The sequence below is a fragment of the Acanthaster planci genome, linkage group LG02 (genome assembly GCF_054643075.1).
Source record: "Acanthaster planci isolate LZ-2023a linkage group LG02, COTS_SCS, whole genome shotgun sequence".
Classification (NCBI taxonomy): Eukaryota; Metazoa; Echinodermata; class Asteroidea; order Valvatida; family Acanthasteridae; genus Acanthaster; species Acanthaster planci.
In genome coordinates this window covers 25,169,494-25,414,614 of record NC_141778.1, presented here as the reverse complement: position 1 = coordinate 25,414,614, position 245,121 = coordinate 25,169,494, and the positions used below count along the sequence as shown (strand labels likewise).

Here is a 245,121-nt window from a genome sequence, read left to right as displayed (position 1 = left end):
ATGTCCTTGTTGAACCTGCAGGGTCAGCAGGGACGTAAATGAGCATAAACAGGAAAGTGCGACAGCGTTGTAAATTGCAGGGGAAGGGCCTGCTTTTTACCATCTTGCCGCCGGTATTAAGATTCAATTGAATTGTTATGTAATTTCTTGACAAAAGTTGCATTTTTTTCTAGAAAACTTCAAATTTACTCGATCCTGCGACTTCTCACAGCAGGCGATATTGATATCTACATTCTTGTTGAATGTTTCAAAAACGTTAAGGAAAAAGTTAGTTTTCAAACATTTGGATGTTTTGCTATTTTCTTAGTTGAAGTCGGTTGCTGTCATGACTACCGATGTTCTCTCTAGTAGTAGTTGTCGGTATATATGGGTGTCTATGTCTGGTTTCAACCCCACAGAGACGTTCTTCAACATTGCACTGGAAATGATGTTTGATCGTGATTGGACGGTCCCTGTGCTTTAGGGTTTTAAAATCCAGTTTTATTCAAAGACAAATTTGTGACGCTAAAAGATATTTGGAGAAACGGGAATTTTAAATCGTTTACTTTGACAAAGTGGAGGGCTCACTTTTCAATATTGGGGTGATTCCTTTGTACAAGAAACTTTCACCAAAACAAGATCAGATTTCTACCTTTCCTCCAACAAGAGAAGAGATGGGCCAAGTGGGAAGTCGGCGAAGGGAGTAGATCAAGTACAAAATGGTAAGCGAACGGTGACGTGAACCGTTGGCTCTTGTGTTATACTTTAAACGGTGTGGCGTGTACAATGCCGTATGCATAACTTTTGACCCTGCAGAGAAAGCAAATTGCATGATGAATATAAAGTCACACAGAGCGCCTCATAAAGTTCTAAGTTTGTACTGATTTGTGGCCGGATGTCTGAGAGAAGTTAATGTGCTTTTCTTGAATTGGTAGGGGTGGAGCTGAATTGCTTAATGGTGGTGTCGAGTGTTACTACGGCACGATCAGACCGAGAGACACTCCCAAATGTTACTTGACTGGCACCGAGTAACGTAATCCAAACACACATCTGAGCTCCGTGGTCAATACTCGACGTTGGCGTACTCTTATTCTAACTTAATATCAAATCAGTCTGAAATATGTGATGCACTGATTTGATATTATATTCTTGTCGATATTCTGATCACGGTGCGACACAGCCCTTCCATATTTCTCTCATTCTAGCTTGATGCACCTTCTATGACGTCATCATGCCGAAACTAATGATGTCGCATTTCTTTCAACAGTATTCGGTGGGCAGCCGTCCCATGTATAACTCTTATGTACTTATTATTTCAGATAACCAAGGCAGTGGATAGCCCTTTTATCAAGCGGACTCCTGTGCTGCCACTGCCTCACCCGCTGATTCATCTTTGACACTGTGGCATTTGACCACAAATATTCAGTGGCGTAGCACCCGTCGAAACGACGTTGCTATACGCACGTATTACCTGTAAAAAGACACTAGGTGACTGCTAGGATTTCCGTTTTGAGGCCTCGTGTAATCCTGTTGAAGCGGGATATGCAATAGTTATTATACCTCATGTCATAAAAACCTGCATGGTTAAGCAGAATTTCCGCAGATTAAGCGCTCTGACAGCATTTTTAAAACAAGTGCCAAATTTCCACCAAGTGCATTTCGGCCTATTTCACAAAACAAATAGGCCAAATAGCCTGCCTAACGTATTTGAACCAACAAGCTCGTGTAACGGATAGCAATCTAGGCCCATGCAGTTCTGTTGCGATGATATTAAAGGTTTTTTGCAAGAATGTAATTTCCTTCTCATCAAAGCTGTTCACTGAGCTAGGTAACTGGAAATCTCCATTTTTTTCTTTGTTGATTTCGTGCATGTTTTTCATTATACCCAAGTATTCACGCCGGGTTGTCACAGATAAACATGGCAGTCTTTGTGGTGTGCCCCTTTTCGAAGATAAAAACTTCCTTTTTTATTTCCCTAAACTTCACAAAAACGAAGATTTAAGGGTGGCCCGAACTGTAATGAGTTGATCGCTCAGTCAAAAGGCCAGGGGAGGTGTGCAAGCTACTTTCTCCGTTTCGGTTTTTCAATAACTGTAAGTAAAATCGGGCTCATGCAGATGAGGCGAGGCGATTACCATGATTCGTCAGAAGTCTCAGTCTTGACAAAAATCAGTACACAAAGTATAAAGCATACTTTAATATTTGACTTCAGCGATTATGTTGAAGTTTACTGTCGATCAATGCCCTTCCCCAACTACAAGTTCCATTTTTCTGACCAGTATATATAGGCCGGACTTCCACTTACTGTAAACGAAAACCATGTCGATAATGCGGAAGTGCCGAAGAGTTTACATCATTGTTCCCGCCATAGTAGACTTAATTATTTTCCTAAATGCAGAGCGATAAGCCAGAATTGTTGACAGTTTTTATTAATTTATTTTTTAATCGACGATGACTGGTTTTTTGTTCGGATGCTTCATGTGTGGTTTACACATTTGTAATTATTTATATACTGAACGAAACTTTACTCAGTATTGTTTCCAACAATCTTCCTTTGTTTTGCTGTTTCAAACACCTCCGTCGTAATTGTCGAATAGCCTGGTCAAGTAATTCTTCTAACAGATATCAAGCAAAATATACTGTCGAGCATGAACATAAAATAATAGTCTGTGGAAGTTGTGAGCCCACGTTGTCCGACCCAGGCAGCCTTCATTCTAGAATCTCTACACAAACTCCATTACATTTTTAAGACATCTCTTCATTTTCCCGATCGCAACCCAGATTAGTGATAAAAACTTGCTTTACATTATAAACCGGTATTAATGACTTAATCATACTTTATATGTACATGTATGCAGTACTGGTTATATATTGTACAGTAGCGTTATTGCGTTTGGAAACTCTTTCTATGTAACTAAAATCTCATAGTTGCTATTCATAGCTCAAATAAAGCATAAAAATGCACTTAGTGGGCCTAAACAAGAAAGCCCATTTATGTAGTACACACAATTAGGCCTACATCTACCTGCGAAACAGAAACGGTCATCTAGAGGCCCGTTTACACGTGCTAGCGGAATTCCGTGCGGTCCAAAGTATAGAACACATGGTTTTCTATCAATTTTTTTTATGCAGAGCGGGAAAGTAGCGCGGTCGCTAGATAAACCGATGTGGTTAACCAGAGCGACTTTTTTCCAAGGGTGAGACTGCACTAAGACTGTGCGTTCTTGTTAATCAGCGCTCTCTTTTGGTATGACGTCACTGTCTGCCTGCTGCGTTGTAATCGTTTTGGAGTAGGCCTACTATTAACAAAAATACCGTAAATTAACATAAATGAACGTAAAAATCAAGCGGCATTACCGCTTTTTTCTGTTATCGCTGTACGTTATATCGCCCGTCTGTAATTGGGCGCAAGCCACAATGATATAGTTACGATTTATATTTGCAGTTGGTACGATGTGCTACAGGATCGAAATGAACGGAAACCTCAGACTTAATGCAGTTCGAATAAAGCATTGGTTTTGATGATTGTTCTTCCAACACAAAGGAAAAAACGGTAAAGGTTTTACGCTTGTGGCTTTCCTTTTTTCTGTTCGTATATTAGTCAGACTGTTGGTGCATGCCCTACCCTTTAAAGGGCAACCCTAACGGTAGCCGTACCCGTGTCCACAGCAATGTCCACGGTGTCGTCTCCTTCTGGTGGTTCACCGTCTCCTTCTACTGAGCTCGACGGTTCCTCGACCTCAACGGTGTCAATCATCATGCTTTTCCGCAGCTCTCTCCCCTCCAGCTCGGCCGATGCGACGTCATATTGTTGAATGCCGTCTACGTCGGGGCGCGACAAGTAGAACTTCTTGATGATGGTGTAATGCGTCTTCCCAGTTTTGGCCCTAAAGTACCAGCGATAAGGCCATGTGACTCCAAGGAGAGCCGTCAGCCAATAGTATCGCATTCTCATCCACCACGGCTTGGTTCTCTCGTTCACGAAGGCCGCGATGCGCTTTTCGAAGCCTGCGACATTCTGCTCTATCCAGGCATCCATGTAGACGTCCTTGTGCCTGTTTCGCTCTTGGAATGCTTCAAAGCCGTCCAAGTATGCCGAAGACGTCTCCAGGTCTCCAGGGGATATTTTCTTCTCTAGTCGGACCCTAGTCACGCGATATTTCTCCACGCCCTTTATTTCTGGTGCGGAATCATCCACCCAGTAATTGAACTGAAAAAATTCCAAATCTGTGTGCGTGACCACCATCTCTTGGTACGTCTCTGTTCGGGTCTGGAGATTGCCTTGAGCGTCTGTATACGTGACTAACCTGGTGCGCGTTTCGTAGTGGTAGCATCTGACGTGCCAAGTGATGAGTGGTTGAGTATTGCGCATGTTTGCTACCACTGTGGCCAAGTTTTTTGCTCCTCCCAACTTGCTGATGTAAGCTTTCTCTCTGGAGCGTATTGATTCGAGAAGCATAAAAATGTACGCCATCGGAGAAACGATGATTCCGTAGAGGGCCAAAGTCACCCAACTGTTACTGATGAAGCCGCATTTTAAGGGAAAACAGGTGGCATAAAAAGGAATCGAAAACCAGAAACAGATGAACGATGTAATGGAAAACACCCTAACGAAGCTGACATTCCTGATGCGACTCTTCCTAGGTTCCATCTTCTCTTCGTTATTCTGGTCAGGCTCCCCAAACTGATTGTCTGCTGCTGCATCAGGAGCAGCAGCCCCAACTCCTGTAGCGTCAGGCTTGTCTTTTTGTTCAAAGTCTTCATCTTGTTCGTAGCATTTCAACACTACGTAGATGATGCACGGACCGCAGATTGTGCCAAAGATTATAAGGACGAGGATGACAATCCACAGCCAGGACGGCTCAACTCCTTGGCTTCCTGAGTCACCGTCGTTTTTGTTCCAACTGCTCCAGCTGCTCCAACTGCTCCAGCTAGGCCTACTCCAACTGCTCCAGGTAGGCCTACTCCAACTGCTCCAGCTAGGCCTACTCCAACTGCTCCAACTTGACCAACTACGCGAAGTTCTCGGGCGCACCGGTCTCGTCGGCATAGGCACAGGCGTTGTCTTTACCTGGCAGGACCCGGAGGAAATCCATTCACCCTCACCTGGCAAGGTGGTTCGCAATTGACAGATGCTGAAATAATACTTCGGAGTGTAGCCATCGCTGCAAAACGTAGTAGAGATACCACCGTCCTGCAGACCTGCAAAAACCAGGGCCTCAGTCGAGGCAGTGATGACTGGTCTGGGACAGATGTCCACCTGCGGCATCTCACAGTACTGACCAGTGAAGTTCAAAGCACACACACAAAGTAACTCTCCAACGTCTTTCTGCAAGCAGTTCCCAGCATTCTGACATGGATTGTGATCCGTACAACTCTGATTGGTCTGCACTCCCCTGCAGTCCAGTGAAATATCATTGTTTGCTTGGAAGCGGCCGTTAGTGTAGACATACCAGGCAGAACTATCTGAGATGAACTCCGGGCTCATGGCATTTGTGGTCACGTACAAATAGCCACTGTCCATGTTGTAGTCCGCACCCACCACCCAACTATTAGAGCTGCTGCTGTAGAACAGGTAGGCTCCTTCACTTGAACCTTTTCTATCATATACTGGACGTACATTTTTGTACACACCGGTCAGCTTCTGAAAGTAGTAAGTCAGTTCATTGATGAAGACAAATTTACCCCCATCTTGTTCCTGGATGATTACGTCATTGAAGGCAAAGATACCAGAGTGACATGGTGTGAACTTTATATTGTCTGATATGCAGAGAGGACCCAACTGTGAGACTGCGCTATAGTCGACAAAAAACCTGCCTCCTCTAACATAGTCATAGTAGAACCATCTGTCAATTACTCGACTGAAAGGTCGTGCGGCGCCATAGTAAGGAAGCCAGTTGTTTGAAAAAGACTTTGTCGTTGCTCCCATTCCAAACAATTCCCCTTGTCTGGGTCCGATCATCATGAGCCGTGTAATGCGGTTGTAGTGGAAGTAAAGATTTTGCTGTTCGTGTTTGAACACGGGGAAATCGGACCAGGTGAAGTTTTGAAGGCGGTAGACCCCACCGACTTGAACATAGCCGAGGTAGTCGGGGTCTACGTCAATGTGAATCCTCTCACAGAGTCCAGCGGGGATTCCTCCGCCAGCAACTGGGCTTGCCTTGCAGAAAATCATCAAGAGGAATGACAACTTCAAGATCTGAAGCCTTCTAGATTCTTTTGTCGGGGTTGCCATATTGTGACAAATATTCTAGCCTTGTATCGTTTTCACCCCAAACGGTTCAGTGGCTGGAGGGTATAGCTCAAAGTGATTATGGTAAGTGTTCGAGGAGAGAATGATGAGCTGTTTAGGCTGAGCGCAAATACAGAAAATTGCTTGGCCAGTTTAGTGGCGTTCCCTTTATATACCCTTTCCCAAACAAGCTGAAAGTAATATTTCCTGCCTGATTTGTCAGTGCCCCGGACAGTCAAACGCAGTTTCAAGTTTAAGTTCCTGCTTTCGTTTTACACGTTCAAGGAAATCCCTTGTTCCTCTTGTCATTTTGCAATACGGAAACTATTTTGAATGGTCCAAAAGGAAACACTGTGAACATAAAGACACAAACACTCCCTGAACCGCGTTTTTCTCAATAAAAACAGAATCTGCCGCTTTTTGTGTGGAGAAGGGCAAGCCTCTTCTCTAATCTCGAAAGCGTTAAGTGCTTTCGGTTCTGTTTTGAAGACTAATTCATGTTTTGGCAAGTCGAAAGCAAGCGCGAACGCGAAATTTTGACACCAGACCAAAAATGTTCATGCTTCGAATTGGCAAAAGTTGAACACAAGTCATTTTCAACTTAGGCAATGATTCTGCTGCAAGCAATTTGTGGCATTCGTTTTGCTTCTCTTTGACCTGAACTATGAACCGGCCACAAGGCAAGGCAAACGTTGCATTGAAAGGCCGGTTCCTACTTTGCGCGAAAGCGAACACAAATGGGAATTTTTTTAGGTCAAATCAAACATTCGTGCGGCGAATTTACTAAAGTTTAACACCTCTCAACTCGAGCGTAATTTGGATGCAAGTCATATTAGAAGCAGTTGAATTACAGAAGAGATCAGATATATCCTCATCGGTCAGTAGGATCGATGCTTTGTGCCTATCTTCAGCCGTCTGCCTTTTTGTGCGGGTGAGTGGCTGTCCTTTGCCGCTTTAACTTCAAAGTCGATTTGGCAAAAAACGAAGCCAAGCCGGAGACGTGCACGACGATGGGTGGTTGGAAAACCCTATGCCAAGATTTCTTCTGAGGTGCACATACACGAAAGCAAAACCTTATGAAAGTGTCCGAACATAAGAGAAAAGCCCACTATTTTGCTGAAGCTTATTTTAAAAAATTCGCAAAGCGCGTATGCGAGTTCTGGTAGGTTGAGCGCCCTCACTCTACAAGCTATTTCAGCAACACCAGCTGGTAACCGGCTTTAATCAAGTCATGACATTGGTGCCCTGCCCCCACGACAAATTTTGGGCATGCAGTACGCATGACATGAAGCCCAAAAGCACATGGCGGTAACTTCAATTTATCTCATCTTTCTGTGGAATTATTTTACATGTTGCTACTAGGCTGTTAAGGAGTTGAATGTTAGCTAATGTCAACAGCAAGTAACCGGTAAGAAGTTTTATATTTTCAGGGTTCCATTAGCTGAAAAAGATTTGAAGATTCTGCATCTCAACAGTCATGACAGTCAGACATTAGGGCCTTTTTATACTACTTACTAGACTAGACCTGTATGGGCAGCCATCTTACTTTTCTACTGTTCAAAGTAATGTAACCAACATGACCAAACAATCAAACTAACGCTGGAAGGAATAATAGTTTGTTCCCTTTTATCTATATGAAAAGTTGTATTACTATTTTAAATGGTCTACAGGGGGACTAGACAAACATGGAAGCACCATGTTTAAGGTCGGGCCTAGCATAAATTTATATAGAGTACCGAAGTGAATATGTCACGCGCGCGCGCACAATGTGTGAAAGGCATAAGCGCGAGAACCAGCGCGTGAACCAACACGCGCGCGTACTCCATTCGTTTGCACTGCACTTTCTGGTTCACAGTGACATCACACTTTGGTACTCATTATGCTAGGCCTGACCAAGCTTCCATGTCTGTCTTGTCCCTTGTAGACCATTGATATACAGATATACGGGACATGAATTCACATGTACATACACACCTATATGTATCCCCTTCGTAAGTGACAGTTTTTGCTCTTTTGATATTTAGTTAGTGAAAAATAAATTTAAAAAAATGGAAGACATTTGTTGTACATGTATTTGTTTGGGTTTTGTTCCTAGAATCAGTGAATTTTGGCATTAAAAATAAAAGTGAAATATCGTCATCATGGAAATATGTGACAGCTTCACGTAGGCTAGTGCAAGAATGTCATAGAGCTCCCAATGTGGTACACTCTGACTTTCACTGGACGTTCCTCATACAGTGTTCCCAAGCCTCTTGTTAAAAAACTTCAAATTCATTTGGTTCAATATTGGTAAATTTGTAATAGGCCTATGGCTTTCGTACTTACGTACATGTACACGTACATGCTGCTGAACCTTTGTGAACACTGTTTCAGTGCTATGAAATTTCATCCAAAATTCAACAATGGCAGTGTTTGGAAATTAGGCAAGAATTCAGCTAAGTTACCCCCACCTTAATACACATTACAAAGTCTCAGAAAAAGTCTCAAAAAATCCAAGATAAACATTTAATGAAGTTATCTCAAGTTGATAAATTGTAATACATTATTATAAATCCACTGGCATACATGTATCTAGCCACAAGTTTGTTACAAAATTTTGTGTTATTTGCACTTCAGAAAGATCTAACCAAAATACAGTGTACATGTAGAATTTGATCTGAACTTAAGAGTGGGTGAGAAAAATCAAGATTTTTGAATAAAAAAATTGGGACCTTGATGAAATAAATTGTCAGTTGATTTCTGTGAATACTATAAATATTCAAATCAATAAGATTCAGAAAACATTCACTGACATCATTCATCCCTTTCCATTAAAATGAAGTTAATGAATCTTCCCGTGAAAATCCATTCTCGAGGTCGGCATGATGTCACTATGAACATTCAACACGCGGCTAAGTTTGAAATTTAGCCATCGTTCAATTCAGTAATTTATCTGCATGTCTGACTGTAAGAAAACAGGTAGCAATAGACTACATGTACCTACTGTACATGTACATATTTTAAAGTCCCATGCAACCCACTTTTGTGAAAAAAAAATCAGAGCTTTTTCAATTCCATCCTTGCCTCTCATCACGAGATGAGCCGCACACTTCTGCATTCAGTGGCTGCTACGTGTACATTTGCGCGATACGTCACACATACTGTACTAAACATCACTAATACAGGCACAGCATAATGAACGTTCGATATTAGTTTGGATACCAGGCCCAATGATTCCGACTATTCTCATCAAGATTCTTTCGAGAGACATCAGGGAAATCTGTGGTCATTGAACCACACTAATCTCATATTGGCTCGACCATTTTGGAAGCAGGGGGGAGTATGGCAGGGCGCGTACAAAAATTGGAAACATACATGTAATGTGCTGTATGATGAACATCACCCCACACCGTGGCATCTTGTGTCAGCCCCCTCCCTTTTGAACTTTTCCCCCTCTCACCGTCCCACAATTACCAGTAACTCAAATTCCTGGCACAAATTTATGCTACTGACCCTTCCTTATAACAATTTCACTGCAAACAGAACAGCATAGCATTTGCCTGTCTAGTTCTACTTAAAAACCCATATAGCGTTATTACTTCATGTAAACTGTATTGGCTCAAAGTCACACATGGTGGAGGTTACATGTACATGAGCTGTAGGTTTGCAGTACACCATGGAAACTAAATGTATCCTTTCAGAAGAGGTGTGCTTCTGAGAAGAACCGGTGTGTATCAATTCGACGTTTCGGCCAGGATTCTCTGGCCGTCCTCAGGAGAAACAACCATAAAGCACTCACTGGGCATGCTCAGTGCCGTACTGGTTTCAAAAGCAGCTGGAGGAACAGCACTTTAAGACTTGACCAGGTAGAAGCTGCAGTGGTCGCAGTGCATATTAAGATGTTTCTCATTCCATTCAAATCCTGACTTCTCTTTTTTATATTTTTGTCTTCAAGATAACAGCACATCCACATGTGGTCCTTCCAATCCTGCCTGGTGTGTGCTGGAGGAATCAGAAGTAATCAGGGTCACCAAGTCAAAGTCAGCTGCCATGATGCATACTTGTATACATGTACATGCGCATGGTGATCAGGTACGTTGTGTGTTTACTGTATGCATCTATTTATTTATTTCTAAATACTCTATTATTGAGGCCCACAATGATGGGTTGTAATTAGAGCTGTGCCAGGTACCTAGGTGCTGGTACCCACAACCTGACCATTGATTACAGGTTCCATTTTGTCGATTTCATTACCTGAAACTGCCCCCAGCCACTGTCAACAGAACATTTCAGAAAGGCAAGCACCCTTTTTTTTTTTGACTTGCCGATAAATTGTCTTTAAAAAATAAAAAAGCATTAGATAATTGCAACAAATATTGGCTATCAAGCTAGCCTGATTACAGCCACGGACCCAATTGTAGTCTGCATGTAGGCAGTGCTGTTGCTGACCCAAGTGAAAACAAGCCATGACTGTGCGCAGTGCCTTGCGCTGCAAACGTGATAAACCAAATGGCTGGAAACTTTTTGCCTCATGAAGGTACATGTACATATAAAGTATTTATTGCAGGTTTATTCAAAGAAAAGAAACTTTCAGGTAACAACACAAAATGTCATAAAAACGATGATTTGTCAGCAAAAGTATGCTCCATTAGAATTTATAAAAAAGGAAGGAAACCAATCATAAAAATTTCAACACTTCAGAGGGAGTTGAATTGGATTACATGGATACCTAGGCTATTATGACTTCATGATTCAGGAACTTTTTAAACTCAAACTTCAGATGACACAATTTTTAGCTTTTCCTCCAAGGTCTGAGTTGTTCAGATTTTACTGCATTTTATTTCTTACTAGAAGTAAATAGTTCAAGTTGCAAAGCACTCCCATGTAATTGTAGTGCAAAGTGCTGGGGGAGTGAGTAAGGTACCTGTACGTGTAGGTTCATGTACATGTACAAGTACCTGTAACGAACTTCCAAATGGTTTCTTAATAAACTAGTTCAAAAAGGTGAACAAGTGAAAGTCCTGACATGCCTGACCTACATGTACAGTACATATATCTATATTTCCCCTCTTTTTGCCCCTCCAAATTTTGTGGAATGGCTCTGTTCTCTGTACACTACCTTCATGTAGAACTACATGTACATGTATATAGTGTACATGTATAGTAGCTACATGTAGCATGTTTTGAGAATGCACGCTTACCGTACTTACAGTTTGTGAACTTTGCAACCAAAATCAAGGATGTAAGTTTCTGTGACTCCTGTAATTCTGTTTTTTTGGGCCTTATAAGACAACCAACAACATGAACAATGTGAAACTGCTGAGAAAATGGGCAGGGGATTATGCCAATTAATTATTCATGAAAGAAGCATGTCAAAATGTGTCATTACTTTCATATTTGCTCATGTACATGTAATGACAATGTTAATGGATTGCATGATAAAGTTGAACCGTCCTAATTTGAACCATAGTAAGGTCCAGGCAAATGGCTGTGGTCGTTGCGAAGAAAAGCTGCCATGTTAGTCATGATATGGCTAACAGTGACCAATTCCTTGTTAACCCTCCTTTTATTGTAACTGTCAAAAGCAGTCAAAAATTCCTTCTCCCATTACACAGACTCATACATGTATGGGAAATTTGACTGGTTTTGACCGATAGGACAACTGGTTCAAGAATATGACTTTGCAAAGGAGGATTAAATAACCATTTTACATGTACATGTACGTCAAAGCAATTTGATTGAAATTTGAATGATTGTTATTGTTATTTATTTGGCATTCATCAGAAATACACAATACAAAGACAGGACATCTACATGTACATACATGTACATATACATTAAGTAAGAACAAGGGCTATACAAAGTAAACCATCAGCAAATGCCAGGAAAAGAAAAAATTTAACTAAATAACTGTGACCTACATGTTCATGTACAGCCTTCCTTACAGACATATACCTGTACATGTATATGTAGATCAGGACTGTGTGTGTTTTCACATCGTCCAGCATCCAGTGATTAACATACATGTACATGTAAAGTTTCCTTTTGCCTACTTAAGGGCTTCGGACCTGTGCCGTGTAGGCTTACATGTACATGTACATGTAGTTGGTGCATCAGACTCGCATTTCAGGGTTTTTTGTTTTTGCATGCTCCAATCCCAATCTTGCAAAATGAAAGGCAATTTCCTGAGTAAAGGTTGCAGTTACGTCTACTTTTACCTGTACATGTACAAAATGTATGTGTTTGAGAAATAAGAACTGGGTTTGCAGCCCGTACACCATGGAATCAATCTCTTTTGGACGAGGTGTGGTTCTTAAAAGAACCAAAGCAAAGCTTCAAATCTTACTTACATGTATGTACATGTATGTGTTTGTCAGCAAAGCATTTGTCACTCGGGAATCAAGGAAGGTTCTTGCAGAAGATAGGCCTTCCGTTACTGATACGTCATTACATTGAATCATTGTACAAGGCCAATGTGTGGAAACAAATTGTTGACAATACATGAACAACAGAAACAGTGCACAAACAATACATGTACCGGGGGTAAGTCCACAAGAACATCCTGTTTCAGTTCGAACACAGAGGATTCAATCAATAATTGAGATTCCCATTATGAATGAAACCTGTTCCTTAAAACAATACATGTAAGTCTGCAAGAACATTCTGTTTCAGTTGGAACACAGAGGATTCAATCAATAATTGAGATTCCCGTTAGGAATGAAACCTGTTCCTTAAAACATTGTCACATTGGGCCTCAGTCAGACCCTTTCATAGCAATGTTAGCATGAGCCTGGAAAAAAGCATTTATGGACAGTTCTACACCAATTGTGACATGACTGCCAAAGTTTCGAATTGTTTTTACAGTTTCTTGTCTCTACTGCTCTACTGCTTGTCAAGGGTACTTGCACTCAATGTAATGAATCCGTTGGGATATTATGGCAATATTACAATGAATATGAAAAATTATAATTAATACAAGAAGTTTGTAACAGATGACTTTCAACCAAAACTTCTTGTACCATTGGTATCTATATAAAGTGACTGTCCTGGTGCGTGTTTCGTCGTGGTAGCATATGGCGTGCCAGTGATGAGTGGTTGAGTATTGCGCATGTTTGCAACCACTGTGGCCAAGTCGTTTGCTCCTCCCAACTTGCTGATGTATTCTTTTTCTCTGGAGTGCATGTACATTGACTCAACCAGCATGGAAATGTACTTGTATGCTACCGCACTTACATGTACAGTCACGCCCAAAACGGCCATGTTTGCATTACTCTCAGAATGTTTATCAGTAAGGCTGGGCTGGCCAAATTTTCAAACATGTAAATGTAGTTGCACTTGGGGCAGGGGTGTTTGAAAACTGATTGCCTGAATTTAATTTTCAGTTGACCAACAAGGAACTCATGATTTTGCCCCAAACTGTACAGTACTGTACGTGTACATGTACATGTACATGTATGTAGGTTAATTTTCATGTATCATTGTGATATCGCTGAAAACCATGCATGAAACATTTCTAGGTGGTACACATATACATACATGTACATGTATGAGTACATGCCAGCTGCTGGACACCCACAATGCGCACAGGTGTTCATACAGAGTGTGGTTACCTGAAGTCAAACCACGTGTGACTGCATCTCTTGATTTTATTCCTTTGATGTTGATAAGCCAAAATTACTGCAAGTTTACTTAAAAACTACCAAAAAGTACAAGTAGTTTCAAAAGTTTCAACCAATACCTAGTGCACCATGTTGCACTAGTCGTCACACATTTTTTGAAAGTGAGTTTTTGGCACATGACAGTTGTTTCCATCTTTTTAAGATCAGGCATTTTTTTCAGCTTCTTTGAATAAATATGTTAAAAATATTGTACAACTTTAGTCTCTCTTTGAATTGATTCTTTTGAGAAGCAAAGGAAAGATCATTCCAGTTGTCAAGTCACCCTTTCGCCTGCGCCTTATGGTCAAATCGGACTGCAAACATCATGCTCCACGAGGATCTCGCTCGTTGTTGCTCGCACTTCCCTGCTTTCACGTTTCTCACTCATTCCTGGCAGACTTGGGGAGATTACATGTACATGAGGCATGTGAGCTCCTCGACTTGCCTGGTTTGACGCATGCTTGTCCCTCGCACACTCATGTGTTTCAATGTGGGGTTCTTGCACGTTGAAACGCATGCTTGTCCCTCGCACACTCATGTGTTTCAATGTGGGGTTCTTGCACGTTCCTCAAGGTTGAATGGAGGAACTGCATGTACAGTACATGGACATACATTGTACATGTGGGCGGTACTGTACCGGTATGCCTTGCATACTTACAGTAATTTGTACATGCAAAGGGATGTTCTTTGTACACCCCAAGATGTAAGGCAATGTGATGTATTGATATAGTGAGTGTGACTCCTAACATCATCTGTCGGCGTTAGTCTACTGTTTATGAATCACAGGGCAGTCTGTTTAATACATGTTAGCAGTACGTGAGGCTAAAGGTGGTTCCGGTTCCTTTTCCTACTGACGATCATTTCTTTTCCTTGATAGTACATGTATTACATGTACATGTGTAAATGTTACATTTGTGTACATGTACAGTACACGTTATGCTTCAACTGCATTAAGTTAATAAGGTCTTATGAGAAGATTGTTGCAAAAGAGCTTCTGTCAAGCTTTGAAGATTATACGCAAGGATGGATCCGGAACCAAATTTTGACATTGTTTCGTAACGTTTTATGGCCTTTCTGAGGGGTGTGACTACCTTTACTGTTATTTTATGTGCTCTTTTAAGAAAAAGACAATGGAACAGACAGAAAGCTTGCCTTTCTTCCATTAGTTTAACAAAAATTTACCTTGACACCTTGCCCCCCCCAGCCTTCCTTGACTGTGTGAAGTTAATCATCAGGAAACACAGTTACATGTACCGGACCATGTAGATATAGATCATCTTTGAGGGATGAAGTAAACTCATCAAGTTTGTGGTAAAACTAGGACAGAACCAAGTACAGTATCCACTCTGAGCAGGGAAGCAAGAAAGCAATGTTTTTACATACTGGTAGCATTGGGAGCAACATGTTCCTTTTTTATGCATTAAATGATTTAAACTTTTTTAATATTTACATTTTCTTTTTTTTTTTTGCAGGACCTCTTGATGAGACCATGATATTTGTCAGTCTGGCTCTGCATCACTCCAGCACCTTGTGATTCTCCTGAGTAAACCAGATGTTTGCCATCAGCGTTAGCTCACCATTTACCATGGATGGCAGTAGCCATGAGTTACAGTGTACATGGTAGGTTATACAGTGAGTATTGTGCAAATCAAATGTTCCAAGTACATGTACATGGTATGCTCATGTGTGACTGGACTTAATGTAGTTGGCATTAAAGTTACCATACAAGGAGGTAGACGTGTAATATAAAAGGTCTATGTAATCAGTGTTGGCCTTGGTGTCATATCGGACGTGAATAGTCTAAAGAAATCGTTTGTAAGGGAACATACACATGTATGTTCCCTTACAAACGATTTCTTTAGACTATTAGGCCATCCAAGACAAGACTATCCAGGTCACTCTTTCAGATTGTGGCTGGAGGGTTTTAGTTCATGTTGGGGTGTCTTGTTGACATGAGCAAGTAATTTGATGAATAAGTACCAGCCATTTTTATTGATGCCTTTCAGTATGAAGGGTAAGTTGACTCTTCCAGCTGTACAGAAGTCTGGTGGAAGGCAAATGTGCCTCTGAATTCTTATGAGGACACATGGAACAGATGAAGCAATTCACGGAAGCGTTTCAGCATTTCACACAAAGTTGGGAACGCACCCTGTACATTTTTTATGAAAGGGGGACTGGTAAAATATATCTGACACACTAAATGTAATTGTTTGTCCCTTTTTATTCCATCTTTAGATTCCATGATACCCCACGCCGGTACACATCTGCATGCCACACCTCTGCATGATTTCAAGCAGGAAAGTGGACCCTGAGTTCAGCTCCAGAAACCTCCTCACAACAGCTGTCAAGATCTGATACCATTCTGAAGTAATCTTCAAGCAGGGCAGCTCTGGACATTTAGAGACGTGTCTTGGAACAACTGAAGCACCCTGGTAATCTCCTGCTCTCTGGCAATCAGCAGCAGAGTTCATGCATTGCTTGACTTGGTTCCTGCCCATGATGTGCATTTGTATGTGTGACATCTCAACGCAATGGTAACTGCTAGGATTTGTGTTGATATGCAGCTTTGAATATGTGAGCCGTTCTGCACGTACATGTAGTTACACAGCAACCATTGGCCAACGTGACGTTCTTCACTGTTTAGCAGTGGAGCTCTTCCAGTCTTTGCAGCATGGTATACATGGTGCCCAATTTTACTTTGATGCATGTCTGCATCAACGCATGGTCAACATGGCCGTGGCAACAAAAGCACTGCTTGGAATTGTTGGAAATAAGAAATCTATAGCTCACAGATGACCTTTTTTGGATGAGTTCTGTGGATGACTAAGTCTTCCCCGACTGAAGCTCCTCACTTACCACTGGATAATCTGGAGTGTAACTCTAATATGTGTGTGAGAGAAACATGACATGATACCTTCACAGGCTCCCAGCACAGGGGAAGTCATTGAAATATTCACTGGATACACTGTAACCAGCTCACTTGAGGCTTTAACATGGTCATCAAGTCCTCACTAGAAGCACAGCATGATTCCCAACAGGATACCAGGCTCGTCATACATCACAGGCAGCCACCAACCATATCTCATCCCTGCTGAAAACTTACAATGCCATGACAAGATACAGTACCTGTAACATCGGGGAGCCAAATTCAGCCATTGAAGTGGAGATGTTCAGCCAGAGGAATACACAATCAGGGGATAATTAGTTGAAGCTGCCAGACGAGTTGGATCACCTCGACCAATGCTGTCAAAATTTGAGCTGCATAGAAATCCACATATAAATTATTTGATCTGACATCAGTATGCTTTCTTGATGTATGGAAATTGAAGGATCCATCTCGCAGAACTGGAAATCGAACACTTGTGTGTTACCAGTGACTCCGTGATGAAGGACTGTGAACTTTTGCAATGAACATTTGAAAAAAAACAATAGTGCCATTTACATGTATGGCAAAATACATGTACTTGTAAAACCAAGCCTCACAGCCTCAACACTGTTGCTTTGAAGGACTTCGCTTTAAGTAATGGAATTGGCAGAAGAACAAGAAATTACTGTTCAGTCACTCAAAGCAGCCTGATTCTTATTCCTACATGTATATTTCTTCAAAGCAAATGCCACACCACAAGCTCCAAATCTTTCAGTCAAATATTCATTATACATGTACATGTAATCTACAGTATGGTGTGCATTCTTGAAGTCCTTCAGCCTTCCAAGGGCATTCTGAGCAATTCTTAAAACAACTTGAAGGCGTTGCTCAGTTTTCACGTTCACAGAGAGTGTTATCATCTAAAACCTGTGCATGTAGCTCTGCACTGCACTCCAAAACTTCTTTGTGAGGCTTGGTTTTTTTTTCAGTGACCATTTCCTATTGTTGCCTGTTGTGGCTGGGTACTGGATTGGTAAATGAATCTTTGTTCTTCGTGGCTTGCAGAAAGTGTCAAGTGCACAAGTTTTTAGGAAAATAAACAAAGTACATCTTAATTTCTTTGTGAAACACAAAACTTACAGGGTTGTTTGCACCTTGAACTGTATAGGGTACAATGTATGCACGTACATGTGCACGTACGGTAGATATATTCATGTGTCTATTTGAATTCTTGTAAATTTTTTCAATATCTTCCAAAATCTGAGCATGATAACCATGTGTAGACTCCAAACAGGAGGACCTGCATTTACCAATCTGGTACCTGGCAGTAATGTGTATAATCAGCACTGGCACAAACCAAAAAAGGAAACCAATGCATATAAGTTACATGTAGGTTTATTGAATTTTCAGGCACATTTATGTACTACAGAGCAATGTGAAAAGCAATTCCTGAAAAAAAGATCTCAACCAGTATTTATTTTTGACCACTTTAAATTGGACTATTTTGGTAATGTAGGGCAACTTATGATGGAAAGAATGCATGAATTAATAGTCTATTTCCATATGTAGGAGTTATGATAAAGAACATCAATAAGGCATAAATCACAACCATTTTTTTTTCAGTCTTTTACCATGTTTACCTGTAAAATACAAACTCTAAATTCAATCTCAAAATTTAGTGGTAAGCTACCAGTACAAAGACATTTCAAGAAACCTCATTTTATTTAAAAATTAATACTTGTGAAACTTGATTTACTCAGTTTCTTCAGAAACGATTACCTTAGGATGGTATCTACATTCCCTGTGATTTATCATTTCAAACTCATCCACGTTGTCAATTGTTAAATTGCAACCCATAATTCCAAACCCAAGTTGCTTCTCATCTTTTAGAAAAATTTTAGATTCTATCCATTTGTCAGATCAAACTTTTTAAATTGAAACTGTTTAAAGCAATTAGAATTTATTGCAGTTGGTGCCAAGTGCTGATTATACACCACAGAGCTGCTGTTTTAACACTGCAATCTGCTCTTCACCAACAGGCACTCTCAAAATCTCTCGAAGCACCCTAGCGCATACAAGTCCCCCCTGGTGTGGGCTGCGTGTTCCCCGTCCACAGGCGCCGACAGGTTCCGGTGAGTTGCCCTGCTGCATAACTTGCGATTGGTTTGTTCGGGATGTGTCCAACTCTTATTCATGGATGCTTCAGTCAATGCAGCGGGGTAAGGATCCTCTGGACTCTTACAACTGGTTTATTTTTCCACCAAAAAAAATGTATCCATCCACCACTCCAAACTGTTGCAAATTGATGAGACATTTTGCATCTGCTCTGAAATTGCTCGCTGGATGTTTCAAGAATTCCATGGTATTGTGGTCTTTGATCAATTGAACTGAAAACTTGCGATTGGTTACTTTTTTTGGCTTTTCTCTGTTTTTTAAAACGTTGTTGGATACAAGGTCAGCATTCTTTGCTCCTTTAATGGGTTACTTCCATGGTATAGCTCTTTGTCAACACCTTCCATCGGAAAGTTGTGATTGACATGTTCCATTTTTCGCTGTTTTGCGCACAGAATGTCAGTAAGGAACACAATGTACCCTAAGTATACACGTACCTATCAAGACAAGTGATTAACTGCAGCTAAATGTTCATTTTTGGAAAGATAAACGGCAAAACATTGCCAGGTATATACCCCATCTAAGGCAGCACAGTTGAAAAGCAATCCCTTATTAAAAGGGGACATTCAATCAAAATGTTGAAGTTTGCTATTTGACTTTATATTGGCTCAAGAATACACTTCTTGTTACTGAAAATGAAGTCTCAACAGAAAGCAAAGGTACACGTACAAAAAATGTGTACGTATCATTTTTCCAGTTTTTGATCTTAGTGCTCTCTGCTTTGCTATCCTGAATTTGAAGTGTCAGTGAAACAGGAAAAACTACGTCCTTAAAAATGTGCCCAAAACGTCTTCTCTCAGTTTGAAATTAAAAGTGAGTGCCCTTCTCTCATAGTCTCTGCAGTGTTTTGTATTGCTTCACACTTTCAGAAAATAGTGTCTGTAAGAGCCATTTTTCTGCATTAAAAATTAAAAACGGCAAAAGCACTTGAAGAGGTGAAAGAGACATGACATCGAAACTGCCGTGGAGAAGTCTGGTGTGCTGAAAGGGAAAAATGTGCTGTTTTTTTCTTGGTGGGTGATGCGCCCAGGCTGTTCGCTCGGATAGTAGAGGGGTCACATGCTCAATCGGAGGAAAATCTGGTGAAAAAACCTCCAAAGGAACTGTGGTCATTTCACAAATGCTGTTTGTTGATTTTTAATTCAAGTCAATTTGATGCAGCATTCCTCATACATGGAAGTTTAAGCGATCAAAAAAAAAACACCCACATTGGTAAATTTTCTTCAGCTTTCATCTGCCTTTCAGAAGGACAGATGACAAATTGTAGATAATATTAAGGTGGCCATTCACCTTGAGAAAGTTGGTGAAATGTTAGTTCCGCACAGGATGAGACTTCAGGGAACTTACCCATACTTCAAGATGGGGTATAGAAAGTGAAAGTGAAAAATAGAAGGAAAAAAGTGTGTGTGCCCCTCAATCGGTAGAGTGAATGGCCTGGGAGATTGGGTAGCCAATCTGCCTTTCAGTATCCTATACAGAAACTGTGGCATCGACACGGGGAGCCAGTCCCGGTTAAAGGGTCCATGGTAAGTTTAATTGAAGTTTGTGGTATTAATTCATGCACCAGTGGAAATTCATCTTCATGTGTGTTAAAACCCAGAGTACAAATGGCAAGGAGTAGGAGTCTAAATAAACGGCGACAGAATTGCATAGATGGTCTTCAGTCTTTGGCAGTACCTTCTTTGGATTACTAAGGAGAGAAAACTTGATCAAGGCATTGACAATAATTGATTCCATTGAACAATATAGTGTCTTCAAATTTCGGTCTTATGGCTGACAAAAACTGAGGGATGTTCTCAGTGACACAGAATCGTGTCTGCGTTAATAGTATGTCGTTATACTGCCTGCTTTTTTCCAATCCTACATGTACTCGTACATGCACTTCATTTCAAGCTGCCTTCAGAAGCAGAGACTTGGAGAGCTAATGCAATATCAAACGGGGATGATAGTCCCTGAGAGATCAGTGTTGGCCAGCTCGACACATCTGTGTCATGGTAAAGATGTAGCCTTATGCTCAGGTGGAGCTACAGCAGGCACTCTGTATAGACACCCTATTAAAGCTGGGTGAAGTGAGTCCAATCTAGCACAGTGACGTGCTTCAGAAAGCTGTGAGAGAGGACAAGAAGAGCAGCTGAATAACATTGCCCCTCAGACGGCTAACAATGCCGCTGTGTCCTGTGACAGTGACAACTTGACGTTTGTCTATTCTCCACAGAGTTCCATTTGGCCATTCAGAGCCATTTTGATGAGGTGGCCGATCATTGCAATGTGTCAGTTTTTTTCAGTTTCCTCTGTTAAAGTGGCTTGTTTTTTGACGTGACAAGCCCAACACAGAGCGATTTAATTCAGTCCCTCCCTCGAGCTACCAGTATTGTCAATGCCTTGATCAAGTAACACGCTTGAAATGAGCATTAGCGCTTATTTGTGGCCCTTCAGCAAATAATACTATTGCTGAAAAAATGAGCATAGATGGAGAGATAGCAGCCCTGAAAGCTGTCTTTGGTCATGGTGAATTCAGTATCCACAACGAAAGATTGAAATGTGTATCATGGTAGCCTGCTTGTAATAAGGCAAATAAAGCTGTTAAACTCCCTGTACAGTATCCTGTGGTCTCTGGTTTAAAAACCAAGAGAGGCTGTTCAAAATCTGCTAAGTGAAAATTTGGTTGGAAAAAAGTCCATAACGACCATCAATTTCAACAGAAGAATGCATACGTGCACCGTGTGTACAGGTCTGGTTGAGTACCCGATTTCGTGGTCAAAGATTGACCAATTTCTGTATTATTGCCAAGAGGTAGATTTAACAGAATAAGAATTTATGCAGTGATGCTGAATACTCGGATCAAAATATTCCACTTTGTCAGATTGTCTAAGTTGAATCAAATAGTGAATCAAACTCTCACTGATCAGTTCTTTTTCCCCCTTTTGGCAGCCCACCCTAATCCAAAGACATCAATACAAAATCTGTTGATGTTTTGGTGTTGCAAACTTGAGTTGCAAATTCTGTGAGAGAAAAAAAAAGACTTTTCAGGGCTTTCGGACATGAAACGTCAATTTTCAAATGAAAAAAAGATGTTGCCAGAGACTGAAGACCATCATGCACCATGCATGAAGGGCATCTTATCCTTTTGGTCCAAATGTGCATGTATTTCCGGTAAATATGGCAACTGTTTGTTATGTTTTAGGGGCCAAGTTTTCTTTAAGTGAAAGGGTTTAGTAGTCAGCAACTTTATTCTCAAGCTCAAACTTAAAAAAAAAAATTCTGAGTTCGAGATTTATAAAGCAGATGACTACCTTCAAATCACCTTTGCGATCATGCTGTTTTGTACTGAGATTTAGATCTAAAAGCTCAAATGCTAATACCAGCACTTGTGCACTGGTTTCAATATAAATCCAAAAACTAGTCACCCTGTTATCTACACATAGGTGTTTGAGACAAAAAAAGTGATGTCCCGATGTTCTGTACTAAAAAAATAAGACGACTAGGGTTTATACATGTCCGTCAGACCATGGTCAAAGAAAGAGTTGACTATTTACTCAGCAAAACATTTTCCTCTTTTCCCCACTTACTTGAAAAGTTGAACAGTGTGGTGTATTGCTGCTGGTAGTCATCTGTTTAATCGGAAATACTTTTTTTTTTTTGCCAGTTAAAAGAAAGGCTGGTAGATTTACGTAGTTCAGAAACTTTGGCCCACCCTCGCACATTTAGCGCAAAGAACATGTGTACACATACAAGCTGGAAAAGTTAGTGTTTAAGTTTTTCATGTTTAGATAAAAGTTGCTGTCGAATATTGCCAATAAAATGTCAATGGATGAGGTCATTTACATGTATGCCCTTCACTAGGGGTGTGTTCCCTCCACCTGAGCTAACATTGTGATGATTTACATCATGAAATGATGGTTTGAAGTAATATGTTGACATCATAAAATGCCCACAACCTTTCAGTGGTCTGTCATTCACTATTAGCTGCTTTTTTATGGAAAGCAGTTATGAAGGTAAATTCCACTGCAAAGCAAGTACATGTACGTGTACCTTGAAGTTTTGTGATCACTTATGTGACTTGCACGATCCTGCATTATTCTGGGCCAGATTGAATTGTCATGAGTTGTTGGTCATTGCATGTATCGGTACATGTACGTATTCAGGATACAAACATTCCTGATGCAGGCCTGCCTAGGCTATTGGGACTGTAAGTGCTGCATGCATAGATATATATTTTGGTCTTCACCCTTGTTCACGTGAAAGGAACACACCTCTAGTAACTGAAGCAGACCCCAGTAAAATCCACACATACGTGTACTTAAACAGTTTCCGACATCATTGTTTTTAGCTGAAAAGCTGGCTTTCGAAAGAGGGAAGTGCCACAAAAAGTCATCTGTATAGCACAAGTATATGTTTGAATGTCACCCAAACCTGATACATGTAATTTGCAAACACTCTTGAGGCTCTACCATGGGGCGATACAATAGGGCTGCATAGAGCAGATGTGGTGTGTATGCATGTCTGCCACTGAAGTCTCAGTAAACAGTTAATGGTTAACCCTGTCATCCTGATTGTGTTTGCACAGCCTCCTACAAAAAAAAACTGGTTAAATGCCAACTTCTGTAATTTAGCATGTCGTACCATATTCCTCACATTGAGCAATGTTGAGATGGATCGCAAGTTTGTGATTTTATTCTTTGAGCACCTGACGTTCCATGCCCAAAACAGAAAAGTTGAGTTAGGTTTGCAGAAATGATTCAACCCAATTCAACCTGCAGTCAGTGTCTCAAGCATGTCTTTTTTTTTTACATGTGCGTCGAAGACATAGATGTGATTACTGCTCATAAATTTATCCATCAATTTGAGAAATTACTGAAGTTTGAGACTACGCTTTGTTAATTTGTTGATCAATCTCCAACACTACTTTGCATGTAATTTTTTCCTCTTTGGAAAACACGGTATGTACATAAATAAAAGATGGACTGTTACGTTGTGCTGAAGAGCTTTTGCATAGTCAGGTCAATTAGGATTTGGTGTTATTTTGTGGATTTTCCTGGGATTTGCTTCAGTTTGCATGGTAGCATGTGCAATATCTGTGTTTATGTTAGTCGTACTCCAAACGTGCCATGAGATACATGTACTCTGGGTTTCAAACACGACCACGAGGATGTGGAAAGTGCATGAATTAATGAAAACTTCAATTAAATTTAGCATGGGATACGGGACAGGCCAACCCCGCGTCACTGGATGCCGCAGTTTCTAAGGACACTGAAGGGCAGGTTGCTACAGCATCATCCACTGAGTCACTGAACAGTTCGTCCTTTTATAAGGCATGCCAGGACTGCAACAGCTGTATTTGTACTAAAATGATACCAATAGGAAATTACCATTCCTACTTTTTGAAGGACTGTGAAATGGTGACAAATCAAGGTGAAAAAGAACCCTTTGATTGAAAGTTTTCATAACAGTAGACTTAGTGCAGCGAAAGGCTCAATCAGACTGCTTTTCAATAAAAAAAAGAGTAAATTCACTTAAGCTTCTTCAGCAATGATAAATTGGTGATACTGCAGTTGCTGTATATTACTTAAAAAAGTTTTGAGAAATCAAATGCAATTGTGTGATTGTAAATTCAATTGAATAGTTGCTTAAAATGTTCACTTTCCCAAGAGAGACTTAGAGATGAGAAAACCCACCAGTTGTTTGAGTGCAAAAACATGACTTCAACTTAAAGTCTGTAAAGCATTCCTTTGCATTTAAGACTACCTTTTTTGTGTGCAAATGTGCTGTGTGCTTCGAATTCAGGATGGCCCTTAGGTTTTTCCAAACGCATCTCAATCGGAAACTGTATTTTGAAAAAAAAGAAAAACTTCAGCCAATAAATGTACTGATATTAGATTTCTGCTCAATTTGCTGCAGTTAATCGTTTTTTTTTTTTTAGTTAAATACCTTTTCTCATGTTACTTTGTAGTTTTGTTTTATTCCATTGGACACCAGTTTTGAAATCACATTACGGCAGTAAAAATAAAACACTTCTACTTAAAAGGCATCATTTCTAAGTTAAACATGCACAACCATGGAGGTTTTCCTTGATTGGGACATTGAAGAACTGACCAGGTATCTAATGACGTTTTAAACAGAGAAAAGCTAGAAATGTAACTTATTTGCAAATTTTTTCAAGTCAGTTGGATCAGTTCCATGATACATTTTGTAATTCGTTGGAAATCACAGCGAGAAATTCAAGTAGATGTGAGAACGGTCTCATTTATTTTGCAACTATTGGAGTTATGAGATGGTTTACGTTTTTCTTGGTGGAAAAATAGACAAGTTGTTGGAGTTCATTGGATCATTACTTTCGTTGCACTCACCTGAAGTAGACTTGATTGAGAGATAGTACATATCAAGGACAACTGACTGCGAGTTAATGCAGTGGGCAACTCACTGGACCTGTTAGCGCCTGTGCACGGGGAACACGTGGCCCACACCAGGGGGACTTGTATGCGCTAGGGTGCTTTTTTTTTGGCTATTTTTTTCAAGTTCAAGTTCACGGTCAAGTTCAAATCCAAGTTCAAATCCAAAGTCAAGTTCAAGGTCAATTTTTTTTTTAATATAAATAAACTTACCCATACAAAGGAAACAAATTGCAAGTGAAAATTGCTCTTTTTATTCCATTTCACATTTCCCAAATTCACATAAATAATTCATATAAACATGTATCAACTTAGAAATGTCTTTAGGTTCCCATTCCGAAAGCCCCAAGATTTTTAACCTCCAACTTAAATGTTGCGTACACTCCATTTTGACCCCCTGCCAACACATCACCTGCTGTCTATTTCAATACAAGCAGCCTCGCTAGTTTTTGGATTGAAATATCACCTGCTTATTTACTCCAATTTCCTTTTTTTTTTGTTGAAAGTCAAAGTCAAAAACTTGTCCAAAAATTCAGTGGCATGTGCAGCTCAATAGCGAAATAGACAGCAGGTGTATTTAACACAAAACACGCACCCCCCCCACCCATTTTCTTTATTCAGTAAAATCCAGACAATAAATGTACACCAGCACATCATACAAGTTTCTGAAATGCATCTAAGTCATTCATATTCAATCTATTACATGCACTTCAAAGTTTTTCACTTGGTTAACTGTTTCAGTGTTAAACAGGCATGCAACTTTCCTCGGATCAGTTAATTTCCTCATTTTTCACTTTTTATTCATGCCACTGAAAAATGAAAAACACTTTACAAAGTCTTGTAAAGATTGAAATGTCCTCATTTCTTGTCAAAGGCCAAGTTGCATGCCTGATCTGATTCGCATTGATTCGCATACAAAAAACATGCTGGTCGTTTCCATTCTTTAAAAAAATGTACTGACAGTGTCATAGGTAAATCACCCACTTTGGACGTATGTCATAAAAATTCCAAGCACACTTGCAATCGGCCATTCACAGAACTCAAGTACAGTACAATGTGCTGGTGTACATATTCAAAAGTTTATACATGCATTAAGAATGCTATTTTTAAAATCTATGAAAACTTACGAGCTTAACGAAACTGAACCAGGCACATGTTGAAATTGTTTGGTTACACTGACCCTTTTTTTCCTTCTGGTTAACCAGATCAGGCTAAAATTCAAGTTGCTAAATTGTAAGGATAAAATCACCTTTAAACGGTTTTAAAAAAACGATAGGAGCAAGGAAGCTAGAGTTCGAACTTCCAATGCAAAAGTAACTGATGTTAATTTAAATCTGTTATATTCAGATGATATGGGTTCAGTTAGATGGAGAGACACTGAATATCGGAATTTAACAACTTAACATTGTTATTTCATGAATTTTACAGCAAGCAGTGCAAGATTGTTTCTGACCAATGCCAAAAGCAACTTTTTAGAGTCATTTCTACAAAGAAAAAATATTTACGCCTGTTCACACTTTATCTTTTGTGATGTGATATTTACTGCGACTCCAGGCAGCATACAGAGGCATAGACCCCGTAGATGTAGCAGAGATTTTATGTGTAACACCACTGGCCACCTGTGATACATAGCACATGCATACGCATCCACTGCCGCTGAGACTTGGTGAAACAGTTTTGCAGATTGACACTCCTTTTAGCCTGAACTGGTTGAAGGCAAATTCTTAAGTCTCTGATTTTCAACATATGCCTGGTCTGAGGTGAATTCAGTTTTGGTATTTGTCTGTGCAAATCCACGGCAAGGACAGAACACTTGGTTCGAGTGGAAAAAGGGGACCATGCACAAAATATTCAACAAATTACAAAAACAATGGGCCAATCTGTTGTTAATGTCAAAGAAATGGAGTTTTGTTTGAAATGCCAATAAAATTTCTTTGCTTAAGTTTTCTTGGCCATTTTGTCTGAACTTGTTGAAAGCGTTAGTTCATGTGTAACCAAGTCATTGCCATGGATTTGCCTTTTGTTTCGTTTAGCCAAGTCTTGATAAGAGCTCTGCAGACATGACCATCACGGACACAGCCATCGGTAGTTCTTGTAAGTTTGCCAAGGGTTGCAGAAGTAGCTTCTCACTGGATTCCTCGGTTGTACGGTACATGTGGATAGAAAGATACAAGGCATGTTAGTTTCTCAAATTACATTTAATTTGTGAAAGACAGGGCACAGGATCAGTTTAACTTTCTGTCTTCTCACTCATTAGGGTAGCCACCAAATACATTGAGAAATGCTTCGACTTGTGAGAACTGAGACAAGTTTGCGCAAATTTGAGAGACATTTAATTTGTGCACTCTTACAGTTGTTATCTACACAATATTTGCATACAAGTTTTACTTAATGCTAGTGGCCACCCTGTGCATATCAAATTTGACTCATGTCAATCAGCTTGAGCCATGTCAATCAGCTTGAGCAACTGATTAGAGAAGAACTTTGTGATTACGCATCACGTGCCTTCAATAGGATTGCTACTTTTTTTGCAATGAAACCAATTGGGTTTAGGATTACACAGATCTTTTGAAGATGCAATATGCTGATCCTGTACCCTGCCTTGCCGGACGTGTAGTCTATCCCATTTGAGCGTCCATTGGCTACCATCAATTAATAACTTTGTGTAATTGTGTAATTCTGCTGATCCAGTTGAGGAAATTTTATTGCAATTATGATGCCTTTTTAAAATTTACACAGCACATTAATGACAAAAGAAAAACGAGTGTGTGCTCTCATTACTTGTTTACACCCTGAGCAGATTCCTATTAGCAGGGACACAAACATGTTGGCCACTGCATCACCAAAACCATTTGGAGATTTTTCTTGGGAGTCACTGGAGTCATTTTTGCAAATACATCTTTCAAGTTTTTGTCATGAAAATAAACACTACCCAGTGGCACAGCTAGGGTGGGTGCAACAAGGTGGAACGCAATGGGCTGACAAATTTAAGAGCGAAATCGCGACTGGACAGTATTGCGAAATTGAGACAGTGAAATTCACAAATAAATTTTTGCATTTTTGGTGTGAGCATATGTATACTGTACAACATACCAGGATGGGTAGAGTGGGGTAGAGTGCAATGGGCTTGAGAATTTAAGCACAATATCTAGTGCTGGAAGTAGGCACAAAGGTTTGGTTCGGGTTCAGTTCGGACACGGTTTGGAAATTTGTTGCCAAACTTCGGTTCGGGTTTGGAAACGTACACATAATGCACATTCAGACATCGTAGAGCATGCTACGAACGAACGTGCCTTATACAGTATTTCCTTGTGTCAAATATGTTAATACAAGCAATGAATGAATGTTTCCATCCCCATCCACTAGCAACTTCGTTGTGAACATATTTTTTTTCTAAATTGTTTCCCCAAATGTTTGTTTAGGAGTTCAAATTCCATAGAGAGTTACCGATGGAGGTGTGACAGTTTCCGACCGTGTTTTTGCCAACCAAAAGCAGTCGTGTCTGTACCACACCTGACTAAAAACGATCATAGGATTTGTGAAAACAGAAAAAAACAGCATATTCAAATGGGAGTTTCTTCCTTTACGGGATAAAAGATCAAATTAGATTTCGAGCAAATTCGTATGATTTTTGGTTCGGTTCGGCAGTTCGGCCACAGCAAATGGAAATGTAAAGCCAGGATGGTGAAAATTTACCAACAGCAATGTTGAATAACTTTTTAGAAGGATGTTCCAAAACTGACTATTATCTTTTGTGTAACTGCACAGCTTAATTTTGCGAGTTAAAATAAATTGTGGAATGGTCAAGCAAAACCAGGGCTACATGTACGTGTTTGCCACTGAAACCTTTTTTAATGCCAGTCACTGAAGTAAGAACACTGTTGCCAAATCAAACTTCACAGTCATGCACTACTGACCATAAGTTCTGCTTTATACTGCCAAAAGGGAACGTGTTAGTAGAGACACTACTGTTCACGTAGTTTGGGAAATAAATCAGTTGTGAAAGATTAAAGAACCGTCTTGATCTTCTTCGTATTATTCAGTCCAACTGTCTTCATTACTGTAAAAGGAGCCATCATTAGACATGAATTGTGATCACTTGTGGTTGGTTTTAAAAGCAAAAAATGAACATGATCAATTTAACAATGGTGTTTTATGATGCCAAATATAGGCAACTCCATGTGCTGCTGAAATCTCCTCTCAAGGAAGCAATCATTTGACATTGCATTTTGAAAGAAGGTTCCTCTTTGCAAGTTAAATTGATGACAAAGTATAATTATGAAAAGAGCACATATCAAGGAAAATGAGATCACCATTCAGTTCCAATTAATGCTCCAACAAATCATAAAAAAGTCCCACATTAAAAAATTCACACTGAACTGGGTAGGAATTCAAGAGTTACTGTTTTTTAGCCTTTAAAAAGAACTGTTAAAAATCATGCCAAATTCTTTTTTAGCAGTCTCTCAGAAATGGTACATGTCCAGTTCAATATGATTTTTACAGCATAAATAGCTCATCCAATACACAGGATCATCCATTATCTGCAGTAGTACTTCTATACTGAAAGAAAATAAATGTAAAGTATTAAGACTGCACTTAGACATTTTTAAATGATCCCCTCTAATACCAACATTCAGAGTCCACATCTGGTAAATGAAGATGCACTGTCACCGCCAGCCAGGTATATTGCACCCAACTGACACCCTGATGTTGGGCCATTCCAAGGATCAAGTGCATTTCACAGAATTAAATCCTCAATCTACCCTACCCCCCCCTCCCACACTGCTGTGGATTATTTTTCCCCATGGGTAGAAACATTTCACCCTCACACTTCATCTTGTTAAAGCTTCCATTTACTACAAAGGTAGAGACATGCTGTCAACACCAGCCACCTGTATAACAGCCAAGTGACACCCTGATGTTGGGTCATTCCAAGGACCCAGCACATTTTGCCTCAACAAATCTAAATGTACCACACCCCATCCCAGACCAAACGAAAAATAAAGTATAACCCTACCCCAATTCCCCCATGTAAAGATACAATGTCAATCTCTAAGAAACCACATAATCTATTTTAGCCTCGCTGTGCTATGGCACCCAACCCAATTGACCCCGTACAACGGGTAAAAAAAACCAGTTTCTTCACCCTTGGACTTTCAAAGTAATTCCAATTAACTACATTTTTACTGGAGTTTAAAGTGCCCTTAAGAGAAACCATATTTTCAGGAGTCATATTCTAAGGCAGAGAATTATTCTTATGGACTGCAACCAAAACAGCAACATATCCAGGAGAGGATGATTTTTATTGTGATGGATTTTTACTTATCTTGAGTTTTATGTATCAAGTATTTGGAGGGATGGTCATTTGTATGGTGAGCTGCCTCTTTGATCTCCACTTAATTATGAACTTATCCAATGTCTCCAATCATGCAGTTCAGGAAACAAAACTTCATAGGTCTTCATTTCCTAATGGTTGGAGAGTCATCATCAAAATTGCATGGTAACTGCCTTTGCTGCCAGGTGGAGAGATGTTACTGTGGTGGTCAAGTACAGGTCTTGGTGGACAGACATCATTGTGATTATCCGTTGGCATTCCATTAATTGCCTCTGGGTGGAGAGATTTCACTTTGAAAATGCATGTGTCCACTTGCTACTGGATGGAGGATTGTCACTGTGATGAACTGTCCACAGGTGTCCATTTGCTGCAGGAGGACCAATGTCAATATTATACCCTCTCAGACATTGCTGTTTGCTGTAGGTGGAGAGATATCACTGTGACAGAATGCACTTCCTCGTTTGCTGGCAGGTGGACTGGTGTCATTATGAGTTCTCCATTTGCTACTGATTTCACAGACACCAATGTGATAAATTGTCTAGGTCTCCATTTACTACTAGGTGGAGACATTTCTGTAATGAATTATCACAGGTTTTCATTGGGAGGTTTCACAGTGATGACCTTTTACGTTCCAGTTTTCTACTGGAAAGGAGATGCCATTATGTCTTGATGAACTTCAAGAATCTCCGTTTTCCACTTTGTTGAGTGATGTCAATTTGATGAACTATCACCAGTCTGCATTTGCCGAAGCTGATGGGATTTCCAAGTGAATTGGTAGATGTTTCCAATCAGAGAGTAGGCATACATGTACCACCGTGATAACTGTCATAAGGCTCCAGTTTGGAGACTGGAGATTATTTGGAGATAATTGATGAACGGTGTAATACATCACCATACGTACATTTAGCATTTTTCATCAACAGGGAAGACTAAAGATGTTAAAGTTCTGAGGACTCCTTTTCCAATGATGGTTGTTAGAACTCAGTTTCCTCAGATGCTGTCCAAATACATCTTGACTGCCTCTTGTAAACAGGCAATAGGATGAGCAAAGGACCTGCAAGCTCTGACCATCCTGCCTTCACGCCTCCATCGATCAATGTAAACACCGCCAAGTTCAATGACATCCTTAGTTTGGTTTTATTCACTTAATTGACATTTCTGGCATGTTACCACTAACAAGAGTCAACAGTTTACAGCTGGACAGGCAACTTTTTCTGACAAATCAAGAGGACTTCATCCAATAGTTTGCAGTTGATGTCAATGCAACTGGTTTCAAAGTCTTAGGTCTGAATTCCATAATAACTGACATACTCTGCGGGGAATTAGACTCCTGAAAATATGAATTCTTAACCCTAACCCCTAGGGACCATTGAAATCATGCACATTTGTTGGATTCAGAATGGTTAAAGTTTAGGATGTCATGACAAACCATAAGGATTCTTAAAGAATGAGGAAATCTACATGTATGCAGTGAATTTAATCTACGTAAGGCATAAACATGCTATGCATAGCATAACATTTATATTAACTTAAAGTGATTGATGAATTGCAATGTAATGCATGATTATTGAAAGTTAATTTCCACCTTGGAAATATGGGAAAGCCATTCTTATAATAGATTCTATTTTAATAGTATTGACATTCTTAAAAATTTTGAGAATCTTAACAATATAAACTCCTCAGAACACGAGGCAGCTTTCATCTAGCTATTGGCATCATGTTTTCAATATCTTTGATTACTTTTTTATATATGCAGTTTGCATAAAGAAATTCAGTAAAAACCATGTAGAGTAAATAAAAGTAAAATTTTGAAATGCATTTTTACACCCCATCCCTTCCCCCCAAATATTTTGTTACTTAATACCATGAATTGAACTTTATTTCCTGCTCGGTGCACTTTTGACTTGAATTCCTCAAAAGTTGTTATTCTTCAACAGTTGACTGTTGCTGAAAATACACATACAAAATTCCCCTGAATAAGACATTTGGTGCATACACTGAACACTTACAGTTCTAAATCCTCCAATGTTTCTCTTTCTCACACATTAGAAGGTTTACACTAATTTGTACTGATTGGTAAAGAATGTAGCATACATTTAAATGTATAGAGGTTGCTATCAAAAAGATAAACAGTCCTTGAAAAGTGCCGAATTTTGGGGGGAATTTACAAGTTGTGTCCTAGTTTGTCATGCTCCAACATGTGTGAGAACTGTATTTCTTGTCTGTTCAAAATTTCACACATTGCATATTCAGTTACAGATCTTAACAAAAGATTTTGGGTACAATTATCCACTGAGTATTCCTGTGAAAATCATCAATTCTTGATGCACTTGTGCAGTTGAAAAGCCAGACTGTTACAGAAAATATTAAAATTAAACCATCAGCAAAACTTTAATTTTTGCACAGTTGTGTCCAATTTTAAATCACTGTAAAAGTAATGACATTTCAACTGACATTTTAACATGGAAAAAATTTTAACCTTTGGATTTTTTGTGCCAATTATTTCCTGAAATAAGTTAATTTAACCCTTGGCATTGCCAAATCCGACAAGATTTATGTGCAATTTACACTCCATGTTATTTAAGCAGGATTAGGTTAATCCTTTTTTAGCACAATCACAATATATGACTAATTACATGGAAATTGGAGGATTCAGAACTGTTAGGTGAAGCAAAGAAATAGTATCATAATCATTAGCTAACTATAGAAATCCAAGATAATATTTGTCAATGTTTTTATACTACCGCAATCCATATCACTCATCAATACAACAGCAGAGTTCTTCAGTGTGGATTTCAAATTGTTCTATACAGATATTGAGAATGTCAAAACATACTCAGTAAACCTAAGTATTTTTTTGAAAACTGAGTATCTATTTAAAAATTTAGGTGGGAAGTGTTTTTTCGTGATAATTTTACTGTAAGTAAACACATGTGTCATTACTTTTGTTAATATAAATCCGCAAGGATTTTTCTACTACATATAGGTTTCTACAGTGGATTCCAAAATTATGTGGACCTATGTTTAAGCTTGTCCTCAAAGGGGACTGTACTTACCTGGTCAATTCTCTGTTGTTGCATTTTGGGACTTACAAAATGTTACCCTGAGTAACTCAGAAACAAGTATTTGCTGAAAAAGGGATTAAAAGCCCAAAATAATGATGGAATCCACTGTTTGGAAAAGCTATCAACCAAGGGTTGATTAATTTTAATTCAACAGTTGGACTGAATAGACAGTATGCACCATCAAAAGCACAACCCTGAGCGCTGACATTATTGCCTTCACAACTTGGCTAAAATTCTCAATTTGGAATACATGGCAACAAGGTAGAATTCATGATCAAAGAAGAGGAAGCAATTTCATGTACTTCTTGTGGAAAAGAACTGAAGTTTTACATCCGGTGTGAAACCTTTGCACTTAACCAATTAACGTCGGATTTGCTTAAATGGTGCTGGGACAAGTTATTTTACCCGCAAATTTTTCAACCTTGCAACTGCACTTCAACGCGTTAATATGTCAACCACGGAAATGAAAAAAGAATTCTTAAATGACTGCACACATCCTCCGTGGAAAAAATATGGGAAATTATGTGTTTACACGTCATTTGGCGTCAAGTGGTTAAAATTGTGGATTTGAATTTTTTATTTCAAAAGCGGATATCCATTCACTAAAGTAATGGTAACTAGTGCCTTGAAAGGTGGAATGATTGGACCCCAAGTACCCCCCATAGTTGTAGTAATACACAAGAACTTTCTTGAACTGAACCCTTTTTGACTTCTTTTCTTTGCTACAGGTTTCGGGCAAATAAGATTAGCATGAGACAACTGCATTGCTCGAGCGATTAATGTTGCGGTTGCATACCACATGCTGACTGCAGCCCACACTACCACTGTTTCATTGCATGCACTTTAATTAACAAAGGCCTACATACAGGTCATGTGGCCCAAACTCTGTAAAAATCAGGTTACTTGAAAAAAACTTTGACCAAAGAAAGATCAAAGTTTTGTGTGTATCAAAAATGGACTTTCTCTCCAGTTAGTCCTTACCTCCAGTGCACTCCGAAGAAAAGGGACATTTCTTTTCTGTTTCTAAAGACAATTGTGATGTATCCCACATTTTATGAAAAAAGAAAATTACAAATATTTTGTCTTACCAAGCTAGAATGGACATCATAGTCTAGTACCCCCAGACACGTGGGATGTTCTATTTTAAAAATGTGGGGCACTTATTGAAAAAAACGGATGCTCTTTCAGGTAGTTTCTTAAATTATTTGAAGCTTTTGGGGAAATTTCTGATCATGGAGATGAACATTGTTTTTAATCCATACTTAAACTTCTAAAAAGAGCAAGGAGAGCAGCCAACTTTCAATGCCTTAGCCATATGCAGAGAAATACTGGTTAGAGTAATTTGAATAGTATTTGTGTGATTTTCCCGCAGTCTTTCATCTTTGTGACATGTATCCCAGGGTGCATCTACAAACAGTGCATGTATATGCGAGAAGACCGAAGCCATGCAAAGCAGCTAAATTCAAAACACAGTGCCTTTCCATGGACTTTGCGTACATGTATGAAACAAATCAGGGACAAGTGTGTTCAAACATCATCAAGAGGCGAGTCAAAGTAAGCTTGGCAGTTGGCAGACAAGATCGTATTTACATGTTCTACATGTACAACATGCAGTGGTTAAAACAGCCCAATTCTGATGCTCAATACTTCAGCTTTGGGCAGAAACATTAGACTAGAATCATGAACTGCATAAAGACTGAGGCTTACAGAATCCACAGCAACAAATAGTTTACCTCAACTGGATCACAGTCAGATTTGAGCATTTGTATAAAACCAGACAGAGGATTGACAAAATGTACAAACTGCCACAAAACATGAATTTTGACTCAGTGTAGTACTGTACAGTTTTGTTCTCCATCCATTGAGATGGCGACAGAGCTTTTATCTGAAGTTCCACACCTACAGTGATCTGGTGCAGCACTTTCAATATAATAGCCATGTTTAAGTATACTATCCGGTGTAGTTATCACACAGAAAAAAAATGGAAAGAAACAAACATATGTAACCATGTCAACGGTCAGTTGTTCCCCAAATTTTTTGTATGAAAAACAAGGAGTAATTCTCTCGTGAAAACATTTTAGAACTTTTAGCATTCACTAAATTTTGCATTCTTTCTAGAAATAATTCTTACACATATGCATATTCTCAAAACATAATTTATGCATTTTAAACTGTCTCAAAACTTTTACAGTTTTAGGGGTTGTTTAAGCTCTAATACAACTATCGTAATGAAACCTTGGATGAAAGACTAAAAAAGCTCTAATTTTCTACTTCAAAAATAGAGCACAAAAGTTCAGGATTGTTAGTACAAGAGCCACTTTTGGTTTGGTAAACAGAGACCATGATTTTTTTATTCACAGGAATTAGCTCCATCAAAACCATGCTTGCCAGACTAGAAATATTCCTTTGACTTGACGATTGCACATTCTCACAACAAATTCAGTATGCTGGTACTAGTTGTGACAAACAAACCAGACTGCATTTCTTAAACAGCAGTGTGCAAGACTGAACACATCTGTCTTCAGATCAGATAATGCCGATTGATCCCCATATTTTGGGTGTTTCATCAGCATGTGAATTCGTACATGCACATCCTTTGTACTGTGCATTATTCATGTACTGTAACTTAGAGATATGGTGCATAACTTTTCAAAGTCATGTAGATGTAAATTCAGTATCTGCAATAATGTGTTCAAAGCATAAAACATCTATAAAATGGGCACTCTTCCTTACAACAATGGTAATTTTCACAAAATTCAAGAATTTCTGGCACGAGCTTTGTCTGGTTTTGATGGAGCAAATAACAAAGAAAGTTCAACTCACCCTTTCAACTGAAGGCCATTCAACTGGAAATCAAACTGTGTATCACTGAGGTGATGGCTGCATACATGACAGTTTCTTCAAGAAGAATGTACATCTGAGAAGAAAAGTGAGAAATAAAGTTAAACCTATTGATTTAAAAATACATACAGTACAGGAAATATGGTGTATACCCTGTCAAGAAAGTCAAAATTCTGCTGATATATCAATATTACTGATTTCTTGATATTACTTTACAATTGGTATTGTCAATACTCAATTTTTAATCATATCAAAATATTGAAGAACTTGCTCCTGTAAATGATACTGAAAAAATTGAACTACCAGTTTCAGTTTATGTATTTGTTACATTTGCTTTGAATTTATTAAAGTAGCGGTAAATTGTGCCTATGACTGGTAATAGCTTGCAAAACTGCAAGCACGGACATCTTGTCCTTGTGCTTTTCAGTTAAAAATATAATTTCCATAATTTTTTAACAGGTCTTCCCTATAGGTGTTTCATTGTCAATGTATAAAATGACAATAAACAAGCCAAATTGTGTAGCAAATCTTTGTTTCCTGTCATTTTGCACCACGTGCATGAGCACTGGTGTGCTGCCCAACACAAACCACAACCTGGGTGAGTGGTCACGTGATCATGCAATCTTACAGTTACGGACTGGATATTGCAACCAGCGGCGTAGCGAGCGGGGGGGGGTGTGGGGGGTGTTGTACCCCCAATAATTCTTTTCAGTCAGCAAATAAAGGGTCAATCGGCAAGTGAAACTGAAATTGACGTCATGAATTATTGACGTACATCGACCAGTCGGCCACCAGCATTTCCCTGAAGTTGTACAAACTGATACTAATCCTGAGTAGGCTAGCAGTTATTTTGTAAGCATTACACGGTGTAATGCTTACAAAATAACTGCTAGCCTACTCAGGATTAGTATCAGTTTGTTTTTCTGAATCTGCCCATCCTACGGTTCTCAGTCAGGTTGCCGAGTCCTGTGTGCATTTTTACAGGTGCCCGTCCGAGTCGTGGCGAATCGCGATTGCTGCACATCCCGCTCAGTTTCCTTACATACATGAGGCTGTGTACCTGTATACACGTGAATGCTGCGTTCGAGCGAGCTACTGTACTCGTGTTAAATGAGTAGCCTCCCGAGCACACGAATGGCAGGCGGGCGGGGTGAGGGTCAGCAAGAGTATACTCCCTCTCAACACACAGAATAGGAGTATCCGCCTGACCCGAGAGTAATGCGCGTGCACCCACACTCGGATACCGTAGCAAGAGTAATCGTGCGAATGCAGCCTACTGTGTAGTATGCATTTCTCCAAGGTACATGTACTTGCACTTGTGCTGTCGTTGTAAAGAGGAATGGGTAAAATGCACAAGTTGGCAATCACCATTGGACTGGTGCCTGCGGGTGTGCGCGGGGTACGGCCTGTCTGGATCTGCATGAGTGGAAAATTGTTTTGTACGTTCAGTTTTTAGAGAAACTGTAGTGTTTTATTGCAAGCAAAAAATAGATAAAGAAGTATAGCGGAGCCGCCTGGAGTATTTTTAATTAAGGATTATTCTGCTAATTGTAGTTGTAATCGGTTCTTTTTTGCGTAATAAATTAGTACACTGCCCTGCAGGCGTGCCAAAGCTACAATATTCCCTGGATAATTCTTGTTAAATGCTCAAGGTGGAAAAAGTGCGATGCGCAAAGTTACAGCTGCCAAGGTTGTGTCTGAAAGAAAATTAAAGTGCATAATTATGCTATGTGCTCTGATGCAGTAACCTCCTGTACGATGCGGCGATTACATGGGACTGTGCACGTAATAACCGCTTGCAACGCGCATACGATTTAGTTGTTGATTCAGAAATCCAGAATCAACAACTAAATTTGGGACAATTAACATTGTACACAGAAGCAGCACATAACATTTTGCAACTGTTTTTAGGTTTTAAATCAATGCTGTTGACTGACTAATTATCAATGGGAAATGATTAATGTATAACACAATTTGTCTTTCTTAAAACTTTTGCAAATTCAAGAACAATGGATATCCGATTAGTAATTAGCGGCAACTTTGCAACTGAGTGCATGCGGAAAGTAAGTACATGTACATAATAAAGTCAAACGATCTGTAATTTTTTGGGGGGGCTGAAGTGCTGTTATTTTTAAAAAACTGAATTTTAGCGGAATTTTGCCCATTTTTCAAAAATCGTTCATCCGGACGATCTTAGGAAAATGTAATTCGTTCAAATCTCACAACTGTTTGAGCAGCTCCACACGTACATGTACATGCAAAATACCTCTCCACAGTCAGTTGACTCAGTTTAAAAAATGTGAATCGTGCTTGTTCGTTGGAAGAGCCTACCGATATGTTTTTATTCCTCCGTGCAATATATGAGCAAGTAACATTAAAAACATCCGTGAACACGCTTTTGGCCACAACTCAAACACGTTGTAAACTGTCAAAATTCATATAAAGTTGTAATTGGTGAGCTCAAGAAGAATTTCATTTCATTTTAAAATATTATTTCGGACTGGAAAAGTGCTTGCACTGGCAAAAAAGTATACTGTCTTGTAATCACCCCTTCAGAGATAATGTTAATACCCAAGCCAGTAAACACGGCCGCTTGTTTTCGAGGTACACTGCGACGGCCATGTTTAACTTGCAATTTCCAGATATTTATTCTCCTGTTTATACAAATGATCTCTATGTCCATAATACTCGAGTATTTGCCTCATTTTTTTGTTGGATTGGGTTTTTTAAGTGCAATGACAATGTTTGGACAGTGACCATGCAACTAGGCAGAGTGCCTTTTTATGTGCAGTAAAGAAACTGCATGATGATTGTACAACGTGCAAGCTTGTTGAGGTGCTGTGACTCGCAATTCGGTTGTGCAGCTGCATGATCAAGCGTTGTTCATATTTCGAATCCACGCTACATCATTATATTTTCAAAAGAAGAGAGTTTAACTTCAATATAAATTTGTCGAGTTCGATCCTCGAACTGAATAAATGGGGTTCAAATTTTTGTCGGAGAACTGCGAATCCTGATCTCCACTGCCTTGCAGGTGATTCTGTGACAACGGCCTGTGGTCCGATGGTCCATGGTTTTTGCTCGAAAATTTACAGGAGCTGCTCCTTGAACTTAAAAAATGATCATCATTTTTCTGGATTTTAAAAAAAAATTTAAATCAAAATGTGAAATAAATCAATGAATTGGTACTAAAAGTAAATAACAATCACCAAAAATCCCAAATTTGCTAATTTCTAAAAATTACTGCAAATGCAAATCTTATAAACCCCCTTAAAAACATCCCCTCTGCATTTTATTAATTTCAAGCATTACGTGGACTAAATTACCAAACAAGTTACAAGTGGGCAAATTGACCCTGGCACACCCCCCAAAGAAAATGCCTTCAATACGTCGCTGATTGCAACTTGTCCTATCACATGACAGTGTGCTGTATGCATGCTGTAACCATGAAACGGTTTTGCAGTCTCTTTACATTTGCTTCGGCAGTACTATTTTAATTTTTTCATACATGTACATGTATCAGTTGAGTTGAACAGAGGTACAGGGTAAACGTGCAGGCATTTTGAGTTACAGAGGTATTTATGCAAGTAATATGGTTTTTAAGAGGGCGCTGTTGAGCGGCTGCCATTTCGAATTTTTAGCTCTGTTCCTCATCGATTTTAACTAGTTTCTATCATCTATCAACGCTGATTTTTAACCATCGTTCATTGTTTTGCTTTGATGTTGAACGTATGATGATTCTTGTGGCTGATGGGAGTGAATTTTGTTGTTTATATACTTTGTGTTGTGACTTTTGTGTGAACTCGTGGACATCACCTTGACTTCTTACACATTTACACACAGTGGGCGAAGCTCTATTCGGTAGCTGTCTCATCAAACCAAGGACAAGGTACTATATTTTTCTTGCTTTATTCTTCTCAGACGATTTGAGTGACCAGATTTTGGAACCTCATAAGCAGTGTTTTGGCTGCAAATTGCCAAAACGTGGAGGGAGTTGTTTTTTCTGGATGGCTCAGAATTTTTCCAGAGGTATCCACCTACTTCAAGTAGGCCTACTTGTCATACAATTACTGGCGTTGCTGACCGTTGCAAATTTTACCAAGGCTAGGATATTGCAATATCTGTTCACCATCATACCAACTTTTGCCGGAAACGTACAAGCTCAGTCTGCACAGGCCTTTCACTATTTTGTGTTCCACAAGTCTTCATTCACCATGATCACAAAAGGTGCTATATACATGTAGGCGGACTAAACATGCTTATTCATGTTTACTCCATTATTGTTTACCACAAAGACAGTTCATCACTCAACAACACTTGCTAACATGGGTTGGAGAATTTCTAACTTATGTTATCCAAATCTTGAGGCTCGCAGCTTGGTTCCTGCATTCAAATGGGCCTTTATATAGTCAACCCTCGGTCCATCAGAAATAAGTGTGAAACCTTTTGCGATTATATCATTGATGATGAGAAGATTGATTTTGTATTCTTACCAAAACTTGGCTCAAAGAAAATGATTTTGCAGTTTGATCACTGTCTTTCTGCCTGGTTATTCCATTAACAATCAGCCCAGACAAAATAGATCAGGTGGGGGCATTGGTGGTGTTTTTTGCAGTGACCTGTTTAAGGTGAATAAAACCAACTTTGGGGAGATGGCATCTTTTGAGTTTGTTGAATGGACAGTTGGTTTTAGAGGCAATCAAGTGAAGTTGATAACTGTACAGATGTCCTTATTCAACCATACATCCCATTCCTATTAACACATTTTTTGAGGAATTTGAAAATTACTTAGATGTTAATTTACATTGTAATTTGCCAGTACTCATTTGTGGTGATTTTAATATCCATGTCAATGACGTAGAAAATTCAATGGCTTCGAAATTTACATGTAATGATAGTTGTTTTTCGAGAAATCTGATCCAACACGTGACCCTTGAATCTGGTCATACTCCTGATTTGTTTATTACACGTGACGACGATAAACTCTTCCTCTCTCCACCTGCAGAGGGCCATTTTATATCAGATCACTGTTTTGTTACTACATTGTTACATAACAATGTCAGGCATATCGAAGTGAAAACACAATCATATAGATCTTATCGGAAAACTGACAAGGCTGCATTTATAAATGACATGTGCTTTTCTCAGCTATGTGATAATGATTTGTTGGTGAGTGACGATCTTGACAAAATGGTGAGCGTATACTAGGTGTATAAAAGAGTATACTGTCACGAACTTAACTGCAAAATAAAAATTTGAACTTTAAAAAAATCTCGTCTCCTACATGGGTTGATTAAAGTATCATGCTGTTATTAAACTTGCGATCAAGAACAGATTTTAATGCCTGAGTGGCCAGGAGCTATTTTCCTAAATCGCTCAAAAATTGGCTGGCACAAACACTTCCACAGATGCTCTGTCGGAACATATCAGTGTGGAATTTGGGGTTCCACAAGGTTCATGGGTGGACCCCATGCTTTTCATGGCTTATTCAAGTTCTCTATTCAAAGTCATAGACAATTACACGATAAGTGGTTATAGTTTTGCGGATACCCAGTTGTTGCAATTTTTTCTCCGAATCTGTGTTGTCAAACTCATTCATTGCAAACTGTTGAAAAAATGTTGTTTCGGTTCAAGCATGGATGTTTAAACATAAGTTGAAACTGAATGCTGGAAACACAGAAGTCATTTTGTTTGGTTGTCAACAACTGGATAAAATCCACATTGACCATATAAAAATTGTTGACAATGTCTGTAGTCTGGGAGTCTGGATGTATTCAAGATTGTCTTTGCACTATCAAATTTGTAAGAAGGTGAATTATAGCTTATATAATTTATGTATTCAAAAATATCTGAATCAAGGAGTCACTGAGTGTTTGGTAACATTCATTAATTAATTACATCTCACCTGCATTATGTCAACTCTGTAATGTATAGTATGTCTCAATTTTCATTCGATAAGTTACAGTGTTTACAGAATAATGCATATGTTTACATAATAATTGGTTGGTTATGGGATTGCATAAGTACAACAGGATTATACAGTCATTAAAGAATTGCAGTGGCTTCCAGTTTGTGCACGTGTGGAAGTTAAGATCTTGCTTATAGTTTTCAAGGTGTTGCAGAACAAAGCACCAAGTTACCTGACTGACTTGATTGTCTGAGAGCCTGTTGTGCTTATGACTTGCATAGTCAGGATACCTTGAGTCTTCAAGTTTCTTGATCGTATAATAAACTTAACAACAGGGCATTTGCTATTGCTGGACCGAGGTTGTGGAATTCTTTGCCATCCCAGTTGAAAGATATTACGAATGAAAACAAGTTCAAGCGTGCCATCAAGACGTACCTTTGTAATAAATGTTATAATGACAAGGTCTTATGAATTTAGGTTTATGTTTTATTAATCATGTGGTTTAACTCCTAACTTACATGTAGTTTTTGTAACTTTCAATTACAATTTAATTGTAGTTTTTATGTAACTGTTAATGTTATGAATGTGTAATCATTATTTTTGCTATTTTGATATGTACAGCACTATTGAATATTGCTAATATTGTTAATTGTTTTAAGAAATGAAATAAATGTTAAATCCCACTTTCTGACGGGATTGAAGTGTGATTTCAATTTAAACAGAGTTCCAGTTATCTGTTTTGGGTGAACTTGAGTTTACTGTACATGGGCAATATTGGATGTATCAAATATGCTTAATATTTGATTTCTGATACATCAAGTATTTAAAAAAATGGACAGACGGGCCCTGGTAAAATCTGATTTGAGAAGCATAACACCCATCATGAAAGAACATGAATCGAAAAATCGGAGGAAAACATCAACCTATCTTTAACAACTTTTACTAAAGTTACATGAAATGGACAAAATTTGCATCATGCAAAACAGTCAATGTTTGCCTTCATTGGCACACTAGAGTTCGGTGATCAAACCCTGCACTGTCTGTTGTTCTGACAGCTAATTCATTCCCCAGCATACTAAAGAAGAACATAAACTGTTTCTTTTGATTATGCTTGATCTTTTAATTAATGCTTGAATGTTTTCCTGATGAAAAGTTATAGACATGCTAAAAGAGGAATAAAAACAGCATTTTCCTTCCAGCCAGGAGCCAAAAATGAGGTAAAGTCTGGAATAAGAATCACAGAACTAAGGGATTCCCAAAGACAAAGCACAGAAAATGACAACTGAAGGAAGGCAATTAAAACTAACAGAAATCAAAATAATAATAGACATAACTGTAATCATTAAAAGAGTCCAAAGAAACGTGGAAAACAAAATGGAGATCAGAAAAGGAGAGATCAAAGTGACAAAAATAAAGAGTTCCTGAAAGATCAAGTTAGAAGCTGTGTTGCACATGTATGGAACAAGAGTAATCAGTCATGGTTACAGTTTTGAAGCAACCAAAGAATGGCTCAGTTCTTGAATTCAATTACATCCTAAAAGTACATATGTGAATACATCACACGCACAACTGTGTATGTAAAAGGCAATAGCACGAGACCAGCATGTGAACCACCAAGTGAGGGAATCGAGAGTGTATGTGAAAGAAATGTACATGTACGTAAATTGGTCCTGGATGTAGGGATGTGACTGTCCTGCATGTACTCATGTAAAAATTGAAAAAGGAACAGTACAGAGAAGACTAGTGGCTAAAGTTGTAGTTTTTAAAGTGTTCATTTGAGTGGAAAGAGGCAAAAAGTGATCTCTGGGATAAGAAAACCTCTTTTTTTAAACAATCTGAAGAATGTAACTTGGTTTTGAATAATTATACAAGATGATTGTTTTGAAAAGTAAAGAAAGAAGATGGGAGAAAATAGGGTAAGTTTGATTCTGCATTAATCACCAAAATGTGTGGGCATGAACAGAAAATGGAAAATTCTTGTATAATACTGTGAATAAGGTAACAGATAAAAATATTAAATGTCATTGACATATCATTCAGAAATAAATGAGCATTGAACCCGGATAAAGTTGAAGGCGGAGAAGGCGTACAAAGACAAGATTTTAAAACACGGTCTGATCTATTCCAAGTCACTGGTCTAGGAATATCGCTGTGTGAAGGTTGAAATTAGTTTTTGATGAGGGATATCTGTAAGAAACAGGCATGGCAAAGAGATGGTAATTTTACAACTCATTTATTCTCCAACTCTATGTGCACAAACCACACATTGACACCACGTTTTGGTTTTTGGCAAAGATTTCGAGCGGCAAGTTTATTTGTTTTTGCTGATTTCAACACCACTTTCTATTGCCACACTTGGCAGAAATTCTGTAAGATTTCTTGGCACACTTGCCATACTTGCCACACTTGGCAGAAACTCAGGCACACTTGCCAAAGAGATACTTGCCACACTTGGCAGAAAAACAGGAACAAACTCGCCAAAGGCTTGCCACACTTGGCAGAAAAAAGCAAGGTTGTTAGCAGAAAGACTTGCCACACTTGGCATAACAGGTTGGAATTCCTTGGCACACTTGCCATGCAGACAAACCCCACCGGAACAAGTAGGTGCTTGTCCTATAATGAATAGTCATGTGATTCTATTTATCCTTTACAACTTAAGAAAAACTTACATAAGGCACGCCGTTTTTTCCACCGCTTGAACAGGCGGTTAGAATAAGCCCCACCAGAACAAGAGGGTGCTTGGCGTAGTGTTTAAGGAAAACGAAATGAAACATTACTAACAACTAACTTTACGTTATAATCACTGCGAGATAATTCGCCTAAATTGTTTATTTGTTTACTTCGGAAACTGCGTGTCGCTCCCAGGTAGTTCCCGCCATTAAACCAGTAAAAGCTAAATTCATAGTCCAAAATTATGGTGGAGATGGGGAGGTGGTGGGTTTAATTTGTGTGTTGCCGCCTTGAAAATCTAAGCCGAAGTGGCCCATTTTTAGTGCCAAACTTGCTGTGGTTCAACCGTTATTTCCTTGTGGCCTTCTGGCTTCACCAATTATTCCCCTCGAGACAGTTTAGGTGTCTGAGCCCGGAAGAAGTACCACATTCTCTGAACCCTCTGAGGCCTCTGTTGATTGATGTAAGGCCATGCAGCCACTTTGCTGATCCCATTAAGCCAGCTAGTGCAAGACAGTGATGGGTGAGACAGTAGTGCCTTGTTCACCATGGTATAAGCCAGATGACCAGGACTGTTTCAATGACTAAACGACGTGCGTTGTGGTGAATAATGCATTTTATCCCATAGCGATAAAATAAAATAGTTGAAACAGGAATTGTATCTTCCTTTCCAAATGAGTTTATACCACATTCATCAACTGCATGGAATTTGCTTTTAAGAACTGCTACTTGAATTTTGCATTTCAAGTATTTGAAACTACATGTAACAAAAAGGGCCTATTTTCATTTTCAAACTTCAGCCCTGTTCTCGCAACAGAAATGAAAAAACTCATTTATACGCGGAAAAAGAAAGGAAAAATTCCTACAGGTAATTGAGGGCACATATATACATCAGGATTGTTGACAGTATTTGTGTTCAAGTGAAAGTAGCAAGTTCAAACAGGTTTTTTAGAGGAAAAAGATTTGTGTAACTAGCATGTGTCAAAATGTAGCAATTATTCAAAGATGATACCAGAGTTGTGAGAAATGTGGTCAGAACAGGATAGTTTGTGATAGACAAAGCCTAGAAATTCAGTAGAAATTACCCTATCAGTATAGCTTTGTCATTACAAGTGACAAAAGATTGATGTTTTCTGGATAATAGACTCAGCTGAGGACAAAAATAGTTTGTCTTGATGAAGAGGTTGAAGGAAAGGCATTGATGACAACAGATTCATTTGTGTCAGTCAGAGAGTAATGTCTGGGAACTGAGAGAAAACTATTGTGTCATCACAAAATTGAAAGACATTAGAGAAAAACTGTGATGGTGAGAAGTATGAAAGAGAGAACAGTAAAGGCCCAAATTGGATGTTCAGGAAAGACGAGGTGTTAATCAAAGCAGTTGAAATATGAGTTGAGGTATTGACTCGGCAAGATGATTACAATTTCACCAGCCCTTCAATGACAGAGAAAAGAGGGAGAACAGGAGTTGGTAGGTCTGTAATCATTTAACAACATTTACAACTAACAATCCATTTTCCCCACTTTTTTCCCCTATTTGAATTTCCCAAGGTTCAATAAGTAGTTTAAAATCTAGAGATACATTTTAGATGTTCTCAAGTAACTGCAGGGGAAAAAGTAGAAATGTGTTTCAAGATGGAATTTATTTTAAAATCTTCCAAACAACAATCCCATATAAATATAGATTCAATGACGGTATCAGATTGGAGAGGGCAACTGCAAATGGTTGAAAATTGGTTTTGTTTTTGTTTCTTGTCCATGCATATAAAATGCCACATTTAAAACCTCAGCATCATTCTCAAGAAAAAATTGAAAAGCCAACAATTACAGAGTGGTCAACTATATTTGCAATATTAAAAAGAATTACAGAGTCGTTAATCCTATGATATTGCACAATTTCTGAATTTTGTGAAGTGACTAGGAAAGTTCTGATGTGGAAAAAGGGTAAAAGTTCCAAGTAGATTGTGGACACATTTATACATTAAGATTGAAGCATGGAGTTTAGCGGCAAGAATACAAGCCTTAGGATGTCCACTTGATCAAACAGTGGCAAAGAGTGATATTGAAATTGAAAAAGGTTGCAATTCAAACAACTTTTTTATGGGAAAACAAAGATTGGTGTTACAGCATGCATACAATGCACTAATTTATAATTCAGGTAAGATGTGTGTGTTGCAGAGGAGCAACTACATGTAAGAATGACAAGAAAATGGCAAAGTTTAAAGATGACCAATTCGGAAGGAAAGATTTTCATACTGAAATGGAAGAAATGTGGCATGACCGGGAGGTTGTGATAGATTGGGATGCCTGTAAACCTAGCAGAAATAAACCCTTTAATGGCTTTTTGTGATCCGTTACAACGGAAAAAGGTCCATGCTTTCGAAATTGGGTTTCTGAAGATGAGCTTGTGTGTTATCATCAATGAAGAGACCAAGATGATAAATTCACAGGTCTATTGAAAAGAAATAATGACTGGACAGGAAGAGAAATTCATGTGACTTGCTGATGGATTATGAATTAATGAAACAATGATGAAAGGCCAAAGATTGAGCCCTAAGGCCTAAGGGTACAATGGCATATAAAGGTGGCTCGAGCCTAAGCCTTTAATTAATGGATGTATACTGGCATGAGAAAGGCAGAAAGCCACTGTAAGAATTCATGTAATAGATTGCTCAGTGGTGTTGGAGACTTTTAATAGACAAATCACTTTTCCAAGGATACTGGATATTATTACAAAAAAATTGGAGAGTGTCAAGTTAGTAGAATGCTGGGATCTGACCCAAGAGCTCAAAACTGAAGACCAAAGAAGATGTGAAAAAAAGGAATTGGCAAAAAATATTACAGGCCAGTCTTTCAAGACTTTAGAGAAATGAAGGATGAAGATAAGCATCAGTTCTGTAGTTAATGAGATGCTATTGGTATGGAAGAATGACACCGTTTCTCTAGAACTGATGTGCATGCATTTCAGAAAGTTCTTAGTAAGCTATGTCAGAGAAGTGTGTTAAATGTACTATGTTCTTTGATACTGAGTTAATTATTTTGCAAGAAATATGATCATTTTTAAAAGGGGCATGAGCAACAAATGCATTTTCTAATTATTCTCAAACATTTTGTGGAAACAGTGCTAATGTTTTCAAGTTTGCAATATCATTGTCAAAACATTTACCTTCAAGCCAATGAAATTTGATTTGTTTCTCGTCAGGGGTTTCTCTTGGATGCGGGTTTTTCTTTTATTATTCATTATTCATTTTTTCTCCCATGGAAAAATAATATACCCTTTTCACAGGTGTAAAGAGCTATTTTGTGCCCTGATAGGCTAACACTAACAAGGAACCCTTTAGCATTCAGGCTCCACCTGTTTTGTGTTCTGGTGACGGGATTGCCTGAATGTAACTTTTGATGTTGGAGTTGGATTTTCTGTCAAGTTTTGCCATTTTTTTCCTTCAAATATGATGAATCATGAAATTTTTTGATGTCGGGCCAAAATTGCATGCGGGCCCCGACGAGAAACAAGAAATATAATTTCATTAGCCTTGAAGCCTTGCGAAGTGTGACTTTATTTCAAAAACTGAAGATTTGAAACACTATTAAAGCCCACTGTCCAAAAACATTATATTCTTACCCATTTGGGCAGTGAAAGACGTCCATGTGTTACACAGTAGTATGGTCTCATTAGAGTAAGATTTTTTTTTCTGAGAAAAATTTCCTGAAATGATAAATGCGGCAAACTGCTGCCAGTAATTTGAAACCAATAGAAGTCCTCAAAATGACTTTTATATATGACTATGATAAATATGAACCAAAATATGAAAGGCTGATTAGGGAACTGAAAAGGCGAGGGTGACTTACACATCACTACTTTTCACATGGTTGGAAATGTCTACTTCTTCAAACAAATTTGTCACTCTCAGCTACGAATAATTTTGTTCACAGAAATGCCATTTTGCCCAGCGAAAATACGTAAGTTTCACAACCGAAAGGACACGTTTTCACTACAAAAAGTCTGCACTCTTCTAATAACCACAACAAGGGAGCTAAAAATTACGGGGGAAAAGTAACGCTGATAAAACTGCACTTGCAAACTCTGCGAGCAATACAGGTTTAGATACTCACCAGCGAAGAGATGGCGAAGACAAGCTCCAATGGCACACTTTTCCTCATAAAGTACGCTTAGGATGGTCACCCATGTGTTTTATTTCTCCATGGTTCACCGAAGTTCGTGAGCTTAAATTTACGAGAAATAAAGCATTTTTGGCAATAAATGCAGAGCTAATAGTTGAATCGGAGGCCACAGCAATGGCGTCCCTTTGCGTGTTCACGTGCGATCCACCTATCGGCAGCACATTCCGGCAAACAATACACTTTTTGTGCGGCTTCTTAACATGCAACATTTCAGGATAAAAAGGACAAAACCTGTTGCTATAGCGGCAGAGCCAATCAGAGAACTAGGACCCCCCTTGAAGCTTTTTTGGACCAATCATTTTTTTCCAGCTCTAATCCTCCATCTGGATCCAAATAAACCACGCGCCCGATTAAATATGCATCAAAAAGCACAGAATATAATTGATCTAAGGTTTAAAATGTGTTATTTTTGTCTCTGACAGACAGCACATTACCGTCCCTAGCGTTTCCTTTTTTGGCGCAATTTAAGCCAAAAGGCAGGCTCTGCTTCTATATGAACCAGCCTCAGACTAGCTGCCTTTCGGTAAACCTTTGTTGCATGTTTGCCAAGTAACTCATTGGAACAAAAATTATGTATTTTTGTCGTATTCCTGTTACGAAAAAGATTAAAACAACGCCCGAGCTGAGAAATTGTGCTGCCTCAGGGAAGTCCGATTTTGATTGGAGGAAAGTTTCACCAATCACTGAGGCCGCTATATTATAACAAGTAAAGCAAGCAGACAGTAGTACTTGAGATGAGTGGGCGGGGCAAGAATTTCCAGAGTAATTCTTATAAGAATGTTCTCGGGTAGTCATTTTTTCTTGTTTTGGCCAACAATCAATGTCCTTTTAATCACCAAAATTACCACAGTTGCTTTGCAAATGTTTGATGTCGACTGACACATCAGAAACATGAAATAAGAATCCAAGATGTCACAGAATCAACATTGCAACAAATAATGCTTAAAATATGAATAACGAACAAGTGTATGAAGGAAAATTGCATAGTCTACACTATTAACAGGTGTGGATTTGACAGAAGATTGCTTGGAGAAATCTCAAAGAATCACTTCCCACTTCAAAATACCAGATATATGTTAATTCTGTAACAAATCCTTCATGCAGCTTGTTGAATCACTCAAAAAAAGAAACATGTCCGTAATCATTTCGATTTTATAAAGACGATCACAAAAGGGATATCTCTATTTCAAAAGAATCTGACCCATCCAAAAGCTTCACCATTAAGGCCAATATAATCACGGTTGAACAATTATTTAACATCAAGTTGTAAAAAAAAGCTAAATGCACTACATGGACTAATACTCTACTCTAAACATTTATCATATTCCGGGCTTGTTATACATGTACATCCACACAAAAGCTACGGTTCCTCATATACTGATTTCCTACATTTGTTTTAATCATAATCACAATCCTCCAGGGGAACTTCACAAAGCCCCAATTATAAAATATTCCAATTTCACAAAAACTGAGCATCAAGTCATATTACAGGCCACGAACAAGTGAAGTATTAAACATTGTGTATATGTAACGAGACGATTTAATTCATTTATCACAACTGCAGACTGACGGGCTAGACGTCGTGCGAGACAACATTTGACGCAACAAACCACCATAGTTTTACTTCATTTTAAATGTTAACTCTAACTTTGAAATTTTAGTAGTTTGAAGCCTACGTTACGGTCATTTTCAGCAAGTCAAAATGCTTATTCTCTTTACACCTTTCTGCAGTTGTTCAAATCAGGTAAGTAACTCATTTTTGTAATTTTTGGTGGTTCCACATCAATTTTAACATTTATGCATGATGCCAGGGTTGGATTGCTGTGTGATTTGTCGGCCCTCAAAACACTGAAATGTTCTGAAGAGAGCCCAACATTCAATTTTTTAACTTCGGCAAGGTGCATCACCAAAAACATACAACCTCCTAACACTGCACTAACAAACACCACAGGTGATGGTTTTAATGAAATTCATTAAAAAAAAAGTAATAAAAAAGTGAAATGGGTACCAAACACACGTTAGAAATGATCAAATTCAACACCAAAGTCTTGTATTGCTCCTCATGAAAAAATTAATGTTGTGAAATCTGTGAAATCGATGAACGAGTTTTCCACATCTCGGCTTGCTTTTGTCTCTGTCTTTGGCTCAATCACGAACCATTTACCCAGGGATGTGCAACCGTGAGCGGCCCCAGTGCAAACACATGTGCGACCTTGGTTCCATGCGTGTTACGGATTGTTATTACCCCCGCAGGTGCTCGCGACCACATGACACGCGTTGCAGCATGCAGCACGTACAGTGCAGCCGTGGTTATGCCGAGACGACGCGCCGACGCGGTGCTTTAATTCTATTCGTTTTGACAAATAAATCTTCATTTATCGATTTCAAGGAGAAACAAAGTTTTAATGCGGCAAAATTCCCCAATTTTGTGGTACACTTTCCAAGAATGTTTAGGATGAAATGTCATGAGCAGCATATTTTTAGAAAGGGTGTACCCTGACTTAAAATATTACAAGAAAACAAAGTGGTAGACAGGAATATATGTTTTATTATTAAAGTGTTGCATAATCCAATTTAATTTCTGATTTGATATTGTGCCAGCCGTAACACGCACTGAACCAGCTCTGAGCTTAAGTTGCACATCCCTGGGTAAATGGTCCGTGGCTCAATTCAGCTCAATGTAGCTCCTTTTTCAGGTACTTGCGCATCTAATATCAGACCAAGATTTGGAAGAATGTTAATTCTTTTGATGCAGTGATGCTCTGACATTAATTATGAAGCTTAAAATGAAGCCAAAAATGGAGAAAAAGGTGCGACTCGGCAAAGCTCTGGGGACATTTTTGCGTCCATGCTGTGATTCCCACAATCTAGGGTACATGAATAGTTTTCCACAGAATGTGCAAAGAGAAATTCATGCTCATATTTGCCAAGCAGACAGAGATTATAACTTAAGACCACTGGACAGCAATTGCTTTACTTCACCAATGAGCTTAATATTGCAGTAACTTCAATGCAGGGCAAAGTTTGATCAACAGCAATGTGACCATTGGTCAACTGTGCCCGGTACCCAGGATATATTTTATGCAGTTACCAGTCAAAACTGAACATGTTGACAAATGGTTACTGATCAAACTTGGCCTTGCACTGTGGGCAATACGTCAGGCTGATCTTCCCTCTTGGAGTGGCAAGCAGCTTTATCCAATGGTTCTAATTGTGCCTCTCACATTTCACCAAAGCTTTCTCGTCACAAATTCACATGGGTCATAACACATTCAATCTTGATGCAAAATGCCCCTGCCAATATCTCAAAGTAAATCAATTTTACTGATCACTGCGAAGCATCTGATGAGGTGCTCAAAATGATACCGATTTTGAAGGGTTCAGTAATACATTTAGCATCTACAAGCTACATGAATTCAGGAGTGGGATTGGCATACCAATTACAACCATGTGACAATATGGCTTGAAAGGCAAAATTCTGTCTCACAAATCTACTAGAAGCAATTTCAGCGGTTTCTGAAACCCATGTTAGAAGGGAACAACAAATTATGTGAATTAATAAGAACCAGTTGATATACCATGGTGCAAATCCTTCAGAACTTAGCGATGCAATGCAATACAGTGGGGAGTGAATCTGCTAGACCAAATTGTCTTTATTCCACATTCTCAGTGTGAAACGAATATCAAGCACTGTCTAGTTGCTTACCTACAAACAAAAGATTTCATTTCTGTAGTGAATTTTACACTACTATTAATACTATGCTTTAACAACTTTCGACCGATCAGGTGTGGTCCAGTAATTTTTGTACCCTTAAACCCCTAAATGGCTTTCGGTGTACAAAACATCATGAACCACACCCAACCAGTCAGAACCCACTTCATGTACAATGCCGTCACTCATTCCTCCTACAGGTAAAAGTATAATCCTCAACCCAAGAAGCCCTCCTTGCAGGCAGCAAAACTGGAAGAATGGAGTAGGTGGTTACTCTTTACGCGTCTTTCCTTTGCCTTTCCGGGGCGACTTCCTGGATGCGACAAGAATGGTTGGGAAAACAAATTGATTTTACAAGCTTCAGACTGGTGTTATGTGAGATACACGAGAAAAAAGCTTCAAGTTAGGTCCACAGGAGGCTGCTGCTATAAAACATCCGTTTCAATTCAAGCCAAATCACAGGCTTAATCGCAGTTCTTATAAAAAAACTGCAAACTTCTTCCTGAATCTGGTCCCTTTAAAGGTTTCTAAATCCTGGGCGCAGTTCAAAAAACTTTACTTGTCCAGGAGTGAAAGGCAAACCAAACTACCTACCAACACAGATGCATGTTTCACTTCAAATCAAACCATAAAAATCAACCCCGCATTAGACTTTGGCCAAAGGAGAAAGACTAAATGCTGGTCATCAATTGTCAACTATTGCAGAATATCCACTCCAAGAGAGAAGACAAGAGGATATATTTTTATAGCAAGGACAGTCTGGGTAGGGGAACTTGCCACATTTGCGCATAGGTTAATGTACGTTTGGTGTGGGATGTGCGGAGTAGATGCTACCAATTTCTGTTTGAATGTATGCTCTTCGCCTGTGCAATGGATGTGTGCACAAAGCCTGTAGGAAAAACCACCAACCAAACTGTCTCTTTTTTGCCAATGAGAGTGTGGTTCAACTCGGGATAGACAACAGACATGGGTATCATTTTATCAAGAGGGAAAAGATGCCGTGAGAGAGTCTGAGTAACTTTACCAACGGCTACAGGCAATGTACACTTCTGTGCAGTGTTTTACAGGCTTTTCAGTTAACGATGCACAAGCCAAATGGCAGTTTTGTTCAATCTGAAACAGTGCAGAATGCTGCAGGAAACTCTCAAGGGACACATGATGATCAGCGACCAAACCCCCTTTATTCCAACTGTGTCTATGCTTGAAGCACACCACACTGATGGGTCTTACCTGACAGTGTCGCCAGCCGCTTCGGTGGACTCAGCTGGAGCATCCTCCTAACAGTGAACACAGAAATGCACACACTGTCAGCTTTGGCCATTTCAGCTTTTGGAATTCATTCAAGAGAGGTGTTGCAAGACTTAGCTGAGAAAATACCCAGATCATTGAACAAGGTCTACCCAAAACACTGCCGCCGGCAAAATAACAAAATAAACAGACATGGGCCGGTTGAATCCCAACCCCCTCTGAACAAGCCTGGAATCTTGTCACAATACAGAGCTAGAGGGACTGGAACAATTGCTTCTATTTTTTAAAAACGGTTCAAGATATATTCAGAGGATAAGTGAATCAAATTAACACTTATATTAACAAATTTAGAAAATACGGACATCAACACAGCTACTTCAAAATTACAGCTTGGTAAAAAAACCCGGCTAGAGAAGCTAGCATGTCTTGGATATGAAACACACTCAATCATCACTAGGGGTGAAAAGTGGGTTACTGGTTAATGAAAAGCTCTCCTCTGTTTTCAAGGAGACAGTTTTTCAATTTGCAAAGGCTTCAAAAGACCAAAACAAAACAAATGCTGTACCTGCCATTTCCGGTCAGTTCTTGGCCATCCTGACATTTGTGACCTGGTACATCGTAATCAGGAATAAGTCGCTGAGGCCTTTTTAATGGCCGAGTAAAGTGGGGATGTGGGTAAATGTTGAGAAAATCAATGTGGCAGTTTCTGTATATTTTGGAAGGGTATGTAAGAAAGGTTACCATCACACACTTGAAATATGTACCATTTGAAAGTTTTCGAAATTCTCTTTCTGACCATGAACATATCTCAAAAAGTCAATTTGCGACTTACTTACTGATTTCGATATACCGGGTCACATTTGTCATAGCCCTAGTGGAAAGTGATCGAGTCACATCCAGGCTCCTTACCTGATCGGCTGATTGCTCCAAGTCGGCCTTGGTGGCCTTCTTGCGTTGTCTTACCCCACCCTCCCCTTCTTCCCCTTCTTCCTCCCCTGCTGCCCCTGCCTCCTCCTCTTCTCCTGCCTCTTCCTCCTCCCCCTCCTCTCCCTCCTCCTTGGTCTCATCGTCAGGGCTGGCTGCGTCTGATTTCTTGGCCTCCCCGGCGTCAGATGGGGACTATTGGGCAATAGCATTCAAACTGTTTTGAGCGACCCTGCACTTACATTTACAGTCAACATGAGCTGAACACAGCAGTCCACACATTAACCATAACCCTGCTACAGTTGTTGCATACTGTTCAATCCTAGCCTTAAAGGGTATTTTGGCGAGAAAGCCTGCCAAACACATCAGTCTGCATCATTTGTCCCACTGTTTGATCAGTGACAAGTTGTCAACCAATGGTCAATTTTTACTGCTAACCTGTGCACGAAACATATACCCGGGCACCAGGCAAAGTTGACCAGTTGCTAACAAACTGTCGCTGATTGAACTTGCCGAACGCGTGCCTGCCCAGTGCCAAACGATCCAACAGGTCCACTCCAACTGGTCCACAACCCTAAAGGCCAAACGGCCGGGAGTCTGTGGTTGCCAGCCACCTTGAGATGCAACAGCTCCCAATGACTAAACAGGGTAGTTTGGGGGGGGGGTTCTTTCTTTGTTTTTGGCTGCTGTTGAATTGCCTAGTGTAACAAAGTGCATCAGACTTCTACACCTGCTGTAACATGCTGCGTCTGGCGGGGTTCGGGATACGTTAGCAGTGAGCACAAGTGGCAGGATACAACGTGCAGCTTGACAGAGCCAAGGCTGATCTTTGTCCAGTGCCCTGCACGGCGCCACAAAATCCATCGGCATTGTGATGCATTGTGCTGCATTGGGCAGCATTCTCATTTCAGCTGTGTTGCATTCTGTGGCATTTAACGGGGTGCCTGCGAGGAACCCCATGGGACTTACGGTGACAAGTCATTCAAATCTCATGTTCAATCACAAACCATTCCAAAAACTTAATCAAAGTTTTCCTTTGTCACTCTTCATATCCTGCCTACTTGTTGACCAGACTTTAAAGTTTGAGCAACACTTGAGAATACTACAACCAATGACATCCTGTCTGAAATTTTGGCACTGGACGTGTGTACTTTTGAGCCGTCTACTGGCATTCTAAAATGCAATTTCTAGCTGGCAATGGACTTGAATACAAAAGGCTCCGCGTACGAAGAGGAGAAGAGGCTTTTTCTTTAAGCAACAATTTCCCTTGAGGCAACATACTGCATGTATGTGCTTGATTGAAGGGGTCTGGTATGGAATCTACGTGAGTAGTCAAACAGTTTTGTGGGAGCCTGACATGCATTGCAGTTGGGCATCAATTGTCCCTGTAATCATTCTATCATTGCTGAGAGGGTACCTGAGACAGGAGAGACAGAACCATGCACTGAGAGTTGTGATGGCTTTGGAATAGAAGCCGTTTGGGTCCCAAAATCTGCAAGTGGGCCAATGCACAAAAAACGATAAATCATCCTACTTTGGTGATATCGTTGGCCGTGTCACTTGGGAGTACTGTTGTTTCCACTGTTCCACTGTGTGCAGGCACACAGACAAAAAACCTCATCATTTGGAAACAAAATGGCATCAGTATCAAATCACGTTTCAACCATCGCTATGGACAGTTCTGCAGAAAGGAGGTTCAAAGTGGAATTTTGCCCTTACCCTGCGGAAGCACACCCTGAAGCAGACAAAGAGAGGTATGATGAGGACGAGGGCATAGATGGCCCAAAGCCAGGGACGGTCCTGGGCAGCGTTCATCAGGCCGGACACAACGCTATCCTGAAGGAGATAGAAACATCAAACTCCACGTGATTACTGGCGTACATTTATGGTCCGCAAGGGATCCTGATCACACATATAAAAGTACAACACAGCGACCTGAGTGCGCAAAAAAGAAAACTTGACCCAAAAACTCAAAAAGAAGAAAATAGGACAAAAGGCATTCAAAACTGTTAATTCCATCTTCACAAAAACGCTCAATAATCTACAGAAAGCAGACTGCATTACCGCCCACAGACCATAGATTGTCTGCGATGAATGACAGTGAGTGAATCACTCGACCAGCGTCAAATTCAGTAGCAGTTCATGTTTTTTTCCGAACATGATAAATGAGGTTTTTTTTGCATTGTGCCAGTGTGGTGAAAAAATATGCAGCACTCGGCATCACCTGTTGCTTATTGTAAGTGCACATATGAACACAAAATCTGACTTGGGATTCCAGGTACCCTGATTTCCATTTTACATTTTTCCTTTCAAAATCTTTTTCATTGTTCAAGAATGTAAACAATTGAGATTTTGATGACGGGCATTGTAGAAATAAGGCTACAAGTGAGAGAAAGCGAGAATTCCAAGAGTTCACATTGGCATTTAGTATTAGCAGTGCAATCATTTTTGATCCACTCGGCCCGTGGAAATATAACTAGCTGAATGAAACTGTAACAAGATAATTCGTACTTCATGCAAATGACAACATGAAGAGGGCATGACACTCGCAATTGCAAGTGCAGTATCACACTGTAAAGGCCAGTTCATAGTTGGCGCGAAAGCGAACACAAATGCGAACTGGTGAGGTTGGATCAAATACACGCGCTGTGAATTCCAAAAGCTTCAACTCGAGCAAAAAGTTGGCCGCAAATCTTCCTTGACATCAAACTTGCTTCGCTGTCACATTCGCCTGTCGTATGAACTGGCCTTAACATTGCATGCAGGTACCCATCTTGGGGTCTGATGAGTGACCAATGCTGGACGTGAACTCCAGTAGCCACTTTGTTCACAGCCTACTTCGCGGGTGTACTCACCGCTGAGCCCGACGCTCCCTCTTGCTTCTGCTTGAGCGCCCAGGTGTCTGCCGCCCATTCATCAGCCACGTCGCGACTGGACGTCACGATGAAGTTGTCAAACAGAATGCTGTCGGTCATCGACCAGAGCTCCAAGCCAACGGCAGCCTGAAAGAATGACATGGTTGGGATAAATGGTGGTCAAAACACCAGTTGTGGAGATGTATGGTTAAGCAGAGACTTTTTCGCACTGCCTCTCACGAACAAATCACTCCCCCTGTTCATCTGGAATAAGTAACAAGCAGCACCCAGATGTGGGTGCAACTTTTTTACAAACACATGTATTTCACAATTTGCTGATCTGAATGATTATAATTCAACTAGTGTAAAATACAATCTGAACTCTACAATATACTGTAATGATGTAGAGAACCCATGCAAGATATACTGGGGATAAATTAATGTAAACCCCTGGGTAGCTTTCAGCCGGCTTACCCCGGCTGTGACACTGAGAAATAACAGACTGTCAGATTACATATCGTAAGTGAATCGTGCTTCATGCAAAATTCTCAAATGGAATACAAACCTTAGGTGTACGTTTAGTTGTTACAGTACAATGCACTTAGACATGAACAATTCAGTCAGTTTCTTTGATAATGTAAATTCCACATAAAACTGGCTTTCACTGAAGATACTTTCATACGGCATCACATCACATGGGTTGATATCTTCCTGGATCTTTCCAAGACCAATGGCCAATACTCACAATTGTGGTCATACGGAAGGGCTCCATGTCCTCAAAGTACTCCGGGTTGGATATCCGCCTGGGCTTCCACTCCCCTTTGTAGGTGGGGTTGTCGATCATGGGAGGCTTCCATTTGCCCTTGTAGGCCGGGTTGGGGATGGTGGGCTTTTCCCACTTGCCGCAGCCGACATCCTCGCATAGAGGGTTCTCTGTCAACGTCAAATCAGAATTACAAATAACATGAAACACGACAGCCATTACCAATGGCTGCTGAAAGGCCACTTCCTGAAAAAAGACTTTCCAAAATCTCAACTTCCTTCATGAAGCTCACAGTGTTTAACAAAAGGAAACAAAAAACTGACTGCAACGCATGTTTTTCAGTTTACAGTTCCTGAAAAGGTTCCTCAAGGATTGCAAAGAGCCAGATCAGTATTTCAAAAATGTAAGCTCATTGGAGAAAACAGCACAAACACGGCTGATAGGGCTGACCTTCCGTGCATGTTTCGGTATTCTGGAATGATCAATAACACTCTATATTTAGGGCACTGGCCAATGGAATACTGAAGTAGCTCGGTGCTGTCTTCATTACCCCTACTACAAACCATTCAATGTGCATTCAGAATGCTTGAGTTAATGACGCAACTGAGTCGGAATAAAGGCTGTTTTTGAAAGTGACTTCACTTGCATCGTCACTGAGAAATAAGACCGGTCTTGGGCTTCAGAAGCAGCTTGACAATTCACGCTGGCGTTTTTTGCTGACTGGCATGGCAGCACCGGGAGATACAGTGACAAAACCGTGGAATTATAATAAACCTTTAAGTGCACACCGAGTACCACACTTACTTATTTTTGGCGGCTCCCATTCTCCATCCATATCCTCATCCCTGAAACAGACAGACAGATGTGCCATTTTAAACAACACAAACTACTGAAAAACTCTGGTCACTACTCTACTCAGTCACATCACGGACCATTTACCCAGGGATGTGCAACTTAAGCTCAGAGCTGGTTCAGTGCGTGTTACAGCCGGCACAATATCAAAGCAGAACTTAAGTTGGATTATGTAACACTTTCTCTAATAATAAAACATATATTCCTGTCTACCACTTTGTTTCCTTGTAATATTTAGAGTCCGGGTACACCCTTTCGAAAAATATGCTGCTCAAGATATTTCATCCTATACATTCTGAGAAAAGTGCACCACAAAATTGGGTATTTTGCCTCATTAAAACTTTGTTTCTCCTTGAAATCGATAAATGAAGAAGATTTATTCGTCAAAACGAACAGATTTAAGCACCGTGTCGGCGCGTCGTCTCAGCTTAACCACGGCTGTACTGTACGTGCTACATGCTGCAATGTGAGTCATGTGGTCGCGAGTTTTTTTTAGAAAGGCGAGAGCGCCTGCGGGGGTAATAACAATCCGTAACACGCATGGAACCAAGGTCGCACATGTGTTTGCACTGGGGCCGCTCACGGTTGCACATCCCTGGGTAAATAGTCCGTGGTTACATGCACCACAGGCCAGAGGACGATTACATATTTTTCAAGAATTTAGAGATATTTCCAGATTCCCAGGTTTGTACCAATACTGGGTGGTTGACAAAATGTCGATCATCTCAGGGCTTTCACTCTTTCTTTTACCCAAAACCATTTGTCGACACAAAGAGGAAAATGGGTCAAAATACAGTATTGCAAGTTTGTGGTAACACCATGGAATTTTTTTTCAATTTGATGCATCAAACAGTGTGCTACGTTCATCATCAGAAGACAGGTTAAATTAAGTTCATGGATGATGGATCCAAGTTAAAAACCAAAAAAACCTATTTCAAAAAGAAGAGTTCAAAATGAAATGTTCTAAAGGGTCCAAATTCTAGTCAGGCTGATCAAAAGATACCATAACACCCCTTCACACAATAAATAAAAAAAAAATGATTTACGGCCAAGCCAACACACCACGGCAGGTTTTTCCCCTGTTGTGCCACTGAGTTTCAATGAGTCACCTGTCCACTGCGCTGAAGCCAGTGACTAGACTAGGCCTGGTCTGATTAGACAGCCAGCATGCAAGCTATCCCTGGGCAAGCTATGGCACTTGATCAGTCTACCGTGAGCATGAGGCATCCTAACAGGTTACTGATGCGGTCATATGACTCTAACTGGGCTAGTGTGCCCACCTGTAAGCTACAATTTGGCCAGTGGTAGCAAGCAGGTTAACTTGATTTGCTGTGGTTACAGAGCGATTATTGTGAATAAGGTGATCACAGTGGCAGCATGCCTGCCACCCCTACTTGAAAAAAAAATCAAAAACAGATGAGTTCAGCAGTAATGTCTCACAAAACAAATTTCATGTTGGTTTGACATTTCTTTGCCGCTCTCTCAGTAGAGGTTCCTTTGGGACTGGTCAAAAAAAAAAAAGTTCCAGCTAAGCAGAGGTTCTAGTGCAGACACAGTTAGAAAAGGAAGTCTTCGAGTACATAACAATCTATTCTATTCTCTAGACAAGAATGAGATGTTCCTTTATCTAAAGAGGACTTTGTGTCATGTAGATTTTACTATAAATGTGGAAAAGGGGTGGGGAACGAGGTTGTGGGGGAGTGTGCTGACCAGTCATCTGGCTTCTCTGCGTCTGGATCATCGATGAGCTCCGACTCATCCTCCAACCAGCCGTCTGGCATGACTGCATCCTCATCAACGATGGTAGCTGGTGCATCTTCATCCCAGTCATCGGGCTTTGAGGCATCTGGGTCCGGTATCCTGAAGGACCAAAACAAATCGAACTAATAACTTGTGTGTTGCGTTTACAACTGCAAGTTATCCGACTTAAACACCATCTTGATCGGATACACGTAACTTTGTTCACTTATCTACTCAACATTATGTTCTCTACAATTGCAGAATTTGAATTCCAAATACCTCCATGGGCCACCTTTCAACCTCAAAAGTCTTGCGCTGCAATTTTTGGTTTCCCAATGTTTTGGCTTTCTTTACTCAAAGAGTTAAAATAACCCGATTATAAGCAAAGAGGTAACAAAGCAAGCAACGGAAAACAAAGAATTTAATGCATGAACAGCACTGGCATTATGTCATTAAGTACACGTCCTCCTCTTGGTAACTATGGCAAAAGTAAGATTATCAAAGTTCCACCAGACAAAGCTGAAATAACAGCCAACATTTCAGTTAATTACACAGTTTTTCAGAAAATGCATTTTTATGCAGGGCTGTATGATTTTTTCCCTCACCAATCATACAAATTATACCAATTTGTAAATGTTCTCCACTCTGTAAAATGGCGACTGGAAGCAGCAAATCTGAAGGTATATTTCATTGATAATTACTTTTTCCTGTCATCCCAGTCTTCTGGTTTCTCGTCGTTGGGATCGTCGATTTCCTCAGGCGGATTGACCGGTGGCCTAAAATGATCAGATAGACAACAAGAGGGAACTTGAGCACTTTGTAAGTTTTTGAAATCACACATTTTCTACGTGTTACAGGAGATTCTCCAGAAAAATTGTTCAGGGCAAGTTAAGCTAGTAATACATTTCCCACTGCAACTATGCAACGTAGGACAAAAACTGTACACTCGAAACTGTGTCATTTAGGATTTCCCAGAGAATTCGAGCGAAGGCATTTCATAGACAATTGTGACTTGATCTGGGAATTCCTGTCAACAACTAGCAAACCTGAAAGAAAAAGATAACAGATAGCCTTCACTAAACCTCTAAACATCTGAGTCACAGCTGGATACATGTAGATGCTCCAGACTGGTTCACATAAAATGTAGGGACAGGTAGCTGGTAATGAGGTCTGAAAGAAATTTCTCAAGGTTCCTATTAGTGAGGAAATTGACATAAAGATGCTACCCTCATGTAAAAAACTAAACAGAATGAATGAAATATAAAATAATTTGAAATATTATTAATGGTTACGAGTTCAGTAAACAGGGTGTCCACAGAAGAAGTACACCGAGAAAAAATTACTGTAATAGCAAAACTACATGTACTTTATATCTGGGAAAGAGAAATATAAATGTATCTCTAGAGAGGGCAGAATGTCCTCAAATGAGTGAACAAACTAGATTGATTTTAAGGTTACTGAAATCGGTACTGTGACAAATTTGCGTATTTGATTGACAAGGCTCAACCATGCAAGTGTACAGAATACCAAACGCCTTTGCTTTAAGAATGCATATGGTTTGTGGATAAATGTAACAGCGAGGAACAGTTTGTTCAATTCTTTATCACTGGAGATGGGGCAGGTTTTGGCATGAATGGAACAGATAACTTCCATAACGAGCATGTGTATGGTGGACTTTGTTATCCACTTGCAGCTGCGTCCTATATGTATGAGTGAAACATGAGCAGGGAAAGGGTAAATGTCTGGGTTGGATGGTGCGGTAAGTGATCATTATTAGGACCGTTTTTCTTCCAAGCAAATTTAAATGGACAGGACTATTTGAATCTGATTCAATGAATCTGTGGTGCAAGCAGTTGAACAGATCTTCCTGAGACAATGACATGGAGCTTTCAGTAGCGTGTGGTGGGCTCAAGCTAGTGCCCCACCTCACAGGCTTGTTGAGGCAATGCCACAGTTTCAGAACTGTTTGGGGAACAGAGTAATTTCTGTTTAACAATGAAGTTTAATGGCTGCCACGGTCACCGGATTTGACACCATCCAATTTCTTTTTATGGGGTTAACTGCAGAACAATATTTTCACTACGTTGTTAAGATGATGTATTGATTAAATAATACCCTTAAAATTGTATTTAGTATTTTTCAATGAGGAACATGGACTTTGTATATGAGGGAATTTCTATCTGAAACTGATTAGGGGCGAGCAGTCTTATGCAAATTGTAACAATCAACATAACTTCGGAACAACTAAGCAGCAGGAATCTTCGGCGTGAAGAAGGCTTTGTCAGGAATGGCTCTTCGAGTATGAGGTGGGTGGATAAATGTTAGGGTGTGCCTTTCATCCTTCACCATCGGAACGGAAAGGATACACCTAATGAGTCCTCAGGACTCACTCCATTTGAGTTAGTTTACGGCCGTGAAGTTAGAGGCCCTCTTAAACTCACTGAAGAGAAATTCTTAGATGAGAATGAGGAAAGTCATCAGTTGGATTACGTGTGCACGTTCAAGGAAAGACTTGTGAAGGCCTGTGAAAAAGCGAGCACAAATCTTAAGACAGCTGAGAAAGCAATGAAGACACAATTCGATAAGAGAAGTAGGTTTAGCAGGTTCAAGCCTGGAGATAAGGTTTTGGTGCTGTTACCCTTGCCAGGTGATCCTCTTTGAACAAGATTTAGTGGTCCTTCTCGGATAGAGGAAAGACTGAATGATGTCAATTATATTGTGCACACTCCAAACAGAAGGAAAAGTAATCGACTGTGTCATGTTAACAGGCTAAAGCCTTATTATGAGGGAGAAAATGTTGAACCAGTAGCTGTTAACTCAGTCCTGAGTGACACAGAAAGTCAGTTAAAGGACGGCCAGATTGAACCAGATCCAGAGTTTCCGAAATCCAAGGTGGATCCTTTATCCGCCTGGGTATCTAATTCAGACATCTGAAAAAAACTTGAATAAAGTGTTTGATTAATTACCTGAAAGTCAGAGAGATGACATCGTGCGTCTAATTGAAGAATACAAACAACTTTTTATGGATGAACTAAGCAAAACCTCTGTAGCTGACTTAATCTTGAGAAACTAAAAGTTGTAAGAGAAGAAGTTAAATATATGTTGGCGCAAGACTTCATTGAGCCAAGTCATCGTAGCTGGAGTTCCCCTGTCGTTTTGATATCAAAGCCAGATGGATCACAGAGGTTCTGTTTTGATTATCGTAAAGTGAATACCGTAACCAAGACTGATTCGTACCCAATTCCTCGAATAGAAGATTGTATCAAGAAAGTAGGAAAGGCCAAGTATGTCAGTAAAATCGATCTACTAAAGGTATCAGCAGGTTCCTTTAACAGAAAGAGCACGTGACACATCCGCTTTTGTCACCCCCGGTGGCTTATATCAATGTAAGGTTATGCCTTTTGGCATGAAGAATGCCCCGGCAACTGTCCAAAGACTCATGAATAATGTCATTGAGGGGCTCGATAACTGTGTTGTGTACATAGACGATATAGTTGTATACAGCAATAACTGGCAGGAGCATGTCAAGCACATTAAAACTTTGTTTGATGCACTGAGCAGGGCAGAATTGGTGATAAACTTGAAAAAGAGTGAGTTTGCAAAAGCCTGAGTCACATATTTGGGACACATTGTAGGCCAGGGTCTAGTTTACCTTCGAGAGGCAAATGTTAAGGCCATTGCAGATTTACCGAATCCTGACAACAAACGGGAGTTACGTAGAGTTATTGGAATGATTGATTTTTATCGAAAGTTTGTTAGAAATTTAGTGACGTTGTAGCTCCACTGATCAATTTGCTGCAAAAAAACACGAAATTTGTTTGGTTGGAGAGATGTCAAAGATCACTCGATCGACTGAAAGCAGTCTTCAGTAACAAAACCATGTTAGCTGCCCCAAATTTTGAACGACCTTTCAAGATTTTTGCTGCAAGAAAATGAAGACAAAGTAGAACGCCCAGTCAGTTATTTTTCTTGGAAATTAACCAGACATCAAAAACGGCATTCCACAATGGAAAAGGAAACACTGAGTTTGATATTGACTTTGTAGCAGTTTGGTGTTTATGTAACTTCGAGTGCAGGTGACGTAACAGTATACACAGATTATAACCCTCTTGTCTTCTTGGATAAGTACAGAACTAAAAACCAGAGACTTTTCCGCTGGAGTCTCTTGCTACAACCATTTCCTTTGAAGTTTGTTCATGTAGCTGGCAAAGAAAATGTGATTGCCGACGCACTTTCTCGGTTGTAGGAGAACCAAATGAAGGTTATGAAAGTATTTGTCTCTCCAAGAAAAAGTATAAAAAATGAGACTGAAAAAGAAGGATTTTTCAGGGTAAATTTTTTTTTAAGGTGCGGAGGTGTTAAGATGATGTATTGATTAAGTAATACCCTTATAATTGTATTTTTCAGTGTGGAACATGGACTTTGTATATGAGGGAATTTCTATCTGAAACTGATAAGGGGCTAGCAGTCTTATTCAAACTGTAACAATAGACATAACTTCGGAGCGACTGAGCAGCAGGGATTTTCGGCGTGAAGAAGGGCGTGTCTGGAATGTTTCTTCGAGTATAAAGTGGGTGGATGAATGTTAGGGTGTGCCTTTCATCCCTCACCATCGGAACGGAAAGGACCGTGAGCTTCACAATTGTGCCCAACGCCAGCTGTTCAGGGGAGTTAACCTCTGGGGCACACGCCTGGGAGACCGCCGCCAGATGGAGTGACGATGGTCCTTAACGTCACGACGTGAACGGCCATGTTGAGTTTGCATTGTAATAGTGCTGCCTGGTCTGTTTTGGCGACTTCGTCTGACTTTTGGGCTTGGATCCGAGTCTCCAGAACCAGAGGCCATCTCTGGATTATTCGACGTGCGTGAGCTTATTGTAAACGGCCGTGTTGACCCACTAACGGGAGGGCCCGTTAGTAACCCTTCACCCCGTACTTCACCTAGAATCGTCTAACAACAAGAATCAAGAACCCGAAGAACAGAACTTTGAAATTTCCATTTAAGTTTGTTGTCGCAGTTTACCCCTCCCAAATCACCTTGCATCCAAACTGACGGACAATTTAAACTATGACCTTGTCTGTGATTTAATATGTTCCGTCGATTGTATTATTTTTTGAGTGGTTTAATATATCAGTAATTGTTGAATACAGAACGAGAGTGAGAACTGGTTCGCTTTCATTCTTTTGTCTGCACACTTTGTTTTGGTTCCCCTCTGAGAAGTGAAACTTAAATAAATGAGGGCTGGGTTTACTCTTCAGGGTGGGGATCATAACAACATCCCCAGCCAATGTTCAGGAGTTACTTGCAAGAATAGTGGAGGGAGTCAATAATCTCCATCAAGACCCTGAAATGATCAGACGAGCAGTAAGGGACATGCTACAAATATGCCAGATGTGCATTGACGGGAATGGTGGCCATAGGGAAGGCACAGCACATTAAACTTATGAGGTAATTGGCAAAAACAAGGCAGATTAGATTGATTCAAATACATTCTGTGTTTTCAAGAATGAATGTTTTCTTAAAGCAAAGGCATGTGGTACTCTGCACACTAGCATGGTTGAGCTTTGTTAATCACATATGCAACCTTGTCACAGTGCCGATTTCAGTACATTTAACATCAGTCTAATTTGTTCACTCATCTGTGTCAATAACATCACAAGCTGTATACCATTGAAAAGAGGACATTCTGCCCTTTCTAGACATGTACTTCTCTTTCCCATATATGAAGCAGTTTTACCATTACAGTAATTTTTATCTCGGTATACTTCATACCAAAAGTCTTTTACATTGTGAAATGATCCGATTGCATATTTAGCAGAGTCGGCGCTCACGCTCAGTTTAATTGTGCTGAGAACAAAAGGCGAAATTCATCCGCATGCCAGCAATGCAGTAGCAACCTAGTACGATCTTGAAAGAACAATGTTTCGCCAAAATTTTCGTCCTGTCCTAGCCACGTTTTTAATGAAATCTTACCAACTGGGGTCTTCCTAGCTGTGGTCAGAGTGTGATGGGGGCATTAGGAGCTAACCACAGTGTCAGTATTTTGAATTATTCACTGGTATCTGTGCGTCACATGGCTCAAAAAAGCATTCAGTGCAATCAGCTTTACAGTACAGTGCTGATGTTCAAAATTCAAACAAACAGATTAATCACAGCGGTTTAATGCAAATTGCTAGCACTTCCTACAATTCATTAATGATTGGGATGGGTACCAGTCAATAGGTACTCCAAGTATCTCCAATCCAATGTTTTCTGGACCTTAGTCTTTTCACAGATCCAGGTCTCTTTGCCTGGTCTTGCTTCACATCTTTTGGACTTTTCGCCTTGGCGTTTACTTCATCTTACACAAGCACCCCCGGGGACAGTTTGCTAGCACACCATCCCTGCCCTCCCTCCCAATTTCTACCGCCCCGTTTTTCAACTTACGTCATGTCTTCAAGGAGATTTCCTGAGCTGACGCTGGCCTGGTCAACAAAGATCTCAAAGTTGTTGTCTGTGTTCACCACTGGGAAACCAAACCCAAAGAATGACAACAGGAATGGATTAAAAAAAGGTAAACTCTTGAATTTGAGCAAATATACTTTGTGCAAGAATGGAAGATGCAAAAGTAAAGTGCCCTTTGTTTAGTGCACCACAAGTCCGTGGCGGCAAAGAGAAAAACAGCAAACTGAGCTCTCTGTTTCGATGGAATCATTCAGTGTGGCACCTTGATGGAAATGGTCACTTATGGGGCTGAAAAAAAGGCTGTGGGTCCCTACTGATTTACATTTTTCAAGACTGTTTTTACAGGCCACAAATTTAAAAGTAGCTCTCAATTTCCTACACATTTCTTATGGTCAGGTCACAATTTCACAGTACCATTTACTGTGTAACTGGCAATATTTTATAAAAAAGGAGGGACGCTATCACTTTTGGTTAAAATCTTCATTTTTAAGAAAACTAAAAATTCTGCTCCTAACTCATAACCCAATTGCAGCACGGCAGTAAGTCTATTTTAACCAATCTTCCTTCCTAACTTACCAAGAGTGAAAAGATGCGTTTTCTTGTCAGTGAAGATGCGAGCAAAGTTGCCTGACGGCTTCTTGGCATGCTTCTCCTGCAAGTACAACACGTAAAGTTACACAAGTCAACACTGCACTGCCACGCAAAACCATTCTAGAATCCAGAACACTATGCTGGCTATGTAGGAAAGCACCGTTGCACTGAAAATTCACAATTGTCCCCAATGTGTTACTGTAGTTTGGAATTGTGCACTTGCAAAACAAATTTTACGCATGATTTTCTCAATTAGGTCTCATGAGACTAGAACAATGCCAACTTCCTGGTTAAACAAAAGCCTTGAAAAAAAGTAGGGTGTTTTTCATTTTAATCATAAGTTAATGGAATACAGCCAATAACAAACTGTAACAGTACATTACCCTTAATAATAAACATACATCAGAAACCAAGGCTAGTTATTTGAGTTTTCCAACCGTGATTGGTACAGACTAGAGTTGTAGACTTGAATCACTTGACTTGGGCGAGTCGGGCTCGAGTCGCTATTTTTGTGACTTGTGGCTTGACTTGTAACTATCAGTTTTTGACATGTCACTTGACTTGGACCTGCAAAATTGCCTCGTGACTTGACTTGGAAAACTAACGAGGTCTGCTATTTGTAGTAGTGTAGTAGTAACCATGGAAATTGTTATCACACAATAAATTGTAAGTGCACATCTGTACGTGTAAATTAATCAAGCGAGTTAAGTTCATTTGTCTAAAACTTGTAAGTCTTATGTTGATGCCCGGCCCCGTTTACTTATCACAGTTAGATAAAACAATGAGTGATTTGACTTGCACTTGAACAAAAAAACTTGAGACTTGCTCGTGTTTGGACCAAATTGACCTGCTTTGACTTGACCTGGGATCAGATGACTTGTGACTGGAACCAACTGGCGGTGACTTGGCTTAGACTTATAAAAAATTGACTGGCTACCACCTCTGGTACAGACTGACTGTGGGACTGTACGTTAGTAAAATAAAGCCAATGGAGGAATGCTGCTTGTGACTGATCTTACCTCATACGCTCCAGTGACTGGATTCTTGTGTCTGAAGATGAAATGCAACTGCAAAATGGAAGGACAAATTTACCAACGGTAAATCCATGTCAATTTTACTGGTCCGTGCCAGCATGCAAAGTCAATAGATGCAAATATGCAAATACAGCAAATGCACTTGGAAGCGTTACAGAACCATGACCAACAGGTGTCTGGCTTACCTTTTGATCATTTCCACACTTGTCAGGTCCAAACATGATGGTGTAAGGGGTTTTGTCCTGCATGTTTTTCTGGAAGGGAATGAATAATTTGTCACTCGCAAAGAAGTTGAAAAAGAGAACAATTTCCTGGCCGGAGCTTTTTGTTTTTTCCTTTACTTGCCACGGAGCATGACAGTGAAAATCTTCCCATAAATACAACTGCAATTATCACACGGTGTCTTAGATACTGCAATTCACAGGTCAGAAAAAAACACAAGTCAAGTTTCCAAGAACCATCACTGGCTCGAAGACAAAGCTTGAATCTGCTTGCATATTGACTAAAACAGTAGCAATTAAATCACACATCATATACAATCTTGCATGGCAATAGCTTTGAAGAACTTTCGAGCAAGAACTGTAAAGTTCTCATTTCACTGCTACCCGTTCGTTTTGGAAATATTGCTGCAAGCACAGTATGCTTGGGAGCAGCTAGGTAGCCCATGATAATACTTTAATCAACCTTACCAAAAGTGCAATACAGCCCTCAGGTGTGAAAAAAGCCCATGTCCCAAAGTGACATCATTCAATCATTATAAGCTGATACAGATGCAGAGATGTCAACTTTTCAACATGAAAAAGTGTAATCCTATCGCACTTCTAGTTCCGGTTTCCCGACCGACCCTAGTTTTTCGGCACGACCCTAGAAATTTTCATTGGCAAATTAGAAACAAATTTTTTAAAAGTTTTTAAAAATTCTATTGTCTTTCTTTCAAAACAAACACCTGTCAACAACTTCTTTTCATATCAAAACACCTGCATTTACTTGACTAGCATTGTACAAGTGTGAATTGTAATTAATTCTGGTTTTATTCAAATCACTTTTGTGGCAATTCTTGGCAATTTTCATCCCATTCAGTCAGCACAGAAAATTGTCAAAAATCCTTACCTACCAACCCTATTTAATCGGAAGCAGAGCTATTTTTTCTTGGCCTAACTAATGTGCTTCTTGATATCGCAAGATCCAGCGTGGGCAATATTTATCATGTCACAGTTACATACGTTGCAATACCAGTAAGCTTCTCCACGACAAGACTTTGCAATAAAGGCCTATTTTTGTGGTGTACATCATTCGTCCCTGAACTTCAGCTCACTTGTTGTCACCGTGGAAAACAAGTCCAGTTGCTCACCAAATATCCAAGAATCAAATCCTTGACAGTCCTCCCACTCCGGTCAACTTTAGCACAATCATGATGTCTGACACACGTGTACGATATGGCTGTATGTACAATGCACAATCACGTGCCTATTCACTCCCTGTTCATCATAGCGTTAATTGGTGCGAACGGATGATTCAACCACGCTGGTTTCTACCGCTACTCACGCAGCTTGTATTCACCAACTGCGGGATGCAAGCGATACATTTCTGACGCGTGCATTACGAGGCCGGCTCCGCGCTAGCTTACGTAGAGTTTATGCACAACTGTATGGTTTTGTACCTTGGAGTTGGAAATCATAAAAATCTTAGTCTGGATTGTACAATCATAAACCGACTAAATATATCGTAAAAATTACGCCTAAGTTGTACAAGTTGGCATCTCTGAAGATGGCACACTTTCCCCACAGAGCAGTGGCAACAGCCATGCCCAGTGGCTGGATCAGACAGTTCAGTGCCCAACTTACCAAGTCCAAGTCTGGAGTTTGGGACAGCAGCTTGATGTAAGCACCGCCGCATTCCATGCCGTTCTGGAACTTCACTTCATATCTGTTGGGAAAGAAGACAACCCCTAATCAATTATATGTAAGCTGCACCTGCTTTGAGCAGCAGTGGTGTTCCTGAGGAGGATAGGTTGCCACAATTACAAATACTTCCATCTTCTGGTTTGCTTCAGGTCGGTGCAAACTGTTTAAGGTTCCAGGACCATTTACTGACAGGATATTTAGGGGTGACAATTTTCTTGGTGCAAAAAATGCTGGCACTGCTTGGTTGATGAAATCTTTGTTTCTATTTTGAAAATGAAAGAAAATTACACATCAAAAACGAAGAACTGAAGCTGTCTGTTTAGGTTACCAGTTTATGTATGAAGAACATCTTTAAAAGATGAATGCAAAGATTGATGCATACTTACTGCACAATAAATGGCTCATCATCAAATACGAATGGCTTGTCCAGCATCGCTCCGATTGCATGATGCCTGGCTTTGGACTGTTAAACGAAAACAAGTTTTCAAAGCTTGAAATGGCGTTTTTGAGGGGACTGGTTTGCTATTAAGAACATCATGAAAATTTCACACCTCATAAGTTTGAGAAAGCGTATGCTCAAAAGCCTACAAAACCGACAAAAAGCTGACAATAATCTACACAGTCATACAAGTACAAGGTATTTACTATCTCCTGACAGAAAATGAATTTAAATGGAAATGAACTATTTCAAAATGCAGGTAAACACAACCACAATCATGGTTCCATTCCTGTTACAAAGACACTGTTATAAATGACAAAACAATGCACAACAACTCTTTCAAAGTGTGGGGATAGCCGAACTGGAAACGCTTCTTATTTATTAGCTGACATACGGTGCATGTAACACTGGACGACCAAATGATCAGTAACTTCACGTTTACATCATTTTTTTTTAAAAACGGTATTTGTTACATGGACATCAAGAACAGGTGCACTGTGGCTATGACCAGATGAAGTCTAAAATGTCATACATATTTCGGTGATATCTTTATAGGGCATCGTACTGCATTCTGAGTTCTTAAGGATGCAACACAGGTTCAGAATGCTCACACATGTACAAGTATACTCGCCCATCTGTTAAGACCTCGTGTTATTCCTTGAGGTGGCCTAGAATCACATGTAAACTTCTGATACATCCAGTCAAACTAGCAACAGCCCATTCCAGCCCATTGTACATGTAGATCACCCTGCAGAGGCTGGTCCTCCAGGTTCTTAATCAACCATTCCATGTTTCTGGCCACTCACCTTGAGTACTAGGCCAAGATCACCCTGCAGAGGCTGGTCTTCCGGCTCTTCTATCGACCACTTCCCATCGTACTTGGCCAAGTCTGCATCCACTCCGTCCTTCTTGGCTGAAGACTGTACCCATCTGGACAAACAGTGAAGACACCACACAAAAAAACAAGTCAATCCCATGACCTTTGGTTAGTTTTCCTTACAATGTGTTTCAAAAGACGGGACAATCAAGACACGTGTCTGCTTCACAAGTTTAATCCAAGACCATTGATTAACTGGTACACATGTGCCAGACTGCAACTACTGAAGGACTGACTTCTCTCATCACAAAACAGCCGAATGCCATCACAGCAAATCAGTCTTGGTTCCTGGCTGAACGTTAGGATACAGTGTATACAGCTATTGATAAACAGTGGTATGATAAATGACAAGAGGCTGGCCCTGTATAGCAGCTTAAAATAGTCTAACTACTGCAGCCAACTGAGGATAACCTACAATCACAGAAGCTCTCAAAGTTAATGTTTTACTGACTTAATTGGTGTCACGGCAGTTAACTGAACTGAGCGACTGTGCCCACTAAGTCACGTGACCTACATGCATAATAAGTATTAAACATGATGTCCTCTCATAGCACAGTGTATCATAAGTGTCATTAACCAAATATAAAGCTGATAGATGGCAAAGTATTATTCTAAGCTTCATTTTTGACAAACAATCCTTCAAAACACATTTTGTTATGCAAGGACACCATGTTTGTTGATGTTTGATATCCACTTTACGGTCAGGTGACTTAGGGGGCACAATTGGTCTACTGCAACTTCAAAAATTTGGCTAATTGCTCCGGAGTTTCAGTCACCACATGAAATCAATTTAATTTGCACAAAATTGTGACCTGAATGCCTCAAGGCAAGAGACTTAAAAATTAATAACGTACCCTTTGTACAGGCACACTAACTACGTACGAGGAGCCATGTATGAAATTCAGGAATTGAGGAATTCCGCACTACATGTACAAAAGACAAGGTGCCAAGTTTTTCAACGGCATCAAGTGAAATTTGATAGCAGCGATCAGCTTGTCTAAGGAATAGACTCACATCAACACGCCGCCAATGTTACCGCAACAGCAACAATGCCAGTTCACAGTCAGTGAATGCAAGGCGAATTTGATGTCAAGAAACAAAGAAGGTGCAGTTCACTCGTATTGAGATGTGTCCAACTTTTGCCAACTTGCGGATTAATCTCCGACTTTACATCTCACAAACGGTACAACATTGCCCTTAGGGATGTCGACGTTTTAGAACAACACACTGATCAATGACGTGCAGTGAGTACCTCTTTCCTATGGCCGATGCATCTAGGAAGGCATCGTGGAAATTGGTGGGGCCCTTGGCACGCGGGGGGACGTATTGCACTATGACCTTCTCCTTGACGACTTCTGGCTCGGGTTCATCCTCGATGTCCACCTCGTCTCCCATGTCAAAGTCTTCCTCATCTTCCTCGCCATGCACCGGGCAGCAGTCCAGCACCACAGCCAGGGCAACAAGGCACCACCAAAGCCTCATCTTGAATATCTCCTGAACACCATGAACGAAAAAAAAAAACAAACACCCGAATCAGGTTTACAGTTCGTGAAATTTCAGCTCATAAAATGTAGAGGATGTCGGGGGGAGGGGGGGGAGTAAAACGTGGTGTGTATCCTGAGTGGGGTACACAAGAGGGCCTTGTTTATGGATCTAGACCTAGCCAATGAATGTCATACATATGTACATGTATCATGTAGCACTGCATCACGTTCACCGTTAGAGCAAAGACAGAGCAAGGGAAGCACTGTGTTAGAATACCCCTAGAATACCCCCCTTAATCATCTATCCCACTTTGTAGCTGGCTATGGTATCATGCATGCATACTGGTTTGCTTCAGTCTCAGACAGGGGAGAGTTCTACATGTACCTTGTAGCCATGCAATGTCGTAGCACCAACAGGGTAGTCGGATTGGAGTTAGATTTTTTTCAACACTCCCCATTTATTCCCTGTTGCTTCATTCTCAGATAGGGGGAGTTCCACCTTGAAGACTCTCGTCATCAAAGCGTTATATGGACAATATTAGAGATGTGCCTGGCTTTGACTGCACAGCCATTCATTTCTAAGGGGTAATTTTCCTGTTGCTGGGTATTCTCCTACTCCATCCCTGAGCGTTTGAACAAATACCTGTGTTGGGTGAGATCAGTCGATTTGCACAAGTGCTCAATCTTTGTGCAATCTGCCAGTCTTACTGTATGGTTTGCCACTGTTTGCCAACAATCCTACCCTCAGCCAATCTGCTCTTCCTTCTAATTCAGTTGTGGAAAATTGTAAAAAAAATAAATAAAAGAATTCCATGTACAGGAGCCACTAATTTTTTCCTGAAGTGACGTTCAAGGCCTGGGGATTGTATATTTGGGGACCCCTCTGTCATGTCAGTTTCTAACATTCTTACAAAAAAGGTCAGTCCCCAAAGGTGTACAACCTTTGGCATTATTTTCTTAATTATTCTTAATAATTACTTTTTTGGTAACTTCAGAACAGTAAATCTGAAGCACATGTGACTTTCTTACACAATTTTGTTTCTCAACCTTGCTCCCTTCACAACCCTTAGTGCATGCACTTTGCTATTTTTACCCTAACCACCTAGGCCCCTTTGGCTGGATTCACCCCAATCCTTCAAAATCCTCCAACTGCCCCACGAAAAAATTGGATACAGCCTCTGTCTTCCCAAATCCTCCGATATTTCTAGAATATGTTCTGTGGACTAGGGGGTGCCCACTACCTCAATCCTTCAAAATCCTCTGGAAATTCCTCTCATTACACACATTTTTAGGCAGTGTGAATGGTACCCTGAAGCAGTATGGAGGATTTCACATATTAGGCATGAATTTATGCATGGCTGAATGCAACACTAGGTCTAACCCACAACCTTGAGACAATGCATCTTTCGAAATCAGCAGGGCAATTTTGCCATGCAGTTTCAATCCTCTAAAATCCTCCAAAACCGCCTGGAGGATTTTGAAAGATTGAGGATGTTTAGGGTTGAGCTTGGTTTCCAAAAGAGAGCAGCTACATGTAGGAACACTGTCCAACATAAGGGGGATGAGGTTGCTTCCTTTGCCTGCTTTGACCAATCAGAAATTGGCTTTTTACTGGAGCTTTTCAGCAACCAATCAGCAACATTCTACGTGTACCAAACCAGCTTGGACACTACTGCCAAGTTTATATTCAGAGCGTGCGTACACTTTGTGCATCACTGCATGTTCTGTGTTGTTGTCATCGTTTTTACCCATAATTCCCCTGAAAAACCCAAACCATGCCCATTTACCACAAAATTGATTCCACAATTATTCAGCTTAAAATTATCATTCAACATAGAGCCATCATTATCGAGGCTTACATTTAGCAACAGAGATGCACATCACAACTCGGAGACTGCCCATAAACTCTGAAAAGTCCCTTTATTCAAGGACGAAATCAGTCTCCCAAAAGAGAGAAAAACAAGTCTGGTCCAAGCCAATTTGGCTCATCAGGCCAGAGTTCATCTCCGGTTTCCTTGACTGAGAATATTTCTATTCCTTCTGGAGGGGATGCCAGTCCATCGTAGGTTGCTTCTCAAGTTAATGCTGGTATCCATTTATACTCCTGGGTGGAGAGAGGCAAGCAGGGGTGAAGTGGCTTGCCAAGGGCCACAGCATACTGCCAGCAGCTGGAGTCGAACCTCCAACCTATGACTGGCAGCCACAGACCCTCACCACTTGTCCACATGTATCCCAAAGAGTGAACGCCCTTTAAATACGGACAATTTTTCAAGTGGGCTTGGTGATCCTACATTTGTACCATTGCCCTGGGGATCCTTCAATGCCTTAATTGGTTTCTGCAGAAGAAAACACCCAAGGCTGCCATTTCAAAAGAATTCTACTGTTTACTTCTAGGATTACATTTACAAGCAGGTGTCTGCAATGGGAAAAAAACTGCATCCAAACAATTTTTCTGAATACCAATCCTTTACATACATAGTTAATCAAGTAACATGGCACAAAGTTCATAAAACAACTTCGATAATTGATATAAATGGAAAATATTGAAGAAAAATTTATAACAGCATGTGGATATTTTTTACCCAAGCCCACTTTGGAAAAAAAATCCTCTTTTAAGGAGCCATTCTCTCTTTCTGGGGACTCGTTTTGTCTTCAAATGAAGAGACCTCTCCGAATATATATAGGGACAATCTCTGACTGAGTTGTGATGATGTGCACCAATAGTACTACTAGGTCCCAACAGGCCCAGACAAAGCAAACCTATTTTCATGACATGATTTTCCGTTCTATCATGTCTATAACAAATAGGAACAAGGTTTGCAAATACACAAACCCCAAAGGCCTGGCAATCTGAAAGAAGAAAAATTGTCAAAAAGTCAAATTTATTTAGCAGTTAAAATGGCCTATGACAGTAGTACGTGCAGGCATGGCAGGCTGTACATGGGGCCTTGGTCTGTCTTAAAATATAACTTTGTTTGACATGCTAGACCACGCTCCCAGGGTGTCAAGTGGTGTTCACAGGCCTGGGGCCTATATGGATTTTTTTCTATTGCAAAAGGGAAATAAAGTTGGAGATTTCATAAAGCGACTCGACCGATTGACCGAGCCTACCTCCATGCCCAACCTAACCTGCTAACGTTACACGTAAAGTAGTGAAGCCTTAGCTGACGCTCCTAACATTTAACAAGTAACATAAAAATAACTGGGGCCTTTAAGCCCTACATTTTCTTCTGTCAAATGAACTTTCTCTTGCTCATTTACGTTTCTGTAATTTTGCTGCCTTTCTACCTCCATGTTCTGACTACCTACCTTTGTTTCCCTTTAAGTTAACAACGGTCTTTGCAGGAACAGTGGAATCCAGGACAGAAAGCCTACTCGATGTTACACACAATGATCATGTACATGTACTGTACATGTACTTCGCACGGTCGATCAACGCTAGCGCTAAACGTATGCAAACGCGTGGAGCAACGTGAATGGTCGCCGGATCTGTACCGTACGAAACATGTGCCAGAGCAGTAAAACTGATGATTTATTTGTAATTCTAAAAATGTTTTTTAATTTTGAAAAAAAACTTTTTAATGTTCAAATTTTTAATTACTATTTATTTTCATTGAATTTAATTTTTTTTAATGTTTTAATTATCCCAAATAAGTATCGATTTTATAAATAATTTCCATTCATGACGTTAAATTTATAAATTATTGATTGTAAACTCATAGTCTCTTCTCCAGACAGTTGAGATTGTGTGTAGAGATCAGCGGTTTGAACGAACAATCGAACCAACGAAAACCCTTGATGTATTGAGGGCGCACTCCTAGAAGGCCGTGGACGGGCGTCTGGCTCGCAGAAGGGACCGTCCCTTTTTATCGTACTGATCAACCCTAAGATTGATACATGTTTTCGATTTTCTGGAACATTCAAAATACATAAATTCAGCGTCGACGACGAAGTTAAAATTTGGAAAACCTCCGAAGTGGGCACGATCCAAAATCCACTGCTGCAACTGAGTTGGAAAATTGGCGGCGGCCGAGGCAAAAAACATAATTAGTCATTTTGTAAATGTTATTAATGCATGCTTTAAGCAACTGTCGCTGCTGGAATGACAGAAAGATCTCGCAGTGTTAGAGTGTACCTTGTATACTCTCAACTTTAATTTAATTACCACCGATCAGGCCAACCAGAATTACTGCAATCATTGTAAGTATGATATTAAAGTTTCGCTCTCCTAGCCATGCATGATAGACTTTATTATAGCTGATATCACAGACTGCAGTACTCTTGCATGAACATCATATTACCCTTTGAACTTTCTGATTCCAACTGCTCCCTGATGAATGGAAAAAGGCCCAAATACAATGGCGCCCTCTTGGGTTTCATGAAACTGTAATTAAAATACGACTCCCCGTAGCAAGATACCTTTGTCATGAAATACATGCAAATTTGGATAACCTTTAAGTCTATTACAAGGCTTTGGAAAATTACATTTTAAAGATGTTACAAAAGCTCATGTGCGCCTGCTAGTGGAAAAGATGCTTTACAATATGCCGGCGATGCTACCAGGCTGCTCATACCTGCGAAAGTTAACCCCTTCCTAGTTGCTTTCTTCAGACAATTTCCCACACATAAGACCAGGCCTGATGCGTTTACAGGAAAATCAAGACAATTAACTTTCGGGTTTTTAAAAAATAATTCCGTTTACAGAAATGTAAATAAGAAATGAAAAGACACCTACACATTAATAACCAATGACAAAACTGTACAAAGAAAACAAAACAAAGCCACCTGGAGTGTATATCTCGTTTTCACTTTATAAACATATTAAGGCAAACCATTGTCTATCTCCATCACACTAACGTCAGTGTTCAACTGATAAACATTGTCTATCAATAACATGTTTACAAAACTGATTACAGAAAAGAGCTTAATGTTTAGCTTAATTGCAGGTTTGCAGTGTTGTCACTTGTACTGAACCGATGTCTATATTTTCATTCAGAAGTTTACAAAAATGACAGATTTCAACCTATACTAACGTAAAGCTCACACTACAAAGTGCCACAATCATCCATGACAGGGGGCATACTTTACCCAGCATAAATCTAATAACTATGTAAGTAAATGAGTAATCCAAATATTACGAAAAATATTACTATGCCTTATATCTATGAAACAGTCTGAATTGAATCGAATTTCTTCCATTTTTCCTGATTAAAAGAATTTTTAACCCATTGGCATTACGCTTTCTCAAAAGATGAAGCATGTTGATTTTTAGGGTTACTTCTATAGACTTATGGATAAGTCAAAATTGAAACGACAGTCAACAAATTTTTTAAGGATGTTGTTTTTTGAAATCTCAAGCTGTGGTCAATTAATGTTAATATATAGGTCTAGTTTTGTTAATTTGGTATTTCGTCCCAGGATTCAGGCACAGTACAGTCTGCTTCATGCAACCATCGCTGATGTGCAGATAGGCTGGATTGCCGCCATTTCATTGCGGTACGCACGTGGACGGTATGGATTGTCTTATTCCTGGAGAGGGATGGGTGAAGAAAAGAGTACGAACATGCTAAGAGTTACTTTCTCTTGCCTTTTGAAGAAAGAAAGCTCTTTGATTCTTAGTATCTCGTCCTTGTTTAAACTCGAAAAACACTGATTATCATACGAGGGATGAGTCTCTCGTACAAGTTTTGGTTTTAAAAATGCATTGCGTTTTTTTTTTTACTAATTTACTTTCCCGTTTACTGGTAATTTTATAAAATCTTAATATTGTAGTATTTTATTAACGGTCATTCATTTTAGTGTAGCTTTTAAAGTTGATTTTCTTTATGTAGTATGACGGGGCCTTAAGGAAGACTACCGTTTTGGTGAATAAGCTGCCCTGGATAAACATGACTAATAATGATAATACTAAGTTAGTTTGTCAGCGTTAGTGGTTTATTTGAAAAAATCTGAACGAACTTGTACCAAAGCCCCCACCATTATTTGCTGACCCCCCTCACACGATCCAGTCTCCGTTCTATATGCAACTTCGTTCCTCAATCTTGTACCAATAAAAAGCCGGCCGGATGAAGACAGTTAATTGCACACTTACCTTGACTGTGATAGTGAACGAGCAAAGGGTTTTCCGTTTGTTGCCACAACGGTCGGTTGCAGAGTACTTAATATGGTAAGGGGAATCGGAGACAGTGAAGTAGCCACCATTACGCTGACAGGTGTCTTCTCTATCGATACTGTGAAAAAGAAACAGATATTTTAATAAGACAAACTCTTGGTGTTCATGAAATACGAAATGTTCAGACCAATGCGAAATATTCACACCAATTAATCTCCCATTTTCAGTCTTGACATCTTTCAAAAATTATGGATGCCTTTCCTCCAATAAGTTACTTCACTTTCTGAAAAAGAGTATGGATGTTTTTCTTCCGAACAAGTTACTTCCTATTCTCAGCGCCTCAAAACGTTTTACGTCAAACTTCACATGCAAGATATCAGTAACTTTCAAATTAACATCATGTTGTTGATAATTTAATTTTCACTGTTAGCAACAATCGGAATAAATCTAATGCGCGAAACTAAAAACATAATTCCAAAGATGTACAAATGCAATGTGAAATAAAAAAAATGTTCATACAAAACAGAAAATAAGTCTTTCTGCATGATGGTAATCGGTACTGTTCATCGATGCTTAAAAATTCATCAGTAGAGAGCGCAGTGAAAATCTAATCTTCTGTCACGATTTAGAAACCTGCAGGAAAATCTACGAAATGCCGCCCCTTCTAATCCAGACAGGAAACTTTATTTTTTTTTTACTTTTTTGTTTTTGGAAGAAAAAATTTGTTTCCTACCTGACTGGACGGCATGCGTCATCTGCTTCCGGTTCAGTCCATTGAACATTCTTGCCCGTCTGTGATCGATCCACGCGCACAGTCATAGAGGATCGACAAGTGCCATCCTTCAGTGTCGGTGGGTCTACATTTGGGTACGGTGTCAAAAAGGTAAAGACAAGGATTAATTCAGTAACAAGCCACGGGGGGGGGGATTATTTTGCATTACTAAATTCACGCATGTCCGTCTAACTTAGAGAAAGCTAGGTACTTCAAGTTTAAGAGAAATGCCATTGCTGCTGATTCTCAAAGGAAAACCCTGGATGGGATCATGAAATTAAATATACTCGAATTCACATTACATGAAAACAAACATGTTTTTTCTAATGATATCTGAAAACAACAGGACATTTCTTTGTGGTTTAATTTTATTTTGTTTTTTAATTGCAATCTTCTATTAGTTCAACAAAAAGTCTACGCTGTTTCGTATACACCAAAGGGTGCGGCAGATGCATTTTAATTAAGCATCAGCCACAAATAATTTTTCAGTTCGGTAAGACTCCTACACGAATTGTACACCCAAAATGTAGCCCTATGCAAACATTTTAATCATAGACTGTGCATTGGCTGAACTTTTGAAAAATACGGTATTCTGGCAATCTTCGGGAAAATGTGCAAGACCGTCTTTGGATTCATAAAAAAAAACCAAAAATCAAAATACAAGACAGAATAACTTCAGAGGGAGTTACCACTGATTTTTGTGAACCAAGTACGATTCTAGCTTTTTTCTCCCCCCCCCCGTCGTCTCTCCCTCTCTTTTGCCTTGTTTGTTTGTTAGTTGAGAAAACGTCTGAACCGACGCCACGCAGAGCAGAGGTATCATGATGGAGGCAAAACAGTATCAGAATTAAGCTGATCCCACTGGACAGGGAAAGACAGAAGATGGGAGGAAGCCGAATCTGAGCAAAGTTCATTGGACTCTGTTTCAAAACTTCTACAGGTGCTTCTTCATCATCTACTTACCGTGATCGAACAAGCATCCATCTGAAACAGTTTCGAAAAAAAAGAAATATAATTATGCGCAGTAATTTCTATGGCAACCACTCAGAACTTGAATAACAAAAAGATGACACCCCCTGCAAGCTTTATATGTGTGACTTAATCACACAACGAAACAATGTTAAACAGAAAAAATGCACCGCAACGATATTGGAAGAAAAAAGTCGAAGGGGCGGATTTCGCCCCGGCTGTTTTAGGGTTAAAATGCTCTTTTTTCTCTTTTATTAAGTTTCTGCTTTGACCTAAAGGCTACTACAAAATAGTTCGGTAAAATTTTTTCACGAGTACACCGAGTTGTGATAATTGTCAAGCATTTTAAATTTTCGGAAGTGAGAGGTCAATTTTTGACACGATATTTCTCATTCAGGTCTGGTAATTTTTCAGTTTCTACAACTTGTCTTTATATTCTATAAAGGTCTTTTCTGCGGTGACAGTTGAAGAGATAAACGAAAGAAAATTAATTACAAGTTCTAAATTTACAAATGATTTTTCAAGACAGCCATGATGACAAAGAGAATGACTACAAACGACATTTATTTTCGCCGGTCGACAACGATGTAAAGACGTTTTCAGTCAAATGACAGATGCATCTGTGAAAGAGCAAACCAACCTGATTTTGGGAGTGAAAGAAGAAACATGCACAGGGCGACGCAGACGGACAGACTTGTCTTGGTCTCCATCTTGAAGTCTAGTTGTGAAGTCACCTCGCTCCGCTCTCTTCTTTATAAGCACCCGTCGACTCCGCCCAGTAGTCACGTGTGCTCTTCTCGCATACGATTTAGGGAGTACATTGGGAACGGATGGAACAGTGAAATCATTGCCTTTGTAAAAAAAATTCAGCTCTGATTTTTATTGTGTTACGCCGACCACCGCTGTTAAAACCCGCTCGGTGATTGGACACTGAAAGTATGCCGTAATGGGAGCCGCAACCAATCAAAGAAGAGTGAGTCCTAGCCTAGATCAATAGCAATTATATTGTGCATGTGTAAGCTTCTTGGAACATGTAACTCAAAATAGTGCAGGGGAAAAGTCAAATCAAAACGGTGAGCATCATGCTACATTTAGCGCTAGGCAGTCGATGAGAACGATCATCATTCATTGTCAGAAGAAACCATTCATGGCTTAACAACTGGCTTTTCCATTCATCACAACGCGCTGCCACAAAACCATAATAATACATTGGAAGGTGTCCCTAAGTTCCGTGAAACCTTGCCTCTCACATGCAGGCACTAACAAAGTTTGTGAAGGAAACGCAAAATTTGCAAAGCATTGTGGGTAGTGTAATGCCAAATCAGTTTACTTCAATGGGAACAGAAAATAAGGATCACTTGTCATGCACACACATTAAACGACAAACAAACCAACAAGCAACACACAGAACAAAACCAAAACAAAACTAGCAAACATTCAGAGCTGTAAAAAATTGGGTTATTTATCCATGGAATTACAGAGCTTAATCCAGCTGCTCGCGTAACCAGGTATTTTCAAGTTGCAAATCAACAATTGAAGTGCCATATATATAACAGGTTTTGCCCTTACCCAACGTATATCAATAAGCACTGTATGCTCAGTGCTTATTGATATACGTTGGGTAAGTGCCATAGACAACAATAATAGATAAAAAGAAAACAGCTACAACTATTTCATGGCCTTTCAGGCATTTTTATATTAAAGCCAGATTCACTATTTCAAAATTATAGTTTCTGTCCATGGGGGTGCTCAGATGACTATGGGGAGAAACTTCTGAAAAAGATGATCGCCCGTAAAAGAAGCCTTGAAGACTATAGCCAATATTTCGCATCACCTTAATGCAATACACTTCGCATCGGGAACTACGCTGACTCCTCCAATATTGTCAGATTTCCGTGTTATGTTCTTGGCCAACCAACTTTATGATAACACTTTAGCTTCAGGAGCTATCAACAAGGGTGGACGTTTGGTAGGTGGGCCGACCGGATGCAAGGGTAAATCCAGGGCCTTCGACTTGGAAAGTCCCCCGATCTCTAGGTTGTTGAAATTACTCTTGTCACACAAAAGGCTTATGCTCACTGAGATTATGCCCCCTTTGAACACCAGACATTGTGGATGAGGACAAGTTGGAAATGTTTCAATGGTGTTATGGAAACACTTTACATTTGTACATTTCTTTCTGAATGTTTTCTCCCCCCTTTTGTATTCAAAATAGTAGAGGATTTGGGGAGATAATTGGAATTTCCCTCGCTTCCCCAACTTCAGAGAATTAACAAAAGCTACATTGTTGAGGAGACATTCGCCCCTGAACTTGCACTGTTGTCCTTCTTGTTGAAATGAATGCACACTGACTAAATACAATTTTCAATGTGCTGTTTTTGTACATAGAGCACCATGGCCCTATCTTGCCGGTTCTTAATTTCTTTTGAGAGAAAAAAATCAAAGCGACAGACATTTTTTTTCATTTCTCAGGCACGGCCTCTGTTTTTGTTATAATCATAACTGAATGTAGCTCTTTTAGTTAGTACTTACTTATATGTAACATATGTATTTCTTATTGTATTCTGGATCATGATCATTTGCCAAAGTGAATATCGATTCTGAAGTTGAGTAGCAACAAAATCTAAAAACAAGACCAACTGTACTGCTTTTCAGGTAATCAATATTTTTTTGTGAAACTCTCAGCAATTTATTCCCTACTTTATGGATGCTTCTGCATTGCTTCCCGACTGGGCATCGGTGTAGTATTTGCTGTCTCTGAGTTTTACGGCCTAATTATGACATGTACTCTTGTTTAAACCTAAACCTAGGCGATATTGTGTGTTGAGGGACATCTTGAAATCAGCATAAAGATACCTTGAAATCGATCTCTCCAGAATACTGTTTTAAGATGTTTGTTAATTATTTTGAGACCATATATCCTAAATGATCGGTGAGATGTCTCGAAATGGACTTCGAGAAATCTCGAAATATTTCATTATTGCTGCCCTGAAGCCCGCAATTAGGAGTCTCGCGTCAGGGTTGCCAAAGAGCGTTTCGTGACTTTTCAGTTGCAGGGTTCCAATAAAATTCACTGCCATAAACAAAATTAGGCTGTTTTGCCCGTCGACTCCGCCCAGTAGTCACGTGTGCTCTTCTCGCATACGATTTAGGGAGCACATTGGGAACGGATGGAACAGTGAAATCCTTGCCTTTGTAAAGAAATTCAGCACTGATTTTTATTCGTGTTACGCCGACTACCGCTGTTAAAACCCGCTCGGTGATTGGACACTGAAAGTATGCCGTAATGGGAGCCGCAACCAATCAAAGAAGAGTGAGTCCTAGCCCAGATCAATAGCAATCATATTGTGCATGTGTAAGCTTCTTGGAACATGTAACTCATAATAGTGCAGGGGAAAAGTCAAATCAAAACGGTGAGCGTCATGCTACATTTAGCGTTCCGTGAAACCTTGCCTCTCACATGCAGGCACTAACAAAGTTTGTGAAGGAAACGCAAAATTTGCAAAGCATTGTGGGTAGTGTAATGCCAAATCAGTTTACTTCAATGGGAACAGAAAATAAGGATCACTTGTCATGCACACACATTAAACGACAAACAAACCAACAAGCAACACACAGAACAAAACCAAAACAAAACTAGCAAACATTCAGAGCTGTAAAAAATTGGGTTATTTATCCATGGAATTACAGAGCTTAATCCAGCTGCTCGCGTAACCAGGTATTTTCAAGTTGCAAATCAACAATTGAAGTACCAAAGACAACAATAATAGATAACAAGAAAACAGCTACAACTATTTGGATGACTATGGCGAGAAACTTCTGACAAAGATGATCGCCCGTAAAAGAAGCCTTGAAGACTATAGGCCTAGCCAATATCTCGCATCACCTTATTGCAATACACTTCGCACCGGGAACTACGCTGACTCCTCCAATATTGTAAGATTTCCGTGTTATGTTCTTGGCTAACCAACTTTATGATAACACTTTAGCTTCAGGAGCTATCAACAAGGGTGGACGTTTGGTAGGTGGGCCGACCGGATGCAAGGGTAAATCCAGGGCCTTCGACTTGGAAAGTCCCCCGATCTCTAGGTTGTTGAAATTACTCTTGTCACACAAAAGGCTTATGCTCACTGAGATTATGCCCCCTTTGAACACCAGACATTGTGGATGAGGACAAGTTGGAAATGTTTCAATGGTGTTATGGAAACACTTTACATTTGTACATTTCTTTCTGAATGTTTTCTCCCCCCTTTTGTATTCAAAATAGTAGAGGATTTGGGGAGATAATTGGAATTTCCCTCGCTTCCCCAACTTCAGAGAATTAACAAAAGCTACATTGTTGAGGAGACATTCGCCCCTGAACTTGCACTGTTGTCCTTCTTGTTGAAATGAATGCACACTGACTAAATACAATTTTCAATGTGCTGTTTTTGTACACAGAGCACCATGGCCCTATCTTGCCGGTTCTTAATTTCTTTTGAGAGAAAAAAATCAAAGCGACAGACATTTTTTTCATTTCTCAGGCACGGCTTCTGTTTTTGTTATAATCATAACTGAATGTAGCTCTTTTAGTTAGTACTTACTTATATGTAACATATGTATTTCTTATTGTATTCTGGATCATGATCATTTGCCAAAGTGAATATCGATTCTGAAGTTGAGTAGCAACAAAATCTAAAAACAAGACCAACTGTACTGCTTTTCAGGTAATCAATATTTTTTTGTAAAACTCTCAGCAATTTATTCCCTTCTTTATGGATGCTTCTGCATTGCTTCCCGACTGGGCATCGGTGTAGTATTTGCTGTCTCTGAGTTTTACGGCCTAATTATGACATGTACTCTTGTTTAAACCTAAACCTAGGCGATATTGTGTGTTGAGGGACATCTTGAAATCAGCATAAAGATACCTTGAAATCGATCTCTCCAGAATACTGTTTTAAGATGTTTGTTAGTTATTTTGAGACCATATATCCTAAATGATCGGTGAGATGTCTCGAAGTGGACTTCGAGAAATCTCGAAATATTTCATTATTGCTGCCCTGAAGCCCGCAATTAGGAGTCTCGCGTCAGGGTTGCCAAAGAGCGTTTCGTGACTTTTCAGTTGCAGGGTTCCAATAAAATTCACTGCCATAAACAAAATTAGGCTGTTTTGCCCGTCGACTCCGCCCAGTAGTCACGTGTACTCTTCTCGCATACGATTTAGGGAGCACATTGGGAACGGATGGAACAGTGAAATCCTTGCCTTTGTAAAGAAATTCAGCACTGATTTTTATTCGTGTTACGCCGACTACCGCTGTTAAAACCCGCTCGGTGATTGGACACTGAAAGTATGCCGTACGGGGAGCCGCAACCAATCAAAGAAGAGTGAGTCCTAGCCCAGATCAATAGCAATTATATTGTGCATGTGTAAGCTTCTTGGAACATGTAACTCATAATAGTGCAGGGGAAAAGTCAAATCAAAACGGTGAGCGTCATGCTACATTTAGCGTTCCGTGAAACCTTGCCTCTCACATGCAGGCACTAACAAAGTTTGTGAAGGAAACGCAAAATTTGCAAAGCATTGTGGGTAGTGTAATGCCAAATCAGTTTACTTCAATGGGAACAGAAAATAAGGATCACTTGTCATGCACACACATTAAACGACAAACAAACCAACAAGCAACACACAGAACAAAACCAAAACAAAACTAGCAAACATTCAGAGCTTTAAAAAATTGGGTTATTTATCCATGGAATTACAGAGCTTAATCCAGCTGCTCGCGTAACCAGGTATTTTCAAGTTGCAAATCAACAATTGAAGTACCAAAGACAACAATAATAGATAACAAGAAAACAGCTACAACTATTTGGATGACTATGGCGAGAAACTTCTGACAAAGATGATCGCCCTTAAAAGAAGCCTTGAAGACTATAGGCCTAGCCAATATCTCGCATCACCTTATTGCAATACACTTCGCACCGGGAACTACGCTGACTCCTCCAATATTGTAAGATTTCCGTGTTATGTTCTTGGCTAACCAACTTTATGATAACACTTTAGCTTCAGGAGCTATCAACAAGGGTGGACGTTTGGTAGGTGGGCCGACCGGATGCAAGGGTAAATCCAGGGCCTTCGACTTGGAAAGTCCCCCGATCTCTAGGTTGTTGAAATTACTCTTGTCACACAAAAGGCTTATGCTCACTGAGATTATGCCCCCTTTGAACACCAGACATTGTGGATGAGGACAAGTTGGAAATGTTTCAATGGTGTTATGGAAACACTTTACATTTGTACATTTCTTTCTGAATGTTTTCTCCCCCCTTTTGTATTCAAAATAGTAGAGGATTTGGGGAGATAATTGGAATTTCCCTCGCTTCCCCAACTTCAGAGAATTAACAAAAGCTACATTGTTGAGGAGACATTCGCCCCTGAACTTGCACTGTTGTCCTTCTTGTTGAAATGAATGCACACTGACTAAATACAATTTTCAATGTGCTGTTTTTGTACACAGAGCACCATGGCCCTATCTTGCCGGTTCTTAATTTCTTTTGAGAGAAAAAAATCAAAGCGACAGACATTTTTTTTCATTTCTCAGGCACGGCTTCTGTTTTTGTTATAATCATAACTGAATGTAGCTCTTTTAGTTAGTACTTACTTATATGTAACATATGTATTTCTTATTGTATTCTGGATCATGATCATTTGCCAAAGTGAATATTGATTCTGAAGTTGAGTAGCAACAAAATCTAAAAAGAATACCAACTGTACTGCTTTTCAGGTAATCAATATTTTTTTGTAAAACTCTCAGCAATTTATTCCCTACTTTATGGATGCTTCTGCATTGCTTCCCGACTGGGCATCGGTGTAGTATTTGCTGTCTCTGAGTTTTACGGCCTAATTATGACATGTACTCTTGTTTAAACCTAAACCTAGGCGATATTGTGTGTTGAGGGACATCTTGAAATCAGCATAAAGATACCTTGAAATCGATCTCTCCAGAATACTGTTTTAAGATGTTTGTTAATTATTTTGAGACCATATATCCTAAATGATCGGTGAGATGTCTCGAAATGGACTTCGAGAAATCTCGAAATATTTCATTATTGCTGCCCTGAAGCCCGCAATTAGGAGTCTCGCGTCAGGGTTGCCAAAGAGCGTTTCGTGACGTTCGTGCGAGGTCAAAATACAAACAGGAAATTCCCTAGCCCCTCCCGGTGACAAAAACATGTCCAACACAGTACAGTCTGTGCACCGGAAGAATGAAGTTTGCAAAGAATGAATAAACTCAGGCAAGAGAAACATTGTCTCGTGAATAAAGCAGACCAACGGAGTTGAGTGAGAAAAGTCCCGGCAATGAGATTGCGCAATCAAGTATAATCAAATGGGCTTGAAGCACAAAAATTAATACATGAAACATGTATTTAAGCTTTTAATCTTTAAAATTATTTAAATAGAGATTTTAGAAGCCAATGAGATTCAGCAGGGCTTAAGTGTTTAAAGTCAGAGTACTAGCGTCATATGATATCATAAATCTATACATTTGGGAAAAAGTCAGCTTCTGTCACCAGTGGCTGTGAATGACTGCTTTCATGAGAATGCCTTGTGATGTTCACTACTCAGCAGAATACTTTTTTATGTCATGTTGTCACTGATACCTGCTGGTTTCAGCTTAAGACAGTAAGCATGACTGAGCTGCTTTTACTCAAGCCTATTACGAATAATTAAACACGGATAGCCCACCCTCTGCAGAGTGAAGAGTGCTTTTGTGTTGATACCTGGAGAGGTCTCGACGCGGTTCCTTCATAACGATCACACTGAAACTTGTTTTTAACTTAGGCCTCGGGAATGTGTTTCTATTGCCAGTTTTGAAGTTGATCACTGAACAGCAAGGGTGACAAGTTTTGCGGGGTGGGGGGTGCAGTGACACGATAAAGAACTCAAATGTACACAGGAAACTATTTTGATTTCAGCATCTTTACGTACATACTTTTCTGCCTGTCGGTAAAAAAGATATGCCACTTTCCATTATTGAGCCCTTCTGTTGTCGTACGATTTACATTCCGGTCTATTGCAAGGCATTAGGAAAATGTCATTTATAAAGTGTTACAAAAGTTCATTTTCGCGTGGAAAAGATGCTAACGAATATGCCGGTAATGCCATGGGAAGTTGCCTCTATCTTTTTTTTTTGGGGGGGGGTTCTAATCAGACAATTTTCCATATCTAAGACCTGACCTGACGTGCTTGCAGGAAAATCAAGACAGTTAAGTTTGTTGTTGGATTTGAATAGTTATCTGTACACAAAAGTAAAAATAGAAAAACAATTCAAAGATAGCTACACATTAAACAAGTTTACGGAATGAAACCATATCTCGCTTTCCCATCATAGACATGTTTAGGAGCTGAACACTATACTTCCAATTCCTAAATGCCAGTGTTTAACTGCTAAACATTGTACATCAGTGCTCGAAACGTATTTACAAATTGATAGCAGGAAAGTGCCTCAGCACATGCTGTAACAAGCATACACTCTACGACTCTCTGAGTAAAACTGAGTAATTATTCCAATATTACGGAAAAGTATTTCTAAGCCTGTCATATTTACGAAACAGTTCAAATTTAATCGGCTTCTTGCTATTTCTTGATTATAAAATGAATGAGTTTTGCTGAATTTCAAGAAGGTTACTTCCGAAATTTATTCATCTGCCAAATTTTAAACAAAAGTCGACACATTTTGATGGTGGCCCTTTGTAACCTGAAGCCTAGTAACCTAGTAAGATTAGCCCCTTTCAAACACCAGACAGCGTGGATGAAGGCAATGGGAAATGTTTCAATAGTGTTATGGAAACACTTTACATTTAAATATTCTTTGTGAGTGTTTTCTCAACCCTTTTGTATTCAAATAGTAGAGGATTTTGGGAGATGATGGAATTCCCCTCACTTCCCCAACTTGCAGAAATTAACATGAGATGCATGGTCGAGGAGGCATTCGCCCCCAAAACTTGTTCCCCTTCATGTTGAAATGAATGATGAACGCACATTTTCCGTTTTTTTGCCCCACAAAGCTGTAGTGCCCGTTCTGGTTCTGAAGTCTGGTTAATAAGTCAACTCGCCCCGCGCTCTGCATTAATGGCGGAGATGCACTGCGCTCAGTAGTCATGTGTACTCTTTCCTGCAACACTCACATCATTGCCTCTGTAAGGAAATTCAGCACTGGTTTACTAATCATGTCATACTGCCCCTGTTAAAACCCGCTGAGAGCTCAGCGGTTGGACACTAAAAGTACCGTGAAATGGGAACGGTAACCAATAACAGGAATTTAGTCCCATGCACTTCACATTTATAATTTCCTTGTAGTATTTCATTAAATTGAATATAAAGAAAGAGTGCGCAGCATGCTCCATTTAAGTACTAGCAGTCGATGAGAACTATCATCATTCATATAAGACTTAAAGGTTTTCATGGTGAAAGAAACTAGATCTATAGTAAAGATTGCTGTAACACCATGTATTTATCTCTTCTTTGAGTATGTGTGGTTCTGAGAAGAACCCCGGTTCTTCTCAGAACCACACACACTCAAAGAAGAGATAAATACATGGAGTATGTGTGGTTCTGAGAAGAACCCCGGTTCTTCTCAGAACCACACACACTCAAAGAAGAGATAAATACATGGTGTTACCGCAATCTATACTATAGATCTATCATCAGTCACTGTCAAAAAAATATTCGTGGACTTTACAACTACATGTGTAGCTTCAGTATACATCGCATGCTGCCACAAACCATACTCAAATACAATGGCCGTTGTCCCTAAGTCCCATCATATCGGTACCTTGCCTCTCATAGGGCGATAAAAACGTTTGTGAAGGAAAAGCTAAATTTTCAGAGAATTGTGGGTAGTGTACTGCCAAACCAGTTTACTTCCGAGGGAACGGAATACGGTCATACGCATATAAAAATTTAAAACAGACCTCCCCCGCCAAAACCCAGATAAAACAAGACAGAACAGAACAGAACAGAACAAAACAGAACAGAACAAACCAAAATTCCTTGCATTGAGACAGTGGGCTGTTGATCCAACGGAGCTGCCCGTGTTGCTACGAATATTCATGTTACAAGCCAGCAAATGACGTACCTCTGACGGCAATGATAAATGAAAAGAAAACATACCTTCTATATTTTCGTGGATTTTCCGGCATTTTCAAATCTAACGGGGAGAACTTTCTGATAAAGATGATCACCAGTAAAAGTAGCCGTGAAATCCATCGCCAATATTTCGCACCTTAATGCACTATGTTCTTTGCTAACAAACCTATGATGACACCTGCGCTGGTTAGGGTATATGTTTCTGTATCACACACACACACACACAAAAAAAAACTGTCCTACCATTTCAAATTAATAATAACGATTAAAACTTCACAAAACTACTTGTTACTATTAATTGAATGTGTTTTGTTTATGTTTTGGACAAAGTACATCATCAACACATCAACTGTGAATAACTGTATACTAGAGAGCGAACAACGTTGTTTTCCGACACATACAACAGAGGAGAAATACCTTCCACCGAACAACGGTGAACAGGCTTTGATGGAACAATTACATAGGGTAGGCGTTTGGTTGGTGCGCCGACTGAATGCAAATCGAATCCAGGGGTTTCGACTTGGAAACTCCCCCTAATTTCCAGGTTGTTGAAATCACTCGTTACACAAAACGCTTTTCTTCACTAGGATTAGCCCAATTCATATTTTAGACATTGGGGGTTGGGATATAAAAGAAAATATTTCAATGGCCTTATGAAAACATTGCACAGATGTACATTTCTTCCAGAATGTTCTTTTTTTTTTATTATGTTCAAAATAGTTGAAGACTTTGGGAGATGATGGGAATTTCCCCTGGACCCCCAACTTATGGAAATTAACAAAAGATGGCAGAAGAGACATTCGCCCCAGCATTGTGCCCTGCAATGTTGAAATACATGCCTAATTCACACAAGACGCATTGCGCATTTGCTTTTTTTTCCTCTCTCAATAAAGCACCATGGCCCTGTAGTGCTGTTTCTTAATTTCTTTGGAGGTAAAAGATCGAAGTGGCAGTCGTTTTTCATTTTTTAAGGCAAAGGTGCATGTTTGTCTCATAACTATAACTGAATTTAGCTCTTTTAGTTAGTAAGGTTTACACGTATACGCCTGATTGTATTCTCGTCATGGTCATTTGTTACAGTGAAAATATTAGTTTTTCTGCTTGTAGTCGAGTCGCAAGTCGTTGAAAACCTAAACTTTACACGAGATTGCTGCCCGCCAAAAAATGTCACAAGCTGCTGTAAAAAGATGCTTGTCACTACCTACGGCAGGTTTCTTAATCCTTCTTTCAAACTTTCTATAGCTATGCCTCAGTGGAACGGGCAAGTTCTGCGCTTTTTGGTAACTTTTACACAAAGTGAGTAACAACAAATTTATAAAACTGTCAGAAATTCACCCCCTGTATATTTATGAATGCTTCTGCTGGCTTCCCAGACAGGGTATTGGTGTGGTCTTTTGACATATAATAAGGGTATAAATATGTTCTTGACAGGTCTCAAACGTGCGTTTAAGACCTGCTCATACATGAAACATGTATTTAAGCTTTTAATCTGTAAAATTATTTTAATAGAGATTTTAGAAGCCAACGAGCTTCAGCAGGGCTTAAGTGTTTAAAGTCAGCGTACCAGCGTCATATGATATCATAAATCTATACACTTGGAAAAAAATCAGCTTCTGTTACCAGTCGCTGTGAATGGCTGCTTTCATGAGAATGCCTTGTGATGTTCGCTACTTAGCAGAATACTTTTTTATGTCATGTTGTCACTGATACCTGCTGGTTTCAGCTTAAGACAGTAAGCATGACTGAGCTGCTTTTACTCAAGCCTATTACGAATAATTAAACACGGATAGCCCACCCTCTGCAGAGTGAAGAGTGCTTTTGTGTTGATACCTGGAGAGGTCTCGACGCGGTTCCTTCATAACGATCACACTGAAACTTGTTTTTAACTTAGGCCTCGGGAATGTGTTTCTATTGCCGGTTTTGAAGTTGATCACTGAACAGCAAGGGTGACAAGTTTTGCGGGGTGGGGGGTGCAGTGACACGATAAAGAACTCAAATGTACACAGGAAACTATTTTGATTGCAGCATCTTTACGTACATACTTTTCTGCCTGTCGGTAAAAAAGATATGCCACTTTCCATTATTGAGCCCTTCTGTTGTCGTACGATTTACATTCCGGTCTATTGCAAGGCATTAGGAAAATGTCATTTATAAAGTGTTACAAAAGTTCATTTTCGCGTGGAAAAGATGCTAACGAATATGCCGGTAATGCCATGGGAAGTTGCCTCTATCTTTTTTTTGGGGGGGGTTCTAATCAGACAATTTTCCATATCTAAGACCTGACCTGGTGTGCTTGCAGGAAAATCAAGACAATTAAGTTTGTTTTTGGTTTTGAATTTTTATCTGTTCACAAAAGTAAAAATAGAAAAACAATTCAAAGATAGCTACACATTAAACAAGTTTACGGAATGAAACCATATCTCGCTTTCCCATCATAGACATGTTTAGGAGCTGAACACTATACTTCCAATTCCTAAATGCCAGTGTTTAACTGCTAAACATTGTACATCAGTGCTCGAAACGTATTTACAAATTGATAGCAGGAAAGTGCCTCAGCACATGCTGTAACAAGCATACACTCTACGACTCTCTGAGTAAAACTGAGTAATTATATTCCAATATTACCGAAAAGTATTTCTAAGCCTGTCATATTTACGAAACAGTTCAAATTTAATCGGCTTCTTGCTATTTCTTGATTACAAAATGAATGTTTATCCCATTGGCAAATGAGTTTTGCTGAATTTCAAGAAGGTTACTTCCGAAATTTATTCATCTGCCAAATTTTAAACCAAAGTCGACACATTTTGATGGTGGCCCTTTGTAACCTGAAGCCCAAGCTGAAGGTCACTGGCAGTTAATTTACTGGTCTAATTTTGTCGCTCTTTTTCTCGTCTCAGGCATCAGGCAAAGTGCACTCTGCTTCAAGCAACCATCGCTGATGTGCAGACAGGCTGGACGTAGATACAGCTTTACTTGTGTTTGCAGTGAAGATCGTACTTTTAGTGAGACAGGATGGGCAAAGGAAAGGATAAAACATATCAATAGTTATTTTCTTTTGCTTTGTTGAAGAAAATAGCTGGTCTGATTCTGAGTAGCGAGTCGTTGTTGTTTTCTGTGGTTTTTGTTTTTTAATCGAAGCATCTGGTTATTACAAGATATGGCACAGGTTTGGGGTAACAAATGCATCGATGTGGCGAAATTCGGTGGCGTTAGATTTAGCGATTAATTTGAGAAGATCTGGTGAGCAAATTTGTAATGAATTCTCACGATTGCTCTTCCCCCACTGGATTTCAATCTGCGTCCATTTAAGAGCCTGCTTGTCAATCAATTTGTACCCATGGTTCTATGACAACTGGCTGAAGTTCAGCCTACTACGTACGTACCCTGACTGTGATTGTGAATGAACAGAGAGGGTTCCGTTTGTTCTCCTTGCTATCTGTTGCAGAGTATACGATGTGGTAAGGGGAACCGTGAACAGTGAACAGACCACCGTTGGGTGGGCAGCTATCTTCTCTGTCAATTCTGTAAACGAAAAACAGGTACATGAAATAGGTATCATGTAAATTCATCATACACAAAACAAAGCGCATATGCTATCAGTTTGTTTGTACGCGATCTCTATCAGCCGGTTTACACCCGCCCATTTTGATTGCATTTACTACTTTGACGAAAGTAGAACATGTGTTTTCAAGTTGAATTTCGCGACTTATTTGTCTTCACATTGTCTCCACAATCGCAAACGTAACAGAGTAATCTACGTGTAGAAACACTTATCATTTGAATTCACTGTACACTCTTAACAGTGGGAGCGACAGTAACCAGCTGCGAAACAGTAATAACTACGATATTGTAAGCTTGGCATCTATTGCTATCGCCAGATACAAGAAACCACTAAAAAACCTGGGGAAGAATGGAAACACATGCCTGACCTATGCAGAGCATGTAACGTCACTCTTAGGCAAGATAAGGAGACAACAACTTAAAGTAGGCTAATCGGTGGGATTGTATAAAAATGAACTTCTCATGCGCTGTCGTCGCTGCTGCCAACCACGAAAACTGACACATTTCTCCACTAGCAGCACAGGCCAAACGCTCTTCAAGATTCTCCTACCCTGCCCACTGGACCGTACACTCATACCACATCAGTGATAAAGTCACTCAACTGAATACACAATCATTTTTAATTTCACATGGAGCCAACATGTTATACATAATTATTATCGTAATTTTCCCGCATCGTATTCACAATTAGAGTAGGCCTAATCTACTGCGTAAAAATCCAAACGTGGAATTCGACTTTTCGAAATATCCACCCAAAATCGATTTCACAAGCGAATACATGTAAAGACGGACCATTAACAACAGCAAGAATTTGTCCCTCTGGTGAAACTATAAATTGTGAATCGTTCCTTGCGAAGTTAATCTGTTGAGAGCTGTATTGAGGTTGAATTTTCTGTTAAAAGTGGTAGGATTGGAGAGAAGTCTGAAAAAAAATCCATTTGTGGTTCAGAAAGGATCACCTCTGAATAAAAGCACAGCCACTTTCGGAAATTGATTTACCTGATCGGATGGCTTTTGTCAGTTGCTCTTGGCTCAGCCCAGCGGACAACCTTGCCGGATGAGTGTGGGTCCGGGCACGCGGTAATAGAGGAAGGACATGTTCCCGGCACCAAAACCGGTGGATCTACGCAGAAGGTGAAAAATTGAAATATTTATGAAGCGGATGAAATCAAAGTTCAGGCACAAATTTTCTAGTTTGGTAAGTTTATTATACCCAGAGTCGATCCACAATTTAAAGTTACAGGTGCTCAGCCAGTGAATTCAATTTAATGTCATTTTCAATTTCGATTATTCAAATCCACCTTCACAGTAGCAGACAAGGGAATTGTTAAACATTTGCATTTTGTTCACAGACAGCAATGGCACTAAACTCCATATGATTTTTCTTTCGTCTTGTATTATACCATTTTGAAGAAACTGATTGAAGGAAGTCACTTCAAGACAATATCTCCAACACATCTCAGCGTTTTCAATGAATTAAATGCATTTTGAACAGATTTTCGGTGGGCATTGCAAAGTTATAGTTGCGAGCGCATTTTCGATGGTTGGCTTTCTGTGGTGGTCAGTGTCTTTCTGGCTTTTATGTTGACACAAATTTGCGTATTTTTTGAGCGAATGTCTGATAATGAACTTGAAGAGTCTTAAATGTCCACTAAATCGTGCCAAATTAGACTTTTCATTTACAGTGTGTCCGTACGGCTGCATTCCATAAAAACGTATAGCGATGGTAGTGAGGTACTTTTTTGTCCTAAATTTGTTCACATTTTGTTTAGAAAATCCCTACGCAGTATAAAGTGGGTACTTAAAGGGACGTCACAGCGGCAGCATTTCAAGTGTCACATGGAGACGAAGCAGTGCAACCAATTCATAATCACATGTACTGTTAACGGCAAATACAAAAAGCAGAAAAACAAACACAAAAAGGATCAATTTGTCGGAAATATACGCCTTGAAGTCTACCAGGAATCATTCATTGTGAAACTTCCGTTTTCTTGAGTAGTGGCTTATGCATGAATCCTAAATTTCTACGGACACTCAAATCATCGTCTACTTACCGTGGTCTCTGCAGCATCCATCTGAAAGAGATCATAAAAGAACAGAAATTACAAGTGTATATGCAGTCATTTATCTGCCAAATAAAAGAAAGCAATTTCCCCCCCCACAAGTTTGTGTTATCTGAATTAACCAGCAAAAGAAATTGCACCACACCGTATTTTATGCTGATGGTTTGGACATCCCCAACAATGCCAATTCCAGAACTCAAGGAGAGTGCCATTTGAGCAGGAAATATAAGGCCTTGACAGTGAAGGACTTTCTCAGGAGACCAGATGCGACTCTCTCGTTCCCCTATCTTCAATTCATGTTTTACGTTTAAACAGGTTGATTGTACAATCCTAGGGATTTCTTGTCTAAAGTGGGAAAACGAGGAGGGGGAGGCAGCCATCGAGATAAAATAGACTTGCTACAAAAGTAAGGGCTTGTCTTCGGCGGTCGAAATGTTGCAAATCAATATCAGTCAAATGGCAGATGAACTTGCAGTGAAAGAGCAGATTAAACCTGTACCTGATGCTGGGAATGAGAGAAGTAGCAAGCACAGGGCGAAGCAGACGGACAGACTTGTTTTCAGCTCCATCTTGAAGTCTAGTTGTGAAATCACCTCGCTCCGCTCTACTTTTAACACCCGTCGACTCCGCCCAGTAGTCACGTGTGCTATGGACACTAAAAGTATGACGTAATGGGAGCAGCGACCAATCAATGTAAAGTGCGTCCTAAGCCTCGATCTATTAATGTGGCAATCATATTTCACATGTGTAATTTTCTTGCAGCATTCAAGTCATAATAGCGTCATGCTACATTTAGCACTAGGGAGTCGATGAGATCAATCAACATTCATTGTCGGAAGAAACCATTCATGGCTTTACAACTGGCTTTTCCATCCATTACAACGCGCTGCCACAAAACCATAATTATACATTGGAAGTTGTCCCTAAGTTCCGTCATAGCTTGCCTCTCACGTAGCGCTCACAACAACTGTTAAGGAAACGCAAAATTTGCAGAGCATAGTGGGTAGTGTACTACCAAATCAGTTTACTTCTATGGGAACAGAAAAAAAACATTTGTCATACGCACACAAAAATAAAACAACAAACAAACCAATAGGCAAAACACAAAAAAACCCAAAACATAGCAAATATTGAGAGCTTTAAAAAAATGGTTATTTATCCATGGGGAATACAGAGCTTAAACCAGCTACTCGTGTAACCAGGTATTTTCATGTTGCAAATCAGCAATAGAAGTGCCATAGACAACAATAATAGATAACAGGAAAACAGCTACTACTATTTCATGGCCTTTCAGGCATTTTTATATCTAAGCCAAATTCACTATTTCAATATTATAGTTTCTGTCCATGGGGGTGATCAGACGACTTTGGGGAGAAATTTCTGACAAAGATGATCACCCGTAAAATACAGCCTTAAAGTCCATCGTAAATATTTCGCATCACCTTATTGCAATACAGTTTGTACCGGGATCTACTTTAAATTCTCTAATATTGTCATATGTTCTTGGCTAACAAACCTTATGATGACACTTGGGCTTTGTAGAGTATACGTTTTCGTATCCAAAATTGCTTTACCATTTCAACTGATTACCAACGATTGAAATAGCGCACAAAACATGTCGCTGTAAAACCTGTTCGGGTGTTTGGCTGCTATAGTGACGTTTGTTACGGCACACACACGAATTGCATCATCGATACATCAACGGAAAATATGTTTATTTATAAAACTGTTTACAATGTAGTGAACGACATGTTTTATAAGTACAACAGAGGACAAATACCTTCCCCCAAACAATGGTGAACAGCTTTTATGGATTTACAAAGGGTAAGCGTCTGGTTGGTACGTCGACTGGATGCAGTGGGATATCCAGAGACTTCGACTAAAAAGGCCCCCCAATTTCCAGGTAGAGGGAATCACTCTTGCTACACAAAGCGCTTGTGTTTAGTAAGAATAGCTCCTTTTAAACACCAGACAGCGTGGATGAAGGCAATGGGAAATGTTTCAATAGTGTTATGGAAACACTTTACATTTAAATATTCTTTGTGAGTGTTTTCCCAACCCTTTTGTATTCAAATAGTAGAGGATTTTGGGAGATGATGGAATTTCCCTCACTTCCCCAACTTGCAGAAATTAACATGAGATGCATGGTCGAGGAGGCATTCGCCCCCAAAACTTGTTCCCCTTCATGTTGAAATGAATGATGAACGCACAGTTTCCGTTTTTTTCGGTAAGCATTCAGAGTTACTTTATTTACCATCTGCGTACACGGAGTGCTGTCGTTTTTCTTTCTTTTTTGGCAAACAGGAAGTTTCCTAACCCTTCCCTCTGCAAAACCTGGCATGTGCTCGAACGCAATACAGCCTGTTCATAGGAAGAATGAACTTTGCAAAGAATGAATTAACTCGGGCGTGAAAAACATTATTTCTAGACATTACAATCTTGAATAAAGCAGACCAACGGAGTTGAATGAGAAAAGTCCCTGTTCACTATGAGATTGCGCAATCGACTGGGTAACCAAGTGGGCTTGAAGCACTAAAAAGTTAACTATTGAAAATTATGAAATGATACACGTATTAAAGTTTCAAGTTTTATATTGTAAATCTTGAAATCTTACAATATGGAGGGCCTGACGTTTCGATCCTAGCGGATAATTTTTTAAGATTCTGCTAGGATCGAAACGTCAGGCCCTCCATCGTTTGAACTTTGTATTTTAGGTCATTGTAGTCAGCACGCAGTTTGCAGCAGTTTTGTATTACATATATTAATAAATTTTAAAGTTATATTCATAAATATTTTAGAAGCGACTGAGCTTGAACAGAGCTTGTTAAAGTGTTTAAAGAAAGCCTAATAATGTCATGTAATATCACAAATCTGTACAATATTATTAAATAGCAGCTTCTATTACCAGTCACTGTAATGAAAATACCTATTTAATACCTAAGTGGTTTTTTATGTCATATTGTCACAGATACTTGCTGCGTTGAAGCTGAAAACAGTAAGAATCCCTGAGCTGGATTTACACAATCCAATTGGGAAAAAAATAGCATAGATAACTCGCCCCCCTTTACATTTACCTATTTGGGTTAAAGGCAAATCTTTTATGTTTAGTCCAAACTTACTCAAAATAAAATTCGCCCGGATAATGATTAATTGTGGTGGACATTTCTCGCGTTGTTACTCGGAGTCCTTGTTGCGTCTGTGAGTGTAAGTATACACCGGAAACTGTTTCGATTTCAGCCTTTTTACATGTCTGCCTATGCATCTTGATTCTCCTTTCTTAAACCTGGAAAAAGAGTCATTATTTCGCCCTATCGATATTTTACACATTGTAGCCACAGTATACTTTCCCCGTGCTGAGCAATGAGGACTTTTTTGTAACTTTTTGCGGTCATTTTGACACCTACTTTGTAAAAATCAGATATACCGTTCTCGATCAGCGCCCGTTTTTCTGAGACAGGTCAACCAAACAAATGTATTATTTCCCTTTGAAATGCTCCGTGCACATTGGCTAGCAAACATGCGGTCTTGAACTTCAATTGGCATCAAAACATTATTACATCAAAACCATATTGAATTGAGCTGAATTTTCACATTTGTACTGAAAGTGAGTATTTCAGGATACATTGCAAGCAACCAAGCAAAAGTGCACATGGGACAGCCGAGTTCTTACACCAGCCCAAGCTGTAAGGCGGTCCAAAATAACTATTTCAATATTCTTTCAATCGATAGCTGTATGTGGAAGAGAGAGGGTGTTCTTTCAAAAATGATCCTCGGATGGTTGAGAAACCCAACAGCTTCTTGGCAACATAAACATTGAATATCAGGCGAAAGTCTGGACTTCATGTTTACCATTCGTTGATCAGAGGTGTTTGCAACGGGTCTGTGGATTACACGATAAAATCGTCTTAAGCCCCAGGACGCACGGGACGAAGTGGTCATATTATTATTATTATTTCAGCCCGTCAATAGTCAAATCATCCATTTAATATTTAGTGTAGCGACACTGTGAAGTCAAAGCAGCCTAATTCATTGAGTTTAAACTTAGATTTGTTGTTATTCTTTGTAAACAGCTAGATATTAAAATGTCTAATTGTGTAATCGTAGGCAATAGACTAGCTAGGCTTTCCCGCAAATTTTCCCGTAAACTTCCTGATGGTTTCAGAATTATGAATAAATTAATGCGTTCTGCCAGTAAAGCACCATTGGCTTTAATAATAAAACAGACAGACTTTTCAACAGCGTGAGGCAGGAGGTGCTAACATTGAAATGTACTTTCACCAATGAACAGAGCTCCCTCAATAACCCGAGAAATAATATAATAGTTAAAATTTCGAGTAGAATGCTTTGCTGTGAAGGGCCGATCGGTGTACTTCTGTACACAGTAGAATATTTTACCATTTGAAGAAAGAGTGTCTCGGAGGAATTTAAGAAAAATCGACTGAATTGTTCATACGATTGTCTGATAGATTATTTGATCGATTGATCGATCGATGGGTATCAATAAAATCATGGGCGTAGATCCCCCGGGGATGGGGGTATGCATACCCGCATTTTTTGAGGTGGGGTGCTATTGAATCACCCTCCCCCACACTTTTTTTTGTTATAAGCCAAAAAATTAAAGTAGATTGTGAATAATTCTTCGGACTTCCCAACGACCATTATGCATTTAATATCACTCAAAAATGGAAAAAAATTATAAAATGCCAGAATACAGATATTCATCAACATCATGAATGTTATAGTGTCACGTGTTCTCATCCCCCCACCCCACTTTACAAATGTCCATGGCCGGGAATGGAAATTTAATACCAACAAAACAAAGGACTCGTTCACCCCAAAAGTCACGTTGCAAATTACAGGGGATTTATTTGATATTTATAAACACGAAAGACAATCAAATTCCTAGGACTGTTGGTTCCACGTTTTGGACTCAGAAGACTGTGAACACAGTTTCAATCAATCGCCGCATAATACAGATTGGACAGAGATTGCTATATATATGTGTATTGCATATCGCTTTGTTACAAATCCTTGTGTACAGCTACTCCTTTCTTTCTGTGTTTTCCAAAACATCTTTTAATTTTTATTGCCTTGCCTGGTGTGTTCAAAAGAAAGGCAAGTAACTTGATGACTTCTCTTTCCTTACAAACTGAAAACAGAAGTAATTAGTGCAAAAAACTGTCAATCTATAGGCCTATTATTCAACGTGAAACTCACGCTGCAAGGGGCACATTCACCTCAATATCGTGACCGACCTTACTCGGCACAAGTATAATGACTCTGAGTATCTGAGTATGTCATGCAAATGTCACGAAAACTAATTTTTTTATGCACAACTTTGGAAAATTAATCAAATCAAATTAAACAAAGGTCTTCGTACTTGTGATGGTTGTTTGCAAAGCCGAAGTTGTGGGTCTGTCACTTGGAATTAATATACTGGTCTAATTTTGTTGATCTTTTTTGTCCAAGGTATCCGGTATAATTTACAGTCGACTTCAAGCAACTAAAGCAACAACAGCTGGGCTGGAAGACAGGCTGGGTTGTCTCTTTACTTCTGTGGAGTCTTTTCACCCTCAAGCTGCATGAATAAAGAGAAGGGTAATAACGTACTAGGAGTATTCTATTTTCTGTTGCCTTTTTGAAGAATGTTGTTCTGATGCTGAAAAAACCAAGTCCTTGCACAGGCGGATCCAGGAATTTTTCGGGGGGGGGGTCTGTACCATTGTGGCAAAAGTTTGTTTTATCAAATTAGAGATATTATTATTTTAACAGCATCTGAGGACAAACATGATACTTTTTTCCCACATGATGCTCTGTCCACTCAGAAATCTTCATTATGTCAGTTATTTGCATCAATGGTTTTCCGCGAATTGGCCTATAAGAACAATTTGTTTGCACACTCACCCGTACTATGATAGTGAATGTACAAATGGAGTTCCTTTTGTTCCCCACTGCATCAGTAGCAGAGTAACTAATGTGGTAAGGGGAAGCATTGATAAAGAACTCGCCGCCGTTGGCTGGACCTGCATCGGCTCGTGCCACTCTGTGGAAGAAAAAAAAGGATGCCAGTGCTTTGACATTAAAGTAATGCTCGGTGGACTGAAACTATAATCACTCATCAAAATGTCCTCAGTTGATAGCAGCGCCCAGGTTAATTTTTTGGTGTGTTTCAAGAGTTTTAAGATAAGAGAAAAAATCTGAAAAATATCCCGAATTCTGCTTCAGACATCGACAGGCACAGTGCTTTGGTGGCAGAACTGCTTTTGAAAACAGATTTCATTTCTTACGTGACCGGAGTACTTGGGTCAGTTGCCATCGGTTCAGGCCATTGGACAGCTATGCCCGTCGACGGATTCTTCGCGTACACAGTCCTTAGGTCGGAACAAGTTCCCTCTACCAATACCGGTGGAGCTACGCGAAGGGGTAAAAAAAAGATAAAGGCAAGCAGGTGATTAGCTTGAACAATCTATCGGGAAAAACTACACTTGTATCGCAGAAATCACACACGTTAGATATATGTATTTACCTAAACCCAGTAGATGCAACTCAACAAATTCTCCAGTTCGGGATGTTTTCTACACAAACTATAAGCCTATACCCAAAGTTTAGTTCATTGGAAGATATTCGTTTTTTGATTAATCATGGACTGAACACCACAAAAGCAGGAATTGACCGTGAAGTGCATAAATTCTGACAGCTCTGGATACAGATTTCAGAACCAGATGCCTAACACACACGATACCACTCCGGCTAAGAAGAACTTGAACTAAGTCGGGGGCCCTAAATTCGTCCTTTTTGCTTTTTCAGTGCAGTCTACCTTTGTTAACCTTGTAATTAATATTCGATTAGCCTCTTCGGTGGAGTGGATCATGTGTAGCTACCTGGAAATTTAAACTACCGAAGCTTCTTGATTCAAAATAGCAGTGTCAATAAATTACACGAGAAATTATTTCTGTCATGATGTATCATATCATTTGGAAAAAAGATCAAAGAGAGAAGAAACCTCACAAAGCATACTTAAATGAATTAATTTAGGTGGTTCATGAGCCCTACAAGTACATTTTCATTTCATTTGTTTTCTGAGTTTCATTACGCTTAACTTTTAATAACAAGAACTTTCAAGTGGATTGGACAATTTCAAAAGCCTCTGTTATCCTAGGTTCCACGGACAATGAGCTATGGAAATCACCCATGTCTTTCTGGCCCACCTTTCTTTTTCCCACCTTTCTTTTTCGGTTCGTTCTGCTGCGAATGCATTACTTTCAATTGTTTCTTTACAGGGAATACAAGCAAAGAGGAAATGCACTGTTCGAAGGTAAAAACACATTGTTTTCTCAACTTTAAAATCTCTACATTTAAGGTTCACAAAGTGGTATAAGCACTTTCAGAATAATTAACCTGAAAGGAGACAGAAAAAAAAGAAGAAGGAACGAAGCAGGTGCAAAACAAACCACAAAGGGATACACTGTCTTGCTAGGTGACATAGGCCTACGCTGCAAAATTCAAGGGGCATTTATGACCGTGATAATTACAAATTTGACCATGATTTATATATCGGCTTTGTAAGCTCATGTTTACACAAGAGCTGTTGAAGTAGTTTGATGAAATGCATGTGTCATTAACGTCAATAGTGTTGCGGATCAGATCAGTAGGATAAATAAACGAACAATGTGCACACCGCCAAACCTCTACAAATTGTCACGTGATCGTCTACTTACTTGTATCAGGTGGGGGCGGTGGGGGCGGCGGGGGCTGCGTGGGCTTCGGGGGCGGCGGGGGCGGCGGGGGCGGCGGGGGCGACGTGGGCGGGCATCCATCTGAAAAAAATTACATAGTGTATGCAGTAATTCCGAACGCTGAACACAAAGTATTGCCTGAGTTAAAGGCACTTAAAATGTTTACACGACAAAGAGTAGAGACACTTGTCTTCGTCGGTCGCCAACACTGTAAAGTCAATTTCAGTCGACAAACAGACGAACTTAAATTAAAACCTACAACAAATTAAACCCACCTGATGCTGGGAGTGAGAGAAGCAACACGCACAGGGCAGCACAGACGCGGGAACTTGTCTTCAGCTCCATTTCGAAGTCTGGTTGTGAAGTCAATTTGCCCTGAACTACGGTTTATCACCAACCAAAGGATTGACTCCGCCCAGTCACGCGTGGCTCTCTCTTGCCAGTTGCAAACGATTTAGGGGACGGAACAGTGACATCACGCTCTTTTGAGAGAAGCTCAGCGTTAATTTTTCATCTTGTCACCTCTGCTGCTCCTATTGAATTCCGATTGAAGCTCGGTGATTGGACACAGAAGGCATGATCTCATGACGGCAACCGTAACAGTAACCAATCAATCGCTGTTTAAGAAATGTACAATTACATTTCATGTCGATGTAATTTCCCTTGCATCACTAAACTCACTGGTGTAGATGAATGGGGTGCGGGATTCTAAATTCTTATCAAGTAGTATAGAGCCCGCTGTACAGTTTAAGAAGTGGGCAGTAGATGAGAACAGTCACCACTCAGAAAAAAACTGCTCATGGACTGTAGAATTAACTTCTCTAGTCATCACAACATGCTGCCATACAAACCATACTTGCAGCTGTACTGTGCCCCGCCTCACACCTAGCGCTGACAGGGACCAATTCCTGCTTTCACTCAAGTTCGTGAAGGAAACCAGTATTTGGGACCACAATAGAATTAAGTTTTTCAATCTTTTTTTGCTTTATCTCTGTTTTTACCACTAATAGTGGTTTCTTCTTTAAATGTATTAAATTACAGTCTAGAGGCTTGTTTTTCTGTCCCTCTTGTCCCGCAGTATCCAGGGTTTTTATTTTGTGAAAGGTAAATAAATCAAATCAAAGAAAATCGAAGCATTGAAACGCTATGGGGGCAAACTACTGCCAAATTTAGTGCACTTCCATCGGAGCAGCTTAAAGAACCACTTGTAATGTGCATGAACCCCTCCCTTAAAAAATAGCAGCAACCGTGAAACCACGCACTTCGGGCTTCAAGAAACTGGGGCAACTCTTAAAAACGTGTCACATTTACATACTCCGTACTTAGCGCAAGAGTCTCATGATGTCATTTTAACTCCGTGAGCATGGAATATACATGTCATATCATTTCCACTAATTACCAACGATTGAAATTGTGCAGAAATGCTTCTTCAGTACAACTATGTAAGAAAGGTAATAGATTTGCAGTAGCACCTGCAAATATCTCTTTGGTACGGTTCTGAAAAGAACCGGAGGGTACCCAGCGTTTCGAACAGCATGCTCTGTCCTTCGGTATGAAATTGCAGGGACTCCAACAGTGAAGCGGTCAAGGTGTCTTGGAGTCGGTGAGGTGTGGAGGGGATCCGACCCAAGGTATTCAAACCTTCAAGGTCGGCAAAACTACCGCTCGCCTCCAGCAAACGATCTGTGCTATCAGTGTTGACCATTCTCGTGCAATTAACAAACCCACAGAACAGCAAAATCAAAAGTGAGTACTACATATACCTGCACGATACTGGGAAAAGTTAATTTCGAGGTAAAATCTGACAAACCTCGGCCATCCAAAGGTGGAGTGTTTGGCATTGTTCCATATGGCACTAACGTACAAGAAAAATACAATTTAACTTCACGCTTTGTGGTTCGGTTTCTTTCTTTGTCTGCTTGACTTATCCCACTTCAACGAGGTGAAACTTAATCAACTGGAACGCCCCTAGTCCTTCCCGCAAGTTGCAAAATAATCTCATGTTTGCCTGGGCACAATAAAGTTTGTGTGCGTGTGCAGAATGCAAAATACTCGAATTAGTTCAGGCATGAAGAAGATTGCTTCCAAGCTTTACAATCATGAATAAAGTAAAACCTAGCGGAGTTGAACGTGGAAAGCCCCTGTACACGGTTAGGATTGTGCAATAATCAAGTGGACCAAAAATGATAATAATAATAATAGCTTTATTTACAGATGGTAGCCATGTCATCTAAAAAACAGATGATTTTCAATGGGCCAATACTATTGATTATCTTAGCTAAGAAAGTGAATAAAGAATTGACGTTTGGAATCTTCAGGCTTTTGTCAAGATTTTAGGAACTAAGAAGCTTGCTATAGGGGCAAAAGGGTTTCCAAAAGCTGCAGGAAGTTAATGTTTACATTCGAAATCGGGTTTGTTTGAATATTAAAATAGACTGATTTTCGACAGCTGGAGATGCTATCAGGAAAGTCATAAGACGTTTGGTGGGTCCCTTCTTCAGTCACACCGATAATGTTGGCGCAAATACTGCAGGTGTTTGAACTTTTCTTTCACTATGCATTTGACATGAAATTGGTGGTGAAGTGGTGAGAGTACGTTTACAGGACAGAAAATCGAGGGGCTCGTTTGCGGGAGCGTGACCAGAATATCCCTGCTGTGGCAATTATTGTTCGAATGTTTTCGCGACTGGGGTTATACCTCTGTGACGAAATTGTTCCGACTAAAAGGGGAAACACTGGTTGGAAACGGTTCACAACCGGATCAAGGCGTAAAATAACGACACAATCTTGGCCGTCTCCAAAATAAAGTGTATGCAGCTTCAAATTTGTAGTGGTTATGCATAAAAGCGCAACTGAGCGAACCAAAAACGGATACCTTATTTGAGAATGTAAAACAAAAGAGCAGCGACAACAAGAAACCAGCCAAATAGGGAATGAAAGTGATTTTAGTCAACAATGTCATACGATGGATGATGTACATGTAGGCCTACCTTTTCCGGAAGTGCAAGCCACATTAAACGTGTTCCTGGTTGTTGCTCTGATGTTAAGGCACACTTTGGGCAGGGTTCTCGAGTACACGCCGAAGATATCGTGCATGAAATGATCATGCAAATAAATTGCACATAGAAATCATTTCTGATTTGAGTGGTTTAACTTTGCTTACCTCTGATTATCTTGTTACGAACCTTCTCTAGTTTGAGTCACTTCCCTGGGTTGAAGAGGTGTAAAATATTGTAAATCGCCATTTGCCCCGTGGAATTCGTTTTTAATGAAGAGGGCGCCATTTACTTCATCAGTTGTGTAATCAGCTGTTGTCTATCGTTTCCCTTAACATCCGCCTCGTTTACGCATTGGGACTTCAGGTGTCACTATCTTCACTTAGCCATCGGAGCTGACACATCCATCGTTATATCGTTTTCATTTTCACCATCGCTAAGTACTTAATTTGGGTTCCAAGACCCCCTCCTCAAGTTTATTCTACGATCAAAAACCATCACTGTTAGAGGTTGCTATAATCTCACCAGACGAATCGCCATCTTCGTTCGAGGTCAGACACGAATCCAAGTAAATAGTGCCCTCTGTAGTCTAAATTAATTAATTTTTGGCTAAAAGCAGTGCATGTGAAGGTCTTGGAACAAAGACTATACTTGCCCCCAATAAAGTGCGGTGCACAGGGCCTACGCCATTCGTTTACATCAATGCGTGCAACCGAGGTTGACCAATCAAAGCCACCCAACGCCGCGAGAGGCTCGATCCTGATATGATATGTGTTGATGTGCTCAACTGGTCTATGTGCCCACTGGTCCTGCATGCAGCTGTCCAGTACAGGGGTTCACCTCTTCCCCATGAAATTCTTGAAGGTTTTCGCCTTTTTCTTAAAAAAATCCTCGAAATCTTCACAGCTGTTACTTCCAAGTCTAATTGGGTTTAGTGAACAAAAAGACTTGTTCTCAAAGCAGCTGTTCATTTTTCATGCTTGTTCAATTTATTTTGCGAAAAAAGACAAATAAATGGTCCAAATGGCCTTGAATTTTGTCTGTACACAAAACCCCTTTCTGCCTTTTGGGCATTCGTAGTTCAATTTTAACAAATTCTTTTTCGGCACTTGATACTATGAACAGTTGCTTTCGGCATGAAATATAAATGATGGTGACTAATAAACTATGCAAAAACAAAAATCAGCTTAAAACGTACACGCAAGCGCCTGTGAATATTGGAGTATTGAGGGTATAAATGGAGTACATTATATTATCAAACGTATAACTGAATGACTATCTAAGTAAAAGAGTAACTATATCTAGGTATCCGAGTGTTTATCTGAGTAAAGTTTAAATGCAGATATCTCAAGTTTAAGAAGTGTTTACATTTTTCTGATATAATTTCCATACCTAAATTCTTCCCTGTATGGTTTTGAAGAATTGTTAATCCAAAATACCAAAGTATTGTTCACTTACTCGAAAATTTACGTAACTACCTGCGTACTTCTCACAATCGAAACTCATTTTTAAAACGTTTGCGTAATTTAAATCTGTGTCAGTTGGAATGCCTTAAATATAAAAGTATTACGTAAATCATACGAAATAAAGCAAATCGACTGGTCTAATTTGAATTTTGTTGCTGCTATGTTTTGCCTCAGATAGTGTACACTCTGCTCTAATTAACAACCGTTGACATACAGACAGGCTGAGCATTGAAATATACGCTCAAAATACCGACCGTATTCATACCTCCCCATACGCGTATGCATACTCCACATTTTGTTTACTTTTTAGTGCCCGTCAGTGTCATATATAAACAAGTTCACTAATAAATTCATAATTTGCACGCATACATACAAATGGCCTTGGCGGCAAGAAGTGCGAGCGGGCCGTTGAAAGTGTACAGTGTATGTTTATTGTAAGCTAGGCTTTGCGTTACAGTTTCTGACGAAGAGCACAAAATAAAGGCTTTTGAAAATAAATTACTTAAGTTCAGCATTTTCCTGAAAATCCATCAACAAAGACGACTCTTCGTTTCGCAATCGGAACGCAGCCTGTTCTGCGATGCAGTCGTTAAGCGCTAATCTTGCGCACGCGCACTTCAGTAATGAACCGTGAACGCCGCCATTGCGTACAGATGTGTGCGCGGCGCAGAGGAGTCTACACTGGCTATTCGAGCTGTTGTTGTACGGGGTGTCCGAACCCACCCATCAAAGGGAAAGGGAATTGTCCATAGATCAGGTGAGTGTAACTCAGTTGCTTGGTTTTGGACGAATTTCAATGAGTGGCGACGTTTTGGTCGCAGTTGTTCGGGACCTTTCAGTGTGTAAGATGTGACGTCAATACGTAGTGTACAGTGAGCGTACATACCGAAGTGTATTGTTTTGTACATGTACAAACTTTTTGTTTGGCGTGTTTGCGCAATCCACGTGTGTGACCTTTGACTCGCGTAACAATCTGGCTGCATTGTCTCTGCTACATACAGTGCCTTACTCCATGCCTACAGCCACGGCAGCATACACAGAACTTTAAGTTGGGGGTATCGAGGGTTGTTGTGGGAGTGACAGTTAGGGATTTTATGAATAATATCGTGATCGCAATTGTTTTATACATACGCTCACACATAACTCACACCCAGCCGTGGTTCTCCAGCCATTATTTGAGGAGGGGGCTAGACCCTTCACACGTGATGTCACCTTTTAACTTTCAATACTGCACTCTCACTTTGGGAGTCGAGAAAAAAACCCAAATATTAAATGGAGAATTGCGAACCCTGCCCTTTTAATTTTCCTTTTACAATTTTTGCATGGGGGAGGGCAAAGCCTCTAAGCCCCCTGCCCCTGTAGAACCGTGCCTGTTCAGACCTGACCAGCTATTTGCAGGGCTTTGTCTAGCTGCCTTATTTGTAGGATACAGTTCGGTATGTAGGGAAGTCAAATAACCACACTGGGGATGTACAAAATAGTGCATGCAGAAAACGTATTATTATTTTCACCCGTCAACCTTTTGTTGTTAAAGCCTGTTTTGATGAGACTCGATCTGAATGTTGGGCTGTATTCTTTCTTAGTTGTATTACAATGGAAGAATCTCTTTTTGAATTGATGACATCAGTGCTATAAGGATATCACTTCAATGTGTAATTGATACCCGATGAATCCGCATGTGATAAAGTAGTGTGCAATATCGACTCTCATTGTACACCCAACTGCAGATGCAGATGTGTTTTGTTTTATTTGAAAAGTCAACTCTACCTCGACCATGCCAACTGAAGTGCAAATACGTGTGTGAGCAGGACTAGTACAAGCACGTCGATGAGAGTATTTTGTAGAAGTAAATTGCAGAGTATGTTTCAAAGTACTCAAAAACTTGAGAAATTATATTTATATTTTTCACTATGGAAATTTATTTTGAATGTATTAGCAATTTAAAATGGTGTTAACAGGAAAGCCTAATAATTGTGAAGCATTACGTATATCATACAAAGTAAAGTGTATCTGCTGGTCTAATGTTTCTGCTAGGTTTCACCTCAGATACTATACAGTCTCTGCCGATGAGTAACTGCCGTTGACATGCAGACAGGCTGGGCATTGCTGTCGCTCTACTTTGGTAGCTTCTTATCTCCAGCCTGGATGGGAATAGCAAAGGTATGGTTAAACTGTCGGTTATAGCTTCTTAATCCAGTAAAGCCGTACTGGTGCATTGCACTAGTCAGAAAATCACTGTCATTAATTTGCTCAAATTCTCTTGACAGCTTTAGAGATACTTAGGCAGCCATCTTATTTTTTTTTTTGCAATGGCAGCCCAAACACACGAAATGCCGATAAAAAATCCTACCCCCTTCTGTAATGCGGTGGTTCAAGTCTCCTCCCTATACTGTAGGCCTATTCTGTCCATACTGTTTCGGTGCCATAGCATACCAGTGTTGCCACACCTTTATGCATACAAGCCCTGATCATTGTTTACTGATTTTCCAAATGATTTAACCTCTCTGTACTCATTGGTAACACTCCGTAACAAAGATTCCAAAAATGGCCAGAAACATGTCCTACTCGCCTTCACATTGACGGTGAATGAACAAATAGAGATCCACTTGTTGCCAACGGCATCTGTGGCCTAATACTTGATGTGATAAGGAAACTGGAGGCATTGAAGTAGCCGCCATGGGCTGGGCCGCCATCTTATCTTCTCAAACTGCAGAAATAACACAAGTTTTTAACTAGAAAATCAAAATCCTGTATTCCCTGAACCTGCAGCTGTTGAAGTGGGAAAAGTATGTCTCGCGACGAGCCAAACACACGAAGTCCTGGCCATAAGACGTCACTCCTTGATACATGTACAGGACGACGACATGTCCAAGTCAATACATATTCGATGCAATCTGTACACGGTGTCGATCAAGCCAAACTAACAAGCATGCTGAGTACAATATCTCATTTTGATGATGTCGTGCACACTCTCTTTACGTCTTTAGGAATATGAAATTGCTACACAGTGTGAGTGATAAGCAACGTAATTGCATTGAAAACGTTTTATTTCACACTCAGCATTTCACCTATATTCTGCATTTAATAACCAAGTCTTCAGTATGTATCATATTCAACGTACACTGTCTTCCACCATTCGTAACCCAAACGATGGATGTCAACTTTTTTATGCTTTACAATCCTTCTTTGGATTGTCCTTGATTACGCCAGCCACTTCAACACATCATTATCTTGTACCGCATCTATTCACCAACTGACTCCTGGAGATTTGAGTACTTACCGAACTGGTATAGGCTTTCGTCACTTGCTCTTGGTTTAGACCACGGGACAATCTTTTCCGATGACGGAGAGTCGACGTACACAGTCATAGATGAGGGACAAGTTCCATTCACCAAGACCGGCGGTTGCCAATCTAGAGCCTCGCAAGCGACTAAAAGGCAAAGAGTGGATCATCTTAAACACTGGATTAAAAAATGCCTTCTCTTTCATTACTGAAAGCAAAATACGCTGGAGTAAGCTTTAGTTTAGTCAAAATGAAGGAAGGAATACTTCACTTCTTAAGAATGAAATCGACGTGCTCAAAGGAAATAATCTGTAAAAGGCACAAAATTTGGACCAGTAATTATGCCTCTATAATTGAAGCAGGGTGGTAATTGGGTATTCCTGTGTGTTCTTACGTGTATTTGTTTTCAATTTTTTTTCACTGATTTTAAAATCCACGCTATTCCTGATACCCAGGTACACAAGAAAGTACACAACTCGGTAGGCTATATTGTCTACACAGTAGAAATTACATGTTTCCGAAGCATCCATTGTAATCCAAGTAATCTTGGAAACATTGTAAGAGCATTGTCGAACCTTCTACCAATTTTTTTCCCTGTGCTCCTTGGGTACTCACCTCGTCCGGGTTCGACGCCTACGGCCTACAAACGCATCTACCAAAGAGAGTCAAGAAAAGAAAAAGCGACTTTCAAGGGTAGTTGATTATGCACACAGAAAAAGAATACGTTTGTGTAGTTTTACGTAACAGCAATGTGCTATTCGAACTTGCTAATAGATAAAACTTTAATTAAAAGGTTTTAAGTGACATTTGTAATAAGTTTAAAGAAAAAAATTGTTTGACAAATTGGTCCGAAAAAAATCTCAGTAAAATGATTACGTAAAATGGTACACATTTGGCAACGTTTCTTTGTAGAATGTCTGTGCTTTACTTTTCTTAGTATTTTTGACCATGTCAATACCCTACAACATTATCTCATAAAAGCATGTATTTACAAATTTGAAGAAGAAATTCTAAGTCGTGAATAAAACGCACCAGTAAAATAAATAGTAAAATATATCATTGTTATTTTAGTTTGAATAGATTAAATTAATACAGTTGAAACTAGGTTCTTTAGAAATTATAATGTTTTTTAACTAGATTTATTAATTAGTGCAAATATAGTTATGATACATGCATGTTTATTCAATTATTAAAATTGCTTCCTCGCTATGGTTAGATGAACAGACTCGTGAGTTACAGTGCGTTTCGCTTTTGCTTATCCTGGCCAACTTAGATTCGACTGTCCATAGTCAACATGTTCAGTACCCTCCCCTTATCCTCCCCAACAGCATCCCTTCTACAGTGATCCCGCTCGGCCACAACCTACCCCCTCCCTGAACTGCCCCCTCCGACAGTCCGGCGTTCAACACGAAGTAACAGAAGTGAACGCACGCTGGGTGGGTCTGGAAGAGGCACAGTCTGGTCCACGCGTGCATCGATATGCGCCAACTGTACTGAAGCAACTGAGCACCGCTGAGGGCGCTATTTTGCAGCCTGATCGTTGGTGGATTGCTAGTGTGTGATAATCATGCGTTTCAGAAAGCACTTCAACCCTTGGCACAAAACCAAAATGGAATAGGTTATCGATGCCTGGATCCGCAGATTGCTTTTGAAGTCTCGTACTCAGGCCAATCGAGCAATGAAATTCGATCTGAACGTTAGCCGTACATTACAATAGGAGAATCTTTATTAATAACTGAAAAATTGGTGATTAATATCCGATGAATTCACATGTAACCAAAACTGTGCAAATTGGCTCTCATTATATAGCCAACTAGAGATCCAACCGACAGTTCTAACATTATTGGTTATGATATTTGTGGATAAAGTTTGTTAACAATACATACTACTTATAACGGTTTTCATGAAATGAGATGCTATCCACGAGAAAAACTCTTTGGAGAATACAGTGAGTGCTTTTGTTTTAGTTCAAAAGTTAAGTACACCTTATCCATTCCGAGTTCAAATGCGTGTAGTAGTCTTACATGCACTGGACAAAGTTGGTAATAATATAGTTATCCATATGCCAGAAACAAACACGACCCAATGATCATCCTTAATCACTCACTCACTCACTCACTCACTCGTACGCATCGCAGACTAAAAAGCTCCGCCAGGATAGTGACTTCTCGCTTGCCTTGGCTTTAATGTCAGTAGCCACAGATAATTGCCTTATTCCAAATACGCAATGGAGGTCGAATTCGACTTCATTCAAGAGCCGGAAAAGGGAGTACGAGAACTTGTAGCTGTAGCTGCAAGTGTAGCTGCAATGAATTTTTGTTGGACACTGTTTTTCTGCATTTTTATATACTCTTCTTCATTGTATTAAAACTCATGAGTTTGAACACATTATAAAGTGCACTTTTTGAGCACTTAAAAATCATCTATGATTTCGCCGACAACAGAGGGCGCTGTTGCTGCGATCTCAACCAGGGGAAGGCGTAGTTCAGTGCACAGATTTTTCTGTTCAACTTGTGACCCGAGAATTTACTTACTAAATATATTTCTGAGAAAGAGATGGATGCTTGCTTGTTGCTTTGCACATGAACAGCAGTCTACAAAAATGCAGGACTTTTGGGGTTCAAACCAATGTAACACTGAGGCCTTCTTCCTGGGATGACGTCACAGTTTTGCTCCTGAATAATGAAACACTCATTAGCATCCAAACCAAAAAGGCACTCTTTGAAAAAGTGAAACAAAAGTTGTGTACAAAGTTAATTTGGACAAAAAGGTTAATTGGGTGATTTGTATTAAAACAAATTGATTGCAGCTATCCTTTAAATGGGAGATTCTCCCGTGTGTGAAAAACTTATTTCTAGTAATATATTTGCTTGTTAACTAAATTTCCGATGTTGTTTCAAAGAATTCTTCATTTAAGTACCCAATATCTAAACAAACATGCATGTACGCTAATTGGTGATCAGGATTTGTTTAACTTCTGGAGTATTTTTTACTAATACGAAAATCAGAGTAATTTCCTGTGTGTTTTCAAAACCGGTACTGATTTTAAATTATGCCCATTTGAAAGTGGTGTTAGTTCCAAAGCCTAAACTGTAAAAGTATTATAAATACATCGTGCAAAGTAAGGTGAATCCATGGGTTTAATTTGAATTTTGTTGCTTCTTCGTTTCGACTCAGATAGTCTACACTCTGCTCCAAGTAACAACCGTGGACGTGCAGACAGGCTGGGCACTGATGCCGCTCTACTTGGGTGGCTTCTTATCCTCAACCTAGATGGGAACAGCAAGGTACGATTAAGTTATCAGTTAGCTTCTTAATCTATTAAAGCCGAAGCACCAGTTGCTCAATTTACTCGACACTAGTGATCCTTTAATCATCCATGTTGTTTTTGTAATGGAGGTCCATGCAGTAGACGTATACGCACGAAATATCGACTGTTTTTTTTTAAAAGTCCTCTCCTTTTGTTTGCGGTAGCTCGAATCCCTGCCCCATACGCATAAGCATTCCGTATTTTGACCACTTTGCACACATCAGTTCTATTTTGTGTCATTATAAACTAGTGTTATCACACCTTTGTGCACTAAAACCCTGGTCATTGTTTACTGACTTTCCGAAATGACCACTTTTGGCCCTCATGTCAGCCACCATGTTGCAGCAACGGTTCTACAAATGGCAGAAGAACATTTCATATTCACCTTCACGTTGACGGTGAATGAACAAATGGGGGATTGTTTGTTCCCAACGGCATCTGTGGCCGAATACTTGATGTGATAAGGAGAACTGGAGGCATTGAAGTAGCCGCCATTGGCTGGGCCGCCATCTTCTCTCCTCAAACTGCAGAAGACAAGCATAACAATTTTCTCCTAAACAAGCAAATATTTGTGTATACTGAGCGTGCAGCTGGACGAATCGGGATTTCATGTATTATGACGAGCCAAGAAGACGCCGTCCTGGTCTCGAGAGGATATTGCTTGAAAAAAAAAAAAAAAAAAGACGATGATCTTTGTGTAAAGTCAATACAGTACAAATCCAGAGGAATCTATACTCTGTGGCAAAACACGATCGTTTTATAGAGAATCGAACGCGTCGTGGAATCGATTAAGGTTAACGTCTAAGACGACGCGTTGATGCTGAAACATTTTGTTTTCAGCATGAAAGGGCGGATTAAAACACCGCGGGACCAAGACTTTGTAAAAAGAGGCACAACGGAGTTCTCTCTCGTTGTGATCACGTAGTACGCACTTGACACCTTGAGTACACGGTGTGATTGGTGAATAACACACTGAGTTTAATACACAGACAGCATCGAAAAGGCTTCATTTCCCACTCAGCATTTTGCCTACATTCTGTTTTTAATAACCAGATCGTCAGTGTGCATCATATTCAAAATATTCCATTATTCGCAACCCAAACAATGGATGTCAGCTTCTTACGCTTAACGATCCTTCACCGGTTCATGTATGGTCACATTTAGCTAACCTTTGTGACGTCCTCGATAAGGCCAGCCATTTCAATACGTATCTTGTAGGCGGACTCCGGGAGATTTGATTACTTACCTGACCGGTGGGCTTTCGTCACTTGCTCGTGGTTTAGACCACTGGACAATCTTTTTCGATGATGGAGAGTCGACGTACACAGTCATAGTGGAGGGACAAGTCCCCTTCACCAAGACCGGCGGTTGCGAATCTAGAGCCCTGCGAACGACTAGAAATGAAAATAAAAAAGCCCAATACCTCAGGTTTCGTAACAGTGAGGCAACAAGTATTTACATAAACACAGTTTGTTTGACCCTCCATCGGGGTTCACTTGGAAACCAGGTGGCTAGGTTTACATTGCGAAAAACTGTGACACAATGACTATTACTCCTGAATGATCAAGACAGTGAAAATTCACACATGTAGACATGTATAAAGGATGTGTGGATTAAATAATACGTGGGTTTTCCTTTTTAAAAAAAATGATCTAAAAGAAGAAAATGCACAACACGATAGGTTATATTTTACGTAAGTGTGCATGTATAGGCGTACACGATAGAAATTACATGTTTACGAAGCATCCAAGCAGCCTCCAAGCAGTTGAAGCAATCTAAGCAGTGGATCTGTGAAACGTCGCAACAGCGTCTGCTGAACCTACTCATACCGTTAACCAAATCAGTTTGGACTGTGCTCCGTAGGTACTCACCATTTCCAGTGTGTCGACGCCTGCGGCGTCCAAACGCATCTACCAAAGAGAGTGGAAAAAAGAAAAAGGGACTTACAGTCTTTGTAACATTTTTCATAATTGCTATACGGATTTTCTAATATATTGGGTAAAAGTTAAAATAAAGTAATGTCTAAAAAGATAAAATACCGTCGTACAGTAGGTATGTAAATGTATCAAATATCTCGGTAACACGATGACGTAGAGGGGTATATATTCTGGTAGTGAAACTGCAAAGTTGCTGTAGAGTGAGTGAAGATTGACTTTGTTTTCAGGATTTTTGACCATGTCGATATTTTACAAAATATACTGGTAAAGGTGTTTATTTACAAATCCAAAAGGGCTTTTTAAGACGTGAAGTGATTTGATTTCAGAACAGGATAGAAACTACTGAAAATTCGATTGCTAGTTTTGAGTGTAATAGATGAAATGATTTCCCAATAATTCAGCATAACCCCAACGCTATGTAACTTGTGTACATGTACATGCAGGTTACTTTCAAGGAACGGAAGAGTTGTGTATGTTATTTTTTGTGATATTACAAGAATTTTCCCCGATTTTAGTTTCCCCATCCATTCTGTGGGTATGCGTTTGTAGACTCACCCAGGGAGACGCCGCACTCACGCACGGGTCTTTTGTAAGCACCCGCGCACCCTTTTGGCAAGTCACAATGCTTGACAGATCGGAGAGGAGTGTAACGCGCGCGTACCACCTGTCCACGAGCACGGTTCCACCGCAGTAATGGCTTCTAATTCGGGTTATCAAATATTACACTATAACTTCCGTAGTTACTTTTCGCATACACCATTGCCATTTAGCCTTTTGATCAAACAACAGTCTCCCACATCCCCGTCCATCAGTTAATTCTTCCCCAATCGTTCCCCCCAACCCCCTCAAAATTCCTTCAACTTCTGGAAGCAGAAAATTATGTTTTCTCCCAGTTATGAATGGTGAGCTGATGGGCAAATCATGGACGATGTTGTCGCCTCGGTTGCTCGACTCCAAAGCAGCTCGATGAATGTCACGTGTTGTTTATTTAAGCGCACCTTGGTTTAACTTTGTTTGGTCGTGGGTACACATACCATCGTTCTTAACCAGTAAAGTCCTTGACCGCGGGATTGTAAGGCCTTGTGCGCACAGCAGTGACGCACGTCGTACTTTCATTACTATATCGAACGTGCCCTATTGATGATGTTCTAACAACACTTAATACCTTGGATTCGGATCGTTTGAAGGTCAGACTGAAGGTGCGGTTTTATGGTTGACTCTCACGATTAAAAAACACGCTCAGGACACCAAGGCTTTGATGATAAAATAAATAGATGAGAGTTTCTTCCGGCTTGCATTATGTAATAAAGTTAATTGAAAATCCACGGCGATCCATTCAGAAGTTACACATATACAAGGAAACAATCGACATCCACCAACAAATGAGGCCTGACCATAGAGTTATATTAACTTACATACAACTCTAAGGGCCTGACCTAAACTGAGGTAGCTTTATATGCGCTTAAGTGGTTCCATCACTGCAATCTAAAGTTCTCTTCGTCAGTGACGTATAGGTAATTTTGTTTTTGGGTTAACAGCTTCGTGGTTAACACTGGGAAAATGAACTCACGGTACTCACCTGATGCAGGTAGAGTCAGAAGTAAAAGACAGAGGGCGACACAAACGTAGAGATTTGCCTTTGGCTCCATCACGAACTCTAACTTTAGTTGTAAAGACAACTCCCAGACACGCTACGGGTAGACTCTGCCGAGTTACGGTCACGTTCTCTCTAGCAAATATTTCGATCTCCAAAGACCTATGTGGAGATGACCTCACGCAAGATACGCAAGTGTTTACCTATGCCGGCGTGTGCTGCTGCCAACTGTTGTCTGAACCCCGTTATCTGCGTATTTTTTTCCTACGAGGATTAGGGGTAATTATAATACACGTATCAAGACTCGTACGCATGCGTGTTACTCAGAGAAATATTAGCGTTCCTGATGGGGATGTCATTGAAGCTACCAGTCGTAGAGTGGCGGCTTTTTTACCGTGCCAAAAGTTTGTGAACAAAACACTAACCTGTGGAAGATTATAGCCCTGCTGCTGTCTTTGATTTTTTTGTCGAAAATATTCATAATTTCGGTGCAACACATTCGATTAGTGCCCAAGGGTTACTGTAGTGATTAGTAGGAACCAACTCTTGCAGATGGTGTTCGTGTCACGGTAATCACCGAGGAAAACGCGAATTATGGCTCATTTTTTCACGGTTCTCAAAGGAACGACCGAACTCAACAGATGAGGCTATGGTGTCCGAATCATTTGGCAGCGGCTTGAAATTACACCAGAGTCTACGGTAGTGTGTAACCTCGGCCATAGCCAAGTGATTCGGACATGGCTTTACAAACTTGTAAAATACGGGCGTTTCGCAATAGTGCGCCTCCAAGAGCTTGCAACACGTTGACCAATCACATCCCTTATTGCCTTCCGGCTGGCCAAGATGCTGTAGATGCCATAGCAAGTTGGTGAAATTACTTATTAGTAATGTTGAATATTGGGAATTGGGAATATTGGTTTGTTTGGTCTAGTCGAGAGAATGCAACCGTTTATGCATTCTTTCAAGTAGTCTGGTTTTTATTTCTCTACCATTCCAATTCGACCGTCAAGGAAGTAAGAATTTTTAAGACTGCTGTAGACTGAATGCTGACGATATTTCTGTAGAAGGGGCACGAATTCCCGTCGCCCGTGCCAACATTATGTATCACGGAGTTCCATTTATGAAGCGGATACGCCTTCAAGCCACAAGCTAGTGGTTCAAGTTCAAAGGCGACGTTTTATGACTAGCTGTTGCAGCCTCACTTTTCTGACACGACCGCATTCGGAGTAACCCTAGAAACCATCTGTGTTTTTTATGTACAGGAAACGCATCAGTCAACGCTGGTATTGATTAGCCGGCCCAGGTCATCTCCAGGATAGTTGCGACCACTCATGCATGCATAGCCTGTGCTGATCAATCCATAAAAATAAGTATGATCTGTTCTCAGATTTCTCTGTTTTGAGGGGTACCTTGGCCAATCATGAACGCAAGAATATGTAAAATTTGAGATGGCAACACCAAAATGGACCGTGAAATTACAGGGAAACGTTTGGCCCATTTCGTCTCCTAAAGGATGGTGAATTACAGCTTCCGTGCACTTACAACTTACCTTCCACGAAAAGGGTGCATGCAATCTTGCAAAAATGGTGCAAAATTGTCAATCTCCACATTAAATTTGGCCTGAAATTAATGTATTGCTTTAATGGTATAGTCAAATCCAACGAGACACCATTCCGAGGGGCTATTTACACTCACGCAGCTGTCTCGACCTGAGAGAGCGCGTGCTCTTCGGTAATTGACTGTTGCCTATTGGTCAAGGAGGAATTTCACCGGCTCGCGCACTGACTGCAGGCGAATAGGATGGCCCCATAGTAGTGGCTTCTAATTTTGGTCGTCGGATTTGTCTATATTATAAATCAGAGTTTATTTTATGAAAATATTTGCAAACCAATCAACTTTGTAACGGAAAAGCCAAGCTGAATATTTGATGACGTGTGCACGTTGTTTGACTGACGTAACATCTGGGACATCTCAATACACGAATGCCCAGGTCATTTCAGAGGCTAAATTCTGTTGTTCAATTCCCTTTTCCGATAAAAGTAAGTGACCAATCACGTCAAGTGTTTTATCAAAGGAAAGCTTATACCCCAACCATTCTTAAACCCTTTACGCTAGGACCGCTTGGCCAAGAGTCTGCCGAGTAACGGCTGAAAAAGACGGAGGAGCAACGTGGAATGGACCGTTTTTGCTGTCTCTCCACACAAAAATGGCGATTTTTTTTTCTGTATGAACATCGATTTTCCGACAAATTGGAGATTACATGTGGTGCGAATAGTCTTTAAAGCAAAATCCGTTTGCTCCACCCGGGACTCTGCGAACGTTTCAGAAAATCGGCCGATTTAGCCTATGCGGGGCGCATTGTTTGAGCAGATGAGATCAAGGTTTCCATACGCGGGGCGGCAACGGCGGGGCGGGCAGGCCAGATCAGGTACCAATTTGCGCCAATCTGCAATGTTAGGATTCTGCTCATTTTGCAAGACGGCAATGAGCACTAGGAAAAGTTCTCTCAAAAGTTCCGAACAGAAACTGGAACACAAAGCAAAAAGCTTTTATTTGCTGGTGTCCATCAAAGAATTTTCAATAACATGCAGAGAGCTGGATTAGTATTGTATCACTGCAACCTTTACTAAACAAGTTGTATGCTGTGATGCTACATATGTTTGGTCTCATTTAAATTCAAACTGAAATGGCCAACAAATATAGTTAAATGCAGTGGCTTAACCAGGCTTTGTCATGGGCGGGGGGAGAGGTTGGACCAGAATTCATCCCCCGAATAGTTCAGGATGCTCAAGCAGGTGGGGGGCTCAAGCCTCCTTAGGCCACCCTGGTTGTACTACTTAGGAACATGGCATGAGGCAGTACAGTAAAACGTCTAGGCCTGAGTTGTACTGGTGGTTTGTTCACTGCAGCAACAAACATTACAGTACTTGATTTCATAACGATTACGAAACCTGACAGAATATAAATCATTGGAAAGAATCCTGCCACCAGTTATGATGAGACCCACTGACTGAGACATTTGAGCTTGTTTTTCAAATTTGGACGTGATAGGCTCGTAGATCAAGTCCAAAATTGGAAATAAAAAAGAAGTTCTGTAGCTCCTCATAAGTTGTGATACAAGATGGAGGTCAGTCACTGCTAAAAATTTGAAAAGACATGAATCTGGGACCGAACAGTATTTCAAATGTTTTTAGAAAATACTTCGAAATTGCACTGAACTCTCCATATACTTTGTACACAGCCAGCAAAGTGGAGTCAGGAAGCTTTTAGTCTCTCCAGATCATTGACCTGTGGAGTATGAACCAGCTCGTTCCCGGGTTTATTCTCATGTCATTGTCATGCGCCCACCACGGGTTGTCTGTGACCATAAAATCTTTCAAATTTACTCTACACTTTTAATGCATTAGCTTACCGAAATGACCTGAGGGTTTACCCCATTCACATATACACATTTTAGACAAAGTTCCTGCAGGACAGTGGCTTCTCCCTTGCCTCCCATCAGCGCTTTTGACTTTGGTGTCAGTAGCTCTACTGCCTTATTCTAAATGTGCAATGAAGGCCGAATTCGGCTTCAATGAAGAGCAGAGAAGGGGCTACGAGAGTGTTAATGCTAGATTGTCCTCCTGTTTGAAAATCTATTTCTCATAAAATATTTCCTAGTTTTCTTTCCCGATCAAAATACCCATTTTTATAACAGACATGTATGTACGCTGTTTGTTGATCAGAGTATTTTTAACCTGTGTCTTTTACTTACTCGAACATTAGTAATCAGCATTGTACTTCTCAAGTTGAAACTTATTTTAAGCGTGTTAGTAAGTTACAATGACGTTAGTAGGAAACCTTAACCATGAAGTATTACGTAAATCAGAAGCAAATCGACTGGTCTAATCTGAATTTTGTTGCTGCTATGTTTCGACTCGGATAGTGTACACTCTGCTCCAAGTAACAACCGTTGACATGCAGACAGGCTGGGCATTGATGTCGCTCTACTTGGGTGGCTTCTTATCCTCAACCTGGATGGGAACAGAAAAAGTATGGTTTCTTAATCTATTAAAGCCAAAGCACCAGTGCAGTGTACCAGTCAGAAAATCAATTTCAGCGACAGTGTTCAGGGATACTACATGAATGGGCTTCGAGATGGACCAAGAGAAGGCGCACTATTCTTAGCAACGAAGGCTCCTTTGGTAGTAACTGCGCATCGCTGTTTTACGAAAGGCTATGAAACGCAAGCGTTGTAGTGGCATGCTTACCAACAAAATGAGCACTCCAGACCAACATGGCTCTTTTTAACCAGTTAGGGTGTGCTTCCTCTCAGGGTGGATAACGCAACCGGTTATATGGATCGACACAAGAAGACGCCTTGAGACGAAGTTGTAGGCCCTATTTTTGGTAGCAGGTGTGGGTTCAGTTGGTTCGATGTGCAGCTTTCTGCCCGATTGCTAGATCCCCTTCGGGTTTCATACATTTAATGGACATTCCATTTTCTTCATGCAAGTTTCCCTGGCTTATTAGGGATTGCTTTCTAATCTTTTGAATATTAATGTTACACGAATGAACCGTAGGGCTAGTCAAATTAATGATTACCGGCTTTTCCTTATAAAGCCGGCGGACTGCCTCACTAGTCCTTCCGGTCTGACCTGCCTATCCATCCCAAGGGCCTTGAGGTTGCACTAGCCATTCCTTAAGTGAGTCTCATAACATAGCGGTTCTGCTTCTTGAAGGTCAAACCCCTACCACCATGGAGGTAGCTGCAACTTACTAAATACAAAATATGTTGTTGTATCATAGTAATAATACTTAGGTAAAAGCCATGTTATTTTGGTAATGGCAGTTCATGCAGCAGACCTATACCGACCTTTTTTAGACACCTGCACACCCCGTATGTGGTGGTTGAATCTTCCCTCACTACGCGAATGCATTGTGTGTGTTATCTACTTTTTACACCATTTCACCACCATTTAATGTCATAATAAACCAGGTTTGCCATAATTTTATGCATAAAAGGCCTTGTCATTGTTTCCTAATCTTTCTGATATGATTCTGTCTTACCTTACGCCTTGGCCCTCCTTTCAGCCACCATTTCGTAGTAAAGAATATAAAAATTGGCCAAAGAACATTTCATACTCACCTTAACGTTGACAGTGAATGAGCAAATGGGGATCCGTTTGTTACCAACGGCATCTGTGGCCGAATACTTGACGTGATAAGGAGAACTGGAGGCATTGAAGTAGCCGCCATTGAGCGGCCCGCCATCTTCTCTGCTCACACTGAAGAAAAACACACGAGTTTTCAACTAGAAATTTAAAAAATTGTATGCACGCAACCTGCAAAGGGAAATCTGTATCATGAGCATCGGCTTATGTATGGTGTCATGTGGTGTCAGCATCCCCCTCCGTCTTTCACATTTCCATGGCCAGGCAAGTCAACTCCCCTCCCCATGCCCACCTTCCTCCCCAATTTTCCCACGCAAATTTACGCCACCTATTTACAGGACAATGACCTTTGAACAAATCGATACAAGTCCGAAGGATATACTCGGCAGCGGAACATGATCCTCCAGAGAATCGAGGGATCGTGGAATCCACTAATGTTAGTGTTCAAGAAGACGTGTCAAGACAATAATATTCCTCGAGGGGAAGAAATTGGGGATTTAAAACCTGTCTTATTTTGCATGTAATAACCAATTCGTCAGGGCTCATCATATTCAAAATATCATTCGCAATCTGAACAATTGATGTCAACTTGTTATGCTTTACAATCCTTCGCTGATCTCATTTGGCTAACCTTTATGGCGTCCTCGACCATTCCAACACATATCTTGTATTCATCAACTGACTCCACCAAAGATTTGGTTCCTTACCTGACCGGTGGGCTTTTGTCACTTGCTCGTGGTTTAGACCACTGGACAATCTTTTTCGATGATGGAGAGTCGACGTACACAGTCATAGTGGAGGGACAAGTTCCCTTCACCAAGACCGGCGGTTGCGAATCTTCAGTCTTCCGAACGACTACAAGGCAAAGAGCGGATAAACCTGAACAATATACTCCCAGAAAATGCCTCCTGTTTCACCACTGAAATCATATCAACGAAGAAGCAGTTTCAGGTCTTAACGAGAGCGGGTGGGAGTTGTAGACAGAGTTTTTAAAAGCAAGTGAAATCGACGGGGTTGCCCAGTGAAGGTAGTTGGGCAGAGGGGCATGGCGGTAATTGGGGTATTCCTGTGTGTTATAATAAAAATCTGTGATAATAATGTATCCCATAATATTAAAGGGAAAAAATGCACAACACGATAGATGATGTATCTTGTGGAAGTGTACACAGTAGAAATTACATGTTGACGAAGCCACCATTGTAATCGAAGTAATGGATATTTGAAACATTGTAACAGCATTTGCTGGACTTGCTCATATCTTCTACTAAATCATATTACACTGTAATTGCGTACTCACCATTTACACCCCTTCGACGCACACGGCGTATGATCGCATCTACCGAAGAGAGTCGAGAAAGAAAAGGGGACTTTCAGGGGGATTTGCTTATTCACACAGTAACACACAGTCTGCGTTAAATCATTCACGTACGTGCCATGCAAATTTGGTAGTATTGGGGTAAAATTTTATTTTGATAACAGATGTTGAGTGTTATTTGTGTTTAATAAAACTTTGTAAATTTCATGTAAAATTTCTAAATGTATCCAATATCTCGGTGAACTCGATTAGGTCGAATGGTACCCAATTTTTGCAATGACAACTACTGAGTTTCTGTGTAGAATGACTGGACATTGATTTTCTTGTTAGGATTTTTGACTATGCTAATATTTTACAAAATTTCCTAGTAAAAGCACTCCCCAAAAGGTGAAATAAGCTACACAGAGAAGAACATATCCCCCACTGAAACACTGTAATTTTATTATCAATATCTGAATATGCAATTTGTAATTAATCACTATCACTTTGATTTGATGCGTACAGTTAACACTGCAAAACCAAATTTCGATTGTTTTCCTCAAAAACTAATTTACTGGTTTTGCGGGTTGTGGATAGAATGTTCTCCTGATGATTAAGCTTAACCCCAACACTGTGAAGAAAGGGCAAGACGAAAGGATTTGACTTGGGGAGAGCCATACACAAGAAATAGATACTCATTAGTAATTTGCAATATTGCTCTTTATAAGTAGTTACAATCAAAGAATCTTAACAATCTTTCAGAAAATTGGAAATCCACAGGCAGAGTAGCGAGAGCAACATTTGAGTTAAAGGCTTTTGAAAAAGAATCCAACACAGCATAAAGTAGTTGGAACCTTCCATGTTTTTTTTACCCACATAAAATCCATTTTTGTCGGGATGGCAAATTGAATGAGGCATCAACGCAAAACGCTGAACTTGCTCTTTCTAACGCTAAATGGAACAAATTATCACTCATTTCTACAGAGCGCGTCACATATGCAAAGTAGGCTATGCACTTAGTAGTATGCGTATTCCATCCACAACGTTGTTTCGATTATATGCGACCCACTGCAAGTCATTAGATTCGTGAACCAGACCAAAGATCTTCAAACCCCCATTTTTGAAAGTGGAGGTTTCTGTACTGTTTATTTACACAAACCCTACGAGATAATACTGACTTGCATTTAAAACAGCTCAGTTGAAAGGTACAGAAAAGTTGGGTATGTTATTTTTGTAATATTATGCCAAGTTTTCCGATTTTCATTTTGTTGGTGTGGACCATAACTGCGGTGGCTTCGCACACACACGAACATTCTCCATCTTTGCGCGCGCGTGAATTTGGCAAATCATGACACCCTATTGGTCGGAGAGGCCAGTAACGCGCGCGTACCAGCTGTCGATAAGCACCACGCCACCGCAGTGAAGGCTTCTAATTCTGGTTGTCGAATTACACTATACCAATGTTTAGACTCACCCGCGGAGACGCTACACTCACACACGCGTCCTTTTTGTGCATCCGCGCGCACTTTAACAAATTGCAATGCTCTGTTGGTCGGAGAACGAACAGCATGGTCCCACGCACGTATGTTTCAGAGGGAAATAATTAACTGCGCAGGTCCCGTTTTTAGGGTCATTTGCATGCATAATGAGGGCCATGGGAATTCGTGTCAGGCAAACAGCTGCTTTATTTCATGAAATGCACGTCTTATTTTCACTTTTTGGAAATAACAGTTCCTGCCCAAAATATTTTCATGGTAAGATAAGGCCTTTTCCTAACGTGTTTTATGAAACTTAATTGAGGAATTAGTATCAGAGTGGTCAAAACTAGTGATTTTTGTGAAAAGCTCTTTTCGTAAGCGGTACTTTGCTTACGTTTTGATGCGATTTTTAAAGGCTCGAAACAAAGAATTCAAAATTTTCCTGAAGTTTTCAAAAGTGGGCTGTGCTGGAGAAAGATCGTAGGTTTGCTGACGGTTTTGTGCTCTTCCCGACCGGGCGCGTTTGCATATCGACCTAACTTAACTCATAACTGATTCCGTTCATCCCGCATAATCTTACTGCCTTGCGAGCGTAAGAATTCAGTGACTCAGGAACGACAGACGAACTCAAAAGTACTACAGTAAGTTAACATGAAGTTTGTTATTCAGGTCTGTCTGTCATTATAAAATTGCAGGGAAAATGTCGAAATTCACGGTATATATCCCCAGTTTTACATGTACTGTACCACATGAACATGTACACCCTCTCCAACGGTCAAGAATTTCCATGTACAGTACAGTACCTGTTCATGTACATGTACACGTACGCTGCGGTACGTGTGTAACAAGCCGCGGTGTACTGTGCACGTTACGTGGCTGGATCGGTTTTGTGAATGTACCACACATCGGCGCCGCACGTCCCGTCCATGAATTCCTTCCCCAATCATTCACCACGACTAAACGATTTTCATCTTCTGCCTATGGATTGGCAGTTGTTGCTCAGTCCTAGGTCATTGTTATATTAGTGTATTGCCTCGATGGTATAGACTGATTCACAGTATGGGTGCCATTCGATGAATGTCAATTGTGAAGCTCACCTTGGAATAAAGTTTTGTTCTGTCATGGGCACACAGACCATCATTGTTACCGTGTACCAATATTGCTGTGCCCTGGATTCAGATGTTTTGAAGGTCAAACTGCAAAGCATGTTTTTTTCTAATTAGTCCCAGGAAGACTCCAGAGCAGTTGAATAATACACTATACGGATGAAACTTGCTCCGGCCAGCATTTCGTAATAAACTTAAAATCCAAGGCAATGTCATTCACAAGTAACACACAGAGTCAGGAAAAACACGACATCCACCGGCAAAATTTGATAAGGCCTCACTTAAACTGAGGTAGCTTTTATATGCCCCTAAGAGGGGCTGACACTCCAACACCTTTGGGCTTGCGTACAGTTTGCGCTAAATTTGTGCTTCATTTGACAGACTAATAAACAAGTGGGAAATGAACTCACGGTACTCACCTGATGCAGGGAGAGTCTGAAGTAAAAGACAGAGGGCGACACAAACGTAAAGATTTACCTTTGGCTCCATCACGAACTCTAACTTTAGTTGTAAAGACAATTTGCAGTCACCTAAAGAATCAACAAACGTTTCTGTGAAGTGTGAGGCGCGACAGGCCTACGTGCACATCACATCGGTGCGTACACGTACGGGTGTGTCCGGCTGCTCTTCCACTAATCATGCTAACTTATGTGCGCATGCGCGTAAATGGCATGAGAAGGCAAGCGGCGCGGCTTGAGCGGCTTATTGAAGATGTACAGAGGCACAAATTTCAACGTCAGTGTTTCTCAGCTATTACTTTCTTGGTGCGAAGAGGATTTTTCGGAGAGCAAAATGAAAACTTGGAAAAATTCGTTTGTGCAAAACGTACTAGAGCGAATGAAATCAGTTAGGGTTCCGTTCTCTATGAGTTGTAAAACGATTTGTGCGATAAGTTGGGGGTACCATCCACCATTCTCGGTCAACGACGTAAGTAGCGAGACAAACGTAAACCAGTCTGAAGCTAGTCTGGAATTTTCCCTGCGTTCAGCCCGCGATTCAGTGTAGAACGAGTTGTGCATAGTACCCTGAAGTACATAACTATTTAATTAGACATGGTCGGAAAGGAGCATTGTTAATTTCTTTTGACCTCGTCTGTTTGGGGAGAAAGCGAAAAAGACTTTTTTCATTTACTGCAGTGTAAAATCCTTTTAGACCGGAAAGTAATAGATATGATAATTTTAGAGGTTTTTCTGAAGACACATTACAAATAAACAGACACCCTTTGTAGTGTCAAAAAGCTTGGTACTCCACACCCACGGAAAGGCATATGCTAAATGTATGTACCCTGCAGTTCATGGAACTACGACTCCCGAAACACAGGGAAAATGAAAAAAGTAACTGTGCTAAATTCAGTATGTCTGCTTGCCGTATAAGCCAAATTTGCCTGATTTGGGAGGAAATTTTCCCAAGTACCTTCTGAATTGAAAATGATCAACCGTGCATTACGGCCACTCCGCTCACCACACGCACCGCCACTGTGGCACGCGGTGACTACTCTACATGCTGAGTGGTCCGTTTACCTGTCATTCGTTTATTAGCTCACTCACAGAAGCAACTGCACATCGCAAGAGTGTCGTCCCTATGAATATTCAGGTAAGTTTTGAATGAAAACAATGCGTTTCACTGTATTTACCTGAGCATTATTCATTACTGTGGCCCAAGTCAGGAGTTGACCCACCCTATATGCAAATATCCAACTCCACACCACGCGCAACACTCTCGCGACTGCGTGCTGATTGGCTACATGTTGCTTGTTTACAATAAAGGTTGAGATATACCATTTTAGCCTGTGGGTTTTTTCATCTAACAGAAGGATGCGTGTCGACCTTGTCAACATTTATTTGCCGCTTATTAGCAGGCCAGATCAGGTCCCAATTTGCACCATTGTACAATGACAGTTAGGCTTCTGTTCATTTTGCAAGACGGCAATGAGCACTGTAGGAAGATAATCTTCAGGGGAAAAGTTCTCTCAAAAGTTCTGAACAGAAACTGGAACACAAAGCAAAAAGCTTTCATTTGCTGGTATCCATCAAAGAATTTTTAATAACATACAGAGAGCTGGATTATTATTGTATCACTGCAACCTTTACTAAACAAGTTGTATGCTGTGATGCTACATATGTTTGGACTGATTTAAATACTTTGAAAATACTAAGAAAATACTTTGAAATTGCACCAAATTCTCCATAGACTTTGTAAACAGCCAACAAAAGTGGAGTCAGGAAGCCAGTAGTCTTACCAAATCATTGACCTATGGAATATGAACTAGCTCGTTCCCGTGTTTATTCTCATGTCATTGTCATGCGCCCACCACGGGTTGTCTGTGACCACCAAGCGCAAACTGCTGAAGACCGTAAAATCTAAGAACGTTCTTGCAGGACAGTGACTTCTCCATGGCCTCCCATCAGCGCTTTTGACTTTGGTGTCAGTAGCTCTACTGCCTTATTCTAAATGTGCAATGAAGGCCGAATTCGGCTTCAGTGAAGAGCAGAGAAGGGGGTACGAGAGTGTTAATGCTAAATTATCCTCCTGTTTGAAAAATTTATTTCTCATAAAACATTTCTTAGTTTCCTAAATTCTTTCCCGTTCAAAATATTCTTATTTAAACAGACATGTATGTGTTTTTAACTTGTGTCTTTTACTTACTCGAACATTAGTAATCAGCATTGTATTTCTCGAAATTAAAACTTATTTTAAGCGTGATAGTAAGTTACAATGGCGTTAGTAGGAAACCTTAACCATGAAGTATTACGTAAATCAGAAGCAAATCGACTGGTCTAATCTGAATTTTGTTGCTGCTATGTTTCGCCTCAGATAGTGTACACTCTGCTCTAAATAACAACCGTTGACGTGCAGACCGGCTGGGCATTGATGTCGCTCTACTTGGGTGGCTTGGGTGCCTCAACCTGGATGGGAACAGAAAAAGTATGGTTTCTTAATCTATTAAAGCCGAAGCACCAGTGCAGTGTACCAGTCAGAAAATCAATTCCAGCGACAGTGTTCAGGGATACTACATGAATGGGCTTCGAGATGGACCAAGAGAGGGCGCAATATTCTTAGCAAAGGAGGCTCCTTTGGTAGTAACTGCGCATCGCTGTTTTACGAACGACTATGAAACGCAAGCGATGTAGTCACATGCTTACCAACAAAATGAGCACTCTGGACCAACATGGCTCTTTTTAACCAATTGAGGTGTGCTTCCTCTCAGGGTGGATAACGCAAACGGTTATATGGATCGACACAAGAAGACGCCTTGAGACGAAGTTGTAGACCCTATTTTTGGTAGCAGGTGTGTGTTCAGTTGGTTCGATGTGCAGCTTTCTGCCCGATTGCTAGATCCTTTTCGGGTTTCATACATTTAATGGACATGCCACTTTTCTTCATTTAAGTTTCCTTGGCTTATTAGGGACTACTTACTAATCTTTTGAGTATTGATACCACATGAATGAACCGTAAGGCTAGGCAAATTAATAAATACTAGCTCTTCCTTATAAAGCCGGCGGACTGCCTCACTAGTCCTTCCGGTCTGACCTGCCTATCCATCCCAAGGGCCTTGAGGTCGCACTAGCCATTCCTTAAATGAGTCTCATAACATTGCGGTTCTGCTTCTTGAAGGTCAAACCCCAGCAACCATAGAGGTAGCTGCAACTTACCAAATACAAAATATGCTGTTGTATCATGGTTATGATACTTTAGTAAAAGCCATGTTCTTTTTGTGATGGCAATTCACGCAGTAGAATACACGACCTTTTAGACCCCCATATGTGGTGGTTGAATCTCCTCTCACTGTGCGAATGCACTCTGTATGTTGTCGACTTTTTACACTACTTCATTACCATTTTAACCAGTGTTGCCATAATTATGTGCATAAAAGGCCTGGTCATTGTTTCCTAATTTTCCCTATAGGATTCTGTCTTAATTTACGCATGGGCCACCACTTCGTAGTAAGGAATCTAAAATTTGGCCAAAGAACATTTCATACTCACCTCAATGTCGACAATGAATGAGCAAATGGGCATCCGTTTGTTACCAACGGCATCTGTGGCCGAATACTTGATGTAATAAGGAGAATTGGAGGCAGTGAAGTAGCCGCCATTGGGTGGGCCGTCGTCTTCTCTCCTCAAACTACGAAAAAAACCCAAATTTTAAGGAGAAAAGCAAATGCACTGAACCTGCAAACTAGAGGTTGTTTGAATGTTCTGCGACGAGCCACACGCACGCCCAGCCTTCAGACATTACTAGGTGATAAACAGTAAGGTCGTAAATATTGGGGGATAGGGGTATGGGCGTCAAACTGGACCAAGAGAGGACGCTATTTCCTTAGCAACGGAGGCTTCTTTGATACTAATTGCGCAACGACTAGGAAATGCAAGCGTTGCAGTCGAGTCGCTTCCTACAAAATGAAAACTCTCGACCAACGCAGCTCTCTTCATTCGATGAGGGGGTGCTTCTGCTCGAGGGGGTTATATCCTGCCCTCACTTTTTGACGGGGGGGGGTAAGCTATTGAATCGCCCTCACATTTTTCGTGGTGAGAAAAAAGTAAGGCCGATTGTGAAGAATTTGTCGGAGTTCCAAACAACCAAAGTGTGCATTCAATACACTCGTAAAAGGAGAGCAATGTAATTGGCAGTAAATATACCATTCTGATGTAAGATTCTGTTGTAATGAATACATAGGCCTATCACAGAGGGAAATCTGTATCATGAGCATCGGCTTATGTATGGTGTCATGTGGTGTCAGCATCATCCTTTGCTTTTCACATTTCCATGGCCAGGAAAGTCAACTCCCCTCCCCATGCCCACCTGTCCGAAGGATATACTCGGTAGCGAAACACGACCCTTTAGAGAATCGAGGGATCGTAGAATCCGATATAGTTAATGTTTAAGATGACGTGTTATGACAAATGATATTCCGCAGAGGAAAGAAATGGGGGATTTAAAAACCTCTCGTTCTGCATTCAATAACCAATCCTTCAGGGTTCATCACATTCAAAATATCACAACAACTGATGTCAATTTGTTATGCTTTACAAATTACAACCCTTGGCCGGTCCATGTGCGGTCACATCTGGCCTATACCTTTATGACGTCCTCGATAAGGCCGACCATTCCAACACATATCTTCTATCTGTTCAACTGACTCCGAAAAGATTTGATTCCTTACCTGACCGGTGGGCTTTCGTCACTTGCTTGTGGTTTAGACCACAGGACAATCTGTTTCGATGACGGAGAGTCGACGTACACAGTCATAGAGGAGGGACAAGTTCCCTTCACCAAGACCGGCGGTTGCGAATCTTCAGTCTTCCGAACGACTAAAAGGTAAAGAGCGGATCAACTTGAAAAAAATACACCCAGAAAATGCCTTCTCTTTCGTCATTGAAATCATACTAACAGAAGCATTTTTTATCAGGTCTTAACGAGAGGGGGTGGGATTTGCAGATAGATTTTTAAAAAGCGAACCGCCAAACAAGCAAAATAAAAAAGGCAACAATGGGTTGAAATGGACGGATTTTGTTCGGAATAAACAAAACCTTAGAAGGCAAAGAGGAAGCAAAGGTGACTTTTCATGATTTCATGAAAAAATGCATTCCGTTTCTTTTTTTTAGCCAAGCTGAGCTACCATGGAAAAAGTTGAAGTGGAAACGAAAACTAAAAGTCCACCTTATCCCAGGTTTCGTAACAACGAGGCAGAAGAGAGTACTTAGGAAAATATTGTGGTTTGTTAAGCCTGCGTCAGGGTGTTCAATAAGCAAACTGGATGGCTAAGTTTACATTCCGATAACGATGACGCAATTATTCCTGTGACCGAGACAGTGAACCTTAAAACTGTACACACATGTACATGTAAAGGGTACACGTGGTTTACAGTGTGGCCTATGTGGGAAATAGAGTTGTTTCATTCAACTGCGTGTTTTAACAGTGATGTTAAGGGAAATAATGCGCAACACGATAGATGATGTATCTTGTGGAAGTGCACACAGTAGAAAATGCATGTTTACGAAGCATTCATTGTATTGTATATGCAATATTGTATATCCAATGCATTTTAATAAAATTTAAATAAAAGATGTTGAGTGATATTTGTGTATAATAAAACTTATAGTACATTTCATACTTCAAAATATAGATAGGTTAATGAATCTAATGTCCCGGTCAACACGTGATCTTTGAAACATTGTAACAGCATTTGCTGAACTTGCTCATATTTTCTTCCAAATCAGATTACATTGTGCTATAGGTACTCACCAGGTACACTCCTTCGACGCCTACGGCGTGCGTACGCATCTACCAAAGAGAATCGAAAAAGAAAAGGGGACTTACAGGGGGATTTGATTATTCACACAGAAAACACACACACACACGTTTACACATTTACGTAACTGCAATACACATATGCTAGTGTTTGGGTAAAATTGAAATAAAAGATGTTGAGTTGACAATAATAAGGGGGGTACTTTGCACTGTCCTGATCTGCTTATTTTACGCTGCTTCAACGTTTCTTTCAATGACACACTATTCAAAGAACTTTTAAACTCCGGCTTATCCACATTCCGACGACAGCATGCACTCAGTGCGGAAACTTAAAGCATTGATGCGGCGGTTGTTGCCAAGCCCCCCTCTCCATGACCGCGAGGTTTTGCTGCGGTGAACAGTAAAGAGTTCCTTCAAGTGCTAGGATGTTTGTAGGATCGTTTTCTTTTTAGTGCACTTCCAAGCGAAAAACGAAAGGGAGAAAGTTTACATGCGCGTTAGACTTTTCAACAAGTGTAACCCACTCGGTGAAAACGAGTCGCAAGTCGCCAGAGCGACGTTTGAGTTAAAGGCTTTTGACAAAGAATCCAATACAACGTAAAGCAATATAGGAATTTTCCATATTTTTTACCCACATTATATTCATTTTCATCTACGAAAAAACGCTGAACTTTCTCTTTCTAACACTAAATGAAACTAAATGGCGCCAAGGCTCATTTTCACAGAGCGCGTCACAAATGAAAAATGTGCACGCCTTGGTAGCCCGTATGCGCATTCAATCCACAACGTTTTGCCAGTTATTTGACACAGGTCAATAGATTTGCGAACCATGTACCAGACCAAAGATCTTCCAGCCCCCATTTTTGAAAGTGCAGTTTCCTGTATTAACCTTACTCGGTAAATGGACTAACCCAGGAATGTGGGGAGTGCGTGTTGTGCACAAAGAACTTGTGAGTGTCACAATACATGTATAGCTCCCTTCGGCCCGTTGTTAATTTCGGCTCATTGGGTCTCTGTAGTAAGCAGTCTCGCGTGCTAAGGGGCTTGTCGAAGCCATTCACGTTTGATGCAAACTATGGGACAAAGAGACCCCCCCACACCTTTGTGATGGTCATTGTTATACTGGCACCTCAGGAATTATTTTCGGACAACGGCGGGTCGGATTAAATAACAAGAGGCTGGAATGTGTATAGTGATTGGACTTGGGGGGTACCTGTCTGTCGCATTTCGTGCCTGGTATCCATATGCAGCAAGGTATGAGACGGAGAGAACCCCCCCTGCTTTGTGTTGGTCATTGTCTCGCAGGAATCTGGGGAATTCCTTTCAGACATGTTGGGGGGATGTGTTAAGTAACAATAGTCTGGAATGTGTTTAGGGATTGGACATGTTGGGGGGGTACCCTTCGGTCTCATTTCTTGCTGAGTATATTGGTATCGCCATCCTGGTCGAGTCACTAGAATACCCGCTATGACAGAAAGTATATAGGTTGGAGTAGGCGGAAAAGTCAAGTTAGACTAGTTTGGTTATATGCAGGGATAGATAATGACTTTAAATAGTGTCTACTTGCCTGCCGTTGGCAGAAATGCACAGCCACCCATAAGACGGCTACAAATTTTAAGCAGTAGTTGGTAATTTCATGGCAGATACACTGCGTATATTGAATTCTTAAATGTAATGAAGTTTGTCTAAGACGGTATTTACCTTCAAATGTTTGAATAAGATTATTTAAACCATATTCCAACAAGTGTTTCTTAATTTTTCTCATCTCGAAGCCCCCCCCCTACACATGTAGGTCCGTAACACTATCTGATACCATTTATGCCGCTGATCTTGTACACAGCGCGAAACAGATTTTACCTACCGGTGTGTATTTAGTACATGCATAGCATAATGGTCGAATTAAATTCTTGACCCAAGTTGCAGACCTTGTGAAAAAGAACATACTGAATTTGCATTTAGAACAGCTCAGTTTTAAGGCACAGAGAAGTTGGGTATGTTATTTTTGCGATTTTCTTTTTGTTTGTGTGGACCGTACCTGCGTTGGTATCGCCCATTCTCTAGCTTGACGCGCGCGTGAGTATGGCAAATCACGACACCCTATTTATTGGTCGGAGAGGCCAGTAACGCGCGCGTACCAGCTGTCCATAAGCAGTCGTCACCGCAGCGAAGACTTCTAATTCTGATTTGATTATGGTAAATCACACAATATTGAGACTCACCCGCGGAGACACTACACTCACGTGCAATGCCCTTTTCAAGTTTAAATGAAGTTTTTGTTTGGTCATGGGCACACAGACCATCACTGTTCATAACAATATGGAATACCATGGATTCAGATGGTTTGAAAGTCAAAATTCAAGGAGTGGTTCTTTTTTGTTTTGATTCTTTTTTTAATCATGCCCAGGGAGCCTCCAGGGCTCTGAATGATAAAAATAAACAGTTGAAACTTTCTCCGGCTAGCATTTTGTAATTAATTGCAAATCTAAGGCAATGCCATACACAAGTAACACGCTGAGTAAGGGAAAAACCACATCCACCGGCAAAAAATTTAATGAGGCCTCACTTAAACAGATGTTCTCGGTGTTTCGCATATACATGTACAGAGGGGGTTGACATTCCGACACCTATGGAGTCGAGGACAGTTTGGGAAGGGAGTTCGAGGCAACGCGTGCATACATAAAACGCTATATATTTGTGTCTCGTTTAACCATAGAGTAGCTCTATGGTTTAACAGACTAATAAACATGCCATGTGAACTCACGATACTCACCTGATGCAGGGAGAGTCAGCAGCAAAAGACAGAGGGCGACACAAACGTAAAGATTTGTCTTCGGCTCCATCGCAAAATCTAACTTTCGAAGTTTCGTTGTAAAGACAACTCACAGTCACCCGGATAATCAAGTCTCTTGCAAACGTCTGTGTGATGTGGATATGTGTACACTCGATATAGGCGGCCTAACTGCATGTGCGCGTGACCCCGGTGCTTACACGTACGGGCGTGTCCGTTGTCCTAGTCTCATGTTTCCAGCGTGCTCGGATTTGCAACAGAATGCACCTGAATAAATGTTCATCCGGTGTGCTGATTTTTTCCACTCGCGCATACGCTCGGGATCGGGGTCTGGTTCCGCATTTGGCACGGTAAATAGGAAGGAATATACAAAAGAGACTGATTCAGAGGGAAGATCGTTAGATCCACATAGTCTAAACATCAGAGCCGCGTGAGAGGGTGTAATTTTCGGTATTTCCTGTAAACACAGAACCCATATAACAATGCTATATAAGTTTGAAACAAAGAGCTTTGAAACAAAGAGCAAGTGCTTTCACTGTGCTCTGCAAATGCCACCGTCATAATTGGGTACGGAGCAAGATAGTTAGCCCTACCCCCAAGAACTGGAGGGTCCGTCGTCCGCAGCGCTCAGACGATGGACTAATGGACCTCACAGTTCTGGGGGTACTTTTACATGTCAGTGTTGTGATGTTCTCATTTACCTGGGGTGTAAGAGTTGATGATACAATCATCTTTGTCAGGAGGGGGTACTTAGCTCAGGAACTGAAAATCTTATCTATTGTAGAGAGTTATGGTCTCAGATCTGAATGGGGAACTGAAAGGAACCGGAAAATAGAAATATTTTTATAAATTTTTACTAAAAACCCTTGAAAAAGCATCTTTGGGTTTCGATTAGCCTTACTTTAAATTTTGATTTTGCAATTTTAACCCACATATTGATGTATTTTGGTTTTTATGTTAAAGCTTATTTGCGTATTCATGAGCAAAACTATGATGTCATCCATGGCACTGAATCTCAATGTTGCACTGATTTGTGCACAGAAAATTTCTAGACTTTTTTAAACACTGCTATGGCAAATTTCATGTGGTTTGGCAATTTATTGCTGTATAAGTGTATAGCAATAATCCAGCAAAACCCTTTTCACAAAAGTGTTCCCAGATAGCAAATTTGGGGATCACAATTCGAACATGAAAACATGCAACCTGTACCAAGTCTTCCTAGATTTACATTAAAGCAAAAGCGCCCTCACTTTTCCAGAAATGCCTGTTCTATTTTTAATGTTTGAAAAAGTGTACCGTTCAGTTCACGTCACTCAAAAAAGATGTTAAACAGTCTTCATACATGGAGAAGAGTACAGAGATACGCAAAAAGTGATTCTAAGAAAAATTCACTTACTGGATCCTTTAAGTTCACAGACAGCTTATGACTGAGAATTTCAACTTTTATTTCATGCATTATTCCACTGATTACGGGTACATGTATATTGTGATAAAACTGCGTTTGAATGCTAAAAATTTAAATTGACCAAAGGAATTACATGTAATTGTATTAAAGACTGGAGAGGTCCCCTGAACCCTATCTGCTAAAAACGGAGATAAATTTTATCTAGACTGGTTCTGCTAGTTAACCAGCATAATCCCCAACTCGTTAGCTAAGGGAATGGGCCAAAGATCAACCCCAGGCTGTTTGGGCCTATCAATACAAATGATTTGAAAGCCAGAGATGAAAGGAAGCCTGAAAGGAATGGACTCATGACGCAAGTTCAAATTCTACGTAAAGTTAAAAAAATCGAGACATTCTGGGTACAACGTTCGTTTTATTTAGGTGGATGTTACTGCGTCGCGGTGAAATGAATGTCCTTTGAGTGAATTCCTTTAAATCACACCACTTTCTTGTTTCTTCGCCAACCTTTTTAATTCCGTGAATGGTTTACTGTCAATTTCAGTCACAGATCATGGCCCAAATTTGGTTACTTGGTTGTGCGCTCACGTTGTTGGCTTGATAATGGTGGGGCAGGTAGTCTACATTGACGCCTCGTAACTTGAAAAGCCATCTTTGGAGTGATGGTGTGTTTCTTTTCCTGTTAGAACAGGATCGAAAATACAGATGCAGATGGCATCCTCCTCGTGAATCTCCACGATGTGTTTGTCATGAATATTCATAAGGGTAATTGGTGCCATTGCCCTCATCCACCTTGCTGCGTTCGCTGGTCCACTGGCCGCTGTCGTCTTGCCAATGGTAGGTTGCTTGTCCAGACAAGTAATACACGCCTTCGATGTGGTTTCTGTACTGAAACCTCGATCTCAATCCTTGCCGTACAAGGGTGTTGTGGATGCCAAGAGGGAAGCCATCTTGCTTGATGGTGAATCGACGGCTGACGCCTGTCACCCAATCGACTTCCCTGTCATTGCCCACCACCTCAGACAAGCTCCTCACCAGCTCGAGCGACTTGAAGGCTAGTTCGGCATCTGGGTAGTAGACGACAAACACTCGCATTGCGCCCTCCGTCGACAAGGTGTGCGTCAAATCGGAAGAAAGCGCCACCAGTTGGTCCGGCCCAACCAGGAATTCACCCTTTCCGCCGTTTTTTACGCACTTCCCGGATCCAGATATGACGTAATAGTAGTGGACGCACGCCTCGTGGTCTGGAGACCGCAGAGGTACGCTTTCGCCTGCCTCGATGCGAGCCTCGTAAGCTGTAAACCCTTTAATCCTCTGAAACCAACTGGACACCGCTGAGGGCGGTATTTGGCAACGTGATGGTGGGTAAATTGCAAGAGTGTGTTACAATCATGTTTAACCGCAAGCCCACTTCAACTGTTGAGGAAAAAAGAAGGAAAATGGATGTGGTATTGATGCATTGACCCATAGCAAGTTGCTAAAGTTACTTCCGGGAATGTTTAATTTATGTTGTCAAGTGTGGAATTTGGTTTTCTTTGTCCAGTCGAGAAAATGCAACCGTTCAGCAGTGCTCGATGTTGCAGTGATTATGAAGAAATAAGGCATGTTTTGTAGTAGTCTGGTTCTAAGAATTCTGGCAAATACTTAGTTTTGGACAGGTCAGACTGGTCTATACGGCTGGAAATAATACATGCACTATGAAAGCGGTTGCAGCCATTGGCCTTCGACTTGTGTGTTAAAAGAGCACCGAAGTGTGACGTCACTGTGAACCAGAAAGTGCAGTGCAAACGAATGGAGTACGCGCGCGTGTTGGTTCACGCGCTGGTTCTCGCGCTAAAGCCTTTTACACACTAATTGTGCGCGTGACATATTCACTTCGGTACTCCATGCCTGCCAAAGCCAAGTGGTTTTGGCACGGTTTTGAAATTGTCATACTTTATGTAAACAGTATAGCGGTTAACCGTATTAGAGAGATGTTTATGAATTGCTATGGTAGGGAACTAATTTAAGGTCCCAACAGTTTTCGATACGTACCACATGCACTGAGCTAAAAATCTGCAGCGTTGACCTGAATGACGGAAATTGCAAAAAAATGGACGTTTGACGCGACTGCCATATTTCTGACATTTCTGCCGACAGTTCGACAGGCTCTGCCGATCTTACCAGCTGAAATCTGGTGTAAACGGTTAAACTTGACCCCCTGGTAAATGTGTCCTACCTGGACACTTTTACCATGTTGCGATCCGGTAAATCTAGGTAAATCTATCCCCCTCCAGGCAAATTTGTTCCCATGCTCAACGGTAAATTTGTTCCCCCCCCCCGCCGGAAACGTGTCCTCCGCGGAACACCACAAGTCTATCACCCAGACTGTGAACACCACTTTATTTCAACTGCTTTCGTGCAGCGTTTAGACAGACGCCGTGTTTTTTTTCTGGAAGCTCGTTACGTCGAAACACGGTGGTTGGATGAGGGGAGCTATCCTGGACAATCCTTCGACCATGGTTCGCGCGCTGCGGCTCGGCGAGACGGCAAGATGACAGGTAAGAGATTCGAGTGGTTCTTATAGCTCCCCTGCGCCGCGCCGAGAGACTGAGAAGTACTACGCGTGCAAAACGTATGCAGGTTACGGATTGCTACCTTTTCCGATTTCGTGCTGAAACATAGTTCGGTTGATGTTACATCTCATATCCCCCAAATTTTGACAGCTTGATGAAAAGCTAAAAGAATGTATTTCATGTGGACTAAATCTATCCATCCAACACGTGACAACTTCTGTGTCGCAAAATGGCGGGGGGGGGACAAAATTTCCTGGAGGGGACAGAATTACCATCTACACCGGCTGCCGAAATGTTAAACTTTCGTGAACCCATGGAAGAAACTTAATGTTGAAAGTCAAATAAAAAACTGTTAAGAAACTCCCTAAATATGGCTTAATGTTATTATGTTTCTGCTGAAAGCAAATCAGGCTTGGGGTCAAAACTCAGGGAACTATATATTCGTGAAAGTGAAACGCGGCACTGACCCTTAGACCAACTCACCGGGGTTCGCAAAACTCTGTGGACATGCCTATGACATGTACTACGACTTGGTCGGGTACAGTTCGCACCGTTAAATTACGCGTGTGTTTAATGGGTTGAGACGGTCTGCAGACACTAATCCAGCAACTGAACAACACTTCATCATCAAACACGCGTACAAACATTTTTTATACGGACCCTTATCCACAGTGAAATTTGGACTCGAACTTGAAGTACGGTCTCGTTTGTTCTTCCTGGTTATTATGTTTATCCACAACTGGCTTGAGATAAAGGACGACGGGTTAGAAATGGGTCAAGGGTTGCATGGGTTAAGGAACAATGTTGAGATTAAAATATAAATGGACTACTTGTTATTTGTCTGCATACCAGGATTCAGAGAGCATGTGTAAAAGATAAAAAGAAGTCGGTAGGGCAGGAAATAACAAACCGTGTCCACATCATATTCTTCATCCTCATTTGTTTCCTTTGTTAGTCTTTAAGGTAACGAAGGCTTAAATTTAGTCTGCAGTTTTGTCACTACATGCGGTGTCACTATATGCACAATGTACGTGTGCCTGTACCCACCTGCACGTACTGTACTGAGAACATTCGTTGTGCGCAACTCGTCTCTGAACATAGTCGTAAGGTGAGTGCAAGCAACGTCCACGCGTTGTTTTTCAAAGTGCATAGTTTGTGTGTGAGTAAACAAAGTGCAAAGAGTTCCTGTTGCACTTTTTGAAACTCCCAAAATGTCGCAATAGATTATCCTTTAATCGTTTTAAGTTGATTCCTATGCAACAGGATCATTAGGTTTTATTTGCAACTTACGGCACTGGGAAAAGAGCTGAACTTGTAAGAATTCTAAATGTCAAAGTTCAGGATGCTGAAGCGCCCCCTTCCCCATTTGTGTCACAAGAGAGTACAGTTACAGTCGCTTGATATGAAAACTCTGGGGAGGGCGGAGGCGCAAACATCCTTAGGTTCCCCGGTGCAGAACTAGGGAAATGGCATGAGGCAGGACAGAAAGACCTCTCGGCCTGAAGATGTTGGTAATTGGAGGTGGTACTGGTGGTTTGTTAACTGAAGCAACAAACATTGAATACTTGATTTCATAACAATAACAATGAAAGCTGTAGGCTGAATGACTGCATCAGGTATGATTAGACCCACTAACTTTGGCGTTTGAACTTCTTTTTCGAAATTTGGACTTAAGGTTAGTATCACTGATCAAGTCCAAACTTCGAAATAAAGAAGTTCTGGCGGTAGTTATGATATCAGTGAACAAGATGAAGGTCAGTCACCGCCAAAATGTTGAAAGACATGAATCTGGGACCGAAAATTATTTCAAATGTTTTTTAGGAAATGCTTCGAAATAACACTAAACACGCGCGACTTTGTACACAGCCAACAAAGTGGAGTCAGGAAGCCGGTAGTCTTTCTAAACCATTGACCTATGGAATACGAACTAGCTCATTCCCATGTTTATGTTATTGTCATGGGCCAACATCACCACGGAATGTCTGTAGCCACCAAGCGCGTGAAACATCATACAGAAAACTGCTAATGAACACATAAAATATTTCAAATTTACCCGACATTTTCACATTAAATAAAACTATAAGCTTACCGATTGTGTTTGCATCCAACTCTGCAAAACGTAGGATCGAGGAACCTTGCTAATTTCACCTTGATATAGGGAATAATGTCGGTACATGTACAGTTATGCACTCTGAGAGATTTAATGTAGAGATGAAAAGATCATTGTCATATATCGCATCCGAATCGCGACATGAGAGTTTTACCCTTGACCTCGAAAGAAACCAATTTCAGTAGAGGGCTCCCCAACGAATGATTGTGGCCGCGAGCTTACCCAATTTAACACAAAAATGAAATGTGAAGAAATGTCTTAATTTTTATGCATGTGGCCCTAACACGCTACTAAAAAAAACTTTCCACTTTAGGTGCAAATGCAATTACAAATGTAGCAAACCTTTTCAATAGCAAACGACATCCTATTGGTTGAAAAGGCATGTAACACGAGCGTACCACCTCTCTGCAAGCGTGCCTCCGGGTCTGCGTAAGGGCCACTATTCAGGGTAGATTTTGACTTTGAAACGACTTCTTTTGGCACTTAAGATGTTCGTATAAAAATCGTCACTTGTCCTACATCGTACGCGTTATTACACTTTGATGCATTGCGATTGATCGAGTCTTTTCCTTCCTCCGTGGTCGATCGCGCCCAGCATAATGAAAAAAACGTCGGTATTTTTCGAATTGGCATCTATAGAATTCTGAACTTCGAAAGGAAAATAGCATAACCATTAAACGTAACCCGTTGAATGGCAAAAAAGTCTTCAAATTGCTCAATCGTGGCGACAACTACCGTTCAGGCCTAGACATAAACGGTGCGTGCATGCAACGTCAACAAAACTCCTAGATAAAATCCCGTGAATAAACTGCTTTACCCTTCAGATTATGAATATAGGCTTCTGAAAAAATGCTTGAATTCTTTACTAAGCTATTGCTCTCCACTACTTTTGGAGTCCTTTTGACGTAATCCTCCACAAACCCGAAGGTTATCTCGGGAACCGAGGAAAGGTCTCTTCTGTTTGCAGCCATCGTGACTGCAGACTTGACTCAAGGTCTCTGTGACATCTTTGTTTCTGCTTGGATCAAAACCGCTTGAATTAGTGCTCTGCACCCTTTAGTTTCAGAGGGAAACCATTAACTGCGCATGTCCCATATGTAGTATCCTTTGCATACGTAATGAGGGCCAGAGGACCTCGTGCCAGGCAAGCAGCTGCTTCATTTCATGAAATTTACGTCTTATTTTCACTTTTTGGAAATAAAAATACCTGCTCAAAGATATTTTCGGAGGGTCTTAAAATGAAAGAAAAAAAATTATTAAAATGTTGACATGAATAAAACATTATTACCTGTCTCGATTTTCACATGCACGGCCCCTAGACAATGCCTAATCAGATCCCCTTTAACTAAAGCAGATTTTACCAATACCAAATCATGGACGGTGTGCCAAACAATGGAAATTTCAGCGGTGTTTCCGCTAAGACATGGAGATTCAGTTACGCAATTAATATTATTATCGCAAGCTGTCACCATGTAATGCAGATACAATACACACCAGGGGTGCTGACGATAGAAGCTGAAACCAAATTATGTTTGTTATGACACTATTAACTAGCAGAGCGACAGCATATCCATCCAGAGAGATCTCCTTCAACTTATAAAGACACTTAATTTCAAGCGCTATTGATTCTCGCGATATCAACATTCGGAGTACGAAAGTTTTCAACCAAGATTCCTGAAAGGAAGGACTTCTCCCCACAATTGTCAGCGTTTCGTTTCCACTGGGTTTATAATGGAACTGGATGATGAAGTGTTTTTCCAGTTTGCATGCAACTCCATGGTTGGGTTACTAAATACGAAAGACATTCCTGGAACACTTCTATTGAATAATCATTCATTACACACTCAGGATTTTTGTGTCCAACCGCAAGCGGTGTCGTGTTGCAACGCTGGGACTCCGTCGGGACTTCCCCGTCCAACAGTACTACAGGTATTATGACAATAAACAATATCCGGGTTACAGGCTTGCAGACAGCGGTGTCAGTGGCAAGAAGTAAAAAACTCTGATCATTTTCACTTGATTCTCCCATAAAATCTTTACAATTTCTTTAAAATAGAGCGGAAAAGTGTATAGCCAGTCAAGGTATGTTGTATAACTACTTGTTGAAATGTCACAGTTCCTGCTTGGACATAGGAGGTTGTTCATTGGCCTTGCTGTTGGCTTGGAGCGACGGTGCGCTTCCAGCATGCGACACCTTTCCAAAGTTCTTCAGAAGTTCCTGGGAGAGGAAGGTCAACACAGTGTGTTTTACATGATCATACAACCTGGAAAACAACCTGCATCAAGGGCACAGTAGTGAATTTACTTTGGGATTCAAATCCACACAAATGACTCCAATTTTCAAAACTCTTTAACAATCCATTCGATGAATTTTTGGGTGATATACTCTGTGTGCAACTTCCTAACTCTTGGCTGTAACATTCAGATTTCTGCCCAAAATAGCATGACAGTTTTGGGTGTGAACTTGGAAATTATTGTCATGAAAAAGGAAAGAGCGTGCGAGCACTCCTTAAAATGGCAAAGCAAAAATTGAGCATCGGGTTAAATCACAATGGCACACATTTTCAAAGAATGCCATAAACATGTAAAAGTCATTGTGTGTACCTGTTTTTGTTTTGTGATCTGCCCATCGACGATGTCACCCAAGACCATCATCTTCTGTCCCAAATTGATGGAAAAGGGCAGAAACTGAGGAAGGCCATAGAAGGAAGATAATATTTCGTTAGCTTTATCCCGGTCATGATTTTTTGAGAACGCAAGGGAGCAAATGCCTAAAACTCCCGGTTTTTTTTTCAATTGAGTCGGACGAGTTTATGTTGCCCATAGTCCTTAGCTCATTTTCAAGAACAGTACCGGTACCCATTTCGTGGAGGTGATCGCAAAACGGCAGCTCAATAAATTGACCTGTTAAGCCAAGGAAAGTGACAGATTGTCACAGAGAACATAAATCAGTGAAGTTGTCGTTTGGTTCTGTGCTGTAGGCAATTCAATTTGTATGGGGTCATTGCACACGCTGTATCTAGACGACGACTCTCTGCATGCACGGAGCGGATATGTTTCTCAAGGAGCACAGTGCCGAAATGTTTCAAGTGGCCCACCTTGTTAATATCTTTAGGAAACTTTTCTGCGTCCTGTGATGCTATCTCCCCATCGCCATCGATGTCAAGTATTTGGAATATCTGCAGGATAGATTAATTCACGGAACAAGCGTGAACTCAAATGAACGGGGGGACAACGACGACCGGCTGGATGAATTTACTGAGCTAGCAGTGTTCTCATGTGATTCCGAATTGTCACTTTTTGACAATCAGCCCAAGGAGCGAAACTGGGACTTTTCTTTTTAAACGTCTTTTCCCCCTCCTTGCGTCGATAAGTAACCCATAACCTTTAACGTTTAAAATCATGCGAATCTGAGCGCAAGTTATTCAAAATCAATTCATTTTTTTTCTGCGGCACCCAAAAGAAATAAGAATTCCTGTTACCTGGTGTACGAGACCCAAGGCCTCCTCGGTCCAAATGTCACCGTGATCTTGTCCTGGCATTATCTACGATGGAAAAACCGGATCAGGTCGGATGTGACAGCCAAACTCGAGTTATGGTTTGATTTGTAGGTTTTTTAATTTCTAAACGGTGTCTTAATCGGATCAGCTTCACAATGAAGTGGGGCTTGACTTGATTATGTTCACTACACGTGACAAATGGCAAGTGGTGTCTAACGGGCAAGATGTACTAGCAACAAGTGTGTGACAAATACAGATCGAGTACTCAGTGACAGGTTCTGCTGAATCCGTTGATCTACCGAAGAATGCACGTGACATGAAGAATGATAAGAAATATTTACAATTATGCCATAAGAAAAGGTTTTGCTTCGCCGTTACCATGTCCATGAATTCCAGAAACTGCCGCTCTGTCAACGACTCGGTCTCCTTTTCGTCCATGAATGCCATCAAATTTGCCCTGAAATCGTTATCAGACAATAAAAAAGGTGAAACGTCCTCTTAAATAATTCTGAAACATACGCGATCTCCTTCAGTCAGACGTTTTGCTTCCTGTGTAGTGGGCAAGTTTTGTGGGGGCACTACAGGGAACGTAATGCGACTCACGCCGGGTCTTCGACGAAATCCAGTTCTGGGTGGAGATCTCGCCGTTTGTAAGCGTCTGGCTCTTCGTGGTAATAGAAGCGAACATCGGCCAGCGAGAGCCCTGGATCAAGCCTCCCGCAGGACTCCGGGCTGGGCACGGCATAGGCCTGGTGATTCCACCATATGTTGACCGCAACATTGCTGCCGTGCGAATTCACCTGATGTATCCTAAACACATGCAGCAAGAAACAGCGGAATTTTAGAGAAGCGATAAAATTGTTTTATGGTATGCAACGTGAGTTCTCCTTCAGTAAACGCTGTGTCTACCCTCGTCAAAATGGAAATGACGTTTTAAAATTTCTATTATAATAATAATGCTTTATTCACATGTAATTTGAATATAATATTAATAATTAATATTAGGAGGTGCGTAAGCTACCATCATGCTAACGATAACTTGAGATATGAAAACTAACAGTCACTTCAAGTGTTAAGTTAAACTTCACTTTTTTACTCAAACGGTAAATTGGCAACGACTGTGCACAATACCATAGCACCCGTGTGAACCATGCGTTGCAGTTCAGAATTTGGGGAAGCAAGGGGCTTTTCATGTTCACGGTCCCTAGACAGTCTACTATTCTGAATACAATGAAGAAAATTTATTGAGCCACGTTCTTGCTACTTTTTCTCTCCAGCTTCAGTAAACACAACAGGTCAAAATTCATGGCCGGAAGGTATAGCGTGAAACTGTCGGAGACTTCCTCATATACCTGTCGAGCGGGCAGAGCTACATGTAAGTTTGGGTCATCTCATAAACACTGTAGCCAAACCTTCACTGATGATATTCGTTGCCCGTTCAACGCACATTGGGTAGGCCCGCATGTAGCCAGGATTTTAGCTGCCCCTTTACAAAGTACAATTTTCCTCCCGTTTAACCTATTTTCATCCAGCCAGAATTTGCTTCATCAGAATCCTTATGATGCTTTTCAAATCTAATCTCCCCCCCGCCACAGTCTATGCACCCCCTCACTCAATACAGACTTTGATCAGTGGCGTAGACGGGAGGGGGTGCTGGGGGCACGTGTCCCCAAAATTCCTCAGGTGCTCCCCCCTCTAAAAAACCAGGATGAATGGATATTGAACAAGGCTAAAGAAACTTGCCCAAAAAAACATACCTGGTGCCCCCCCCCCATAATTAAGATGCTGGTGTCCCTTTTGTGCTCCCGACTGAAATCCCAGCTACGCCACTGCTGTGTGTACGTGGGAAGTGCTTCTTTCGTATACGTGTTTGGAAGGATTTTTTTCATAAGCATTCACAAAACGAACAAGCTCTTATTCAAAGCGAAAAAGGTTTATTGCTGTACTTTTAATGTTTATGAAAACAGATGTCATTCAACACTGCACGTTCTTCAAATTTATATTCTGAACAGTATGTGGACTGTTGATCAAAAATGCAAGCACAGAAATATTGTCTACAACCGTACATTTCCTGTAAAGCAAGATTTTTGACATTTGCGAATGTTTGATTTCGTAATGAAGACAATGCACCCTGTACAAAGATTTAGCCTTTTTATACCTATTTCCTGCTTCGAGCTAAATGTGTAGGCACGACTCTTGTCATTTCCACTGACGGATTGCATATAACATTGCTATTTGGCAGAAGTTTCTTGCGTTTCAGCGTCTTCCGGCAGCAGTTTCACAGAAGGCCAGGTGGTCTATATAATGTAAAAGCCCAATTTTTCCCCGGACTTGTTTTCATTGATATTTTGTTACATAAAAGTGGGAGGCTGTTTCCCGGCATCAGAAAACTAGAACGAATCAGCATATCCGTTACTTCGGCGGAAAATTAACGGCTGGAGTTTTTCCACTAGTTAACACCTCCTAATGTGTCCGGGACAGATAAAATGTAAGGCCGAACAGCTTTGTACATTGTAGGTCCCTAATTATGGGAGCTGCAAAACAGGATATCAGAACGTTCTCTGGACGTTCGGTATTGCCATTGGGTCATATAGCGCTGTCAGCTTCCTTTGAAGAAAACATACCCCGCGGATCAGAAAGCTCCAACTGCATGTCAGCATGTGGCCTAATCGGGTGACATGAAAAGGCTGGAATCTTCCCCGGACTTGTTTTCGTTGATATTTGATCATATAGAAGCGGGAGGCTGTTTCCCGGTGTGAAAATTATTGAAATGTAAAACAACAAAACCCCTGGCAGACCAATTGTTGATTTGAAATTTCTGGTTGTTTTCTATCCTCTAAAATCTCACTGAATCGAAGTTTCGTTTCTCATTCGCACTTGTGCACTAAATCCTTTATGTCAGAGCATGGCAACTTCATGGCTTGCTATCCACTAGTGGGAAAAAGATAGGCAACTTCATGGCCTGCTATCTACTTGTGGAACAAAGATAGGTGGTTAAGCACAAATCCTCACCATTTGAAGGGGAGGTAGAGGCAGTTGCCGGCTTCCAGTTTAGCCTCCATGAACTCGAGGTTTCTCAGTCCGGGAAATTTGTTTAAGTCAACTCGTTCAACGTCTACGCTCGAGTAGAATCCCTCTGGGTGGTCGTAGACAATCTACAACATTTAGAGGCATTTGTGCAAAACAAAATGGCTATATTAGTTTCGAAAAAAATTACTGTTGATATGCGAAAGACAACTTCCGAATCAGAACAAAGGCCTTAAATATTTAGCCCACGTTCTTAAATCAAGAAAATCTTGATTTCTAGTGATTTCTTTGATCCGGAAAAGACTTTACACATCTGCCCTGTCACCTCCCCAGACACACTATCACAAAAGGTGAACGGGCTTACCCAGGGGTGGATCCAGAAATTTGTCCAGGGGGGTCAGGCCGGCGATTTGTTTAAATTTCTCAGTTTTGCAGATAAACGAAAACGATAATGAAATATACACGACATACTTTGTGCACTTACTTTAGTTATTTTGTATTATTCATCACATTTTAAAACTTTTTTGGTTGTCTAAGAGCGGGGGGGGGGTTCCCCCGGAATGTCTGGATTTGGAGGTAAACATGAAATACATGTACTTCCAATGACAAAAAAAATGCAAGCCGCGAGGTCTTTCGTGACCGGCCAGCCATGCATAATATCACCTCTGCAGTTCGGAAGCGATGTTTACCTGGTCTCTGTACTTGGTGTAATTGACAAGCAGGAAGTCTTTCTGGCCTCTGAACACACAGTTGATGATGTCTACGTAGTCGGTATGCAAATGAGACTTGGTACCGCCGCTACTAAACCAAAGCATCTGTCAAAATGAGGAAGAGGAATACTTTTAGTACCTACAAATTTTGCAAATGATTCATTGCGTAATTTGTTGTTTTGGAAATACAAGTAAATCATGAAAAACAGGGTCAAGGTTGATGTAGTCAGAGGGCCATTCCGCTGGTCTGCCGGTTAGTCGGTCGGTCTGTTAGTCCGTCGGTCGATTAAAAGATCTGTTGGTTGTTCAGTACGGTTTGTTAGGTGATCTGTACGTCCTCCCGCCCCTTATCAAATAAATCCCAAGCAGTAGTTCATACTAAAACTGTCTTTTCATCTCTAAAGCAGTATACTTACCGTTTCCAGCAAATTCGCAGTGACGTTTGTGCAATGCAAAGATGGCGGAAGTAGCACGTCTTTCCTGAGAGGAGACAAAGTCAAGGAACAAGACAACATAAGACAGAAAGATAGCAAGAACATGAGTCAAAGCCCGTGTTCATTTCATTAAGGGAAACACATGATGTAGTTACGACGTTACTGAGTAAAATGGGTAGCACAGGAATGAGAAAGTCCCCACACTTACTTCAAGTAATCTGGAACTTTTGCGACAAGGTACTCATCGTGGGTTTGATATCTGTCGAGGAATTCAGCCAAGGGCATCTCCATCCTCGGTAGTTGTCTTTCCTCCACCTTCCGCATCTCCACACGGATCAGTTCCTGAGACTCGGGCAAGCTCTTCAGGTACTCGTCGGTCCACTTCCGGAAGGCCGGCGAACGCCGCGCTCCCTGCCTGACGAGAACAGGAACTGAAGGGTAGACATAGTCGCGAAAGAACTCGGACGGGGAGGGGAACTCCTCGATGACCGAGACGGGGAGGCGGGTAGACTCGGAAGCCAAAGGCTTCAGGTGGCCGGATGGGAACGAGGTCGTGGAAGAGGACTGATCGTGAGAATGAGCCGATTGAACATCTTCAGCAGCTGAGAAATGTAAGGATGCTACGAGACATACAATGAGTTTGGCCGTTATGTCTGCAGTCTCCATACTTAAACTTTCGATGTGTACCCACAAATGGTTGTGAATTCTAAATATCAAACGCTGAATAGAGCAACATCAATGTCTGCTCAGAACTGTCGCACTAAGGTCTAGCTCAATAGTGTTTTTAGAAGCGTGCAAATAGGTTCTCGGAGTCTGGGTAAACAAAAAGGGTCGCCACGGGCGATCGAGTGCGATCACGCATGTGCAAGTCCTACGGCTGAGGGGCCTGTGCGTCGACCACTTGCTTTCATGCACCTTTCCGGGAGAATTGGCCCGTTATTGTTATCCATGCTAGACAATACTACAAAAAAGGGAACCACTTCGAAAATTCCCCCACCGTCCGTGACGTCCACCTCTTGTGTCCAATCAGTGTTGAGCTTCCGTATGGTTTACATCGAAGGCGCTTAACTAGTCACCCTTCTTTGACCCCTGCATTGCGCAGTTTGCTGGAGCTAGTCAACGCTTGACGGGGCGGAGTCTACCCTCTCGGCGATAATTAAAGTCGAGCACAAGGCAAATTGACTTCAGTCTTCACTCTGCGATTTGAAAATCATGAAGTTATTTTTCGAGGCTGCTGTGGCTTTGTTTCTTGTGCTTTCTCCCCTGGCATCAGGTAAGTTTATTATTTCCCAACGCATGTTAACTGCAACAGGTCCAGTGACTGTTATGCAGCTTTTTGATGGACAATTGAGAACATTTTAACTCTGTGGTCTGGCTATCTGTGCTATTTCCTTTGAAGGCGCACACTGGCCCAATTAAATTGATTTGACCAAATTATTTATTTCAAGTTTCTCATTATTACTGAGAATATTAAACAATTCAGGGAAAAAAGGAACCCGATCCAGTCTCTTACAGTTTACAAATGATGAAAAATGCTAACTTTGTATCTGATGTGGTAGCCGGGATTTTAAAGCTATGTATTTTATTTTAAATTAATTCACGGTATAGCCAACGAGAGTATGCCCAGCAGTCGGGTTAAGAGTTTTTTTTTCAGTTTCTTTTAATTCCAGGATGTAAAACATCTCAGCGTTTAGCAAAATAAAAGACATATGCTCATCTACGCACACACATACTGTGTGTCGGAAAGGTGTATCACTGAAGCACACCTACTGCTGGATATTTGGAGTAGTACACTATGTATAGACGTTTGTTTCACCCGCACTTTTCAATTGCGCATGTCTGATCCTGTGGATTATTTGCAGACGTATAAAGGTTATACTTTTCATACCATGAAAAAATGCACTTTTTGCAAAATTGGGGCACAAAAAAGAAGGCAAATATTATTTACACAGCAGGGTTAGACTGATCTCTTACACATTCATAAAATGGAGACATATATTCATATCAGAGTGTGCCCAAACTGTGATTACTTTGAACCAATGCTCTTATCCCAGGGAGACGTTTTTACGTTTGGCAAGGTATTTTAAGATCTGAAACAAAAATTCAGTTTTTCGGATGTTTCAAACGCATAAGCTGTGGTGGGGAAAGGCATGAATTCAGGTTCACAGTTCATATTGATAGCTTTTGGCTGGAGTTTTTCTTCTCCGGACCGGACTCTGCACATCTACCAAAACGGAACACCGATGCTGTGAATTCCCACATTCCGCAGTAATCGTATATTAAGCCCGTGTGGGTGTCACAAGAAGTACACTTTTGAAACCGAGGTCTATTTGCTATTATATGGCATAAGTGCCCGGTGTTGCATGCAATGTACTGAAATAATAAAGGCCTCATTCAAGCAGAATGCCGAAGGCCAAGGGCACCGTATGTAGTCAGTGCACGCGTACATGTTACGTGCGTAAACCGTGAAAACAGCCATTGCAGAACTAGATTGCGCTGCGTAGACGGCGTCTAGAACAGCCCATAAAAGTCAAATAGAAAATACGGTTCTTGATGAAATCAATGGCATTGTTAAGTTTTGTCCATAACCTTTCATATTCAGTATTTCGTTGAACTGCAAAATGGGAATTTCCAAAATGGAAATGTTTCATGTGTTTACCAAATACTTTTTGATAGATTTTGGATTCACTTTTTTACTTTGCAGTATGCTGTTTTTTTCTCCAGGTCCTCTCTGAGTAAAGACACTTAGTTTTACTAGTAATATGAAACTGTTGTGCATTTTGCGCGTGCAACGTCTTCAAATAAAAAGGCTGAATAAAGGACGGGCAAAATTAAGACTTATCTGTATAATTTAAATATCCCATATTGTAGGATATACGAAATTACCAGGGGTTAGATCGCGTAAGGCATGGTGGGAACCAACGTGGCGCGGTAAGAAAGTACCCGTGGGAACGAAGTTGGGTCCGGTATCACCCAATGTCCACGTGACCAAGACTGGAGGAATTCCTTTAGTTTTCTGGAAATAGCAGAAATATTCCTAAGTCGTCCCGTCCGTATTCGGCATGTTTGGATGGTACCGTTGATGCTCGGCTATTCCCGGCTGGGTAGGTATGGGCTAGATTGAACATAAACTCCCGTATCCTATGGCAGCTGTTGATCCTATACGATATTTGAATTTACACTGAAATCGAAGGTCGCCTCGGCCGAAATCAATGCCAGACGAAATGCAGAATATAACTTTCTTCGACCAATGCAGGCTTTGTGCCTGAAACATCCTTTCATTGGGGTCATGATACACTTGCTGTATTTCCCACTGGATATGGGAAAAGCCCTATTATTTACATGTTGGCACTGACGAAATCGAAAACACCCGGGGTCTCAACCTGTGACCCTTGACCCTTTATTCATATCTATTTATGTCCGTGAGTGATGCCTGAGCTAAGATTTTTTTATCAAGAGTCGTCAGTGAATCTTTGGGCACGGAACCACACTACGACTGTTGCAGCACAACGCGTGACAGTTGGTACACGCGCGATTACATGCCTAATCGACTAATACGGGCGATTACAATAGTGCACCGTGCACCAAGAGTTTGCAACACGTTGGCCAATCATAACGCGCAAAATTTATCAACCCTTTCGAAACGCGCATTGGGTCGACAAATTTCGCGCATTGTGATTGGCCAACGCGTTGCAAGCTCTTGGTGGCGCACTTTTGTGAAACGGCCGTATAGGGTGCGTCGTGATTTGCCAAATGCAGGCGCACGTCAAGCTGAGGAATGTGCGTGTGAGTGCGGTTCTGATCTGATTTCCTTTTCCCCCCATCCCTTTCAGATGCATGCCGTGGTGGTCGAGGAGGCGGAGGTCCACGTAAGTACCACTTGTATGAAAGTTTAGAGATGGCCTACACAATGCACTTCGCCTATAAAATATCACAGTCACAGACTGACTCAACTTATGCCAAAAAGTTTACAAAGATACTGTGTTTCAGAGAATTAGATTTCATTGTAATGATCTCCTGGAATTATTTTACAGCATGTTGGAGACTTCCTTCTAAAAATCCTCATGTTTTACATGCTGTCTTCTTTTTCTCCTTTTCTCTTGAACCTCAAGCGTGATGCTTGAAACTGCCCGATTTATACGCGCACCCGGATGTTCGCATCAATGTTATCAACAAACAGACTTGTTTGTTCACTTCATTCTCGGAATGAGGGGTCGTTTTATTTTTCGAAGTGTCACACGCTACCCGGTTTTCCGCTGGTATCGGCTTTAGTTAGGTGATACGTCCGCTCTTCTTCTGCCTGACCTTCCCGATGTATACCGGTACAGTATCAGGCGTGGGATACAGAAAGGAAGTCTCGTAATAGCATTGGTTTATATCTTGTGGGTTTCACTATACGACGTTTCCCTGCGAGTCGGATTGTCACCTAATCGTTTTTGGTACATTATTGGGGTCAAGGCCACTAACAATTTAAGGAACCTGCTTGCCCTGCTTGCCTCTGTGATGATTACCCTTTGCGAACACATGCCCCCTCGTCGGGGTACCGTGCCCCGGCTGCCCCCCCCCATCAGAAATTTTGAAATGTACACAATCTATATGTGCAAGCCTCAACTCATCGGCTTTTTGTCGGGCCTCTCCGAAAAAAAATCATGAATGCATCATGGCCTAGAAATGACATCCCAGCTCCACACCACTGCAGGGATCATCCAAACAGCTAAAAAGGGATAGTGTATACAATGCACCTTATAAATGTGCGTACACTGAGTTCATTGAGTTGCTGTCCATTACTCAGCCAGCATGGGGCTATTAAAACTCATGCAGCTAGAGAATAAAATAAAAATGCAAAGCGTAAAATTGAGAAATAGGTTTGCGGGTACACCATGGAATCAATCTCTTTTGGGAGAGGTGTGGTTCTTAAAAGAACCGGTGAGTACAAACTCGACGTTTCAGCCAGTGTGCTCTGGCCGTCCTCAGGAGAGTTGATACTCACCGGTTCTTTTAAGAACCCCACCTCGTCCGAAAGAGATTGATTCCATGGTGTACCCACAAACCCATTCCTCATGTTTCGTCCACCATGCAAAGCTTCAAATTTTACTTATCAAAGCGTAAAATTATTTCTACCAGCAAATTTGCCCGTCTGCCACGTGACCAGTTCATAAGCGGCGGGAAAGAAACCGAGGCTGGGAGTTGGGTGCTCAGTGACAAAATTGGCCGAAATTGATATGGAGTCGCCACGGCTGGACGACGGACATAATTACGTGCCTGTGGTAAATACATGAAGACACTGACCGAGTGTTCAACTTTTGAAAATCACGGCCCAAATATTTGGCAGTGACGTCATAAATTCAAATTAAGCGTCGCCTCGTTGGCATATTTGCACTGACTTACAGACTTCACTTGCTGAAGAAAGCGAGTCTTTGTTTCCGATGGACAATAGCGGCACCCCCAAAAAAAATGACGAAACGAGGACGAAATCGAACTTTGCCGACAATGGCGAAGGGAGAGGGGTTACACTCCCGCGCATTCAGAGCTACGATCCAGTCCTGGCATCTTATTTCAATATGAACATTAATTTCCCGGATCATAGTTCTCATTCTATGGGTGATCTGGCTTTTAAGGCTGAGTGGTGACCGTGGGAGATGTGCAAAGGGTATGTCCTAAATTATTGTTGATGTGCACTTTAGTGGCCTGGCGCACTTTGGTTGTTTCCCCTTGTTGCCTTGCCGACGCAATAGTTTTTACCTCAAATAACATTACAAGTGAAATTTCATTAAACTCCCGATTGTGTAATCCAAAAATCTCGATTTTACTCACCTACTACAAAGTTCCGATGGAATTTTTTTTGGGGGGGGGCCTCGATTTTCAGATTTTTTTGAAGTGCAAAATGGACAGTTACAATGCGCCGAAAAAAAAACCGAAAATAGTTTTCTAACAAACTTGTGGTTAGGTGTGTAAGTGGATGTTTCGAGTGCGCTCCTGAAGTGTTTGCTTTTTTTCGCTTACTCGCGTAGCCCCAGACACGCAACCACCGGAACTGGTCGACGGAACTTGTCCCTCCTCCCAGACTTTACATCCAGATGCTTTGTCACCGGGCAAGATTTTCCGATGGACTGAACCAAGAGCAAGCGACAGAAGCGCGCCGGTCACGTAAGTCTTGATGAATGTGGTCCATGTTTTGTTCTATTTCTTTCTTCTACTAGTGAAACTAGTGCCCAGTATGGCCTATCCGCAAACCCGCTGATTTGATCGGTTATGATTTTGTTCGAAAGCAAATTATATGGCTATACGACTTTTTTTTCGACGTGTTGGGTACTCTACAAAGCAACGCGCTTCGGGACACGGAATGTGTTCGCAGCTGCAGTACCATGCTCAAAATTAAACTGCCTCAAAACCGGATTTTTTCCGAGATTTTCTTATTTTTCTTTGAATTTCCTTATTTTTTCCCTTAAAATATGCATTTTGAATTCACCCTAGGCATAAAAAAATCGTGCAGTGATTGCAGCGGCGACCCTGCCTCATACATATAAGCTTGTTAGACCACTGAGGCTCAAACTAACGAGTCACAACAATACCCACTGGTACCTTGCTAGGTATGTTGATGTCTTCGGACCTCTTTCGGACGGGAATCAGTCAAACAGCTAGCTGCGCCGACACCGCCGCGAAACGTGGCTTTTGGATAGCAACTTTTGCAGATGAGACCCCAAGGGCAAGAAGCCGCGTATAATGTATATACCACACACCCAAAATCTGTTCTGAATTGCCATTTTTTTTTAAATTGGAACACCACTGATATTTGGTTTTTGATGATTTTTTCTGTAATTATCTTGAAATTTTCTTCAGAATTTGGATTTTCCGTAAAATTTCCTTACATTTTTCATTTCCTTAGATATTTCCTTAGGAGGGATTTTTAGGATTTCCTCTAAAATAAGGAAATGTGCTTAAAAGTGGAAACACTAGTACCATGCAAAGTGATAACAAAAGCAACAACGTGCAGGGGAAATTGAAATTAAACTGACTAAGTATTGATGCAAGGGCTTTATTAGTGATTTTGCCTGCATTGAGCTCACAGACATATAAACGCACAGGCCTACCCGCCAGTTCCTATTAAAAATAAAGGGGTTTTTCGTGATCTGCGCGGCGCCCGACTAAAATCAAAACTATGGGCAGATTCACCCCATGGTATAGGGAATTTGAAGAATTCCAGCCATAAAATTCTGTGAAGCCATTTTTTGATTGTAAAAAAAACCCCGTATTTACTTAATCTGGCCCATGGGGATTAAAAACAATGTGGTTGCAACAGTTGAAAGAAGAGATAGCAATACCAAAGAGCAAAAAAGGTGAACGTATTTTGAAGCACATGTAAACAAATACAGGCAATATAACTGCGTTCCGCGTGATGCGCACTGACCGCGCTGTCATCCACCGTCGCGTTCCGCCCGTTGTTTGCCCATACCTTTCATAATCACGCGCAAGACAAGCGGTCTATGGGTGCATGCATTCCACCAAATGGTTATATTTCTGCGTGCGAGCTCATTGATATTTTGTGATCCCATAGAATTTTTACAATAAGACAGACCACAATCAGGAGGCATCACAGAAATATTAGTTTCCAGTTCCGGATAGCTTAGGCCTATTTCTTTCACAAAAAGCCCCAAATTGCGGGCCTACTTTGGTTAGAGGCGGGCGGCTACATTCAGAAAGGAGCGCTTAGTTGTACTACTATTTGGGGTATCTTCCTTGAAGGACGAATAAAAAAAATCATGGCTAACCTCCTCGAAATTGAAACTAAAAGTGATCTTCTGGCCATAATTTTGAATTTCTAGTGAAAAAATGGAGGCCAACCCCTTCACGAGAGTCAACAGGCGGCGCTATTTCGTTCCGATTTTGCACTGTTTTCTATGGGCGCGTTTTTGGTGTCGTGCAACCACTGATCAGAGAGTGCGATCAAACAAATGGCTTGTGCGTGTCAAATGAGGGCGCCAAAATGTCAATAACCGACAGAGACCGACCATGTGGTATGGTAATTCTTGCTTGATGGACTCAAATTCCACATCCTTGCTCTGTGGTGGTCTGGACGCTGGACAACCGAATCGAATGATCTTGACTTTCAGAGGAGATTCTTCCACCTTATATGTACGTAAAATTACAAGGAATTTCAAATCGGACATCACAGATTTTGAGGAAGATCTCACTGAGTCTCCTACTTCCTACTTTCTTTCATGTCATTGCAATCTAATTAAATCATGTGGGTTCATTCCACCAAATCATCGTATTTCTGCGTGTGAGCTCATTAATATTTGGTGTTCCACGGGGGTTTTACAATAAGACATTGCCATAAACAGAAGGAATCATAGAAATATTTCTTTAAATCCCGAATTTGGGATTTCCCTGGAATGCGGGAGCGGGGCGGATGTTGGACCTAACAGTTTTGAGGGTAAATTTGGGACTGATAGTTTCCATTTTGGAGTATTTCTTTCACAAAATCTCCAAATTGCAAGCCTATTTTGGGGGTTAATTACCATTCCATTAGCACCCTGTCCCTATAGTAAGGAAACAAAGTCCACTTTCTCAAACTAACATTTTGACCTCAAGGAACCATTACTCAATCCTGATCGGCCTAGTTTAGGTAAATTTTGACAATATTTAACTTGAGCAAGAAAACTTCCAATTTCTAACCCGAGTTTGGCAAAAGACAACCACTCAGTCGAATCCCTCAATTTTGTTTTTTGTCTGGTTACCTGACTCAGGCATTTGGGATTCATCAAAATAAATCTCCATCCAAGTCAAGCAACCAGACTACATTCGCTTACATTTGTTGATCACAGCCCTCAGGCTCCGGATAGGTCATGTACACTGTCGTTTTTACCCCAAATTTCCCTCAAAAACCAAAAGCACTGTTCTCTTTTCTCTCTAATATGAAAGAGGACATCACCAACAACTTGTTTAGATAAGTTGTTTTTAAAAAGTAGAATTTGTTCCCTTAAAATAGGAACAGGGTGCTGAAGGTAATGAACCCCTATTTTGGAGAGGCGGATGGCTACATTAAGAGCTAAGCGCACAGTTTTACTACTATGTTGGGGGTATCTTCGGAAAAGGCAAATAAAAAATAGTAGTAAAACTACATGTACAGTATGTGCTCAGCTCTGAATGTAGCTGCAAGCCCACAGGTTGGTTTTTTTGTGAAAGAAATACCCTGAACTTGGAACTACCATTTCCAAATTGGGGATTTGTAGAAAATATCTCTATGAACCCGCCTGATTGTTGCATGATGTCTTATTGTAAACACCCTGTGGGATCACAAAATATTAATGAGCTCACCCGCAGAAATCCAACAATTTGGTGGAATGTACCCTCAACGGCATGTAAAACACAACAAGTTGACACAGAGGGCGATGGTTTTGTTTATCTTCTCTTTCTGTTGCAAGGTCGAAGTTCGCGCATGCGCACACGAGTGAGCGAATAGGATTATTTGCCTTTGAATGATGTCCATTCATAGGATATTCAATGTGGGAGGAGTAGGTCTAAAGTAAATTTGCGTAAGAGTCAAGATTGTACTGAACAGCCCCATGGAACTGGCATGACTGGGGACTTAGATGTTCCTTTTTTAAAAAAAATTTGTTTAAACCTTGATTGGTCATACTGACCAATAAAGTTCGAAATTTAAAAACAAACAAATTGTAATGCCTTAGTTAGTGGCTCTTTGAACCTTCTTTCCTTGTTCAAAATCCCACCAAAATTAACAGGCCAGCACACTTTCAGATACATGTATGTTGCTGTTCTTTGTGAGTTGTCATATTGAATAAGCCATTTTCTCATTCCGTTGTTGAGTTTAGCACCCCCGGGGTGAGTAAGTGAACAAAGCTAGAGGGGAACATATTGTCTACAAGAATCACAAGCTTCCATTCACCAAACTGCCAAATGAGCATGCACACATGAAATGTGAAAAAGGCTTGTTCTTCTCACTCACTGATGGGATAGAAAGGACTCTCTAACATGTAAATGTGGTCTCCTGAATTTTGCCGCAGTGATTTTGATTTTTATCTACATGTCTGTTAAGAAGTTTGGGGTTCATCGTTCTGCCTATCTGAAGAGGTGGATTGACACCACATGGTTCCCCAGGGTAACTTTTACTCAAAGGAAAATACAATGTTCCCAGGGCTATTCGTCTTGAATAGAAGCTGCACCCCCTGCCTCCTTTATCAGTTGAAAGGAACCACGTCAGTGAGGAGTGTTCATTTTCATGGTAGCAATTCGACTTTAATTCATATGTGTAGTCGCTTGTGAACCGGCGAAGTACATTTCACACCAAAGGGGCCTGTGTTGCTAGGAGAATTGCACCCTTTCTTGGTCCAGGTCGAGGCTCGTAGTCTTAAGACATACATGTACATGTAGGGAGATTTGCCAGAGAGATGGAAAAACTGCTGAGAGTTTCATATGAACATTACTAATACTCCCTTGCAGTGGTTCATCAGACATCAGAAAGCGATAACGTGTACAAAAGAGTTCAATTTAGCACGGAAATATTGAAGGATTTACTTAGAAAAGACTGAGAAGTTTTCAGACCCGTCTCGAGTTTATGCCCTGGGTGTCAAGAGAATGTGGGTGTGGAACTCTTTCCAAACTGCTTGTTCAAAAATGGCAGTTTACCCTTTGGGCATTTTGTTTTGCCAATATCATTCAATCTATTCCCTTCCTGTCAAGGTATCAGGTTAGCGCTCTCCTGGTCAATGAAGCAAACATTCATGAAGTATATGATTCACTTGAGGTGTAAATATTATTCCGCAGAACCAGTTTCTGGGCAGTTTGCGGCATAAACAAACGTCACATTTGCCAGTTTCAACCTTGTGCACCTGTCAACTTGTTTGCTCTACAGTGAACTGTTTCACGGTTTGAGTGCTCAGCTCCGAGTTCTCAGCATGGATATGAATTGGTCAATGCCGTTGTCACACATAACTTCACGCTGAGCCTTGAAACAGTCATCGTGAAGATGACATTTAAGTTGTTGACTCTGAACGTTGAAAAGAAGCTTTTGTAATGGCTGACATCATGAACTTGCAGCACTTGTATGAAGTGGGCTGTAAACGTTCTAAAATAAATCAAGATTTGAAGACATTATCACAGCTGGCGATATTTTGCATCTGTTTTGGATGGTCGATAAGGATAGATCCACGGGGGCCAATGCAGGCCCAAGTCCTGCACCCTAACAGAGCCAAACTTATTTTCGTTTTTATGTCTTGTGAGACAAAGGTGATTTTAGGGGGGTCACTCTCATTTCCCTTCTTGCAGCATGTAAAAAGTCCCCGTAAGTACCCTCACTAATTTAGAGAGGCCATAACATATTACACAAAAATGATCCTCCCTGAAAATTTGGGTTTGGATCTGCTCTTGTTTAGTGGTAGCCGCAGTGCACCCAAATGTTGTTTCTCCGGTCAGTGAACAGTGTGTCTGATTTCTGTTTTTGCAGTGTGAGGAGGGAAGACAGTGGGCCGGACAATGGCGGCTTCTTCACTAGTGGTCGACACACCATTAAATATTCTGCCACAGATTCAAAAGGGAACAAGCGTTGTCCACTCTGCTCTTTTGTCATCACTGTGAGGAGTAAGTGTTGAAGATTCTTGGGGCAGTGTTTTGGAGTTTCGATGGGAAGTACATGTATACATGGACAAGGGGTGGGCATATCAAATTGGAAACCCCCAGTGAATGCCCAGGAAAGAAAGAAAGCTAAAAGAATTATCCTGCAAAAGTTGACCTCTCGCTCCCCGAAATCTGAAATACATGAAGACTAGTATACATGTAATTCAGTGTTCTTGTATGCAGATAAACAGTTTCAAATTGTATTTAAGGTATTCTTTTGGTAAAAGCTACAATAAAAACAGATCATTATTTCAAGCATGACTTTACGACTTATAAACAAAGAAACTTAAAGGACTAATATATTTAAGCTAGAATAGTTTAATCTAGCCTTAACTGATAAGAATTGCATCAGGTCAACTTGATTGAATCTAGAACCCATCAACTGCAGGTTGGTAAATCTTTGCAAAGTTATACAATTTTGCTTTCACACAAGCGCATGAAGTGTCAATAAACAAGGAGAGTTTCCTGGATGTGAAAGAAGGTTAATGAAATTCGGTGACTCCTGGTGACTTTTCCCAAATATTTACTTGAGGAACACCAATGTACCAGTAGCATTCAGACATGAGGGTTTCAAAGGATGGTTTTAGTCAGGAATCATACTTTTAAAAGCTATCAAACACGATAGGACTCCATGTAAAATCCCAATAGGCTGATTGTGCAAGGGTTCCGGAATCTTGTTGCATGACCTTACTTTCAGGTTCTATTGAATGCCTAATTATTTGACCTTCTGATTTTTAATTGTCGGTTATAAATATCAAAACCCCACCAGTGCAAACATCCATGTACATGCAACAGAGTTTGCATTTGTTATGGACAGAACGTCTATACTGCTGGGTTGTCGTAAGGTTAACATGTACATTAAGTGCTTATTTTGGCTACTTTTACACATGCTTTCCATGCATGGAGGATTTATGCACATTCAAGGAGAAGTCACATTCTGTCTTCCTTAAAAATGTGAAACATAATCCAGGCATTAATTAACGACTGATCATTGAAAAGTCTTGAGCACAATTGTTGTAGCATGGAATAGTGGCAGACAAATCAAAGTTAACATAAAAGGCCCTTTGCACTCATCCCTACTTAAAGAGTCTGTGAGTTGGCCCAGTTTGCAACAGTCTGCAAAGTTAGCTCATGGTCCTTTTGGGGCTGTGGTCTGCCACTGTTTAGAATGTTTGCCTTTATTTTCTGCTGCAGCATGATTCTGCTGACAATGCCATTTTTTTTCCCAAGTCAGTATTTTTTGTCTATGTTTAACACACTAGGTTCATAGTGCCAGAATGCTTTGATGAAATTATGTACATGTACATGCAAAAATGATCAGATATCCTGAGGAAAGTTTTGCTTTTAACCACTTTTGGTAGAGGAAGCGCAAACATAACCTGGTTATCTGTATGCACAGACACACATGTTAAAACATTTGGCAAGCCTTGTCGCACTTCCAGGTGTCGTGTAAACATGCGAATTTCCCATTGGTTTTGTTCACTCACAAAGTCTTTGGAGACAGACCGTTGGATAAACTTGAACTTGATCGCTGTGCAAAGCCTGCTGTGGTAGCAAAAATCACTCCATAAAAATACCTGGTTGTGTAAGAAATATTGCACAAATAATATTCACACCTCTCTTGCCAGTCGGCATTTGTGGCATTTGATTGTGTGTCACAAATTGGCTGCTCTATTCTGCCTTTTTCACAAGTGCGACATTTTTGGCAATATAATACCTTACCGTCCACAGCCTGCAGGTGGCTAAAGGGTACTTCCAGAAATTAGGAGTCTATTTTTTTTTTCGTGTCCCTGTCACATCTGACATATGATTTTGTAAGTTCAGAACGCATTTTCCAATTACCAACACTGGCCAAGTGTGACGAATTAATGCAATTACCTGCCAAACAAATAGTAACAGTTTGAAATCGATTCCGGTGAGATTTCTATGTCAAATAATAAAGGTCAGATGTAACAGGGACACAAAAATGTCACACTTTTGGACCCCCAATTTCTGGAATTACCCTAAGTTGCAAATGCTCTAGTGAAAGATAAGAATTTAGGAGGTCAGTCAGCATTGTAATGGAAAGTCTAAAATTTAGTTCTCACTGCATTTTCTTGAGAATCTGTTTTTGTGTTCTTCCCTCTTTTAGTAAAGAGATGTGGCTCCCACTCTCCTGTCCCTCAAGGCTCAGTCTCCTGTACCTATGGCGACCAGTTCGGCTCCACATGTCGTATCAGCTGCTTGCAAGGCTACTCTCTTAGAGGGTCATCCAGTCGAACTTGTCAGAGTAATGAAAGGTGGTCTGGCACTGAACCGAGATGTGAACGTAAGAACAGATCCAAATTGAAATACCCACTGCTCACCATACATTCATGTACATTCATGTAATCATGTCGGGATAATTTGGTGTCAAGACAAATTTAGCCTCCAAAAAGCATTATTTAAAGTCTCAACCTTTTTTTTTGGAAACTTTTATTACTTGGAGGCCACCTGCAGTTACTTTGTTTCCGTCACAAGAAATTGAGCTGAAAAAGCAAAGGTACACTATCGTCCAGTCCATCGCAAAGAAAGCACTTGCGAGTCGGGATGTCTAACGTTAGTTTGTGTTGGTCACTTTTTACATCACGCAGTCGACTTACCTCTAGCCTTGTCTTTGAGAAGGCTACATCAGAATATTTGACTTCAGAGTGCAATATTCGGCATGAGCCCACGGAAGCAGCTGTGGTTATAATTTATCTTAAAAACTGTGCTACACACAATAAACTACATAAACCGTTATCATCATATTCAGTTCTCTTGTCTGACTAGTTTCTTTCATTTTTGTGTCTTTGAACAGCCAAAACAGTAATGGTGATAATTTTATAAAAATTGCTGCCATGTTAAAAATGTAAATTAACAAATTCCACCTCCTTTCCCCTAAAATGTGAACGCTAAATGTTTATTTTTTGTTGTTGTACATGTACGTAGCCCTGTATGCGCTTGATAACATTTCGCAGCGGAAATCAAACGAAGAGTTGTTCCTCTTTTTTACTTTCCAGCAATCCAGTGCCCGAGCTTATCTGGTACATCCTGCACCCATTCCAACCGCTACAACAGCATCTGTACCCACACATGCAGTCAATCGGGCTACGGCCTTGGCCCAGGTCAAAGTGGGACCAGGGTCTGTACAGCCGATGGCACTTGGACAGGATCAGTCCCAACTTGTGTAGGTCAGTATTAAACTAAAGCAGTGCTCACAAGGAGCAGTCTTGCTCGGTGTCCTGCAGTCAGTTTGAATCAGGGGTATTTTTTATCTCATCAGAGTAAGTATGGCAAGGAGACACAGAGGAGAATGTAGAATATAAAAGAGATTGTGCCATGTTAATCCCAAAAGAGCTAGGCTTTTTTGGGGGACCATTTTGGAGAGGGAAGGGGGATGACGTTACACAATTACATCCAAGGAAAAGTCACAGTATGAACCCTCTTAAGGCACCATCAATATTAAAGGCCATTTGGAGAAACCGGTGACATGGAAATCCATGTTGTGCTCTGCAGATAAGCAAAATCCGACGCTGACGTGCCCAGAGACCATCCGGGCTTTCGCCAGTGCCTCACAGACCTCCGCTGTTGTCACCTGGAACCCACCGGAAGTCAGCGACAACTCTGGAAGCGAACTCGAGGCTGAGCAGACAGCCGGCCTACCGTCTGGCTCATCGTTTGGCAGAGGCTCGCATGCCATTAGTTACCGGGCCCAAGACAGTGCTGGAAATGCAGCAACATGTTCATTCTCTGTCATTGTCCAAGGTGAGCATGTACAGTGTAATTCTTGGTTTGGGTCCAGGAGGCGATTTTTTCCAAGCGAGGGCTGTGGAAACTGATGTCTCGTCTGGCCATCAGTCTGTGGGGGAAAAGCTAAAACAATTTTAGACAGGCAGTCTTTGCTTGTCCAATATTTACAAACCCCATTTTGACAGAATCTTTGACAAACTACAGTGGAAATATGACTTCATGGAGCACCTAGTGTTATCAGCTGCAAAAAAATTAAGTGGGAGTGGACCAGCAGTTTTTAACCTTTGCTGGGAATGGGTAGGTACATCGTAGATACTGCATTCCTAGATTAAACCCAGCAGGCCTCACAGAATTGACTGAATTGCAGAAAGGGTTGGCTTAGAATAACTAGGTAAAATGTCATATATTGCATATTGCTGATGGCTAGTTCCAAGCTAAAATTTGCTGTTCTCAGCATGCATAGGAAAGGCCAAGGCTTATGCTGAGATTATTGAACTTTGGAGAAGGCCGGTTCTAACCAATCGTGGCTGTTTGCATGTACATGTATCGCTGACCATAGGCTCATTGAATTCCTTATCCAAACAGATTTGGAAAGTGTGCATTAAGACCTTTTTGGTTTTGTTTAGGTTTTTTTTAGTCAGTTATTTTGCCTACTTATTGAGTTAATCATCAGTCCCCCCAACCCAGTATGTACACACACATTCATCTGTGTAAACACCTGCAACCATAAACTCAAACTTTGTTAGAATACCTCTTTTGCGACTTGTACATGATTGTCAGTCATTGTCCTCGGTTGTTGTTGGTCCTCAATTTGAGTGTCTTTACACACTCAACTTGTTCCGTGGTCGTGGGGACTGCAGACCTACAAGTGCTGTGTTGACAGCATTTCTATGGAGAAGTCCCAGCAGCCTGAACCAAAAGCTTACAATGCTAGAAATTACCCACTCCATGCAATGCTGGTCATCAGGGCAGTGCTTGTATCCACACACCATTGGTATAATGCGCACCTTCTGCAACTAAACTCTTCCACTTTGGACATTGGCAGTGATCCAGTGTCCAGCTCTCCCATTCCAATCTGGTCAGAGGAGGGCGTGCTCATCGCTGTTCATCTATGGCTCAGTCTGCCAGTTTGAGTGTCTGCCGGGCTTTTCTTTGACCACGAATTATGTCAGCATTGAATGCCAGCAACAAGGGGACACTGGAGAATGGAGTGAAGATCAACCAACCTGTGAAGGTTAGTGAAAGTTCATAGGTTAAATGATAAAATTCAAACGACTACCAGTGCTGAAATAACAGTTTGCCCTGCCCAGAAAAAAACTTTAAATGTAGTTAGAATACACCTACCAGCACTTCTGAGAACCAAAGGTACTTCTGTATGCCTTAGGACCATTTTACTGTACACGAATTGCTACGCTTTGAATCCAGCCTCTGAGGTAAATTACTGGTGACATAAATTTCACTTTCTTGATCTAATTTTTCAGTGAGAGCCGTCTTGAGGTGTTTATCCACCTTGAGCAGAAGCACCCCCTCGTTGGTTGAAAAGAGTCATTGTTGGTCAGGAGCATTCATTTTGTTGGTAGTGATGTAACCAAAATATGTACATTTTATAGTTGTTTGTGAACCTACAAAGTTCTGTTCCGACCAAGGGAGCCTCCTTTGCTAAGAAAATAGTGCCCTCTTCATAACGGGTTTTTAGGCTATGAGACCAACCATTTTTTTGAAATGTCAGAGTCGTTCACACCAATCTCTCGATGACGATCACACTGTACCGTACACTTTCTGTGCATCACACCGCACATGTGTTGGGCCTGTCGCCGAAGCACAAGCTCCCTCTGCATGTTGGTTCAACCATTTTTGGAGGCCGGGGGAGGGATGGAATCTTGTTTTGATCGCCTAACTGTCCTTGTGACTTCTGACACCAGCAGAATGTGCAACATGCTGTGCTGTGTAGCTGTGACAGTGTATGAACACACATATATACGATATATTAACCCCTTCACGCCGGGATTCTTTTGACCGTGACTGCTGGGCTGTGGTGTGCCCTGAATGGAGGGCTTCGTCCAGCAGCTGCATGGTGAATAGACTGTATGTGTGGTATGCACTAAGCCTCACACAAAGCCGCGGCTCTCGCCATCTCCCGGAGCGAAGGGGTTAAGGCCCCTTTTACACAGGTTTTTTGGAGAAGAAATCCACAGATTCCAATTTCTTTTTACCATCTGTGTAAATGGGCTGTCATAGGAAATGTTACAGTCCATGAACATGTAAAACAGAACAGCTTTTGATGATGAAGGCACTCATATATTGGCTCAGTGTTTCTTGTCTCTCATGAGTAACGGTTACTCACAGAAAAAAGGTATTGATAGAATCCGTGTTTCTTTTGCTGTATTCATTGTGGTGACACATTCAAATTGGCTCTTTTGTAGCCGTAACATGCCCTCTGCTGACTGCTCCGGAAAATGGTGGAATTGTGGGAGACACCCCGTGCTCGATGGACTATGGCTCTTGGTGTCGGTTTGAGTGTAATGACGGCTATCAGCTCGCAGGGAGTGGAGTCCGTCGCTGTCTGGCAGAACCTGGACAAGCTGATGGATCCTGGGATGGCTATGAAGCTCGCTGTGAAGGTACAGCAGAGAAATTGCTACATGTCATAAGCCACTGTTGTCCAGTTCATACTTAGTGGGAAAGTGAATGTACATGTAGATGGAAATTTGTAAATATTTAGAAATAGTTCAAATATTTGTACTGTGATTTTACAAAACTTACACATCTGAACTTGAGCAACATTTTGTGACTTCAAGTTCACGTTGCTTTTGCACTCGTCCAAACTGTGAAACTGCCTTTCATCATCACATACGTGCAGTTTCACTCATTATGTATGATGTCTTAATTGTTGTCTAGTAATCGAATGTAGCTTTCTGGATTGACCCTCCTACATTTCAACTACTTCCTGACTTTTAACCTATTCAGAGCAAACCTGTCCGAGAGTCTACGTCCCTCACAATGCCTACATCACCAACCAGGATGAATGCCCAGCCACTGACCAGATCCCAGCAGGGACCACCTGCCGTTTTGCCTGCCGACCAGGCAACGTGCTGACTGGGTCTATGGAGGTCTCTTGCGGAACGGATGGAAACTGGAATACCACCTTCCCATACTGTGAAGGTAAAGTTGCTAGGCTGTGGGAAAATACTGAAACTCAGGGTTGTATTTTCCTATCAACGATAAGCGCCACATTACATATCAGAATAGAGTCGATAATGAGGCATGCATGAGTGGATTTCCGTTTGGAGCCTTAACCCTAAAAGAACTCATGCCCAAAGATTTTTAAAACATAGCACACATGTAAAGACACTCATTATCAGCGTAGGTTTTCAACGGAATCCAAGATATGATTTTTTGGGGGCAGGGCATTTAAAGTTGTGACAGCCTGCGAATGGAAAAGGACACATCTTGGTTTACCTGTCTCAGAAAAAGTGGACCTTGAATGAGTACTGTATGTTCAATTTTCACATAGTTGGTGTCAAAATGTCTGCAAGATATTACTTCAAAACGTCCTGAAGGCTTGGCTTGTAAAAATACATGTATATGCACTTTGATGATATTGAAAATGTGGAGGGGGCCCCCCCAGCTCTTTTAGGGTTAATCTGAAACATCCAGTCGGCTGATTGAGCTGAAAATAGAGAAATGAAGTTTTCATTTTTCCTGTTTGTCGGGTGGCGTCATGCATCATTTACATTGACACTATTTTTGATACACCTCGTCTTTTTTTCTCAATGCTTGCAGTTATCACCTGTGACAGCAGTGAGTTGCCTGCACCACAGAACGGAATCAAAAATGGCTGCCCCCATGCTGAGGAAATCTACGGCACTGTGTGTACTCTGATTTGTAACCTGGGTTTCATGCCAACCCAGCCCACTTACGTAACGTGCGGTGATAACGGGAATGGAGTTGGCACGTGGGATGGAAACACTGTCACGTGTGAAGGTACGGATAGGTATTAGCCAAGGTTGGATTACGTCTACATTACATTGCGACTAACATCCAGGGTATGAAAGTCCTCTTTCTATGCGAAATATTTTGCAACAGTTTTGTCTCACATTTTTACCTGGCAAAGACAGCTCAAGATGTTGTTCACAAGTGCCTTGTATCCCGAATTCCATAAATGCTGTGTTGAAATTACTAAATACACCCGTTGAAAGCGTATTTTGCAGGAAATTTTGCGAAACTCCACGCTTTCCGTCGCGATTCATTAATGATGCATGTACATGCACGTACGTTTGTCTAGCACGAGTACTACTCACACATGCGCAAAATAGTAACCGAGTGCCCCTTACTCATGCGCGGAAGAGCCGTAGGGGTGAAGAAGTCGCAGATAAGGCTGTGTCCGAACGGGCTTCCAAAGATACGGCTAGGTCTATTGTCTGCGCGTCTCCATGTATTTCTAATGGAGCGAAGACCTAGACCTAGCTCTAGACAACATGCATAACTGGAGGCAATTTGGTGCATGCGCAAATGCATACTACCGCACAAACGTAGGTCGTTCGCGAATCGCAACGGAAAGCGTGGAGTTTCATACCTTGGACGTTAGTCACAATGCACTGTAGACGTCGTCCAATCTGGGCTAGGATAGGTATCAGCTTGTCTCAAAGAGGGCGTAGTCCTACTTTTATTGACTTGCAGGGAAGCGTGGTCTATTGGTTCAGATTTGGTTTCAATCCAGGTGCTGACCGTAGGCTTTTGCTATAATAATTTATTCCGCCAATCAGATGTCAAAAGGGTATTCATACCGCAACATGACTGTGTATAAACATTTGATCACGCCTGCTGCAATTTGATAATGCCCACTGCGTAAAAAGGCTCTGGCACCTGGTTACAAGACAGTGAAATCCATTTCTATTGGTCAAAACTTTGTGTGCGACGCGGCACACATAACTCACCACACGTGCACCAAGTCCACATACAGACATAAGGATATTCTTCAGGAGTACTTGCACAGAAATGTACCATAAAATGGACGGGGTATGTTTGGAAAAATGAAAATAAAATTCTTGAATAAAATCCTTGGAAATTTATTGTGTGTTGACTTCTTTTGACTTTCATCCCATTCAACATTTTGAAATTTTAAAAACAGATTCAGGGAACAGTATTGAAAACAGATTCCCCATCGTTAAGACCGTTTGTCAGGGACCAACCAAAGTTTAAGTTCATAAGCTTACATTAGCCTGGTGACCAGACATCACACGTTGATCTGAATTTGCTTGGCTTTTCAGCGGTCAAATGTGATCCTCTGGATGTCCCCGGTACTCCAGGCTACATGCCACTGTCATGCACGCTGGACGGAGTGACAGTGAGTGACACAGACCAGATGCAGAGTTACGGCACCATCTGCGTGGCGTTATGTGACCTGGGATTCACCAGTAGTGGCTCAGGGAGTCGTACTTGTCAGTTGAACGGCCAATGGGACGGTGTTCCACTGCAATGTACAGGTAGGCACTCTTCATGAAGATAGTTGTAGGGTTCTAGACTACACTTGTGGTCCTGCGCCATCGTGACTTTCTTTATTGGTTGTATAACAGCACCGCTCACGTCTTCAATAAACATACCCACAGGTGGACCTAATGTAGGTTTAGCTCAGGAGGGGATGTTAGGAAGGGCTGAACAACTATTTGCTATAGGGTTCCTGTCATTTTCATATAGTGTCTCTGGCAATTGATGATGTGGGGTTCAACCTTCTAACCCCAAATGGATCCATCACTGATACCCTTATCTATGTTGAGCTTTATCTAAACGGGGGAAAGGTTTCTTCTTCTTCTCTTTTGTATAAAGAAGTGTCCTGTTTTACATGTATCAAGGGGGGTATTTGTCGCTGTTAGGAAACAAGTTTAGCCCACTTTGGGCTTCTCTCATGTTAAACTTGAATGACTGGCAGCATTTCCCTTCTCCCTGTAAAATTACAAATTATAGCCCCCCCCCCTTTTTAGAGAGTCACTCACACGTATTTTCTTGCGGTGAACTGACGTTACCCCGATTTTCCATGTTTGTCAGATATTACCCCGCCCACTGTGATGTGCCCACCAGACATTACATTGTTCGCAGGGCAGGGGACCAGCTTTGCAGTTGTTGGCTATGAGTGGGAACCTATCCAGGTATGGATGCGTGGTGTTTCAGCGTGTTCCTTCACTATTACTTCACTAAAGTCTGTTGATTTCATGCCTAATTTCCTTTTCCATGTTATGTCTAACTTCGTTGGAATATTTTGCTTTAAATATGTACGTTGGAAAATTTGTTTTTTCCTTAAAAATATTATTGCAGTTAAGAAAATGAAATTTACACATTATAGGTGGAAATGAACCTCTGTGTTTTAAAGATATCTATTTCCAAGTTTGCCTGGCCATTTTTAAAGGGTATTCTGGTGCCCTTTTTGGTTTTTATGCTGATGGCATTTCAACATTCATGAATAAAAGCGTGATGTCATCCTAGAGAGAAAACCACAATCTTGCATTGATTTGTGGGATGTTGACATTTTGCCGTTCTGAATGTCCTTTTATTGTTGTATAAGCCAACAAGCAAATGTTTTAAAATGATTTCAATGAGTAAATTTTTGGGTTTTGAGTTTTTACAGAAAAATCAGATAAACTGAGCACTGCCTTTCCTGGTTGACTAGTGGCAATAGCACCCTCAGTTGTCCAGAAGATCTTAGACAATTTTACTTTATTTATAAAGTGCACTTTTTACTACACATATCCCACAAAAGGATGACAATTAGTTTTTCACTCACTGAACGAGAGTATCAATATGCACAAAAAGTGTGTCTTAAGAAAACTGCTTCATAGGGACCCTTCACAGCCTGGGTAGGTCTGCAAGCAAAGCAGTCTGTCTAACATTTCGGTGCTGTACTAGCATTGGTGTATACATTTGTAAACCATTCAGGCCATGGATGCCAGTGGTAACCTCACTGCCAGACTGAGTACCATCAATGGACAGCCAGCACCGGCCAATAGGAGCTCTGTATTCTATGAAGGGACCTATCGGCTGGTCTATACTGCCGAGGATAGCAGCAGTAACACGGCATCCTGTGATGTCAGTGTGAACGTCCTAGGTAACAACAATAAGTACATGTAGGATGATTTGTGTTGATTTGATAACCCTTGGTTACTCGTGAGTCTGATTCGGTCCAAATAATTGGATATATATGAAAATTAAGCCTTCCATTTGATCAAATATTCCATAATTGGTCGAGTCCTCACCAAAGCAGAAACACCTGTGCATTTTTTGGTGGTGGTCTTTCTTGCTGGGTTTCAGGCCATTGGTCTTTAAGAGGCTTGGAGTCCAACTGATGTTTGGTTCTGATTGAGGATATTATTCCCATCAGTCCTAGCAAGATTACACATCACAAAAAGTGAAGAAGTAAAACCGGAAGGAAAAGTTTCTTCTTGCCTTGTATTTCTTTTCAATTTTTTGAAAAGATGCTTTCGGAATACAGTTTTGTAAACAACTCTGTTGTCTTTGTGTAAATCATTGATATTCACTCCCAAGTTCTGTATTTGACATCCATACATACTCAATTATTTGAATATTTGGCATAGCCCCAGTTGCTTTATCCGTCACCACCCAAGTTGTCCTTTTTGCCTTCATGAAGTGCTAATTGAATTTTTGGCGCAAAGATTATCAGTTCCTTAAAAGTTTCCTTGTGCATTAGCAAAGGTAGTTCTAACTTTTGTGAGTGTTAGGGGCATTGTCTTGAGTATCATTATTTTGCCGTCGTGATTGCATTTCTGAAGGATTATTACAATTTTTAAAATCCTTCAGTAAGAAACAACACTATGATCTTGCCTTCCATTATGTACTGGTCAAGTCCTCTTCGTTGAGTACACTGAATCTTGTGTATTTTTTGATTTTGAGAGACTGTGATTGTTTTTATCTCCTCTCATTTGGTTCCTGCCACAGTCGCCCGTTGCCCACCGTTGTATGCTCCCCAGAACAGTGAGTCCAGTCTGGTGTCTGGCCAAGGGACGTGTCAAAACTCTGCCGTATATGGCTCTGTGTGCAGCATAAGCTGTGATGCAGGTTACACACTGTCAGATGGTAGCCAAGAAGTCACTGTTGAATGTGTCAAGAACACAGCTTCATCAACAGTTGGTTACTGGCAGGGCTCGGCAGTAGAGTGTGACCGTAAGTATCTTCAACCTGGCTGATCTATGCCCAGTGAAGGCACCCCACCCCATCCGAAGTTTGATTGGCTGATATCTAGTCAAATGGCATTCACTATTTTTTGCTGTCTTGCTATTCAGAGCCGAAGGAACTCTGCCTGTAGCAACCGCGGAACTTTACGCAAATGCATACCGGGGTACTGTGTACCGTATGCATTCCTAAGTGCTAGTGCCACAGAATTCAGTTTAACTATTCGATGAAGAGGTATTTTGGAAAAGTGTTCGTAAATTTTCAACAAATTTCTTATTCAAATAGACATTAGTTTATAGATGAAATTACACAATCTGCGGGAGAGATGTTTTCAAACAAATAATCAACTTTATCTTATGGTGTAGTCACACTATTCCCATCGATGGTTGTACGAGATGCCAGTGACCATGAATGCTGCAGGCATTGCAGCCAACAGGAAAATGGGAAGTTTTTAATAAATAGCTCCACCAGAGTGATTCAAACATAACTGCACTGCACCCGCATTCTGTTAACAAACATTTGACCAGTAGGCGAGCTATACTTCATGTCCGCACTGAACAGTATCTTCGTGTCTATTATCACATGCGATTAATCTGACTCAGACCAATTGGGTGACCAGAATTGGAAGCCATTTCTGCAGTCACATTATACCCCTGGACTTGTGAGGTGCATGTGTGTGCACGCATTATGCGCCTCTTCACCCAATAGGAAGGTCTCACTTGCCTATGCCCAAGGGCAGATCCAGGGGAGGAGGGCCAGTGGGGGGGGTTATGGTCCCCAAAGGGTGGAGCCCAAAATATTGGGGGGGGGATTAACGAGAGAAAGGCAAATCTGTTGATCTATCTCATTTTCGACTCTTTTGAAAACGTGTGAAACGCTCCCCCAAATTAGTATAACTTCATTCCTCAGAATGGCCATAAAAGGTTATATGAAAAAAATGGCCACATTTTTGACCTCCCAGAAAACAAGTTCCCCCCCCCAAAAAAAATAGGTTGTGGGTCCCCCTTGCCTGATGCATGCATACTTTAAGTTGGCGAATGTGCACATGAGTGTAGTGCCACCGCTGTTGTGGCACCCTCTTTGCTGAGTCTATGTACACAATTAAAACAAAAGTTTCTGACAATCCTTGTGGCTTCGATTCAAAGCGAATTATTCTTTCAATATTTTGTCACCAGCCAACATGTGCCAAGTACCAGCCATCCCCAACGGCTACATTTCAGGCTGCAGTGACCAGGAAGTGGAGTATCAGTCATCTTGCACATTTGTGTGTAATCCTGGTTACCGTAGTAACCATACATCCCAGACTACCAGGACGTGTCAGGCTGATGGTACTTGGACAGGCGTACAACTTGTTTGTGAAGGTATGGTTTCTTATGGCTTGTTTTGTCCTTGTTTACCGATTCGGTGTATCGGTTTTTACAACACAATGGCTGAGAACAAAAATGTAGATAAGCAACTAGTAGTGGTTTGTTGTCCAGCAGGCTTTACCTTGCCTTCTAGTAATTTTCATATAGCTCTATGATCCTACCCATCAAAGCCAGCAAAGGACACCTTAAACGTGCATGGGATGTAACGGTTGTGTAACCCTCTGCCTACATAATCTGTTGCATCTGTACAAGTGTGTGCGAGGACATTGTACATTGTACACGTGGAAATACCCTGGATTGTTCGCTTTTGACTCTCGAGTATATTGCATTTTACCAATACAGGGAAAATTTTGCTCCGAGTCAAAACAAAATGATAATGCTATATGCCATTAGATCAGGCAAAAGTTGTAACGTGTCCAGTCATGTGCAGCACTTTGAGGTGAATTAGTGTTTCTGTGAACAATACCAACACAAGAGTCAACTATCCAATTAGCAAGGTCCGAACCTTATTTATTGCAGCTGTTGTGTGTCCCACCTTACCAAGCCTGGACCATGGTACAGTCCAACCCAGTGAATGCTTCACCCAGCATGAGCTTCCATACAACACCCAGTGTATATTCACCTGCAATGAAGGCTTCTCTCTCAATGGTCCCTACAGCAAGGTTTGCACTGCCCAGGGAGTGTGGAGTGATGCACGCCCAGTCTCCTGCTCAGGTAAGCTCAAAAGACAACCTGCTCACTTTCTGTCGTGTAGATGTCTCCCCAAGCGTGACTGATGAGCATTTAAATATTAAGTATAAACTTTAAAATATTTGCAATTCAGATTACAAAGCTAGCAAATCTTGGTCTTTTGTAAGGCAAGGATGATGACACTTTAGACCTGTTTTTTTTGCCGGGAAGTACTTGTAGCAGAAACAAATACGGACTGGTTTTGTGTGTACATTTGCCAGAGATGCAGGTAACTTTGACAGAAGTCCAGCTCACTGAATTTGTCTTTATTTTTGGTTCATTCTCTTTGCAAGATTACCAGCCGCCAGCATTCATAGGAATCTGTCCTATGTACATCTCCAAAATTGCACCAGCCAACATGAGACAGACCGTTGTCACATTCCCCACACCTAATGCCACAGATAACTCGGGTGATGATGTGACAGTGACCAGGTTTGTTTTCATTTCGGGGTATTTAAAAAAAAAGTTTGATGAAGGAATAAAAGTGTGATGGGGCAGTTTTAAACTTACTAGATTGAAGCCAACCCATCACAATTTTTCCTAAACTAGAGTGAGCTGAAAATTTCTATTTTCCTGACGATTTTGTCTGTTAACACCCTTCCAACCATATCTGTGGTATGAGCCCCATGAGAAGTATAGTAGACCCCCTCGTGTGGTGTGCTTTGATGTTACCTTGATTTCTCCCAGAGTGCTGCCAGACCTCTTTGTTTAAAACATCAACATGCCTTCCTGATGTAGGCATGCCGTGTGATGCGACACCGAATGCAATGAAAATCCAACTCCATGAAACACAGCCTCAGTGGCTGTATTGTTTCACGATTGTTATAAAAGAGGGTCAAAGTCCATAAAATGAATATTAATCTTTCACAGGAGACTGGTGAAGAATTCTAAACCAGTTGATACTTTACCATCATTGAAACTATCCACGCGACTGGTTTTTGATTGATAGAAATGGGTAAACTAGTATATTAGTATATTTGAATTGGATTTGATAATCCTCCGTAGACCCATGAGCTGATTTCGTTTTCAGGCAGTGCATGTTTGTAATGAAGTATGCCGTTGGCCATTGGAGAACATTGGAGCCCAATCTGCCAATCAGGCTCACATGCACAGAACATGTTTGAACAGGTGCAAAGTCAGGTACTTTGCTTTATTCCCGAGTAACCATGGTAACCTTCCCTTTTGGATAACTGAATTTGCTCCTTGAAGATATGACCCCATTACGCTGGTATCACACTCAAGCACCCATCCTACGCATTCTTTCACCTCAGATGTGCATGCATGTCACAACGCACTGTTGGTCAAAGAGACATGGAGCAGTCTGTAGCACTTCTCAGGGATCTCAAATTATTGCCAGAAAAGCCACTTTTCATTTGGTGTTGAAGCACTCTTGACGGGTACAATGTTTTAATCTGCCTCATTTCCAAAAGTAATTTTTGTATGTGGCACCACACCGTCTACCACTGGCAAACGCACAAAATTCCAAAGTACTGATCATTTTGCCGAATTGAAGGGGCTGGCCTTTTCTGCTTGTTTTCCACCCATAAGTTGTCTTTACATCAGTTGCGAAAGCATTTTAGATCCTTCTCTAATTCTGTTTTGCAGTCAAGACCCAAGCCTTGGCTCAGGTTCATCCTTCACCGAGGGTACAACCCGCGTGGTGTACATTGCTACTGATGCTGCATTGAACAGAAGGCAATGTGATGTGTATGTCACTGTGCAAGGTAGGACAGTGTTCTTTTTAAATGGTTTATACATATTGACTGTTTCAAGTGTCCGAAGCACGCCCTCATTGGCAAAGCAGAGACAGGTTGGTGAGAATGGTTGCATTCAGGTGCCTAGCAAACATGTTGAGTCTGTGCTTTCATAAGTTGGTTGCACATGCTTAGTTCATCCTGGACTATACCATGAACCTGGATGTGCCCTCGTCAAGTTCCCACTAAAGGCCCATCAGAGGAGACTTTTCAAATTTTGCATTAGGTCATATGTACGTGATTATGCATCCAGATAGGAACTCTAACAGCAAAGAAATTTATTTGAACAATTTAGTTTGAGCGAGGTTCTTTCACAGAACGTACAACTTGGAATGACCAGACCAAACAAGTACGCTGATGGTACACAGAGGTTCGTCTCGTGAACTGCTCTCTTGATGTCAAGCCACTGTCAATTTCAAATTCCCCCTCCTAACCTCTGCATTTCCTTGACCCTTGACCCCCACAGTTCTACGCTGCCGCCCACTGCAAGCCCCTGCCAGTGGGTCCTTGGTCCAGTGCCCCAGTAACATCTACGGTGCCACCTGCAGCTTTGCTTGCAATGAAGGCTATGACCTGATTGGGACGAGCAATAGAACTTGCGAGAGAGTCAACAACAACTGGGCCATTCAGATGAGTGGCAGTGACAACTTCCAGGTGGAGTGGACGGGGGAAAGCCCGACATGTTCACGTAAGGGGCTCTTGCAGTATTGTTTATTGTTAGCGACTTTTGTGCACTAACCTCTCAAGCGTCAGACAACTTCAGGCATGCACTATAGTTTGACCACTCATCATAATGCTTCTCAGCAATGCCGACTAGTGATACAGTTAGGCTTGACTATGCATAGTTAAACTATTTTCTAAAACATCACTGTCAATCGCATTTCGCTGTGCGTAAGCTGCAACTGTCACTGTGTTCATGGTCAATGAACATTGTCAACATTATTTTCATGTGAATGGTTCCCTCTGAAGTGTGTCGACATGACAGGCAATGCCCTGTATATCTAGTGAGATTAGACTGGCTATAGTATTCCTTGTCTAGATCAGTGGGCTGTGGCTTGGAATATCACACATGTCTATGGGAAGTAGCCGCAGTCGTTAGCCAGAGGCTGCCATGAGTGCACATATTTAGACAGAGTCAGTCCAAGTTTTGTCATGATTCCACTTTTTCCTGTGTTGCTGATTGATTTCAGTGTTCATAAAATATAAAGTCTTAGCATGATGTAAAAATCAGTATCTTTTCAGTTTTAATGTTTAAAAGCATTGCATAAATTGTCACATTTGCTCATTCGATATTGAAAGTATATTTCTCCCCTCATAAAATGCAGCTTTTGCTCATCGTTAGATTTGAATGAGTTGTGCATATGTTGGAGTTGTTTGAGTTTTCATCTTTTTAACAGTGCACTTTTGATTTTTTGCAGCCGTCACCTGTCCAGCCCTGGATGACCGGCTCCCTGCTATACGCTCAGGTTGCTTTCACTACCCACCAGCCACTGAACTGCTGGGAACCACCTGCAACTGGTACTGTCCGTATGGCTACGGTGGAGTTGGTTCCTCACGATCCATGTGCCTGGCCAACAGCACATGGGATGTGGTTGACTTCTCTTGTGAAGGTACGTCAGTGGGTAATGTTGCAGACAGAAAGTTGAAGTATGAGAAACTCCATTCAAAATTGTAAGCAAAATTTGGGCTACTTACATGTATATGCATGGATGTAATCAACTTATCTGTAATTGTGATTGCATAAATATGACCCGCTCTAGAAAAATGGGTAACAAGTCAGGTTATCAGTTTTTGATGTGGCTGGATTGAGTACATCAAAAGCTACAATTTGATTTATGAATGACCCCTGTAGTGCACTGTATTCCAGAGATATTTATACATTTGCATAGCCACATTTTCAGATTCAATAAAAGCACTTTTTGAGAAAAAGCTCAGAAGGTGTAGGGCTTGGAAACACAATGCTTATGTGGGATTTCCTACTGAATGATCAATTTTTCATCTGCATTCATCAGTATCCATGTCTGTAGTCACAAATTCTGAAAACATAAATGTTATACAAGGTAATATGAGGAAAAAACACAAAATCACATTTTTGAAGACATTTTGCCCTCTCCAAATAGAACAGGCCATAACATATTTTGGAATTGCCCGACTTAGTACCCTTTTTTGCAGAGCGGGCCACAAATGTGATAATCGGAAAAAGCACTTTGATAAAAAATGTGCATCAGGAGACTCATTTTTGTGAATAAAGCACAAAACTGGGCCTGATTCAAGTGACAGAAGCCCAAATTTGTGTGCTACATATCTTGTAAATTGTGAACCAAAAAAAAGCATTTGATAGTGTATAACGTACCTCCATCGTGAATGTTGAGAACAAAAGACTAGCTATGGCTCAGGCACAGAGTGGTAAACATGGCAACGAGACGTTATAAAACATGTTGCAACTGTACGACTAGTGGGCAATTTATCAACATCCATGACATAACATATGATGGACTTCATTTCTAAGTCTGACATTTTGTATTGTATTTTGAACATGGGATATTGTTACGCCCCTACATATATGAGCTTATTCAAAAATTGCTGTGTTAGAAATAAGTTCCAACGATGAGTTTTGCTCTAATTACCACATATTTATATGTGAATTGTGTAGAACTGAACATAATTGACCCTTAAGAGCTGGGGGGGGGAGCAGAATTGATCCCCCAAGATTTTTTCTGACATCATCGCAGGCATTAGTTTTTTCGCCGTGTTGAGCCTGCAGGTTTTTCTACTGGTAATGTCTTGCAGTCAGTTTGATACCAATTTCATTGAAATTGGTCACACTTTTCTTGCAAAATGCCCATTTTTCTGAGACAGGACAGCCAGAAAATGTTAGCTTTTCACATTGACATTCTCAGTGTATGCTGGCCAACATGCATGAGGTGTGAACTGCTAATAACCATAACAATGGGGCATGTGGCCTTGTAGTTAGGGTTTGTAGCTTCTGATCATAGGGTCGGGGGTTCGAATCCAGCTGGTGGCAGTATGTTGTGACCTTGCTGGTGGCAGCATGTTGCAATCGTGAGCAAGTCACTTTAAACCTATGTGCCTCTCTCCACCCAGGAGTGAATGGGTGCCTGTGAGGGCAGATTTGGTTATGTTAGCCGTGTGCGCCTGATATGGCAGCGTCAGCTAGTACACTCCCCAGGGAGATGAGATGGTTTTGTCAACAAAATTGAATCAGAGATACAGGTATTGCATTGATGCTGACAACTTGGTAACCAACCCCTGAGTGAGCAAAGTACCAGGGGCTGATGGTCTCAGACCTTGGTTAGCTTTATCAGGCACATTCAGGATGCTCTGTCAGCTGGTGTGGATGTCTTCTTTTCTTTGCCTAATGAATACCACGGCTTTTGTTTTCACAGCACATTTGGATGCTGAACTTTCAAGCACTGACTATTAACCATTTCACTGAGCATGAAGTACTTTTATCACATAGTTTTGTACAGTTTTGAGAAGGTAAAATGCTGTACATTCAACTGTATAGTCCAAAGAACACTAAATCAGAATATCAGATCAGAAAATGTTAAAAGTTGTGTCTGTGATAAACCTTTACTGTTTTGAAATTGTTTCCAGTGGGTAGCTGTCAACCCCTTATCCCACCAGCTGGTATGGAGATATCTCCATCCAACTGCCTGAACTCCCCAACGTTCAATGACATCTGCTTCCTGCAATGCTCCCAGTCAGGGTACCGAGTGGACCCTCCAACCTACGACTTCATCCGTTGCCGTGGCAACGGGGAATGGTCACGTGACATCTCTGCATCCACCTGCATTGGTAGGATTTACTTCAAAGTTTCAATCCTCTTTGTGTCATTAGTTCTGTTGTGTATTTGAAATCTGTTGAACTTGCAAACTGTGCTTACAGCATGCGAGCAAAGCTTTCTTTCATTGTCTGCTATATCATATGAACCAGTTTGAATTCCGTGGTGGTTTCCAGATCGTGGAAACCTTTCCTCCATGTCTGGTGTTGGGCTTCGGTTTCATGAAGTTAATCCTCCAAGATGGAGACTCTCAAGCTCACAGTAATTTTGTTTTCTATATAGAAACATTAAAATATCTAATGAAAGTACTAAGGTGTGGCAAAGTTTTATTTGGTTCCAATAGTAAACATTTGAAAATATTCCTTCAGTTAAATGAGGAAAGTGTCCCCCATGCCGTAATTACTTGGCTGTCTTGATACCAAACAAAACCCTCTGTGGGAACTGTACTGAGGCAGTGTCATCAGATGAGAACTGCTTTGGTTGTATGTGATTTCAGATTACGAGGATCCTTATTTCACTTTATGCCCGCTGGATTTCATCGAGTACCCATTGCAAGGCGCATCTGAAGCCACTGTGACATGGAGTGTGATGGCAACAGATAACTCTGGAGAAACACCATCTGTTAATTGCAGCATCCAACAGCCAGCAGTGCTGACTGTAGGTGAACACCTGGTCAGGTGCACGGCTACCGACGGTGCAGAGAACCAGGCATTCTGTGACTTTGAAGTTCTGGTTAAAGGTATGCCATTCGCTTTAAATTCAACACAAATTTCACGCGCTTAATTGTTAATCAGAATTCAGTCCAGTCAACTGTCTCTCTAGAAAGACAAATTCAAGGTTCGTTGGAAAATTGATTCGTGTCAGTCTTTGCAAAAATGAAGATATTTTCTCAAGGGTTTGGCGAAGCAACTTGCCAACTCACGTTAATACCGAATTCAAATCTTTTATGTATGAAGGATGATAGAGTTCTGTTTAAGATATTTGATCTGATGCAAAATGATGCCAAACTGTATGTTAAATAGTAAAGCATCCAGTATATACTTGATATTCTCAGTGCCTGTCATTAAACTCTGCATGGATGTCTGGATAAAAGGTGTCTAATTGCCAGTATTTGATTTATCCCAGTTCGCCGATGCAGGCAGCTCAACCCTCCCTTCTACGGCGACTTTGTCACAGAATGTGACAGCAGCCATGGATCTACTTGCCAAGTCCGCTGTCAGAACGGCTACACCCTGCAGGGTTCAGACACCGCTACATGCTCCAGGAATGCCAGCACTGGCTTGATGTACTGGGACTGGAATGGCCGACGCCCAACCTGTCAAAGTAAGTGCAGCATAAAATGGCATCCTACATTTGCACCACGGCCTCAGGTCGAACATGGCTGAAAAGCAAAAGTGGTGCACTTACCGGTTCCAAGTTTTGAAAAACAGAAATCTGCCTTCAGCAGAATGATATAAGTATGAAAAAGAACAGCTAGTCAGAATCAGTGGTCAGAACTTGAGCTTTCATGCTAACTTCTGTTTAATATTCACTTCAGATGCGTGTTTTATTTCAAGCAGATTTACTGAATGTCTGTGTAAGAAATCTTTTAAAGAGCGTATTAGTAATACTGATTACTTGTCATACTTGTAGCAAAAATAACGAGCAATTTTCAGCCAAAACTTACAGGCAGTCGAAGAGTTCAGAGATAGCCAAAAGAGTTAAATATATATCTTGGTTTGAAGGGCAGGTGCTGATAACACTTAAAAATTACCTTTGTCTTCAGTTTCCAGCTGTCAACCTTTACCAGACGATTTGATCCCTGTCGGTGGGGGTGTCTATCCCTCCTTCTGCCGTGGTCCCATTCCTCCCTATTACGGCACCACCTGTCATTTCTATTGCCGCAACGGATTCACCCTGGTGGGCCCTGTAGACCATCAGAGGTTGACCTGCCTCTCCGATGGAACATGGAACCAGAACTTGTACACACTCAATGTGCAGTGTCAAGGTGAGTCCAGAACAAGAGATCTGTCCTTACGAAGAAGGTTTATCTGCTCCGTAAAAGCTAAGTAAAACTCTGGTAACCAAGAAGCAGTGTTCTGATGAGACCATCTCAAACGTCGGTGACCGTATAGTCACCAGCAAAGATCGTATAGCACCGCATAGCAGAGAAAGATGGAGAACTTCATCGCGAATACACGTAAAAACGTTGTAATCGCATAGGCGCCATTTGAGCAAGCGATACGCCTGCGCAATGCACATTACTGCATAGGCGCAGGCGCCGCAGCAGGCACATGCAGCTGGTGAGCCTGCGCCGAAGCATTACCGTAAACCATGCAGGCATATCGCTTGCTCAAAAATTACACCTTTTGGGTAGAGTTATCCATCTTGCGCCTTCGACGCTATACGATCTTTGGTCACCAAGTCCCTAATTTTGCCATTTTATCATGAAGACCAGCCAGACTTCACAATAGATGACAAAACTGGGGACCGGGCAGCTATGCAGTCACAGACATCAGCCCTCACTTTCAAGCCTAGTCACAAACTAATCAAATAAACCATTACAAAGGCATTCTGTGGTCAGTGTTCATTCCCTGTTACCCATGAGAGACTTGTGACTGACCCGCAGAGGTCTGAAAACCATGACATGTAGTTGACCTAATCGATCAAAGCATACTTAGCTGATACTTTGCAATGATGATCTTTCTCTTTGTAGTCTAATAGTTTTTTCTCCTGTCCTTTGTAATTCATGTTGGCTGGCAGAGTGTCGAGCACCAATAGTCACCACACTTTGCTTTATGGGGAGACTTTTCTTATCTTGATTATTTTTTTAGACAACATGCCACCAACCCTGCGTGTCTGCCCAGGCTCCCTGTCTGGCTCCATGTCCGGCCAGTCCCTAGGTGTTGTGCTGTCCTTCGATGTACCCATGGCCGTCGACAACTCAGGAGCCCCACTGACATTGATCAAGACTCCTCCGGACATTGATTCCCCGTACAATTTCACACGGGACACCGACGTGTCGTACGTCTTCACAGACCCTGGAGGGAACAGTGTGTCGTGCAATTTCAGTGTCAGCATTCAAGGTGGGATCAGATGTTTTTTTTGCATGTTTAGTTGTCTTGGATGCTGTATTTTCACTGTTCTTAACCAGTTAACGCAGGAGTACATGTTAACACAATCTGGCAGTCAGCATACACATGGACAGCTGACAGGTTAACTGTCATGTCTGCCTCGAGTCATTGCCAGTGGATGTGTATACATAAATGCTACTGCCTCAACTTGCTTTGTACACACACACACACACTGTCAGACAAGTCTATAGAGGCAGGCTGTTTGTTGAACTGGATCACTATGCAGGGCCTGCTGTAGGAAATATCTCTTCATGCGAGTGCCCCGGGGCAAAGTGATGGCATGTTTCCTAAACTTGGCTGTTTTTCACTGCAGTGAACAGTCATTAAATGATTTAGTGTGAGTCAGTGGCTGAAAGGCGGAATGCTCACTCCGAGTGCGAGTAACTAGAGCAGCGAGTGCACCTCAGCAAAAGCGTCCGTTTTATGCAGGTGTAACAGATGGCATGCTTGTACATATGGAAGATGCCCCTTTGGTGGACCACACCGCTTATGTGTATACCCATTTGGCATGAGTTAGTACGAGCACATTTCTGCTGAAATGTATCGTGTCCTTGTAGGTGCCGTGTGTAGACGTTGGAAATTCCCCCCTTGTGTCTTTTTTTTTAGTAATGAGGAACATGTACTTCTAGAGTAGATTTGCTCTGTGCACCTACTAAAAACCAAGCCCTCCTGTACTTTGCAACATTCTTTTCATCAACGGCGACATGTTGCACACTTCATGTCGTCATTTATTGTTTGTTATCATTATTTATTTGTATATGAAACTCATGTGCCCCTCCACAACCCAAAATTGAAATGCTGTGATGATGGGAACATAACCTTTTCATGACCGTCTTCGTTGGATGTGCCTCCACTGAGCAGCCAGTCACATTGATTCCATTCACAATACAGTTCAAGTCCTCATTGGGGGACAATTTCATATGACGCGCTCTTTTTTTTGCCAGCTCCTTCTGTTCTCTCGTTCCACAGATAACCTCTCACCAGTCCTTGAGTTTTGCCCTCCAAATGAGAACATTACAGCCAATGGGAGACTTACCACTGTGACTTGGCAAGAGGTAAGAACTTTGTCTGAGATTCAAGATTGAATTGAAAAAGACAGTGACTGCTTTGTTACCTCACTCTGTTTAACCTCTGACATCTTGTGCAGAAACTGAACATTAGTCTGTGGGCCACTAATGAGACCCACTAGTGGATTTGAATGAACAAAAAGTATATGGCCCCCCGGCTTTTGATTATGCCTCTGTCGTGCATAATGTCATCTTAGTTATTATCGTATTTATTTGTTTTCTTGTATATCCTTGATTAATTTGTACACATTCATATAACCTGATTGTTACATTTGCACTATCGAAATAAATGTTAAATGAATTGAATTGAAAAAACAAAAATATGTGTGAACGAATACTAGGAAATTAAACTAAATGAATCAAAGGAGTTTTCGGTATTACAAATGTTTCGCATTATTAACACAGAAGGTACATGTATGTTATACACCTTAGTTACACGTACATGTATGGGATACAAATAAAATATAGTTTTAGGGTGGATAGATGAGTTTAGCTAAATTTCCTCGGTACTGGAAGTTGAAACTAGTTTGTCAACTTCCAATACCGAGGGGAGCTAAACTAAATAAACCATGTCATATTTGTCTTACCATACCTCAGACATATTCAGTTGCCATTAAAAATTAAGGGAAAGGCAGGGTACATGTGTGCCGCCATCTGTTCACGTGTTGTCTGCCTGAAGCATAGCTGGGGCGATTCTTGCATGTGTGTACTTCTTCACCCGTGTGACAGTCCCACTTCATTGTACCCTGGGATAAATTCAGCACAGTGGCATTTTTGAGTTGTGCTCTGATCTTCATGGGCACGACTGGTAAACAGTGAAAATAGCAACTGTTAGATGATGATGATGAACGGACTAGTGACAGTTTAGCTTGAAATCCTAATATGAAGAAGGTATGGTACTCCTTACGCCAGTGAAGGCTTGAGTGCCCCTACTTACAGATGAATTCAGCGACGTTGCAATGGATTTTGCAGGGGCTCCCTATAACCACTTGCTGCCGGGTGCTTTTAAAAATGCAGTGCACACATACGGGAGATTTTCAAGATTTTCAGTCTTCAAAATTCTTCAAAAATTCATCATTTCATTTAATGGACGTTTACACCTGCATGACAGGTAACCTTCATTGACTCCCGAGTATTTCAGCCAGGCCTACTGCCCTGTAAAGAGAGCCCAGAATTGTGAGGTGTTGCGTTTCCTTTGTCCCCAGTGAATGCGATTGGTGTCTTTACAAACACGGCTAGATTAGCATGCAGCGGTGCTGTGTCACTCATCAGTGGGGCCCTAGAGCACTTCTGTCCGTGGTGCTAATCTGTGGGTGCGCTGTGCCCAAAACAGTGGTATACTGTTCAAAAACAGTGACGGATTACCATGGAAAAATGCAGACCGAAAAACGATGGCAAGGTCTTTTGTTCTGAGTATGGTCTTTTGTTACACGGACCAGCTCTTTTATCCCATTTCAGGCACCCTGGCTCTGCATATAAACCCATGGTGGTCAAAACGGGGTTCCCCGGCAGCAAGTGGTTAAAGGCGGCAAGTAGCAAATTTGGTTTTGTAATGGAGAGACTGTCATGGAACAGTGGCTCCATAGAAAATCAGGGCCACTAGAAATGGCCAGTGGTAGATACCATGGCTGCCACATTTGTCCATAATTGGCAAAATTTTACTTCAATAGTGCAAGAGGACCAAGCACAGTGTTTAAAAATTGTTTGCCTTTTACAAATTAAAAAAGTTGCTTTGTAACACGTTGGTATGTTACAAATTTGGCAATTGTTTCTTTTCAGATGTTGAAGTCAGTCTTGAGTCTTGATTGAATCAAACTTGAACATTTTTATTCTCTTTTGGGGATGCATTTGCAGCCTGTTTTCCGAGAGCTGACCGGTGATGAACTGGACATCAGTTGCAGTCACCAAAGTGGATCGTCCTTCCCATGGGGAAGTCACAACATCCAGTGCAGTGCAACTAACCTGGACAACAGCAAGACCACAATGTGCCAGTTTATCGTCACAGTCGCACGTGAGTAGTCCCCCTTTTCCGTTATGAGACTCTAACAAAAGCATAGCTGGAGTACTTAGTCTATCTGTCTTGAGTAGAAGCACCTTCTCATCAGTTTAAAAGAGCCATGTTAGTGAGGAGCGTTCATATTGTTGGTAGCGATGCAACTGTAATGCTTGCTTTTAATGTTCATAGTCGTTTGTGAACCAGTGAAATGCAGTTCCGACCAAAGGAGCCTCCATTGCTACGAAAATTGCGTCATTACTTTGGTCTCTTGAGCTCGGGGTTCACAGTGTGCTGAAGTAGCATGTTATAGATTCCTTGCAGATTTATAGTACGAGAAATGGTTGTGTGTGAGAAAAAAATGTCTTTTTTACACTGGCTTGCAGGCTTCAGCAGCCAGTGATTTTGAAGTGGATGATTCAAGGAGGTACCTACATACATGGTCCTTTCTTGCTCTGCCAGAGCTACAAATAACATGCTCACAGATGGTTGGGGCGTACGTACCTTGTGGTTTCTGGTTTGAGTCCCATATTAAGTTGACTTCATTTCATTATTGTGCCTCATCAAATTTTCTTTTTTTTTGTGGGTCGAGGAGGTGCTTCTGAGACCAGATAACTTACATGTACATTCATACGTTATAATTTTTGATAAGTTGGATTTGTGCCTGTGAATTTTGATGCTTCACATAATGCTTTGTTAGTCATACTTTTTTCTGTGTACGTGTTAGATGCAGAATATTTTCTTGCAACATTAGAGTAAAATTGCCCTCAGAGACATCATTTGCTTTTCTTACAGGGTAGCTGCAATGCAATTTTTTAATACAGACCTTCAAAATGCACCGTTGTGTCTCAATTCCATTTTCAATTTGAGTTTCACTATTTTAAAGGGTGTTGTGCTGTCTTTTTGGCGCTTATGCTGCTGAGAATTTCCATATTCATGAGTAAAACTGTGAGGCCATCCCAGGAAGAGAATTTCAGTGTTGCATTGGTTTGTGCACAAAAAATTGCTGAAGGTCTTAGATTTGCTGGCCTCAATGTGCTTTCCTTTGGTGATTCATTGTGTATTACAGTAGTAAGTAATTAAGCAAGCATGCAACCCTTTCTCGTAAATGTTTTCAGTGAAATAATTTTGAGGACACAATTTTAACAGAAACATTGAACTAGGTCTTCCTTAGATGACATCACAACAACAGCCCCCTCAGTGGTCCAGAAAAGCATGGGACATTTTTAATGTTTTTAAAAATTGCCCTTTTCAAATTGATGGTAAATATTTTGCTTGCAGTTAAGAAGAGGATAAAACTTGCAGAAAAATTGTGTGCAAGAAAAATCCATTGCTTCTACACTTGAAGAGCTCCCTCTCAAAAAGGCTTTGTTCTGCCCCGTTCTGCTCATCTTTATTTTTAGAAGTTCAACCATGCTTTGATGTGGACTCCCTCTGTGAAAAAGTAAATCTCTTTTAATCTTTTTTTTCTTGGCAGCCCGTCCTTGTAGTCCTCTGGACCCACCCAGAAATGGAGCCAAGGGCTGTGATGAGTGGGCCTTCGGACTCCACTGTGCCATGTTTTGTAATGCAAATTACGACGTGCCTCCAACAACCAACCCCAGCCATACATTCCTAGTCTGTGGTTCCACTGGGCAGTGGGCACCAGTTCAGAGGTTCCCACGCTGTGCTCGTGAGTTAGATTTTGCCTATTAAGTGTTGAGTTGTTCTTGTGAAGCTAGTCAGTCCTTGTCATTCTCTGCACCTAGGAAAGAATGTTATCCTACTGATGCAAGGTTGGAATCAAATTATTGCTACTTTTAACCCCAAAAGAGCTGGGGCGGGGAAATTGTACTTTTCAATTTTATGCTGGGCATTCAAGAGTTTTTAAGCTTCGCAGTTATTTTGCACCACTTTAATGAAAATCAGACATGCCGTTTTTGTCAACACGGTCATTTCTCAAGGATAATTATAGGCCCAAAGTATCAACTTTTTCCATTGTGCCCTATGCACAGGCCAACGTGTGAGAAAGGGTGAAAAAACCCAACAGCAAACCTTTGATCAGGTGAAATATGAACTTTGCCAATGTATTCAAAATGTCTTTGCGTGATTCCAAAGATTAAAACAGAGTACTCGTGGGACATGAGCTGAGATGCTTGGAGGGAGAGTGCTGAGTGACTGAATAGAATTGACTGCAGTCTACCATGTGCATTAAAAGCAAAAGTTGACTTCCTACAGAAACTCAAATTGATTACTTGGTGCAACAGGACAAGTTAACTCTAGGCAAAAGAGAGACACTAAACGACGTTTGGAAAAACATAGCAGTGAAGCACAGTTGGCACAGTCACCGGCCAGCTACACCAAAATGATACGTTTCTTCTTGTGGATTTTATATGTTGACCCCTCCCCCTCTTCTGGCCTTGAGTTCAAAATAAGCTTTTCACAAAAAGATTTAAAACAGACAGAATGTAGGCTTCATCTTCAGCTTTTAGAAGGTACATGTATGCTTACTGGCTGTTAACATTCAAAACACACTACTAATATATGCACTTTCTTGGTAAGTGTTGACTCCCTGATTTAAACTCTTGACCAGTTTTTTTTTCAAGGCCTTTCACCGGCTATCTTTTTATAACCTGGAAAAGTGGCAAATTTATTTTACACCCCCAAACAACCAGATAAAAATCAAGAAGATCTTGGGTTATGGACTCAGTTACCCCTCGCAGCCTCCCCCCCTAAAACAAATCAAAAACAACCCCAGGCAATTAACAAAATATGGTTTGGAAGCTGTGTAGAATCATTGGGAATTTGAAATGACAGAGACAAAAACAGTAGAAAAGTAAACAATGTGTAAACCGGACTCCCCTGATGACATTCATAGATGCTGTATGTTAAAGATAAAGTTGGCTACAGTGTCACATGAATCAAACTAAAAGATGTCTTTTCCTTGCAGGGAGAGTGCGACCAGGACATATGTATGTGCTGTCTGATCTGCATTACTACAGTGGTGATTGTTCGTCACCCGACACACAAGCCCAGATCAAAGAGCAATTCATCTCCATATTGGTCAATGAGAGCTACTTCCATGAGATCTGCACTGCCTATTCTGCGGAGTGCCACGTTGGCAATGTGGAGGTCACCTGTGGACCCAGAAGTGGTAGGGGTGGGATCTTTCGACGTGATGTCAGCGCCTTGCAGGATTCAGCGCTGGACTTCGGCTTTTTCGGGCTGGACCAGCTGAACGTCAGCACCCAAGAGCTCGCAGTGGCAGACAAGCTTTCTGAGCATGCCCAGAAGTGGCTGTCCAACATGCATTCAAAAAGGAAGCCGCCGCAGAGTAGTCACGACAGCCAACGCCACTGGTTCTCCACCCCAAGGCCAAAACCCAACAGAGATCAGACCCGCAGTCGACGGTCAACAATGTCGCACTCCTTCCGGATTTCGTTCAGCATGAATTACATGCTGCCCTCCAATTCCAACATGTCAGAGGACAGTTTTGACAATGAATGCTGGAATGGCTATGATGGATTGTATTTGGCAGTCGATGATGTACAAGCCATGGCAGACGGCGGCATGTTGGGGCTTGCTGTGGACGGCATGGAGATAGACCCACTACCTCTGTTTGTTCCTAATGAACCAGCTCCATCCTGTCCCCCGGGATACATGGAAACCTACAGCTTTTTAAGGGACAGCATGACCTGTGGTATGTCTGTCACTGAATTCTTCAGCCAACCTAAATTTCACAGATATTTCCTAATACTCTACACCTCACATTAATTCTTGCAGTGCTCAATAAATGTGTAAAGAAATGAACCATGACATTGGCTTTAATGGGATTCGAACCTGCGACCTCCAAACTCCCCTCACAATTACCATTACTGTACTTGATTCCTTTTCGAGCGCTTCCTTGTGCTTATGCCACAGGTGTAGATCTTTGGTAGTAAATAAATGACTTTGAGTTTCTCAAAGTTCCTTACTGGGTGAAGATAGAGGTCATACACCAGTTGAAGTTATGAAATGAATTTGTCGTCACACTCAAGTATTTTTTGTAACTTTTGACAACTGCATCAACTTTCCTTGACGACATTCCACCAAGCCACCGTGTTTTTTCCATTGTTTTGTGGGAGTAACCAGCTAGGTGGGCATTGTTAAGTCAGTGTGAGTAGTCACTTCAGGGTCAAATCGAATGGAGTAATTGAACTGGCTTTTTGCAGGTACCTAGTCAATTCCTTTATGTGGTTTGTTTGAAGATTTATATGTGAAAAGCAAAATTCTCTTTGCTTGAACCCATTTCACCACTTTCAATGTTTGCAACATCACCAATGTTGTTGACACTGTGACTTTGGTGGCATGATCCCTGGTTACAAAGGGGTATACTGGCTTCTGACTAGCGTTGCTAAACAGAGACATCAACACAGAGCAGAAACGATCTGTACAGCGCTGGGTAGCTCAGTTGGTGGAGCACTGACATGGCTCTTTGAAACTTGCAGGTTCAAATCTTGCTGTAGTCAGTTTCCGTATTCGTGTTACTATGTACATGTAGGCACCTGGTCAATTTCCCAATGTGGTGTGTTTGATCATTTAAGAAGCGTATTAGTAATTTTATTTAGTTATCACACGGGCGCGAGTAGAACACAGAATAATGTACTACGTCTGTACTGTATACCGCAAGGCCAAAGGTGGGATGGTATATGGGACACAGACACACTACATTATTCCGGGTTCTATGAGCATGCTCTTGATAACGAATTTATCTTCAAGCAGACTTGACGTGTGCAATCTGTGAATTTAAAGTAGTTTTTGCAGATGTGCATTTGCTGTTAGTGTAAAAAAAAGTGCAATTCATTGAGTTTCAATAGTGCATTAGACAGGGTTTGATATGAACCATGCAATACAGTTATCACACTGTTTGTTGCCATGGACAGACCAATCAGAATTGAGAATTCAAGTTCAAGACAATAAGCTGTACTGCCTGTACATGTAACGCCATACTACATGTAGCCGAGTTCTGAGCAGGTTGACTTGGAAATATTACAGGGACAGAGTTAGAATCACCCAGAAAACTTTAAAAATATGTTTATTAAAACAGCTCTGTATTGTTTTTTTTTTTCAACCCAATTTTACTGAGCCAGTTGGCTGTCCAGCCGGTCAGTTTTTCAACAATGACACTCTGACCTGTGAGGAGTGTCTTATTGGTCGGTATCAAGATGAAGACCTGGAGCCCCAGTTCACCTGCAAGTTCTGTCCTGTAGGAACGTCGACTGTTGGCGTTGGGTCCGCCAATCTGACAGACTGCCTGGGTGAGTGCAAAAGTAGGGAGGGTCCACTCCTCAAGCAAGAGCTGCCATGAATACCACTATTCACCGTAAGACTGTGGAACACAGAGGCCAAACTACTGACTGCTTCAAGTTTTGTAGTGAAAATGGTTTCCCAGACAAACTACATGAAGCTTTCCAAGGTTAACCACGGAACATTCTTTTTTTCTCTCTCAAGGTAGAGCTGCGGAATGTAGAATGCTCCATGGATCACTTTGGGAGGCTAGTTTTACTTCAACACTAGATAAAGTAGTCAATATTTGTGCCATAGAGTTTACTTCCTTTAAGTGATGAATGATGATTATGAATCTAAATGCAATTTAAATGTACTTCTATTTGGGTACAAAATTTGTCCGAAATTCAGTGGCGCTTCTCCAAACTACCTCCTCACAGTATGTTTCCATGCAACTCAGGGAATACATGTTACACACGCACCCGTTCGCATTTGCACACAGTATCAGTTGTTAGGAGTATAGTTCTGTGATTGCTACGGTCAGAGTGCTTTGATCACTCTGGGTATAGTTCATTGGCTGTCCTCAGCAGGAGAGCCAAAATGGTGAATACCATGTGACTAGCTCCCGGCCAATCAAGGTACAGGATCTGCATATGTGCAGTCGGAATGGTATCAAGCAGTACAAGCTTTCAACTCAAAACTGGAAGATTTTTTTATTTAGTTTGAATATAACGGCCTTCATCAATATCAAAAGATGGAGTCTGTGACAGAGAAGAAGCCAAGATGTAGAAAATTGTTTCGTCTGTTAATTCAACCTGAATATCTCATTGTTGAAGCTTTTTACTTCAGATGCTGTAACTACATGGCAGATTTGTACATGTCAGTGGATGTATGCATTTGAAGGCATGTTCTAGGGTAGTAATTATTTTTAAAGACAGCTTGCCATTGCCATTTCTGCTGACAGTTTGTTGTGATTTATGTTAACGAAACTGCAATCATGATTATTGTCATTTTCTGTGTTTTTGTCTTGGTGTAAACAAGTTCTGGTTTATTTTGAAGAAAGTTACCTGTCCTTGCCAGTGATAACAAACTTTTTCTGCTTGCTTCAGGAATTCTGCACTCTTTGCATCTCAGTTAGGATTTGCTGACAGTGAAATTAAAGAGAAAACAGTGTTATGTTGAAGTACATATAGACATGCAATATAAGGGGTCTTGACATGTTCATTATGACTGGAGGACACATATCAGCACCCATGACTGTAGGTCAAGAAACACTCGCAAATTAATATATACATGTGTTACCATAAACACAGGCATTTGTCCCAGTGGTCACTTTTCTGACACCGGTCTCGAGCCATGTTCCAAGTGTGAGAAAGGATCCTACCAGTCTGAGGCTAGGTCGCTGTCCTGTCTCCCATGTCCAGTCGGTCAGTCTACGGCCAGCATTGGATCCACGGACATAGAGGACTGTTCAGGTTAGTGTTGCATGATCATTAGTGTACTTATGATTACCGCTGATGGGTCATTAGGGAGACATTCCAGTAAGAGTGGGCACAATTTTTTTCCAACTTTATTGTCCCATAATTCAATATTCCCCAATCTGATCTGAACCAAACTATGTCTGTTTTCATTTTAGGCCCTAAACTATCATCTCTCAAAATATGGACGGTAAAATTCGGCCTCCTTCTGGTAGTTTGAAAATAGGGAGACACTGAAATGTCTCCCTAAAAGCCAATGTCTCCCTAACGCTGAAAAATTCACCACGAAATGTCTCCCAAATGACCCATTTGTAAATTTATTTTGTAACATTTCAGCGCGGAGTAAACTTAAATGTTTACATGAATGTGTCTCCCTAAAAGCCAATGTCTCCCTAACGCTGAAAAATTTACCAGTGGGAAAGTAAGGAAGTAATCACAGACCACAAAATGACCATGATAAATGAAAGTATTATAAATAAGCAGAACTAATAAAACTCAGGATTGTGAAAGGAGATTATTTAGCACACTGAAGTAACAGCTTCTGTTAACAGATTGTGGAAGGTATTTAACTCGTATACTTTGTTCTGACAGATTTGTGTCCTGCCGGGTCATTCTCTGCGTCTGGCGTACAGCCATGCACTCCCTGCCCATACCATAGCTACCAGCCTGAGCAAGGTCAGAGTTCATGTCAGCCATGCCCTGATCGACACATAACGCAGGTCACGGGAGCCACAAATCTCAGCATGTGTTCCAGTAAGTCACACTAGACTTCCCGGGTTGCACTCGGAAAAAGAAACCATACAGGGATCAAGTTTGAGTTTATCTGAAGTTGCCAAAATGAGGTCTGTTTTGGAGAACTAAATACTGGAATGAAAGGAGTATGAAATGAGTCTCCATTTGATGTACATTCGACGTGAAGAGGATTACACTTTATGCAGTTTTCCTAAGGAGATGAAATGCTTTTTTGGTGAAACAACCTTTGAAATGAAATTTGCCAAAATAAACAATAGTTTCCTCTGTAGTTATAGCAGAATAAATTCATTTCGTCTGACTGGTGGATTGGTGAGTACGTGCCATTGAAATTATTCATCCAAGCACATGGCATGGCTGCAGCTCAGAAATGGAAGGTCCATTTCATTGATGAATGGAAGTTCCATTTTTTGCAGTGACACTAAATTTGTGAACTTGTAGGTGGTGCAGTGATATCTTCAGGTAGAGATTCATTTAGGCATTTTAAAAAACAAATAAGTGTTTCACATTTGTAAGATCATTTATTGGTCATACATTGTTAAATTAGATATTATCTTAAGAAAAAAAGCCAAGGTTATTGCACCAAAATTGTCCACCTCCTCAGTACAAACCTTCTGCTCTGCTACTTCCTGTCTGAATGGCGGAACCTGCATGGAGCAACTAGAGTCCTTCCGCTGTGAATGCCCAGCAGGTCTGACTGGAGAACACTGTCAGACTGATGTGATTGACTGCCAACAAGATTCTTGTTTCAATGGAGGGACCTGTGTAGATGAACTCAATGGGTTCAGCTGCACCTGTGCTGCAGGATACCAAGGTACTGGGATAAAAGATGGATGAACCACTTGCCAACTCGTTCCAGGCATGGTGTGTTATTTGTTTTGCCCGAACACTGACTCTTTGAAATGATAAGATATCACAACTGCCTTGGACCTTAGAAATGGGAATCCTTGGTGGTCATTTGCTGTGATACGTTGAAACATTCCCCGCGCTATTGGCACAGGCAACCTTGCATATTTTACACATCGTGTGGTGTGAATTGTTTACTGAAAAAAGGGAAGAGATTATGTTATTTTGTGATTGATGTCTGAACTTTTTAGGGGATGGTACCCTTCAGAGTTTGAGAAGAGCTTGCTGAGAGGTTTTTGCCTTTAGTTAGAAAGACTCGATCGGCAAAGATCACAATAACGCAAATCCATGGAAAAGTTCAATGCTGATCCCTGAAGTAGAAGTTACCACATACTATAACTCTTCCTACATCTGAATAGCTTCACTTATTCTTTTGTAATTGGTGTAGTTTTGATGCCTTGCTCAAACCACACAACTGCAGTAGCCCTGCTTAATGGCTTTCATTTTTTGTATAATGCCTGTATCAGGTTGCGTTGTCGGGTTCCATCACAAACTTCTACAAGTGCACAGTGAATGATGCTGTCTGCTTAGCACACAAGCTGTCCTTTGTACACAATAATAGAAGATATGGCTGTTATTTCTCTTTTTGTACTACAATGTAGGTGATGATTGCTCTATCAGGATTGATTTCTGCATGAATGACCCTTGTGAGCATGGTGGTACATGTAGCAACCAGACTAGTGGATTCATATGTACTTGTGATGTTGGATTCACTGGTGTCACCTGTGAGGAAGACATTGATGAGTGTTTGATGCATCCCTGTCAGCATAATGGATCTTGCCATAATGTGGAGGGAGATTACTTCTGTGAGTGTGCTGCTGGCTTCATCGGAGAGAACTGTGAGACTAACATTGATGAGTGTAAGTCCAACCCCTGCCAACACCATGGTACTTGTGTTGATGGCGACGGTGCTTATCACTGTGTGTGTATCACAGGCTACTCTGGTCAACACTGTGAGATTGACATTGATATTTGTGCCAGCAACCCTTGTGCTGATGGTGCAACCTGCCAGGATTTGGATGATCGATATCAGTGCGCCTGTCCCCATGGTTATGGTGGGGTCCATTGTGATGTATTACTGAGCCCATGTGACTACCATCCTTGTGAGAATGATGGTGTATGTACAGAGATCTCCACAGAGGAGACAGGATACCAATGTGAATGCTTTGCAGGATTCACTGGACCTGACTGTGAGACTAATGTGAATGAGTGTGCCAGTGAACCGTGTTCTAACGGAGGAAGCTGCATTGATGGTGTCGACAGCTTTGAATGTACCTGTATGGAGGGTTTTGAGGGTAAGTATTCTCCCCAAAAGCTTTCCAAGAACCAAATTGTTGCTTTGATATATGGTCTGTAGTGATTGACAAAATTGGTGACACTTAAGTTCTGTTCTGAGTCTCCATGTCGCTCCCTGTCTCATGTTTTAGGCCCAGTTTTGTGCATGCACTTAATGAGGAAATGCTGAAAAGCACTAAACATACATGTGTACATGCTCATTAATAGCTTGAGATAAGTAAGAAACTGTAAATTGTGTCAGCAGTCTCTGAGTAAACTTTTTCTTAACAGCGTTTTTATTATTGCTGTAAATGAAACTCTAGGCTACAATTTAATGAGACCAAGATAGAACCCGCGGAATATCTACCAACTGCCAATCATTGTTTTACTGACTTGTCTCTGCTGATTTCAGGGCCTCGCTGTGAGGGACACACGGACCTCTGCAACCCCAACCCTTGTCATCACAACGCCGTGTGTGAGGCTGAAGGTGAGGATTATTACTGTGCCTGCCCTGCTGGACTGTCAGGCAGAGACTGTGAGATCCAGGTGGATGTCTGCTATGAAGGAACGACTTGCCTGAATGGTGGCAGCTGTGCACTGCCTGCTATGGACCAACTCTGTCTCTGTGTGGATGGATTTGTTGGTGAGTTCCAGAGACGGGGATTGTAACCAAGAATTTAAAAACAATAGAATCAAAATGTGGTGATTCCACCCTTACTGTGTCGTTAATGACCAAGACTCAGAAAATATCCTCTTTAGCAGAGAGTAACATTTCAGCAGACTAGAACCTGATGGCTGATGAATGTTGGTGATAGAATTGACCACCGTTACGTACTTTTCAAAAAGAAAATTCCAGAAGTTGTAGGAATAAATTCCGATTTTGGAGGCTATTTGACATTTCCTCAACATTTTTTAACCCATGAAAAATCAAGTAATTTCAATTTGAAGACTAGACGATTGAATACAGAGTTACTTAAAGAGTTGCCAAGCGCTAATTCAAATTCTTCATAATGGATAGACATTCAATGCCTGAGACCATTCCAGAGTACACGGTTGCAAGTGCAAAGCTTTCAAGGTAATTTTCAGTGCTGATTATGCAAGTGTAATCAGGAAATTAGAGATTCCAGACACTATTGAAATGTAATGCAGAAATGATTTATTAATCCTTTATGGATAAAGATATATCACAGAGGTGTATTAGTTTTGAAAGAAAAATAACAGTCCCACAAATAGCTGTAATAGCATGTGGTGAACCCTGAAGTTAGGTTTGTTCTCATTTTGCTTCGTGGTTTGGTAACCTTCATTTTTTAGCATTCTCTCCATTTTCTACCCACCAGGAGAGCACTGTGAGATTGATTTTGATGACTGTACCTCTCTTCCCTGTGCCAATGGAGCCATCTGCATAGACGGGGTCAACACATTCACCTGCAAGTGCTTGGAAGGTTTCACTGGTACTCTGTGTGAGATTGATATCAACGAGTGTGTGTCACTTCCCTGCTTCAATGGTGGGACCTGTGTGGATCAGATCAATGGATACTGGTGTGAGTGTGCTGATGGTTTCAGTGGAATCAACTGTGAAATCAACAAGGATGACTGTGTACCTGGGGCTTGTGACAAAGGCCAGTGTGTGGATGGGATCAGCTCCTACCAGTGCATTTGTAATGTTGGTTTCTCTGGCCGCAGGTGTGACATTGATATCAATGAATGCCAGTCTCATCCATGTGCCAATGGTGGTACATGCCGTGATGTGGTGAATGGTTATATCTGTGACTGTCCAGATGGATGGGTTGGTGAGCAATGTGAGATTAATGAAGACGACTGTGTAGGTAACCCTTGCCTGAACTCAGGTCATTGCATCGATGGCGTACAGTCCTTCACATGTCAGTGCCTGCCTGGCTTCTCAGGACAGAACTGTGAGATCAACATCAATGAATGTCTGAGTAACCCTTGTCACAATAAAGGAGTCTGCATTGATGGGATCAATGGTTTCATCTGTGAGTGCAAGGACGGTACAAAAGGTACATTGTGCCAAATTGACACCGGTTACTGTCAGCCCAATCCCTGCAGGCATGGTGGGTCTTGTAACTTGACTGCCAATGGCTTTGATTGTCAGTGTCAGGCTGGGTTTGAAGGAATACTGTGCCAGACTAATATTGATGATTGCGTTAACCATCAGTGTCTGAATGGAGCGAGCTGTGTTGATCAGGTGAGGATATAAAATGATATTGTAAAAGGGTACTTCGTCATGAAGTCTAGCTATTAAGCATGAGTTTTATTTGTGCTTTGTGGAGAAATATTCTGCTTTTTATCTTTGAAATTGGGATCCCTTCTGACTTTTTAAACCTAACATTATGCCCTAAGCTTAGGTGACCTTCAATCTTCCTTTCTTAAGAGCCTGTGCATTCTACTTCAGTTTCTTTTACTGCCCTTCTCCACATTTTGCACCACAAGCTCAAGATTCTCAGTTCTTTCTGTTCCTTCTCTCTGAGTTACCACCTTCAAAGATAGAGCTTTCGTCTGATGCCCATCAGTAATGTGTTTTTCCAAAGACCTGACCTTTCTCTGTGGTGGTTTGTGTCCTTACCTACAGGCCAACCGTTATTCCTGTCGCTGTGCTCCAGGCTACACAGGACAGTTTTGTGGGACGGCTTTAGACATCTGCTCAGCTGAGCCATGCCAGAACAGTGCACAATGTCTGCCCTCTGGAAACAGCACACACCACTGTATATGTGAACCAGGTAACTTGCCCAATATCATCTGTGTCCATGGCTCCTGGAAAGTGAGTTTTAACCTAGCTGCTCAACTGGTTTATTTTGCCTGAAAACAGTCCTACAGTGAAAATCCTCCATTAAACTGCAAAAGGCTTTTTTACAGACCCCAAGGGGTTAAAGTTGTCTCAAAATTTATAGCCTGTGTGAAAGATTGCATCGCACTCAGAGGGTCTTTTCAGTCGACTGTTAGAATGAGGGATGTAAAGAAGATTTGTATAATTTGGGGGGGGGTTACTTCAGAGTGTCTCCAAATTTCCACCATTGATGAACGAAAACAATCGTGTAATGTTTAAATGATTGGCAAACCTGTAGATGACTATTGACCAAGTTGTGTTGGAAGGCTGCTCACAGGTGACTGAGGCTTCAACTGTAAGAAGTAACATGCAGATGAAAGGTAGCTGCCAAGTCTGTGATAAATGAGAGGGTTTTCAAAGACCACGTTTGCCCACAGGAAAATGTGTTAAATTGTGGCAGCTAGCATCTTTTATTCAGTTGCGGTGGATGTGTGCTCAGAACTTTTTCTGACTAAAAATAACCAAAACACAAAGTTTTGTCATATCCCACACATAGAATTATGGGAATAAATGTTATTAAACTGAAAATTGATATTGAAATTAAACTGGTCACTGGTGATACCTTGACCACTTACATGGCTCCCTTCAGTATGTAAGCAGTGATGTCAGGCACAAGAGCAGGCAACGTGGTGTCGCTTCTGACACAAATCCCAACGAAAGAGGACCAGTCACGTTAGTAGTGCTTCCACTATGGATATAAAATTCTACAAGTGTACCAACACCCATCTTATACTTATGAACAGGCGTGGAAGCTGTAGTCTGATTGAAACAGTAGATCGCTTTGTGCTCTTACAAAGTTAGTAATAGTATTATTTCCCCTTTATGGTAGCATGTATTACATAAATATTAACAGTTACAAATCAGAAAATCAAATTTAAGATGTGGTGGCAAAACCCTAAATAAGCAACAGCTTGTGTAAGCATGCTGTGTACACCAAAACACATAGAAAAGTCCGAGACCCCATTTAAGAGCAAAAACCTGGCAAACCAAAAACCCAGGTAATGGTGAATATACAAGGAGGAAGCTCGCAAGTTAGTTTTGTGATGAGAAATGGTTAAACTGGATTAGAGAAAATGTACAGATTGGAAAGCATAAATTTACAGGAGATATAACTCCAGTTTGTGCTTAAAGGTAGAGTAGGAATTCTATATTTTGGATCCAGAAACTCAAGTGTACTTTCGAAAGGCAGTCGTGCTAAGTTGGGGTACATTGAAAAACAAGTTGTTACTCCGTCTATGCTTTAGCACTCAAAATGAAATTTCCTCGCCAGTTTTGATGTGCAAATGAACATTGCTTTTTGTTTTCTCGACAACATAATTTGATACACTGAATAGCAGGTTGTGGAATGATTAAGAATATGGCAAAAAATGTAAAGCTATGCATATCAGGAAAACACGTCCCATGCAGTTGGAATTTCAATTTTTATTCCCTTTTGGTTTGCACCACTTGCAAACGGTAGTGTGGAAGCTCTTGGGATGATCGGGCACTCTGGTTGGGAGTTGTTAGTAGTGTCACTTTCAATGTCTCCTTCAGGTTTCACTGGGTTGCGATGCGAGGCAGCTATTGATAACTGCACACCCAACCCTTGCCTGCACGGTGGTACATGCGTCAATGGGCTCAACATGTACTCCTGTGACTGTCCACCAGGCTACAGGTTGGTACAATTCATGATTTGTATTCATTGGAGTTCTCTCTAACATGCAGTTAATGGTAACACTATGACAGTGTGAAGCAAGACGATAGTATTGGTTTGCTGTGTGTTTCTGATTACAGTGGCCCTGAATGTGAGCAGGATATCAATGAATGTGACAGCCACCTTTGTCAAAATGGAGCTCAGTGCATTGATGGTGTCAACCAATACCAGTGCAGATGCAGACCAGGATTTATTGGCACATATTGCAGCCATCGTAAGATTTTTGCATTCCTTTTTTGGGGGATTCCAGAGTTTATCATGAGACCACATATGCATTTATTTACCATGGGCACTTTGGCCGTCCTCGGACATCACGAGACCACATACGCATTTATATACCATGGGCACTTTGGCCGTCCTCAGACAAATGTGAACGCGATGCAGTATCATTGATTTGAGTGCGACTCAGCCCGTTGTTGGCACAAAACAGAAAAGAGACTGAATTCATTGCTTTTCATTGGCGCTTGTGGTAGGGCATTGTTACACATTGGCTCTTAATACCCGTCTCACCAGATGCACTGTCCAACTTTGACATGGAGTTCAGTGGCAGTCGACACATGCAATTTGTCACTTTGAGTCACGCTGTTAACGAACCACTGGCAGCGTTCACCATAATGATGTGGATTCGCACGGCTACAGCTGAGGGAGTCATCCTAGCGTATACAACCCAGAGCTCGGGACAGACACTGGACAATGCAGAGTTTGCTATCAGCAATCCTGGGGCATTGCAAGTCTACATTCAAGGGTGAGTTCCTCTCATTTTGACAACTCTTCCCTTGACTTACCTGGAGTAAGTCTCTGGAATCAAAACGTGGAAACAATCGATCCGGACCACCCAGTGGACCCCTTTCAACGTGGAACTTTCAGCACTGGAATGTTGGCCATTTGCATTGACCGATTCACTGGACCATTGGGGAAATACTGTCATCAGAACTGTGTGTGAAAGAACCATGCTGCATGGCCGTTAGCAAGGCCATCGATTACTAGCAACCTTCCCCCGTGAGAGCAGTCCATTGTTAAATGATGGAGCTGTTGTACATGTAGTTAAGTGAGACAAAACGGAATAATGAGTAATGTTGAAATAGAATGCTGTGAATGGCTGTGATTGACATGGAGATAATATACATTGTTTAGTCAGTCGGGAACCAGATGAGATTGTGACATCAGCGTATCAACATCATAATCCCTGCTGCTCTGTCCTCGTGGCACAGGTACCAGTTTTCCTCCTCCATCTCTGTGAATGACGACCATTGGCATCACCTGGCCATCTCATGGAACGAGCACGGTGGCGTTGTCAGGGTCTACCGAGATGGGTATCTGTACACGATGGGTTTCATGATCAGACCGGGCACTGTTATTGACAGTGGAGGGGAGTTCATGCTGGGTGAGCTACGTAATGCCGGTGAGTACACCACACTGAGTTTCCTCCAAAGTTGTTTTGGGAATGTAAGCACAGAAAGTTAGCACAGGCTCATATAATGCTTGCATAGCATATAAAATGTACTAATTTTTTGGAGCATATTCTGAAGCTGTAATTACTACTGTTGTTGAAAACGACTTCCCATTTGTATGGATGTGTGGACTTGCTTGAGTGTGAAGCACTCACCTCTCACTGTAGTCCTGCGATTGATTCCTGATGTGATGATGAGTCGAGTGGTTGGTTGGCTTTCTCCTTTGTAACAGTGGTTTTTCTATGGTGTCTCCATATTTCATTATTAAGCAAAGCACTTGTTGGCTCAGTGCAGTTGTGTGGGAGCACAAGTGCATACACATGAGAGGTGATGCATGGATTTGATTGTGTCACCATATTGCAATGAGATTGTTATGTGCTAGCTAGTTATGTGAGATCAAGTTGTTTTTAAAAAATTGTAAAGTTTCCTAAAGAAGTTAATAAAAAGCAATTTCATTGTGAGACAATACCAGCAAGCATCGTGCCCCAAAGTGTTTCTCTTGTAGGCTTCTTTATATCTGGTCATTACACCTTTGACAGAGCAGTGTCCTTTTATATTGTTATTGTCTGTAGCTGATACCCAGTTGGAATGTTTCACCGGTTCCCTGAGTAACGTGCACCTGTGGGATGCAGTGCAGACTGCCTCTGTCATTCAACAGTACGCGCAGACCTGCGACCAGGTTGCCCCTGGCAATGTTATCGCCGCTGCTGACTTCATGGACAAGGCTTCACTTGGACGAATCCAATTTTTTATGCCTACAAAGTGTGACGGTGAGGCTTTGATCTGTCCCATAGTCCAGCCCCTTTGAAGCCATTCTTTCCCCCCCTGGATAAGTGACAGATCAATTCTTAACATTGATGTAGTATCATACTTGGTGAATAAATAAACTGCTGGACTGCTTTGAAATTGACTTAAAGCTTTGTGGCCAAGAAAGAGAAGTTTGAGTAACAAATGCACAGTGGACTCACGGCTGTGCAGAAGATGCTGATGAGTGGCCAACCCCTGACAGTAAAATATGACCTGTTATGGGGAAATTGAGTCACAAGTGACCGAGCCACATTTGAGTAACAGGCCTTTTAAAGAGCCCATACCTTTGAAATCAGTGAAACTCTCAACACTTTCACCCTCAATGTCCATATTCATGAGGATACCAAAATGAATGATACATACAAACCAACTACAAACTGAAACAACATTTCTGAGAAAAAATTGCTTTATGATTTATTCAGTTCGCAGAACAGGTCACAAATAGCGACACAACATTGCACCCTCCTCAAAATCTCAACTTTGTTTTGGCCTTCACAAAACGTGCACAAACATATAGCTCCACAGTCAGTTTGAATCTGTGCTATTGAGACTGAATGAACATCCTCAGAGCCTTGGCCCCATACTTTTACCACTGGATATATCTGTGACAGAAAATGGAGATGCATGGAGCACATGGCATGTATGGGGGGTCTAGTTATATGACTAAATCTGTGAAAATGCAGCTTTTGAATATAGAGACAGCCAAGTTTTGGAAAACCGCCACATAGGCTGGTGCTGGTTTGGCCCTGAAAGTGACACAAAGTGCCCGACCAGTTATTCAGTGCAGGATGATGCCGAGAGAAAGTTAATTGTGAAGTAAAAAAATGCACGACAAATACTTTGTGGTGCATAGTCTCAATTCAAGACTGCCGTGCTGGTTGGTCCAGATAGTACTCCATCACACACTGTGTGGTCAAAACCAGTCGTGAGAGTATATTTCTTTGAAAATCAGCTCACATCAGTGGCAGCCCAATAGTAGTCTGTTATCAATCAGTGATGCCTTAGGCCAGTACTTGATGTCACAGTGTATTGTGGATTGCTCCTTGATTTACTTCCTATCTCCACCATGAAAAGCTTTCAGATCTCATCGGGATTGCTCCTGTTGGCAGTGACCTGAAGATTGTGCACTGAACATTGTCAACCTGATTTTTTTTTTCTGTCTGCCCAGTGGTGGACGACTGTGCCAGCAACCCTTGTGCTTCAGGCAGTACCTGCATTGATGATGTCAATCAGTTTATCTGCCAATGTCCCCTGGGCTTCACTGGCCAACGCTGTCAGACAAACATTGATGACTGTGGAACAGACTCCAGCCCTTGTGACAATGGAGGAACCTGCGTGGATGGGATAGGCAATTTCACCTGCCAGTGCTCACTGGGGTTCTCAGGACAAGCCTGTGAGCTGAGAAGAGGTACAGTCATGACAACTGAAAAATATTACAATTTATTGAAGAATGGAACAATATCGTGACAACGCAGAACAAAACGGGCATCTTTAAGGTTGACTACATTGCAAAAGTGGAGAAATAAAACGTCACCCACACCAGTATGTAATGTAAATGGTGGCTAATGTTCAAGTTGCATTTACTGATGAATATGTTTGAATTAGTATGGCAAAGCTATGTGGACAATGCTAAAACTATCCAATAGTCCATTTATTGCAATTACAAAGAATTGCAAAGAATTCATTTTCCCCATTCCTTGAACTAAGAGGGACAATTTTAAGCATTTTTTTTTCTACAACTAGTTGATGGAGGCTGGAGTGAGTGGACTGAATGGAGTGACTGCAGCCGGTCCTGTGAAGGCGGTACCCAGACCCGTCGCCGGTCCTGCACCAACCCCCGCCCAGCCTATGGCGGTAGCACCTGTGATGGTCCAACCTCTGAAACCCAACAGTGCAACACCGGACCATGCCCTAGTGAGTGCCATCACCATCCATCTTATCTCATATGGGTGGTCCTTGTGTCATCGTTGCTATCCAGTGGCAGGGGCACCTGTGCAGGTCCAGTGATTGGAGCATCGGCCGAATCCTGCCCAAGTTAGGGTGTATTACATTTGGCGCAGTTGGTCAGTCACTTGATCGTTGTGTGATTGATCAATCTTACTGCACAATTTGTCAATAAGCTCCCATCAGCCAATTGCCTATAGTCTCTTATTCACAGTTGTGAAAGATTGTTTCAAAAAAGGGAAGTATAGTTGAAAATTTCAAGCAGAATTGACCAGCTGCGCAGAGCAATTGGATGAGCAAAAATTATATGAAACTTTAAACTATCTGCCTGAAACTTGCATACAAGTACCACACCAGCTTGTGATGTCGTTAGGCCATTTCACTGATTTCACTCCATCTTGGAAGTTTAAAAAGCAGTAGCTCACACGTGGAAAGGTTTTTGGGCTTAATTCAGTTTTTCAGTGCAGAAATTTTCCTTGAGGATGGTCAGAGCCTTGGCCATCTGTTTGTGAACACTGTTTGTGTCGTGCAACTCAGTTGGTTCACAGATAACATTCATCCATTTTTAATACATAAAAATGGCACGCTAAATCTTACCAAGGGGGAACTTTCGATACTACAGAAGAACTAACTACTCGTCGCAGGGAACAAACTGAATGAATAAGGACTCAGCCACATACTTCTAGGTATTAAAAATAGCCAAAAGAATTTATTTGCAGAAACAATCAGATGAAAAACCAACCACTTCTATTAAACCTAAAAAAAAAGATGAAAATTCAATAAAACTTCACCAAATCCAGAGATTTAGAAATGGAGAACCTAAAAACCCAACACAATAAACTAGCAATTAAAATCGAGATAAACAAAGAACCAGTTAACCAACACAGTGTGTAAAATGGACCTCATGAGTATATGATTTCAATCACTAACTTCTAGCAGACAGGACTCAAGCAGAAAACCACACTCCAGTTAGGAGGAACAGTACATATAAGATGACTGGTCCTTGCTGATTTGCCACATTCAGTGTGGCCAGACGATGTGGCTGCATTATATGGGGGAGACTAGGGCAAAACTAATTGACAGGGGAACACACTACTAGGAAAAGGAAGGGGGACTCTAAACTAAGGCAAAATATTTTAAAGGGGGGGCTACTGCTATGCAAAAAGTGTCTTAACCCCTTTGTGACGGAGGACGGCAAATGCCGCACCATTGTGTGAGGATTAGTGCGTACCACACATACATTCTCATCGTGCAGCTGCTGGTTCAATGGGGCCTGCTGATGGACAAAGCTTTGCATACTGGGCATACCGCAGCCCAACAGTCACGGTCAAAAGAATCCCGGCGTGAAGGGGTTAAATCACTAACTAATTTGTGGCTCTGCCACACTTCCATCTGCACCTACATGTACCACGTAAGGCAGGATTGAGCTGAGGCCGTGTCCGAAACGGGCTTCCAGAGCTACGGCTAGGTCTATCGTCTACTGGTCTCCACGTATTTCCAATGGAGTGAAGACCTAGACGTAGCTCTAGATAAGAGATTCGGATGCAGCCTGAGTGTTAAATGAGATATAGTCAGGTTCCTTGCCCCTCCATTGTATTCTGGACTTCATAATGACAGGCAGAAAAAACAAGTCCACAGATGAGAACTTTAGGAAAGTTGCCCTGCAATGAGCGGTTTTCACCACTCTGTCTCTCACTTTCTTTCAGGCTGTAGGCAATTGACACGCCCCTCCAAAGGAAACCTAGTCTGCCAACTTCGAGGAGAGGAGCAGAATTGTACCACCTCCTGCTGGCCAGGCTACGCATTCAGCCGGGCCGTTTTACCCTTCTACCGATGTGGCCCATCTACCAACTACAGGTGGTCCCACGAGACACAGGACAATCCAAGAGCGGCCCTTCCGCGGTGTACAAGTGAGTGCGATTTCATCACCTGTGCTGTTTGCTTTATCACTTGTCAACCAATTCCAACAGTTATTGTCCAGTGCAGCAGATAATGCCAGCAGACTGTCTCATCTCACCAAAACCAATTCAACAATCAACCCACCCTGAGTTTAAGGTTTTCCTGATCCAGCCAAGAAGAGACAGCTTGTTAGGAAGATTTTCAACTGGGCTTGTGCATATGCCTGGCTTACATGCAGAGACCGTGCATTCAAACAGAAATTGGTTGCACATGCTCAGTACGTCCAGTGCCAAGTGGGCGTGAACCTGTGCACAGTCATGATGAGTTTGCACCAAAGGACCATCATTGCTATGTGAAAAGATCCCACCTATCATTTCCGCTCACGGCAGATAAGCACCTGCAGAGCAGCGTCTAGACCATGGGACTCGGCATTCATCCTTGGTCTTTGGACCAGTTAGATCATTCATTTGGCAATGCACCAGAAATGTATTCAAAAGATTTAAAGTTCAAATACTGGTTCAGCTAGATTTTCCTTTGTGCAGCATCAAATGTAGGTGATGATTGTAGGTTACATCACAAGCATAGCAAGATCTGACATCTACATGTATGTGTGAATCACTTGATTACATAAACAGAATTTAGGCCTGTAGCCAACCTCTAAAATAAGAATCCATTTGTAACAGGTTTAAACCAATTCTAGTTGTTACCACTGTTTTGACAGAGTTACAGAGCATGCTCAGTTGTCTCTTCACATTGTTACCACTGTTTTGACAGAGTTACAGAGCATGCTCAGTTGTCTCTTCACATTGTTACCACTGTTTTGACAGAGTTACAGAGCATGCTCAGTTGACTCTTCACATTGTTACCACTGTTTTGACAGAGTTACAGAGCATGCTCAGTTGTCTCTTCACATTGTTACCACTGTTTTGACAGAGTTACAGAGCATGCTCAGTTGTCTCTTCACATTGTTACCACTGTTTTGACAGAGTTACAGAGCATGCTCAGTTGTCTCTTCACATTCCTGTCTTCTGCAGAGTTCAGGCCCCCTAATAAGGTTGCCATGCAGATGAACCTGGCTTACTCCACTGAGCTGACCTGTAATGGGGTTGACCCTGTTAGAGATAGCCTGGTTTATCAGTCAGTCAGTGACAGAATCACCTTGAACCTACAGTCTCTCAGCTGTGTGCAGGACAGCTCCTGTACTGTGAGACGTGCCCAGGTAAGTCGACCGTTTATAGCTTAACAAGGAACTACACAACCGATGAGGCAAGTGCTCGCTGTTACGTTTTTTCACTGCAATTGCGCTTAGCCTTGATGTCTTCATTGTGCACGTGTAGAGTAGATCACCACAGTAACAAACACAATGCGGTATCAGAGCGGTCGTTTGATGCAGTGATTTGTTGGCCACTGATGCGCCAGCTCTTACCCATTCAGACATATGGCAGCCCACCTCACAAATATGCCCTCCTAGGCTTTTTTTGGCTTTTGGGGGCTGCACTGCCAACTGGCAAATAATAATTAATAAATGTTCACACACAAATCTTTCCCTTTTGTGAAATTAATGTTTTATCCTCACCTCACAGGTTGTTTCCATTAGAAGTCTGAGCTGATGTATTAGAGAGCTGTTTGTTACACTCAGCCATAGCCAGTTGATCTGGACACAGCCTGAGCTAATGTATTAGAGAGCTGTGTGTTACACTCAGCCACAGCCAGTTGATCTGGACACAGCCTGAGCTGATGTATTAGAGAGCTGTGTGTTACACTCAGCCATAGCCAGTTGATCTGGACACAGCTCCAGCAGATGCTTTACAGAACTTGATCATAAACCATTGGTTGTGATGTGTACATCATGTTGATCCCTTACACCTTAGGTCAGTGGCTGCAGTACCCAGAATTCAGCAGACCACACCCGCAGACGTCGCCGTCGATCCGTTGAGCCGATCCAAATTACCATGAGGCTGGAACGGGATGTCCATGTCCCTGACCAACAGAACCTGACCAGTGCACAAGGTATCATACACGATCGCATTTACATGTATATATAAACGATAAACTAGCGAGCAGGTCGGTCATTGGCCATTCAGAGTGGTTCAATTCATTCAAATATTCATTCAGAAAGTAATGACAGCTGCAAACAGCAAAGTTCAAAACAGATTAGCAGCTGAGTGTCTATTCTCCTTGCTCATCCGATGGACACGGAAGAAGGCTGAAAGTTGTTGCTCAGAGTGACTACTGCAACTTCAAATGGCCTTAGCTATTGTTTCCTATAATTACCTTCCATTCAGTCACTTCCAAAAGTTAGCAATATACTCCATGACAAGACAACATTGGTATATGTAGCAATCATTTACTTGGTCAAACCAGATATTTCTTGGCTAAGGCGGTAAGCCATGTTTTGAGCATGCTATACCAATGGGATCAGCCTTCAAGCTCTCACCTTTCGTACAGTGGAGAAAACTTTCACTTGGAATGAGGGCAGTGGCGTAGTGACTGAGATAAGATTAGCGAACTTCAAAACATGCTGTAAATTTTTCATCTGAAGGTGAAGAGAAATATAAAGGGAGGTCGTGGATGATATATAGGTCTGGACGATGACCAGTAAACTATCTGACTATAGTTTAGTATGTGACTATAGTTTAACTATAGTAACTATAGTAACTATAGTAACTATAGTTTAACTATGTGACTATAGTTTAACTATATATGTGACTATAGTTTGACTATCTGACTATAGTTTAGTATGTGACTATCTGTCCTCTTTCTCTGTACAACCCATCCAGTGTCCACCCAAAGCAGCATGGTGGAGGCCATCAATGAACTGCAAGACTCAGCGCTTCGTCTGATCAATCATTCTGCGTCAGGCCTGTTTGCTGTGAACATGGATGCTCAGGTTTATGACATAGACACTGAGAGGACCCAGACCTATGGCACACAAGTCTGTCCCCATGGCTCGGTGCGGATTAGTTTACGGGATGCACGATGTGGTAAGTGCTGCCTTGTTTTAACATCTCGTTTTGTATGAACATTTACTCAGAAGAGCTACGGTGTGTAAAGTGCGTGGGACTGACGCTGTCAGTGGAATTCAGTGTTATAGATGGATCCATCACAAGTCCAGTCCCAAGTCCCTTCACAAAATTGCTCATTCATGTAAGTAAAGGGACTCACAGTTGACAAAGGAATACTTTTGTCATATTTCATTTGAATAGCCTGTGACATGTGCTGGCTTTATACTAACGAGTGTCAGCGTGGAAGGTTCATGAGCTTGTTGAATGTAGTGCTAATCAGCCTGAAGAGGTCTGCTGATTACTTGATTCAAGGAATATCTTTTGCTGTGATAACGTGCCCTTTGAGCAGCTGTGGTGCTGGGCAATTTAAAAAACATGAGTGAAGCTGCGCAGTGGGAAGTATCCACCTTTGCATGATCTTTAAGCGTTGTAGGATCCTGTAAGAACCTTGTATGACAGTCATTGAATAATGCTATTCATCTCTGATTTTCTCTGTTCAGTCCCCTGTGAGCCAGGCTCTTACGACAACCAGGAGGCTTGTTATGCCTGCCCGCATGGCATGTACCAGTCACAAGAGGGCAGCACCTACTGCCAAGCCTGTCCACATGGACGTACTACCGTTGGTCCTGGTGCTACAGGGGAAGAAGACTGTGAAGTCATCACTCTGTAGTCGCTACTTATCAAGTTTACAAGATCATCTAAACTCTCAAACTTTTATAGGATGCTTCCAAATAGGAAAAGTTATATTTACTCTGCATTTGTTACATTTACAAAATTAAATTTCAACGTAAATACCCAGATATATGCTACCCGAGTAATTGATAATTAAATGTGTAAGATATGACAAAACATGAAATAACTGGACATTGATGCTCTTCAACCTAATGAGACTTATAACCAAGGATGCAATAGTGGAAAATAATGATACAGACATTGCTGTGGCCATACCAGAACTAGAAAGAGTGCTAGAGAAAGTATAGTAAACTAAATGCCAAAAACTACAACAATAGTTTCAGTCGATGAGGGAAAGTGTGATTATCAGTGGGCAATCTACAGACTAGAGTAAAATGGTTTGCAAAGACAGTCCTGGATGTGCTGTCTTAAAGTGAATGATTCTAATTTGAAATATCCATATGTTACCACAAAAGTGATATTAATGCCTAAGTTCTCTACTGAAAGCGTAGTAGCATCTGCATTCAGTCTGCATTAAATGCTTTCAAAAAGGACGTTGAATGTACCACTCTTTGTTGAGTTGAGCTGTGAAAACCCACATTACTTTCACATTGCGTATGCAGGAATTCTCAACAGCGAGGAAATCAAAGTTGGCAGAATTTGAGAACACATTGCAAATCAGATGCCCTAATTAGAATTCCTTAAAATAGTACAGGGTTTTGTCATTGGGAATCCAACACTGAAATTATGAAACTTTACCAACTTAAGTTTGTGCCACATTTGTTGTTAAATTGTAACCGTTTATGCCATGTTTTATCTCTCTCATTTTAATCATTAACTACCTAAAAGCCAACAAAAGTTTATTTGAATTATGACATTATTTCGAAAAGTATTTCTCTGTGAAGCTTTTCAAGGGCAGCTTTTTAACCTATTATGGTCATGTGCAGGAAAATATTGCTATGTTGAACTTGTTTAACAATATTAGCAGCTCATGCATAATAATCAGATGCTTGTAATTTGTAAAATCCGCAGCTGACTTGCCAGAACTTGCTTTTCCATTAATGAACCTTTTCATTTGTTCATTAACTGATCATTCCTAATTAACTTGTTTTGTATACACTCAGAAGGAATTTATTTGTTCGAGTAATGTATGGATATATGCATTAAGTTAAAGTTTTTCAATGAGTAGATTACCATTTACATATTCATGCTGTTTGTAATAAAAAAAATATACATTAAATTCTTTATTGACATTTGTCATTATATGCCCGTGTTTTGCTATTTGCATGGATTGTACCTGTGATGGTGAGTTTAAATTTTATCGTGCAGTTACAACAGAATTGAGACAAGTGACAGTGTGGGGGTACATGGGGAAGTGAGGGGTTAGGGTCATACCTCCACCCCACCCCCTCTCAAAAAAAGAAAAAAAAGAAAAAAAAAGAGAAGGAGCAGTGATATTTTGGCAAGAGAGTCAATTTTATTTGGGCCTGTCTTAATTTCCTTCAAAATGTGGCCCCACCCCCTAGAAAGGTTGCAAAAGGTTACATAAAAAGGTTTTGGCCCAATAAAGAAATGTTAATCAGCTTCTTCCATCGACTTTGGATGTGCCCTTAAGGGTGCTATGTTGTCAAAACAATAGAAAACACGAAAAAAAAAAGAATAGGGGACGTTTTGGTATACTCTCACATCCACCCCCAGGCCGACCCCCTGCCTGACCCATCCCCAACCCCAAATTTTCAAACATTTCTGTATAGACGGGAAAAACAAGACAATACAAAGATAAATATGGACTGTTTAAAAATTGACGCTCAGTAGAGGGCGCCATGCTTCAAAAATTATGATTCAAACCAAGTTGCAGAGGGCGCCATAGAATTTTTGTCTTTTAAAATTGTGGCTTCATAAAGGATGCACTGAATTCAAGCTGTATTGAAAATAGTGTAAAATCTACAAGGTTTGGAGCCCCATGGCAGGCAACTGAAGTTCGTGAGGCCTCTCAAACAAAAAAACAATGTGTTGTTTGGTCCATTCGATTTTCAATGTTTAGCAGGTTAAATTTTAAATTATCCGCCCAAAACAAACTGTTTCCAAGTTTTCTCAGCACCCATTATTCAAATGACGTCCCTCAGCTTCTTGGGCTCTTCTGAAAAATTTTCAATCACACTTTTTTTCTGCTTTGCCCCCAGGTAAAGGCTCCTTAATCTATAGAGATGATCCTGGGCCTTACTGACACAATTCCACAATTTTTTTGGACCAAACAGACCCCTCTTTTTGAAAGAATCGTATATGCGCCTCGTCCTGGCGGAGAATTTTCTTAGAATTGAGTAACCGTGCACCCTTCACGAGTTGTCATCAATAAAAGAGGGCGCTATTTCATGTTTTCACTTTTAAATAGAGGGCGCCAGTAACCTAGCGCTATTTCGCACAGCTCAATAGAGGGCGCCATCACTTTTATCAATAGGGGGCGCTATTTATTGGAGTTGTTTCAAAATTCAGAAGAGGGCGCTGTTCTTTTTTTCAACAGAGGGCGCTTTATATTGGACAGAAAACGCAATGGCGGGACGGACGAGTGTTGACCACCAGGAACGTGAGGCGAAAAGGTACAGTTTTCAATCAAAATAATAAATGTTTGAATATTATTTTTCCTTCATTATCGGTAACATTGACAGCAAGTTACTGCTGTCCACAAATAAAACGGAAATACGCCCTAAAAAGAGGGTTGTTTGGGAAACAGAAACTTTCCGTCACCAGTGGGTGTCATACAATTACTACCCAGTAAAGTAGGCATAGGGCCAACAGGATGTGCATGTTGTTGACACTTTGTGGAAGCTACTTATGAGTGTTGATGCTTGTTGACACGAAATGCATTAGCACGACTGGTGCCTTAAAAACTTTCTTTCATGGATGCCAGTAATTATTCCCCACAGTGACCTATGCTAAGCCATCACAAAGCAAAAACATTGTCCAGAAAAGTTCAATTTACATGTAGGAGGAGGGAAAATACCAAGCCGTATACTGACAAATCATGTTACCTGTCTCATAGGGTTTGTGCACGGGGTGTCAAGTGGCGTCTGTAACACCCTACGTGTATATGGAACTCCTTCCACCTGTTCATCCCGAAATACCTGGAAATCATCCAGTTACCGGTATGTATACACGTACATAACAATGTTGGGCAGTCATTGTGGCAGTCATTTGAAAGATGAATGCTAGTGATGTTTTTTGGTGGTTGGTAGTTTTCCGTTCCGCAAACTTTTGCCGGTTCCACAAACCTCGACACTCTGTCATGTCTGTATGGTAGGTCTTGTTTTTGCAACACAGAAGGACATGCACCACACTCACAGGAAGCGCCCACATTGTAATGTAATCGAATCTAAAACTTGTTCAGTGAATTTTGTATCCAAAACTTTCACATTTTAAAAATACTGTTGTAGTATATTCATGGCGAGAAATCAGTTAATTTCCGATTACAGCACAGTCATTCGTTTGATAAAATTTCATCATGACGATTGTGTACATTTGTAAAAGTGCAACATATGCAACATAGCACGTACATGCAGAGTTGTTGCGAACTGCGATCAGGGAAAAACAGTTGTGGCCACTTGATCATGGGTCACTGCGGTGGCTCCCTCAGTAAAATATGGTAATTTTCCTAAAAGACCTTCAAGTAACCTGTCTAACAGAACTATGAACCAAGTCTTTGGTGATTCCTTCTTTAAGAAAATGAAGAGTATTTCTTCGATTTTGCAGAACCGGACAATCAACTATAGTTGGGATCTGTTTGGTCAAGGAACTGCACTGTAGACAGCAATAAACTCGTTATCCGAACTGCTATTTTAGCAGTGACTTTGTATCTCGTGTGATGAAGCCTTGTGTGTGTGCGTGTGTAAGAGTGGACAGGCGAAGGATATGTGCCAGAAGCACCACACTTACAAAGTGGACTTTGTTTCCACTATTATTGGAACAGGATGCGAATAAAAAGTAATGAACAACCTTGTGTTCTTTAATAATGTCATGCTCTGGGGACCTACGTGTACATGTATACTCCGACTTATATGTCTGAGAACTCCATGCTACATGTACTAGGACTCCGTGTGACTTAGAAGTGATGATGCCATTTTCAAGGGTCGTAGTGCTACATGTACATATATACATGTATGTGTTTTTCAATCCAGTTCTTGTGGTGAAACAGTGTACATTTGTAAATTTCAGTGCATTCTAATGATGCGAAAGTGATTTTGAAGTCCCGAACTGACCGATGTGCTGCCGGTGAGGCATAATGATGGGTCCTGATAATGGTGCAAAACTTGGCTGTAAAACTTAGCAAATTACATGACTTACATGCACATCACATTGAACCCAATTAAACTTTTCTAGCATGCTGTGCTTACATGAGATTTAAAACAGTTTCTTTGGAGATCGTCGTTTAACCTTCTCGATGTTTGTGGATTTAAATCTGATGGTGAAGTCACATTTTTTTCATGTTGGCTGAAATAGAAGTCAAGTGACTGAATTTGTGCAATCTGATTGGACTACATGTATGATGGAAACAGATGGCCAGTGGTTTTTATTGGGTGGATTTTGGGTAGATTTTGTGCCATTTTACATTAGTTTTCAGGTCAGGTTCCTCCTATTCATCATGGTTTATTCTTTAAATAACCCCAAAAGTACCAACATTTTAAAGAAATGAAATTAAAAAAGATACAAGAAGAGATCAAAGTTTCTTTACTTCCATTAAAACAAATGCACTGTCAAGTGGGGCCTTCAAATTTGTAGATCTAGGGACAAGGCTGATGGATTTGGACAAATTACATGTACATGTGGGTGTCATTTCAATGGTGAAATTGAACTCCACGTAGTAAATAACAATGCCCTGATGACACATTTTATGTACTGCAATACATGCACATCTACTTTTTGGATTCAGTGGTGGATACCAAACTGCGCCTGCATTGTCTGGAGCCCCTGTTATAATGATGATGGTGGTTGGTCTTATATTGTTCTTTGCTCACCCTGGCCAGCTACATGTACATGTATGTGTCAGGCACAGAGGATAGGAAATAGCAATATAATAATCTTCTGTTCTTCAAGATTAACTTGAGAGAGCTTTATTGTATACCGTGTACCAGTGCAAAGATCAGAGTGGGTGAGAAAAGCCAGGAAAATTTTGGTTGTTTGTTGGATACAATTTTGGATCTAGCATTTAAGATATGGATTTTTTTCTGTTCTCCATGCAGTACATGTATACTATGAATTTGAAATTTTAATAAATATTTAAGGAAAAAAAATCAAAGAGGAAAGTGAGCATTACATGTACGTGTATGTCCCCTCGATGTTTATATCACACATTCCAGCCAGTAGGTTTACTGGATGATTTCTTGTAAAATCAAGTACATGTATTGGGAAGTTTGACATTTGCAAATATCGTCTGCAACTATTGGACAGTCATCTTGAAAGTGATGACATCAAAACATTTTTCTAGAATTATATACCCAGTGGTCTTTGTTGGAGCCAAACTGTGTGTAGTCAATGCTGGTCTTTTATGGTCATTAACGCACTGTACATTCAGTGAAGTTCTCTATCACTTTACACATGTCGCAAGAACAAAATTTGGGTGGTGCTTGAAAGAAACTGAAATGTTTGTATGTAACATCTTGTGGCCTGAGAGATGTGGCCAAAAGGAGCCAAAGTCACAGGGGACAGAACCGGAACATGGCTACATGCACATGTATATGTACCTCTGTCATGCACCACCCCATACAATCCCATGTACACCGGCATCCCTGAGTAAACATACTGTACTCATGCAAGAGGATTTACAAGCATATCCAACCAAAATATCACTTATCATTGTTCATCGAAGCAAAGCAGTTTACATTGTACGTGTAAACATGTACATGTACCTGTATACTTGTACATGAAATCAAAGATTTGAAATGCAAATCATATTCACAAGAATTAATCGTAACAATTAGCTGACGGCTACATTACTTTGAGATTGAGTTCAGAGTGTTTCAAGATGCTCAGACTCGTAAGAAGTACTCGAATAGTGGTAATGTAAGAATCTTTGTGTCAAACATTGGTGCCATTCAGACCTGTGCTATTCACAGAGTAAAGAACATACATGTGCGTGTACGTAGCTCCCGGCGAAGATCCTTGTTCTGTAAGTAGTAAATGACAACATTCAGCCAGCCATTTGAGAGCACCAGGGCATGGGCCAAACCTATCATACAATGTACATGTTGGTCTCCCGATTGAGTGTAAGAGAGATCCCAGGTATGACCATTGTAGGAATCCAGGTGATGATCAGAGTCCCTGTTATGATGATGATGGTGGTGGTTGATCTGGTGTTTAGTCTCCACCCACCTTGGCCATTGCCTGCTTGGTTTTCGGCAGCAATGCGTCGGGCTTGATTGCGAGCTATCAGGGTGATGTGGGCATACAGGATGAGTGTGGTTGTCAGCATTATAGCAGCAGGTGTAACAAGAAGATACCTGTATATGCGCCAGTCATCTTGTAGTCCCAGACACAGTTGGTACATGTAAGGACCTTCCCGTAAAACGGTAGCTCTACCATAAAATCCCGTATAACAGAATAAAGATCAAGAATATCAAAGCCCATGTAGTGCATACAGTGATCTTGGATCTGAACTCAGTCATCAGGGAAGGGTACCGCAGAGGATAGGAAATAGCAACGTAACCATCTACTGTCAGTAGAAGTGAAGTACCACTCAGTGCATCAAATACATGCACTAATATGAGAACAGCAGTTGCCACACAGAGAAAATCACCCAGCAGCCAAGAACCAAGAAATAATTCCCCCAATAGAAAGAGACTAATTGTACCAAGATCGGACAGGGTGAGAGAAACCATGAATACTTTGGTGGTCGGTCGGATGCTGGTAACACACCGTAAGGTGAAAAGCATCATTGGATTCAGGAAAAATATCAAAAGAATTGTCAGTGTGGTAAAAACCTGTTTACAAAAATCTGGAATAGTGTTGTTGTGAGGTCATGCTCTTCATTCTCATCCTTAGAAGTAAAGCTGACTTGTACACGTAGTCCTGTAGTTTCTGTAGTTTCCATGGTTTGTGCAAATGTTGACACTGAAATCAATTTTTACTCAGATTTGAACACAGTCAGATGCAGTCACTGCTCTTGTGATGAAGGTGAATTGTTGGCATGCACACCGGTATAGACATGTTACATGTACATGTCTCTTCCTTTGTTGAAATAATAAACGTCAGCATGATCTCAAAAGCACTTTGTCTTGAGAGATGAACACACAATGATGTACATGTACCCTAGTTACCTGCCTCGTTGAGGAGATCTTTGAATCTGCAGAGTCACCAAATACTGAAGCTTTGACATCCCACTGTGTTGCTGCTGTGCCTTTATTGACTCATGGCATAATGGATCGTGAACAGATTGTGCGCAAGTACATGAACTGGTGCCTACTTGTACATTTAGCTTTAAAGGGAAAGGTTATCAAGCGTGGGATGTGATTGATGAGAAATTGATTGGAATTTTTGACCATCTAGGCTGTGATTGCCAATTGCGTGGATTATACATGTACATGTATGAGAAACAGTTGACATTAACCATTTCGAGGGCTTGATCTTTGCTGACTGGTTGACTATGCCCTTCTGGTGTCAGTCCTAGCAAGCGGTTTGGTTCGACCTGTGAATGACTTGCTGTTTCAAATCTCGATCCCTTCAATTTCTTTTTTGGTGCATAACTTAATACTGTAGTTTGTTGGCAAATTGGCTGTCTTTATCCCCAGATATTTGGTTTAGTTGGTTATAAATGATGGGACAAATTTTTCCACAAAATAACATGAGGGGTACAATGTATGATCATTTTCAAAATGTTATACTGGTACAAGTACGGGACATACATGTACATTACATGTTTGGTGTGTACATTTAGTATCCGTTTGAAAAAGCATTCCTTTTTGCCACAATTCCAAAATACTACAGAATGAACTCAGTGTATCATGCATCATTGAACTTCATTTTTCAATGCACTGATAAATATTAAGTTGCATTCTATTATATCAATTGACTTGAGCTAACCATGAGGGGGGATTCCAAAAGCTCCCAGAATGGCACGATCATGTCTTAGAAATTTACTCTTCATTCAAAGCATTTATTTGACAAAAAAATTGCCCATAATGCAAACAAGGTTTTTTCAGGATTTGTACATTTAATTTGTGAAATGAATTATCGTAAAACTGAATGTGCATGCACATAGATGTACATGCACTGCTAAATTCACACCGGTACTGGTATGGCATCTGAATATTATTGCAATTCATTGTAAATGATTTGCTGTGAAAGTGACTCAAAATCCTCTTTGACACTTCCTAATGTATTATCAATTTCAAATCATTTAAATGTAAATAGTCCAAAGTGCATTTGTTCATCTTACAGGGAACTCATATCAATGCAATGATTGATAAGTACATGCACGTACATGTACAGTGTAGATATATGTACGGTGTATGTGTGTTGACATTCTTCTGGTATTTAGTGTCATTTGTGTCTGCTACCGATATCTTCTACCCCTTTTAAAACATTTGAAATACATACATGTACATTGTAAATTTACTGGTATTTGTTGCTGGTTTCTAATTTGGGGCATCGTGTATTGAAATGTTGATGTGAAAGTTCATGTACTTGTACATGTATGATAAACCATGCCCTGTCTTTTTTGTTCGTTCTCTTCACAGATACTGGAGTTTACTACCAGCTTTGAGTATTGCCTTGTGATCTGACCTCCAAGCTCACCATCGTAGTACACCACACACCTCTCCATGTCACCATGCTGTCTGCTTGGATGTCAAGGAATTCCTGCTACATCATCACAAGTTTTTAGGTCAACCTGACCTTGAGGGATGGCATAATACCCCTGGCATTGGGTTGGCGTTGCTTGGTGCCTGCATTCACTGTTTATACGTGTTGGCACAAGTCTTGTGGGACAAGGTTAATGGACAGTCAATTGGAGGGCAACTTTAGCAGGTAGGATACATGGCAAATTATATTCAGATGTGATGATGTTACGCACAAACAGCTTTGCCTCAAGGGTTTGGTATCCCCTAGTGTGGATCCACATTGAGTTGCACTGTCAGCCTCAAGGATTTGGCATTCCCTAGTGTGGATCCACATTGAGTTGCACTGTCAGCCTCAAGGATTTGGCATTCCCTAGTGTGGATGCTCATTGAATTGCTTGTGATTATCCCTATTTTAGGCTACATCTTGTTGGGCTTAATTAATTCCTCACTGCTGTCTGTGATCTGTCTCAACATTTGCATAAGTACATGTACATGTAGATGGTTGGTCAAAGAGCCAAGGTTGATATGAACATTTGTTGTAACAATGATGTATACATGTACGTGGGTCACTCAAAAGAATGTGTCTGCATCTGTAAGTCATATACGTGTATAACCAAGCATTGCAGTTTAATGTATTAATGAAGATTTTAATCATATTGTGAAACTTACCTTGGAATGTCAATACATGTATACATGTATGTGCTACAGATCTCCTGAGTGGCCGGTTTTTAAAACAAATCTACATTTGGTTATACATCTACACGTAGATTGGAAATGTGACCATTTGGGACTGGAAGCTGTTGTGAAAAAGGAACTGCCAGTATATTTCTGAAAATTGCTGTGCAGTATGAGAGTGCGGTTTGATCAATGGGCCCTGATACACTGAAGTGTACGTTTAATCTCTTTCCTTACATCTTTCCTGCAGATTCAGACAGCTGACTGCAGATCATCAAACCCTGGAAAATCCATTGGACATTGCGGTACCAATTCCATTATGTGATCAGTAATCATGGATCAGACACCATGAGAGACGATGTACATGTACATGTCATTTGGTGGACATGGACTGCATCCAGGTTCCCCAATTCACTCAGTCAGTGGAACATATCCTCCAAAGGAAGACAGCCCCGGTGAAATGACTCCTCTAATGGAACTCACAGGAGACAGTCTAATGGAACTCATAGGAGACAGTCTAATGGAACTCATAGGAGACAGTCTAATGGAACTCACAGGAGACAGTCTAATGGAACTCATAGGAGACAGTCTAATGGAACTCATAGGAGACAGTCTAATGGAACTCACAGGAGACAGTCTAATGGTACTCATAGGAGACAGTCTAATGGAACTCATAGGAGACAGTCTAATGGAACTCATAGGAGACAGTCTAATGGAACTCACAGGAGACAGTCTAATGGAACTCATAGGAGACAGTCTAATGGAACTCATAGGAGACAGTCTAATGGAACTCATAGGAGACGGTCTAATGGAACTCATAGGAGACAGCCAGTCACACAGCATGGAACTCATTACTCCAGAAGGACAGATGAACCCCTCTACATGTATTAAGTTGGCTGTTAATTTCCTGCCGTTGGACTGGTCAGTCACTTTCAAAGCCCTTTGTTCTGTCCAAGACACAAGGACTTGTCAAAGTTTTCATTTCAATATTGGATGCTGTTGAAGATGCACATGTGCTACATGTACATGTACAGTACATGTTCATCAGCCAATTTGCGTTTACATTGTACCTTTCATCACTGCATGACTGCTGGTACAAGACCGTATGAAGGAAGCCTGTGACTTGGGATAATTGGAAATGGTCTTTGACATCCAGCAGCGTACGTGTACAGTATGTACACCGCTTTCCTTTCACGAAGGATCAGTACGCCATTGTTGACTGCTGTAATAAGATGCCAGGAACCCATTGCGTCAGACATCTAGAATTCTACATGGATTGCAATCTCAGAGCAGGTCACTGGAACTGAGTTTCAGAAAGTGACTTTTCTGGATCCATTTGACTTCCAACCCTGTCCCCTCAGTGCCACATCTTTGGATCCAAACTTGAAGTTACCATTTGGGGGACTTGTGGACAACCTCAGCACATGAACAATGCTGGACACTTCTACTTGTAAAATGAAGGACTCTGGATATGTTTTAATTATCCAAGGCACAGAATGTGTCATGACATTGACAGTGTGCAATTGGAAAGCATTTAACCAGCCCCCCTGCAGAATATCTGATCTCAAAAAAATTGAAATTTGTTGAAATTTGATATTTACTTGTCGGTAAAAGTGAAGATGTTTTTAATAAGTTTAATTTTCAGTTGCTAGAGAGAACATTTGGTAATGTATAGAATAACTGAAATGCACATAAAAGTATTCAGAAAATACCCAAAACTCTTCTGAAAATTTAAACAATTTTAATCTAAAAAGTCTGACTACTTACACATACTGCTGCAAGGAAATACATGTAAGCTGAAAAAACTCCAAATTATTATTTTGACACTAATCTTTAAAACCCTGCAGCATTCTTATGGGGGCTGGTTACCTGAATGGTATTCATTACTCTCAATGAGTACATTTGGCTGGTAGTATGCCTGTTGGGGGACTGGGTACTAGATTGGTAAGCAACACTTTGTTATCAATGGTCAACAGTCACCACAGTGTACAAACTGTCTCTGGAGAAAAAACGCTTTTCATTCTTGGTGTCAGACTGTGGAGTTGCACATTGCTTCTTCATGGGCATTCTCTTCAAGTATAAAAACCTGATATTTCTACATGGTTGTTACTCTGTTGATGATTTTCAAACGTTTCTCTGGTTTAGAGTTGGACGTACGTGTATTTGATGCACCCATGAGATGTTTCTGAGTTTCCTCAAAAATTCGCCAAAACCACATCATTTGAAAATTGACAAATTCTTCAAACATTCAATGTTTACCAATCTCGTACCCAGCATCTTGAGTATAATCAGCACTGGCACACATCCAAATCACATCATTTAATAGTTTGTTCTGATTACGTATGCTTAGTATTCATTAATAGTGTGAGCAGCATCAGACCTTGAGAAGATGTAGTTTATTCCTTCAAAACATACTGTACAGTACTGTACATGAACCACTGAGGTGCAAGTAAATTTAGCTTAAAGGAAGCTAATTAAAGTTATTGCTCTTGAGTCAGTTCAGAGCTACACTTCTTTTTACTGAGTGGTTAATAATGGAAAATGCTGTGTCCACAAACTTCAGTGAATTTCTTTACAACAGTCACAATCTCCATTCACGTCCAACTCCATCAAATTTAGGTGTGTGGTAAAGACCAGTCCTCTTCAGTTGAATGCTCTTTTTAAAAAAGCAAAGAAAAAAACATATCTAATTTTGAAAGCATTAACATTTGCATAAAAAGTCCAACTCCATTAACAAGAAGATTATTGCATGTCACTTGATCAGGTTTTTATGTCTTTCGAAATCTTCCAATAATATTCATGTTCATTTATGATGTATAACTGAATTTTAAGTTTGTGTTAATTGCTATTTTATCTCCATTGGATCCAGTTTATGTTTTTACAGAATTATTTGTGTGTGTGCTGGGTGCTGATTATACATCTTGAAGCCACTGTTAACGTTACACTATACCTTTCCTTCACCAACAGGCAAACTCAAATCTCTCGAAGCACCCTAGCGCATACAAGTCCCCCCTGGTGTGGGCTGCGTGTTCCCCGTCCACAGGCACCGACAGGTTCCGGTGAGTTGCCCTGCTGCATAACTTGTGATCGGTTTGTTCAAGATGTGTTACAACTCTCAGATCATTAGATGCTGGGGTTGGCAGCAACATGGTAAGGATCCTGTCAACTTCGACAATCGGTTTATCTTTTCTGCCAAGCAGATGCATGTATCCATGACTCTAAACATTGCAAATCAAAGGAACTGTTTTTCACACCTACTCAAAATTGCTCCATCGATAATTCAGAAATTCCAGTTGATCATGGTTTGGATCCAGCAAAGTGAAATGTTTACAAATGGTCACTTTTGTCCCCTTTTTCTTAGACATTTTGAATGTTGGATGATTCTAAGGCAGTTTTCTCAGTCTCCTGTTGTGGGTATCTTCCATGGTATAACTCAACAATCTTCTGTCTTTTGTTGTGCCTACTCAGTCCACAGTCAGTTCTTTCGAAAAAAGAATTATAAGAAAAATGAACGCTTAGCAGCAAATGAAATAAAATCCAGTAAGTGATCAACTGCACCTGAGCTACCGGTATAATGAAAAACAGGAAAGAAAAATACGAGAAGGAAATCATCTCTTTGGGGCTGCTTTTTAGCATTTTTGTGACAAAAAGTTCTTGACCAAAACTATAGTAAATAAAAAAGTACAAATAACATTTTTTGATGAGCAACATAATTAGCATTTTGGGGGAGATGAGAGAGCAAACTTTTCATAAACCCAAACCGCCATTTTACTGTTGATGTAATAAGCCAAATTCAGACATTTTGATGTCACTCTGATAAAAGAAGTATTTCAGTCTGGTTTTTGTGTTTGACTCAGTTTTGATTTTGAAGCAACTACAAGAAGTACATGTAACCTTCATTTCAACCCTTTTTCTCAAGATTTTGGAAACAAAATATCTTTAAAATCTCTCTAAGTTGGAATTGGAAAAAGATAAATTCAATTGCAGTCAGTTGACTAATTTTGCATTGTTGAAGTGCTTGTAGCATGGCAAGAAGAAACAAGAAATGAAAGCCAAACTCCTTAACAAGTTCTGTGGAGAAGTCCCTGGTGTGTCAAGGGGGAGAACCATGCTGTTAGATTGCTGGGTGGACGATGCATCCAGACCATTCACTCCAGGCAAAAAAGGAAACACCCACTGGCTCAGAATTTGTCCAAAAAAGAAGGAATTTCAATGTTTTGGAAAACTACTGCACAGATACACATGCTAGGTACTACAGCATGCAATGTGTTGACTAGAGAACCAGAGAAATGCAAGTCTGTCATCTGATGTTATTCTCTCTCAAATGAATAGACAATGTTCAAAGCTCAAGCTCTGTACAACAGAATTCCATCCTTGCTGAATGACATCCTAGCTAGCAAGGGCAGAAATGAACTGGATTGATTCCAGAATGAAAAAGCTCTCTCAGAATCAACTCATTTCATTCAGGAAATTGTAACTTGTATCTCAACCATTTCCTCGTCCCTAAAAACAGGGAGGGGAACTACCGGTACTGTATAGCAACAAGCAAAGAAATGGAATCAGGACAAATTGGAAATGGTGTGTGTTTCCCTCAATCAGAGGAGTGAATGGTCTGGTAGATTGGATTGCCAATCTGCCTCTCAGTATCCTAAACAGAAACTGTGGCATCGACACGGGGAGCCAGTCCCGGCTACAAGGTCCATGGTAAGTTTAATTGAAGTTTGTGGTATTAATTCATGCACTGTGTAAACATCCTCATGTGTTGCTTGATAAACCCAAGGTACATCTCATGGCTAGGAGTGGTACGCTGGCTGCATAGACAAACACAGTATTGCACAGATAGTCTTCAGTCTACGGCAATACCAGTACACTTGATCAAGGCATTGACCTGTTAAAAAATTGATACTAATCAGAGAACATGATAGAAACAAATTGCAGATACTGCAACAAAAGTTCTCTTTTATGAGGTAAAAAGGTTATGTGATGGAGAGAGGCTTGTATGGATAGGTTGAAAAAATTCCGCTGCTGGTATTAAAGACAGCCAAAATGGCTTGGTTGATGAAGCATCTTGACACATGAGCTTTGTGTCAGGGACTAGGGTTTGCTAGCTCCATTCTTGCCAGAATCTACAGGCATCTAGCAGGCACAATCTTCACAGACACCCACTGAAGGTCGGGAAGAGAGAGACAAAAGTTCATTTTGTTTGATTGCTGTTACAACAAACAGCACTTGTTTGCTGTATAGTCATATGATGCCTGCTTTTACCAAGTATGTACAATCAACTTGTGCTGGTTTACACAGCATGTACATCACATGTATGGATGCTCTTACGAAAGGTGACATCGTTTATCCTGTCTGCGAGTGACAGGTACCGGGTGTTTCATCAATCCATGTTATCAATAAAACTCCAGAGCCTTGTCCATAGAGATCATGTCCCTAGAAATGATACCGTGGGGAAGTCTGTCTTCTGCAGTTGACTTCCCCTTGGATCCATTTTATAGTTACACCTTCACCTTCAGAAAATCCTCACATCAACTTCCAGTCTTTGCAGATTATCAGCTAAATGTCGTCAACTTCATCCCAGGCATGAATAAGAATTCATTCATCTGACTTGCCTGGCTTTGTATGCTGATATTTTCCTCTGATTGAGTTGAAGGAATTGTCAATGCCTTGATCAAGTGTACCATTATAATCCTAATATCAACAAGTTACCTGGACAAAAATCCATTTCCCCTTGCATGTACATGTACATTGAAATTCATAGTTTAGCAACTGGACTGTCTAAATGACCAGATTCTAATTCAAATAAATTCTTGTTTTAAAAGTGTATTTCTAGTATTCTGATCCAGCTTTAAACCTCTGAAGACAGTTGGTCTTGCTTTGCTGTTGATGGTGAATGCCTACCTCTGTAGTATATCCAAATGGAACAAACTTTGCCCTCGCCACCACTACCAAAAAAAGTTGCTCAAACCTGAAAAATATGTCAGTGGATTGGTGACAGTAGAACCACTTCTTAAAGAATGAATTCTCATGTATGGTACTTTCAGCAAAGGCTAATGTTCAGAAAACATTCTAAGGCTGAGTCCACATTGTGTGGCTAAGTCCACATCGGTGACCGATGTAAATGTTGCATATAGAAAGTAGATTTTAAAAAGTCCTTGCTCCTAACTCGTGTCCTGAAATGGAAGTATTTTCAAATAGCCAGAGTCAAATCTCTTGGTCAACTGTTCTCACTCCTCTGCCAGGAATTCCATTCCAGACTTGAAAAAGTATTGGAATTTTAGAGGTCAAAGATTTCACTCAGTTTGAGGTATGTTCATGTATTTGTACTGTGTTTGCAACTGCATGCATTTTGGAGAAACAAGGTACGAGTGAAATTACTGAAACTTGGTTGGACCTTCTCTACATCTACGTGCAGCAAGTTTGTACATGTATTGACTTCCATATTTGCCCCACTGAAAAACCAACTGAAACATAATAAAGTAAGAGGTATTGCCTTGGACTGAAGACTATCATGCTCCATGCAGGTCACATTTGTCAATCTCAAATATATCTTTCAAAATAGTTTGAAGAAATGAACTAGGCTTGTCTCAAACTCTGAAAACTGATGCAATCTTCCTTGGAGATATCCCTTCAAGTCTTCATGGTCAATGGTCTGGAAACCCCACTGTCAGTAAGCCAGTAATTTATGGTTGTCAGTTTGTAATATGGTCAGCTCAAAAAGTGCCTCACAATGGATAGGAATAAATAGATATCCTTCAGACTTGGTCACTTACCTTGTTTTAACAGGAACCTTGTATTATCAGGCATGAAAACAATGAAAAACAAAGGATTGGGACCTAAAATTGTCCTTGTAAAAAGCAGAATCTTGTATAAACAGTGCTCTAAACAAGGTTCGACTTTACATGTAAATCTAACTTCAGAGATAGTGGACCTTATGTAGGGCTGCTAGTCTTTTTTCTTCTTTGTATATTGGCATATTTTGTCTTCAATGAAACATGATACATGACAAAAGTTAAAGTTAGCATTTCTTTTGTGAATGTATTTTTCTGCAGATGATATTTCTAATCAGACAGGTTTTTCTGCTTATAAAAAAAAACAAGCAACGTGTTTAGTAAAATTGCAGCGAGTGATACTTTTCAACAAATCTGTCACTTAAATGAGATCCTACATTGCAGAAAAAGTGAAAGCAATAAATGCGTCTTGCTTCCTCTGCATACAATGCATTGCTTGCCAATTCTTGAGGCAGGACAAATCCAAGTGAAGTGATATATGCACACAGTAAGGTGGGGCTGAAATGGTAACAAATTTGATAAGTTGAAGTTTTTTCCAGTGACAAAGTAATAGTGTATACCAGATGTGGAATAATCATTGGAAGATAAAGATATTTATTGAAACAAGTAAGCAAATCATAGGGACTACTTGAGTAGCTTAAATCTCCTTGGCTGAATTCATTTTTTGGTCACCATTTCCAACAAATAAACTTAGCACTGGCTAACATGGTGGTCAGAACTGTCAGAACCTGGCTTTTGGTCTTCATGTAATGTATGGATTAATTAAGCAAGTAGAAATACATGTAAAGTCAAAGGCATTCATTGATAGTGTTATTGTGTGAACTTGAAGCAGGACCCAGGGAAATCCATTAGATACTTGGCCAAAGTTCTTTCTCTTGTTTTCTAGTGCATGTCGAAGCTGTTTTGGTGAACTTGCTAACTGAAGTTCTTTCCTCAACCCCCTCAAATGGAAGGAACAAGAAAATCATGCATATGCCGCACTGACTCAAGTGTCATTAGTCTTAGAAATGGTGGTTCCTGTTGGACTGAAATGTCTGCCTAAGAGCAGACATGTGCAGGCAGATAGTGCAATTCCAAAAACACTCTAACATTTTGGTTGACAGTTGTTTAACCACTTTACTGCACATTTTGAGGTGGCATAAGACTAATTTCAGGAACAACAGATGTGCAAGGCAGTGAAGATTGCATTGTGTGGCATCTTGATGACAGCCACTGAAGTTGCATTATATAGCGCTAATGCCTTCTTGCATATGACTTGTGGATCATGTTTGTCCCTCTGAATATGTCCAAATGCACCATGCTGTGTTGAGAGAATTGCCCCAGTCAAACTGTTGCATCCTTATAATGTGAGAGTATCACTTAGTGCGGGGATGTTGACTGTTTCTCACATGTTACGTTGCAACATGTCTTTTTCTTCACGGTAACCCGTTTTGAGGTGCACAGTAGTCTGAATCATTCTTGACATCATGAAATCTACAGTTAGCAAGTTTGCCACAACATGCAATCAACAATTCATTTTTTGGTAAACTATTATGATGTATCACGCTCTTGGTCAAATCATATGCTTTTGAAAAGCTAAATTCGTTCAGGCACTGAGTCAGTGAAGTTATATGCATTTGTTTAAAGTACGGTTTTTCCTGGGCCCTGTTCAAGTTAGCATGTGAGCATGTGCAATATCTGTGATTATGTAGACCAGTGTACACCAAACTGCCATGAGATTATAAGGGTGTATGAGAGCAACACATGAGGATGTAATCGTGAAGTGCATGAATTAATGAAAACTTCAATTAAATTTAGCATGGAGTACGGGACAGGCTAACCCCGTGTCATTGGATGCCACAGTTTCTATGGATACCGACAGGCAGATTGCTACCACATTGTCCACCAAGTCACTGAGCAGCATGGTTGCTCAGAAGGTACGACACACCAGGGCATAGCAGGCAAAATGTACTGCTTAAAAAAAGGAATACAATTTAAATGGAAATGTCTGCACTTTCATTACTGTCCTTAATTCAGCTCTTTGAGTCTTCAAGAACCTATGTGGATATCTGAAAAAGTTGGCTGCACTTAAAACAAGCAGCACACAGGAGTTATTGAAAGTTGGACAATTGACTATTTCCAGAAAAGCAACGGAAGTCAGGAACGTGTTAGTTGAAATAGAATCCATGAGCAGAAGCTTGCCAATAGTTGGTTTACTCGCACGTAACAAGCAAAATAAGGTCACAATGACTGTATTTCTTTTTTTTTTTTACTGAAACATGTTTTATTCATAAAAGTATCCACTTGCTTGGATATGTTCTAGTGGTTTGTTAATTTTAATGTATTTCCAAAGCCACTTGAATGAAATAGTTGGTAGAACACATTGCTGAGAACTTAACACAATGAATGTTTCGTCGTAGTTGAGTTTTAGTCGACTAAAACCCTAAATGAGCTCAGGTGGTTACATTTCAAAACATTTCTGAAAAGTTGCTTCAAAAGTGTTTATCCTTGGAACACAGAGCAAGCAAAGGTATTAAGCTGAAAAACACTTAAGTCCTTCTAAAACTCTTTCTTGGAAGTTGCTTCAAAACTGGACTTTCTCAAATGCAGGGCTGAAATTTTATTGATAAAGAAATGGATAGAAATTAAATAGTGCTGAGGAAAGTATTGTGGTGACCTTTTTTAGTTGAAATGGTGCCAATTAAAACAACAAATTGATGCAATATTTATCAACTTACGATATCAAGTTATGATACATTTGGTCCTTGAAAACCCAAACGAAAGGTGCAGTTTTTTACTTTGCCAAGAGCTTTATTCCTTTTTCCAACAAATCTGATATCGGAAAACTTTTTTGAACTCACAAATCAAATTGCACTCTATTACATTGGAACAGGAATTGGAAGCCCTCAGGGGATAGTTTGACCTCAAACAGAGGGTGAGAAAGTGGACAGGAAAAAAACCAGTAAAACTGACTGTGGATCTGTAACGTAAACAATCGGCAGTTTTTAGAGTTAACTAGTGATGATTACACACAATAAGGGACTAAGAAAACTGACTTGGAATCAGAAGACGTAAAATTTGTCTCAGAAAAACAAACCAAATTTGACAAATTGGTGAACATTTCATTTAAAGGATCGTGACCATGATTTCACTGTGAACAACTGAAATATCAAATGGAAGCAATTACGAGTTAGGTTGTGAGAACTTTCCTTTCTTTGCTATCGTTGGAGTTGTGGAAATACATTGCCATCTGCTGCGTGGAAAAGTGAACCAATTGTTGGAGTTGATGGGATTCTTATTTATGTTGCAGTCAACTTAGGCATTTAAGATCAGGAGAGTTTGTACACATCAAGAACAACTGATTGCGAGTTTATGCAGTGGGCAACTCACTGGACCTGTTGGTGTCTGTGGGCGGGGACACGTGGCCCACACCAGGGGGGACTTGTATGCGCTAGGGTGCTTTTTTTTTGGTCGCTCAAGTTCAAGTTCAATGTCAAGTTCAAAGTGAAGGTCAAGTTCAAATAAAAAAACAATGCAATTGTTTCTTGAACTTTTTTATTTCACTGTCAGGCTGCTTGAAATTTACATAACTGAAATGAGTGTTTAGAACTTGCTTTCAGACTGGCTTATGAGGGCGCTACAGAAATTGTCTTTTTCCAACTCATCTATGGAAATTCCAGTTTTGCCCACAACACAAGTAATTTGTACGAATACGCCAATTTGTGTTCGGGAATGGCTCCAAAAAGTTTGTAAAAAAGTAAGTCTTTGTTCCCCTTTGTAGCACTTTACGATCTTCGTTAAATATGTAACTTTTCTCTAGGGATAGTGTGTCTAAAAACCAATATCTAACACAGGCCTGCTGTCCATTCCAACAAATAATGCACAAAAACTTGAATTCGATTAAATAAAGACTATTTTTTACGAGCAATGATAGAGACGGTTAACAAAAGGCATCAAAGTTCTGAAATATGGTACCATCAATTGCAAGGAACATTGTTCAAATGCTACGGGAAAAGAAATCCTACCCTTTCAAAAAACAAACTGTTTTTGCAGCAAAAATGTGAAATGGACAGCAGGCAACATCACCCACACAAAACACCAAACAACAAACGTCTTTTTATTGTCACACTTGATACAGATCTACACTAGCACATCACACAACTGCAGTAATACTTTGCTCAACTGGTCATCTATTCAACTTCATATTCCTTTTTGTTTAAATAACTTACAAATTACTTCAACCAGCGGTAAAATACCATTTTTGGCAAGGTGTAAGTTTACTGATAATAGTCTTTTTTAGATGAAGGAAAGCTTTGAACTTCTAAACTTGCTATCACATTCTTAGACTGTTATCTTGCCAAAGTGAGAATGTAGTAGGTTAATACCTCTCTTTGTTTTGCCATAAACCATTTTTAGCAAACGCGATAAAGTCCAGTTGTAGAACCAAATATTGTCAAACTACATGTAAACACAATTTGTCAATGTCATCACTGATTTACGAAAGTTCGAAATCAAATGTACATGTATGTTTACATGTATGCGATGTGCTAGTGTAGATCAAAAAAACTGAATACTGTTTATACAAAGTATAAATTTAGTAACTTAAAAACTAATGAACCAGGCACATGTCCTTTCTTTCAATGTGTCTTTTCTAAACTCAGTCATTCAAATACAGTGTATTTCGTTTGGTCCAAAAGGTAAGAGAGACCACAATCTCTTGGGTAAAAATCAACCAAGAGTGAATTCTCCTGAGTTTATCCATGTGCACCCTTCAACTCAACAATTCAATCATTTTTACTTTATTTCAATCATGAAGTAACATGTGCCTGGTTTCATTTTGTTGCATCAAAAAGTAGGGCAAATCCATGGCATCATCATTTGCTTTAGTCTTTACTGAACTGTAATGTACTAGTAGTATTGATAGTTTCACAAATCTTTGGCCATTTCAATTCTCGATGTATCCTGAAACAGGAGAACCTGTTGACTGGTGACAAGTAATAAATGGAGACTTTCTACCAGACAACCATTTTTCTACCATCAGTTATTCTCAAGAGATGCATTTGTCAAACATAAATGCATGCATGGTGTCATTTCAATGCCATGGATTTGCAGTTTTCTTAGATGTTTGCAGCCAGTCTTAAAGAGGAGAGTTCCAAAGGGTTGACATCAACTTGAGACATCAGTGATGGGGTTGTCATCAGAAGCCTACGCTGTCAGAAGATTGCCGAGGTGCTGTCAGTTGCCATTGTGACAAGTTAGCTTGAGGGGGGAAAAAAATGGAAACATATCAGGAAGAGTACATTACATTTGCTTCTTGGCAGGGTACAGGATTTTGTCAGGAGAGTTGAGTTGAGAAATGACTTGATTGGCCAGGCAGATCTAGCATTCTGGTATGGGAGAAGAGCCCAATGTGGATGTAACCTCCCTTCTAATAACTGACAGACAGTATCCTTTCAAGCAATGAAGAGGAAACAACTGTTCAAGCATTGCATGACAATTATCTCTAAGCATTCATTACGGACATGTACACCCTTGAAAGTTTAGCCATTTCTGCAGGCACGGCCAAATTCATCAATATCGGAGATACATTTTTCCTCGCTGGTTTTTACATGACTTCTGCCATATGTTTTTATCATTATTTAATATGAAGGTTTCACTGTGTTTTTGCAGCCGTATACTAGTTATCCTGTACCCTGCCTTCCTGATTTATCGCTTTGATACAATGTATAATGTACGACATCCTTCCTTAAAGATGCTGATATTCCCGATTTATCGCTTTGATACAATGTATAATGTACGATATCCTTCCTTAAAGATGCTGATATTCCCGATTTATCGCTTTTATACAATGTATAATGTACGATATCCTTCCTTAAAGGGAACTTTAAGAATGAGCATAAAACTGTTGAAGTCAACACAGGAGTAGTTTGATCCAGTTGGGGCAATGGATTTCCACTCAAACTTTTACAGCAGGGCAATATTTACCAGTGGGAAGTTAACCGAAAATGTTCTGCAGTGTTTGACAGAGTAAAGATTAGGAAATGAGCAGATATGAGGATACGCTGTATGCCTGAGGCAGATATACTGCATGTGGATAGATCCACAGATGAGAAAAGTGAAGATTGCAGTAGGAGCTCTGAGGATAAAGGAGAAATTCAGCCCCATCACCAGCTTTGGGCAATCAAGAAGGCCCAAGTACCAGCTAGGGGGCACGTCATTAAGAACAATAAATGTTTTAACCAATTGGAGGTCTAGTTAAAGGGGGGGACTCTAGGGCCCCTTTAGCCAATGGTGTAGAGAAATGGCTGATTCATTTTACAAGGAAATGTTATCCTTTTGAAGCCATATATCGCATGTTCATTCAGATGTTCATGGAGTGGAATACACAAGAAAAATTTCTAGTGAAATGCATTTTCTCTGTGTGGGCACCATGTGACTTGTAAAATCCAATCAGACTCTTCCTTTTCCACCAATGAGGTGGTCATTATTCAATGAGCAATAAGTGTGCATGTACAGTTAATGTGCTCACAAAGGGTTGGTTCACTGTCAACAAAATACAACTTGCAGTGTGTGAAATTATTATTCACCACTGACCATTTGCAATTTTTCTGCTCCTAAGATTCCTTCCAGCAAATCATACATGTAAGACGGCGAGTGATATAAATGAGTAACTCAAACTTGAAGCACTGATCTGGAAATGAGTTGCTGTAGTTGCTATACTTGTTTCTCTGGTATGCATTAAAGTCCAAGCTGGCAAGAACAATTCAATAAGAACTTGCATGAAGAAGTTCCATTATTTCAGCAAGTTTAGAGTATGAGAGACTTTCTCCTACTGCCATGTGTACATAGATTTCTTTATCAAATGATACTGTATGTTGAACAAGTATGTTGTGTTACTTTGTTCAGTCAAACCTACAATTAGAAATTACATGTCACAAACAAATGTTAACGTTTGTGCTTAAGTTGATAAAAACCTGATTTTCCCCTTTTTCTAGTGTTTTCAATGCTGTCTGCACCGACAGACAGGCTAAAAGTTCTTTGTTTATTTGTTTACTACGAGGGCAATCCCCCTCAAAAAATAAAAACAAAAAAGTGCAGCATCTTCTTTGAAAAATATGCAAGATGGAACTGATGAGACAAACTGTAAATGAATTGTCTTCAAAATGATGTTCCTTTCACTTTAACAAGATATTCCACAGCATTTTTAGGAATTATCAAAGATGAATTTATGTCAGAGAAAAAGTGCTAAGAATTTTGCAGTTTTTATATGCCAAGTTCCATCTGATGTTGCAAGAATATGCCACAAAGTACCAGTCACAAGGAAACAACTGTACTACATCAATATGAGATTTCAATCCCCTTCTATTTCACACTGATTGTTCATTAACAATTTTCTTTTTAGCTTGAATTTAAAGTACAAAATCATACATTATATAAAAACAAATGAAATGCAGCTGCCAAATATACTAAATGTAGTAAGACACACATACATGTACACTGTATCTGCCAGTCAGGTCTGGTTCCTAACTGACACCCTGATGTGAGGCCATTCCAGAGATCCAGTACATTCTATGTAAGTGTGTAGAGCTTTCAATATTTGTCACTTCTTACACGGTCGAGTTTCTTTGGGGCAAAAAACCTTTTCCTGCAAGCCTTTGAAAAGGAAACCATGTCATGTTGTTTAGTTACCACAGCCATCTCCTTTGTGACGAGGTTCTGCAATTCTCCATTTCCCCATCAGGCAATGCGTCATCATACTGATGAACTGTTCCAAGTTTCCACTTGCCACTGGATGGAGAGGCTCATAGTCTCGTTTCTCAGCTACTGGGAGGAGAGATATTGTGATGAATTGTCCATTTCCACTGTGAGAAGGCAAACCTTGCTGACAACCGTCGCATGTTGCTGTTTGGTGCTGAATGAAGAAACATGTGATCAACTGTTACAAGTCTCCATCTGCCACTTGGTGGAGAGGCATTGAGGAATTGTCCTAGGTCTCCATCTGCTACTTGGAGAGACACTGAGGAATTATCCTAGGTCTGCTTCAGCTAATTGGTGGAGAGACATCATGGTGATGAACTGTCAAACATTAGCTGCTGATGAAGGTGGCATAATGAGGAAATGTGACAGTTACATTGCTACTCGCTGGAGATACATGTATGTGAAGTGTGCAGCTCTTTATAGATGGAGAGGCATCACTGGGTTGAACTATCATAGTTTTCCATGTGCTACTGGGTGGTGATAAGTCACTGATGAACCATCAAGGTCTCTACTGCTGACTGAAGAGAGACACAGATGCCCAAATCTTCAATATGCAAAAAGTAACACTGAAAGTGGCGGTGGTGAGAGTCCGCATTCAGGCTTCATTCTATGACCCTCGTTACAAGAACTTAAGTCCTCCAGACTAACCCCTCATCACTGATGTACTTGAACATCTCGGCAGTGGCATAGAATTGGGTACATCTGTGGTTAGCTTCTCTCCCGTAATGTCATAAGGACCTTGGCCTAGCCATTTGGAGCTGGAGAAGCAACCAAGGTACATGTGAAACAATTCTCTGCCCAGTTTGTCCAAATCTGGCTTTAATATTTTTGAACTTGTTATAGACGGTCACAATTGTGTAAGGGAGCTGCTCTCTCCAATACTGAAGTCTGTGTGGAAACTGCTCTCAGCTTCACAGTAGTGGGCCATCACCACTTGCCATAATCACACTACCTGACAGAATCAGACTTTGAAATATGGTTTCCTTTGCTAGGCTTACAGGTGTTACATATAGAGAGATTTATAAAATGTCATTACTATGAGGGATTATAACCAATTTCCTGTAAAGGAAGGTGAAAGCATCTTGACTTCTCTTCCAACTACAGCAAGAAACGTAAAAAAATGGAAAACTACAATCAACCATTTTGTAACCATGAAAATCTTACGCAAGTGTTTGAAAACACATGAAATAAGCATGCATAATAAAACAATGAAAAATGAAGTAAATGAAATGTAAATGGCTATGCAACAATTTTCTTACTTCAACCCGTGAAAATGCACCCGAGTTTCATGTAATTTTCATTTTTTTGTTTTGCTATTTTTAATCCGTACTTTAGGGCCTCTTTGGTTGCATGCTAATGTAAATTTCCATGGTCATTACCAAAACTGTAATACCATTCCATGTACTGAACCTTACACTGCTGGAATCGTAAATTGGTTTCTTTGGCAATTGTTGTATCAGTGAATGGCAACAAACCAGTGAACAACCTTTTCTCAGAAATGTTTTGGTAAGAGAAAATTAAGGGTGCCAAATTTGAACATGAAGGCCTGCAAAAGTGTCTTCTTTGATTTACATTAAGGCAACAGCACCCTCACTTGTACCAAAAAGCTTGGACAATTTTTGTGTGTTGAATCACATGCACGTTTCAGCAACACTTGACTCTAAAAATGTTTCAATTTTTTTTCATAAGATGAAGAAGGGTATTCATGAGTGAGCCAAGTCATTCTAACAAAATTCATTGCATGCAAAGTCATGATTTTAAAAAATCACATCATATGTACTATTGTAGATATTGTTTTTTCCAGCAAACTAAAAACACAGTTTTGATTAAACTCTTTGTCAGAAAACTAAATAGTTTTCTGACAAAGTAAAATGCTGAAATAGGTCGTCACAAAATGGCAGGATTCATTTCTCTCATTCAAATAAAAATAATAAATATTACGTGTATAGTATCTTGCTGAAAACATTAACCATAACAGTCCTGAAACCTCCAATTCAGTATTGGAGGCTTAAGGACTATTGGGGTTAAATGTTTAAAACAAGTACTATCAGTAAAGCATGAAGAAAACTAAGCCGGAGATTGTTGGCAAAATGTTATATTCTGAATTAGTTTTTGGTCATGAGTTTGTTCTTATACAAAAGATTCTAGAACACTGAGGACAATGGGTGTGTACAAAAGGAGTATTTTCACTGCCATTTTTGGACACTGCAATTCCAAAATGTGTACCTGAATGTGGTACACCTTGAAATACACCAGTTAACTCCTATTCCATCACAGAGCATGTGTGGTGTCAAAATAATTATTGATTATAGCCATCAATCTCATCACGCTCAAGAATTCACTTCAAATAGCAGGAGTCCGATTTGGCAATAACTTCCTCAATCCCTCCCCCCAAAAAAAGAAATGACAATGGAATCTTCCCAGTCAGCATTTGTGTTTAAATATTTATCCAAATGTTAATGTCCTCCAGTCTCCAGCTATTTGAAATGAATTCTCCACATGATCTATCCATTCCAATGTTGATACATGTACACAGCACATGATATTTTTCAATGAAACCTGGACAGTAAAATTCATGCACATTCATAATGACATTGAAAAATTGTTGAAAATAGGCAGTATACATGTATGTTGTTTGAAGTGACATACATGTACATGTATATGTCCGTGTCTAATAAACTCAGCAGCTTTATGACCCCAATCCATAACATTATCATTATAACATTATTATTATTCATTTTCGATGAATTAAACATTTTAAATAGCGATTTTTCATTCTCCAAAGCCCTTCTAGGATTTTGTGAAATAGACACTCTAATCTGTCCAAGTTTTGTGGAAAAATGTTACATATTTTCAAAAGAATGACTGAACAAAGAAACATTTACTTAGTGAGATACTCTACACGCAAGAAAAAGACCTCCAGAAAAAAGGGGGAAAAGATACCTTGAAATGTTTGCTATTTTTTTCGTTTGAAAACACTTTCCTTATAATGATATGAATAGAAACCTGCAATAGTCACATGGCAATAAGTGAAATCTCAGGATTAATTACATGTAAGTATGGTCAGTGTTCATCACGTGAAACCATGCACGGTTTGAATAGAAAATTAGCAAGGAAATATGACAATGTAAACACAATGAACCACAGCTTGGAAAAGTAAGATACACGTAATTCAAGATGTTGATTCTTCAGCCAATTTTTGTGCTTCACTTTTCAGACTATAACAGAGAAACTGGCTTCTCACTTCTCAGACCATAACAGAGAAACAGGCTTTATATCACGCATTGGCATGGCCACTACATGTATTACACATGTATGATTTCATCACTCACATTCTAACAACAAGTTTTTGAGCAACATTTTCAGAATATTCAAAGATGACAATGAAAGTATCTTTCATGCAATGACAACTGAGGACTGTTCAACAAATTAGCCTTCAACATGACGATGGACTCATTCCCCAAATTAAATTTGCCATCTATTTGATCCAGCTTTTAGGGTTTGAAATAAAAATTGCTTGACAACTCTGATGTGAACACATAAATGTACAAAAAGTTTCACTTTCTAGAAAGTCAGCAATTCAAAAGCAGCCACTTTTTATAGTTCTCTACCATGAATTATAAAACAAGAGGCCAAAATGAAATTACAATAAAAAGATTTGAAAGAGAAAAGCAGAAGATTTGATTCAGGTATTTTAGGAAGAGAAGGAAGTGAAGAAAGTGACTATCCCTCGCTGCCAAACACCAGGAAAGCACTGCAATTTTCTCATTGCTACAAGGATTCCTAATATTACTTCACACAATCTGAACTCTTTTCATTGTGAGAAGTATTATGCCTCTGGCATTATTGACAGGCACTTTTTACGGTTTGTTTTATTCAGTCTTGCTAAAGCATTAAGCATAGTGCTCGATAGTTTGCAAACAGTGTGTGGTGGTACCAGTAGAGCAAAAGTTATCAACAGATTTGTCTCATTTGGAGAGTAACAGCCCCAACTGGATCTCATTCTACCTGATTGTACTGTACATGTACAACATATTGTACACAATTTGTACCTCCAAGTGCTGTAAGGAAACCAATTTCCAGTTTAGACAAGATTTTACCTGCTGCAATTTTTATTGATTCATCAATCCTCAAAAGGCAACTGTTCTAGATGTTTTTGCCTATCAGTGGTTTTATTACTATACCGTCATTTTGGATCATTTGATGTGACAGTGCCATTTCAGAGTCAAGAGCTAAAGCAAATCCGTTCTGTAAAATTACAAATTCCTATTCAGCCAAAGAAATTAAAAGCCTGCCCTATTTTTTCTATTCCTTAGTTACCTTTGGTATCCTGTTTATTGCCAATATCCACGCTCCTCCTACAGTGTACAGAGGTCTTATAAACAATTTGAAATCTGTAAAGATGAGTGTACCCAGCTCCATCAAAACTGAGCATGCTGAACTGATGACTGTGAAGGACTACTCTATTAGTTTGGGCCTCCAACTAAATGTAACAAGCATTGCATAAATGCTGCAGAAGTCAGGGGGCCCATCGTTTTGATGCCTTGATCCAAGTAAAACCCTTCTTTATCGGTGAGAACAATCTTTTGACAATTTCAGTCAAAATGCAATTATTGAAGTATCTGCTATGGTTCAGGTTTTTCAAATTGATAAGATGTTAGATTTGATTTCCATGCTGTATTCATCTGAAATGAGTTATCCACTTGCTGCCAATTATTTTTCCACTTGACAGTACATGGAATTTTTGGACAAACTGTCCATAGATGTCAGCATGCTCTGTTCAGTTTGGATGGAATGGGGTTACACTAGTGGAACGAACTCACCCAATGATGCCCTATTCAGACTATATGGGAATGCAGCAGGTCTCAGGTTGTCTGATGTTGCTTTGTATGGCAGCAGTGTTCAAGCATGTATCACCACCTGTGAAGAGAATACAATCAGTATCTAAGGATGAACAAACCTTTGAAAACGCCGGACTTTCTATTTTTTGTTGCTTCCTTGCTGGTCCATTGCCAAATCTGTGGGAAACCATGATTTTTTTACAAGTCTTCTCTAACAAAAACTTTAATAATTTAAGGCTCCCATTTTTTCATCTTTGTAAACCATGCCTTTGTCATGACTGACAGCCACTCTTACAAGCTGAAATTATAAAATGAGGTGTTGAGGCACCTTATATCAAAAGCCCTCTAGATTCTACCTCAGAATTAATGGTGATGTTGAGCCTCATTGAGAGTTCTCACAAAATCTGAAGAGCTCCCCACTTTCCCCATTCTGTAGATTCTAGCATAGAGTTTGAAGGAAGAACACTAACCTTAAGGGGACTTTGATAGAAGCTCTGTGTCAACCTTCACTAAAGCACCCTGTCTGTCAGCCAGATTGTCAAAATCTGAATGTTGAAGAAAGTGACAATAACATCTCTCTGGAAAGATATCAAAATCAAGGGAGACTGAGGAAGAGCTTCACTTCTAAAATGCACTGCAAAAACAGGGCTGCTATGTTAGCATTACTGTGTACATGTACCAAAAAGACAAGTCATTCATGCTGTACATGGCCTGTGTACAGCATGCTTTACACTGCACAGCACAGTGCCACTGACTATGCATTCCAGCCTATTGTTCTGATTTCCACACCCAGCAATGCCCTCACAAAAGAAAAAGCCCTCTGCCTGAGAACCAAGACCAATCACAAAGCAGGAGTCTTTCATGAACCAATCAGGGTTTTCCCTGCCCTGAATTTACAGCAAGAATTTGAAATTTAAAATTCAAAATTAATGAAGCAGGAATACTCTCCATGTTTTAATATAAAAAGCTGCTTTCAGGATGTTAAAATCTTGATTGTTTTTTTTCTAAATAAAGTTCCCCCCTCACCTGCTTACATTTTATTTGGGGAGTAAATTTATGTACAAATTCTGAGGAAAATCTTGAGTTTCAACAAAATTAAGTTATAAGGCAAGTCTTGAAAAACATTATTTGGAAGTATTCAAGCATGAAGCCTCTGAGAAGATGGGGTTTTGGCCACAGGAATATAAGAGTCTGATAATTTATCACATTTGATTTTTATTTAACTCCATAAACCAAAAGGCTGAAATCTGCCCCCTTACTGAGAGGGCAGACCAAAGTATGCACAAAACTTTGCTGTCAGAATTCTGCCCCCTTATTGATGAGAAGATAGATCAAAGTATGCACTAAACTTCCCTGTCAGAATTCTGCCCCCTTATTGATGAGAGGGTAGATCAAAGTATGCCCTAAACTTCCTTGTCAGAAATGTCGCACACGACGTCCTTTCTGCAAAAAATTACGTTGTGAGCATTTCCATCAATATTTTGCATCTATCCACCCCTTTGGGAAAGTGGTAGATGTCATATACCCTTGCAAATAAGTTCAGGAATCCCATAAAGTTTACCCACGAGTTTGGGAATTTCATTCACAAATCTACACAACTTCCAAAAGTGACGTCTTCGGGAAATATTGCGTTACGTTGGAACTGAATTATTATACGGGATTCTTAAAACAGGTTCCAGTAATAAAACAGAAGGAGGTAAGTTTTTACATTTTTTTAATGTGTTTAATGAACCAGAATACTCACAAAAATGTTGGGAAAATCACCACAATGTGTAACATGTAGCCAAACAGCCGACGACCCATGCTAATTCTTGTCAATTGTACATGCCGTCCCCTTCAAAATTACATTACATCGTTGTTTACATTCACATTTTTGAGGCAAAGGAGAAATAATAACAAGCACGAAATGCCATTCAAAACATGAATGATGAAAGACGGTTTATATGGAGGTATTTCTTGGTATACGTTTTGTTTTGGACTTGAGTGTTTGTCCCCTTTGTCTGCAAATGCACGATGGCGTAACACATTTTTGTGTTCCACACCGTCCCTGGGATATTACTGTTCGTTGGTATTTGCTAGGCCTTTTACAAATGACATGGCCGTGTTTTGGGGTGAATGAGCTCGTTTCATTTTATTTCTGTATTTCAAAAAATATTTTAACAATATGAGCCATGAAAATATTGAAAATATTGAAATGAAAGATTTTTTAAATGTAAGAAATATTGGTGAGGGACACACTTACGTAATGATACTTTGTAAGAATGTGTCGTCAGGACTCGGTTTATGTAAATGACACTAGGTCTTTTTTTTTACTTGGTTTGTGATTGAAAACAAGCACATGTATATTAAAATGCTCTTTACTTGAAATATTCATTCTTTTTTTTCTTTTTGTTGTTGAGATAACAGTCACCATTATGCACCATGGTCACTGATGCAACATATCTTAACGTCCCCTTTGTTATGTCGGTACACATGCTTGTGTATAATGTGCATTTTTTACAGTACAAACTGATGGGCCTAATCATGTACAAATCAAACTGTGGTGATGTGCCTTGCCTCTATCGTGTAATGCAATGGCTTATGTACATTTATTTATAATGATTGGATCCTAATATACCGGTTGGCCTATTCCTCATGAATTTTGTTATTGAATGAAATTCTGTGTATATGGGCAATGACTGACAGGGTTGAAAGTTACTTTTGTACTTCCTGTTTTGTAAGGCCATGCCAAAAAAACTACATGTAGTTTCTTGTCTTTTTTTAAATGGAGGATGCAAGTTCCCTCCCCCCAAAAAAGTTTCTGTGAAACTGTTTGCTTGTGTGAAATTGTGGATACTGAGGCCATTAGAAATCAAATACACTGTATCACAGGCTTGGTGCTTTTTATAGCTCCATGGTTCAGGTAATAAATGCAGACTACTCATGAACAATTTTTTGAAAAAATGCATCATGTACCGTACATATACAACCATGGAGGAAAAACCATGCAAACTGCTTTACCAAAACCAT

The 245,121-nt window shown here is 40.7% G+C and overlaps 9 protein-coding genes, 6 long non-coding RNA genes and 2 pseudogenes across 18 annotated transcripts; 4 read left to right on the top strand and 13 right to left on the bottom strand.

The window, feature by feature from the left end:
* The first annotated feature begins 7,459 nt into the window (after positions 1-7,459).
* Positions 7,460-25,387, top strand: LOC110975885 (uncharacterized). The gene is made up of 4 exons (XR_002597767.2): positions 7,460-7,619; positions 10,146-10,282; positions 15,321-15,468; positions 16,084-25,387. It is a non-coding gene; the product is annotated as an uncharacterized LOC110975885 (long non-coding RNA).
* Positions 25,388-25,783: 396 nt separating this feature from the next.
* Positions 25,784-49,443, bottom strand: LOC110975886 (uncharacterized). The gene is made up of 2 exons (XR_015424337.1): positions 49,208-49,443; positions 25,784-36,592 (listed from the first exon to the last, which is right to left on the bottom strand). It is a non-coding gene; the product is annotated as an uncharacterized LOC110975886 (long non-coding RNA).
* A 755-nt stretch (positions 49,444-50,198) lies between these two features.
* LOC110975927 (calnexin-like) lies at positions 50,199-77,611 on the bottom strand. The gene is made up of 18 exons (XM_022228806.2): positions 77,454-77,611; positions 73,913-74,154; positions 72,590-72,713; positions 71,731-71,807; positions 71,285-71,366; positions 69,626-69,694; positions 69,426-69,473; positions 68,392-68,467; positions 67,798-67,876; positions 62,072-62,146; positions 61,341-61,490; positions 59,583-59,623; positions 58,761-58,948; positions 58,016-58,162; positions 56,880-56,996; positions 55,146-55,355; positions 54,219-54,265; positions 50,199-53,301 (listed from the first exon to the last, which is right to left on the bottom strand). The coding sequence occupies exons 2-18, from the start codon at positions 74,140-74,142 to the stop codon at positions 53,259-53,261; spliced, it is 1,803 nt and encodes a 600-aa protein (XP_022084498.2). The 5' UTR covers positions 74,143-74,154; positions 77,454-77,611; the 3' UTR covers positions 50,199-53,258.
* Positions 77,612-78,356: 745 nt separating this feature from the next.
* Positions 78,357-82,794, bottom strand: LOC110975892 (uncharacterized). The gene is made up of 5 exons (XM_022228756.2): positions 82,638-82,794; positions 81,992-82,012; positions 80,990-81,113; positions 80,236-80,374; positions 78,357-79,673 (listed from the first exon to the last, which is right to left on the bottom strand). Exons 1-5 carry the CDS (start codon positions 82,705-82,707, stop codon positions 79,668-79,670), a joined length of 360 nt encoding a protein of 119 aa, XP_022084448.1. The 5' UTR covers positions 82,708-82,794; the 3' UTR covers positions 78,357-79,667.
* A 7,139-nt stretch (positions 82,795-89,933) lies between these two features.
* On the bottom strand, positions 89,934-108,591 carry LOC110975889 (uncharacterized). Its single transcript, XM_087133285.1, has 6 exons — positions 108,471-108,591; positions 98,244-98,399; positions 97,736-97,756; positions 96,681-96,804; positions 95,504-95,642; positions 89,934-95,116 (listed from the first exon to the last, which is right to left on the bottom strand). The coding sequence occupies exons 1-6, from the start codon at positions 108,574-108,576 to the stop codon at positions 95,090-95,092; spliced, it is 573 nt and encodes a 190-aa protein (XP_086989411.1). The 5' UTR covers positions 108,577-108,591; the 3' UTR covers positions 89,934-95,089.
* On the bottom strand, positions 102,586-108,974 carry LOC110975890 (uncharacterized). Its single transcript, XM_022228755.2, has 6 exons — positions 108,644-108,974; positions 105,756-106,097; positions 105,463-105,561; positions 104,032-104,155; positions 103,649-103,787; positions 102,586-103,322 (listed from the first exon to the last, which is right to left on the bottom strand). Exons 2-6 carry the CDS (start codon positions 105,823-105,825, stop codon positions 103,293-103,295), a joined length of 462 nt encoding a protein of 153 aa, XP_022084447.2. The 5' UTR covers positions 105,826-106,097; positions 108,644-108,974; the 3' UTR covers positions 102,586-103,292.
* Positions 108,975-110,117: 1,143 nt separating this feature from the next.
* LOC147800071 (uncharacterized) lies at positions 110,118-114,609 on the top strand. 4 transcript variants are annotated; one of them, XR_015424578.1, is made up of 3 exons: positions 110,118-110,699; positions 111,977-112,102; positions 114,554-114,609. It is a non-coding gene; the product is annotated as an uncharacterized LOC147800071 (long non-coding RNA). The 4 variants fall into 4 exon arrangements; XR_015424577.1 differs by lacking the exon at positions 114,554-114,609 and adding an exon at positions 112,712-113,146; XR_015424575.1 differs by lacking the exon at positions 114,554-114,609 and adding an exon at positions 113,153-113,274 and having other exon boundaries at positions 110,119-110,699.
* LOC147800072 (uncharacterized) lies at positions 112,515-113,969 on the bottom strand. Its single transcript, XR_015424579.1, has 3 exons — positions 113,841-113,969; positions 113,223-113,372; positions 112,515-112,649 (listed from the first exon to the last, which is right to left on the bottom strand). It is a non-coding gene; the product is annotated as an uncharacterized LOC147800072 (long non-coding RNA).
* Positions 114,610-114,929: 320 nt separating the features above from the next.
* On the bottom strand, positions 114,930-120,314 carry LOC110975918 (uncharacterized). The gene is made up of 5 exons (XM_022228795.2): positions 120,052-120,314; positions 118,407-118,445; positions 117,782-117,929; positions 116,921-117,059; positions 114,930-116,494 (listed from the first exon to the last, which is right to left on the bottom strand). Exons 1-5 carry the CDS (start codon positions 120,119-120,121, stop codon positions 116,468-116,470), a joined length of 423 nt encoding a protein of 140 aa, XP_022084487.1. The 5' UTR covers positions 120,122-120,314; the 3' UTR covers positions 114,930-116,467.
* Positions 120,315-122,579: 2,265 nt separating this feature from the next.
* LOC110975916 (uncharacterized) lies at positions 122,580-129,723 on the bottom strand. The gene is made up of 5 exons (XM_022228794.2): positions 129,517-129,723; positions 126,517-126,555; positions 125,927-126,074; positions 125,195-125,333; positions 122,580-124,079 (listed from the first exon to the last, which is right to left on the bottom strand). The coding sequence occupies exons 1-5, from the start codon at positions 129,584-129,586 to the stop codon at positions 124,053-124,055; spliced, it is 423 nt and encodes a 140-aa protein (XP_022084486.1). The 5' UTR covers positions 129,587-129,723; the 3' UTR covers positions 122,580-124,052.
* Positions 129,724-131,107: 1,384 nt separating this feature from the next.
* LOC147800070 (uncharacterized) lies at positions 131,108-138,278 on the bottom strand. The gene is made up of 5 exons (XM_087133797.1): positions 138,120-138,278; positions 135,344-135,382; positions 134,262-134,409; positions 133,084-133,222; positions 131,108-132,003 (listed from the first exon to the last, which is right to left on the bottom strand). Exons 1-5 carry the CDS (start codon positions 138,187-138,189, stop codon positions 131,977-131,979), a joined length of 423 nt encoding a protein of 140 aa, XP_086989923.1. The 5' UTR covers positions 138,190-138,278; the 3' UTR covers positions 131,108-131,976.
* A 1,280-nt stretch (positions 138,279-139,558) lies between these two features.
* Positions 139,559-140,955, bottom strand: LOC110975849 (uncharacterized; annotated as a pseudogene).
* A 4,679-nt stretch (positions 140,956-145,634) lies between these two features.
* LOC110975919 (uncharacterized) lies at positions 145,635-152,739 on the bottom strand. The gene is made up of 10 exons (XM_022228796.2): positions 152,084-152,739; positions 151,858-151,921; positions 151,421-151,546; positions 150,717-150,859; positions 148,308-148,514; positions 148,083-148,161; positions 147,687-147,749; positions 147,303-147,383; positions 146,809-146,892; positions 145,635-146,422 (listed from the first exon to the last, which is right to left on the bottom strand). Exons 1-10 carry the CDS (start codon positions 152,539-152,541, stop codon positions 146,315-146,317), a joined length of 1,413 nt encoding a protein of 470 aa, XP_022084488.2. The 5' UTR covers positions 152,542-152,739; the 3' UTR covers positions 145,635-146,314.
* A 183-nt stretch (positions 152,740-152,922) lies between these two features.
* On the top strand, positions 152,923-214,477 carry LOC110975943 (uncharacterized). Its single transcript, XM_087133795.1, has 50 exons — positions 152,923-153,148; positions 155,709-155,744; positions 157,887-158,022; positions 163,340-163,473; positions 165,641-165,817; positions 166,530-166,700; positions 167,026-167,274; positions 168,305-168,493; positions 169,683-169,880; positions 170,227-170,421; positions 171,043-171,243; positions 172,530-172,745; positions 173,305-173,405; positions 174,190-174,358; positions 175,207-175,431; positions 176,616-176,801; positions 177,327-177,521; positions 177,830-177,968; positions 179,142-179,260; positions 179,757-179,978; positions 180,709-180,900; positions 182,909-183,109; positions 183,592-183,834; positions 184,221-184,418; positions 184,861-185,082; positions 185,909-186,160; positions 187,178-187,263; positions 189,130-189,286; positions 190,746-190,940; positions 192,198-192,947; positions 194,377-194,544; positions 195,826-195,987; positions 196,582-196,743; positions 197,345-197,554; positions 198,249-198,941; positions 199,334-199,564; positions 200,259-201,127; positions 201,512-201,659; positions 203,300-203,420; positions 203,540-203,673; positions 203,973-204,204; positions 204,671-204,861; positions 205,483-205,680; positions 206,886-207,125; positions 207,461-207,631; positions 209,368-209,571; positions 210,595-210,779; positions 211,432-211,570; positions 212,341-212,544; positions 213,066-214,477. The coding sequence occupies exons 1-50, from the start codon at positions 153,088-153,090 to the stop codon at positions 213,233-213,235; spliced, it is 10,647 nt and encodes a 3,548-aa protein (XP_086989921.1). The 5' UTR covers positions 152,923-153,087; the 3' UTR covers positions 213,236-214,477.
* Positions 214,478-215,761: 1,284 nt separating this feature from the next.
* Positions 215,762-223,364, top strand: LOC110975853 (uncharacterized). Its single transcript, XR_015424493.1, has 4 exons — positions 215,762-215,834; positions 216,278-216,380; positions 221,964-222,252; positions 222,991-223,364. It is a non-coding gene; the product is annotated as an uncharacterized LOC110975853 (long non-coding RNA).
* LOC147800069 (histamine H2 receptor-like) lies at positions 219,124-220,244 on the bottom strand (annotated as a pseudogene).
* A 9,682-nt stretch (positions 223,365-233,046) lies between the features above and the next one.
* LOC147800068 (uncharacterized) lies at positions 233,047-242,906 on the bottom strand. The gene is made up of 3 exons (XR_015424387.1): positions 242,583-242,906; positions 242,095-242,191; positions 233,047-234,772 (listed from the first exon to the last, which is right to left on the bottom strand). It is a non-coding gene; the product is annotated as an uncharacterized LOC147800068 (long non-coding RNA).
* Positions 242,907-245,121: the final 2,215 nt, after the last annotated feature.

What these genes read in the sequence shown, in the direction of transcription:
- LOC110975927 (XM_022228806.2), bottom strand. Translation starts at nt 74,142, where the DNA reads ATGAGGCTTTGGTGGTGCCTTGTTGCCCTGGCTGTGGTGCTGGACTGC. An exon ending in GCAGAGAAGCCAGATGACTG is followed by an intron (nt 59,624 to 61,340) that starts GTCAGCACACTC and finishes TGTCTGTTTCAG; the next exon opens with GGATGAGGATATGGATGGAG. An exon ending in GCGGCTGGCGACACTGTCAG is followed by an intron (nt 53,302 to 54,218) that starts GTAAGACCCATC and finishes TGTCGCATCCAG; the next exon opens with GAAGTCGCCCCGGAAAGGCA.
- LOC110975892 (XM_022228756.2), bottom strand. Translation starts at nt 82,707, where the DNA reads ATGGAGACCAAGACAAGTCTGTCCGTCTGCGTCGCCCTGTGCATGTTT. An exon ending in TGGATGCTTGTTCGATCACG is followed by an intron (nt 81,114 to 81,991) that starts GTAAGTAGATGA and finishes ACCCAAATGTAG; the next exon opens with ACCCACCGACACTGAAGGAT. An exon ending in GACGCATGCCGTCCAGTCAG is followed by an intron (nt 80,375 to 80,989) that starts GTAGGAAACAAA and finishes TCTTTTTCACAG; the next exon opens with TATCGATAGAGAAGACACCT.
- LOC110975890 (XM_022228755.2), bottom strand. Translation starts at nt 105,825, where the DNA reads ATGGAGCTGAAGACAAGTTCCCGCGTCTGTGCTGCCCTGTGCGTGTTG. An exon ending in TCTCTCACTCCCAGCATCAG is followed by an intron (nt 105,562 to 105,755) that starts GTGGGTTTAATT and finishes AATTTTTTTCAG; the next exon opens with ATGGATGCCCGCCCACGTCG. An exon ending in GACCCAAGTACTCCGGTCAC is followed by an intron (nt 103,788 to 104,031) that starts GTAAGAAATGAA and finishes TTTCTTCCACAG; the next exon opens with AGTGGCACGAGCCGATGCAG.
- LOC110975889 (XM_087133285.1), bottom strand. Translation starts at nt 108,576, where the DNA reads ATGCACGATATCTTCGGCGTGTACTCGAGAACCCTGCCCAAAGTGTGC. An exon ending in GACAAAAGCCATCCGATCAG is followed by an intron (nt 95,643 to 96,680) that starts GTAAATCAATTT and finishes TTTCGTTTACAG; the next exon opens with AATTGACAGAGAAGATAGCT. An exon ending in CATTCACAATCACAGTCAGG is followed by an intron (nt 95,117 to 95,503) that starts GTACGTACGTAG and finishes TCTCACTAAAAG; the next exon opens with TACGATCTTCACTGCAAACA.
- LOC110975918 (XM_022228795.2), bottom strand. Translation starts at nt 120,121, where the DNA reads ATGGAGCCAAAGGCAAATCTCTACGTTTGTGTCGCCCTCTGTCTTTTA. An exon ending in GACGAAAGCCCACCGGTCAG is followed by an intron (nt 117,060 to 117,781) that starts GTAAGTAATCAA and finishes TGTCTTCTGCAG; the next exon opens with TTTGAGGAGAGAAGATGGCG. An exon ending in CATTCACCGTCAACGTGAAG is followed by an intron (nt 116,495 to 116,920) that starts GTGAATATGAAA and finishes GTTCCCATCTAG; the next exon opens with GTTGAGGATAAGAAGCCACC.
- LOC110975916 (XM_022228794.2), bottom strand. Translation starts at nt 129,586, where the DNA reads ATGGAGCCAAAGGTAAATCTTTACGTTTGTGTCGCCCTCTGTCTTTTA. An exon ending in TCAGACTCTCCCTGCATCAG is followed by an intron (nt 126,556 to 129,516) that starts GTGAGTACCGTG and finishes TCTCTTCGGTAG; the next exon opens with ATGCGATCATACGCCGTGTG. An exon ending in GACAAAAGCCCACCGGTCAG is followed by an intron (nt 125,334 to 125,926) that starts GTAAGGAACCAA and finishes GTTTTTCTTCAG; the next exon opens with TGTGAGCAGAGAAGATGGCG.
- LOC147800070 (XM_087133797.1), bottom strand. Translation starts at nt 138,189, where the DNA reads ATGGAGCCGAAGACAAATCTTTACGTTTGTGTCGCCCTCTGTCTTTTG. An exon ending in GCGTCGAAGGAGTGTACCTG is followed by an intron (nt 134,410 to 135,343) that starts GTGAGTACCTAT and finishes TTTACCTTTTAG; the next exon opens with TCGTTCGGAAGACTGAAGAT. An exon ending in GACGAAAGCCCACCGGTCAG is followed by an intron (nt 133,223 to 134,261) that starts GTAAGGAATCAA and finishes TTTTTTTCGTAG; the next exon opens with TTTGAGGAGAGAAGACGACG.
- LOC110975919 (XM_022228796.2), bottom strand. Translation starts at nt 152,541, where the DNA reads ATGGAGACTGCAGACATAACGGCCAAACTCATTGTATGTCTCGTAGCA. An exon ending in CCTTGGGTCTCGTACACCAG is followed by an intron (nt 147,384 to 147,686) that starts GTAACAGGAATT and finishes TCTATCCTGCAG; the next exon opens with ATATTCCAAATACTTGACAT. An exon ending in TTCCTAAAGATATTAACAAG is followed by an intron (nt 146,893 to 147,302) that starts GTGGGCCACTTG and finishes GGCCTTCCTCAG; the next exon opens with TTTCTGCCCTTTTCCATCAA.
- LOC110975943 (XM_087133795.1), top strand. Translation starts at nt 153,088, where the DNA reads ATGAAGTTATTTTTCGAGGCTGCTGTGGCTTTGTTTCTTGTGCTTTCT. An exon ending in CACTGAACCGAGATGTGAAC is followed by an intron (nt 165,818 to 166,529) that starts GTAAGAACAGAT and finishes TTTACTTTCCAG; the next exon opens with CAATCCAGTGCCCGAGCTTA. An exon ending in CCGACGCCCAACCTGTCAAA is followed by an intron (nt 184,419 to 184,860) that starts GTAAGTGCAGCA and finishes CTTTGTCTTCAG; the next exon opens with TTTCCAGCTGTCAACCTTTA.